This window comes from Leptosomus discolor, chromosome 2 (assembly GCF_034619465.1).
Source record: "Leptosomus discolor isolate bLepDis1 chromosome 2, bLepDis1.hap2, whole genome shotgun sequence".
NCBI classification, from domain to species: domain Eukaryota; kingdom Metazoa; phylum Chordata; class Aves; order Leptosomiformes; family Leptosomidae; genus Leptosomus; species Leptosomus discolor.
This window is the reverse complement of record NC_141392.1, coordinates 122,061,128-122,348,679: the sequence shown is the minus strand read 5'-3', so window position 1 is coordinate 122,348,679 and position 287,552 is coordinate 122,061,128. Positions and strand designations below refer to the sequence as shown.

The following is a 287,552-nucleotide window of genomic DNA, read 5'->3' as shown; positions in this document are numbered from 1 at the left end:
AAGAGCCTTATTTTCTCACCCTTTCCAGGGATTCCTCCAGCAGATACACATACACCTTGCAAGAGTCCTTCAAGATTTTAAATGCCATAGAGGTTTGACAGTTTCGCCAGGTCCTGTAGCACGTGTAATGATTTGTTTACGCTTCCATAAAGCACGGGAGCATTTAGGAGGATTCCTGTTATCAGAAAAGGGTTTAAACTGAGGCCTACTCAAGGACCACAACCACATGGTGTTTTTAAAGTTAGGTACGTACGGCCCTGTAGTCCAGGGTAGCTGAAGGCACCAAGCCAGGGTAACTGTTTCAGTAGCAGGAGTTTCAGAATAACCTGGTATCTGTATGGGGGAAAATGTGGGATCGAAGGGATAATCTATACACTGTCATCTTTCTCGCCTTTTCACGAGAGAGGTCTTTCCAATGACCGAGATCGTCCAATTTCCCGGCTTCATCAGAAAGTCTGGCCACGCCAATTTAGTCAAATGGACTGTGAGATTGAAATGGGGTTCAGTCACACGGCACGTGCCAGAGGTCCTCCAACCTGGCCCAGTCATAGATCCATTCAGGGAGAGGAGACCAGCGTTCTCAGATTCCATCCCCAAAGAGTTCCGTTTCCAAACGCTAGTATGAAATTTATTTCCTTCCCGGCATTTCCAAATGTCCCTCTGGTACCCCCAGACAGACACATTTGTGGTTGGAAGCTCCAAAACAGAGTATACATCCACCGGAAGATTAGACCTTGCTCTGAGGAGGGAGGGAGTGCTATACAAAGGCCCTGATCTGTGGGATTCCACATACGACTCCATCAAGCAGTTCCCATGCAAGATTTGGAGATCTGTGATCTCCACTTCCTCCTCTCGTCTCTTTACATTGGGTGGCATATAAAAACAAGATACACAAAATTATCCACCTTCTATACAAAGCAACATTACAACACATTCTTCTACTACTGCTGGAAAGCAGAGCAAAAAAAAAAAGGTTCTGCCTTGTCCAAACTGGGTTTTCTGTCGCATTACCTGTGGAATTAGAGCGGAAAGACTCGGTTCCTAGCAACTGTGTTAAAAAGAGGGCACAATCCATCTGGTGTGGATTTTGGGTTCTTTCCCATGGCCATCGGTGGCTAACCGCGAGTAAACGCCTAGAGGTGTTGTTAAGGTTAGGGGTACTCGCCCCACAGTAGGAAGATCCACCGGGACATGGGTATACTGGGGAGAGAACCCCGTGCCCCTCCCCCACACCACTCCTCACTGCGACCGTTGGGGTCACAGAGCCGTGTTGTGTTGACCCGGCGCTGTCCTGGCAACGGCCCCAGTGCCTTCAGGGACGGTGCTGGGCCAGCACAGAGAGGCACTGGGGAGAGTCGAGCTCTTGCCCAGTGGCACTGACTGGCACCAGGACCCCCTTGGCAGCTTCCCGCGGGCGGGCTGAGCACTGTCCTGAGCCCCACCAGGGTGTCCCACCGGAGATCTCTCCCGGCCTCAGCAGGATGGGCCAGCTGATCTGCTGCCTTGGCTCCAGGTGAGCTCCCCCCGCAGCAGCTCGGGGACACGCCGGCACAGCCAGGCCCCGCAGCAGCCGCCTTTCTCCTGCCTGACACCATCTGCTCTGCAGGGACGACCCTGACCCCGAGCAGCCCTGCACGCCTGTGCCGGCATCGCCCCAGCCGCTGCTCCAGCACCGCGTGCGGGTGACCCAGGGCCGCGCGACGAAGAAGAGGGACCTCCTCCTCTACAGCGATGCCTTGGTCATCGCCAAGCCCAGGTAAGACTCGCGCAGCCCAGCTGCCTTTTCTTGCAAGCCCTGGCCCTGGCAGCAGGGCAGGGACACCCAAGGAACAGCCCCAGGCCCCAGCACCCTGCTGCTGGGTGCACCCATGGCCGTGCCCGTGGCAGGTGGATGCCAGAGGGGAGCCCCCGGGCTCGGCCACCTCCACATCACTCCCTGCTGCTCCTCTCTGCAGGTGTGGCAGCAGCCCCCGCCCAGAGCTCTGCCTGGCCCTGGGCCTGCTGCAGGTGCTGAGCAGCCCCAGCGGGGCAGCTGGGGGTGCCGCCGAGGAGGAGGAAGGCGAGCCCACCAAGTCCCTTGTCCTCATCTGGCCCTCTGGCTCCTGCCTCGTCACTTTCCGGTGAGTCTTGGTGCCATGTGCCGGGTCAGGGCTGGGCAGCACCTCTGTCCTGGCGCACGGGGCTTTGTCTCGCCTCCGAGGCCATCCCCACGGGGCAGGGCTGTGCCGGCAGCCACCTCTGCCCGCAGGCTGGGCAGCAGCGGCTGCTCAGGCTGGTTCTCCTCTCTTTCTGCAGCTCCTGGGCGCTGAAGGAGCTCTGGCTCAGCACGCTCCGTGGGTAAGCCCTGCCTGGCACTGCAGCCTCGGGGGGCCGTGCTCCCCTCAGAGGCTTGGCTCCAGGCGTAGCAGGATGACGTGGAAACACCGCTCCCCAGCTGGGGAGAGGTGCCCCCGTGTCTGCATGGGGGCAGCTCTTGAGCGGGCAGAGCTGGTGGAGCGGCTTCGGCCAGCTCTGTCCAGTCAACACTTGCCCAGCCCCATCCTCACCACTGCCGCTGCTCTCCGCTCCACTGCCAGGCAGGACGCGGTTCTTTCGAGGCACTTTGGCAGTCATCCCCAGGCTGGCAGAAAAGGGAAGAGGCGGCTTGGGGCTCACACGGCTCTTCCTCTGCCTCTTCCCCATGCACAGGCCACCAGAAGGAGTGGAGCGAGCCCAGGTGACCCAGCTGCCCTCCATCAAGATCCTGCTGAAGGAGCTGAGGCACCGCAAGGCCGTGAGTGCCCCTCCTGTGTCCCCTCTGCCCCCACAGCCTGCTCCGGCCCAGCAGCAGCTGCGTGGCTTCTCACCTTCTGCTCTTTTCCCCTTGCCCAGGCGACGACACTACGCCCCAGCAGCCTGCAGAGGCTGGTCGAGTGCCAGGCAAAGGTGAGCGTCGCTCGGGGGGCGATCTCGCCCATCCTCACCGCTCACACGCTCTCAGGGGCTGATGCAGCTCGCTGGGGGCCCTTTTTGCTTCAGGGCTGCTTGCTGAGCACAGGGCGTTTCTTGCAGGCTGGTGCAGAGCAGCCGCCATCTCCCAAGCCCGCCAGCAGCCAAGGTGGACTTGGCCACTCCTCTGGTGAGTTGAAGGAAGACGAGGGCAGGGTGGCCCCTCTCTCCTCCTCTTGTAGGCAGGCACTTGTGCTGCACTGGGGCTGCTACTGCCCTGCTTGCAGGGCATGGCCATGCCCACTGCACTGCAGCAGCAGTGGGCTGATCCCCCGGTGCCCCTCCTTCCCAAATGGCACCTCTCCTGTGCACTCCCTGCCCAGGGGACAGCACTGAGAGGCTCCGGGAGCACTCGCCTGCTCCTTCTCACGCAGGGGGTTCTGCTCTCTTTTCCTTGGCAGCAGGCGGGACCCGCAGGAGGAGGAGGTGGCTGCCCTGGACCTTTGCGCGGCGAGGAACCTCGGTCGCCGCAGAGGTGCCCCGGCCGTCGTGCTCTGGTGGCAGCGAGCGTCTCTTTGGCCGGCCCCTGGCAGCTCTCTGCAGCCAGGACGGCACGCTGCCCCAGCCCATCCAGGTAAGCGAGCCTGGCCAGCGGGGACCCATCCCTCGGGCTCCTCTGGAGAGGTGGTGTCCCCAGCAGAGGGATCCCAAGTGGCGCTCAGGGACAAACGGGGCTCCTCCCTACAGGCTCACCCACCTCCAGGCGCCCCTGCATGCTGCCCCAGTGAAAGCACAGCTGTCCACACATGCCCCAGCCAAGCACCTGTCCTCCTCTGTCCCCTGCAGGACCTGCTGGCTCTCCTGCATGAGCATGGGCCATCCACCGAGGGCATCTTCCGACAGGTGGACAGTCATCATGCCGTCTGGCAGCTCAGGGAGGCCCTCGACAGCGGAGCGGAGGTCCACCTCCACAGCCAGCCTGCGCACCGCCTGGCCGTCATCTTGAAGGTGAACCCTGCTGACCTGGAGCCCGGCAGCTCCTGGCCCTCTTGGTGCTGATGGGCACCTGCGAGAGCAGCCCCTGAAACCTGCTCACCTGCTCCCGAGCCAGAGGGCCGGGAATGCTGCCTGTGCTCCCAGCAGCAGGGCTCAAAGCCTCACCCAGAGCCCTTGGCATTACAGGACTTCCTCCGTGACATTCCCTCCAAGCTCCTCGAGGTCGAGCTCTACCAGGAGTGGATGAGTGCCCTGCAGAAGACCAGCAGGCAGGAGAGGCTGGCCGGACTGAAAGAGTAAGTGTGGCAAGCAGCCTGCCTGCTCCGCAGGGACTGGCAGAGGCCGGCACTTGCCTGCAAAGTGATGGCCTCCTTGAAGAAGCTGTGTTTTCTGCCGGCCACCTCCTGCTGATCTGGGGTGGGGTTTTAGCGGGGGAGTGGCACAGGAAAGCACTGGCCTCCTTGGAGCTCTTCCTGAAGGCATTGGGGGATGCTCCAGGAAGGGACACGTGCCAGCAGAGCAGGGAGGGAGGTGGGTGTATCTGAGTGAAGGCAGCCCCTCCGCGGGGGAGCAGGTGTGGCCAGGGAGCCTTCCCTCAGGTGTGCTTGGCTGAGAGCAGCCTGGGAGACCTGTGTTGCCAGTGCCTGCCTAAGTAACCTGGGGTTCCTGCTCCCTCAGGGTGATCAGCAAGTTGCCCGAGGCCAACCTCCCGCTCCTCAAGAGCTTGCTGGCCCTGCTGCAAAACATCAGCAGAAATGCAGCCACCAGCAGGATGACTGCTGGCAACCTGGCCGTCTGCGTGGGGCCAAACCTCCTGAGCCCAGCCGAGGAGAACACGCTCCCCCTGGAGGTCCTGCTGCAGGCGACAGGGAAGGTACGCTGTGTTTCCCAGCCGGCTCCAGCCTGCCGGGCCCAGCCGAGCTTTGCTGTTCAGAGGTACCTGGCTGCCTCCTCTCTTCAGCAAATGCTCGTGGGGCAGCTGCAGGGAAGAGCAGCCCCACAGCTGCAGCTTTCTGCGCAGAAGGGAGCAGCAGGAGTGGGAAAGGCTGCTTGACCCGTTTCCAGCCACCCAGGTGCAAACCCATGGTTTGCTGTGTGCAGGTGACAGAGCTGGTGGAGCTCCTCATTGAACACCGCGGGGAACTCTTTGGGGAGGAGGTGGCTGGCCTTGCCGGCGCATCGACCGAGGACTCGCCGGCAGAGGTATGTCGGGGCTGCAGAGGGGGCGCAAACCGCAGAGGTACGTCAAGGCCACAGACAGCAGGACAACAAAAGCCTCCCACCTCAGGAGGCGCTACTGCTGCCGCAGGGGCCAGCAAGGGCAGGCAGCAGCCTGCGTCTCTGCAGAAGTGCAGAGCACGGCTGACGCAGGTTGGCCATGGCACTTGGGGCGGGGATCCCACCCGAACGGGCTCCGCTGAGCTGAGCAAAGCCGCTCCGGGGATCTGCCTTTCAGAGCTACGGGAGCAACTGGGCAGGTAGGTCCTCGCCATCTGCTCACTTCCACATTTCCATTGCAGGTTCCTCCAGGCGCTCCAGAAAGCACCGAACACCTCAAGAGCTCATCTGAGGAGAGGAGGTAAGACGAGCCAGCTCTGATTAAGAGCCAAATTGGTTCAAGTTGATCATGGCTTTACCTCTCTAACAATCCTATTGAATGGAAAGGGTGCCCAGCTCGCCACAGCGAAGAAAGCGAAGAAGGGAAGAGGAGGGAAGTGATGGGCAGCCAGACAGCAAGAGGAGAAAACTAGACAGAGAGCTCTCAGGGCTGGGCAACTGAGGAAATCCAAGCAGGCAAGAAGAACGAGGAGCCCAGGTGCGTAGCAGACCCTGCCGTCCATCTTTCAAAGTTCGGGACACTGCTCTGAGTATAGCCAACCTCTCCGAGGTGCACAGAGATGGCCCCAGACAGGAAGCACGCCCCTGCCCTTGGGAGAACCTGTACGTCAGGAGAAACAGACCACTCCAACTTTGGCAGTTTTCATTCTGCTCCTGTTGAAGCTCCGTTTCTGCAAGGCTGAGCAGACACCCCAGCAAGGTCACAAGACTCACGATTTTGAGCTCTTTGACCCACCACCTGCTGAAAGAGCCACAGGCCCGCTTTTCTCTTCGTGTCGCCTGGCAATCCTAGCACTGGCTGCTGGTGTCTGAATGCCAAAGACACAGCAAGGACTTGTTCCGAGTAGCTGTAGGCACTGAGATAGATGTTGGCACTTGTTAAAAAGCTCACGTTTCACCGGAGATCTTTGAGGGAAGAAAAAAACAACCAAACAGTAAAAAAGAAGCACGTTTGGCCTTCCAACGTGGGTTTGTAGCAAGGGACAGTGAGGGATGCTGCTGCTTGGGTTTGGGAAAGGGCCACTTACTTCATGGCTCCCTAGGGGCTGCCTGCCAAGCCCTTCTGCCGGGCAAGGGGGCAGTGCACGCCTCTGTCATCTTGCGGTGCTCTGAGGGTATTGCCGGTGTTGAGAAGGGGCCGAAGCAACAATCTAGTCGCTGCCAGCAAGGGTTCTCTCTCCTGCCACCAACGACCCCTTTCTTGGTGGACTTCCCAAAGAGCAGGGAACAAAGTCACTCCTGTTCCTTCCCCACGGTTTCATCAGTGCCTTCTGACTCTGTCCTTGTAGGTGCCGAGTTACTTTGGCTGCTTGGATTCCCCAGACGAGCTCTGATGCCCGGGCTTCAAGGGGCGCGACGCAGCCCCAACACCACCTCACTGGAGGCGAGGAGAGGGCTACCGTGCCTTTCTGCTTGGGCCGGCACCTCTCACTCACACACCGCTAAGTCGGAGCAGTGCTGCACTGCCCTCAGAGCCATCGCACCCCTCGCAGGAGGCCTTTCACGATGCCTAATGGGGCTGATCTTCATTCAAAAGGAGAAAGACAAGTGCCAGCCACACCAGGGGATAGAAACTGTGCGGCTGATCTGCAGGTCTTGCAATGACGCTGCAGGGTCGTCAGAGCAGGGAAATTCAGCTGCAGCTCTCCTCGCTGGCACCTGCAGTGTTGCAGAGGCCATGCTATCTTTTCTGCATGGGTGAAGGCTCACTTGAGAGCCTCAGTAATTGCTGCCTTATGTAATTATGCTCCAAACTGCAAGGAGGTCTGCACGATGGCAAAACCGAGAGGTTTTAGAAAAAAAAATTCCCGAAATGAGTTTTGAAAAAAATAAAATTTTAATTGCCTATGCACTCAAAAGGGAGAAACGTCCGATGTGGAGACCTTAGTGTGGGCTTTCTTGCCGTTTCCCTGCCATTCAGTTCCCTGCCTCTGTGGTTAAGTGAGAACTGCAGATCACCGTTGGTCCGGAGCTACTAACTGGAGTCAATGGTGCTGTTGTACACGCAGCTGCCTCTTTGCTAGTGCTTTACACAGACTTGGAGTCGCTGATAAAACATTGGGATACAAAGTTATGTCCCATTCCCTTTTCCATAGCACGAATGTCCCAAAGTAGATTGCAATCAAAACACTTCAGAAATACAGGAATATGGAAGTGCTGTTGGGAAATGATAGCAGGCATCCCAGCCACTTGCCAACAAAGCTGTCCCCAATCTTGACTACTGACAGAGTGAACTGCCTGTAGTAGGACTGAATGGCCAATATGTGCCTGTTCCCCTTGCCTTTGCTGCAATACATGGTGTGAACTGTCTGCAGTTGTGAGCATTTCTTCATTTGTCCTTCTCTCTAAAATTGCTTACTATTTCTTGACAAAAATAAAGTGTCAAATGTATACCTGGCCAGTCTCAGTATTTGGATGGGGCCCTTCCCTTCCCTTCCCTTCCCTTCCCTTCCCTTCCCTTCCCTTCCCTTCCCTTCCCTTCCCTTCCCTTCCCTTCCCTTCCCTTCCCTTCCCTTCCCTTCCCTTCCCTTCCCTTCCCTTCCCTTCCCTTCCCTTCCCTTCCCTTCCCTTCCCTTCCCTTCCCTTCCCTTCCCTTCCCTTCCCTTCCCTTCCCTTCCCTTCCCTTCCCTTCCCTTCCCTTCCCTTCCCTTCCCTTCCCTTCCCTTCCCTTCCCTTCCCTTCCCTTCCCTTCCCTTCCCTTCCCTTCCCTTCCCTTCCCTTCCCTTCCCTTCCCTTCCCTTCCCCTCATCCCACTCGGTGGGTTTCAGGGCAGGTCAATCTTTTCAGTCATACAGAAAACACATCAATCATACACAAGACACAGGCATAAATCTGCAAAACAGGTTGTTTATGGCAAAAATGCAAACTCTCCTTCACGCCACCCCGTCACTTAAACAGCCGTTTTGCAGCCGTGGTCTTCAGCTCTGGCGGGGATGCTCCCATCTTCCTTGGGCGTGGTGATTTCAACAGAGCGAATAGAGGGGAAAAGTGAAGAAGGATTTCCAGAAATCATAGTCCTGCCTAGAGCTAACCCTACCATTAACAAGAAGAACCCGATTCAAATAAGTAGTCCCAGATTTGTCAACCATTGCTTCCAGCCCGTAAATCCCACAGACAGAAAGATATTCGAGACGCAATCTCTCGGCTGTAAGTATTGGAATAATTCCCCAGGCTCCTTTGAAATGTCTAAGACTTCAGCTCTGGCTTGTTCTAGGATAGTAGAAGCATTATGAAGAGGAATTCAACAGTCCTCCTGCCTATCATTCAACACTCCAGAAAATCCACCTTCTTTCAAGAGTAACATGTCCAAGGCCAATCGGTTTTGTAGAGCCATTTTGGATCCCCCTTGCGCCTGTTGGTTTAGCTCCTTGAAGGCAATCCATGTCCAACTCAACAGTTACTGGACTTGCCAGGTTCAATTCTTTAAAGCTACTTGATTTTCGGTGGCAGTCAGAGCAGGGCTGCAGAGTAAGAGAAACACCTTGTCCCATGGTCAAGGTGGGAGGCGATGGTTCATTAAGGACTTGAACATCGGTCGATCTTCTCATCCTGCTAGGGTTAAAAGAAAAGATACGGCTCGGACACAGAGAGGGAACCACTGTTCCGCATGCCGGACCGGCATGTCTTTCCAATGGTAACACCCAATACGGCTTTCCATCAGAACATCCCCAAGCTAAACCAAAAGGTGCAGGATAGCGTGTGGTTCTACAATCCCATTTATCCTCAGTAGAATCGTGACATCGCCACACTGGAGCCGCTTTTATTGTCAGGCTTTCTAACGGGGAAACGGAGTCGAGGAACACCGCACTTGAAGGCAGATCTCAAATGATACCTACGGAGCGCACTCTCCTGGGTAGTGTCCTGCGTTCTATCCCAGGAATCAAGAGCCTTATTTTCTCACCCTTTCCAGGGATTCCTCCAGCAGATACACATACACCTTGCAAGAGTCCTTCAAGATTTTAAATGCCATAGAGGTTTGACAGTTTCGCCAGGTCCTGTAGCACGTGTAATGATTTGTTTACGCTTCCATAAAGCACGAGAGCATTTAGGAGGATTCCTGTTATCAGAAAAGGGTTTAAACTGAGGCCTACTCAAGGACCACAACCACATGGTGTTTTTAAAGTTAGGTACGTACGGCCCTGTAGTCCAGGGTAGCTGAAGGCACCAAGCCAGGGTAACTGTTTCAGTAGCAGGAGTTTCAGAATAACCTGGTATCTGTATGGGGGAAAATGTGGGATCGAAGGGATAATCTATACACTGTCATCTTTCTCGCCTTTTCACGAGAGAGGTCTTTCCAATGACCGAGATCGTCCAATTTCCCGGCTTCATCAGAAAGTCTGGCCACGCCAATTTAGTCAAATGGACTGTGAGATTGAAATGGGGTTCAGTCACACGGTACGTGCCAGAGGTCCTCCAACCTGGCCCAGTCATAGATCCATTCAGGGAGAGGAGACCAGCGTTCTCAGATTCCATCCCCAAAGAGTTCCGTTTCCAAACGCTAGTATGAAATTTATTTCCTTCCCGGCATTTCCAAATGTCCCTCTGGTACCCCCAGACAGACACATTTGTGGTTGGAAGCTCCAAAACAGAGCATACATCCACCGGAAGATTAGACCTTGCTCTGAGGAGGGAGGGAGTGCTATACAAAGGCCCTGATCTGTGGGATTCCACATACGACTCCATCAAGCAGTTCCCATGCAAGATTTGGAGATCTGTGATCTCCACTTCCTCCTCTCGTCTCTTTACATTGGGTGGCATATAAAAACAAGATACACAAAATTATCCACCTTCTATACAAAGCAACATTACAACACATTCTTCTACTACTGCTGGAAAGTAGAGCAAAAAAAAAAGGTTCTGCCTTGTCCAAACTGGGTTTTCTGTCGCCTTACCTGTGGAATTAGAGCAGAAAGACTCGGTTCCTAGCAACTGTGTTAAAAAGAGGGCACAATCCATCTGGTGTGGATTTTGGGTTCTTTCCCATGGCCATCGGTGGCTAACCGCGAGTAAACGCCTAGAGGTGTTGTTAAGGTTAGGGGTACTCGCCCCACAGTAGGAAGATCCACCGGGACATGGGTATACTGGGGAGAGAACCCCGTGCCCCTCCCCCACACCACTCCCCACTGCGACCGTTGGGGTCACAGAGCCGTGTTGTGTTGACCCGGCGCTGTCCTGGCAACGGCCCCAGTGCCTTCAGGGACGGTGCTGGGCCAGCACAGAGAGGCACTGGGGAGAGTCGAGCTCTTGCCCAGTGGCACTGACTGGCACCAGGACCCCCTTGGCAGCTTCCCGCGGGCGGGCTGAGCACTGTCCTGAGCCCCACCAGGGTGTCCCACCGGAGATCTCTCCCGGCCTCAGCAGGATGGGCCAGCTGATCTGCTGCCTTGGCTCCAGGTGAGCTCCCCCCGCAGCAGCTCGGGGACACGCCGGCACAGCCAGGCCCCGCAGCAGCCGCCTTTCTCCTGCCTGACACCATCTGCTCTGCAGGGACGACCCTGACCCCGAGCAGCCCTGCACGCCTGTGCCGGCATCGCCCCAGCCGCTGCTCCAGCACCGCGTGCGGGTGACCCAGGGCCGCGCGACGAAGAAGAGGGACCTCCTCCTCTACAGCGATGCCTTGGTCATCGCCAAGCCCAGGTAAGACTCGCGCAGCCCAGCTGCCTTTTCTTGCAAGCCCTGGCCCTGGCAGCAGGGCAGGGACACCCAAGGAACAGCCCCAGGCCCCAGCACCCTGCTGCTGGATGCACCCATGGCCGTGCCCGTGGCAGGTGGATGCCAGAGGGGAGCCCCCGGGCTCGGCCACCTCCACATCACTCCCTGCTGCTCCTCTCTGCAGGCGTGGCAGCGGCCCCCGCCCACAGCTCTGCCTGGCCCTGGGCCTGCTGCAGGTGCTGAGCAGCACCAGCGGGGCGGCTGGGGATGCCGCCGAGGAGGAGGAAGGCGAGCCCACCAACTCCCTTGTCCTCATCTGGCCCTCTGGCTCCTGCCTCGTCACTTTCCGGTGAGTCTTGGTGCCACGTGCCGGGACAGGGCTGGGCAGCACCTCTGTCCTGGCGCACGGGCCTTTGTCTCGCCTCCGAGGCCGTCCCCACGGGGCAGGGCTGTGCCGGCAGCCACCTCTGCCCGCAGGCTGGGCAGCGGCGGCTGCTCAGGCTGGTTCTCCTCTCTTTCTGCAGCTCCCGGGCGCTGAAGGAGCTCTGGGTCAGCGCGCTCCGTGGGTAAGCCCTGCCTGGCACTGCAGCCTCGGGAGGCCGTGCTCCCCTCAGAGGCTTGGCTCCAGGCGTAGCAGGATGATGTGGAAACACCGCTCCCCAGCTGGGGAGAGGTGCCCCCGTGTCTGCATGGGGGCAGCTCTTGAGCGGGCAGAGCTGGTGGAGCGGCTTCGGCCAGCTCTGTCCAGTCAACACTTGCCCAGCCCCATCCTCACCACTGCCGCTGCTCTCCGCTCCACTGCCAGGCAGGACGCGGCTCTTTCGGGGCACTTTGGCAGTCATCCCCAGGCTGGCAGAAAAGGGAAGAGGCGGCTTGGGGCTCACACGGCTCTTCCTCTGCCTCTTCCCCATGCACAGGCCACCAGAAGGCGTGGAGGGAGCCCAGGTGACCCAGCTGCCCTCCATCAAGCTCCTGCTGAAGGAGCTGAGGCACCGCAAGGCCGTGAGTGCCCCTCCTGTGTCCCCTCTGCCCCCACAGCCTGCTCCGGCCCAGCAGCAGCTGCGTGGCTTCTCACCTTCTGCTCTTTTCCCCTTGCCCAGGCGACGACACTACGCCCCAGCAGCCTGCAGAGGCTGGTCGAGTGCCAGGCAAAGGTGAGCGTCGCTCGGGGGGCGATCTCGCCCATCCTCACCGCTCACACGCTCTCAGGGGCTGATGCAGCTCGCTGGGGGCCCTTTTTGCTTCAGGGCTGCTTGCTGAGCACAGGGCGTTTCTTGCAGGCTGGTGCAGAGCAGCCGCCATCTCCCAAGCCCGCCAGCAGCCAAGGTGGACTTGGCCACTCCTCTGGTGAGTTGAAGGAAGACGAGGGCAGGGTGGCCCCTCTCTCCTCCTCTTGCAGGCAGGCACTTGTGCTGCACTGGGGCTGCTACTGCCCTGCTTGCAGGGCACGGCCATGCCCACTGCACTGCAGCAGCAGTGGGCTGATCCCCCGGTGCCCCTCCTTCCCAAATGGCACCTCTCCTGTGCACTCCCTGCCCAGGGGACAGCACTGAGAGGCTCCGGGAGCACTCGCCTGCTCCTTCTCACGCAGGGGGTTCTGCTCTCTTTTCCTCGGCAGCAGGCGGGACCCGCAGGAGGAGGAGGTGGCTGCGCTGGACCTTTGCGCGGCGAGGAACCTCGGTCGCCGCAGAGGTGCCCCGGCCGTCGTGCTCTGGTGACAGCGAGCGTCTCTTTGGCCGGCCCCTGGCAGCTCTCTGCAGCCAGGACGGCACGCTGCCCCAGCCCATCCAGGTAAGCGAGCCTGGCCAGCGGGGACCCATCCCTCGGGCTCCTCTGGAGAGGTGGTGTCCCCAGCAGAGGGATCCCAAGTGGCGCTCAGGGACAAACGGGGCTCCTCCCTACAGGCTCACCCACCTCCAGGCGCCCCTGCATGCTGCCCCAGCGAAAGCACAGCTGTCCACACATGCCCCAGCCAAGCACCTGTCCTCCTCTGTCCCCTGCAGGACCTGCTGGCTCTCCTGCATGAGCATGGGCCATCCACCGAGGGCATCTTCCGACTGGCGGACAGTCATCGTGCCGCCCGGCAGCTCAGGGAGGCCCTCGACAGCGGAGCGGAGGTCCACCTCCACAGCCAGCCTGCGCACCGCCTGGCCGTCCTCTTGAAGGTGAACCCTGCTGACCTGGAGCCCGGCAGCTCCTGGCCCTCTTGGTGCTGATGGGCACCTGCAGGAGCAGCCCCTGAAACCTGCTCACCTGCTCCCGAGCCAGAGGGCCGGGAATGCTGCCTGTGCTCCCAGCAGCAGGGCTCAAAGCCTCACCCAGAGCCCTTGGCATTACAGGACTTCCTCCGTGACATTCCCTCCAAGCTCCTCGAGGTCGAGCTCTACCAGGAGTGGATGAGTGCCCTGCAGAAGACCAGCAGGCAGGAGAGGCTGGCCGGACTGAAAGAGTAAGTGTGGCAAGCAGCCTGCCTGCTCCGCAGGGACTGGCAGAGGCCGGCACTTGCCTGCAAAGTGATGGCCTCCTTGAAGAAGCTGTGTTTTCTGCCGGCCACCTCCTGCTGATCTGGGGTGGGGTTTTAGCGGGGGAGTGGCACAGGAAAGCACTGGCCTCCTTGGAGCTCTTCCTGAAGGCATTGGGGGATGCTCCAGGAAGGGACACGTGCCAGCAGAGCAGGGAGGGAGGTGGGTGTATCTCAGTGAAGGCAGCCCCTCCGCGGGGGAGCAGGTGTGGCCAGGGAGCCTTCCCTCAGGTGTGCTTGGCTGAGAGCAGCCTGGGAGACCTGTGTTGCCAGTGCCTGCCTAAGTAACCTGGGGTTCCTGCTCCCTCAGGGTGGTCAGCAAGTTGCCCGAGGCCAACCTCCTGCTCCTCAAGAGCTTGCTGGCCCTGCTGCAAAACATCAGCAGAAATGCAGCCACCAACAGGATGACTGCTGGCAACCTGGCCGTCTGCGTGGGGCCAAACCTCCTGAGCCCAGCCGAGGAGAACACGCTCCCCCTGGAGGTCCTGCTGCAGGCGACAGGGAAGGTACGCTGTGTTTCCCAGCCGGCTCCAGCCTGCCGGGCCCAGCCGAGCTTTGCTGTTCAGAGGTACCTGGCTGCCTCCTCTCTTCAGCAAATGCTCGTGGGGCAGCTGCAGGGAAGAGCAGCCCCACAGCCGCAGCTTTCTGCGCAGAAGGGAGCAGCAGGAGTGGGAAAGGCTGCTTGACCCGTTTCCAGCCACCCAGGTGCAAACCCATGGTTTGCTGTGTGCAGGTGACAGAGCTGGTGGAGCTCCTCATTGAACACCGCGGGGAACTCTTTGGGGAGGAGGTGGCTGGCCTTGCCGGCGCATCGACCGAGGACTCGCCGGCAGAGGTATGTCGGGGCTGCAGAGGGGGCGCAAACCGCAGAGGTACGTCAAGGCCACAGACAGCAGGACAGCAAAAGCCTCCCACCTCAGGAGGCGCTACTGCTGCCGCAGGGGCCAGCAAGGGCAGGCAGCAGCCTGCGTCTCTGCAGAAGTGCAGAGCACGGCTGACGCAGGTTGGCCATGGCACTTGGGGCGGGGATCCCACCCGAACGGGCTCCGCTGAGCTGAGCAAAGCCGCCCCGGGGATCTGCCTTTCAGAGCTACGGGAGCAACTGGGCAGGTAGGTCCTCGCCATCTGCTCACTTCCACATTTCCATTGCAGGTTCCTCCAGGCGCTCCAGAAAGCACCGAACACCTCAAGAGCTCGTCTGAGGAGAGGAGGTAAGACGAGCCAGCTCTGATTAAGAGCCAAATTGGTTCAAGTTGATCATGGCTTTACCTCTCTAACAATCCTATCGAATGGAAAGGGTGCCCAGCTCGCCACAGCGAAGAAAGCGAAGAAGGGAAGAGGAGGGAAGTGATGGGCAGCCAGACGGCAAGAGGAGAAAACTAGACAGAGAGCTCTCAGGGCTGGGCAACTGAGGAAATCCAAGCAGGCAAGAAGAACGAGGAGCCCAGGTGCGTAGCAGACCCTGCCGTCCATCTTTCAAAGTTCGGGACACTGCTCTGAGTATAGCCAACCTCTCCGAGGTGCACAGAGATGGCCCCAGACAGGAAGCACGCCCCTGCCCTTGGGAGAACCTGTACGTCAGGAGAAACAGACCACTCCAACTTTGGCAGTTTTCATTCTGCTCCTGTTGAAGCTCCGTTTCTGCAAGGCTGAGCAGACACCCCAGCAAGGTCACAAGACTCACGATTTTGAGCTCTTTGACCCACCACCTGCTGAAAGAGCCACAGGCCCGCTTTTCTCTTCGTGTCGCCTGGCAATCCTAGCACTGGCTGCTGGTGTCTGAATGCCAAAGACACAGCAAGGACTTGTTCCGAGTAGCTGTAGGCACTGAGATAGATGTTGGCACTTGTTAAAAAGCTCACGTTTCACCGGAGATCTTTGAGGGAAGAAAAAAACAACCAAACAGTAAAAAAGAAGCACGTTTGGCCTTCCAACGTGGGTTTGTAGCAAGGGACAGTGAGGGATGCTGCTGCTTGGGTTTGGGAAAGGGCCACTTACTTCATGGCTCCCTAGGGGCTGCCTGCCAAGCCCTTCTGCCGGGCAAGGGGGCAGTGCACGCCGCTGTCATCTTGCGGTGCTCTGAGGCTATTGCCGGTGTTGAGAAGGGGCCGAAGCAACCCTCTAGTCGCTGCCAGCAAGGGTTCTCTCTCCTGCCACCAACGACCCCTTTCTTGGTGGACTTCCCAAAGAGCAGGGAACAAAGTCACTCCTGTTCCTTCCCCACGGTTTCATCAGTGCCTTCTGACTCTGTCCTTGTAGGTGCCGAGTTACTTTGGCTGCTTGGATTCCCCAGACGAGCTCTGATGCCCGGGCTTCGAGGGGCGCGACGCAGCCCCAACACCACCTCACTGGAGGCGAGGAGAGGGCTACCGTGCCTTTCTGCTTGGGCCGGCACCTCTCACTCACACACCGCTAAGTCGGAGCAGCGCTGCACTGCCCTCAGAGCCATCGCACCCCTCGCAGGAGGCCTTTCACGATGCCTAATGGGGCTGATCTTCATTCAAAAGGAGAAAGACAAGTGCCGGCCACACCAGGGGATAGAAACTGTGCGGCTGATCTGCAGGTCTTGCAATGACGCTGCAGGGTCGTCAGAGCAGGGAAATTCAGCTGCAGCTCTCCTCGCTGGCACCTGCAGTGTTGCAGAGGCCATGCTATCTTTTCTGCATGGGTGAAGGCTCACTTGAGAGCCTCAGTAATTGCTGCCTTATGTAATTATGCTCCGAACTGCAAGGAGGTCTGCACGATGGCAAAACCGAGAGGTTTTAGAAAAAAAAATTCCCGAAATGAGTTTTGAAAAAAATAAAATTTTAATTGCCTATGCACTCAAAAGGGAGAAACGTCCGATGTGGAGACCTTAGTGTGGGCTTTCTTGCCGTTTCCCTGCCATTCAGTTCCCTGCCTCTGTGGTTAAGTGAGAACTGCAGATCACCGTTGGTCCGGAGCTACTAACTGGAGTCAATGGTGCTGTTGTACACGCAGCTGCCTCTTTGCTAGTGCTTTACACAGACTTGGAGTCGCTGATAAAACATTGGGATACAAAGTTATGTCCCATTCCCTTTTCCATAGCACGAATGTCCCAAAGTAGATTGCGACCAAAGCACTTCAGAAATACAGGAATATGGAAGTGCTGTTGGGAAATGATAGCAGGCATCCCAGCCATTTGCAAACAAAGCTGTCTCCAATCTTGACTACTGACAGAGTGAACTGCCTGTAGTAGGACTGAATGGCCAATATGTGCCTGTTCCCCTTGCCTTTGCTGCAATACATGGTGTGAACTGTCTGCAGTTGTGAGCATTTCTTCATTTGTCCTTCTTTCTAAAATTGCTTACTATTTCTTGACAAAAATAAAGTGTCAAATGTATACCTGGCCAGTCTCAGTATTTGGATGGGGCCCTTCCCTTCCCTTCCCTTCCCTTCCCTTCCCTTCCCTTCCCTTCCCTTCCCTTCCCTTCCCTTCCCTTCCCTTCCCTTCCCTTCCCTTCCCTTCCCATCCCACTCGGTGGGTTTCAGGGCAGGTCAATCTTTTCAGTCATACAGAAAACACATCAATCATACACAAGACACAGACATAAATCTGCAAAACAGGTTGCTTAAGGCAAAAATGCAAACTCTCCTTCACGCCACCCCGTCACTTAAACAGCCGTTTTGCAGCCGTGGTCTTCAGCTCTGGCGGGGATGCTCCCATCTTCCTTGGGCGTGGTGATTTCAACAGAGCGAATAGAGGGGAAAAGTGAAGAAGGAATTCCAGAAATCATAGTCCTGCCTAGAGCTAACCCTACCATTAACAAGAAGAACCCGATTCAAATAAGAAGTCCCAGATTTGTCAACCATTGCTTCCAGCCCGTAAATCCCACAGACAGAAAGATATTCGAGACGCAATCTCTCGGCTGTAAGTATTGGAATAATTCCCCAGGCTCCTTTGAAATGTCTAAGACTTCAGCTCTGGCTTGTTCTAGGATAGTAGAAGCATTATGAAGAGGAATTCAACAGTCCTCCTGCCTATCATTCAACACTCCAGAAAATCCACCTTCTTTCAAGAGTAACATGTCCAAGGCCAATCGGTTTTGTAGAGCCATTTTGGATCCCCCTTGCACCTGTTGGTTTAGCTCCTTGAAGGCAATCCATGTCCAACTCAACAGTTACTGGACTTGCCAGGTTCAATTCTTTAAAGATACTTGATTTTCGGTGGCAGTCAGAACAGTGCTGTAAATTAAGAGATGTGCTGGATCTCAGCTGGACTGAGGCCCTGGACAGGACGACTTTGAGAATGAGAGGATTCCAGTCTTCCCATGAGAAACAGGCAGGAGCAAGAAGAGTTGCATCTGCAAGATAAGCAAGTCCTGAGAAAGTCTCGACTACAAGACACAGCATCATTGTCCTTTTGGCAGAAGAGTTGAGTTATAATGATCTGAGCAAATAACAAATGATAAGACTGTATAACAATTCCGAACCAATTAGAAAGAGACACATCTGGGAAAGCTAAGGGGAAAGAGTATAAATTAACAGGCAGTAAAGGCTTTTGTGCCACCAGGCTTTCAAAGAGATTTGTTGTCTTGTCGCTTTGTCCATCTCAACTGCGACACATTTCTGACTCATGTTCAACATGCTGCCCACCAGGGCCCCCAGATCTGCAAAGCTCCTTTCCACCCAGGTTGCCCCCAGACTATACTTTTACATGCAGTTGTACCTACCCAGGGGCAGGACTTGGCATTTCCCTTTGCTGAACCTCATGAATTCACTTTCTTCCAAGAAAGGTTGGACCAGATGATCCTTGAGGTCCTTTCCAACCTGGTATTCTGTAAGTCCCTGTTTGCCCACTTTTCCAGCCTGTTCGGGTTTCTCTGAATGGCAGCACACTCATCCGGCCTATCAACTACTCCTGGTTTTGTATTGTCTTCGGGCTTGCTGAGGGTGTGTGGGGGTAGGCTGTGAGAGCACTTCCTTGGGTTTTTTATACCTAATGGACTCCGTACATAATTTTCATGTGACACTTCCACACACGCACAGAAACCAATCTGAACTCTCTGAAATCTTGTCTTCTGACATTGCAGTCATATTATAGAGGCCACCAGTAGGTTTTGAATTGTCAGTTCAACTTCTAAATCCTTTCTCTCCTCTCCAGACATTGGACACACATCTAGCCTTCAATGAGATGATCTCAGACAGGCGAGAGAGACCTTTCAGAGGCTTACTGCTTCAGGTGATGCCTGCAGAAGTTTTGTATCATCTGCCTTGCTGAAAGCTAAATGTCTGCAAATCACAGCCTCTCTGCTTTGTAATCCTGATATTTATTTTTTTTACATAATTTTGAATATTTTTTTTAGCTCAAGAAATTGATGCAGTGCTTTGCCACAGCGTCCCTGGCTGCTGGAGCAGCCTTCCAGCAGCGATTACGAAGTTCAAGGATTTGTCACAGCAACATCTAAGTTTTGCAAGCAGCAGAGTTGGTCCTCATCCCAGAGCAGAGGAGAATTGGCTCTGCCTTTTCCAAAACAAGGGCTTGGCCCCGGGGTTGCCTGGTGCTTTGACATCTTGTCTCCATGGCAGTGGTCAGCTGGCAGGGTTGATAAAAGAGGCCCTATTCATTGACTCGGGTACTCCCGGCCAGCGCGTGCTGGGTGCTGCGGCAGCCGGAGCAGCTGCTGCAGCAGGCAGCAAAGAGGCAAAATGGCTCTTGCTTTCCTCTTGGCAGCAATCCTGGGACTTCTTATTGTCAAGGCTGTTTTGTTTCAGCTGAGAAACCCGAGCTCCCCTCCTTGCATCAGGAGCTGGATCCCTTGGTTTGGAGCTGCGTTTCAGTTCGGGAAAGCTCCTCTGGAGTTTATAGAGCAAGCTAGAAGCAAGGTAACGGCTGTGGCGGCATGCCTGCTTGTGGGTGAGTGCTCAGGGTGGCTGCCTGCAGGGGGAAAGGCGAAGAGAAACGTCTGCATTAAGTTTTCCCCTTTCCTGTCACGTTTTATAACGTCAGGAGCATTTAAGCTGGTGAAGGATCGGCTTTGTAACAGTGATTTTGCAAAGTTGTGGATCCAATCCAGGCATATTCTCTGTGCTGTGATCATCCTGTGTGGACCCAGCACCTCTGCTGTTTGTTTGGCTTTTGCAGTCTGGCTACATGTTAATCTTGGTTTCACATAATGTGGAAAGCCCTGTGCCAGGCGCTGGGAGCAGGAGACTGAGTGTCTAGAGTTAGCTGAGATTTCTGAGTACCAGCTGGTACACTCAGCGTTCAAGAGAGGTGCAGGCATAGCTTGGCAGGCAACTTTTTCCATCCTAAAAAACTTACCAAAGATGATTTCGTGAAGATTTACCCCCTGGACATGCCTTTCTTTCTCTGTGTCTGTCTGATAGAGAGAGCCTAAATGATTAATTTAGATGAGATGCTGAATTTCTAGGCAGCTAATACTAACTGACATAAAAGCTATCTTCCCGTTTTCATTTGGTGATGATACCACCTGCTGCTGATACAATATAGTCAGCCTCAAGCATTCAATACTGAAGGATTGCACCCCACTGCTTTCAAAAACTACCTGAAAATGAAACCACTGTAACATCCTGAAATTTGAAAAAAAAAATGTTAACAAATATTGAGTGTTTAAAATTTGCCTTCTAGCTTTGAGCTATTAGATTTCATACTTGTAAGTATTTCTGTGCGGCCATGGTTGTTATAAACTTGTGGTGTTAAATGCAGAGGTTCAAGTGTAATCAGCTGAAGTATGGGGTGTAAGAACATCAGTCTTGTACTAAAGCACATAGGGTGCACCATAGAGTAAGTTTATGTGTATGATCTGGAGTTCCTTGGCTTCTTTGAGCTTAACAGGCCAGTTTTAACCTTATAAGTAATGTAAGTCTTTCCAGTATCTGTCATCGGTGTGCACCATGATCAGGTATTTGTTCATTCATCTCAGGGCAACAATGTAGGACTTGAAGAAAACTCATTCCTGTCCATTCTCCTACTCTTTCAGAAACCATGCCATATAATCCTTTAAATAAAGTGATCAAGCCTCCCTTAAAAAAAAACAATCATAACATTTCTTTGGCTCTTCTGATATGAGGCTGTTAGAGAAACTTCTTGTTCTATTGAAAACACGCTGGTGGCAATTAGATTAACGCAGCCTGCCAGCCTGCCCTTTCCAGTGCAATCCCTTTTTGGGACAGGTATTTCACCACGACTTAAGCTTGCTTTAGTTGCCCTTTTTCACAGGGAGCTTTTAGCAAAATCTCTTAGACAAATTTTTAAAACAAGAGGCCTTTTGGAGGGTTAATTCAGAGGCTGAATGAGTAAAACTGTTCCTATAAATACTAAAGAATGTACTGAAGAATAAATGCAAACTTAGTGGCTCTGGGTCCATTACTTTTGATGGTCATTTGCCTGGAGAACATTTAGGCCACTCTTGGTGCTGTGGCAGCTGCTGACACATTCGAACACACGAGAAACACCTGAAGGACTTTGTAAACCCCAAATTTTGTTGGAATAGAAACTAGAACAAGAAACATTTTCAGTGGGAGAAAACTCAAAGCAAAGCAGAAAGAGGAGGCTTTCATACATATCTCCCCTCTACTGTGTGTTTGCAGACAGGAACTTTCCTTTGACCTTCTTCTCAGTCCAGCAGCTCAACATCCTTATGAGTTGTGACCTCTCCCTGTGGTCCCCCTGGGCCAAGAGGGACCTTTCCATCCGTCAACCCCCAGGTTGGTTGCCTGCCTGCAGCACCATCATCTAGCAGTCCCCCTGTCCCTGGGGAGGGCTCCTCTCTTGCTCTCCCCTTCCACTCCTTAAACACCTCAGGCATGTCTCCTTCCCTCCCTTCCCACCTCCCACACCGGTACGAGGTGCTGAGGCCAGGAAAAATAAACCTTTTTCTTCCTACTCCCTGTTAAAGGAGAGTAGACACTGCAGCCTAGTACAGCCAAAGAAAACAGGTGCTGCTGCCAAAGGAGTCACTAACCAAGGGGTTGCAAAATACTGCAAAAGGGGTTGCAAAATACATCTGCAATAATGACAAGCTCCTTAACATTGCCAGAAAAGGTTTCAGCGTCATGCGAGCTGCCCTTGTACAAGTTAGGGCAGAAACAGGCTCCAGGCAGTGTGAAATCTCTTCAGCTCCATATGGTCGTTACCTTCAGGGGAGGCTTTTGCAACTCTTCCCCTGGATTAATCCTTCAGTTTGTCAAAGTGACGCTCCTTTCTTTTTCTTTCTTAAAGAGTTAGCTTTCTTATTATTGTCCCTTTTGTGTATATCCCTCACTGCTTTTTCTCTCAAGCCCTGCAGTGACACACCAGACTTCCACTGCTTACAACCTGTACTTTGCTTGAAGTTCTACACTTCTGTTTTCCTCCTACAGAAGAAGATGTGGGCTGGAAGAATTGTCTGATTTTGCCCTTGTGTCATTAATGGGTCTAAGAAAAGGAAGATCCCCTGGTGTAATAAAATATTTAACCTCTGGTCTTATAAATAATACCACCTCTTCCTCCTAGAGCTTCCTGGCTAGTTAAAGTAGTTTTGCAGGCAGCTTGAGATGGGCAAGGTGAGTAACCAGAACCAACATATAACATAAAACACATGTAGAGCTGCTTAATGAGGGGTTCAATGGATGTGGTTCCCCACTTTGCCTGGCAAACAAGATCAGAGTTAATAAGGAATTTCAGATGCTTCTTATCAGTTTGTTAACTAAGCTAACAAGAAGAGTTCCATTAAACCCATGAGATTGCTCTGCACTGTTGTATGGACCTGTGGATCCATATATCACTCTCGGCCTGTTGATTGCATGTGGGACATGGTGCCATGTCTCAGAACTCAGCTAAATGCCTCTCAGCTGTATCCTCTGTGTGTGATTGCTTGAGGGATGGCTCTCTGGGTTACATGGCAAGGGACATGCATCCTGAGTGAGGTCTGGTAGAGGGGAGACAGGCTGGAGAAGAATATCAGGCTTCTTCTGGTAGAGTGTTTGTGAAGACAGTGTCCACGGCTGAGTCGCTAATGCTCTGTGACCCTGGCCCCATGCACAGAAGACCAAAAGTCCCTGAGATAGAGAGGGCATGTGGCACTGAACTCGTGTGTGTGTGCATGCCAAGGGAGAGGAAACCAGCCCAGTGCACCGAGCTCCCAGCATGAGTCTTGACACGGCTGCAGCTGTCTCAGCCAAGAGTGGCAGTGCCCCTGGGAAAAATAGCTGTTTCCCTCATTTCCTTCCTTTGGCACTTTGGAGAACATCCTTATGAAGTTTTTATTTCTCTGGAGCATTACTTCAATGGAAGCTCAGATCTGCCTCTCATCATGGTACTGCTGTTTTGTGTGGAGCTTCCCAGTCCTTGCGAAAGAAAGAGCTTTCGTAAGTGAAAGCAGCTGCATAGGCCCTAAGTCCTAACAGGATTTTTATTTTGCTTTCTCAATCTCTGTATGTCACTAGGTTTCCTTAAACACTGTTTCAGAGAGTAAACACAGTGTTGGCAGGCAATGCCTCTGCTTTGTTGGTACCCAGCCATGACACACTGATGGTAAATGCAGAACTGCGTGACAGCTTGTTCCAGTAGCTGATTTCATGACATTAGAACATCAGCATAATTATACTGGGACAGAAAAGTCTGTTTGTTCCAGTGTCTGTCTTGGATACCAGCTGCTGGTAGGTGCTCAGTAGCAAGGTGTAAGGAGCACATCCAGATGAAAGTATGCCACCTTCTGCTTTTCCTTCCAGCCTCTGGCTGTCAACAGTTTAGGGATTTCCCAGGCTGAACTTTGCATCCAGATGATCTGACTATCATAGCCTAATCCTTTTTTTTTTTTTTTTTTTTTTTTTATCCTGTGTGTGTAATTTTGGCTTTCACAGCATCCCACAGCAATGAATCCATAATTTAACCATGAACCACATGCAGAAAGCTAGCTTCTAATAGGTGCCCATTTGCTTTTACTTTATGAGAAACTAGGAATAATTATTTGCTTTTCACCTTTCCTGGGACCTAAGTCCACTTAGTTTCCTTTTGTTGAAACTTTCACTCATGCTTGATGCCCATCTCTTGGCCTTTTCTAGCTCAGTATACCTGCTGAAATGGAATGGGCAGAGTCACACTTTAAATTGGAGGTTTGAGCACAAGATAGGCTTAGGTATTTGCTGTTCTTTCTCTGCTCCTTTCCTAGCAAGATGAGAGCTCTAAATTCATTCATTCTTCTAAGGAATGAATGAGGAATATGTTTAAGGCCACACATGCTTATGTCTTCCTACAAGCTGTATTGGGCTCTTCTTTGAGACATCCTATTTATCCACTACTAAGCCTGGTCTTTGATAACGCTTGTAAAAATTTGCTGAGTACTGGAATGACTCTTTGAGGCTTCTCAGGTCCTCCTTCGGGAGCCCTTTAGAAAGGCACCATGTCTGCCTGTCCATCCTTCTGTTGCTGAGGGTGATTTGACTGATCACGGTTGGTAATTCTGCAACTTGGTATTTTATTTCCTCTAGAGTTTTGAAATGAAGTATTTATCACTGATTTACGTAGCATTTGTTTAAGTCTATTCTGCTTTATACTTCCTTTGAAACAAGGCCTCAGTCCATCACTCTCAGTGAAAAGCTCCATGGTGGGACTTGTCTTAAACTGGTGGAATTGCTAATTCAGATTGCTTCCCCACTTGGTTTCTTTACACCTTGAGCATGTATCAGGCTTAGCAACACACTGGCAGACTTCCTGCATCTGATATGTTTGGGAAAGTTTTTATTATTGGGGATGGGGGTTGCCGTTAGTAGTTTGATCCTCAAACCTGTTTTAATATTTTAATTTTACATTTCATTTATCAGATATCGTATTTATTTGTAATTTCCTGTTTGGACAAAAAATTCTGCTTTCTGAAAGATGTGTCTTTGAATATCCACCATCACTGGGCTGTTCAATGAAGTTGGCTTCTTCTGGAGGTCTTTTGTGGAGCTTTTTTTTTAATTTCAATTTTGTTTAATATTGGTTTGATTTTAAATATTCTAAAGAGGCTGCAGGAAATCGAGTAAGATTCAAAACCAAGTTGTTTTTGTAGGTGTTTACAGGTAAGCAAGACGTCCAAGCTTTACTGATGGTCAGTGGACACATAGTCAGTCCTACCAGTGGAGTCTAAGGGCAGTTTAGCTCCCCTTCAAAAACAGAGGTGTGCAGTAGCTGCAGGTGAATCAGTTTTTAGGCTCCCTTGACTGCATAGACTCGATCTCTGTTGTCTCTAAAGGGAGCTTAGGCATCTTGCTCACATGTAATCATCTAAAATACAGTGTTCCAATCTTTAATTTAGTGTGACCTTAATTGAATAATTAAATGTTATTGCAGGTTGCTGTTAGTGCAAATTTAATTTTATTTTAAAATTAGTTTAAGTACATTTTAGTGTTAATTTGAAATGTAAAAAATCTAATTTAAAAACAAAGGCAGTACAAATTCACTGATTTTTATCCATCCTGATGATGAGGACATGCTGTTATCCATAAAAAAAAGCAGCCTTAGCAATTTAGCTGTTATTAAAACAATGTTTTATTTATTATAACCCAGAGAGTTTAAACAGTCATTCTTTCTTTAATAATTTATGGTTGAAGGACACAGTCAATATTCAATTGATGACGAGAGGAATCTTGGCTTCAAAGAGCTTTTGATGAAGCAGGCTTTACAATACAGACACAGACAATAAAAGAGGCAGTTAAAGTCACTGGCATAAACCATGGGAGCAAGGTGGATTCAAGGCTTTTCAGTACTCCAAACAGGTCAACAGAACCTGTTGCTTACCCTTGTCAGCAATGCAACCTGGAAAAGAAAATCAAGTTCCTTGGTGTGACTAGAGACTTTATGAAAGTCCTAAACCTTTCCATATGTATGAGAGCTTTTCCAAAGAAGGGGGTGTGCATATGGATGTAAATGCTGGCCTTTTGATTTCCGAGGCTTTTGCCTGTGAGCAGAAATTGCCTTGACTAAGAAAAAGATGCTAAAGATGCTTAATTTTCTAATTGATTTTTTATGCCTAAATCTGACAGCCTGTAGATATTGCACATCTGTTTGCTAGTTTATTTACAAATACCAGTGATCTTTTTCATAATGTGGGAATTCGGACGTGAATACTTACTGCTGAAAGTTTTGAGAGGGCTCTAGGATATTAGATTAAGGGAAAATGAAAGAATGATTTATGGCATCAAAAACCTTCCCTGAATATAAGTCTCAACAAACTCCACCTATTCTGTTCAAAGCTTGTTAGCTATTTTGGTATGAAACACCCGTACAAGAAAGAAATTGTTGGCATTAGCAGAACCTTTAAACTAGAAAAGAAGAGAAAAAAAAACAGAAAAAAAAAAACTTATTAAAAAGATGCAGGAATGGTGAGTTTTTGTTAAAGAAATGTAGATTGAAAGAGGTAAGTTTGTGGATTTTTACAGTGTGGGTACTTTGCTATGGCAGCCAAGGGATGCAGTAGGTATTCCATCACATGGGTTCTTTAAATCCAGGTAGGTTTTATTGTTTGAACCGTAAGGTAATTCAAATATAAAATGTTAATCTCCAAGAATGAATCTCTTCTACTCTGCAAGAGGCCAGGCAGGCCCCTGTGATGTTCCCTTCTGGTCTGTAAGTCTACAAATTTTGGTCTGATTGACGTTCATCTTTGTGCACCTCTGAGCCAAGGTGTGCAGAGAGCAGGGAGGACCAGGTCCTCCCTCCTGACCTCTCAGCAGCACCGAAGTCCTGTTGGAGCTGCCCGCAAACATGTTAACAATACAGTAATATGAAATCTTTGTTGTTCCAGCATGGGCCTGTATTCACAATATTCGCTCTGGGAAAACGGTTTACTTTTGTGACTGAGGAAGAAGGAGCTGAAGCGTTTTTTAAATCTAAAGACTTAAATTTTGAACAGGCAGTGCAACAAGCTGTCGAGAATGCAGGTAAATAAGACCTAGATCTTTTTTAATGGAAATCAAATCTAGTTACGCAGGAACATTAAAGCCCAATCCAAAGCCCATTGCCTTTCTGATCATGCCTTAAATGCTTATCTTAACCCATGACCATGCTGCAAAATGAAGGCAAAATGAAACTCCTTCATGGGTATCCAGCACTGTAAGCCTGCAAAGTGATTTGGATTCAGTCTCAAGCGATCAAAGGTTTCTGATCCAGGGACTGTTGATACTTTTATCATCAAGCAACCCCAGTCTGAGATCAGGTCCTTTTCTGCAGCTAGACACTCCACCTATGTGTACTACGTTTGGAGCAATAGTATGTTCTTCTGTCACTTAATTTGAAAATCAGCTTGTAGCAATAATTAGTTGTTACCCTGTAGTATGACAGTCATTAGAAAGGGATGAGGTATATATCCCATCCACAGTGGAATGCTCCATCAGCTCATGTGCTTATATCCACGTGGAATCGCTCAGACAGGAATTCTTTGAGTAGTTTGGACTGTGAAATGAGAGACAAGCAAGTGGGCAGGGAGATCAAATCACAGAATCCTTGTGGCTGGAAGGCACTGCTGGAGATTGCCCAGTCCAAGCCCCTGCTCGGAGCAATGTCACTGACAGCAGGTTGCTTAGGGCTCTGTCCAGTTGGGTTTTGAGTATCTCCAAGGATGGAGACTCATCAGCCTCTCTGGGCATCCTCTGTTTGACCATCCTCACAATAAAAACTTCCCTACGTCTCAGTGGAATCTCCTGTATTCCTGTTTGTGCTCATTGTCTCCCGCCCTGAGAAGACACTGGCCTCATCCTCCTTATTCCCACCATCAGACATTTGCCCACACTGATAAGATCCCCCTGAGCCTTCTCTTCTTCAGGCTGAACAGTCCCAGCTCTCTCAGCCTCTCCTGGTATGACTGAGAGGATGTACTACTGTAGCATGACCACCCAAACTGGTTTTTCTTGGTTTAATTTGGTTTTCATTTCAGTCAGTTTTCTAGAGTGCATGCACATGTCTGCACATCCACACTGAAGCTGGGGGAAAATCTCTGGATTTTTGATTCTGAGGCGGAATCTTCATGAGGCAGGACGGTGTTACACAGGCCGGTAGAAGCACAGGGCTCACCAAAATCTTTACGGGGTTAGAAGGAACCTTTCTGGGAATTTCACTCTAGGAAAATGAGGGTTAAGGCATTTAAATTAGAGTCACAAGTTATGTGTGAAAAATTTTACTCTATCCTTCAGTGAAGAATCTAATTCACCTACTTCCCAAAATGTTTCTGTTTCTTTTTTTTATTTAGTTTCTGTCCCTGCAGAGGCATTTTATCAGAACCATCGTAACCTCTACAGCATGATGAAGGCAAAAATGGGTCCTTCTAATCTGCACATGTTCACGGGCCCTTTGTGTAAGGAACTACATGAGCACATGGGACACCTGGGAACGGAGGGCACAGGCGACCTCAATGGCCTGGTAAGGTAAGGGAGTTTTGCAGCACATCTCTAACGCATGCATATCCTATATGGGAGCAGAGATGTTCCTGTAAAGCAGGTGGATCTCAGGCTCTCAAGTCCTAGATAAGCTGTGTCAAGATACTCATCACCACTTCACAGTTTCAGGTGGCTCACAGAGTGGATGGGGTTTCACCTAAAGGTGTTTCTCCCAGCTAGAAGAAACATCTGAATTATCTATTTGGAAGAAAAAAGAAAACACAGCATCTTCCAACAAACCCTGTTTCCTAAAAGATGGGATAAAAGCTTCACATGTTTACAAAGAACTGATGAACACACAAAATGCTTGATCTTCAGCAGGATGAAAACCTTCCCTGCGTGTTTTGGGCCAAGCCTAGCCCAAAACTGAAATAAGACCTCTGCAACTGACTTTGCTGCCAGAACTTCATCCTTTGTATAAAAAAAATCCCTTCACTGAGCTTTTTGTGTGACAACAACAGAGCTTTTAACTCCTCCTCCTTCCTGATAATCTGGGACAATACCTGTATCTTGCCTGTCCATCAGGACTACAAGCAGAGTATTGCCTTTGTCTTGGCTCTCAAACTTCACATCCAGGTTGCCTTTTGCTGATTTTCTCTGCATAATACATCTAAGACACACGTTTTTACCGTAGCTAAAACACCAAGCCACTTCAATTACTGCAATTTAGATTAACTGGGGAAAAATGTGAGGGAAAGGGTCTTTGAAACCTCCCAGCCCTCAGTCTCATTGGTCTCAATAGTGGGGGGTGAACCCCCACATCCCATGGCGTTCCCTCACCTGTCTTCTGAGAACAGAGTCACATCTGCTTCTTGTGAAAAATCAGGCAGTTGTCGAATCGGTAGCATTCTACGCCACTGCCCGCCATGCTAATGGTGGCTCTCATTTTCTTGTCATTCCCCTGTCTGAATCCATCTGTGGCATTTTACCTGGGCTCAACTTTCTGAGGGCAGGGATGGACCTCTTGTCCTGTGCTGTACGGGCACCAGCACGGACCATGGCCCACAAGAGAGTCAGTGGTGTCATAGGCATAGAAGCCATACATGGGGCATCCCAGCCTACTGCATCCCTGTGGCAGCCTTGGGGACAGCATTTTCTTCCCACTGCCATGGCTGTCGTGGCACCCAAATCCACTGTTATTTGTCTAAAATTTAATAAAAACCCCAAGCATACACTGGATAACAAACTGCAGAAGCCATAAAAGTCATCCACAGGAAATCTGGGGGGGGTGTGATCTGTTCCTATGGTTTTGCCAGACAAGGCAGGGTAAAAGAACGGGAACGCAATGCCCTGGGTAATTATTTAGCTGCCTCGACATTCAATCCGTAAAGCCAGCAGATGGCTCCATCTTCCTTATGATCTGTAGAAAAGCAAGCAAGTGAAAGAGCCATTGCCTGACATATGTGTTTAGGAGTGGCTGGAACCCAGCGAAGGCTGCGTAAGAGTTTCGCAGAGCTCAAGAGTACAAGGTGAAGTGGCCTGGGAAACGAGCTCAGAGTTTGCAGGACGGCAGAGGAGTAAATGGGGAAGGAGCGAGTTAAAAAGAAAACAAAGTAAGCACGGCCCAGGCCAGCAAAGCTGCAACCAGAGGAAGGATTTCTCAGGGTGTCTGGTTGCAGAAGGGGTTTTGCAATGCCTGGAAGGTCCACGTGGGCTAACCTGAAATATGGGGGTGTAGTTAAAGGGGAGAAGGGGACCTTCTGCCGCTGCTCGAGTGACCAAACACTGTCTGATGAAGTTCAGCCCCATGCAGAGGACTAGCCTGAGGTCCTTGTATCTCCCAGCCGCTGCTTAAAATCTGCAATAAGGATGTGAGTGAGGTATGAGCCTTGTGCCAGCCCTTCCATACCGGTGTGACACCCGAGTCCCGCACTTCTAGCGTTGGCAATTCAACATGCCACGTCCTGACCTAAAACTGCTGCAACAGCTTCTCCGTGGCCTGTAAGTCACGGGGATCTTGTCCTTGCAGGTACGTCATGTATCCAGCAGTGGTGAACACTTTGTTTGGGAAAGGGATCTGCCCAACAAGTCAGAGTGAAATCAAGGAGTTTGAAGAACACTTTCAGAAGTACGACGAGGACTTCGAATATGCTTCTCAGATGCCCGAGTGCTTCCTGAGGTAACGGAGCAGAGATGACGCACGTGATGTGCCCTTGCTGGGATATCAATCACGAGAGACATTTCCCCGGAGGGGATGGAGGATGAGGCACTGTCTTTATCGATGGTGCACCCTCAGGTCTGGCAAGATTTCAGCTAGGTGCTGAAAAGGTTCCGGCCTCATCTCATGCATTTTCCTGGCATAAAGCAGAACCAACCTTGCTTAGGCAGACAGGGTCCAGCTTGGACCTGTCAGGGAGCAGCAGAACTGGGCAAAGAGCAAAGGCTTAAGCCTGCATGTGAGTCCCAAGCTGAGGTGGTCCCCAACGAGGCATCTCTCTGCTCTTCCTCACACCTTAGCTGTTTTCCCAGCAGACTGATCCCAGGTTACATGGCTGCACTGTCGCAGGGTTGACTTTGGGTAGAGGCAACCAGACCCTGAGGAAGGGACGAAAGTGCTTGCAGAGCCTGTCAGTGCTTTAAGGGTCATGGTAGCACCTCAAAATAGCCTTCAGAAAGAACCGAGGATGCTCTAAAAATGTGGCCTTAATTTTCTTGGGGAGGATCATTCTTGAAAAGATTGGTCTGAGTGATCTGTCCAAAGGCACAATGAAAACCTGTAGTGAAACAGGTATGAAAATCCATGAGTCTTGCAGTCACAAGTCCTGGCTGCAAGATGAGGTCCGGCCAAGATGAAGATGTCAGACATGCTGTTCCTCATGTCAGCCAACACTACTGTCGGTCAGACTGACACTTAACTGTTCATCAAGTTACTGCTGCCGAGGGGCTTTTGGAAAGAAAGCAAGGAGTCCTATTCATGCAAAAGGAAATGTTGGTTTGCACTGCTTCAGTTAAGTGCGTCTTGTTTGTTGCTTTTCTTTACAGGAACTGGTCTAAATCCAAAAAATGGCTTCTAAAATTATTTGAGAAAGTAGTGTCAGATGCTGAAAGAACAAACCCTTCAGAGACAGCATCCAAGGTAAACATCCGAGGCTATGAAATAAGATTACTTTGTGGTATATTCTGACTGAGGAATGGAGGGCAGGAATTGTTTCAGTAGCGGAAGAAAGAAGCCAAATATGTCAGCTTTGACAGCTGTACTGTAATTGTTCAGTATTGCTGACACCTACATTAGGACAGACCCATAGTTTTGAGTCCTAGTCCTCAATTTAGTTTATTTCCTACAATTCTGAGAATTGTCATTTTCCGCTGGGGAATTTTAAGCCAAGGGTTCAGAGCTACGACCCATCACCAGCTTCCAGTATCGCAGTTTCAGTGAGCAGTTGAAAGATGTGAGAGAAAGACCTCTTCAGTTGTTTCTCTGAGGGTACCGCGCTGCGAAATTTCAAAACCTTACATGAACTATTTTTAAACCCGGGTGTAGAGTGAGTAGATCCTCCAGCAGCCAGACTAGTAGAAAATAGCAGATTACTGGATTGGAAGCCAAGTACCCTAAATATTGATCGTGTCAAAGCTGTGATAAGTTGTCCCCCTGTTAATTCTCCTTAACTATGGCAGGAATTCTGTCTATACAGCTGACAAACACGAGGGCAGACTGGCCTGGGAATTTTGATCTACCAAATGATTACAGAACAGATCCTTAAACAAACCAGGTTTTATTTAGACGTTAAAAGCTTTACATACTGCCATTTCTTTCATAAAATAAACCAGAATAATGGAAAGAAAGAGAGGGCTGGAGAGGGGATGGCGGGAGGTAAGAAGGTGCAGGAAGCAGGAGGCATGAACACAGTGTCTTAGATTGGGTAGGAATTTGGAAAAAAGAGCGGTCATTTTTTATTCAAGGTCAGCCTTTTCCCCTCTGAAAAATAGACAAGAAGCTTTGCCTTGAACGCACAGTTACTCTGTATTTAAGGAAATACCATAAACAAAAGCCGATCCTAGAACATTACACAGTTGCTACAGTTTCAAAGAATATCAAGCCATTGAAGCCACTGGTTAGGTCACTAACAAAGAACCTGGAAGTAGGAAGTTCACTGATATATCAGAACATCTCTTCATAACAAGCACCTATTTGGCAGGAACAGAGAGAACGTTTTCTTCATTTCCATTCATTCAACTTGTTCAGTCCCATTTTCAGGTTCTTTCAAGTAGATAAGCAGAGCAGGAATTAAAAAAAACAATAGAGATTTCTTTTTTCTTTCTTCTACACACAAGCAACAATGGGGAGCGAGGGAACCAAATCCCCTAAAAACTTCAAGAAAATGAAGAGCAGTGCAAGTATTCAGTAGGGATTCACATGGTGCATCAACTTCTGGCCCTCTGCCTATAAGTGAGCCTCACTTTCTCTTAACAGCTGTCTTCTCTGCTTTGTGACTGCAAAAAACCATAACTAACATTACTTCTCTTTAATAAACTAGTCTTATGTTATACCCTTGAATTCTAGTAAGCCCTACCCTAAACTACATTTTCATATATTTTTGTAAATGCACATTATTATCTTTTGTTTACAACAGACACTACTGCAACATCTCCTGGATAACTTGCAAGGAAAACATCTAGCTCCCAATTATGGTCTCCTAATGCTCTGGGCTTCCCAAGCAAATGCTGTCCCTGTAAGTACATCAGCTAGAGAAACACCTTCTCTCTATCCTGTTCAAAAGCCTGTGTTTGGGAAGCAAAGCCTTTGAACCAGAGGTCACACACACTGCATGTATTCCAAAGAAGGGATTATCACGCCCACGTGGATCACTACAAATACACCCAGGCTGCAATGTCACAGAAGCAATGACAAGAAAAGCTCTTGTATTTTTCCTAAATTATGAAGTCCCCTATCATAACATTTCAGGAACATATGTCTCATAGCTATTAAGATCACAGTCTTGCGCTGTGAAGAGCATTCAACTCCGTTTTGAAGCACTGCAGCTATATTATAGTAGAGACTCTATTTTAAATAGCCTGGTGTTACCAATTGTAAAGAATATCAAAAGCATAATATAGAGTAACTTCATCTGTGTGTAAATCCTGGAGTGAATTTGGCTTTTTTGCTTTGGGGGATGTGCTGTACAAATGCCAGTGTTGCTTCAGGGGAAGAAAAGAAGTAGTTTGATTCTACTGCCACTTCAGTTTTGTCTGTGTTGGAAACGGATTTGACGGATTAATGATACAGATATAAGTATGCTAACAAGCCAAATATATCTAACACAGCTTAGGCTGACCAGAGACATTTATAGGAATTTCTCAGATGAAAAATCCATAGAAGCAAAAACATCCTTTATTTACCATGACTACTAAGCTCTTTCCAGCACGGTTATGACTGTTACAGATGTGATTTTGGAAAAAATGATAGTGAGTTAGTTTTATGTGTACTCCTAATGGATATATCTGTGGTTTTTGTAGACTGGATATTACTACAATTTACCCTAAAGGAATTTCATCCATTTCAGTGAGGTTTCTGTGGATTCACATGTTGGTGTAAGTGAGAGGCATAGTATGCTGTCTGTTATCAGGATAACTGACATTCCTTCCACCACACTATCATTACTTCTGTAATATCCAGCTGTAAATAGACATATAGATATTTCATTGTTTCTCAGAATAGTCACAACCACTGTTCTGGTGACTGGGACGAGGAAAAAAGGCCTTCCACCTTCCCAGGGGATTTTTTACAAGCGTGTGAAACGCTTTTATCTGAAACAATTCAGTTATCCGTCCTCAGCCCATGAAGTGAAGCCACAGTGTCCAAGGGCTGTACGGCAAAACTAAGCTACCAGATTTCTTTTGCAGAAGGAGGGCTGCATCCACGTGGGGCTATTTGGGAAACAGCAGTAAGCGTTCTCATCCCTCACCAGCACAGATGGCCTGCGACCAGATCTGTGTGCAGACTGCATCTCCCGCTAGCTCAGCAAGAGGAGGGAGACTCCTGGCAGTGCTGCGAGTCCTTCTGGTTTCATCCTACTTAAGAGGATTTTCTCCTTTCCTAAATTTCTTGATTTTCAACTTCATTGCATAATCAGTTAGCAAATTATTTCTAAAGGCGATATACTACTGCCTGTTTTGCTGTTAATTAAACCTTTCCTGCCCATTTTAGTGTGCCTTACTGTGACAATGCCCTGCAAATTATTTAACTTCATTTCTGCTAATATTAGTAGGAATTTACTATTTAATTTTTTTCCATTCATGGAGCTAAATCTAATCATACACGACGATTTAGTAATTCATTTTTAACACCTAACTATTTGAAATTAAAGAAAGGATTCTGTGTTTCAAAGCTCAAAGCCAAAGCTATATAATGTTCACTGAAGACAAGACAAGCACACAGCCGATGACTAGACAAAATCTCACAGGATCTGAGCCCTTAGGTGCGGATTTACCCGGGAAGCACAGCTCCCTGTGCATCCTGACTACAACAAGCACACAGTAAAAAAGTGTAAATGCCTCTGTGATTTGCCACAAAGATACTATAATTCTGTTCCATATTCCTGACTTAAAGCACTTTCATCTCTGTTTAGATTGCATTTTGGACCCTTGTTTTTGTACTCTCTTACCCATCCATTTACAAGAAAATCATGGAAGACCTGGCTTCTGTTTTTGGTAAAGCAGGTAATAAATCTGATTGTGTCGTTCCGGAGCCTAGAAATTATTTATTCTGTGTTGGCCCAGCACACAGCACGCTTGATCGATGGCTGGAAATAACGAATGTTGCTGCTGAGGGTATTACTGATAACACGGAGTCCAGCTCTAAGGTCTGTACTCAGCATAGGCTCAAGACTTATTTTTAAGCAAAACCACTTTTGATGTTTGCAAAAGAAGTTAGAAACAGAACCATACATATTTGTCTCTTCATTCCCCACCTATCAATTAGACTTAGATTTGTATTAATGAGTCTTGTGCTTTTTTCATGCGTCTATGATAGGGTCAGATGAGGTGTTTCAATTCAGCTGCTTTTCATGGTGTAATGTTCACCAGTTACAGCTATTCTGCGGAAAGAACAGGCCAGGAACTGTTCTCTTTTCTCTCATCTGAGGCAAATTTGTCCAGCGTGATTCACCCCTGCATGGCTCATCTCTTTCCCTCAAAAAACAGTCACCTACTGGGAGCAGTCACTCACCTATGCAGTCCCCTGAACAATGCTTAGACTTTCATAGAAGACTCTTAGTCGACATGGGTCAAAACCACATGAAAGAACATGCCAATAACTCGCCAATAAGGCTAATCACGAACCAGTGCTTCAGCCTTTCTCGTGGCCCTGTTGCATTTGCTAGTGTTAACACAGCCAGGAGCTCAGCCATGGCTTCTGGTCTTGGTGCCTACAGTCCCTGGCGTTTCCATGCAGTGTCCTGCCAAAGTACTGAAAAAGTCCAGGGACTCTTAACTTCCGAGATGACCTTTGTGTGGCCTCTTCTGGCCAATGCCATATCTATACCTACCTTAGAGTTATTAAATTACCTTCAGTGGCTTTTCTTGAGTTGTACTGATTTTGGTCCATTTCTTTACTTTGAAATACCAAGAAAATTTCTGGGTGTAAACAAGGTCTTAAAGTCTTGAGGTATTCTATCAGAAGGTCTAAAGCAAGGCATGTCAGCATGTATCAGAACAAGTACAAAATCTAATTTTTACACAGAGTCTTCTTTCTCGTGCCACAACAGGTAAAGATAAAATAGAAGTCTCCGAAGAGGACCTTAAGAAGCTCCCCTTCATTAAATGGTGCACTTTGGAAGCCATACGGCTGAGGTCTCCAGGTGCAATCACCAAGAAAGTAGTAAATCCAATAAAAATTCAGGTGAGTTTTGTCGGGTTTTGGTTTCCCCCAAAAGGATGCTGTACGATTTCTCTGGAAAGGGGCCTCCCAAAAAATCTGTATGAAATTAAAAGGGTAGAGATATTCCACAATCTCACGTAGATATTCTGTTTAGGTTAACAGATTTATTCATCGTCATTAATTTAATCATCATTAACTTAGTGGTTTTGCTTCTCCTGCTCACAGTCTTACTTCCAATTTTGAGTTTATTTGGGATTGCATTGAATTGAGCTGGAGCTACAGTGCTGATGGTATATGGAATAGTAATCAGACACAGCAAGTATAGTAGAAGGGACCACAATTTAGCAGCTGACAAAACTCCTTTTCTGTTTGTCCTCTTCACTGCCATTCAGAAGGGAAGTGCCAATGTTGAGGAGTCTAACAAATAAGTGTTTGGGAGAAAACCATTCTCTTAAGGAATCGGTGCTCACGCCTATTTAAGAAATTACTAAAGCTCCATAAAGGTCTACTGTCATATAAGTCTTCCTGTGAATTTCTCTGTGTTTTGAATTAAGCACTTAACAGATTTAGTAAAAAATACTAGTTTGCTTGCTACATCAAGAAGCAGGAAAGACAGAAATAATGTTTCTATTATTTCTATACCTGAAGAACCAAATTAAACCAAAAATATTCCTTCCATGTTCTCCACTGGTTAGGTCTTACTTGTAGAAAAAAGGGCAACAGCAAGAAGAAGCTTCAAACATGTAATATGCCCACCGTGGTCTCACCACCCTCACTTGCCCTCTGTTAGGACCTTCTGCTGATGGAAGGGAAGTACTAAGGAGGGACTGTTTTCTGAGCTGAACCTGTGATTTTCTCTTTTCTTAGAGTTTTTTCTCCTTTTCAGAATTTCACTGTCCCTGCAGGTGACATGCTGATGTTGTCGCCCTACTGGTTACACAGGAATCCAAAATATTTTCCTGACCCAGAAATGTTCAAACCTGTAAGTTTTCACTCTTACTGTGGGTATTTTCCTGTCTTTTTTCCTCTTCACTTACTTCACAACAAAAGCAAATGGACAAATTGGCTTAAAGTTGAGCATTCCCCATCATTTGGAGGATGGCCTTGTGTTCAGAGATGTTCATAAAAAGGCAGAGTCTGTAGGAATAAGCAAGACTTTAAAGTTCATTTACATGTTCCAGATAATATGGTACTACTTTATATCACTTCGATCTTGACTTAAAGCCCACCATGGAAATACCCCGCTGATTTCACTGTTGAACCCAACTCCAAGTACTCTCCCCTCCCTGGCATCTGTCTGTGTAGCTCATCTCCACCTATTTACCCAGGTTCATTGGTCTTTCCAGTCAGATGATTTCTGGTGGGTATTAGCTCCACTAATTCAGCAGCTCATCTAGAGTTTCTTATTATTCCACTCCAGGTGGCTGTGTGGGCAGGCGTGTAACTGCTCTTTTTAGCACCGTCTACTATAGAACGGTTTGTCTTTTTTATACAAATACATCAAGGAGTAAATTAAACAAAACTTCCCTTCTAGCAAACTCTTCAGCAATTTGAAAGCCCTCATAATGATTCCTGCCTGTTTGAAAGCCTAAGCAGGAACCTTGATAGAGCAGCTTATTTCTTTAGTAACTTTATTCCTAAAAAGCAAGACAGCTTGCTTTATAGAAACTCACCCTTTTTTCAGGAGGAACAGGTGAGCACCCCTTGGATATTGCCATTCCAAATGGATCGCCTTGCATCTTCACCGCTGAGGTTTTTGTCCTTGCTTTTATTGGATTTTGATGCGAAGAGGTTTCCTCTTCAGAAAGCTCTAAACAGCCCTAGCTGAAAAAAAAAACCCACAAAATCAACAAACACAAGATTACAGCTTCATCAGAGGAGTCAGCCACCATAAACTTTGCAGGGTGTTACTGGAAGGCTTTGGTACAGTTGCACTGAGTTTCTGGAAGCTGGTACAGTCTATCACCCAGCGTTCAAGAGATTTATTTCTGTCTGTGTTACCCACCCAAACTTTAGCCCATATTGCCTCGTTCCTTTTCTCTTAAAGCAACCCAGGATGGAGCAAGGAGCCCTCTGGGTACAAACAGGCTGGGTTTTGTTGAGAATAGTTCATTCTCTCACACACTGGCTTATACCTGAGAATGGGGCTGTGCAGACCTTGCCTTTCTTTCGTGTGACAGCAGATGTGCCTCGCACTTGTCTGTGCACAGCATCTTAGAAATGGTTTGTGTGCAAGATGCTTGTGAGCCATTTGTGTGCCGTGAGCCATTTGTGTGCCCTGATACAGTTTTGTGGCTGAGAGAAGGCACTGGTTGAAACTTTGCTTTGAACACGCATATAATTGAAAGGAGAAGGTCGCATTTTTATAGGCATTTCAATAGCTCAAGACGCAGGACTTAGAAAAATGTGGAGGTATAGGAGGAATGCTTCAGGGGTGATTTTGAAAACCTCTTCAGCACAGTATGTTTCAGATGGGACCCTCATTTCTTTCCCTGACTTGGTGCTGACTTTTGAATTCAGACTCTAACATTAACAGGTTGAATACAAAAAAAAAATGGCGTTAGTGCAACTTTGTATTGAGGATTAGCTGTCCAAGGTCATTTTTAGCCTGGAGAAATAAAGTTAAGCTTTATTTATATAAGGCTGATTTGGAAAAAAATGTTTCTTCCCACAGGATCGTTGGAAAGAGGCAAATTTAGAGAAGAATGCTTTCTTGGACAGCTTTGTGGCATTCGGAGGAGGGAAGCATCAGTGTCCAGGAAGGTCAGTGAAACAGCTGGGGTTTATTTATTCCCAAACCCTGCAGAGAACAACTCTCTTGAACTGGGCTCCTCTTACACTTGGAGATAAAGTGTTTTCATTTCTTTGCTCTTTGTTAGTCCCCTAATGTTCAGTATTATCTGGACCTTGTTTAAACTGATTTGAAAGTGGTTTCGTTCCTGGAAAAGACAGGTTAAGGCATGATGTAAAAGCAGAATCTGAGACTAGTGTATCAAGGGGTATCCCCCAGGGAGGAAGGTCAGCCAAGCTCTGCCGCTGCTGAGGCATCTTTTCATCAAGGGAGAGTTGTTCCACTTACAAACACGCCACTTAACAGACACAGGCACTTAGGTGGCCACAAACCAGTTCTAAACTAGCCTAAAGAACATTTCTGTGGTCTTGAGACTCTCTTTCCATCCTTTATGATGCCGTTGACATCTTTGCTAATTTTCAGATGTCTTAACTGGCTCCTCTCTGTTTGAATCTTCTCTTTGCATTAAGGCCTACGCAATTGTATGATGGCTTAAATTGCAGATCCTGTCTCTCTTCACTCCTCCAGCAATGCCAGCCTCGATGCTTCCTGCATTCCTTCTGCTGTTTTCTCTGCTGTCCCTCTTCCTGGAACAAGTCCCAGGGAACCAGCTGCTCCTCGTTTCTGTGTTCAAACATCATTATGCTCAATTCTCTGCCTTCAAAACCTGGTTTCCTCTAAGAAGCAAGTAACCAAGAATCCTTAAAACTAGTCAGTTTAACTCAAGAATCCCTTGTGGAGCAAGGAATCTAGAGGGTGTGGCAGAAGATCTGCATTCTTGAATCTGCCCCCTATAGCAGGCTGGACGTGAGTGTCAGATCAACTTTGTGAAGGCAAAAAAGACATAAACAAAACGAATAAAACTGCATTCATCATTTAGGCTTGCCAGAGGAAAGTGCTCACTTACTGCTGTACCTCTGTGGCTTGTACCATATTCCTGAGCTAAATATGAGCACAGCCTCCTTCCCAGCAAGGGCGACAGCAGAATTCACAAGAGGCATCCGCAGGCATAGGACAAGCTGCAAAATAGTGTTTCTGAAAGCTGCTTGTTTATATATACTGGCCTATTTCTTTGTTCAGGCTGTTCTCCGGACTCTGATAATATCTTTAAGTTTGTGGTTAGGAAGAAAATGATAATGTTTCTGCATAGACATCAGATGGAGAATCTTTTTCATGCTGACAGACAAAAAGTCCTTTCAACCCTTTGGCAGTCCACATGGTAACACACACCTCCACGCTTTTCAGCAATAATTCTAAAAGAATAATGTGGTGGTCTCAGAAGAAAGGAAATGAAATCAAAGGTTGTATCTAGATCACAGGTTGCAGATTTCCTTGGTATGACTGAATGAAACCATGTTATTTCAAGTTTAAGATGCATTTTCTTTTAATTTAGTACTGGGATTTATAAATTAAATATATTAAACATTTAATTTCTCCACTGCAGAAGTTCATAATGAAATTAAAATCTAATTTAATCAAACCAAAAGCTAGAAAATAACTTAATTATCAAATATTCTAGCAAACAGAAATAGGAAGAGCTGCCACAAAGCCACTTCTATGCCATCTTTTTGCCTAAAGGAAAATTTTGATGGCAGTGAAACTGCTTTTGTCTAACCAGGTGACTGTTGCCTGTGCGACTGTGCTTGTTGTGCATGGCTCCGTCTGTTGTCTCCTCTGTTACACGGACATTGTAAAACCTTCAGCACAAGGGCTGTGATTTCATTCTCTGGCTTCATTTACTGCAGGATCTCAATCCTCAGCTGAGCTCCTGGGTTCCAGCCCAACACAAATACGCAGCAGTGCATTGGGGGCAAAATTTCAGAAAGCACGTCTTTGTCAAACACCCTTGTCACTAAATAGAACCGGGAAGACATCAGTGACTCAGATTTTTTACAGGAAAAGCTGCCCTAGCACTCAGTCGTGAATATGAAAGGCAGGTGGGAACTAAGGGGCATTTAGCTGCCAGAAAGCTCATGGTTTCTGCTCAGTACAATGTGCCATTGGAGAGGTGGATGCACTGGGACTCTGCTGTCCTGCCTTTCACTCCTGGACTGTCCCTCTGGCCACCCTCGGACATGTGTGGTGCTTATCATCCTTGTGTCTCAGCACCTCTGTTTGCAGAGCAGAATAACAACAGCAGCCTGTTGGGAAAAGCACTTTGAGATCTCGTGGTGGGAAGTGCAGCAGCTAGTGGTTACAGCCATTGCCGCTCAGGCAGATTGCAGTGAGCCCCGCTGCGGGTACAGAGGTGTCAGAGCTGGTCAGCCTGCATCTGGCTGTGCTGTGTTCGAAGGACGGCCCTCTGTAAATGCAGCATTTCCACTTTCCAGGCAATCTGGAGGCATTTTGGCATTTCGTTGCATCATGGTACGTCCATGCCAAGCCAGTGAGGATGGCTTAGAGGCAGGACCTCAAGCACCAGGGGTCCAGGGCCACACTGTGCAACCCGTGCAGTCCCTGTAAGGAGCCCACCTTTGTATGGTGCTGCCAGCATGGAGTTCAGGCTAGTGAGTCCTGCCTGACCTGAGCTAATTTCCATTGAAGTATCTCTGCACTGTGTTTCCCTGAGCTCAAGGTCACCAAAAGCTCCCCATCTCAAGGTAATTCCAATGTGAAATCGCAGAGATAATTTGGGTCTGAAGCTACGCCAAAACAAACAAGCATCCTCCCACTCCGGAGCACAGGGCGGCTCAGGGCGCAGAGCTGGATGGCTCTGCAGGAGTTAGCCAGGGTCTCGTGGGACTTATTAGCTTCCTCTTCACACCTGCCAAGCCAAATCCAGGCTGACGCCATGAGCAGTCGTGTGGCCCTCTCCCCAGTGAATTCCCCAATAGCTGTTTTGTCCAAGTTTTCCAGCATCTCTCAGATAATGGAAAATAAACTGTGTCCAAAAGCAAGGTAGTATTGCTATTTTAACTAGGTGTTTAAGACTTATGTCTAAATTCTGCGAGCAATCCCATGACCTGGCATAGATGCACGCTAGTGCCTGATCGCAGAAAGCTCTTGCACATATCGACATTAAAAAATAATAGCCTAGAGGAGTTCACCTGCAGTTATCTGCAATCTTCTTCGGACTGACTAAGAAAGACCTTTCTTGAGAGTGTTACAGGAAAAAAAATCATGCCCTTGGGTCTCATACTGCATTCTAACGCTGACGCATTAAATAATAACTCCCGCTGTCACAGCTACTCTGATGTCACCAGGCTCCCAGCTGTATTATATAACTTTATATAGCACAATTAGTCATATAGCCTTTTCTATATTTGACTGTCTTCTCACTCCTATGAAGTTATTTCAAGTCAGCAAGCGTTAGAACATAAATGTTTACACAGTGGAAAAAACCATCATGATAAGGGGCTGTTTTAAAATAGGGTGTCAGAGGGATAATGTCGGTCTAACGTTTCACCGGAAAGAAGGGGCAGCCGCTACATTCATGTTCTTCACCGAGTAATGAAGCTGAACAAAGCCACAGCATATTTTCCTACTGAAGATAAACTTTCAGGCAGTGCTAAAGCATGGAATGTAAAATGTGTCAAAGACACCCTGTTTCTTATCTGATGATAACACATACGTGATGGTTAGGCTGGACGGCCAATGTTTTCCTCCCTTGTCTTGCAGGTGGTTTGCTATCATGGAAATCCAGTTGTTCGTTGTGCTATTCCTATACAAATATGAATTTGTGCTTTTGGATGCAATACCAAAGGAGGTAAAAGATCCTTCCAGTACTTAAAACGGACCTACAGGGAAGGTGGGGAGGGACTCTTGATAAGGGAGTACAGTGATAGGGTAACGGTTTCAAGTTGAAGGAGGGGAGATTCAGATTAGACCTTAGGAAGACATTCTTTCCTGTGAGGGTGGTGAGGCACTGGAACAAGCTGCCCAGAGCAGCTGTGGCTACCCCCTCCCTGGCAGTGTTCCAGGCCAGGCTGGATGGGGCTGGGAGCAACCTGGTCTAGTGGGAGGTGTCCCTGCCCATGGCAGGAGGGTTGGAACTGGGTGATCTTTTAAGGTCCCTTCTGACCCAAACCATTCAGTGATTCTGTGATTCTATGATGTAGCATTCCACATCTTTATATCCTTCATTCATCATGCTCAGCTGAACAACCATGCTGAACTGTCGTTATGCATAACGAAGCAAAATTTTGAGAGGAGTGTTAATAAAACATGTATGAATAACTTGACCTTTGTTTTAAGTCAGAAAACCCAGAGTAACTCCAGCAATGTTAGTGGGTCTGCACTGTCGATAAAAGAAAACGCCTACAAGACTATTTTGTCTCATCATTACCTAAACATTACAAGAGATTTTATAATTGCTTTCTGTCACTCACCAAAACAATAAATATGGAACTGGATTATTAATACTGTAAAGATACGAAATCAGATGCAGCACTCGCAGTGCTCTTCCACTACATACTCAGTAGTAGAAGATAAATGATTAGGGTAATACTGAAGGAGCAACTGTGACATGGAAAGGTTTTTCCATTAAGGGAGAGTGGCACAGTCTCCACTCTCAGCAGTAACTTCCTTCTCCATTTGCACTGTGTCCTTACCACTTTCCAAAAATCATTGTTCCTGAGGGAACATTTCCTGAGGGCATTGACTGATGTAGTTGCCAAGCCACTCTCCATGACATTTGAAAAGACATGGCAGTCAGGTGAAGTCCCCAGTGATTGGAAAAAGGGAAACATCGCACCCCTTTTTAAAAGAGCTAGAAAGGAGGACCCTGGGAACTACTGACCTGTCAGCCTCCCCTCTGTGCCTGGGAAGATCATGGAGCAGATCTCCTAGAAGCTATGCTAAGGCACATGGAGGACAGGGAGGTGATTCGAGACAGCCAGCACGGCTTCACCAAGGGCAAGTGCTGCCTGACCAACCTGGTGGCCTCCTATGATGGAGTGACTACATCAGTGGGCAAGGGAAGAGCTATGGATGTCATCTGGCTGGACTTCTGTAAGGCCTTTGACATGATCCCCCACAACAGCACAAGAAAGACATGGACTTGTTGGAGTGGGTCCAGAGGAGAGCCACGAAGATGATCAGGGAGCTGGAGCACCTCCCCTATGAGGACAGGCTGAGAGAGTTGGGGTTGTTCAGCCTGGACAGGAGAAGGCTCCGGGGACACCTTATAGGGGCCTTCCAGTACTCAAAGGGGGCCTGCAGGAAAGATGGGGCAATCGTTTTAGCAGGGCCTGTTATGATAGGACAAGGGGTAATGGTTTTAAACGAAAAGAGGGGAGATTCAGACTAGATATAAGGAAGAAATTCTTACAATGAGGGTGGTGAAACACTGGCACAGGCTGCCCAGAGAGGTGGTAGAAGCCCCATCCCTGGAAACATTCAAGGTCAGGTTGGACGGGGCTCTGAGCAACCTGATCTAGTTGAAGATGTCCCTGATCACTGGAGGGTGGTTGGATTAGATGACCTTTGAAAGCCCCTTCCAACCCAAACTATTCTATGCTTCACAAACATGGACTGCTGCTAAATGAGCATGTCTACTTGTCACAACTGAAACATAACACACATGCCCTACAACTAAACTGCCAAAAAGAAGAGGGAGAAGTTTAGAGTGGCATGGGCTTTGTATGATTGCCCTTTAGGCTGGAAGCTGGAAACTCAGAGAACTTAATTTCTCTGCTCTCCTTGAAGAATGTGAGATGTTGATCTCAAGTAGTGGTAGAAAGTTCACCCGGAATATGAAGGCAGGTTGCCTCTTCCTGACTGATGGCGTGTTGCCACACCAGCTCTCACTGGAGTTGATTGTAACTTGGGTCTGCACCCACTGGCAATTATGCTGGTAAAGATACTCAAAACACTTAGAGTTTCTTAATATCTCATGTGTTATCCTCTGTCAGAGTGAGTGGAATAAAAAGTAGTCACGAAGGCCCTACTCAATGGCTTCAGCAAATCCAAGAAATACTCTCAGTATTTGGCCTTGATTCTCTAAGACCAAAGCTCCAGGAATATGCTTATGTCTTAATATTACAGCACGATGATAATTCCATAACTTAGATGTTTCTACTGATTTTCTTCTTTTTGCAGAGCCCTTTACATTTGGTGGGGACACAGCAACCCATGGCACCATTCCGAGTCCGGTATAAACGCCGGGAATGAAAGCTGCCCAACACTAGCTTACCTTCCTTTGCCAGCCACCCACGGATGGATGGACCACTGAGCTGCTTCCCTATCCTACATCTTCAAATAGATTCTCTGCCTTAACAGTTCTTATTTTCAACTGTAAATGCTGTACATCCTCTGCGTTGTGGTGTGCCATACCAGTAGAGCCATATCTGTGCTCCTCACCTGATTGCCTACCTCCTAGTGTTTCAAAATGAAACTCTCCTGCTGCATTGATAGTTTGTGGGCCAATTATTCACAGAGTTTGCAAATCTGATACACTAAAATCACCAACCAGACATTCAGGACAAAAAGCTGCTACGTTTGGAAATCCTGCATGGAAGTTGTGCTAGAACCAGCGCAAAAGCAGGTCCCTTGGGCCAGGTGGCTGCTTCCTGCAGGTCCCTTCGAACCAAGGCCAAAGTGGTGCCTCGTGAAATCCGATTGGTAACTCCATACAACTCCCTGGTGCTGGTGCACACAAAATACAGGACAGTGCTGAGCAGAGACCTCGGATCAGATCCACAGCCACGATAAACTCGCATGACTTGGGTCTCGCTGCCTGTGTAGGTAGGTGAAGATCTGTCCTGCTCTGCCTACAATTGGTGCCAACTTTTTGCAAATAAAATGTAATGGAAAAATTGCAAGCATAGGAAAGACTGCGGTCTGCTTCCACTGGAGGACCTACAATTTCTACTGAGCTTTATTTGCGCCACAGGATTCAGAATCGGTCTTTGCATGAACATGCACTGAAAGTTTGATCATGGTGTTTGGCTTCTAACAAAAAGCGATTGCAAGAAAAGCTATTGCTTTTATTAGACAGGTTGTCTAATATCTAGGGCATTTTTGCTTTCTCTTACCTTACTTATGGAACAAAATGCACAAATCGAAAAACACTTAACCCTGTAAAGAATACCTAGTAAAAGTTGTTCAAAGAAGCTGTCAAATAAGTTCAGATACCAACACTTTAACTGCTGTCAGGTTTCATATACAATAATAGCTGGCAACTATTTTTAGTCTTTTAAGTAAAGATTTTAGAAGTATTTGCAAAAAAAACACAAATGGACTTTCAACAACAGTAAAAACTATGGGAATAACATCCATAGGAAAATAACTCATTGCATAATTCATTAAATGGTTGGCTTACCTCAGTTATGGATTCAACAATTTAACGAACTTTAACGATTCATATGGCTGGAAAATGATTCATCCAATTGCTAATTTAGCTCATAATGGCTAACTCTGCAAGAGTTGCACTCTTGCTTGCTGTTTCAGAATCTCTTCCATAGCTGAAAACTATTCCCTTGGTTTTCACGTGGGGTCATTACCCCAAAGTGTATATTTTAATTTTAAAATGTGGAAATGTCACAGAAGCACAGAATCACAGAACGGTAGGAGTTGGAAGAGACCTCTGGAGATCATCTGGTCCAGCTCCCCCTCCAAAGCAGGTTAGCCTCGAGCACGTCCACAATATCTGTTCAGGTATCTTGTGGTTATGTGAAGATCATTTTTTTCCAGATGTGCATTTTTTTTATTTTTCTGTTTAATTAATTTCGGTGGTTTGTTTTTTGTTTTGTTTTGTTTGGTTGTTGGTTTTGTGCGTGTGTGGGGGGGTGTATGTGGTTTTGTTTCAGTTGTTTTGTTTTCCCAAGAGAGGTAATTCAAAAAAGCAACATTCTAGAATGGCAAACTTGACATTAAACTAAAAAGGTCCCTAAGGGAAAGTATAACCTGAAGGTCAGCATCAGTTTGGTTAGAATGAATAAAAGGTACCTGAAGCCAACTAAAACTGTGAATATTTAATAACATGGCTTCTGATCTGTCCTGAACATGAGCACAATTCTGGTGTGGCTTCTGCATATTGCTGAGGTTTTCAGACTTGTGGTCTTGTGCCTGCTGAGAACTACGTTCTTCCTTCTGCATCCCACAACAGCTGCTTGTGGACTATGTTAGGGTATGTGATAAAAACCACAGTCCCCCTCATACACAGAGGAGCAGAGGAGCAAAAGCGGGTGGGGTTCCTGAGCAATGCCTTGTCCAACACCTCCCAGGGCTGGCTGTGGCCTGGGGTGACATCCAGCAGCAGCAATGGGAGCAGCTCCCACCTTTTGGGCTGAGGGGGAAACACTGCCTGTGGTTATGGGACGTTTTGTGGGATGCAGGAGAGCAGCAGCTTGTGGTTGCACAAGACTTCTCGTGGGATGTTTAGGGGAGAAACCAAAGGTGGGGCAAGAGAGGGATCAAGGTGGCTTGGGGAGGAACAAAGGGGGGAAAAAAGAGGGATAAGGGGATAAAAGAGGTTAGTTTTGTGTACACAGACTGCTGAGTGGTATGCTTGTCTGGCTACGCCCTGTGCCTGATGAGTGCAGTCTGTCCTGTCTGCTCCTTACACTCTGTTTTTAACTCTTTTCCTGGGCGATGGTCTCTCTCGTGTGTGCCACATATGGATACGGGGGGGTGAGTGCAGGTTGGAGTGGGACCACGGGTCAGAGGGCCCGTAGGTCCGTGGTGCCGGCAGCTGGAGGGGGTATGGCTGTGCACACTGTGCGGGTGTGTTCTGTCAGCGTGTCATCGCTACCAAATCCCCAGACAGGCTAGCTAGGGGGTAGGTGAGGTGTGCACCTCCCAGGGCGAGGTACCTGGAAGAGCTGGCTGCCGGAGGGACCAGGGGGGTCAGGCCAGCTGCCAGAGAGCCCATGGAGTCTGGGGGTTGACTGAGACCCGTTTGTACGTGTGTGTGTGTGTGTGTGTGTGTGCGTGTGCATCTCCGGGCAGGAGGCAGCTGGGGAGAGCGAGGATTCGGGATCAGCTGCTGGCGGGATCTGCATTGTACATGTGTATTTTTATATATATCTTGTACTCACAGACCTTCACCCTGATCTGCCGGAGAAGGGAGCAGGATGAGGCCGTTGGTGCTGCTCGTGTGAGTGCTGAGTGTTCCTGCCTGTGTCGGCCAGTGGGGCCATCAGTGCATACACACGTACGCCTGGGTTTGTGGCTGTGCCTGCTGGGAATCCACGCACAGCCTCGCTGCAGGCTGGACCCAGGGGAGTGGAGCTGCAGCAGCCTCGCCTCTGTCGGGCTGCCGGATTTAGCAACTCCCTAGCAGGCTACAATCAGTCATGAAAATATTTGTCCTGAAAGGCAGGATATATTTTTATTAAAGTGTAGGCTTTTGGCAGGAAAGATGTACCTGTTCTTGGCAGCTCGAGGGATGCCAAACGAGCAGGTGAAGAAAAGTGGGCTTGAGTCTGGGATCCCATCGCTGTGTGACTGCCCTGTAGTGGATGACAGCTCCATGTGTTTGCCATACTTTCCTGGGCAGAAAAAAACAAGGGAGGTGGATTAGTAAAGCAATGTGGTGGTCAAGTGATAGAGCTAAATGGGGTCTTCTACCTGGAAATAATTCAGAAGCTTCTGGGGGAGGGAAAGAGAGAACTTTACCACTAGGAGAGGGTTAAACGGGTATTAAAAGGTCATCGCAATACCCAACTCAGCAGTGGATTAACAGTATTTAAAATATTCTTCCTCAAGTGTTGTCCAGTCTGCTTTTAAATATGGCAGTGCTGAATTTCCATGGGGGATTTGTCCTCCTACACAACTCTCCCTACTGTTAGAAAGCTGTTCTATGTATCAGTAGCAGGAGCCAGAATGAGGTTTTACTCTTACCACTACCACAGGGGTGTGTGAAGCAGAAGATTTTTAAGCCCACAAAGAAAAAAAAAAAAAGTATTTTGACCTGTCTTTGTATTTCTACTTTTTGTATGAAGTATGGATATTAAAGGGAATGCAGTGGGGCATCCCTCCAACATCTTAGAAAATGCAGTTGTTCCTCCTTCACACATGCCATAGGCCAGATCTACCTGAGCAAAACCCATGCTTTGGGCTGGAAAGGACTGTATGTTGGTATTCATTTATGTTGGGATAAGTAACTTCCAGTGAAACAAATGGTAGGAGTTGTCTTAATGAGAGAGAAGAAATTGAGAGTTATGAGAAACAAGCAATAAAACTCTTTTAAATCAAATTTCCTTTAATAATTTTGGGATTTTATTGCATATTAAAGAAGTCTCCAGAAAAAAAAAAAAACACAGAAACTATCACATTGCAGCTAAACCTTTTTTTGATACTTTTGAGGAAAGTACAAACATTTTCCCTGAATTCATAAATTTTCTGTGGAAATACAATATTTGACAGAAAACGCATCAAAACATTTTGAGTTAAAACTGTTGACCTGCTGCAAGTGAATCTTCTCCAGTCAGCACGGTGAAAAGATAACCCAAAGATAACCCACCGTATCAGCAGCCACCTCCCAGAATAATCGCAACTTCTTTTATGTCTTCCCTCTAATGAGCCTCACTGAAGGCCCCTCTCATGGGTACTTAGCAGTCAAGTATTTCAAGTGGTCTCTTTCTTTACGCTAGTAATGTATGCGCTATCTTTTCTGTGCCACTGATTGTCACAGAAACCAGAAGTTTGGGCTTAGCACGTATACCTCCTGAAAATAGATATCTGGGGACTAAAAGACATGGCTTGTAGCCACTGAGGGGTAAGCTAAAAATAATGACTTCCTTTTCAAAAGAAATTAATTCTAAGGCCCTAGCTCCGTGCTGTGCCTAAGCACTGTGCCAAGCAAAACTCGACTTAAGCATGTGTTTTGCTTTAAGCGAACACTTAAAATGGATTTGCAGAATAAGAATGGATTTCCGTTTAAGCACCCACTTAAGTGCTTTGCAGAGGCAGGGTCCAAATGCTTCACTTGATAACCTGTTGCTTACAGTTAGTCTTGGCATCTGGGTTGTCATTTTAAAGATATACAAGGGTCAGTGGCAATACTGAGGCAGCTTTGCGCATTTTAAGTGAAACTGGCCAATGTTAAGGGCCTTTAGGAAAAATATTTTTTTTTAAACGGTCACATTTATAGCGTAAACCCGTAGGCTTTATGGGCAGCAAGCATCTTTCCCAGTTATTTGGTACATTCTAAATGTGTGGCTCATCACATGGCAAAAAATATTTCCTCTCCACCGGTATGCAGTGGAAGGGGAGTTAGACACAAGAAAGGCATTCAAAAGATAGCAAGCGTTTAACTGAAACAACCAGGGCGAAGCTTTCATCATGTAGCCATTCTGAATGACATTGGACATGCGGCTGATTGGCACAGCATTATTTTTTTCACTTTGATCATAAAATTACGAGGAAAGGCTTAATGGAGTTATAAATATCTTGTTTCCATGAGAGTCCAGGGAAGATAATTATAGCACTGAAGTCTTTACAAAGATAGAGCATTTATAAAATGATATTATCTGAGGACTCCAATGGCTAATGCAGGGAATTCCGCACTCTATTCCCAGCTCTCCTATTGACTCACCGTGCTCTTTGGGCAAATCACTTCATCCCTCAGTGACTCAGTTTCCTCATCTATACATTGGGGTAATAATGATAATTACCCACTGCTGCAAAGTCTATATGGATTAATAGTTGTAAGTATTGCTCACACTTGTCAGAGCACTCAAGCCTGCTTATTGCTAGTAAAGGATGTCTGTAAGACTTTGGATAAGCTATGTGCTTTTCTGAATTGGAACTGTCACATTTGTGTTGCTGGTAAATCACATTACTTGTAGAGTCACAGTCAAAACATTCAGAAGAAATATTTTAAATCTCTTTGTTCACGCTTTTTAAGATGCTGACGAAAGAGCTCTACCCCAGACTCTTCAGAAATGTTTTGGGTTTTAAGGCAAAGCTTGGAATTTAAAGACTATGGACAAGTTTCCTGTTGAGCAAAAATACAATGTCCTTTCATAAAACCAACCACTATGGAGGAGCATTACCTAGAAGGTTGTCTACCAGCTACCTGTGAGACAGGAACGGCAGCTATATGCTACATTCTATCAGGATTTTTCACTCCTGTACTGCTTTTACGGCATTAGAAATTTGATACATCGTCTTTCCCAAGCACCAAGCGGAGTAACAAGCATCGAAAAAGCTTAACGTGCAAGTACAGTGCAACTATTACTGTTAAATCTTTGCAGCTTGGAAAAAGACAAGTCAGGAAGGAATCATTGCAAATGAGCAAACAACAGGGCCCGAGCTCCCGTGGGATACTATGCCCGAAGGGGATTTTGGATATGAAAACAAGAACTTTTGTGCTGGAGAGGAGATACTACGTGTCCTGTTGACAGCACTGTAACCACCCTGGCTGTGATTCCAAAAGGCTGCTGATAAATGTAAGCGAGATCAGAGCTGAATGAGAAAGTTGATGAAAATGTCGCTGAGCCTGCCAAGCCTTGGAGTCAATCTGGTTAGCTTAAGAAAGGGAATGCTCAGGAGTCACTTGAGCACAGGCTGAGGATACCAAGGTTCAGTAGCGGATGAGCCTTTGGAGCTTGCTGTACCTTTCTGCAGCAGACTGAAGTGAAAACGAGACGACCACCTGGAATGAGGTAAAAATGCAGACTGGGAAATAGAATTGTTTTACCAAGGACAGAAATCACATTCTGCAAAACATAAATCGGAAAAGTCTAAAGACCTAGATTCTCTGTACAGGCATTCCACTTCCACAATGCAACTTTTAGGTAGTCTACAAAGGCAGAAAACATCTTTTCTGAGGGTATAATAACCACACAAGGCAGACGTGAGATTAGGCAACCAAAGCTGGCCAGAGAAGCCTAAAGCTAAGGAGGGTTGTGTTCTTTACAAAGTCCAGTTAAGGAATGGCAAGATTTGGCATTCATGTTTTCCTGGGCCCTTGCTGAGAGATAATTACCAGTGATTTTGGCGAACATCCGACACAAATAAGAGCCAAGTGAGGCTCTGTGGATGTAGTCCTTCAGCACCGCATTTCCAGACTCCTCTAGCTGTGGGGTCTTGCACTGGTGAAGTGTGGTCCAAGCTGAAGACAGGGCTCTGTGACGCTTTCTCATATCAAAGGTCTCAATTGTAGCTAGACTTGACTCTTTCGAATTAAACACAAACGTTTCAGTGGGTTCATAGTGTTGGTCTTTGTTACTGCTGACACAGATCCAGAGGCAATTTCAGGGCATTGGCCTTTTCTCTGGCCTTTATTCTGAAAACCATCATTGCTCAGAAAAGCATTGTGTGCCCTTCTGTTTGCTTGATAGCAAAAGAAAATCGAGTGCTTTCCAGTATCGTGACATGGCTGCCTGACTGTGATTCCCAGGTTAAAATGAATAGATCAGCACTGCTAGATGCCTAAAGAGTTCTACTGTTTAAGTAATTCATTACAGCTCAAGATACTGCCCTTTGGCACTCTTCTTCTGTCCATGTCTTGGTATTGTCATTTACTATTTTAAGCTTGTTTATAGAACTGGAATAATACTCAGATAAAAAAGGATGATTACAAGGGTGTTTTCAGGCATTAAACCTGAGGCTTGACGTCCCTTTTTCTAAAAAAAATAAACTAAAGAATGTTTTACTGTCTGAAAACCTGGCAACTGGTCTTTGCTTACCGTGGACTGAAATCAAGCACCACTTTGTTAAAAGCCAGCCTTATCACAATGATCTGGTTGTTCCTTAAAATAATAACAAGACCCGAATCAGCAGGAGATGGATATATTCTGTCCTTTGGGTATTAATCAACATATTCAGCCGTGCTTGATTTTTCTTACAGGCTCTGGCCTTGCAGTCTGGTTCAGAGGTTTTGTGGACACGCACCGTGTGCACATGTAGGCGTATGGGTCTGTAGGAACAAATTGGGTAATGAGTTCACTACGTACCCGCAAGCCAGGACAAATGCAAGTGACACAACATAGCAAAAGCTGCAATCACTAAAGCATCTGCCCTGAGCTACCACACCTGCCAGCACTGATCTGCACATGACAAGACACATTTATCCCTCCACACGGAGACATGCCAGCGTTGGCATCTTTGTACAGGGGTCGAAGGAGGAAGCTGGGTAAAGGGTGAGAGCTGGGGCTGTCCCACCTTCTGGACTCTGAGCATCTCACAGCCTGGGAGCACGCTGTGCTACTGCGTGTCTTGATGGGCTGGTTATCTGAACGGGACATCTCTCGCACAGGCTCCTTCTGCAAACAGATTTACACGATTCACAGCGCAGAGGGCTTCTTCCAGAGGTGGCACTGGAGCAGCCCAAGGGCAGAATCTAGACCAGAGGTCTTGTTTCTTCTTTCCTTTCCCTATTAACTTCCCTTTACTGTTCCTATCCTCCCCAGGAACTTCACTAATGCCCTTCTTCCCCCTTCCCAGCTCAACTGTAAGCCCAGATTACTCTTCCCTTCAGGATTTTCAGATATCCAGGCTGATAAATATGCGAAAAGCTTAAAGTTGGAATGCAACACTGCAAGGCTAAGACTGGCAGGTGAGTGCCTCAGTAGGACATAATGCCTGGAGGGACAGGTTATCTCTTTTGGAGCTCTGTCACACAGCTGGGAGAGCAGGAGGAAGGGGTAGAGACTTCCCGCTGGCTGATGTGGAAGAAGGACACTCTTCAGAGGTTGCTCTGCTACGACGACTCATGTCATGGAAGCTATGATGGCCCAAGAATATCTGTGCCACAAAGACCATTTCCATGTTGCCATCTCCAGCATTCACCTTGCACAAGGGCTGGCAGCACACAGGCACTGGCACCATCTAGGGGCCAACTGTCAATCATTGATGTATTTCTAGATCAGTGCCATAATATATAAAAATAAAAATAATAATAGATATAGGAATACACTAACACAATGCGTCTAAACAAAGCATGTCTTAGTAAAAGTGTCGAAAAAGGCAGTGTGTATAAGTCTTTACTTCTATGCACAGTTCAGGCACAAAAAGTTGTTACTTACCTGCTTGAGCACCTTATTTTCTATTAACTGAATGTGTATGTGGTGTCATGTGCTAATAACTCATCATTCACAATCCTCCGCTTCCAATGGTATTCCAGTTATGCCTTCCACACTCACCTAAAAGTGTCAGAAGGAATGAAGATTCCAGAAAGAAAAGAGAAACACAAAAAGCCTTAAGACTATGGATCACACTTTAAGAGAATGAAACACATCAATAATTTTTTATGATCCCTCAATATAAACAAAAATCCTTAATCTGACATTTTGGAAAGCCTTTCTATGTCAATCTCTATAATTATGGATAAAGATTAATAAAAGGCAAAGAAATCTAGTACAATGGACTTCTCCATCAAACCTGGCTAGCGCTGCTTCAGAACTGGGGCTCCTAAATTCTACTTCTCAACAATTAATAAACAATAATTATCACACTATTCACTTTAGAGGAGTAAATTGTGTCTTGCCATTGATTACACTCTGTGGCCTCCTAATTAGACCAGGTAAAAATAGTATTTGTAGTACCTTTGTTTTCTTAGTTGTTTACATTCTGAAGCAGATTAAATAATATATTCAGAACTCTGTCTGTATTTAGATACCTAAATAAGCATCTTGATTTTTCAGAGCACCTGCAACTCTCTCAGTTGCACAGTGCTTCTCAAAATCAGGCCATTTATTTAGGTGTCTATATTTAGGTACATGAGTTTGAAGCGTTTGGCTTGAGGTCACATAGCTATGGCTCATTGCATTTTTTTTTTATTTCCATTTGGGTCACAATGGGCAAGTCACTTCTAATAATTCTCATCACAAATCTAAGAAATAGCAGGAGAGGTGGTAAGAATTACTTACTGAATACATCATGACGCTTAGCACTTCCTCAAATACACGAAGGTTCCTTCCCAGAGAATTTCAGTCTAAAAAATGATAGAAGTCAGTGCCTGAGAAAGGTAAGACAGTATGTTTAGAGACTAAATTTACGTTCTGGTTAAACTGTGCTCATTTCATGGAATTTGTCTGGCATCTTTGTCATTCCTCCTGTAACCTTATGATCATTTTGACAAGCCAGATGTTTTAGCTTCCTGTATTTTAATGGGGTAACTCCTAGAAACCAAGCGCTTCTACTTGTTAACACACAGCAGCAAACCAGTTTCTTCTTGAGGAACTCGAGCTGACCTCATCAGCCGTGCTGTGGAATTGTGACTACACCTCCAAGACCACTTTTGAATTTGCATGGCAGCTTGCACAGGCCTTGCCCTTAGTGAGGCAGTGATGAAATAAACAGCCTAAGACTCTGCAGAGAGAAGGTCGCTGGGAAAAGGACACCAAGAGGAAAAGACAATCTTTTAAAGAAACAAGGAATTCAGTCCCCTCAACGTTCGACCTCTGCAGTTTGTTACCTCTCTACTTCACAAGACGCGATGCTTGTCGCTTTGCTAGCAGGTGTTCACACACAGTCAGCCATCCATGCCGCCCTGCCTTCATTTTGCCGGGACGAAACAGGCAGCGCATCAGTGAAAACAATAATCTGAAACACCTCACGTATTTCAACAAAATGAAAATCTGCTCATCTTTCAGGATCCTCATTCAAATGGGAGAATTTAAACCTGGCCATAACATTTCAGACTTGGAAGAACCGTACTTTTACTTTAAGGACGTTATTTGTCACAGAACAAAAGGCTTTTGTTTTTCTTTCTTGGAATGGAGATTGTTTTTAAAAGTCAATGAAACCCAAATTTCCCCTTGATCTATCATGCATCTAGGCTAAAAAAAACAGCTCTTTGTTAAAAATATTCTTTAACCAGAATTGGGACATGACATTTTTGTTGTCTTCAAAACGGTAAGATAATAAAGCTGTATTTTGTGGGACTTTATGTTAGATACGGAATTTTTGCAATGTCAAATCAAAAAGACTCTTTTTTCAGGCAACTCTCACTCTCAGAAGTGGATGGAAAATGTGAAGGCTCTTTGTTCTGTTCTCATTGCCTTCAGAGACACGAGCCTCCTGTCTAACCTTTGTCTGCCCCTGACGATGCTCAGAAACAACGTGGATACACTACAGAGGGTCTGGGGAGCAACAGAGCCAAACACAGGGGCTGTCCCACCGCAAGCCTCTGAGTTCGGGGCTGCCCAGAGCCGTGTCACAGGTTCTTCCCACTTAACTTGACCCCCACATAACAGATCTGGAGAGAACCAGCATCCCCACACACAGCTCAAGCATCTGCTTCTCTGCAGCTCCAGATCCCCAAAGGAAACGGCCCCGCTCCATGACTGACCTGCTCATGGGGAACCACGCAAGGGCTTTACAGGCACTGAAATTTTACAGCAAGTGAAGGATACTCTCCTTTTCTGTAGCAATTTTTTATCGGTGCAGTTATTCATCTTGCACCTAGAACTGTGCAAAACGCTCTGCAGATAAAGGAAAAAAAAGGAGATGGTCTTTCCTTTGCACATTTTTATTTAAACATCTGCAATATGTTGTATCTAAGCTGCTTTGCAGTTCCTATACGCATACAGGATGGAGCTGAAGAGGTGTCAAGGCAATGTTGTCTCCCTGTACTGAGTGACTGGGTGATAAAGAAGCAGATGAAATTCAGCGGTGATAAGTGCAAAGTAACGTACACGGGAAAAAATAACCCTCACTACACATACATAGACACTGGTTCAAGCTGTCACTTTCACTGCAGGAGATCTGGAGGTTGAAGTGGAAAGCTCTCTGAAAATGTTAGTGTGAGGCTAGGGAGAGGTCAAAGATGGGGACTGAATGTTAAGATTAGTAGTTCCCCCCTAGATGATGAGGAGACCCCAAAGTCATAGGACTCTACTGCTCACATGCGCAGACTTCTGAGTCTCTTGGCTGTACAGCTCCTGCCTATTCCAGATCCAGCAAGATTCAATAGTCATTTTAGTAGAATCAAAGTTTTAAAGAAAGTAATGTTTTCTGATAAAACTAGAAAGGATAGAGAGGGTGGTGAAAAAGCTGCACACTGGAAACACGGCAAACCACATCAGCTTGAGGGACAGCTAAAGGGAAATCCAGCTGAAGTCTGGAAAATCATGACAGTGAGAAGGTCAAAAAAGAAATTTCATTTACTGTCTCTATAACAAAGGAACATTTAATAAAACAATCAGGAAGAAGGCTTGAAATTCTTTTCACACAGTGAAGAATTATCACAGCACATTGTGGCAAGCAAAACCACACACGGGCTCAAAAAGAGTTACGACAAGCTCCTAGAGAACAAGACCACTGGGAGCTACTAAGCAAAGTAGCTTGGATACAACCCTGAGTTCCCGAAGTCCCTACCTCACTAGTTGCTGGAAAATTAGAAGGTAAATAGGAGAAGAATACACAGTCTTATTTTTACACTGTTTTACTAAGCATCAAGTCTTGGCTGCTGGAGACAAGATACAGAGCTAGATGGATCCCACTCTGCTCTTCTATTCTACAAAAGTAACAGAAACAATCAAGGGTATGCTAATGCCGATAGAGGCATCATTAATTTCACTCCCTTTATCCACTCTAATCTCCAGACGCAGCCATTTGCAGCAAATCATAATCCATATCTGGCCAAAGAATTTGGGATTATCCCAGTAAGCAGAAATGTAAAAGAAGCAGCATTCACTTCTTGTGAATCTACAGATTTGAGACGTTACTCACTCATTTCTTCGAAAAGAGAAAATTTTGTCACCGAAGCTCCCGCAGAGGCTGCAGGAGTGAGTCAGTGTTTGTACTTTGATGATCAGAAAGCAGCACAACATCGGGTGCCGAAGCCTTTTGGTTACAGTATTTTATTTGTGTTAAAATTCACCGTGGTTGCTTCAGAGAGGCCACTTCTGCTTACAGCTAAAATCTGTAGATCAGAAGCAGGTGCAGACTGAGGATAATGAGCAGCTCAGGATTTGGATGAGAAGGGCTAAGCCTGTGCTCGGAGGTATCAGTAACAAAACTCCCACTCAGTTCTGTGGGAGCAGGACTACAGCACGGCTTGCAAACCTTGCAAGTAGCAGCTGTTTTATCACCTCCTTTGGTATCCTTTCCAGAATTTCAGCTTCCTCCACATTTTGGCACTCTGCAACTACTTGGGTTGTGGGAAGGTGCCCACGGCGTTCAGGAAGCAGTGTGCCTACTCGGGCTGCACGGCCTGGAGAGCACTGGGGCCTGCGTGGGTAAACGGTGCGACTCCAAGGACCATTGTATTCTTGGTTGCTCTTAGTTTTGTTTTTGCAGTGCCACTTTTCCATGCCTAAATAATATATTATTTTGTGACCTTTCTTAATAGAAATCTTTAAAGCTTACAACAGGGCTATTAAAAAACCTGCAATTGTTGCCATTCTCATTATTATCTAATTTGAAAGCCATTTTTACTGCAAACAGTGGAATGGGTTTTTTTTCTCCCCTTAATCTTAGCAATAAGGTCTGGATGCATATAAAAGCCAAAGGTGTTCCTGATTTTTCCTGAATATGGATTAGCTTGCTTTCGTAACTGTAGAGAATCCCATTTTACTACAAAGAAAGTGTACGCTAGGGCAACGTCATCACAATGGAAATATTCTTCCCAATATGAAAATATGAAAATACGAAAAAGAACAAAACTTGAGACTGACTACTGTGACCAAGACACAGTTAAGAGGTATGGGGATAAGAAGACACAAGGAAATTGTGTAACATGAAATGTGGGACAGAAAAAAACAGTGGATGATCTTCCTACTCAGAATATTAAAATAAGACATCATGTAAAGCAAACACACGTAAATGGAGACAGAGGAAGATAACCTGTCAGGTTTAATTCTTACAACAAAAACCAAAACAACAAGCATATAATTTGATTTAAAACCTGTGTTTTAATTTTGTGGCATCTTTGGTTCTATAGCTTGCTTTCTCTTCTGCATAGCACCTAAAGCAGCAGGATCCTAGTCAGGGATTCCTATTTTAGGCACAAGGATAAAACAACAAGAAATAATAATTACTACTATCAGTTACCTATTATATGATAGAAAATGAAAGTAGAACCAAAGAAGAAAGCCTGGAAGGTGTCTAAACCAGATATGCATCAAGGCATAAGTCAGTCCTCAGTTAATGGGACCAGAAGAAACTTCTATGGCAAGTACGACAATCTACAACGCGTTGCTCATAGCTATTTGCAGAAAGGAGGTGGGATACACTATTGATCTGATTCATTACAACATTTTTTTTCTGCTGTTATTGGAAAATGCTGCCATAAACGGCATACATCTTTTCATAGATTTTTAACTAACAAAGAATTATTCCTTCCATGGATTTTTAATAAGGTATTTAATAATTATATGGGACTCTTCTAGTTCGCCATTATATTCCATATATTTTCAAAGCCATCTTTACAGAAACCTATTTACATTTCTGAATTACCCTATTGATTAAATCCCTCTGTATTACATTTCAAAGTGAAGAGACCACAGAAAATAAGCATTAGCCTCTGATGCTTAGCAGTCTCGGACGTACAGCTGGAAGAGAGAAAATAGCCCTTCCTTTAATAAAGCATGCCTTGGGGGCATTTGAATGCTTTCTCTTCTTTTTAAAACCATGACCACAATCAGCCTTTTTTCCACTGTAAGCCTGATGTTCCTTAAGAGTCCTACAAATGCACCTTCTGGCCTCATCTGTAATGGGGAGATACACCTCCTTCACCTGTTAGTCTGAAGAAGAGATGAACACCAACTGGATCCATTCCAGATGGAGCTCACTTCAAGGGCCAGTTTGCTTACTGGTGGTCAGAAGCAGGAAAGGCAGTTGGGAGCTCCATCCCCCAGAGGCGCTTAGCCCCCCTACAAAATCACCACGGGGGGCATTAGGAGGTTTGTCACTAAAACCATGGTAAGGTGTGCTGGCACTGTGTGGGCATCCATGCCACATCTTCTCTCTGCATCCCACCCCACCTCTCCCCATCCCATCCCATCCCATCCCATCCCATCCCATCCCATCCCATCCCATCCCATCCCATCCCATCTCTCTCCTAGCCTATTCCACCCCTCCTCACTCCCTTCCCACTCCAAATCTCCCTACCCTACCCTACCCCACCTCACCCCCATCCCACCCCACCTCACCCCATCCCATCCCACCCCTCCTCACCCATCTCCCTACCCTATCCCACTTCACCTCACCTCTCTTCATCCCCCCCCCACCTCTCCTCACCTCACCTTTCCTCTCCTCACCCCATCTCGCCTCATCCCACCCCTCCTCACCTCAGGGCAGGGGGTGCCGACACCCTGGGGGGGGGGGCAACTTTCCCACGCACTTGTAACGAGGACACAAACCGCTGCCTGGTTCCTACGGCTCCCTGGGTGCCAGGGGCGACCTGAGACCCTCCCCCGGCTCACCTGTCCCCGCACGGAGCGCGGAACACCGCCGCCCCTCACCATCGCCGCCCCTCGCCCGCCACCGCCGCCCACGCTGGTAACCCAGACGCGGCGCGCAGCGGTGGGAGGTGAGGGGCGCGGCCAGGGGCTGGAGGAGGCGGGGCCAGTTTGCTCCTCGTGTTCTTATTGGTGGCTCCTGCCTGTTCGTTTGGGCGGAGGTGTTTGTTGATTGGGTTGCGGCGTCCCCTCACCCCTCCCGCCTTGTTCTCCACCTTCGCCTCAGCGCGGCGCGGGCAGGCGAGAGGTGCGGAGCGGTCGCTGAGGAGCCGGTGGCGCGGTCCTCGGGGCTCGGCGGCGGCGACAGGGGAGGCGGGCGGGGAGGCGAAGGACGAGCGAGCCGCAGCAGGTGAGGGCGGGGCCGCTGCCGCGAGGGGCTCCTCTCCACGTGCGCCCGCCGTGGCGGGGTTATGTAACCGCCCCGCCGGCTCTCCCCGCGGTCCTGCCCCCCTCCCCGGGCCCGCCCGTACCTCGGGGCTGCTTCCACCGGTGCTTTTTCGGGCGCGGGGGGATGCGGGGCGGGCTGCGGGGCTAGCCCGGGGCTTCCCCGCCGTGCAGCCCCGCGAGGACGGCTGGAAATGGCCGGTGGGCGGAGGTGGAGGCGTGCGGTGAGGGAGAGCGTCGCGGCGGCTCGTCCTCCGGGGCAGGTGGCTGGTCCGCTGGGGGTGTAGAGGAGCTTGGTGAGGGGAGGGAGCATCCCCGCGTGTGGGGTGGGTGGGTGGGTGGAGGAGGCGGGAAGGGGGTTTGCAGCCGTGCGGGAAGCGCTGGGTGTCGGCTCAGGGCGGGCGGACGCTTGCGGTGGTGCAGAGCTGTCCCAGTGCCGGTACGGCTTTGGGCTGGTGTGCGGGGAGGCAGCGACGCCCGTATCTCTGAGGGAGACTCTTGTTGGGCTGCTTTAAAGTTAGCTGCAGCCTCCCACACCGGTGTTGTTTGATGCTTATATAGCAGGTAGCTCTCCGAAGTTGTTGGTTTGCTTTTTCCCCACCTCTCCTGGATATCTCTTTTAAATTGCTCCCTTTACTGCTTGAGTTTGGAGTTTTACCTAGTTTCCTAAAAGGAAAATGTATGATAGGCTTATACAGCTGAAAGAAAGGGTACGGTTTCATCAGGGGTTATGCTTCACATGTGCTTCTGTGGTAGGCTTTCAAGTTCTGCACTTAGGGGTGGTTTGCTCTTTGTTTACCTAGTGAGAATGGTTCCCCTGTAGAAAAGGAAAACTCTTTTTCTATGAAAATATGTGATTGCTGTGAAGAAACTGCTGCCTTTATTATTGCAGTAAAACTAAATTATATGGTTACCTATAATTCCTGAACAGATGGAAGTCTGAATACTGTGAGAATATCAATCAGAAAACCTACAAATGCATCAGAATAAACAAGGGCAGAAGAATTTCTGTAGATTGTCAACTTTGTTGACTGGTAACTGGCACCTCTTTTAACAGGAGGAACTGTCCCACTCTCCTTAAACTTCTGAGTTGTCACCTGTCTGATCTAGTTTGTCCTCTTCCAAATATTGTGTATATTCAGATTCAGTGGTTTGTCATTGTTTGTATTGACGATATTTGCCATTGCATTGGTGTCCTTAATGTTTTTTAAGTTACAAATTACTTGTGTGTACCAGCAGAAAATCCTTTTCAAGGCAACTATGAAATCTTATTCCAAGTCATCTTTGTGTCTTGAGTATCTTCTAGGAGTTAAAGACTGTGAACAGCTCCTGTTGCATGTAGTTCTGACATGTGGTTTCTTTGGTTTTTTCTTCCCAACTGGGAAAGGGAAAGTAGGTCTTGGTGAGAGCTGGGGTATAGTTATGAATTTCATGTCACAAGCTAGAGGGCCATTAAGTGAGTGTTCCACTGACCCCTGTGTGAGGTGACAGATCTGGCTGAAGGCCAGCAGCGTTGTAATACTGTGTGCCCCGCATAAAACTGGCTCGCTTTAAATAGAGTAGCGTAGAGGCCAAGTGAAGGTGATCAGAACGCTTGTTCTGGTTTCCTTGGGTATTGGGAGAGTTTTTTGTTCTTTGAATAACTTAATGTTACCGTGGTAACTTTAGTGGTTGACTAATCATAGCCCAGCTTCTTGACCTTAAGAATAGCACAGAAAATCTTCACGCCTGGCATGGGTTGCTCGAGGTATCATCTTCCTATTGTGGAATGGGGCTGGAGTCTTGGCTTAGTAGGGTTGAGCACCAGTGTCTGCTGGCTTGTTTTCTTCGGGACTGAGATACAGGTTGCTTAGTGAGCCTAAAGTGAGTTCCTTTAGTGGTCACAGAATACACCCCTGGCATGGGAGGCAGAGCTGAGCCTTCTGAGCAGTATGCAGGTCTTGAAATGGCTTGAGCTGGCCAGCCCTGCTTTGGAGGAATAAATGTGAATAGTCCCTCTGGATGTTAAAAGCTTCCAAAAATAGTTACAAACTCTCAGCTAAATTTAATACAGCTAGAATGTCAATGGTAAGGATTAGAACATTTGCAATTTGCACCAGTTAGCATTTAAAAAAAAAAAAATTCCTCTTCCTCGTGTCTGTCACTTCTGTAAGAGAAATAGTGGAGATGGACAGTGTTTTTGTGTGGTGCTAACCAAATTGGGGTTAAAATGTGAGTGGACTTCAGTGTACTGGTAAGGGGACTAGTCATTGCCCAGGTGGGAGATGCAGAGGTGAAGGCTGAGGGAAGGGCTGACTGTAATCTATCCTGGTTTTGAGACTGCAACAGTTCATTAATCCCATCACATGAGGTCCCATTCTGCTCTTTCTAATTAAGTAAAATGACTCTGTTTAAGTCCATGGGAGCTTTCCGTAGTGAAGCACCAGCACCATATAAAACCAGTACTGATCTCCAGTGTTTACTTTGCAGAATGGAATGAAATATCAGCAGGCTGCTGCTATACTGTTGTCTGAACTTCCCTGTTACACTTGTGCCTTCTGCTAAAGTCTTTGCTGTGGGTCCAGTTGACTTCAGCAGGAGTTGCATCTGTAGGCTGGTAGTATGGAAATCGATGACACTGCTTTCATTAAGTCAGTGAGTGTTTTAAGTAAAAACTGACTGATTCAGTAAAATCTTAGTGGGTTTGATTCCTCCTCTGCCCTTTGAATTATGGTAAAACTCGCTGTTTGGGGTTTTGTGGTTTATTTTGTTTTTTTGGGGTTGTTTTTTGGTAGGAGCAGAGGTGGAATCCCCACACTTTTTCTGGACCCTTCTAGAAAAACCGCAACTTTTCTTGCTTTGTTTTTTCCTCAAATTTTCTTAATTCTTCTGGCTTACAGTTTCCAGGTTTGCACTCAGGACTCAATAATACTTTTAGTTTATAGTGATTATATTAAAGCTTCTATTTGTAACATTTTGTTTGCTTTATTCTATTTTTAGTCATGTTGTTTGTCATGGCAAGCAGTGTTTAATAAAAAAAAAAGTAAAGGTTCCTAGCAATTTCAAGAGATATGTGCCTGTTTCTTGATGTCCCTAGGGGACTCCTTTTAAAAACTGAGACAGGAAAATGGTCACCAAGGAGATGCCTTACTAGTTTCAGTAAAAACAGTGGATAAATCTGCATGTGCTTGGTGATAAATAAGGCATTGGTCCATTTGAACACTTCATGTGCTCAAGTTGTCTTCATCAGCAAAATTTCAGGTCAAGTTCTTTGCTTTGTAGGGGTCTAACTTCGTAACAGGATGTTCATCTTCGCCCTTTCAATTGAACACTAAAAAAGCAATAATTTGTGATGATAATTTTTCAAGAAACTTCAGTAAGCTATTGCTATTTACCACCGAATAGAATTTTCTGCTGGTCTTTGTTAATTTTAATTAGGGGTGTACCATGTCTAGAAATAGTGAGGTACCAGAGGGAATACTTAGCTCCCACCTGGAGTCTCTGCAGAGCTTTTGGTTACAGTATCCACAGGGTTGAAGACTGACATGACCTGAGCTGTTGCAGTGGGAAGGGTGTTCGCTTTATGTTTTGAACTATCACCAATGACAAGCTCTTGCACCCCTTGGCCGCAGGAGGGGAAATTTGAAGTTACTTACGTCAGTGTGAAGTGATGGAAATGGTGCATGGGAATTGCCCAAAAGAAGTGACAAGGAGATTGCAGGTAGGGTCTGGAAGGGTGGTGGCTGCTATGGTTTTCCAGGGGTTAACAGCACTGCGCTCTTGGGGTACGCTGTTCTGTGTAGTGTGTTTTCTGACTTGAAAGTCTGGGCACAAAACCTTACACCAAATTCAGAAGTAACGTAAGAACACAGATTACACATGAATGAACTGTGTTCAAAGGGGATAAACGGCTGGGGCAAGCAGTCGGCATTAGCTGGAGGTTACATGAACTTGGGCTCAGGTTGGTTTGTGTCAGTGTTTCAGCCTTCAGTTTGCCAGTGTGGTCCCAGTTAAGATCTTAGTGAATGAATTTAGTGTCAGTATTGGTGCTGGATGATGCCTTAGTGTTCCTGTATTATTTTTGTTTAATGGCATTGCCACTTCTTTTGAAATTCTGTATGACAGCTTCTGGTATCTTAAGTATGTGAAAAATTTCCTGATTTGGGAAGGGAGAAGCAAATGCATAGTTCGGTTTGAACTCATTACACTTTAAAAGTAAGATGAGTACTGTTTACTTTTATGTGGGTGTCTTTCTGTTTTTCCTGATAATATAAAAGGGATCATAAGTTCAATTATTTTGTCAGAAGCTGTGGAAAGCAGCTTTAATATAAATGGGAATGTGACGCAGTGATTGTATTACAGTTACATAAAAGATTACTTGTAATTTGGTTTATTTTAAATGGCAATCCAGTTCATGGATTATACATGATTTAGAATTAATTGTTTTAAGGGATTTGAAATGTCAATTCTTTTGTTCTAAATTAGTAGAATAATTGGAGAGAATGTTTTTTGACAGAGGACTGCCTGAAGTAGCTAAGTAAATTCAAAGAGCCACAAAAACACTACCAGCAGCAAAACACCTGAGCTTTAAGGTGTTTAACAGACATAATAAAGGATATGTGGTTATGATTTCTTATATATGTGTGTGTGTATGTGTGTGTGTATTCTGATATGGGGACTTATGAAGTTCATGCAGAGCTGTAAAACTCAGATTACAATTTCCTGAATGTTCTAAGTAGGTTGGCTGCTGAAAAGTACAATCCTAACCTTTGCCGTTGGCTGTCCATTCTCAAACTTGTCCCTCTTTTTTTTTTTTTCTGATTGCTAAAAGTACTTCTGCAGCCGTGAAGTGCATCAGATCTGTTATCTACCTAATGGAGTTAAACCCAAACTCTTTCCTTTTATTTGGGTTAGTTTGTGCGGCTGTGCCATGACTAGGAGCAGGAGGTGCTGTCTCCCCTATAGAGGTAGCGTGGAGCCTGTCTCTATGTAGGGAGGTGACTGATGTTGGAAGTGAGAAGCCTGAGGTGCACAACAGGTGATGTTGCATCTCTCGGCATAAGTGCTACTTTGTCCAGTCAGAGTGAACTTGGAGCCTGCGGGTCTGAGGTGTGTTAACGAATGTTGATTTCAGCATGTTTGTCCCACCCGAGTATTATTGAGCTCAGGCTCCCAGGCAGTTGGTCTGTGTTGGGGAACATATGTCTTTTTTAAGTGAGATTTCTATTTAAATTGAGATGCTGTGCTTAACATTGCGCAGTACACAGCCCTTGTATAGCCAAGTAAAACTTGTGAAGTAATGGTTGTCCCATACAGATGTTCTTAATGACGCAGGTCTCGTCTTAAATTGGGCAGAGGATTTAATAGTCAAAGTATTGTAAGTTGATTTGCTAGTGGAGGGAACACTAATCAGAATTCTGAGTATATCTTAAGAGCAGAAGAGGCATGTGCGTGTATACATGCACACCTACCTACAAGTCTTGAAAGAGCTGACCAAAAGACATGCGAGATGGTGACTTTTTTAAGACTCGGCCAATATCCAGGTCCTGCTGAGCAACTCTGTCCCGAGAATTCACTGAAAATAGGGAGCAAGCTTTTCTTGTTAAAGACGTCTAGCAGAGCAAAACCACTGCCACATAACGTATTTATTAATTTCTAATCTCAGATGGAACTTTGAAGCCTATATATAGTAGAATCTCCTCCTATATGTATGTTTATTTCCTTATTGCCAATTAACATGGTTAAAAACCTGAACTTCATGGTTATAACTTAAAATCCTGTTCTGTTTTGTTGTTTGTCATAGTGGTTTTGCTTAATTCTTAACTTAAAAGCTTCCTTTCCTATGTAGTACCTTATAATATGGCTCTCCTAGGAGAAAAAAATAAACAAGTTTAGTCAAGAAACCTGTAGACTTTTCTCACTTGCGTCAATATATTGAGGTTATTTACTTCTCTATGCACCTTAACAGCTTTGTCATGCATTAGGGAAGAGGATGTGTGAAACTTGTTAGCTGCCATGAAGTTACCTTTAACGTTACTATCATACTTTACAGTAAAAGTGAAGCTTATTTATCAGACTAAAAAGTACAGCTTAAGAAATCAGCTAATATAGGTAGAGATTTATATGGAAACCGAATCAATGTGCTATAATGTGTTTCTGGCTCTACTTTGACTCTTAAGTTCCATTCAGCCAGCAGATTCCTGGTTTGGTTATCCTGGGACATTCTTGTAGATCTTAAAACTTTGCTACTCCCAGTTCCAGTTCATCTCCCCTCTTCTCACTAGGATGCTTATTGGGTGTTAATTCATAATCCAAATTCCTACAGCTTCTCAGTATCAGCTTGTGTCATCTTTATCCTCCTGAGGCTGTCGTGTAAAGTTGGCTTTGAAACCTCCCTCTCTGCTGAGTGGACTCTTCCAGTTTAATGCTCATGGGGGAAGAAGGGAAGAAGTGTGACTATAAAATAGTGTCTTCAGTGATTGCAAGTAGTTTGCCTGTTGTGAATGAAATGCTTAATACTCACTGGCAGAAGTCTTCTCTGCCATGTAAATTACATTTTGTAACACACTGGGCTTGAGGTTTGTTTTCATAGACTTAAAAACAAGGAATCCCATCTTGACACAGGCTAGACATGATGGCAAACACTTTGAGATGATTATATTTGGAGCAGATGATCTATTAATGTGCTCTGCTAGAGTGGTGATGCATTCTGAATTTAAGTTTCTTCCCCAATAGTGGCTGATGTGAGGATTTCTTTATAGTACTTACCTGGGTATTTTTACACTGGATGTGCAGTAATATTAGGCTTAAGTGAGTTGGTTCGAATACCAGAGGCCATGTTGCTGTGATACTGAGTTCCTATTGCACTAATGTCTGCTGCTGAAGTTGTAGCATCTGTCAGTTGTTCCAGCTTTTTTCAGTTAGAATTAAATTCCTAAACTGAAATTAGTTGGAGATAGTTGTGTTAATATCAGACAGTGTTGGCAAAAATACTTGTGTGTATTTGATAGTCTAAAAACCTGTCCTCAGGTTGACACAGTAAAAAGGGGTAATTGTCCTGAGGCTTTCATGCTACACCTGCTTCCTTACAGCACTGCATCCTTGTTTGTTTTAAACTGCTCCCTTGTAAATTGCAGGCATAGAATACAGGACTTGGAAACTTCTGTTTTTAGCTGCGTAACATAGTTTAGTACCTGGAAAAGGAGGACAGCCAAGATCCTGTGACCTGCCAGCTCTCCGCAGATTGTTACATGCACTATGAGTGGTATTGCTGTACAACTTAACTCAGGACCTTGTCCAGAGGTATCCCGGTCTGACCTTGTGCTTCAGACTAGGTGACCTCTGCAGGCCCCTTTCAGCCTTCGTTGTTCTGACTGATGCAGACTAATCAATCTTTCTGTCGTGTGATTTGGCAAGTATGGGCTCGGTGCTCCAAACTTACACTTTTCAGCATGACTTTAGCTTGCTTTCTTGAGGACTTCTGTTGTTAGCCCTGAGACTTCAGCAGTAACAATTACTGACATTTCCGTAACGTAAGGTTACGGAATGATGTGCTCTGCCATCGGCCAAATGTCATTTCAGAGCAGCAGCAGGATTGAGGTTATATGAAAGGCACAGGCATGGCAAATTAGCTCCATAATTTAGCTTTGCTTTACTGAGATTAAGTGTAATAAGCCTATAGAGTTTAATTTTGGACACTAGTCCTAAATTATGTATTTGAACTAATATTTACAACTATTTATAGAGAATAGCAAGTACGCAATACAGCAAGGGCAAATCTGAAACAGATGAGCACACTGTGTTTATGTAACTCTGTAACTCCTTATGTTATGAGGAGAAAAAGCAGCCAATGAGGGCATGTTGTTATTGAAAGAAACAAAGATATAAGGGAATTAATTATTTCTCTGCGTAGCTTCCATCGGCTTGCGGGAGCTCTGTAGAGGTTAGAGGTTGATGTCTGATACACCTGTACTAGGGACTGATAAATACCTGAATTTATACTAATTAGCACACTGATAATTAATTGGACCTTTATTTACTCCCCTTGGCTCGTATGAAGTTTACTCTTGTATCAACAGTAGGGATGCTGTTTGTTGTATGGGCTTGTTACTACTGTGTGTCTTAATTATCTTTCTACTCTGATGGATTTGGGGTAAAGGCTCCAAAGTCAGCAGGATTTTCCTAAAAGGTGGTGAGAATCTTCTCTTGAGTCTGCTCTTTCCTTAGCTTTTTTTATTTGTTTCCTAATGTGATTAAGATGTGAACAAATAAATTGCTAATGGGCATGGAAAACCAGGGTACACTCTGTCCTTAAACTGTAGAAAATATTGGCTTTATTCTTTGTAGTAGTGATGTGTCTTAGTTGTACTGTTTTTTGATGATTCTGTGTTCGTGCTACTTCCCAGCAAGGTCTTTTTTTCTTCGTTTTTTTTTTTTTTTTTTTTCCACTGCGTTAATGCCTAGTATAATTTTCAAGGTTATTTTTGTTTTCTTCTTACCCAGTGCATTACACTTTCTTTCTAAGCTGACTGCAAGCTCAGAAGTACCCGCCTGCCTTCCCAGGAACAAATGTGACTCTCTTAAACCCAAATAGAACATAGTATTTTCTTTTAGGGCAAGGGGCACTTAAGTAATGCCTTGCTTCTGGTTGGGTTCAGCAGCTTGTGCTGATACAGTTATGTCTCTCCTGTGCTAATAAATGAAACTGAAGCAAAGTCCCTGTTTGAACCTTGGTGAAACTAGTCTCAGTGCCCTGTTTCAGAGGTCAATTGTTGCCTTAAAATAGTGTGAAATACACTTTCTACAAACTAAGCCCCCAAACTAAGAATTTCTGGGTTAACTGGCGTATGTGATATTTTTAAAAGTGTAGTGTGACTGTGTCTCTCTTCTCCATGCTGCCAGGGATGAGGGGAGACTCATTCTTCTTTGGAATGCGAGGCCTCGGTCACTATGGCTGCATCCCGGAAGATGGAGGACAGTTCTTGCTCTACTCTATAAATGGAGACAACGACTTAAAGAGATGTTTTGCAGAGGAAGATTTTCATGAAATAATTGACTTCAACGATCTCCCGAATTCTCTCTTTGCTTGTAATGTTCACCAGTCTGTGTTTGAAGATGAGGACAGTAAGGTACAGTGTTGGTTTCCATATTTTCTGTCTCAGAGAAATGTATGCCTATGTTTGCTTATTGCAGTTTCAGTGAAACGGGTAGATGGTTTAATCTGTCTTGTACAAAGAAACTGGATCACAAATATGACTTCTTTCTTGGGTGACAGCAGTGCTCTGCCATGATGTCTATTTTAAGAGCTTAAAAGCCTTTTTGTCGACTATAGTGAACAAAAATGTTTTTGTTCAGATTTGCAGAATACTACAATGTGGGTACATGTCTTCACAGAACCATAGTTGCAGTCAGGATGGAGGTGGCAAAGTGAAACGTGAAAATTTCTCCCACTACTGATCACATACCACTGTGATGGGAGGCTGACTTTCTTGGATTTTCTTGTAGAATCATTTAGGTTAGAAAGGATCGTCAAGTCCAACTGTTAACCTGGTACTGCCAAGTCCACCACTAAACCGTACCACTTCTACGTGGTTTTTAAACTCCTCCAGGGGTGGTGACTCATCTACTTCTCTGGGCAGCCTGTGCCAATGCTTGACAACCCTTTTGGTGGAGAAATTTTTCCTATGTCCAACCTAAACCTCCCCTGGTGTACCTTGAGGCCATTTCTCTCCTGTCTTATGGCTTCTTACTTGGGAGAAGAGACTGATCCCTGCCTCACTACAACCTCCTTTTGGGTAGTTGGCTAGTTGTAGAGACCGATAAGGTTTCAAATGTTTTAAGTTAACAGAAGTACTATTTTATCTGGAAAATCTAAAATTAGTGATAGTGAGAGCAAAGAAGAGGAACTATGCAAGAATATTTTTTGACTCTGCAGTTAGTCTAAAAGAAAGTGTTGAAAACAGTGTCTTCTTAAATTTTAAAAAAAGAAAAGAGAAAAAATTCAACTTTTTCAGGAAGTGTTCCTGTTTCTTAGCCTGTATTCTTCCTGATGGAGAAGTCAGGAATATAAAACCGATTGCTTGGGGCTTTATTGTCTGGTGAAATAAGCCTAGGCTAATTGTTACAGGCACATCTGTGGCTACGTGACTGTCTTGTACAGAATTTTCAATTTGGAAACAAGCTGGCAGTGGTAAAGTGGGTTTTGTCTGGAATTAGCTAATGAATTATCAGGATAAAACTACAGATTCACTGGGACCAGAGCTGGCCAGGATGGACAAAGGGTCTTCTCTGGGGAAATTACCAGATGAAAGGGAAATAAAACTAGACTTCTAAAGATGCAGGCTTCCTGTTAAAGGTACTGAGAGTGGTGTATGAGGCTGCACAAGTGGAATTGTTTCGGTTTAATTTTTTAGACATTTTGGTCTTCCATAATGATGTCTTGTGTATGTTTGAATAATACAGATTAAAAGAAAATAGAAGTTCATACCACAGCACTAAACAAAATGGTCATATTTGTATATAAATAAAAAAATCCTACACTCTAAATTGCGATCTTGGAAAACAGTGCACCTTTTTGTTGTATTTAAGTCCCTTTGCTAATAAGCATCTTGCCTTTATGTTGTGCCATTTTGTGGAATTTTATAACCATCTGGTAATGAACTTCAGTAGGGTTGAAGGGATCTGAAAGCCCAGTTTTGAAGGAAGAAAACAGAAGCCCGCCCAGAACTGAAGAATCTCTCTCCATCCTTCAGGGATTCTATCCCCACTTAGTCCTGAGCTTTCTCTTTTGAGAGCAGTATTCTAGGATTTAGCTGATGGCTTAGTTAGCAAATGGAATGGGTGATTATGTAAGTATGTGGGATAGCAATCCCCAAAGACTTGCAGGACTTAAGGATGTGTCTTAAGAATAGCAGCTGGGTTGTGGACATTGATATTCTGTTCCATGTGCATGTCTGTCAACTTCTGTCAATGACATGGATTGAACAGCTCTATTTGCAGGTAAGTAGTTACTCCTCTAAGTCTATATTTAACTAGATGGGATTACCTTCAGATTTCTCATCAAATCCAACGACTTGGGGAGCTGATTATGATTTTCATTATTCCTGTAGAACATGTATTTGTGTTCCCGGTTGATTAATACCCATAATCCTTTCTATTATTAACTGTTGCTGCAGGATGAGAGAACACATGAATTCAGTGTAAAATATTGTCGAGTTACTAAGCTAAAGTTTAAAATCTTGCACAATCTCAATCAATAAAGGCTGCTAACAATCATATCTTCAATTATATATTGATCCAATACATATGTAGTGGCATGCTAAACTTTTTAAAGAACATACTACAGTAATGGCTATATCTACAGTAGTTTCATTGTGTTACCTATTCTACAGAAAGTAAAGTTTTTGCAATGTATCTTTGACTTTCACTCCTGACCTACACTTCTAGGAGGAAAATAGAGGTATGGTTGGTTTGGACGTTACAACTCAGCTGGTAAAGCAAGCCAGAGAAACCTATCATTGTAAATGGTTTTGATTTGATATATGAACCTGTCACAAATAATATTTAAATATATAAACTTCTGAGTGGCTCTGGCATGCAACAGCATTAATGTAAAGAATTCACGTTGACAGCTTTAAAGTTGCGTTACCTGAAATGTCTAAGGCTGAACTATCAAGTTCAGACTTTTAACACATAAATATCTAAGCAATATACTCACTAAAGATAGGTTTAAAAGCAAATGTCTTAAATATTTTCGTTTTAATTTGAAGGCATTTGATTACTCTGTATCAGGTATAGGGTTCAGATAGGCCCTTTCATCAATATCGTGTGGCTGTACAGCACTTCTTAGAAAGGATTCTGTGTTTCCTATCAAGAGTGATGGCAGCATCTGCAGGGATCTTGGGTCTGGACCTTCATTTTCTGAAGATGAGGAATTCTTGCAGCTGAAGGCCATGGCCTTTACACATGAAGAAACTGTATCAGGCCAGGCTTGACTTTTCTCCTGGCTGGCACCCTAAGGTCTCCACATAGAGCGAGTCTGAAGCATGGTGGGCCCTGGGAGCTGAAGATGGAGCAGATAATCTTGAGTGCCATCACGAGTAGTTTACAGAACAGCCAGATAATCGGGCCCAGTCAGCACAGGTTTGAGGCAGGTCCTGCTTAACAAACCCGATCTCCTTCTATGACAAGATGACCTGCCTGATGGATGAGGGAAGGGCTGTGGGTATTGCTTGCCTCAACATCCATAAAGCCTTTGACACTGTTTCCTATGGAATTCTAGTGAAGAAACTGGCTGCTCATGGCTTGGATGAGCACATGCTCTGCTGGGTAACACTGGCTGGATGGCTGGGCCCAGAGAGTGGTGATCAGTGGGGTTAAATCCAGCTGGTGGCCGGTCACAGGTGGTGTTCCGCAGGGGTCAGTACCAGGGCCACTTCTGTTTAACATCTTTATCAATGATCTCGATGAAGGGATAGGATGCACCCTTAGTGAGTTTGCAGACAACACCAAGTTAGGTGGGAGTGTTGATCTGCTTGAGGGTAGGAAGGCTCTGCAGAGGGATCTGGACAGGCTGCATCAATGAGCTGAGGCCAACTGTGTGAGCTTCAACAAGGTGAAGTGCCAGGTCCTGCACCTGGGTCACAACAACCCCACGCAGTGCTACAGGCTTGGGGAGGAGTGGCTGGAAAGCTGACAGGCAAAAAAGGTCCTGGGGGTGCTGGTCGACAGCCGGCTGAACAGGAGCCAGCAGTGTGCCCAGGTGGCCAAGGCGGCCAACAGCATCCTGGCCTGTATCAGCAGTGGTGTGGCCAGCAGGAGCAGGGAGAGGATCGTGCCCCTGTACTCAGCACTGGTGAGGCTGCACCTTGAGTACTGTGTGCAGTTTTGGTCCCCTCAATACAGGAAAAACATTGAAGTGCTGGAGAGAGTATAGAGAAAGGCAACAAAGCTGGTGAAAGGCCTAGAGAAGAAGTTTTGTGAAGAGCAGCTGAGGGAACTGGGGCTGTTTAGCCTTAAGAAAAGGAGGCTGAGGGGGGACCTTACTGCTCTCTAGAACTACCTGAGAGGACATTGCAGAGAGGCAGGTGCTGGTCTCTTCTTAGAGGTAATTAATGATAGAACAAGAGGGAACGGACTCAAGCTGCCCCAGGGTAGGTTTGGGCTTGACATTAGGAAAAATTTTTTCACTGAAGGGGTTGTCAAGCATTGGGCTGCCCAGGGAGGTGGTTGAGTCACCATCCCTTATATGTGTTTAGAGATTGTTTAAATGTGGTGCTTGGAGATATGGTTTAGGGGTGTACTTGGTAGAGTAGGTTGATGGTTGGACTTGATGACCTCAAAGGTCTTTTCCAACCTGAATGATTCTATGATGAGGGGTGCTGTCTGATTGAAAGGAAGCTGCTCAGGAGTGACTGTCTGATCTGAAACACTGGCAGGAGAAAGAGGCAGTATAGGTTAGTACTAGCTACATGTATTTGATTTTGTTAAAGTAACAGAGCATCTGGTCAAAAAACATTTCCCTACCTTTCAAACCCGTGTTCTTGGAAAGAAATCTCTGCTTAGGTCAGGAGAATGCCCTGGATAGCTGGGTTGATAATACCGGCATTTAAGGATTTGCACAGGGTAGCTTAGCAGCTTCGCTTCACTGACAGCTTGCTATGACTGGAGGGAGGTGGTTTTGTCTTCACTCCTATCATGGACAGTCTGCGGCTTCATACAGAAAATGAAATTGTACCTTCTTCACCATGTGACTAGAAAATACTGAGCTCTTTAGTTTTTAAGGAAGAATAAAGGTGTGGGGAAGTAGATTATCCAACAGGCCTGTTGCAAAACTGGGATGGCATTCAGCTGTGTCCCCATCACTGCCCTGTGCTCTGATCATTTGTTTGGGCATATAACCTGTTAATGGTAGGGGCATACAGCACTGACTTGGTTGGGTCGTGAAAGTCTTACTGTAAAGAAGCTAAAAATAAAATTAATGCTGAACCCTGGGGTTTGCCACATGTCTCTTGGAAAAACTAATGGGACTACTTAGGTGAGCAAGATATGGTGAAATTGAGACTTATTTTTGGCTGATAGTGTGACTGAATGGGAGGTGCTGCTGCTTTTATCTTTCCTGATAAAGCAATTGTGGCGCTGAGCCAAAGGGCATGACTCTGATTACTCCTGGGGGTGGAGATGTGTGTGTGTTTTAACAGTTAATTGCTGCACGTAGCTCTTGGGCTTTCCGGATAGTAACCCTTTTGTTGTGCTTTTGTTATGTGTATATCACTCTCTTTAAAACCATCCTTTCTGTAACATGCCTGTGTAATTTCCTTCAGGCTGAAACTGCTAAGCACACTGTCAAAGTGAAGCGTCTTTGTCTTTTAAGATGTTTTCTTCAGGTACTGTGATGCCTCAGGAGATGCTTACACAAAACTGTAGCTATTAGAATATGCTTACGGGAGAGAAGGATGTGTTTCCTCAAGCTGTTTAGGGACTGTATGTGCTTCTTTTTTCGGCTATTTTGGCTCAAATTAGAAGGAGCACCTATTAAACTTGAGATTTGATTTCAGAGAAAGAATGATTAATCAGTTTCTGAGCTTTTTAGTTATGGTGTAGCTGCCTAGGAAATGATAGCCCAAGTCCATTGAGTGCTTTTTCTTGCTGATCTACTTCAAACCAACAGGAGATGATGTTATTTCCATGTGAGAAAATACTGTGACCAAATGTGTGAGCAGTTCTGGACTTCCCAGTACAAGGAAGACATGGACAAACTGGAGAGAGTCCAGCGAAGGGCCACTAAGATGATGGATTGGAGAATCCTGTGAGAAAAGGCTGAGAGAGCTGTCACTGTTCACGGTAGAGAAGAGAAGGCTCAGGGGGATCTTATCAGTGTGTATTAACACCTGAAGGGAGGGTGCTCAGAGGACAGAGCCAGGCTCTTGTCTGTGTGCTCAGTGACAGGACCAGAGGCAATGGGCACACTCTGAAACACAGAAGGTCACATGAGGAAACACTTTTTTACTCTAAGAGTGACCCAGCACTGGCACAGGCTGTCCAGGGAGGTGGTGCAGTGTCCCTTCCTCCACAGAGATGTACAAAAGCTGTCTGGACATGGTCCTGGGCAGCTGGCTGTAGGTGGCCCTGCTTGAGTGGGGACATTGGACCAGATGACCTCCAGAGGTCCCTTCCAACCTCCACCAGTCTGTGATTCTGTGAATGTGTGTTGAAGTGTATCTTCATTCTTCTGATGGGGACGGTCAGTGTGTGAGTGCAAGACTCAGGAATGAAGATGACGAAAAATGCATTTCCTGAACTGTGAGCTTAATGGAGATGGGCAAGGGAGGAGAAAAGTCGGACCAACAAGTCAATGGAAAAGATAATCCTACTTTAATGGAAGGATTTTATTATGAAAACAGTTACTATTTTCATGAGGGAAAACTACGCATTACAACTTTATTTACATGTATTGGATGACTGCTTGCTTTTACTATAGAAGCCTGGGTTAGACTTCCTTTGACTTTTTTTTTTTTAAGATGTATTATTGAGCTTGGGCCTTGCAAAAGATTTAAACTACCTCATGTGAGTGCTGGAATATTTTTTCGAAGGATGATGCTTTAAGAACTGTAGCCTTACTTGGAAAGGCTTTTTTCCTTTGTGCTTGCATTCAGCTTTCTCAATAAAGCACATCTTCATGCGGCTATTTTTATTTTTAAGGTGCAGTAAAAGACATTGGACTGCTCAGTGGTCTGCTGCATTGTCTTTAACTTTTTATATGTTAATTCCGGAACTGTTAATTCCGGAACTGTAACATTCTGCTGCTGCTTTGACCCTGAAGTATATAATTGAAATGTGTCTGTTCAGGTCTCCTTTTAAACAAAGTGGAGCCGGTGTGTCTGCTGCCACGTGTGAAGTGTTTCTTTAGTTCTCTTTTCCTACAGGCTGATTTAAAAAGATGCTGTAGGAGGCAGGCTTTGTTTCTGTAGTGGAAGATCTGTTTCTTTTGACTTCATTTAAAAAAATCTAGCTTGTGAAGTCAGAACCTCTTTGGTCATGTTACATCACCGAAGCCTCTAGGTGTTGAGTCATCACTATATTTAGAGGGTGGCACGCTTCTTTTTAGTCTAATATTAGTGTTTGAGCCTGGACTCAGTGGAAGGTCACCCTAGCAAAGATGAAGTCACTGCTCCGAGGCTGGAAAGGAATGCAAGCTTCATTCTGCCTTCCTGGTACACTTGCTGTTGCTTTGTTTTACTTTCAGTTTTTCTACCTTTTAAGGTTGTTGACTGTTGATACGATAACATTATCAGAAACTGCCACTTGAAGCAGGCGGTGTCTTGTGCTGTGGAATCTCTACCTACTTTGTTTTGTTCTGGTTTAAAAATGGGATGAATGCTATTCTGTCATTCTGCAAAAGTTGATGTGTTTCCTTACTATACACTGCGTATGTATTTTTATTTTATTGGATGCAGAGAGCTTGCAAAGAAAGGCTGCAGGAGCAGTGTCCTGCAGCACTTTGTGAATCAGAGCTGCCTTCTGGGAATCCTCTCTTGCGCTTTTCCCTGGGTGGTGGTTCACAGGCATCCAAGATTTACTTTTTTTGTATGGTTATGAAGGCACTAAAATATAGCTATACTGAGAAGTATGCAGTCTAAAAAAATTCATTTTCCATGGCATTTATTCTGTAACTGATTTCAAATACTTTCTCTATGAACCATATCAGTGCAGTACAGTATTTCAGCTGAGAACACCCATGACCTTTCTTGCTCTGCATCTGAGATCCCATCTAATTGCTGGAGTGGTAATACCAGCTTTTTCAGCCCCATTATATAAGTCTTCCCTACAACAGAAAAGAGGTGTTGATATTTGTAATTCATAAACCTGCCTACCTTAGTTTGCTTCCTATTGTGTAACTGCTGAACCTTGTTAGTCGTGCTCTGACATGTGGAATGGGATGCTGGTGTAACGGCTCCTCTGTGTAGCTGGCGTTTCAGTGCTTTACTCACAAGTCAGTTGTGAGTTACGTTGAGGAGCTCGGATAACCAAAACAATCACTTGATGAAGCCAGACACGCTGTATCATATGAACTATCTAAACATGAGTGGCACTATGGCATGGTTCAAACTAAGCTCCACACAGCCGTGCGCTCACTCCCTCCCCCCTCGGTGGGGTGGGGAGAGAATCGAAAGAATAGAAGTGAGAAAACTCATGGGTTGAGACAAAGACAGTTTAATAGGTGAAGCAAAAACTGGATGCAGAAGCAAAGCAAAACAGGGAATTAATTCACTGCTTCCCATTGGCAGGCAGGTGTTCAGCCATCTCCAGGAGAACAGGGCTCCACCATGCGTAATGGTTACTTGGGAGGACAAGTGGCATCACTCTGAATGCCCCCCCCCCCTTCCTTCCTTCCTTCCCCAGTTTTATATGCTGAGCATGACATCATATGATACGGGATATCCCTTTGGTCAGTTGAGGTCTGCTATCCCAGCTGTGTCCCCTACCAACCTCTTGTGCACCCCTGGTCTACTTGCTGGTGGGGTGAGAAGTAGAGAAGGCCTTGACTGTATAAGCGCTGCTCAACAACAACTGAAACATCCCTGAATTATCAACATTGTTTTCAGCACAAGTCCAGAACATAGCCCCATACTACCTTCTGTGAAGAAAATTAACTCTACCCCAGCCAAAACCAAACACAGTAAGAACCACAAAGCATATGAGCGTCTGGAACCCCCTAGGTCTGTAGAACCACAGTAACAGTAGGTGCAGAGGCTTTATTGGAGAAAGGGCAGTAGTGAAGTTAAACTTCATTTATGTTTGGGATCTCATGTGAGTGCTCATTCTTGTTTGGGGGAAGAAAACTGAGTTTTAATTGGTGTGCTTTGTATACTCAGAATTCTAATACATATATAAAAGGAGATTATTTAAGGTTGCTTTTGTTGCTGTTGACAAGACAACTTGCTGAGGGTGCTAAAGGCAACTCATGTATGTATGTATATAGGGTCTGACACTGATTTTCTCTGAGGCGATCTGCAGAATTTCTAATGGAACTGTAAAGAGTCGTTAGTCTAGTCTGGTTTAGGCATTCCTTCTGTCTTCACTCTTAGGAGGTGTTTTTCTGTTACTGAAAGGCTTCAGCATTTCTACTGTCTTTCTGGAAAAATGCAGAAGCTTTATGATTTGATAGCCTTTGAGGAGACACAAAGGGCATACTGAGACTGTGCAGCTCTAACAGAATGGTCAGGTGCAACCTGTGTGTGTGCCCACTTCATCCCATGCAAGTAGAAGGTATACTTGGCTGCAATTATCTTCTCTCAGCCTGTCCTCATAGGGGAGGTGCTCCAGCCCCCTGATCATCTTCGTGGCCCTCCTCTGGACCTCCTTGAGCAGGTCCTTGTCTGTATTACACTGGGGGTCCCAGAGCTGAACACAGTACTGCAGGTGGGGTCTCATCAGGGCAGAGTAGAGGGGGAGAATCACCTCCCTCGACCTGCTGGCCACTCTTCTTTTGATGCAGGCCAAGATGCGATTGGTTTTCTGGGCTGCGAGCGCACATTGCTGGCTCATATTCAGTTTTTCATCCACCAGTGCCCTGAAGTCATTCTCCCCAGGGCTGCTCTCAATCCACACATCCCCCAGCCTGTAGCTGTACTTGGGATTGCCCTGACCCAGGTGCAGGACCTTGCACTTGGCCTTGTTGAACTTCATGAGGTTTGTATGGGCTCACCTCTCCAGCCTGTCCAGGTCCCTCTGGATGGCCTCCCTTCCCTCCAGTGTGTTGATCTCGCCACACAACTTGGTGACGTCGGCAAACTTGCTGAGGGTGCGCTCGATGCCACTGTCCACGTCGCTGGCAAAGATGTTAAACAGCACCAGTCCCAGTACTAACCCCTGAGGAACACTGCTTGGCACTGGTCTCCACCTGAACGTTGAGCTGCTGACCGTGACTCTTTGAGTGCGACCATGCAGCCAATTCCTGATCCACCAAGTGGTCCATCCATCAAATCCATGTCACTGCAGTTTAGAGACAAGTATGTTGTGCGGGACGGTGTCCAGCACCTAACACAAGTCCAGGTAGATGATACAGGTTGCTTTTACCTTATCTGCCATCGCTGTAACCCCATCTGTCCTAGGTTACAGTGTAAAATGTGCCAAAAGAAAAAAAGTATTCTATTACCATCTTCAGGAGCTGTTGAGACCAGGTGGGGTGGTGCTCCCTGCCTCCCCCCTCTGGACTATCTCCTGTCAATGGGCACAACAATGCCTTATCGCCTGACCCATCGATAACTCGCTCCTGGGCTATCTCCTGTTAATGGCCCATCAAGGAACTGCCTCACGACTCCCCATCCCATTGTGAGATGCTCCGCCCGGGGGGAAGGAGCCAAGCAGTCCATGCTCGATTAAAAACTGCGATCTCGAACACCCTAGCAGCCTTCTTCCACTGGATTCCCAGAGGAGTTTTTTTCCCCCCCACTGGAGTTCCAGAGGACAAGAGCTACCTACCTACCACTGGACCTTCGGAGGAAGACCAGACCCTTTTACAAGATCACCGCTTCAACAGAACTACACCCATCGCTTCAGGAGGACTGCAGCCAGCATCTTATCGGACTGCTACTGCCACCCTAACAGGGTGGCAGGTTGTATTTCTGACTCTGTCAGTGTAAACCAGTGGGTGTTTTTTTTTTTTTCTCCTGCCTTGTGTTATATTAGTAAAGAACTGTTATTCCTATTCCCTATATCTTTGACTAAAGACCCCTTAATTTCAAAATTATAATAATTTGGAGGGAAGGGGGTTGCATTTTCCGTTTCAAGGGAGGCTCCTGCCTTCCTCCGCAGACACCTGTCTTTCAAACCGAGACACCATCGTAGAAGGTCACCAAATTTGTCAGGCGCAATTTGGCCTTGGTGAAGCCATGTTTGCTGTCACCAACCACCTCCTTATTTTCCATGTGCCCTCGCATAGTTTCCAGGAGGATCCACTCCATGATCTTGCCAGGCACCGAGGTGAGACTGACAGGCCTGTAGTTCCATGGGTCTTCCTTCTTTCCCTGTTTGAAAATGGGGGCCATGGTTCCCCTTTTCCAGTCAGCAGGAATTTCACTGGAGTGCTACCCATTATGAAGTTCCAATTACTCCTCAATTCCATCAGTGTTCAATTTCTGCTCTGAAGATGTATGGTTTGTTTGGTTGTTTTTTTTTTTAAAACCACAAAAAAACTCAACCGACCAGAAAACCCCCAAGTATTTCTGGGTTTGAAATGCCACTGTCTGTAATGTGGATACTGTCTAATAATTTATGCAGTACTTGGGGTTATTTTCTGGTCCATGCATGGGGTGCTTGGTAGCAGATAAGCCCTTGTTTCGATGGGAGAACATGCCTGGCAAAAGACCAACTGGGTTAAAGGTAGGCCTGTATTTGTTGCAGCTGAACTTCGGAGTAGTGCTTCAAAGGTTCTAACTATGCCTCTTGTTTGTAAGTTACAAAAATAAACTGATTAATGTTCTTTCCAGAACACACAAGACAGCAGTTACTGTCTGCTTTTTAAATTTGGAAATGTACTTTTCTCCTTAAGAGCAGCTATGGAAAAATTCTTGTAGTATTGGCTTTCTGTGGCCATGCTCTACTCTGCAGTCTAGAGGGAGCATGTTATCTCAGGGAACCAGGGTGGAAATGTTTCCTGGGAAAGGACCATTCAGGGTAAGTTCTTCAATTTTTATTTTTTTTTTATAGGAATGTAATCTTCTTATCAGTTCCTCTAAAATATACAGAGTTTTGAATAATGAGACATTTTAACAAAGGTATTGGTAAATCCATGCCGAGGTTTATGAGGACCTTGTGGCATGAGAAAACATAGGTTCTGGGAGCCAGAGGGAATTGCAAGGTCTTATCTGTAAGTCAGTAAAGAATTGTTTTGTTAATTATGCCTTTCTCTAGCACAGTGGACATTGTAGGATAAACTGTGAGTAGGTTTGATTTCGATATCCCTAAACACTGCACGAATTTAGATTAAGTTTCCACTTTGCAGTTGTCTGTCTCCTGTAATAGGTTGAACTAAATTCCAGGACTCAAATGCCTTTTGATCTTTGAGGAAGTCGAGATGTGTCCTGGAACGCTGAGGCTAGTATGCCTTTCCTCTGAACTCCCTACCAGCATTAGCTGGGATGCAGAGTTCAACCAAGGGCTTGTGCTGACAGAGAAGTTTTGTTGTTGTTGCTTTTTTTCCTTCTGATTATCCTGCTGGAAAATACTTGAGAGTTTGCCTGTGTGTACATGCAATACTGAGCCTTTTTTTTTTTTTTTCCAAGGTGATAGTAGGATATGTTGCTTTCTGGGATGATAAGCCAGAGAACCTAGCAGCAATCTCTACTTGTAATTTTATTCTATTTCATGTTTACCAAGTTTGAGAGGATTGGATTTACTGTAACTGGTAATACTTGCTCTTCTTGACCAGTGTTACTCCTGTTTGGTTTTTTGTATGTGTGTGTAGCTTTTTTTTTTCTTTTTTCTTTCTGGCAATCTAAGATGTAGCATGTTTTTGTAAAGTAATATAAAGCCAAGAAGATAGACACTAGGTCACACTTGGAATAAACCACAGCAATGATTTCTACAGGAACTTCCTTGCCTGTAATTGAAACTTATGTTGGCTCCATGTATATCAAAGCAAAAAGTTGGCCTTTCTGGTATCTGCTGACACAAGCAAGAGCTACATCACCTCCGCTCATAGTGGGGCTGGAGCACCTCCCCTGTGAGGACAGGCTGAGAGAGTTGGGGTTGTTCAGCCTGGAGAAGAGAAGGCTCCGGGGAGACCTTACTGCGGCCTTCCAGTGCTGAAAGGGGGCTGCAGGAAAGGTGGGGAGGGACTCTTGATCAGGGGTGTGGTGATAGGAGGAGGGGTAACAGTTTCATACTGAAGGAGGGGAGATTCAGATTAGGTGTTTGGAAGAAATTCTTCACTGGGAGGGTGTTGGGCCACTGGCACAGGTTGCCCAGAGCAGCTGTGGCTGCCCCCTCCCTGGCAGTGCTCAAGGCCAGGTTGGATGGGGCTTGGAGCAACCTGGTCTGGTGGGAGGTGTCCCTGGCCATGGCAGGGGAGTGGAACTAGGTGATCTTTAAGGTCCCTTCCAACCCAAACCGTTCTGATTCTATGACTCTTTCAAAGGGAAAAGCTGCCTTTATGTAGTTTGTAGAAAAGTCTTTAATTTGTTCCACTAAGTAGTTCTTACGAGCTAATATCTGCTAATAAACAAACAGTTTTGACCTTCTCCCTCCAGCAAACTGTCATTCTGAAGTCAATAAAAATATTGTTTTTCTAGCTGATAGTGATCAAAAAGTGCAGTAAAGCCAGTCTAATGTGGTTAGGGCAGCAGCTGTTCCTTATTTTAATACCATTGGAGTTCATAATCCATCCACAAGTTCTGATATCAGTTTTCTGGCCCAAGGAAAAGGCTTCTAAATGAAGGTCAGCCTTCATTACCAATGCATAAAAACATAGCATTTACAGAAGCTACTTTCTGGCTTAATCACATTCAAAACAGCAAATTTTCAACTCTAATTAGCAGTTATTTAAGGGAATTTCTCAAATGTTTTGTGCAAAATATATTAAGAACACTGCACTGGAGTTCAATGTAATTAATAAATCAATGCTTAATAGAGGGTAGGTAAAAAGTAACACTTGAAAAGGAATGTTGTCTTAGAAAATGAGGGATACTGGAAGGTGATTGGAGGTAATAGAGAGTGGAGAAGAGAGAAACAGCAGCTTTAAGACAGAGGTGTTGGTTAACACAAATTCTGCAATACATTTTAGCATAAAGGTGGGAGATCATATTCAGAGTTGAATCAAGGTGAAAGGAACTACTAGTTACTTCTGTGTTTGAAAACAGGTTTTATTCTGTGCCAGATAAATTTATGCTTCATTGTGGTTGATGGAGGTTTTAGCGTTGGCTGCAATAGTGCAAGGATTTCTCTACGGTGATGTTCTCAGACCAGTCCTCTGGCAACAGATCTGCTGATAAACTGTATCATTTTGTCAGCTGAGGAGTTTGTTCAAATTCTTAAGTTTTCTGTGCAGTACAAGTGCGTCAATAGTTTTAAAAAATAATGTAGCTTGTAATTTTTATTATCTTGCTTTAGTGTGATTTACTTTTAACTGTAGCTTCTTTTGCTCTAATTTGGTTGCATTTTATGGACACTTTACCCTGCTTAAATTACATGACTTTTGTACTGGGCTTTGAAACTTAATACACAAGCAGGGCATTGCAGATATGATAGAGGTAATGTGTATGTCTCAGAGGGATAAAAGAAACCTTTTCCATGTGATAGAGACTAATGAGCTGGAAGTTAAGATGACAGTAGGATGGGAAAAAGAAATTACAGTATTCCTGGCAAGAGGGTAATGAAGGCAGCTATCACACTGCAGCAGGGTGGATTCAAATCGGTATGTGTTATTTAGAAATAATGCATTTAGTGTTACTGGAACTAGTATTGGGGAGAAATCTGATACTTTCCTCCCCGTGTTTCCAGTGTATGGCTAGCTTACAAGGGCAGAACAAAACTGAACGCTTCAGAAGATGCTGAGGAAATGAGGTACCAGCCCCTGACTGAGTGGGAGCTGGCCCCTGTTTTAAGGCCTCAGTGACACTGGTGTGCATCATGGGGCTGACTTCTAAAAGCCACGATAAAAGTCAAGCAAGTCAAAGCACCTCTTTATTCTTCATGACTCTTCTGAATGCTGATCGTATATCTATTTCTCAAGATATTTCTTGTTGAAAGCTTTGGGTTTTTTTTTTTGTTCAGTTTGATGGCTGTAGTCTGTTATCGCTGACTCAAAATACAGTCAGTTCACTGAGGCTGAAATACCACCAGTACTGAGGGAACAGATATTTTACATGGCCAAGACTGTGCTGCATCAAGCCACAGGGCTATCTGGGTCAGCCTTCTGCTGGTTTGGAAACTGGAGTCATTATTTACTTGGTTTTCCCTTCGGTTCCTGGGGCAGGGCTGTGTACAGACTGAGAGCACGGACACAGCGCGGGCCCTGATCTAGTGGCTAGCTTCTATGCAGTATCAAACATTTTTGAATATACATTAGCAAGTTTATTTTCTTTTGGCGCTGGTTGCTTTCGCTTCCTTGCCTTTGCAAAGCTTTTGGGTGGATTCTCCCAAGAATGTCTGTTTAACAACAGAGAAAATTCAGGTTTTATGATAGTATGTACTTAAATGAATGACTTCTAGTGCCATTCTGTCATTAACTGCTAGTGATCCTGTTTCTCTGAATAAATGCATGTGGCTACTTCTCACTGTCTGACTTAAAGGTTTTGGTCATGGACAGTTCCAAATTCCTTTAAAGTCTGCTGCTGGCAACAGGAACTACAGAAATACCGCTCTTACGCTGTCCTTCCTTCCTGTGCCCTTCTGTAAATCTCCTTACCTTTTGATCTCTACAAATCTTCCTTGTTACTATGGCCGGTTCATTTTAGGTGTTTCTTTAAATGTAGTGTCCATTGTACCTGCTGTGTGCTCTGTGATGTTGCTCCTTCTAGGAGCACTCCAGTTGCTCCTGTTTGTCTTGCAGTTAGGAGAAACACATGGCACAAAAGGTACAGGAGTGTTTCTTTGGAAGATAATGTGTCTTCCTTTTTTATATTCCAGTTTCAAATGATTTAAATAATAAAGCTTATACCTTTTAATATGTCCTTTCCAAATAAATTATTTTATTAATTACTGGTTGTCTTAATCTATCACACAATTGAAACTGAAGTTTTTCTGACTCCCTGCTGCTTTACGACCTACATATAGCGGATGCAGCGTGTTCTGTGTCTGTGTTTTAAATTTTGAGAGGTTTTTGTGGAAGTAACTGTCACTTACTGAAGCATAGTTCAGATTATCTGTTCAAAACGCTACTGCACTGTAGTCTTTCTGTTGGTCTAAAATGTATGATCAGATTGACATTGTGTAGTGACAATGAACACAGCCATTTAAAATAGCTTGTCCAAACTATGTATCTACATTTCAGGTGTTTACTTCAGGTCTAAGAATTAAATTCTTATCTGCTATTTGGCAGAGACTTAAACCAGAAGGAGCTGGGTGTATGCCTTATCAATACCTTTATGGAATACATTACAAAAGAAGATGAGATTTTTCCAAAACTCATATCTTACATTCCCAGTACAATCCCGTATTTTTCTAGGCCATTATTTCTTTTTTTTTTTTCTCCTATCGGTTGGTCTTGTACAGATCTGCACTTGGAATGAGCATTATTCCAACGTGAAAAACAGCCGACCGACTACTTTTCTGGTAGTATGTCTGAATGGGGATGGAGTCTGAATGCAAACATTAACAGACACTGACTTCTGAGAAAATTCTTCATGAACTGAAAGTCATGTAGGGACAGCAAATGTTTTAGGATTTTTTTGGTGGCTTATGTACCACAAAAATGCAGTATGCAGTTTCTGGATAGGCTGATCTCCTTGAAATATTTGGTGTACCTACCTTGCTTTTTCTTCTACATTAGCAGCTAATGCCCTCCCTACCTTACTTTGCTTTTGAAGGACCTTCAGCTGTCCTTTATCCATGTTCTTGTAGTGTACAGACTGTTATTAATCCCAGATCTATAAAACAGGTTATGTCAGTATTCCAGGATACTGATTTTTAGGAAAACTTAGATTCTTGTTAATGCCTTCAGCGTCTTTGAGTTTTACGGTATGCTTGAATCACCATCTGTATGTGGTTGGTTTTTGGTTTGTTTTGTTTTTTACTAAGGTCATATCTTAGGTGTGTGTAGGGTGAGGTGAAGGAGGGTGTTTGAAACTGGGACTCTCACACGGGTGCATCACTTCTGAAAACTGGGTAAACACACCAATATTGTGGAATTTAAAACTACAAAAGTGAAATGCACTGTTCCACTTCTTTCTGATCACTCTTTGCACCTAATAATCATGCAGCAAGTCACCTTGATAGTGAAGATAAACTTAATTTATACCCACTTAGACTATTTACACTGTATAAATGAAAATCTTAGCTGGTATAGAAAAAACCTCATGCTTTCTGTGAATAATCCACTGTGTGTGAGTGAAAGGACATCAGAATGTGTGTGCTCTGGTTGTATTAAGTGCCATGGGTGCCATCTGCTGACTCCTTTATGTACCACATGCCTCTTCAGCCGTGCGAAGAAGGAAAGAGAACATATGTTAAGGAATGTAACTTTAAATACCTTGCCACTCAAATACTAAATACAATTCTTAATCCTTGCTGGTTTTGTGCAGTGTGAACAACAGTATTCACCCTAAATGTATTTGAGTTTCATTTTAGCCCTGAAGAATAGTTTTGTGGGGTAATTATTATTACTGTCAGTGTTCTTTTGCAGTGTTTTTGCTTGCGGTGAACCTAGATCTTAATTTTTTCAGTCTATTGGAGCTCATTGTCTGAACTCAGCTTCTAGCCATGTGCTTTTTTAGCTCTTCAACGTTTTTATGTTTCTGAACTCTCCTCATTCTGCTTCTTGGATTCTATCAATGGTATCCTGGAAATAGCTAGGAAGTGAGACTGAAATAATTTCTTTATTGTGCTTACTTGCAAACCTGGTAAAACAGATTCTGTTGTCCTCAGCGAACATACCAGCAGCCCTGCCGGGTAAGGTGGTACAAATAGTTGGCTGTACCTGATTTAATAACAAAGCTGAGAGAAGGAGCAAACTGGAGGAGCAGAATTTAGCTAGACCCTAGAGTAGTCTATATCCTGTTTATTAAATTGGTTTCAAAGGGACACTTCTGTTTTGTCTTGCTTGTCATAGGTTTCTTTAAAACCTCAACTGATGTATTGCTTTGGGTCACTCAGCTGAATGTCAGTATCTACTGAGAAGTAATTCAATCCTAATAAGCTTGACAGTGTAATAGCTAATGCTATAGTCTTAGGCTGTGTTGCTGCTGTAAGTCAAACAACGTCCTGGCAAGGGTTCCAGCGCTCTAATGGGAGATAACGTTTTCAACTGAATTGTTAAAATCGTCCATGACCCGCTTTTGGCTGAGGGCGAAGTGTGCTTCCCTAACAACTGGCAGGCACAGTCTGGGAGTCTGCGTGGTCCCAGCGATCATTCCCAATAGCTGTTTCAGAGGCTGAGAGTGAACAGTTTCCTTGAAATCATATGATTACCACTTAATAGCATCGATGTGGCCAGCATGTGGCGGTTTGTGTCAGGGCTCCAGGTGCAGCAACGGGCTTCAGTTGCTGTGGCCAGTCTCACCTTCTGCTTATCGGTCCAGGAGCTCCATTTAAGCTCAGGATGGGACCTTCATTCCTGTCCTGAAAACTACGTAGGTCTGCCTGTCCTCGCCTTGGACACGCATTGTCGCCTTGGACTTATGTTGCAGCCTTTCTAGTTTTGGCTCTGGTCCCATCTCTTTCTCCTCCCAATCCCTGGATAGACCTGGACCTGTTTCCATCACTTTCTGTGGCGAGGGCTGTGGATGATTGCTGTGACCAGCGCCCTGCTAAGCCCACCCTGTTCAGATGCTGCCAGACAGACCCTGGTCTGTGAGAGCACTGCCTGCACTGTGGCCACCTTCAGCTTCCAGCTAGTCCTCATTCACGGAGCAGCTTTGCTCTTGCTGCTCCCTGACATTTGGCTGCAGGACTTGGGAATGGGCTTTGACACCGCTTAACTTGTGTTGTGTAGAAGTAGCTCCAGTGTCCTGGTACCATCCTAAGCCTGCTGGATTAACTGGAGGTTTCTCATGTGGTATCTTGGGATCACGTGATTGAACATATGGTCAGGACTTAGGCTAGTGACTCATGGAAGTATTGCACAGGAAATAGGGAAGATTATTCTAGAAACATCTATTGGGGGACAAAGAACACATTTTAGAGTTGTGCAAAATCAATAGTTGGGTGCACTTTCTTTATGAGACCCTGGTGTAAATCAAGGGGTGCTCTGGGGACGCTCAGCATCACTGAAAGCAGAATGCAAAGGCAGATCCTGAAGGAAAGCAGTGTGACTTCATTCTTGATCAACATCAGTGCCAGAGATGATGTGCTGAAGGTGCTTTGCAAGGTGCCTTTGAAGGTTTGATGGTGTCTGAACCCATGTGTGGCTAGCAGTAATAGGTTGAACCTGAAAGTGCAGGTAAGTCAGAAATGGGTGTTGAGAAGTTTATAAAACTTCTTTCTTCCTGTTAACCTGATCTTGGAGGGATACCATCAAGACTCCTGTATTTCCTACCCAGCTTTATTTGTATCTAGCAAAACATTAATATTCCAGAGGGTTTTTTTTCCCTTATTGTAATGACAAAAGCAGAACATTCGGAAGGCTTTAACACAAAAATGAGGTCACTGAAACCCTGATACAGAAGTGTGGTGAGGGTACCTGCTTGGGATACAAGAAAAAGGTTCATTTTCCATCTTTTTTTGATTCTTTCACAGAACTGGAGGCTGGTTTTCCTGATTTAACTTCAATTTGAAGGAGCATGCAGTCTGTCTTTAAAATTCCATTTGAGTCTTCCATGGTTGAATGATAATGAAACTATTATTTTTTTTTTCCCCACAATGAATTTGGTTTTTGATTACTTGAGTTTTTCTACTGAAACTCATTTTGACTAAACAAAAAAAAACCCTATGGAGTTTTCCTCATGGCCTCCTTCTAAACACTTGAGATACATGCCTGCCCACTTTTGTCAGAAAGGTCAGAGAAAACGTCTGAAATGAGAATTCATACAGTTCCTTTACCTTTGCTTTTTTCCTCTTGCTGTTTGCTTTTCTCTGTATCACAGTGTTGCGTCTTGCAGATTATAAAATCAGAGGGTGCTGCTGTATGCATATTCTATCTGTCATTTCATGATGTACATTCTAATTTTCAAATTACTTTCTCTGACTAGAACATACTTCTAGAAGAGAATCTGGTTTCTAAAAGCTTGTTTGTATTATTGGTGTGTGTTACCATGATGGAGACATGAAACTTGAATTATGTAAAATTTCATTTTATACAGTCACTCAAACTGAATTAAAACACTCCCAGCTTGTACATTGCAGTTGAAGTGAAGCTGAGTAGGAATTCTCTTCAAGGTTTGAACAGAACGTTTTATGCAACTGGAATTTGAGTGCTCTGCGGTGCTGAAGGCAGTCTTCCAAAAAGCAAGTATTGATATAAGCACCACAGGAAAACGATTGCTTCTCAGTGCTTTACATTAATAAATTACTTTTAATACTTCTTAATTGCCTGCTGAGCTCAGAATCCTAATGTGTTTTTAAATATCCAGTGTTTCATCTCTGAATGTGTATGTATGTATATATATATAAAAATAATAAAAAAACCCACCAGCTGGTATTTTGTAGCTGATTGCTTTTAAACAGGTGGGACAATGCCTGGAAAAAGATGTCTAGAATATCTTGGAAGGGTTTAGAATCTGGCCCATGGGGAGCGACGGTGGAAATCAGTGCATGAAAACTTGGAATACAAAAGAAAGAGGCCTGAGGCACACACAAAAAAAAAGCCCTTGGAACAAATGCAAATCCCGTTCCTGGAGATTTAGTTTTGCAGTCTTCCTGTTCTCCTAAAGGTGTCACTGATGGGCATGTTACTTAAAATAAAGCAGGTCAACCCTCCACCCCCGTTGAAACTGGAAGCTTCAGTTTCTTTTGCTTTCTTGCCCCATGAACATGGCTACACTGCTGTGTTTAAAGTAGTTTCAGTCTGCTGCTGGAGGTACTTAGGTAAGCAGTAGGTTCTGTGCAGCCTAAGGAAAAGATACGGTAGCTTGGTTTTGTGAGAGAAGCTATCTGCTTCTTGTTGTTGACACTGTAAACGTGAACTTTTATTTATCTTTTAGGATGTTTTCCTTTTCATGGTCATAATCTCTCATCTGTCTAAGAGTCACCAGAACACCAGAAGGTGGGGATAAGGACCTTTTTAAAAGCTTGGGAAGGAAACATGGGAGCTTTTTCTTTACGCTTCTACTTCTTACTGGTACTTTAAATTCTGCCAGTAATTTAAGTCATAATATTGTATTCGGATATGATTCCACTTACTGTCTCAACTACCCTCACGGTGATTTGAAGAAAACGCAAGACTACATAGGTAAAATAGCCTTCAGATATCTCTTTCCAGTTTTTGGTTGTTGGTTTGGTTTTTTCTAACCCTGTTTCTATTCCCTGTTAGTGTTTGCCTCCATCAACCCATTTAGCTGTGAATTGTACAAGTTCTGTTCTTCATGGCAGCTGACACAAGGATACTTGTACCTCTGCCTACAAAGGAAATGTAGGCATGGTTTGGTGGGCATGGCAGTATTAGGTCAATGGACTTGATGATCTCAGAGGTCTGTTCCAGCCTTAGGATTCTATGATTCTAACATCCATGATGCATATTAAGTAGAAAATCCTTAAGTGGATAGTTTGGAATCCATGCTTTGGAGAGGGAGCATAACCACGTGGTTACAGCCCTGTTTGGGACTTGGGGCCCAAATTGTGTTCGTCTTTCTATCCTGACCAGGCTCCTTTATGTGTGTATCAGAGGGCTCCATTACTGCCCCACCTAGTGTAGCAGGGTGTTGTTAGGATAAATGTACCGTGAGAATTATTTAAGGCATTTAACATGCTTCGCTCTTACAGGTAGTTTCTGACCATTTTTTTTTAAAAAAAAAAAAAAAAGGAGCGGAAATACTGTTGGATTATGGTGATTAAAATCTGATCCATGTTTATACATATTTGGCAAAGCCCTACTGAAGTGTATAGAATTACTTGGAAAGTAAGGTAATGTGTGAGATGAATAAAGTTTCAGCCTGGCTTAGATGAATGGGATCAGCTAAAATATGCAGTATTAAATTATTTAAATAAACTTACAGTATGTTTTGAACAAAATGGGAAGATTGAGCACTTGTGCTGTTCATAGCCCAGCCTTGGTAAGGAGACTGGTTTTGTTAAAAACAACTTGATAAAATATTCTAGTTTTATCTTCGTATCTTCTAATTTAAGAATATATTGCTTGTGATTTCTCCACTTGACTGTTTAGGGAGGTGGTGAGAAATCTTTAGTATTCTGATCTTTATGGGGGTGGGGGCTGTCCTCCAGATATGCACAGAAATACTTAGCAGATCTAATTGGTAACTAATGGATACAGTCACTATCCAATGCATGAAGGTAGTTAGGTAAGTGAACAGACTGAAGAGAATGCTTTCTCAAAGATTTCATTACATCAGTGGTTTATAATGTGTTGAACAAAAAAAAAATAAATTTTTTTCGAGCCTTGCAAACAGAAGGACCAATCTCTGATCAATGACGTGGTTGTTGGATTTTACTTACCTGTATCCGAAGATGATAAGTTCTGCCATGTTTGATTCCTTCCATTGTGTGCTTGTTTAACTGTAGTGCTGAGTGACATCAAAGACCTCTAGATGAGTATGCAGTCTAGGGTATGTCCACTTTACAGATGCTGTGGAGAAATTGTTTTCATAAACTTACTTCATTTTGTACCTGGGCCTGGGAAGAAAAAGAAATAAATTCATTTGGGGTTATCGCTAATCCATTGACATTGCACTGCTTCCTGCATGAGAGCATTTTCTTAAAGAAGGATGCAAGTTCTTGATATCAAATCTGTCTTTTGCAGTTCATATGATAGGAATTGTAGTTACTGGCAGGAAAAATTATTTTCTACTTTAGTGTAACTACTGAGAGCTAAATTTGACCCCATACTCATACTGAATAACAGTTTTCCTGCAGTAGCAGTGGCCTGCTGCATGAAGCTTTTAGAAGTTTATGCCCTCTTAGCATATTCAATAGAAGTTTTATCAACAGAAAAACTTTCTTGTAATTTATCAGCTAGAAAGTTACAAATGCCAAGCTAATGTCTTATTTTTATTTTCTGGTTATTTCATTGTTTGGCACGATGATTTGCTTTCCTTATCTGTAACTTACACTGTATCTTAACCGCTTTAGGACTGTGATGCTTGTTAGTGCAGCACCCAATGCAACATACTGGACTCTAGAGGAATAAACTAGTGGTGCCAGAACACTTTTTTGGGTACATATGACTCATTTCCCTCTAATATCTTAAGTGAACTTGATGACGTTGTTTCATATTTATATGTCTTTGACTTTCCAATGAATGCTAAGCCAGACCATTTAATTAGAAACTTCCTGCTCTAAGGTAGTATTTAAAAAAAGGGTTTACTGTGTGTAGAAGGAATTACCTTAATGTATTTACGTAAACTGAGCGTGACGATTATTTTTTTCTATATTCTGAGTACGTAAGGGCAGATAATAAATCTTCTTACCAGTTTGATTTTTTATTCTGCTTTTTTCTGTATTGCATGTACATATGCATGTAATGTGTGCGTGTGCATACTTCAGAAAAATAATTCTGATATGGAAACTAACTGTTTTTCTTTGGCTAGGAGTCAGGTAATTTTAAGCAAGCCAGTAGAAAGTCTGCTTGCCAGACTCGAACAAATGCGTTACTGGAGCAGTCTAGGCAACTAAAATTAAGTACAACAAACTTGAACAAGTATAAAGCAGTGAATACTTTTTGGGTAGAGAAACAATTCATTACTGCAAGAGTTATTGTTTTATTTGCAAGGGAATTTGCTCTAACTGGAATTCAATCCTGTATACATCTTATTTCTGTTGACAGTACTGGAACAGGCTATAGGCTAGCTAGGTAAGAAGATGGCTTTGTATATTCAAGAGCCACTGTAATAAATTACATTGTAATTCAGAGTTTGGATAAACGTAGTTGTAATTCAAAGTTTGAGTAACTGTAGTGAGGTATTTAAATGTACTTATTAATGATATTTAAGTGCCAGTCAATGAGTCAGCTTGACAGAGAATTGTCAGACGAAAGTAAGGGAGTCTTTCCTGAGTGTTTGGCAATGCAAAAGTATATTGTATTATTACCATATTGAGCATTTGACTTCTCTCTGCTTGAGTTTTTTTGAGTCTAGAAGCCAACAGACCTCCCTGCTTTTCCTCATGAAAATAATAATGAAGAATCCATAATGAGAAGGTCTGAAACTAACAAATTCGTTTTTGAGTTTGGGAATGGTAACAAGTATCCATTTACCTGAGCAGAATGGCAAGCATTTGATTTGGTGTATCCATGTAGTGGACCAATATATGCTTTGTTTTTCCCAGGAGTGTTCCCCAGCTTATCATTGCTGTCCTGAGCAATTAAGTTCCTGCATTTTATCTTCACCAAATCAGAGACATTGGTTGGAAGAGATCTCTGGAGGCCATCTGGTCCAATCTTTTGCTCAAAGTAGGACTGTTGCCAACAGTAGATAAGGTCAACTGTGACTTTTATTGTCAGCTTTTGAAAAGCCACAAAACTCCACAACCTCTCTGGGTAGATGGCATCTGTGCTGCATTACCCTTCAAGGGAAGAAATTTTTTCTCATGACCAATCAGGACCTCCCAAGCTGCAACTCAAGCTATCCCCCTTATTTTACTATCTATTTTACTACCATTTGCACTTTCAGCAAATTTACAGTTTGTCTTGTCCAGAGTAGATAGGAAGATACTCAACAGTATCTGCCCCAATACTGACCCTTAGGATTTTCTGCTTGTTACTGGTTGCCAAATGGGTGTTGAGTACTTGATTATTAGTGTTTCTGCCTCAGTTCAGCAAGTTTTCAACCAATTCTAAGTCTGTTCATGCAGCCCTTACTTCCTCACCTTATAAATGAGATCACTGGGTAAGAATTTTGATAAGTCAGTTGTAAGGCTGACTTTGTGTAAGCAAAACTCTTTAAGTGCCTGTGAAACAGGTGATATTTGCATTAACTTGAATGCTTAGTATTAGCGTGTTATTTGTCCTATGTGTAGGGTTTTTTTGGTGGTTTTGGTTTTTTGTTTGGGTTTTATTTTTTTAGTTGCTGGGACTGGCTGTCTTGGTTTGAAAGACAGGTGTCTGCGAAGGAAGGCAGGAGCCCCCCTTGAAACGAAAAATGTAACCCCCTTCCCTCCAAATTATTATAATTTTGAAATTAAGGGACCTTCAGGCAAAGATATGGGGAATAGGAATAACAGTTCTTTACTAATATATATATAACACAAGGCAGGAAAAAACAACCCACTGGTTTACACTGACAGGGTCAGGAATACAACCTGACCCCCTGTTAGGGTGGCAGTAGCAGTCCGATAAGATGCTGGCTGCAGTCCTCCTGAAGCGATGGATGCAGTTATGTTGAAGCAGCGATCTTGTAAAAGGGTCTGGTCTTCCTCCGAAGGTCCAGTGGTAGGTAGGTAGCTCTTGTCCTCTGGAACTCCAGTGGGGGGGAAAAACTCCTCTGGGAATCCAGTGGAAGAAGGCTGCTAGGGTGTTCGAGATCGCAGTTTTTATTGAGCATGGACTGCTTGGCTCCTTCCCCCCGGGTGGAGCATCTCACAATGGGATGGGGAGTCGTGAGGCAGTTCCTTGATGGGCCATTAACAGGAGATAGCCCAGGAGCGAGTTACCAATGGGTCAGGCGATGAGGCATTGTTGTGCCCATTGACAGGAGATAGTCCAGAGGGGGGAGGCAGGGAGCACCGCCCCACCTGGTCTCAACAGCTCCTGAAGATGGTAATAGAATACTTTTTTTATTTTAGGGGCACATCTTACACTGTAACCTAGGACACTGGCCTACAGAGAAAGCTCGGTTTGGTTTCTGTGAGCTACTGGACCCTGGAACCTGAGCTGCTGGACAGTCAAAGAGATGTTATTTGTTCCTTGGAGGCAACTGAGCGCTAGGAGAGACAGGCTTGCAGAATGTGCAGTAGCAGGGGACAGAAGTTGAGAGAGGAAGAAACCTGCAGCCCAGTGGAGTTTTGGAAAGAGCTGGGAGCAGGAACACAGGCTGCAGCAATACTAGAGACTTCCCAGGGTAGCAGAGGTCAATGCATTGAGTTTCCTGCAGTGCAGGAAGGCTTTGTTGCTGGAGGGAAAGCCACCCTGAAGGGTAACCCTTCTATCTGTGAGGATGCAGTAGACAGGGGTAAATTTGCTTCCAACTGTGTTTAATTTCTATTTTCTCACTGTGAAGCTTCTGTATTTAAAAATGTTCAAATTCTGGTCTTCAGTCACAGCTAACTGCCTAACATGCTGCGTCAGCAAGAGCAGAGCCAGCAGGCTGAAGGAGGTGATTTATTTTATTCACTTGTGAAGCAATGTCTGGAATAGTGTGTCCTGTTTTGGGCTCCCCTATAGAAAAAAATATGTAGACAAACTGGAGAGGGTCTGGAGAGGGGCACTGAAGGGGCACATAACATGTGGAGAGGCTGTCTGTAGGGACTGAGTTTGTTCAGCCTAAGGAGTAGAAAAGTAAGACTCAGGAGGGATCTAGTTGTTGTCCTCTACCATGGAATGCGTGTAGAGAAAAGGTAGGCAGACCTTTCTTGCAGGTGTATGATGAAAGGGCAGAAGGCAGCAAGTATAAGTTGTGATGCGAGAAATTCTGACTGGGTATAAGGAAAAACAGTTTTCACAGTGATTAAGCACTGAATCAAGCTGCTGAAGGAGGCTGAGAAACCTCCATCCTTGAAGGTTTTTTGGAACTTGACTGAAGAAGGCCCTGAGCAATCTGATTTAACTTTGAAGCTCCCCCTGCCTTGCATAGGCCGTTACACTAGGTGACCTCCAGAGGTCCTTTCCATCCTACATTATTCTGCTGTCCTGTAAGACACACACTTATATGGCATTTTATTGGTGTATCCTGGAAAGTAATGTGGTTTTATGTGCATGGGTATTCTCCTGCTCTTTGACTTCTGAAGATCATTTAATAAAGTCACTATTTTCTTTGTGCCATGGTTCTCTTAGTACCGGCTTTGTAAAGTGTTTAATCTTTACATGAGGACACTGTGGCAAATCTGCTAAAGAAAACTCGCTCACTAGGTACATTGCATCAGCCTTTTCGGTGTCTAATTAGCAGATGTAGAGCTTCCTTGCATATAAACTGCCATAGATGGAGCATAGTTGGTTGCAGGCCTCTTAAGATCATGTTTTTATTTGGACTGCTTCCTGGCCCTTCTGTGCATTGCTGTTGTGGCAGAGCAGAAGATTTAATTCTTCACATTCCTTCCTGCATGACTGCAAAGAGATGGAAAATGGTTAGCATCATTCCGACACCAACCCAATCTTTTTTGCATTGTTGATAATTTTTTTTTTCCATGATAGTGGCTAAGTTCTGTGTGCTCAAGTTCTTACTTTCTGGCAGCCTCTGCTAAATGAAGCTGCCTCTGGACTGAGATCTTGAAGGTGTTTGTTGGCTGTGTCTGCATTAGAGAGCAGGATAGCAGAGCAGGGGTGGGTCTGTAGGGGAAAGTAATTGTATGTGTGTTGTGTGCGGGGATGTGGTATTTCAGACTACTTTTCAATCTAGTTTAAGTCCTCTGGACTGAGCATGCTCATTATGCTCCTGAAATGCCTCTTCCACTTCAGTTTTGTCTAAAGAAATCCAATTTGCCCACTCAGCCTGATCACTGGCGTAGAACAAAGTGTGATAGGTGAGGGCTGTCAGGAGGCTTGCTTCAAAAGCACTATCCTGAGCTGAACTAAACGCAAATATAGATGCACCCATAAAATACTGTTGTGTATGTGAAATGTATCAAAGTTGAGATTTTTCTCACCTGCTTGGGGAGACTTAAAACAGAATAATAAATAATGCCTGGGGCCATATTAGCATGATTCTTAGTTGCATAAACTCTCAAATATTTTAAAAGAAAAATACATTTTTGGTACACAAGTGAATATCCCATTACTATGGATTATATTCTGATCTGTGCATATCTGTGTGGTGGAGCTATTGAACAACCATTTGCAAATAAGTTATTGTGCCTAGAGTATGCTCAGTTGAATTTCAGACCTGGAGAGACAGAATAAAAAGCAGAGCGGACAGAAAGGCCACTAATGGGGGAGAAAAAGGTTAAAAATGGGTTTTGGTTCATTCCTTAAATTACAGTTTAAAATGTTAAATATGTGGGAAGTCATGCTTGGCCAACCTGATGGTGGTCTGCAATGAAGTGACTAGCTCAGTGGATGAGGGGAGAGCAGTAGATGTTGTTTATCTTGACTTTAATATGGCTTTTGACACTGTCCCCTGTAAAATCCTTACACACAAACTAATGAAGTAGGTACTAGATGAGTAGACAATGAAGTGGATTGAAAAGTAGCTCAACTGCTGGGCTAAAAGGGTCGTGATCAGCAGCACAAAGTCCAGCTGGAGTTCAGTCATTGGTGGTGCAGCCCAAGGGTTGCTACTTGGGCCAGTACTGTGTAGCATCTTCACTAATGACTTGGATGATGGGAGCAAGTGCACCCTCAGCAAGTTTTGAAGATAACACAAAATCAGGAGTGGCTGACAGACTAGAGGAGTGTGGTGCCGTCAAGAAGGGACCTCAACAGGCTGGAGAAATGGGCCAACAGGACCCTCATGAAGTTCAGCAAAGGGAAATACCAAGTCTTGCCCCAGGGGAGGAACAGCTGTATTGGCGACTGACTGGCTGGAAAGCAGCTCTGAAGCCCTGGTGGACACCAAGTTAAACGGGAGGCAGCAGTGCATCCTGGTGGTGAAGAAGGTCAAAGACATTCTGGGCAGTATTCAGAAGAGGGGTGGCAGCAGGTTGAGGGAAGTAGGCCTTTCCCTCTGCTCAGCCCTGTTGAGACCAATCTAAGTGCCGTGTTCTAGAGTTCTGGGCTCCCCAGTACTAGAGAGAGAGAGATGTACTGGAGAGAGTCCAGTAAAGGGCCATGAAGGTGATTCAGAGACTTGAGCATCATGTAAGAAGAGGCTGAGAGAGCTGGGACAGTTCAGCCTGGAGAAGAGAAGGCTCGGTGGGTTTTATCAGTGTCTGTAAATACCTGATGGGGGAGAGTGAAGAAGATGAAGCCAGACTGTTCTCGATGGTGCAGTGAAAAGAAGTGGTGGGCGCAAATTGGACAAAAAAAAAAAAATTAATTTAAATATTTTAAAAAAGTTTATTATTTTAAAGTTTTTTATTGTAAGGTGGTCAAGTGCTAGCACAGCTTGCCTAGAGAGACTGGGGATGCTCAGGCTTTGGAAATACTGAAAACCTGACTGGGCACGACCCTGAGCAATCTGCTCTCGTTTGACCCTGCACAAAGCAGAGGGTTGGACTAAATGATCTCCAGACTTGCCTACCAGTTGCAGCTATTCCCTGACTCTTACTCATCTTTCTACCTTGACTCCTCTAAAGTCACAACTTAAGACTGTTCTTATAAATCATTCCTATAAAAGCTCTGTATGAAGTAGAATTTTCTTGGTAGATTCAGGAGTGTTGGTATGCTAGTATCAGCCTCTGGTTCCTGTCTGCCTGCACTTAAATTAATCATTGTAGACCAGTTAATTTGAAATGATCAATTGCTTGTACTGATTTAACAGTTATTAAAATAATTTTATTGCACAAATTTGGGCACTTCTTCGGCTGGCACTTCTTGGAGTTTTTACCCAAATTAAAATCTGGTTCTATGGAAGTAAAATAGCTTCCAGTATGTTCTTAGTTTAGGTTATTCAGGAGCTCCTGTTAGACTTGGATTTGATACTGTGTTCCCAATTTACTGATGAGACATAAGCCATTGTTGCTCTGCGCTTCATTGTCTCTTTTGGTAGGAACCCTCTTTAAGTTGCCTTGGATCATTCCTTTTTTTCACTGACTTCAGTCATCAGCACAAAAGCTGGCATTGATTCAGCTTCCCAGTTCTTATCTGGCTCCTTAAATCCAGCTGGCCTATTTTAGTGGACACTTACGTGTGCTTTGCTGACAATGTAAAAACTTGAATGACTGAAACCAAACTCCTGTTCCTTTTCTGACGTCTTTTTTGTTCTTTTATGCTAAATATGTTGCAATATCTTTGCCCTGGTTCCAGGTGGCAGACCCAGACCATCCATCTAATTTTATCTATGCTGAGCAAACTTTGACTTTAAGAACTATTCTTTCCTCCTGCTTCTATGGCTAAAGGAATTTATTGGCCATAATAATCTCAGCTGAGCTGACTGTGAGCTTGGGTTTCACAACTCCCACACTTTCTCCCATGCTGTTCAAAACTGCTGTTGGACTTCTTCCTTATGAATCATTATGGCTACGATTCTGATGTATCTGATGATGCAAAATGGGATTAAATAGGAGTATGCTCAGGCTTCTTTTTTCCCCTCTCCAGCACCAGTACTCTTAGGTATTTGTGCCATTATTTTAGAGTTCCATTTCAAGTTTATCACCACGGTTGCTTTGCACTTTTTCTCCCACACTTTACCTAAAACTCTTTCAAATTACTCTTGTCTCTTTCCAACAGCAATGCCAGTCTTGCTGTCCTGTTAAGATTTTTGCAGACATCTCAGAGCTTGTTATTTTATGACAAGTGTGTATTGTTTGTTATGCCATTGTCATCTTCTAGTGTTCGCTTGGTTAAGCTGTGCTCATTATTGAACTGAGGTGTTGTGAAGTGCCATAATAATTTGTCTCTCTTTAGCGGGAAGTATTCTGCTGCTGAAACCTGGGATTGCCTTGGCTTTTTCCAAATGCTGTTACGTTACTGGCGCTGCCAGTCTGTGATAAACCTCTAGTCCTGGTCTTGATCTTCCTGTGCTTTGAAGACACCTTGAAGTCATTGGCAGTTTCGTGAGTGCCTGTCGCGTGGGTTGTCGTGGGTTATGCATAGCTTGTCATTAATATGCCAGATAAAATTACTGTTAACAATCCATTTCAGTAGAAGGAGTATTAATAGCCTTCCACCGGTCTAGTACTTCCTCTGTTGGCACCGAAGGTAGTGCTGTCCTCTTCTATACTTAGCAGTTCCTACACCAATCTTGTCTTCTCTGCATTAACAGACAATTTGCTGTCTAGTACTGTATCAGATGATATATTGTATGTGATCCACTGTTTATTTATCTGAAATAAACCATAGTAGACAAAATCTACTAAAGATTCTCTTCAGAAGGAGACTAACTTTAAACTTTTGCTGCCTTTTTTAGCATTTAAGTGTATGGATTGCAATGATCTCTTTCAAAACCTCTTCCAAAAATCTCTTGAAGCTTGTGCTTGCCTACTGTACTTCTACCTATATTTAAGAAAGCTTTGTTGATTCTTGTCCAGTCATGTGGCATTACAACTTTGTGACACAACGCAAAATTGATCAAATCTGGGGTTGACCTATGTCCCTGCCTTTGAGTTTAGGTGGAAGTTTCAGATGGTTTTTTATTAGAATTTGGAAATGATGCACTAAAACAAGAAGGCAAATAGTGAAATCTCAGAAGTAATATAAAAGGCAAGATGACTTTTTTAATTTTGCTTTTAAAAAAGATTATTTCTTTGCTCAGCTTTTGCGCTAGAAGTAGTGCTAAAAGTGTACCTATAATCTACATATGAGGGGCAGAAGGAAATACTTTTGATTTTGTACGTTAAGGTTGCATAAATGTTTTACTTCCAGAAATTTGTATAGTAATAATAAATCAGTAAAAATAATTGTGCATGTTTATCTTAATAAACTGAAGAATTTATTTAGCAAATGAAATACAGCAGTTGTCATAGCTAGGGAATGGTTCGAAGGCATTAGAGGAAAAAATCAAAGGTGCATGCCATAAAATTCAAATAACTTTTCCAGATCTTAAACTGACATTTGTGAAAAAACACACAACTCCAAACCTGTCAATGCCTTGAAGATTCTTTGTGACATTACTTTGTACCTGGTAACTACCCTGCCTTGCAGAAAAGCTTTTGTTATCTATGTGTTTTCAAAATACCATGAGATATTTGCCCCATCTCTGGAAACATTCAAGGTCAGGTTGGATGGGGCTCTGAGCTGCCTGATCCTGCTGAAGATGTCCCTGCTTACTGCAGGGTGGTTGGACTGGATGACCTTTCCCTTCCAGCCCTTCTATGATTCTGTATTTGGTAGCTTATGAACATTTATTTTATAGTTTTGCATCTAGGGACACATATAAGTGGATCTTAATATAGAAGCTTTTCTGTCGTGTCATCCACCTTCTCTTTTGTATCTTTACAGGAACAAGGCAGCCAGTTGGGACTACCTTTGTGGATGTCAGAATATGTATCTTTATGAATGAATGTCTTTCAGTCCCTGTGGGTTTATGTTGCTGCTAAGGTGGGATCAGTGTAAGACTGTGTGACGGTACCTTGCCCCTGTCATGACCGCTGTGCCTCCTGGCTGATAACTGGATGGTTGACTGATGGGAGTGTCTTTGGTGGCTAGCAAGGTGCTCTTTTAACCTTTTATCTGCAAATATTTTATACTGTGGCCATCACTACAGTGAATGTGATGCCTTGAAGACTTCAATGGCCTTCTCTTAGGCTAGTCTAATACAGGGCAGACCTCTGCCCTGCAACAGTCTGCAACCTGATATAGGGATTGTTTTGCTGGGGAATTTGTTCTTTTAAAAATCTTCTTACTGTATATGGTCTGGTACACGTTCCTTCAGAAATTTGGCTGCATTCTTTGGTCCATGTAAAATATTTTGTAAATAGCAACCAGACATTACAATAATATTTTAAGATCCTAAAAGAACATTGATGGAACAGGAAATATATAGCTTGGTAACTCTGTCCAAAAGATAAGAAATTATTTTTTGTTCAAGTTCTCATTCAGTTATCTCCAAGGAATGTTTCTTGGCTTGTGACTGTCTTCAATTACTTCCTTGTGTCACTGAAACAGAAACATGCTTGAGATACGCTTAGTAATTTAGAGTGGGAATAAGTCTGTATTGGCTGCAGAGCATGTCTGTTTGATAAGTGGTTGCTATTATGTGATATCATCCAGTGTTAGAATACAGCAATCTTTTAGGAGCTGGTTTAAAAAGTTGTGACTTTCACAGGCTTTGGTCAAAAGACCTTAAATATCATCAAGCCCAACCGTTATCTTAACACTGCCAAGCCCACCACTAAACTGTGTCCCTAAGCACCACATCTATACAGCTTTTGAACACCTCCAGGGATGGTGACTCCACCACTTCCTGGGCAGCCTGTGCCAATGTTTGACCACTCTTTCAGTAAAGAAATTTTTCCTAATATCCAATCTAAATCTCCCCTGGCGCAGCTTGGGGCTGTTTCCTCTTGTCCTGTCATTAGTTACTGGGGAGAAGAGACTGACACAGGCCTCACTACAACCTCCTTTCAGGTACTTGTAGAGGTCTCCTCTCAGCCTCCTCCGCACTAAACAACCCCAGATCCCTCAGCTGCTCCTCATAAGACCTGTTCTCCAGACCCCTCGCCAGTTTCATTGCCCTTCTTGACTTTACCCTGCCTTGTGCATTTTGGAGCATGAATTTCTTCTTGTTCAATTTGATAGAGAGCAGTGCCGTGAAATAAAGCAACATAGTTCCAAGTGCTCCTTTGGGAGCAGGCGGTGCACCCAAGATGCTTCTTGCTATGTGTTGTAATATTTGAGCCCGATTTTATCTCTGTGGCCTAAGGAAATTGTAATATAATTGGTGGTATTTCAAGTGAACTGAAGTGGAATTTTGTTTGTCCGTCATAAGTTGGGAGAGTGAGTATGAAGTTCTGACTGTAAAAACTCAGCTTATGGCTAGGATTTATAGGTACTATTTTAAAGTTACATATTAAATTACAAGTTAATACTTGTATTTTTTGTCTCTTCAGCAACGAGCAAACAACTGCTCTTTCACAGTAAGTCCTACTTGCTTTATGCTGCAAGGAAAAAGATTCCTTTACAGAGGAAACAAACAGTGACCTCCAAACTTATGTAATGTCACGTTCATATTTTATGGGAAGCATCAGTACAGAGCGCCTTACATCAAAGGGCATAGGGGGGAGAGGAGTGGGTGAGGGTTTTTGTGAGACTCCTCCCCACCCCCCAGCTGGGATCCTGTGCATTATATGAAAAATGAGGCTGTTGGATTAGCTCTTAATGGTTCAATTTTCTTTATTTTTGAATGCTTCAGTGCTGGCGTTCTCCCATTTCACAGCTTTTTTGCATTGTTCTCATTTAACTGACTAAAGAGAAAATTAAGTGATCTATAGCTATGTGGTAAACTGTAATTCCCTATATAAGGAAAGCTGTAGATTCTCTGTCAGAGCTGTATCAGTAACTGTTCTATGAATTGATCCGTAGAACTAGAAGAGAATGTTACCTTGAATTCTTGGTAACAGATTAAAAATAATTAGCATATTAAAGTTAAATCATCAATAAATATTCTCAGATAATTTCAAGAGCTTACTTGTGAAGAAACATAAAAATAACTGAATATACGTTGCTTGATTATGAAGTGAAGTAAGCTGTGATAAGGTTGTCAGGAAAATTCAGCATGGAAAACCAGGGCAGAAGTGGTCATGATTAGAAATGCAGAATTGAGTAGCATGTAAATTTGTATTGCCCTAACAGATAATTTTAACTGCAGTCTTTGTTAAAGAGAGACTCCTCACTTGGATGTCTAAATCCAGCTTGGACAAAATTACAGATAAGACTGCACTAGAGAGATCAACTCCACATCAGATTAGTGGGCCTGCATCTTTGTGTCTTGGCATGCAGAAGGCAAAGGTAGTTGCCTTGGGATTGAAGTGGAATTTTTACTTAACACTTTCTGGTATCTAGATTTCTTTTTTTTTCCCACCTTTGAATGTTTTAACTTAGATTATTTTTTTAAAAAAATTAGTGATTAAACAGGTCCATTAGGCTCTACAAACTGACTGTTAAAGTCTGGCTGGGAGTGGGGACAACTAAAAAGTCTTAAAAATGGCATCTACAACAGTAAGTTCAAGCATGCTTGTCTGTGTAAATGTGGCTATGGCTAGTAAATTGTTAGACTAGCCTGAAGCTAGCTGTGCTAAATCGTGTTTTCTCCCAGCAGTTCCTGGGCATGGGCAGAGCTCCACAGCAGTTGAGATGTTCCCCATGGGCAGACTGAAGACAGGTACCTCATTTTGTAGGCCAACAGTACCAGCACAGATGTTGGTCTCAGGCTAAGCTTAGAGTATTTCTGGCAGACTTAGTTTACTGATGTAACTGCGGGTACTGTTTAAGAATCACTCCTAAGGTCCAAATGTATGTAGCCACATAATATGAAATATAAAAAAAATTAACCATCGCTTTCCCAAAATCAAAACAAGTTAGTAAGCTGGGTTTGCCTAGATGTAAAGTGACCAGAAGACCATAAGAAGCTATAAAATAAATAAATAAATAGCTGAGGCTGAGAAAGTGTCTTGTTTCCAAGAAAACAAGAAACTTCATGGAAGTTCGTAGGAACAGATGTTTCTGGCTTTTCAAGTTTGTACTCCTGACTAAAACGAAGTTACTTAAAGTTAAATGAAAAAAGCCAAACCAAACAAAACCCAAAAGCTAAAGTAAGAGCTGCCTGAGCTGCTCTAGGTTAGCTGGAGCCAATATTTGTGTTCTTCCTCCTCCTGCCTTTGAAAAAAAGCTCTTAAAAAGTCACGGTTATCTAGACTTTTCTTTATGATAAGGAGGCTTTACAAAGTAAAGTGATGAGGAATAACATGCATGCCTGAGGTCTGGTCTCAGCTGACAGTTTGCATCTACCATCACCTTTGTATGGCAGACGCAGAACTGCTGCCTCACTTGCAAGTATGGCTAATGCTGTTGTTCAAAAGTGGGAAAAAAATCTGCACTGGTAAACTTACACGGAAAGTCTCTAGTAGGCCTTGTAGAGATAGCTCTAATTTGGCCAGAATATCTAGTACAGACAAGACTTCTCAGGGATCTGGATGACTTGAATAACAAATACTTTTTTTTTTTTCTTGAAGACTATCAAAACTGGAATGAGTTAGATTTTTTTTGTATGGAAACCACCTTCTACTAGAAAATGTTTTGTTTTGTGTAATAGCATACATTTGGATTCATTGTTTGCAGCTACACGTTTCTAGAAGGAAGCTGATTGTTTAAATGTCGATAAGTTACTTTGAAATAAGATCAATTTTCTGTCACTCACTTGTATTTTTTTAATGTATCTGCTATTTAATTACTGTCAATTTAATATTGACAATGCATTGTAATGCCCTTGTATTGGAGAGTGAACCAGTGCATAGAATGACTAAATGATTTAGAACTGTGTTAAAAACGCATCTTCTGGAACCACTGTACTGGTACTTCATGTGTGAGATGGTTGTATGGACACTAGCTCTGTTTTAATTTTGTTTTGGTTTTGTTAATATCTGTTCAGATCTGTATCATGAGTAAACTGAGAGTGCAAAACAGAAGAATGGAAGACTGGTTCTGGTCCTTTCCTGGTCTGGGTCAATGGAAGACTATTTCTCAAGTTGTAGTTAGGGAAATAGTCTGGTTCTTGGGGAGTGGAAAAGGGGAAAACAAAATCTAATCTATCTTATCCTCACCTAAGATACAGGCTCTTAAATGGGCCATCGTGGTCTCTTTCTTCTGTTTGTGAAATCAGCCGTGCAGGGAGGCGATAGGACTCGCATAAAGCCATTTTATAAGTACATTACAAATTCACTAATATTTTAGAATTACTCAGATTTTTTTTTTTCTGTTCATCAGTTACATTCTCTAGGACAAAATCCACAACTCATTTAACAGATTTCACATTTCACTTTGGAGCCACTGGAGAAGCTTTGTATCTGACTTTTGGGTCCCATATTATCTGATCTCCATCTGTCCTTTGAACATAAATAAAAAAATAATAGCAGAGAATTTATCAAAATGGAAGGCAGTGTCTTCTGTCTCTAATGAAGACAAGAATGGATATTTGTGTATGGTAAATTGTAAGTATCAACACTTATGTTTTGTCTGCAGTTGGATGAGGGGATTAACAGGAGAAGAGCATCTGGCTTAAAGCGTTGCAGCAAAATAAATACCCACCCTATAATATCAGGATAAAATAGCAATTATGTAAGAAATCTATTATTCATTGCTTCATTATTTGCTGTCTGACTGCATGCTGTTTGACAGTTTAGTGTCTTTTTTTCCTTTTTTTTTTTTTTCTCCCTTTGAACTGGACGGCTTTTGCTGGCTTGGCAGTAAGCACTGTTTTCTCTCAGCACAGCCATTAAATCTCTCACCTATGCCTCCTGTGCAGAGCTGCAGTTGAGAGATAAGGTTGGTCTCACTCACAGCAGTGAGCATTGGTATTCTGGGCTCTTCTTTCAAGGGCATTTTGCTGTGATGAAGTGTCTCAAATGACAAGGAAAACACACAGGCATGTTAAATACCCTTGCTAGGCTGAGACATGTAAGGGTAAATGGAAATGATTTAAAAATACATTTTGAAACTGTTAACAGAGTTCATGGATAACTGTAAATCACGTTTTTAGGCAGGACTATTACAGGCCTATCCCAACCAGCATCATCCATTAAATAACATCTGGTAATGGAGAGTACCCATCCTGCCCAGCTTGCACTTAAAATCCAAATAAAACACAAGGGCTGTGAGCCTTTCTGACTGTGTGTTCCTGCATGGTTTTTGTCCAAGGTCACATAGGTAGTGCTGTCAAGAATTGAATCTGTTTCTTCAGCATCTTGTTCCTGTGTCAGCCTTCCCAGTGTGAACTGAGAAGTGCCCGAGATTGCAGAGTTTCTTGCATCTCTCGGAGCGTTGGCCTGGCGTCCTGTGTGTGTGTCAGACTCTTACAGAATCCATGTATGACCTGGTTTTAGTTCTGTTGTCGAGTACTGCAAGAGTAAATATATGTAAGCGCTTCACCTGTTTTGCAGTTTTTTGGTCGTTCTATCATTGTTATAAAATTAAAGATAACAAAAATCAATCAATGAGAAATTTGCCTGTGAAATCTGTTTTACACGTGGTCAGTAACATTGCCATACATCTACGCAGTAGGTAAGGATCACCCTTCCTATCTTGCTGTTGAAGAAATTGAGGCACAGTGGTAACATTACGTGTAGGATTCAGTTCAAGATCAACACTTTAAATGTCAGTTACACATATGTACATATGCACTCTATGTTTAAGTTTGTGTTGTAGTTGCTGGAAATCTAGTTAGCAATCAGTGGAGGTTGGAGAGCAGTTCAGCCCATCCAGTGACTGGTCTGGAGAATACCACTCCAGAGTCATGGAGTGGATTAAACAAGAACCATTCAGTTGCCTGAATACCGATGCTTAGTGCTAATTTAAATATCTTAAAGAATCTCGAGGGGCCTCTGGCTGATGGTTCAGAAGAGAAGGGTCTTCCAGAGGTCCTTTATCACATTCATCAAACCCGTGCATGTGTCTTGAATCCCCTAAGGCATCTCATATTGCACTAGCCAGCCACGCTGAAGCAATGAAATTAAGTCCCAAATCTGTCACCTCTAATGGCAATGCCTATACGAGGATGTGGAGATCTATGTTTAGTTCTCTTAAATTGCATAGGTTTCAGCTTTAAATTATCTATGATACTGTGTAGATAAGACTGCAAATAAATTTAGCTTACACTGCAGGGCTATGATCCTCTTCTGTTACCAGGGATTCCTGTGTGTTATGTATTCTGTGGGTGGTCATCTGTTCACCAGATGAATCAAGGACGGCCTGACTTCTGAACTGCGGCAGCTCGTTTTATGAGAGAGAGGGTTCTGTAGTCTGGAAGCACAACAGTTCTTGTCCTGTGTGGATCTGGCACAGAGAAGGATTTGTAACCATTTCTAGTAGACAGAAGCCACATGCACTGATTTCCACCCCCTCACACCTCTGCACATATACTTGGAACCGAAGGACTATGAATGATACAGCCACATTAAAAGTGATTGAACAATTCTGACTCAGAGTTGAAACTTGTGTGTGTAGCTCCGTGAGACAGGAAAATGGTGTGGGCTCAATGACATGGTTGTTTATTCAGTGGCTGAAGTATTCTCACGTTATCATATGTGGGTCTTTGAGTCGCTTGAGATTACCTTTATTAAAGGAGGGAGAAATCCTTTATAATGTTTATGATTTGTTTTCTTTTCTGACTCAACCCTCAGATTCTGAGGTCTGTAAGTGTGACTAACAGAACATTATTAGCTACAGAGAAGCAAAATCTCATTTGTAATACAGAGAAGTTACCTTTCCAAAAATCAAGGGCAGACAAGGCATGGTTCAGCTAGGGATTTTCCAAGCTCTAGAGTTACTGCACGTGTGAGGAACTTAGTGGTTTAGGATGTTTGAAGTTTAATTATACTTCTGTTTTCTTTTTTTTCTCTGCCCAAATTTCTGTGTCTTTAAAAATCATCAAACCATAGGAATGATGGTTATGAGAAGGGGTGAATCAGAGTCCTTTTTTGCCACAATTGTTGCAATTCAGAATTTGTAGAAACTTTAGCTTGAGAATCAAACTCATCTTGGAAAACTCAGTGGTTTTGTAGCTGTTGGATAGTTCATTGTTCTGAATTTATTGTAAATGCTAGTTAAATTTTCTATCTAAAAGATATTTTATTTGATTATAATTAATCTATTTGTCATCTTTGGGAGGGTTAAAGGTGGTCTAGATGCTTTATGATATGTGGTTGATGTTGCTGTGTTTATAGTCTTTGAAAATTCATGGAGTTCTGATAGGAATTTGGAACCTAGGAAGGAGTGAGCTGGTGCAGATAGGCTTCCTCTGGCTTGTTTCACAGCTCGTTTCAGCTGTTGACTGTTCTTGGAGAAGTTTGCTAATGGACATTAATGGAATCTCAGGCTTTTTCATCTGTTATGGGTACACACCAAGAGTTAAAATCCTCACAACGTTGTTAAAAGAGGCGTAATTTAACAGAGTGGTGTTTGATGGCCATTTTGTTTGGGTATTAAGCGTGGGAATATTATTTCCAGGTAACAGTGAATTCAGCTAGCATGGTCATGCTAGCTCATAGCATCGAGTAATGTATTTTATCTTACCTGCTTTCACATCTCCCTTAAGTTCAGACATCTGTCTCTGAATTGTGTCCTGAAAGTGCCAGCCTTTCACCCTTCAATGTATACAGAGCGTAAACTCCAGCGTAGCTAGAGATGAGGATGACTCCTCCCCTCAGTTCCCAGCTCTTGGCCCAGATTCCCCTGGTCTGATGTGTTGCTGGTGTGTTCCTCTGGCTGGATTTATCTGTTGCTTCTGTCCCTTTGGGGTTAATCTACTTTAGCACGAGTCAATGGTCACTGTCATAAGAAAAAAAAATAATTATGCATGTTGGTTTTCCTTCTGTGGCTGAGCTGAACCCTACTTAGTGTTCAGTATGCCAATTTCTTTTAATGTCTTTGTGAAAGATGTCTTTCAAGGAGCTAACTTTGTTCCTGAAGAACATATCTGGTTGGCCTTTCTTATCTTGTGCTGCAGACAGAGATATTGGAAGAACTGTCTTTTTCTGGGCTTTTTTTCAGGACTGTCTCTTACGTTACTAAATTTTTATGGGTCTTTAAAAGTATTTATCTTTTATAATTCTGTTAAAAAATAGGATTATATTTGTAACGTTGTGTTCCTAGCAACAGGTACATAAGAGAGCTCAATTTAAATTTGACTTGTGCAGTAGGCTGAATGAGATTGATAAAGGTGCACATCGTTAAAAATGTTTGAGTCACACATAATGTGAATCTATTTACTGTGTTCCATTCAGGCGTCAAAAGGCTCATTGATGTAGAGTTTCTTTGTATTGTTCTGGATTTGTACAGCACCTTAATACGGTTTGCACCTGCAAGCAGAGCTGCTCTAGAAATACTCCCTCTGTTACTAGTAATAGTGAGCACAAGCTTCATCTAGTAAGCAAAAGGTGTCACACTTGCTTCTGACTTTGGCTGTTGGTTTTGGTTACAACGTGGCTGATGTTACTGCGAGGTGCAGATCGGTGAAGTTTCCGTAAGGCTGAATCAGTAGTAGTTTGCTTTCAAAAGGAGTGTCAAGATTTTTGCACAAGTTGTTTTAATGATTTGACAGTTGAGCTTGAAATGTCTTAACTCTGTGGTGCTCTTTATGCGTATCAAGCTGAGACATTGCTCTAGCTACGGTAACACTGCAGGAGAACAAAAACTCCCCGCGCAGGAGTAAAGGTTGTAGGCTAGGACAGTGTTACCCCAGGTACTGTACAAATCTAGAATGTGTGGTCGTCCCTGGCTGGGAACAACATGACTTGTTTTCCTTCTGATTTTGGAAACCTTTTGTCTTTTTGAAGGGCATTGTGGATTCAAGTGTACGACATGATCATCAAGTGTTGATCATCAGAGTCTAGTGATGCTATGGGATTACTTTGGCTCTTATGGAGAAACAATACCACAGGGAGTTACAATTAATCAATTAATTAATTGTTCTGAGTTCTAGAACCTGTTTGATGGCAATACACATAACTGTCAAAACTGGTATTACCCTACTCAGCTTAGATATACAAGGGGGTCTTAATTGCTCTTAAATTCACTCCCCTGAAATACACATAGTGAATAGTGCCCATTTAATTCTATGCACAACTGTTACTATGGACAAAACCTGAAACAAACTGAGAAACTTCTGAATGACTGCTCAAAGCTCTCTTCTTCCTCTCTAGTCTCAGAATTAGTTGTCGTCGTCATAAGCCCAATGTAAAAGTGGTTGGGGCCAGCAGGAGTTATGTACTGTCAGGTGCGCTTACATTGATGTTCTAGTTTGGGTCATTTTCTTGTGAAATGGTCTTCCACCTACTGCGCTGGGGCCCCCATCGCAGGGCACTCTGCATGTGGGTTCCCTTCAGATGATCCTAAACCAGAGGATGCCTCCAGGACTGTTTCTGCTGTGCTGCTGCTGGGTACCAGTCCACAGGGCATACTGGAGCTAGCCTAAAATAATCCCTCTTGAAATAGGTATACGATTGGTGTCAGGTCCTCAGCACCAGCTGTTTTACCTGAGAAAAAAAGTGCTTGTATTGGCCAATATTAGTGTTCCATGTATTGCCTAGCCTTTGACTTTCTGGTGAAGCTTTTAAAGTATCTACCTGATCCACAAATCTTCTGGCTTAGCTCCTGCCAACAAGAGAGCGGCTTTCCTGCTCACACATTAGTACAAAAGCTGTGACTAGTAGCAATTTGTGATCTGGAGAACCTCCTGAAAGAGTGTGCTGAAGTGCATGCATGTGTCTATCAATTTCTGTTTATCAAATATGATAGTTTAAAATATGCATGAAATACGGCTTTATTTTTTTGTGGGAGTTTGGTGAATTGGATTTAGCAAGACCATCTTGAGTCAGTTAAGAATTTTTTTTGAAAGAAGCTGAAAGTGTCTTTCTTTAAATTGGATTGGAAAAAAAAAATCTCCTGATCTGGAGAAAGCAGTTGATATTAATCAAGTTTAAATTATCCAATAATATTTTTGTTTTAATTAGCATTAGATAAGACTAAGGAATTGTAAATTGCCCTGAAAAAACCTCACTTAGGATTATGTCTTGATTTCAAATGAGAAGTGAGTAGTGACAAATAGAATATGACATATATTGAAAGACGTTAAGTTGAAGTACTCAAATGCTCTGTAGAATTCTCCTGTTAGGTAATCTTTTTTTTTTTTCAAGAAGCAAGAACAACTAGGTTGTCTCTGTAAAGAGCTCACTAAAATACCCTGGTGAGCTAGAGTGGTTTTTAAGGTGGAAAAAGAAAAAAAAAAAAAAAGGTTGTGTTTAGGAACAGGCGAAAAGAAACAAGAAATGAAAGTGATTGTGGTCTCAGTTAGGTTTCTTTACTCAGGTGGAGAAGAAAAATTGCAATGATTCTGTTTTGAAAGGAGATGAATAGTAGAGGTGCAAGAATAGTCATGAAGTGGACCAGGTCAGGTGGCACACCAGGTACCAGTTTTCATAAGCAGATGAAGGAGATGGGCTGTTGAAATTGATAGGTGACAGTTTTTAAAATGAAAAAAGGCCAGAAATTGTTATGGAACTATCCAGTGTAGGCTCTGTATTGTCAGATCTTTTTTCTGGCACTGCTGTGAAACCCCACTCAGGCCAGGCATCGCTTTTGCTTCGGATGCCTTTCTAGACCTTGGTGATCCGCGTCGTCTAAATCTTTTCCTTTTTCAAGTGTTTGTTACGGTTTTTGTCCTCTTGGTCCATTACTGCTAAAACTTCCTTCAGGCTCAGATATACATGGCTTGTCTTTGCTTTCAGTGTTTCTTTCCAGCGCTCTGATAACCCTTTACTAACTTCTCGGTTTTCCGATGACATGATTTTTCCATTGCTGCCTGCTTAGAGCTTCAATTGGGCACCTTCATGGTTTTTTTTTCTATGATATCACATATATTACACTCAAATACATGAATAAAAGTTCCTCTAAACTATGCACAAAAATGTTAACTTCAAATTCTTTCTAAAAAGTGTTTTCCTATGGTTTATGAAAAAACTTGACAGTGTACAAACCAGTTGATTACCATGGCAAACCATATTGATTTATTTGCTGCCTCGTGCTACCCTGTCCATTTCTGTTGATCGCTATCATCTTGGTTTGTAAACTCTACATTTCCGTCCTGGCTCTGGGTCTTAGTTTGTGATTGCTGTTGAGGGGGCTACTATAAATGCAAGTTGAAAAGTGGCTAAATAGTTTAATAGAACTTGGAAAAGAATATTCTGATAAGAGATCTCAGCTTTTCTGTGTCAGCATCTAACCTTACTGCCAGCTCCTGGGGGTAAGGGGTGGATTTCCCAGCGGAGATTGTTCTGTCGTCAGCTAATCTGGAACTCCTTGTGCTTAACAAACCTGTGGTGGTTGGGAAGGAGTAAGATGGGAAGCTGGATGCCTTGAGTCTAATCTGAAGCTGCTTCTGCTTTTAGGTGTGTGAATGCACAGTTTTGGCACAAATAACTTGATATGTTTTCCCCAGGTGTTTTCATTGTGAATTTCGTTAAGGTACGGTAGTCTGCAGCCCAAACTGACCGCGGTTCAGCATCCATGTCTGAGATAGTTTTAGACTACCTAGTTTAAATATCAGTAGCAAGCTCTGCAGCATCACGGAACGTGGTACCAGCTGCATTATCTGTCGATGAAGCAGAGTGAAGTGGAACAGTTTCTTACTGAGCTCTGTGCTGCTGCTGGGTTTATATCAATAGTTAAATATTTTAATTCTGCCTGTTAGTCTGACTTACCCATAAATGTGATCTTTAGGCCTGCAACAATTAAAAGTAATTCCTGGATCACAAAAACAAAACATTAGAGGAAAAATAATGGTGCGAGTCTGGGATAAAGATCGACTTTAGAAGTCCCAAGTTTGTTGATGTTTTATTTCTATCATTAAAAAAATAAACTTGCAAAGAATAAACAGACCACTGAGTCAGAAGGTGTAAAAACATCTTCGCTTTACTTAAATCTGTTTCTTTCCATCGAATACTGTTACATTTGTGAAGAAGTGACCGTAAGGACAGATGGTATAAAAGTTGCCAAGTGCGGAGTCCTAATTCCAGGGGAAATTTTCATGTTCTGTTCTTTGAATGGGTGTTGACTTCCAAATCACACGCAGACATCCCTCTGATTTTCTGAAGATGAGTCATAGTGCAACTTGTATGTCTAAGTACTGGCACCAAATTTGCAGTACGTTGATCGCTCCTGGTGAGAGGACTAGGTATTCTCTAATCTCATTGTGTGCTATTTATTAAAAAAGAAGACTTAGAGCTCTTAAAAACAGACTGCTGAGGGGTTTGTTGTTTGGTTTTTGTTTGGCTGTTTTTTTTCATTAGTGCTCTGCATAGATTTTAAGGTATAATAAAGTAAGGAATGTTACCTTGAGCGTAGTGGCTTTAAATGCTGGGTTAATTCAGGCTCAGAGTGGAGCTTTCAGTGTCAGGCGATCTTTTTTTGCCAACATAAGCACTCGGCTGAAACAACAGCTATGACTCAGTTGCCAGCGAATGCTGCTTGAATTGATTTAGTCCGAGTTCAGATTTAGCACATAATCATGTTCAATTTGATCCACTGTGCTGCCTAGAGATAAAAGGGTTGAAAAAATAGATTTAGCTTATGTCAGTCTTTGTGGTGATGTCATTGCCGTGAGAGATGGAATAGCGCTGTTACTATGCTGTGCCTGCTCAGTTGGTGGGTGTGCGAGGGAAAGGCAAGGAGCAACTCGGTTAAGTGCAAAGAGCTCGTGTCAGAAGCTTGCAGTTATTGTCAGCACTGAAAGAGAATTTTGGACTGTTCAATTGCAATACTGAATTGAAGATTTTTTATTTTTTTCCTTTCTTCCAATCATTTGTTACTCTGAGGTTGTCTAACTCTGTGTACGGAAGGGGGGGATGCCAGCCCGTAGCATGGACTGTGATGTCTCCACTCTGGTTGCCTGTGGGGTTGATGTGGAGATTTTTGCCAACCAAGAGGTTAAGGTATGCGACTACATTTCTTTTGTTGCAGATGCTTCTGAGGAAAGCCTTTGGGAGCAATAGGCATTTGTATGTAGCGATTCAGAATAAGGAGGCAGATGAGATTCTGCTGCAGCAATAAAAGACATGCAGTTGAAAAAACCTGTTAATTAGGGAAGAGCAATATGGGAGAGAAATGTGCCTATTTTTTACTGTGTTTTGATAAGCTGAAAGAATAGGCTGGTGTTTACTCTTTAATGATACAAGAAATGGGTTATATAACTGACATCTGTGCATATGCATGCTTCATATTCATGACGAATCATTCATTGTTAATTTTGTCAAGATATTTTTAGTCCAGTGTCATTTTTTATATCAGCCTTGCTGTAAATGTTATTTATCGATGTTGATAATATTCAGGTATTTTTACTCAGTTGAACAGTAGCTATTTCTTTTCTTCAGATCCAAATCATGTACACAAGTATAATTTTTTTGTGAAGGGTTAAAAGTTTGTAGCAAGTCTTTTGGTGCATCTGCAATATAACAGAATAGAAAAAGTTGTGCATCTTGCATATCATATGAATACCTCGAAAACAACGCTTAAATCTAAGGCTTGATATGCTGGGCTCATAGTCTCTTAATTAGACAACTGCTGTAGAAAAATCATTGTGTGTAATTGCTTACTGTTGAAATCAATTATCTTTTTCATTTATTCTCATATTACTGGAAGAAAATCACTGCAAATTAAGTTTGAAAGAGGAATTTTAAGTATGCTTTTCACAGATCGTCCCGAAGAGCTCATAGGTGTAATACAGTGATATTCCGCAGTTTAGTCAAAGGACAGAGGTACAGACAACACTAGTTTCTAATCTGATTGTTCTTAGTATTGAGAGAATGGAATGGGGGGAAAAAAAGGATTTACAAATCGGAGGTCAAATTTTAAACCCCTGTTCTGTTTAATTCTGAGTCAAACATTGAAGCCAATGGAAATATCTGGAAAGAAAACCACTTTAATTTTCAAGAGATTGTTATGATTTTTATTTCCCTGTTAGTGTGCTGCCAGGTGATATCATGTATACTTTGTAGAGATGCTTTTGTGTGGTCAGCAAGAGATTCTTCTTAATTTAAGAAGCTTTTTCTTAACAGTTTAATACTGGGTTTAGAGATGAAATAGTGAATAATTCAGAGGAACGGTTCAGGTGAGCAGGCTTGGCTGCACTGGGACATGTTTCCTGTAGTGTTCTGAAGTAGTAAAATGTTCCTCTGCTTATTCTTTTTTTTCTTCTTTTTACTTAAGAACGTATTTTTTTAAATTCAGGAATTACAGCTGCATTGATATGGGCTTGTACCTGGAGCAACTGTCTTTTAGTGTCTGGTCCATGTTCGACATCAGACTATGCAAGAAATTAAAGTTGTAGTCATCTTCTTGCATCCTTAGGCATGTGACAGTAGCAATGAAATAGCAAAATTTTAGCTTCCATAAAATCAGCAGAAAGCTTTCCAATGACTTTGGTAAGGCTTAGATTAGCCTGATTTAAGCTGCAGCATCTGGAAAGTGTGGCCCAGGAAAATGGGATAACAGAGAACAAAAGGGCTGCAGAGACATTACAGGAATTGTAATCTCTTTTATGTTACTTGGACTTTCTGTACTTGGTTTGCAGGTTAAAACTGCTTTTTTTTTTTTTTTCTTTTTTCCTGATGTTTGAATTAAAATGTTGAGAGCAAAGACTTTGGGTATACTTACAATGGAGACTGCACTGCAGACTGCACTGCAGCTTAGAAAGGACAAGTCTACTTTGAAGTTGTCTGGCTTAGATGCTAGAAACAGTCTGTCCTCAGTGACCCTCAGCTCACTGCAGACTAATTTTCACTTAGTTATCAACAAGCTTGCTTGTCGGAGGCTGTGTGCAGCGCTTGTCGCAGCTAGGCTGCTGCCAGGGCTCACGCCTAGCTAGCTCTGCGCTGATCCCACTCCTCTACACAGCAGGCTGCGGTGTAGGCATCCTCTCTGTGAAAGTTTCAGCACCACTGATGTTTTAAAGGTGGAGACACCTACTGCTCTTTGCTCACTCCTAGCAGAACTGCAAAACAAAATATTTTTTTGTCTGCAGAAGGGGTTCTCTTCAAGGTGTTTTTTTTTGTTGTTGACAATATGGTCACTGTCAACATAAAAATGTTTCTGTTGACTTTGATAGGATGACAGGAACATCAGGCTTTAAGTTTAAAAAGGAAGGAGGCTGTCTCTAAGAAGGGATAAGTGTGGAAGTTGAAGTAAAGGAGCAGAGGCAAGCACAGCAATCCTGCCTTGTGCCCCTCCCCTGTTCTTCTGTGTGCACCTCTGCCCTGCCCTTCTGCAGGTCAACTCAAAGACACAAGTAGTGTTGAAAACTGCAGTCTAGGTATTGTCCTTCCAATTCTCTTCTGCTATAGAGCTTTTCACGTAGGGGAAAGGTTTTTTAGTGGGGAACCTTCTGGCTGTGTGAAGGGCATGTTCCTTCAGTGGTAGAACATATTAAAGAATTCATGATAACGTGTGGTGCTTGATGAGATTTGCTAAAACGAGCTATTAGTCCTGTAGCCGTAGTTCTCTAATGCCAACAAGGACTGTGCTTTAGGTTTTGGGTTGTGCTTGCAGCATAGCTCACTGTATCCCAATTGAGGGTTAGAACTGAAGCGAGGCGTTGGAGAAGGACGCTGGCTGTACTGAGCCGTCGCTGCCCTGCGTGCGGGCTGGATGTAGCTGCGAGGCCGACTGCAGCCAGCGGGCTGGAGAGGGGGTGGGCAGGAGCTGCCCTGCTGGCCAAGGCCTCCAGGGGAAGAGCTCGGTGTGGGTTTGGGCTGTGGAGCAGGCGCTCTCGCAGCAGGTGGCAACGATGCCTCCTGTGAAGCTGTCCTGGAGTGGGGCGAGCTGCTTAGCTTATGGCTGCTTTTCCACCTATGGAAGTGACCTTATTCTGTAGGCATTAGGCTCTTAGCATCTGGCAGACAGGCTCGGAAAGACTGGGTTGTTTTTTTCCATTTGGCTTCTGGAACAGGAGAGCGATTACTTAGTACTGAAGGCAAAGCTTTTTAGTTTCAGCATTTGGAGTGGCTCATCCTTTCAACAAACAGAGGCTCGTGTGGATGCCCTGAAACTGGCAGCTAGCCCACAGCACTGACACTGTTGGTTTACCATCCATGAGCCCATCCAACAGGCCTTTTGGTTTTGATCAGCTGCTGCTTTGAATTGTCTTCTATAATCCAAAAACTGGGTCAGGCTAATCAAGATGCTACTTAACCGTACAGTGCATGTATATCAGGAATTGGGAGGCTTGAGAAGACAACCATAGAAATCACGAAGTGCAGTTTTGCTTTTAAGTTCACCTGGATAATTAAAATGCTTCTTCTGGTGCCTCTAGATGATAATTTTATGTAATGATGTTTGTTACATAAGGAATTAGTTAATGAATATCTTGTTTATTTCTAATACAGAAATTCCAGACATCACTGAAACAGTGGAGGAGAATTTAAACTCATACTTCTTAGTCTAAGCAAGATATTTGTACATTATTAATTCTTCATGTTCTCCCTTCAATTATGTTCACACACACCATTGCTCTAGGCAGCAAGGTATGACTGGGACCACAAGGCACTACTGTTACAGAGAAGAAATACTAATGATCCAGATTGATCAAATTTGTATGTGAAGACAGAGGAGTAATGTGGATAGGAACATTATCTTAATGCAGGGAAAAACAACATGAACATGAGCCAGGCAGCAAAGGGAAACAGTAGAAATCGTTTCACTGTTTTGACCATATTGCTTTGGGTGATTAATCCCCTCTGGAGCAGGATCCCTGTCAATCTGTAAACTCATTATTCAGTTCAAATGCTCCAGTGAGCACACTGCTAATACTAGTTGTTTGGGATGGATGGTTTGATCAGCTATTGCCCTACAGTTGCCTTTGAGAGGTTTAGCAGTCTCCCATCATATCTAAACTTCTCGGGCCTAGAGGGAGCAAACATACTAGGTTCTTGTGGTTTTTGCTCTCCGCTTTATTTCTCCATTTGTGGAAGTGGTTCGTTCACAGAGATGTTCTGAGGTTTAAAGTTTAAGTGGTCTAAGATCAGAGTCAAGTGAAGGAAGCTGTAGAAAAAGGGAGGAGTGTTGCTGCTCCTCTGGATACTGCCGGCTGCCCAATGGCAGAAATCATAACTCGTTGGGAGAGTTTCAGGGTTTCTTTTTTCATATTCTTCTCCTTAGCCACGTGAGCTTGATTTGTGGGAAGAGGCACTTGCACAGTCATGAGACTCCACAGACTGGGGCTATAAGGAGGAAACCAAACAACAGCATGACTGCCAAAAATACCCTGATGGCTTGAAAGGACTGCTTTATAACTACTTCTGTTAGTATTTTCTGTACCTCATAGTTCCTTCTGTTTGCAAATAATGTTGCATCTGTGAAATCTTCAAGATCCAATAATTCTGCTTGAGAAATAGATATACATGTCTCTTGATCTCTGCTTACCGTCTGTCTTCATCTAGAGTAAGTTACAAAGAGGAAGAATGGAAACACTTTGCTGTCTTGCTCATTTATCTGTATTAACGCTTTTAAAATAGGACTGTTTGGTTTGGAGAGCAAAGTGCAACCTTTTTTTTCCACAGTGTTCAAAAAGCTATAATATTGATAGAGCTGATGTAAAATAAGGGAGTTAGAAAGATAAAAGATGTCACATTTGTTTTAAGAGCTTTGTAATCTCTCTTTTTTATATAAAGCGCTAGTTGCTATGTTGTAAATATGAAAAAATTTCAAAAGCAACAGAAATACTTAGTGCCTAAATAAGCAGGTACATGTCCAGAGAGATACTTCGTGCTTTTAATTTAATGGTAGCCCTGTTCTCTTTGTTCTTCCAAACTTCCCAGAAGCTGGAGTGCTGTCTCCAGCACATTGACCCTGCTGCGTGGCTTCGGCATCAGCGCTGAGAGGCTCCGGGCCAGCAAACCTGGGGCTCACGCCCTCAGTGCTACTGCCGGTGACCTGGTACAGAAATAGTTTAGGCTTTGCCTTTGTCCTTCTAACAGCCCCGGTGTGAAGGCAGTTGAACTCCGTAAGAAGTTTCCAAAGAAGTGATACAATGGTAAGACTTCTAAGGGTAATGTTGTGCCCTTTAGGCTTACCTTCAGTTAATTTGTATTTGCTTTTTTTTCTTGACCCAGAAGAAGGGAATGCTGCTGTTTCACTGGAGGCCAGTGTCAGCTGCAGGTGCTTATGCACCTGTGAATATGGCAGGCTTTCTGTTTCTCCTTCTTCACCTTTTTAATACTAACGGAGTGAACAGCAGAGCAAGTCAGAGGATTTTGTTTTCTTTTTGATCCTCTTTTCTGTTGAAAGTCACGTGAAGATACTTCCTTTTCGTAGGCCTAACAAGTCAATGAGCAATTTGTGATCAAATGAAAATAAATAATAGCTAGAATGTGTGTTGCCTGAAGGTGCAGCATTAATCCAAGGCAGGCAATAAGGTAAGGTGGACTTTGGAATAATACTGATAAATGGCCTGGCCTGTGTGAGGAGCAATGAAGAGATGATGATTTTCTTTAGCAGATTTGAAGAATTAATCAGTACAGATACAGATTGAGGCACTTCTAATACAGATGCAAGTGTGATACTGATTTTTCATTAAATAATTACTTTGGTTAGAATTCCCAGAAGAACCTAGAAAGGTGAAGTGCCCAAATTCTTTCTGTTTTTCTCAAAAAATGTATTTCAAGGGCACGTTTTTCAGGTCTGTGGTGATCTAATATTATTCTTCTCTGAAGGTACTGTATAGGTGCACTGTTTTGTCTCAAGCTTTACTGGTACCGTTTGCTGCTTCTCAGCATGGTCTAAGCTTTGATATTGCGAGAAGTTGCAGGTTTTGAAGCAGGTATCTGCACCAACTGTGTTGTGTGTATCTGTTTAATACATTTTTTTGCACATAGGCTAATGGATATGCTTTATGGTTGGACAATTTTTCCTTTAATATTTTCTAGGGGTGATTCTACCAACGGCCTTAAACAATCTACTTAGTTTTGATCATTCATGTGCTAAACAGCATATTTGCTTTGAAAGATATTATCTAATCATATGCTAGAATGCAAACAACCGTGACTGTGTGGACTTAAGCAGTGAGTTCTTCCTTGGTGAAGAGATGCTGAACAAGAATATTACCACCGTTTATCAAACACTTGGCTAACACACAAGCTGTCAGGGTCCAGAAACTGGCCAAGCTAAGCCTCTAGTTAGTGCTCAGTTGCTGCAGGATTTTGTGTTTTCCAGCTACGTGTTTATAGTGGTGGCAGGACAGTGTGCATGGGCTTTGCCTGAAAATTCCCCCCATTAATATGTCTAAGTGTCAATAAGCACCTTCTCCTTTAAATGCCAACAGAATTAAGATTTTCCCTGTGGGAGACTTCTAAGACTGTACTGTCTAACCCTCCTTGAAGTAACGGTATTTATTGACTTCTTGGTGTTGAGTCTTGACTCCTTTGGTGTCGAACCTAGAGATGAGCCTCAGTGGCCACTAGGTTGAGGCATGACAGCTTGGCTGCCCTCTGCAGTAACTGCCGTATAGGGTATTACACACTTCATGTTTTCTGGCTGAACAGTTATCTTCTCCCCTTTTTTTTTTTTCCTCATTGACAGTGCTTCTAAAATGCATATGCAGCCATCAAGTTTGGCTTCAGCCTATGCTTTCCATCTAGAATTCAGGTTGATTTCTGCTTTGTTCATGTTCATTTCTGAAAGCACAGATCACCTCACTCTGGTGAGGCATTTAACTGCCCCCATTCGGACTTTCTGTTGGTGCTGAATCAAGGAGAAGCTTTTGGTTGTCGCAGCTCTGATGGAGTAAACAGCCCCACCATCCTTGCAGGATCTCTGCACAGCAAACTGTGCACTAGGGAACCAGTGGGGTGGGCCTGTGCAGAGCTGGGTGGTGCCGCAGCATCTCCACAGCAGTGTGTCCGTTCTGTACTCCCGGGGTCGCTGAAAAGCTTCAAAGTGGTGTTACAGATAAAAAATTCCAAGTATTCTCAAGGTTGAGAACTAAGGAACCAGGAGATAAGTTTTCTGATTAGGAAACTGGATTGGAGTGTATCAGATCTGGTGTAATTAATAATCCTTGTTTTTAATAATCAGGTTCTGTAGATGTTCAATCTCAAATGCTGTTCAAGCTGTAGGTGTTTTCCAGAGAGCAAGGAGCTTTGCTTAGTTACTAGCTGTTTTTTGGCGTTTTCTGGAATTGGCCCAAACTTGCTACCTTTCAGAGTCTGCCTGAGATTCTAGCAGCATCTGGACAGAGAGATGGACTTTATCTTGCAGGTTGGCTTCATATTTAGTAGGAGAAATGTACTACAACATGGAAGAGCCTCCAGTTTTGCAGCACCAGATAGTCCTATCTGTTGAAATAATAGTCACTGAGCTGAAAACCACAATGAACCTATTGTGCTCAGAGCAGTATGAGCAGGCAGCTGTACACAGTAATTTCTTCAACTCAATTTGTCACTTGTGGAAGTGTATCTGTCTGCCTCAGACATTGCAGTGAGTAATCCTGATACTCTGGCCATGAAAGGTGGAGGCAGTCAGACAGCTGAATCATGCAACATGGGTTCTGCTGTGTTATACCCATGTCATGGCCAGAGAAGCTGTAACCTTGCAGAAATCTCATTTGTCCTTTTATTCACGTGGGTCAGATGTGCTGGTGTGCAGGCAGGTAAACAAATTGTGGTAAAAGAGCTGCTAATCCTCTCAAGAAATGAAATTCCATTTATGGAGGAGAGAAGAAGATTGTTTCATTTGCTGCGTATAAGCCTCCAAGTTTACCATCCTCAAGTTTCATCATCCTTTGCTGTGTATTCTCTTGCCTGATGACAAGGTTCATTCAGGTTTGGTTACTTTTCCGTGTTTCTCACAGAAAACCAATGACTAAACCAGTAAGAATGCAAACTTTTTCATTGTCTAAATAATTAGAACTATACTGAGAAATTTGTTTTAACCACCACTCCTCTGTAGCTTTTAGTTTGGTGTGGGTCCTTTTTGGTTGTTTTTGGGGGAGGTTAAGATTTTTTTTTTTGCTTTATTTGGGGGATTATTATTTTATTTGCTAGTGCTGATAAAAAAAAAAAAAAAAAAACAACCCAAAACAGCCCACAGTCAGAAATGGCCTTTCTCCCCCAGAGAGGAACATTTTTTTAAGAGAAGCAAGGATCTTTAAGGAGCAGGGCACAGGTGGCAGTCCTCCGAGCTGTGGTTTTAATCTGAGGGAGGAGGAAACCAGTTGGTTATTCAAAAAGGTGGCTGAAATGAAGAAGGGAGCATGGGGTTTCAGCAGAGGGAAGTCAGTATGATGATAGGGCTTTTTTTTTTTTTTCCTGTTCCCATCAGAAGTGTGTCTGTGGTACAAGACCAAGAAGGGAGAAAAGTCTTAAGGAGTCTGGGGCAGGGAATTAGATTGTGGCAGGTCTTTTGATGGAGTGGGTGACAGCGGCAGAGAAGTTAGGATGGAGGGAGAACTGATGAAATCGATGGGAGACCAAGGTGAGAGCAGGCAACTTTGACTTCTTATGGTGTAGGGAATGATTTAAGGACTTTGAGAGCTGAAGGTGACACACAAGACGCTGGAAAAAACGGGTGATGGTCAGAAAAGGTTTCACCAAGCAGGTGTTGGCATCATTGAAACCTTAGATAAATTAATCTTGATAGCTTTCTACTTTCCCGAAAGCATCTTCCACTGGCTTTCGTTCTGCCTTCAGGTAACAAAATCCTTTTGTGAACTGTTACTCTGGGCTGCTGCCACTCCCCTTTCAACTCCTCAAAACTTTGCTGTTAAATGTCTTACAAGGAATTAAATGATTGAACATGGCTAGACTAAGCTACATATGCATGTGTGGGACAAAATATTTTGTTAACCTTACTAAAAAAATAATTCTCTTTTAATATGTCTTATTCCTGTCTTCTTTGTCTTCCTTTCTGCTTCATCCTTCTGGAATACAAGAAGGAACTGTGTGTTTTCCCTTGTTGTTTTTGTCCAGGGTGGTAGATGATACTAGAAATAAGTAACGATTACTAATTCCTAAATTGTTGAAACTATCCAAACAGTAAGTGATACAGCAGGATATGATATATCTAATTATGAGAATGGTCTGGGCATACTTTTTTCAGCAAATGGAGTTAGGTAATTTGTATTTGATTTTTAATTTTGATCTTAGCAGTAAAGGAAGAAATGAATAATAGCATGTACTTTTGGTGAAAATTATTTTGAAGCAAGCTTTTGAAATAAAGTCTGAGATCAGACGAACAAGGAAAATTAATTTTTTTAAAAAGTCATTTTCAGCAACCTTACAGAGCTGGGAAATAGTGTCTTCTAAGAAGATTATCTGAGAGCCCGAGAAGTGCATGAGAATTAGCAGTTAAGGAGGCACTTTTGAATGCATAATGGAGATTAACTGTCCTGATGCAAAGGACAGATGGGACGTACATTAAGAGACTGTTATGGCTAGATCAGATATTCCTTTTGCTTTACAGCAGTTTAAGGATTTATATATAAAGTGAAAACCAAGTGTGCAAAATCACAAAACGAATTTCAGTTAGAGAATTGAAATAAGAGTCAAGGAAAGTCTTGTGATGCACAAAAAGTAAGAGGGAAACAACGTGCAAATCCATGAATAGCAAAATACGTACATAACAGACAATGTGGGGAGGGTTACTGATTTCATGTGTGTTATGTAAAGTACTTGACAGATAATCAGCTACTTTAATAGAAAAAAACCCAACCCTAATAGTGGCCAGAGCAGAGAAAAACTAGAAGTACAGAGGTAAGACAGTTACTCAACTGTACAGGACCTGATAAAATCTACCAAAGAATGCTTTATGATATAGTTGAAATAATCTTTCCTCTATTTGAAATTATCTTTGAGACTTCACAGGTTACAGAGAAACTGCTGAGGATGGGAGAGGGAAGGAAATAGCATTTGTGTTTAAAAGGAGGAGGGGGAGAAAGGCCTGGAAAATCACAGATTATTTTTATCTAACTTGAATTTTGGAAATAAGTTTGTAAGTACTTTGGAAGTATTTTGGCCTGGGTTGTCTAGAGCAAACCATGTCAAATCAATATGCCTTCCTTGTTTGACAGGGCAACTGGATAAGTGGGATAAAGGAGATGTGGAAGGTAGATTTTTTGACTAAATCTTTCATGCTGTTCAAGTAATTTTCCTAAGTAATCTACAGTCTACATTTAATTTCCATAAGGTGGGTGCATAGTTATTTAAAAAAATGTCTAAATGATTCACTCTCAAACCGTGAAGGTGTTTAAGTAGATAAGCTTATGTGTTTTTTTCCTGGAACCAGGCTGAGATTAATGACACTAGTCAACAGAGAAAAATTGTGTGGATGACACCGTGCTGGTGGAACAGGGTCAACATTCTGAACAACCTTTAATTAAGCAACAGGGTGAAATGCAGTGCAAAGGAGTACACCTGAAAAGAAATGGAAGTCACAGCTGTATAAAGAAATTAATGTGTCTAAACAGTTGTGTGGTGCAAATCTCTTGAGTTCTAGTGAGTTGCAATAAGTCATAGTCAGCAGCATCATACTTTTGTAATCAAAACAAATGTAGAATCACAGAATGGTTTGGGTTGAAAGGGACCTTAAAGACCATCTAGTTCCAACCCCCCTGCCATGGGCAGGGACACCTCCCACCAGACCAGGTTGCTCAAAGCCCCATCCAACCTGGCCTTCAACACTGCCAGGGAGGGGGCAGCCACAGCTTCTCTGGGCAACCAGGGTCTCACCACCCTCATCATAAAAACTTTCTTCCTTATGTCCAATCTAAATCTACCCTCCTTCATTTTAAAACCGTTGCTCCTTGTCCTGTAACTACAGGCCGTGGTAAAAAGTCTCTCTCCATCTTTCTTATAAGCCCCCTTTAAGTACTGACAGGCCGCTCTAAGGTGTCCCCGGAGCCTTCTCCTCTCCAGGCTGAACAGCCCCAGCTCTCTCAGCCTGTCCTCACAGGGGAGGTGCTCCAGCCCCCTGAGCATCTTCGTGGCCTCCTCTGGACCTGCTCCAACAGGTCCCTGTCTTTCTTGCATTGAGGGCCCCAGAGCTGGATGCAGCACTGCAGGTGGGGTCTCACCAGAGCGGAGTAGAGGGGGAGAATCCCCTCCCTCAACTGCTGGCCACGCTGCTTTTAGGCAGCCCAGGATGAGATTTCCTGCACTTAATTTCTGGACGTACGGAAGTCAGTGTGCATCACTTCTCCTCTGTCTTTGGTACATTGATGCTGGGCTACCATGGCTACTTTTCAGTGTGCTCTAAAGCAAACGCAGACAACTGGAGAGAACGTGGCAAAGCTGCAAGAACGTTAGAAGCTTAGCAAAGAGGCCAGGATGGCAGCCCTTCTGATGGTGCCCTCACAGCACTTAGACTCTTCTGTTACAGCTGGTTTATCAGGGGACACACGCACGCTCGGTTATTCCACTTCTCGAAGTTGTTACGGAGCCTGGGTTTGTTGAATAAAACTGTAGTCCCACTTGGGTGCTCGGTTAGTGGTTTGCAAGAGGCAGGTACTTTGTGACTTTGTTGTGAAGCTCTGAGTGGAAGCTCCTGAGTTGTGGCTATCGTTGTGGTGTTCTTGAGCACATTGCGCTGAGCGGCACTTTATTAGTTTGGGTTCTGTGCTAGTGTGGCCGTTGGGCAGTTTAGGTAAGTTTGCTATTGCAGGCACGCCATTTGTCTCTTCAGGCTGGTTAGATTTTTCAGATGCACATTTTTTTGTTTAAAAAATGAGATTTCTTGGTGCTATCTTGTTTACAGATCCTAAGAAGAAAACTACTGAAGTGTGAAAGGTCGTACCTATTCTTTAGAAACAGCTGATTATATTACAGCAAATCCAGGACGATGCAACCAGCCAGCTTTCTGCAGGCGACTGCTAGTCCTTGAACCATAATCTAAGAACCGTTGAACTAAAAGAAATTCTTATTAATCACGACAGCTGGGAGCAAAGCCAAACACTGGGCCATAACGGTAGTAAGTATGCTGCTTATCTTAGACAGAAGTAAGTCATTGGCATACTTAAAGTTTTAGAGGTTTGGGAAGTGGATGCATTTTTGTCTGTATTTTTTAAATAAATGAATAAAGAGGAAAGGTGTTTAGATATCTATTTCTTGCTTTTGTAGCCGATAACTAGACTGAAACTGAAAACCTGTAGTGATTTAAGCCACCTGCCCACAATGTTAACTCCCAAAGTAGTGATATTTCTTGGGGCAGGGGAAAGAGCTTGGTGTCACTAAGTATTGCTGAATAAAAACACTTGCTTGGTGTACAGTAGCAGTCCCAAACCAGGAAATTACTCAATGCGTACTGCGTCCTAGAAAGTGACACAGAATGTTTTTGAATGTCATTGGCTTGGTGTTTGCTAAAATTTTTGCTTGAGCTGTAACTATATTGTACAATTTTATAGTTTATAGTGTTACAGTGAAACAGAAGTAGAGCAAATGGACATTAAGCATTTTATAAAGAAAAAGTCTTGGATAAGGAGAATTTTGGGAATAAGTAATTGGTATAAGTACGGTAAAATGATAATTAATAGGAGTGTGCACTTGTGTGTAAAATGAAGTATGTGGCTGATAATAGCTGCAGATTGATATATACTGAACTACTCTATTTTGAGACCACTTATCTGTAGGAAGGTACCCTTGCTTTTAACCTCTTTCGATTTATTGCCCCTTAAATGTTTTCCATCAAATTTTTTTATGTAGGAAGTCCAGATCTACTGTGCTTCTGATTTGAGTATCCCTTAGAGTCTGTGGACTGTGCTGAGGGACTTGTAGGATGAACTTGTTTGCTTTTAGTTGATAATTTGTCCTTCTTAATTAAATACTAGTATTCCATACTGACGTAAGTACACAGTTTTCACTTTCAGTTGAAATTGAAAAGTGTAAACTCTGTTCTTAAGGCTACAGCTGACACTGCTTCTGCGGTGTAGTGCTTTGCAGCTGGATGCAGGTATAGCCCGTGCATCGGGCTGAGTGGTCCAGGAGCCCTTCTGACATGTGAAGATGTAACCTCAGTAGTGAACAGGTCGCTTCCTTTTATTTTGACTGACTACTTCCCCCCAAATTGCTAGTGCCCATGTCTTCTTGTGTCTCTTAGAATATATTTGCATCAAACTTCAGCGCTTTGAAAATCTCACTGACCTCAAAGTCAAACTGTTTGAGTCCACGTGTTTGTCTCCCGCTCTGCAGATGCACCCGGTGCAGACTCACGCAGCGGTGTTCGCAAGGCACGGACCTTTCTTTGACACACAGACAGTGTGAAACAGTGCCACAGGGCAAGAAACTGGACTCTGCGGGATACTAATTATTTTTATATGTCCTACTTATTTTTTAAAAACTTGTACATAAAAAGAATAAAATCTACATTTGGTACCACTCTGCTTGCCAGGCACTGGGCTTCTTACCTCCTTACTGAGTGCTCTGGGTACAAGCTTTTGTGAAGAGCGGCTTCAGTTTCGTAATGCCAGTCCAGTAACTTTTTAATACCATGCTGTTACCGATATATTTTTAACATCAGGAAATGAAAATGATTTTGATGGAGAGCAGTGCTGTTTTTAGCTGTAAGATAGGATTAGTCTACTTTCCAATTCTTGTTTCTAAATAAAATCTGTGCCAACTGGAAATTATCCAGTTGGTTGAAAAATGACATGGGAGCAGTTTGGTCAGGAATATTTGCTTTTTCACCCTGGGGTTTCTTCCATCTGCCTAATAAAACAATTATATCACAGTAAGACTGAAATTCCCTTGTCCGTATCCTGTCTGCTTGTGGACAGTACTAGTGGCTATTGAGGCAGACAGAAACCATTGCTGCTGTCTGTCATCTCAGTAATCCCTTCTTGGGTGCTGCAAGCTGCTCACCAAGCCCACCCAAAACCTCTCTTCTGGCCTACACAAGCCCAATTTTCTAACTTATGCTAAATTCTCGATTTCATTAGGTACTATAACACTATAAAGTTCTAGAAGCTAATTAAGCATTGTGGTATATGTTGGAAATGAAAATATGCTCTGATAATTTTTTTTAATTAGGCCGGTAGATCACGGTATGGCGTTTCTTTGCTATTTCAGCATCTATGCAGCTTGGGATCCTGGAGTCCTCTAAAGACCGTGGCCTCTGATGGGAGAGAAAACAGCCTCTTGAAGTGTAAAAATATTTCAAGCACTTTTTTTTTTTTTTCCACTGAAGTTTATTCAAACTGGAAAGCATCTTCAGTTTTTTTGTAGGACAATGCTGAAATGGCTGTTACAGTGACAATATAGAAGCAGCATGGAGGGAAGAGTTTATCATCTCTGTTTATGCAGATGCTTTCCATCCATTTTCTGCCACGACCTGCAAAATCAAATTCACAGTTAAACTTTTCAGAGGGATAACAGCATTAAGATCAATTATACCCAGCAGATTATAGCTCATCTGAGGCTCCTCAGCGGGCACCGAATCACTGAATGTGGGAGAATGATAGATTTGCAGTCTTTTATAGTTGCCTTTTCAGTGCAAGGTATAAATATATTTTTAGTCTATGGAAGTTCTGCCATTTGAAGTTAGGAGGAACAGACTGTTACCTTTAGTTATCATCTTTTTCTTTTTTTTTCTTTTTTTTTTTTTTTACTATATATACACACACACATACTGGTGTCTTCCCATTTTTGATAGCACCGTTGCTGTTGTGAGGAAAGTCTATATCCTATGTAATAATAAAAATATTTTTTTCTCTTCAAATAAATGCATCAAGCTCGTGTGTTTTCTTACAAACAATTAGTGAAGTAGGGACTACAAAGAACAAATATGTTAAAAAGAAAATATACATAAAAAATTGATAGTGAAGAAGGATTTTCACTGACAAGCTACAGAAAGAGACTCATGAATCATAAAAGCCTTTTCTGGAAATAGTTTTGCTTACGAGATTGCAGCAACTCAACATATTTTTTCTGGATCTCTCAATTTAAAAGAGACGTCATAGTTTCTGTGCTGTGTTTTAGGGTTGTTTATTTTGCCTTATTTTCCTCTTCCATTACCCATTTTTTCCCCACGTAGACCACTTCTCTATTTTAAAGTGAAATTAGGAACTAGAACAAGTTAACATATTTGAAGAAAACTATACTTACCTCTGTTGTTTAGCAAACCCACTCACATCTTGCTGTATTAACCAAGCACAAAATGCACAAAGCTGTGGTGTAAGCATCTCTCACGGGATGCTGGACCCTCAAATCCTTATGTAGCCCATCAGGTAAAACTTGTTTGAATCGTAGGTGTCATCCGTTCAGTTACGGTGTGTTGCTGTGTGACCTGTTCCACCACCTGCACTGAGCTGGATATTTGAGAGACACAATAGGTCAGAATATGTCTGAAATGGATCCTAGAAAGAGTTTCCCATATTGCTTTGTCACATTTATAACCAGAAAGTTTCCTCTGTGAATACCTTTGCTTTTTTCCAGGCCACGGATTGTTTTTTCTCAGTTTTCTTTTTACCTCTTCCGTACACGTTTATTGCTGATGCTTTTTTTTGTACTGATTTCTGATACTTTTTCCACATGTAGTTTGTGCAGGTTTGCTACAGGCTGCGCTCAGTCACTCAACTGGAGACAGCAGCATATTACTGTCCTTGATGTGTCTTTGTTGTCCAGCCTTTGAGGCTGTAGCTTCTAGGAGCTGTTCAGATGTATACAGAGAACAGACCTGCTTGAGTAATTTCCAAATGAAGTGTAAGACGGCGAATGACAGATGGTCGAGACAGACTGGCCAGGATAAGAAACAGTCAAATAGTACAAGCAGAGTGTTAGACAGTGGTCACAGCGCTGCAGATTCTGCCCACTAATGGTGGGCTGCAATGGCAGGGAGCAAGGCAGGAGAGGACAGTGAGAGGCTCTTTGTTTTATGCTTTAGTGCAGAGGTGCCACGTAAGACTGACGCCTGGAGTGAATACTGACTTTTTGCCTCTGGGTAGGCTCTTTTCCTTTGCATTTGGAGCCACAGTTCAGCAGAGATTTTTTTACTAAACTTCTGTGTATTGGGTCAGTAGTTTTCCTTTGCGCCTTTTTTCGACGGTTAAAAAACATTTATGGAGGAGCACGAGATTCGATTATCTTCTGCTCTCTTGTTGTTTTTAATAGTCACTTTCAAAATTGTCAGTGCCCTTTCTGAATCCAGACAAGTTGCAACTGCATTTGTAGTCATGTTAGTGCAGTTTGCAGTTGTTGGGGGAGAGGGAAGGGAAAAAGCATTCCCCATGACCGTGATGAGAAACAGCTGAACTGCTGTAAATGTTGATCACTGTAGGCAAAATAGTAAATCAGGAATGGGCAAGGCAAGCGTTTTATTTGTTTAAACTGTCCCATGGCTTTTTCTTGTTTATTTTTCTAGTTTAACTGGGTTGACAGAGACAGGGAATGAATAGTATGTATTTTATGGTTGTTTTACAACATTACAGCTCCAAGAGTATAAATAAAACAAAGTTTCTCAGCTCTTAGTCTTCCCTTTATTATATTTCATTCTTGCATTTAGCATTTTGTTCAGCGAGGTCCTGATTCTGCGTCACTAACAGCAAGAAATGTCCCCCGACACTTCAACAGGCTCGGTAACAGTTTTTTAAGGGACTGAGCTTTCTAGATGCTCTGACTGGGTTTTTGTGAGCTTGTTAGAAGTCAGATGCTCCTGAATGAGTTGCAGGAACACTGCTTCTGCTCCCATGGCAAAGTGGGCACTGTGACTATAAGCGAGTCTGTCCTGACCTCAGTGTCACCACACAGAAGAGGGGAGTGGTATACCTCAGAAGAGTTGAGGAGATGAAACTTCAGTTGTCAAAGATCAATGAAAAATAGTCTAATAAGAAGACAGATATTTATTTAGCTTTTCCTACAATTTTCTTTCAGTTAGCATGAATATTTTTCACGCGGCTTCCCATAATGTATAACTTTCATCCTAGTTTCCCACACAAGTTTGACTACCGGTCCCTTATTTATTACTGTCTCTAGCACATTATTATTATTAAATAATAATAATAATTGGCTTTTCCAGGAGTGCCAGATAACTAGTCTTGTGAGAGACACTGGCTTGCGTCTACATTAGCATTTCTAGTCTGAGCTGCGCATTCTCATGAGGCACCTTTCCTGTTGATCTTCATTAACTGGTGCTTTTCAATCACATTGCAGAGCAGTTCATGAACTGGATACCTTTCAGATGAAATTAATATACAAGGTGCCCTCTAGGAGTGTGCCTAATGTGCTCCGGCTGCTAATGGGCATTCAGTCCAAGGCACCTGATCAGAAAGTCCTCAGCACCAACTGTTCTGCTGTAGAGATCTGCTCCTATTGAAAAACCCTTATTGATATAAACATAGCAGCTATTGGTAAAAACTAATTAAGGTTGGTTTTCTTCCTTAGTTTTTTTTTTTTTTTTTGGTAAATTAAGATAATAGGAACTTTGGGAATTACTGAAACAGGCTAAACATACAATTTGTTCCTTGTGCTACCAATTAATTGGTTTGGCTTAAATGTTTGCAGCAACAAGAGAAAATCAATAGCTGGTATTGTACTATGTACATTCTTAAATCCAATGCAGACGAGCTCCTTGGAGTGCACTGCCTACATTATCTACTCGGTTATTGTTTGAGTTCTTAAAATAAAACAAGCGGAAAAAGGATTTTTTTCAGAACAGTCTGAATCTTTTCTTCATGTCTTTGTTATTAGTGTTATTTTTTCTCATTTTCAAGCCAAAATGTAAGGCTGCTATTTGGAAAACAGAAACTGCATTAAATCCTCCACAAATCTGTTCTTGCCTTATTTTCACTGCCAAATAAGATTCAAAAGAGAAAAAAAGAAAGAAAGTATGGAGCGATGTTGCACAAGATGGTAGCCAGCGCAGGAACCTGAAGTAGCTTCTTGGAGAGCAAAGACTGATGCCTCTACAGAACCCTCCCTAGCACTGGGGATGAAACTGATGGATCCAGCCATACGATGTGCACTTGGCCTGCTGGTTTGAAAGAGCGCTTCCAGTGTGTCAGGGAGCTAATGTGGCATCTGGAACTGGAGTACTTCTTTCCTGAGCCACTCCATCTTTGCTGTTGCTGGTGCTACAGTAACATAGCGGTGCTCATGAAGAAACGTAAGCCTGGATTTTTCTTTTAGCTCAATCATTGGGTGTGAAATTGAATTGAGAAGTCTCCAAACTATATTAAATCACCCCCTTGGCATTGCCACAGGAACAATTTATTTCATCTTGAAGGAGCCTTTGGTTTCCAGATCAGTGGAGCTAAGCAGGAGGAATGTGCGTCACATTGAGGTAAACAGGGATGTGAGCTGGTTAAAAACAGAAAAGGCAACGCAGCAAAATTCTGTGCCCCTGACATTTGTCAGCCTCTTCTGAAATGCGAGTGCCATTTCCATTAAGCTTTGGGGCAGATACTATCGCTGTACCTTTTGTTGTGCTGATGAGTTGGAAGCCGAACATAGATTTATTTAGTTCAGCTGATTTTTCGAGAGGCAAGTCTGTCTTGTTTTGTTCACCAGGAGGTTTGCAGTGCTGTTGCGGTGCTATCATGCCTTGGTGGACTGTCCTCATGCAGCAGGACTGGTAGTGAGGGACAGCTCTTACTGCCTCAGCCCCAGTGTGAGGTGGAGCTATCCAGCTTCTTCCAGTTTCCTACCTATTTTTGTCATCACAAGTTTCTATGAGATGATGGCTTACAAATAAGCGACTATACCACGCTGTGTAGGGTCTGTTATACTTTCTCAAAGTCTCTCTCTGGAACAAGGCACTGAATCTGTACGCAGTAAGCATTATATCAAGTATTTCTGCTGTCAGAATGGTTTTGGCACAAAATGAAGGCAAAATCCTGGACGCAGCGCAGCATTCAGGATGTAAAAGTTCTATGCAGGTGCCTCCGAAACAGCCCTAGTGTGTAAGGGTAACACAGCAGCACGTGTGAGCCATGGAGCAGGGCTGTGTGCAGACATGCTTTGTGGCCAGTGTGTGCTCAGTTTAGGGCTGGTTCACTGCAAAGAACAGAGCACCGAGGTCACTTAGCATCACGTCTGGAATACAAAATGTGTATTCTTTACACAATAAAACTTAAAGGTATGAGGACCCCCTTTAACATTAACAGGATTGCAATAGTGCAAGCAAACCGGTCTGGAGTTAACCAAGGAGAGCAAGATTTAATGCATGTTTTTAACCTGCCCCTCTCCAAGTTTGACCTTAAAATTTCTTTTGGCTTATACTGTTTCATTTAATCTTTGGCTTACAATTTACCTGACCTTCACCCTTTGAAAAGAACAAAAAGCCAAGCACAGAACAGCAAACTGCATGAAGCAGGGTAGCAAACCTGGGTTGATTTGTTCATGTACTGATGCAATTGCGACAATTGTGCAATTTTGGAAGAGGCTAATTAGTGCTGTGTTTAATGTAAATAAATAAACACAAGCTCTCTCCACCTGTGTCTCAATGCTCTCCTCTAACTTCAAGGAGAGATGAGCAGGACTTTGCACTGAGTTCCAAGGTGAGAAACACACTTTTAGACAGCACAGTAACCAGGCAGTCATTGCAGAGAACCTTGTCGTTCTGGTTACCTGACAAAATACCCAGTGTTCCCTGGTTTCCTCCCCCTTTGAGAACTTCTCACATGTAGAAATACTACCACCTTAAAATGCACCCTCATGAATGACAGGTGAAGGACACATTTTTCTGTTGCATTTTTTTCATTGCTGTTTCCACCTACAGGACTTTATGAGGGATTCCCTTTGATATCAGAAGCAACTTTCTGCAAACCGACATTCAGACATTTGTTTTCAGTCTGAATACTTTACTCCAATAATACCCTGTCCCACTGGTAAGGGGGGAGTAGGAATATCTCACACTCTAGGCTATAGCTACCTTCAGTGAAAGGTAAAATAAAAAGCTAGGACCTGGAGACCTGTGCCTCAAGGTCATCTCTGCATAATAAATTTGTATTTTATTCTCCTGCCATTTCTTAAAGGCACGAGGACAAGACCATGGGAGCTCTTTATTGATCATCATCGTAATTGGTTTAAATATTTCCTCCCTTTTCAGCACGCCTGGAATTTTAACTGAGAATCGATAGTGCTTTTTCATATGCGCTCCCAAAGTTCCCTGCTAAGTTTTACCTCTTTAGAAGCAGAGAATTTGATCACTGATTAGGCTGTTCTTTATACTGGCTACTTGCAGAAGTTCTTGCCGTTTAAGGAATTTTCACATCAGAGTTACATCGATCTGGTTGCTTGTTTTCTGCGGCTCATGAAATAATTGTTAAAAGCAATTGAGGTGAACCCAGTTCTGATTAGACAAATTACAGCCACTTGTTCTTTTTTTTTATTTTTTTGACTTTCAGAACTACAGAAATGCGTACTGCTGTCCTGTAAATCTCTCCTTCCTATCCTTTTCGTGCAAGTAATTAGCCTTTTTGCTACTTCTGGGCCAACGGCATTTTGAAATTTTGCGAGTCTAGCGCTAAATAACCTCCTCACTTTGAGCCTAAATCTTCTAATGGGCAGTCTTTGTTTCATACCAATGCTGTTGGTTATTTTAATTTGGATAATCCCTTTCCCTTCACATCATTTACTGATTTCCTTATACTCCGACGTAGCAGGCACCACATCATATCTTAGCTTCTGTTTCCCAAGGTGAGATCCTCTACCTTTACCTTCTGTGACAGGCTTACCACTTCTCTGACCATCCTTGCAGTCTTCTGTTGCTCTTCCAGCTCGCCCCCATCTTCCCTAGTCCTGGATGAGAAGAGCCGTACACAATGTCCAGACTACATCATTACAGTACACATCACGTGGCATTGACATATCCCAGTCCTGAAATGACTTCCAGCTGATATTTTCTAGGCTTCTGTGTTGTTATTTTTTTAAAATGTCTGCCACTTTAGTGCCTCCTTTATCCCCCCCTAGAATTAGCCAGTATGCCCATCCCCTTTGCCATAAACGGGGTATTAGTCTGTTGGTAGAATGTTTTTGTTACTAGACTCTTGGCACACGGACTCTGTATATTCTATCAAATGCCATCTTCTTGTGCCACACCAGAGACCTGCAGAGTTGCAGCCAGCGTGGCTATGTGGAAACACAAAACATTCGACTCTTGAGATACGAGTTTATTTCTTACAGGAAAATTTATATCCAGTACAGAACTAATTTCCGGAAAAACATATTTCATCATTGTAAATTATGTCTCAGTTTCCCTATTGTATACAGTTAGTTCCTTGCGTTGTCTTTTACATAAATGAACAGCAAAAATTAAAATGGGAAAAATGCTTTGTTTGCTTGCAAAACTCTAGGAAAAAGGATTGAAGTTTTAAATCACAGCCATCTCCTAAATCAAATGTGTAACAAGGGTGATAATGAGTGTAAACACACTGAATAATAAAATGTAATTTGCGTTCTGAGTTCTAGGGCTCTAATCCAAAGCTCACTGATGCCTGTGGAAAGGCTGCCATTGATGTGAATTAGGCCTTGGCTTCTGTCCTGAACGAACACAATACCAGTGGAGCTATTCATGAGAGAAATGTTTGGAAATAAATCACAGGAACCTGCTGTGTCGGAACCCAATTCACTTGCTAATTCAGGCAGTCATGTTTCACAATGCTTGTTGTGTCCATACTTCGTCACAACCCCTCACATGAACTTAGCAAATTCAATCTTAAAAAAAATCATTCACTGCTGTAATTGGAAGGTTGTTTCTGGATCATTACTGACATGTTTGAAACCTCCTTTAACTTCTAGCCTAAACCTATTTATGCCAATTGTTTCCACTTGTTTGATGCCACCACAGTCTTCTAGTCTTTATACACTATACTTTGTCTTCACTCTATACAGTTCTGGCAAACTACTGGTGGTTGTCCCATCTCCTCTCAGGCTTTGCTTTGTTTTCCTAAATAAGCCAGGCATTTTCATTTCTTCTTAAGTTGTTCATTCCCTGTAGCCTTTATCTGAATCTGTTCTCATTTGGCTTAATTTGTCTGGGATACAGACAACAGAACTTGCATTTTTAGTGAGGTGTGATAGCGCTCTATATGATGTTAATCCTTTCCTTGCTTTACTGGAAATACTTTTCCAGATAGATCCAGTATTTCCTTTGCCTCCTTATGGCTGCATTTCCTGATCGCTTTTATCGAGTGACTTACAGAATCTTGGTTCCCAGGTGAGCTCCCATTTAGTAGTAGAAATGGTTGTTAGTCCAGGAGTGCACAGCTTTGCCCTTTTAGCTTGTGTCTGTTACTCCAGTGCTCATTTCTTCCTCGGATGGTGCTCTGTCCTCTCAATGGTGCTCTGTCCTCTGCATTAGCTGTCGTAAATGGTAACAATCAAGCTTGAGTAATCAGCAGCCTTAATTAGTATGTTCCTACTTTGTGCTAATTTTGTTAATAAAAAAAAAAAAGAGCTTTAGAAACTGCTAGAGGTGGTGAATGATGGGTGATGGGAGCTGATGTAAGGTGACAGTAGAGAACTGGGGAAGGGTGCCCAGTGTTGGGCAAAGGAATGGTGAGATGAAGAGAGGACTCGGAGCCCACGAGGGAGAAGTGAGAACTTCTGCAGTATTGGTCAGATGAAGGCTGCTTGCATTTGCTGGAGCATTACCTGGGTCTCAGAGACGTGCTTGGGATGGATGAAGACATGCTAAAATCCCAGAAATAAATGCATAACTTGTGACTTTCTGCATTTTGACTTTTTAAGAGTAGCAACACTGCTGCTTAACTTTGGACATTCCTTTATTTTTCCTTCAGGAGTTTTCCTTAAAGTTTATTTCCCTCCTTTCAGGAGTTTTCAAAGTATTCCGAAAGTTTCAAGACTTACTTTTTAAAAGCATTTTAAAAATACTGAATCCTAAAAGCACTTCTAAAGTTCTCAATTGAGAGGATTATGAGTCTTGAATAATTTATCCACAAAACTTAAAAGGAAGATAATTTGCTTTAAAAGGTCTTTAAGAAGTATATGGTACATTTTCTCGTAGACTGGAATGACTCTGAAAGACTTTTATCCAGACAAGTACATTCAGCAGATATTAGAAGTCACAGGCAATAGCAATTAAGGCATAAGGCATTTCCTGGGAATTAATATCAAGCTGGGAGGAGTTGGGATAACTCAAGATGCAGCTGAAGGCCATTAACTGCAGTTGATGATTAATGACCTCTGCTGAGGTCATTATTATTATCAGCTGAAAATGTAGAAAAATTCAGATGTTTGAATCTTTTTAATGAGAGATGCAGTTTCAGTCGGTGCAGTAGATGCATCCCCACTGTGGACGGACTGCCCATATTAATATAGGCCTGACATAGAGGGCTTGATGTCCCTCCTCCCCACGGCATTTTTAGGAGCGTTAATCAAAGCAGGATCTCTGAAGCTGTGCCAGTATCAAATTGAAAAGTAAGCAGAATAAAGTCCATAGCGCTTTAATGTTCTCCTGGTATTACATTTGGTGTCCAGTACTTAATCAGCTTTATTTAAAGATACTCCCATCTGTCCCTTTCGGTGCCTGATGAGAATGTGCCTCAGTATGGGCCAGAAATGTGTCCAGAACATTCCTTGTGCTTACAGTTCTTGGACCCACGTTTGAAATCTCATCCTCCCTTCTTTTGCATTATGTCCCTAAGCAAGATGTAGGTTCTGGGTTGTCATATGCTGTGCACAACGAGGGCAGGCACACGGGGCTGGCCAGTGCAAGAAAATACTGCTGTGTCGATACAGGGAGAGTCTGTTTCCTCATAAATAATTAGTTGTAATAGATAGTGACTTCCCAGTGCCCAGCCCAGTCCACACATGGTTTCTTCGACGGTAGTAAAATGTTTTTTTAATATAATGAATGATTTCATTCATTTAGGGAAACTGAGAGCCACTACAGGGGACTAGGAAATGTTCACCTTGCTGCTTATTTTTACCTTGTGTGACTTCTGTTTTAGTACCTTGCTCATCTCATATATATACGTATATATAAAAAAATACAAACACCTTGATATTTCTCATATATATATATGTAATTAAGTTTGTCTGCTTCAAGATGCTTCTTATAAAAGAGGTCTGAAGAAGTCTGAATTAGGTAATCTAGGTATCATAATGACATAAGCTATGTTTCTGAACACTGCGTAAGTCCTGCTTTACACATCCCCTGTCCCTTTCTCTCCCTTCCCCCAGCCCTCTCCACCCTGGTCATTGTGAAGGTTGTAGCATCAAAATTCCAAGCAGGACAGGACTGAGATGGCTGCTGCTTTTGGCTGACCTTTATACAAATGTCACTGGATGTAGACTTCTGCTCAGGAAAATTGAATTTTGCAGAATTGTAAGCAAAGCAGTTAAAAAAACATAACTCAGGTGTGAAGTGTTGACAATTTGAACGTTAGGTGGTATGACTAGACCCACTCGTACAAACCCATCAACCTCACGCTGCCTGTGGGATTACGATGTGCCTTTATTCGCCCTCAACCAAACCACCGAGCTCTCTCCTCTTTTTTTTTTTTTTTTTTTTTGTTATTCCTCCTCCAAGGTCTCTCCTGTGGTGAGAGGAAGAGATGAGTGAGGTCGGGTGAAATGAAATGAAAATCACGAAAGCTTAATAGACCGCAGGGAGGTCCATTTGAAAGAGTGCCAGAGATGGGATAGCAGTTACGGGGAAGACGACCACAGACCTGGCAGTGAATGAAAGGAGATCTGGTACATGCGCGTCAGCGTTTCACACTCCTTGCCCCAAAACTGGCCTGTTTTCGTGGTTAACTCATTAACAGATGTATCATGCTGACAGTAGGCACTCTCACAGTGCTGTTAGTGCTCCCTGATGGTGCTTCACCGTGCTTCAGGATACGTTTTTCTAAGAAGTTCTAGATTCTTTGTCTTGCTTGTAAGATCAACAGATGAGAACTGAAGTATTGATGAGATTACATAAATTGCATTTTCTATTTCATCTTCTGCAGCCTCTACCAGTTATCCACTCTAAGGGACAAGAAATTGTTTCCCTGGATGAGGAAAAAAAGTTGGTTTTTAAAGCATGTAAAAATGTGCTTCATTGCAGATATATCAAAGAAAGCATCAGGTTACTGTAATTAGACAGACACCTGACATAATAGCCCTCGGTGTTTGAAATGATGTGGCAAATCGTCTCAAACACTGTGTTTTTCAGGATAAAAAACTCTTAAAGGAAGGGGCTTTGCTCTGGCTGATTCTCCATCTTCTAAGACTTAACTTGGCTGCAGCAGTTAAAATGCTGGGACTTTGTGTGAGACTCTGTGGATGGCAATCTAAAATCTGCGTAAGCACAAAGGCTAGACTAAATGATAGCCGCTCCCTTTCAGTCTTAATATTTTATGAATCTGTGCTTGTGTGACTGAAAAGACCTGTGCAAGTGTGTCAGAATTCATGTAAGGACTTGGGTTTTATTTGATGGTGTGGAACTAGTCCTCTGTGTGCTCGTAGTTTGCAGAGAAATTGCAGAGAGTCTGATCCTCCAAGGCTGCTGACGTACCTAGAATTTCTGTTGATCTCTAGGTCCATAGATGTGGTACACTCCAGAACTTTCTTTTACGACGTTGAAATATCCATATTTGTGTCATGTGCTTTTGAACATGGGGTTCTACAGCTAAACATTTTTAAGCCTGAAATTTGTCTTTGGTACGGGGCAGTATCTTCAGTTATCTAATTTTCTCCCTGCTGCTACAGGGACTGTCAAGGAATGAGTGTGTATCTGCACTAAGTATTTAAATGACAAAACATGCAGGAAAACATAACATGCCATACAAAATGACCCTGCAGCGTTGACGTGAATGTAACCCTCAGTTACAGCGGGCCTAACTGTGTGTGCTGACTCCATTGTAATTCAGCACAATGTTTGCTTTTGTACAGATGAGACCCCAGCTGTCTGGTGTTTTCAGTCACATGCCCCTTTCAGCTTCATTTCGTAAGTCACTGTCGCGGTTTTGCTCAACTTTTACGAGAAGTTCAGTAGCTGCTGGGTTCTCCGTTTGCAGACTCCTTCCCCCAAACGTTTTGCAGAGTTCAGCACATCCAGACTGGTGCTTTCCTTAGCTTCTTTTCACAGAGCCCTTATTAGCCTGTGGACACCCACCCCAAAGGCCACAGTCTGGAACCTCCTGGTTAAACAGTGCTCGTCACGTTTCAGATGATCCTTTGACACAGACTGACGTGACAGAGCGCAAAGTTAATCTTCAGCATTTTTTCTTTTTCGTTTGCAGGAAAAATTTGAAGGCTTGTTCCGTGCCTATGATGACTGCGTGACATTCCAGCTGTTTAAAAGCTTCAGGCGTGTGCGGATAAATTTTAGTAGTCCCAAATCAGCTGCTCGTGCCAGGATAGAGCTGCATGAAACGCAGTTCAGAGGCAAGAAGTTAAAGCTGTATTTTGCACAGGTAATGAAATCTGCTATCTACCTCGGTGTTAGTGCGTAGCCTTCATACAAATGCTGTGCAGTAGCACTGAATAAAAGTAATAAAAGTTTCTCCCATCCCCAATCTCTCTGCTAAAAGATTGCTGAAATGTCCCGGTGTTGCCTGAGCTGTTCCTGCCCAGTGGGTCTGCAGTAAATTTAAAGGGCCACTTAGGACCCAAGTTGCTTATTCAACATGCAGAAGTCACATAGCTTAGACCTGATTTACAACACTGGGTGTTTTCTGTGGGTAGCTCTCTAAACTAACCATAAAAAAGCCATAATGTATCATAAGTTCATAAAAAAAGTAGGGCTGAATCATTTATTTGACCACAACCCTGAGCCACAGTCAGGCTTTCTCCTGCCTTTTTGTTTCTTACTTGAATACAGGTGTGAATTTTCTAAAAGGAATTCAGTAAGTTCAAATAGAAGGGAGAAGGTAGGGGGAGAAGAATACCCCCAGCCTGGGGCATAGGGGATTACATCCATCTGTGGGAAGTGAGATGGGGGTTTCAATTCTCCTTGGCCAAGGGCGAGAGAACCCAGATGTCTCATAGCTTGGGTGAGTACTAGGCTCCAGCCAGGACATAGAAACGTGAGGGAGATTGAGAACACATCCACTGTCTCCTCTGAAGGTATTTTAATAAGTTGCTGTGGCCGTTGTGGCTTATAGGATACTCACTAGTGCTTATAAGCAATGGAAGTGTGCTTTGAGCTGCCAGATTGGTCCTTCAGAGGTCTTAGGTTAAAGTCAGGCTCCTTTGAAGACATCAGTCAAACCCAGGAGGCAGTTAAATTTTAAGCCTCTAAAGCCTGGTCAGAATAGGGGCTGTTTTGAGCCTAGGCAGAAGCAGAACGTCAGGAAGATGGGAGACTACAGTTGTGAAAAAACCAATATGCTTAATAGGTTAGATGAGTTCAGACGATTTTACAGCTGGATTTAGGTGCTGACGGTCTACCTCAATCCCATTTTATATGCTTTAATCTCCTAGATCTGCCTCTGATTTTTTTCTGAAAGGTTTCAAAACGTGCTGTTAAGCAGATCTGAGAATCATTTCACTCTAACTGCACAATCAAAAGGTTAATAGGAAACTTGGGTTAGCACAAGAAAAATATGCATAATAGTGATAAGTCTCCCTATCTCAGCTGATTTCCTGCAAAGCCATTTAGGTGTCTGCACTACGCTCTCCACTGCATGCAGTCTTAAAAGAGCTCATTAGTTGTGTCCAGGGAATGAACATGCAGAAGCAGCACAGTGTCTGGAACGGTATATGTTCATATGGGCCCGAGCCAGACTGGATAAGCACTTCCAGAGCTGGCAGTTCTGGGGAAGGTGGAGTTGAGAGACTCAAACTGGCTCTTTGCAAAACCCAGTGTGGTATAGCAGGGTGCTATCCCAGGCTTGCTGTCGTGCAAATGCAGTTTATTGCTTCTGGGCCTGAGCTGGTTGTAAACTTGCTCAGGTATGGCTGTAGTATGATTCTGTTGAGATTTCTTCAATATACCAGAAAAAAAGCAGGAATTAAAGTAGATAATTTAAGGTGGAAATAAAATGAGAAAGATTAGTTGCAAATTACTAAGGAATGCAACAGATTCCTTTATCACTTCAGCTAAAGAAATCAAATCTTCAGAAACGTTTTCTGAAGTTACTGGTAAGGCCTTGGTGCAGGAGTTACCGATTTCTTGTCTAATGTCTGTTTTTGTTTAGGAGTTTAGGCAAGTAGATCACAACAATATCTTTTCAGCCTCAAAAATCTCTGAACTAGCAGCTGTGGATACCAATGCTCTGCATTTATCCTCAGAGAACATACAGTAGGCACAAACATTGCAGCTTTGCTCATATGACAGCCCCCCACATGTATTTACTGTAGAGGAACCATCTGTAAGGTTGAGATGAAATTCATCTCCAAGCCTTCTCTGCTGAGACTGACGCTGAAACCCTGCCTGGGTGGCATTTGGTATTAGAAATGCATGATTGGAGTAATCATTCCATTTACCCATCCTGTACTAAACAATGTATTTGTTACGCTTTAAAGATTCAGACCTCTGAGACAGATGGAGACAAGCTTCACTTGGCACCACCACAGCCTGCAAAGCAGTTTCTCATCTCGCCTCCAGCCTCCCCACCTGTAGGGTGGCAACCGATAGATGACGCAACACCTGTCATCAACTACGACCTCCTTTACGCAGTTTCTAAACTAGGACCAGGTAAGTTCGTGGTCCTTGCATGAAACTGTGTCAGAAAAAGCAGATGAGAAATAGCAGCGCAGAGAGTAACTGTAGAGGAAGTTGGGGTAAAGCCTGTAAGTTGCATTAAAGCTTCGGATTTAAGTCGGTGCGTGTCGACTGGCTCTTTGCTTAAAAAGACTTTTGCCATATGTACGTACAGAATTATGTCTTATCTGCAGCTCCTGAGTGCTCTTTGACCGGATGGCAGATCAGAGCTTCTTGACACAATTTATCGTGCTTGGGTTTGTGCTTAGATGCGACAGCGGACGGTTTACGTGGGGACTGGGCATATGCTTGTCCGTGAGTTTCTGCTGTAAATCGCGTCTGCTCGGTACGGCTTTCCAGGGTGCAGAATGCCTCATCAAATGTTTAGGCATCGCTGCGTCTCCACCAGAGTGGAGAATCTCTCGCGTTAACAAGTTTGTCGAGAGAGAACTACCATTCATTCCCCAACCCTGGCAGGATTGCTCTGTTGGGACTGCCCATTTTCTGTTGAAAACTGCGTGCAGAAGGAATGGGTTAAGCTGTAGCCTCTATCGAAACAGGATAGATGTCAGTGCGTATTGCAGGTAGACTTTCCTCTGTCTTCTCACCTTCAGCGAAGGCCAGGAATTGAAGCTAGCTGGGATTTTCAGAACAATGCTTTCCTGCAGAATACGATCATCTGATGAAACCAAAACTTTTCATAGGAGAGGATTACTTTTGATTGAACTAAGTCATCTTTACAAATAGTTTTCTTTTCTCTTTTACAATTGTCAAAACAGAAAAGGTTCCAGTTTCAAGTCTAAGCAGTATCATTTAGAAATTACATTTGTAAACTATAAGAAAAAATAGCTTGTTAAATTGTTTTCATACTGAAATAAACCACTTCAGATCCAATTTAATAACAGTTGAGGGGGGTGAGGTTGTGAAAATTGATATTATCAGAGTTTTATTTTCAAAATTCTTGTGAGATGAAAGGATTTTTTTCTCCCCAGCTGTACTGAAGACGCTGCTTTCTTGTTGAGACTAGCTTCTATTGCAGACATCACTGGGGCTTTTGTGTAACTGCACCAGAGTAACCCAGAGCTATGAAGAGCGTAGGGTGCAGGAAGAGATCTTCTGTGCTTCACAAGGCTGGCAGGATCATCTCATATCTTTTTCACATGGGATCTCTCACAGAGGGAAAATACATGTCAGGAGAATATCAGAGATTCCTGTGTTTTATTCCCCTTCAGCAGGAAAGCCCATAGAAAAGGGCTGTCAGGTGTAACACTTGGTACTATATTGCATATTATTATTTCCAGAATTGATGCTTTGCTTCTAAACTGCTGAGTAAAAGAAAAACAAAAAAGTCCTTTTTTTTTTTTTTTTTCCTCCCCTTTGATGCAGCAGTGTTATAAATGGAAACATGTAAACGAATTCCCTGGCTAGCTGGGTAATAAATCAATTCCTGTTCTAGAGCAGTGGAATGTGAAATATCACTCATTGTCCCACACTCTGGGACAGCTTTGCGTGAAGGTCATATTCACCCGTGTTTAAGGAGCCTGCAGGGAGCAGTATGAAAAGTCATTGTGTGCTCTCTTCTTTCTATTTTTAGCACTTGTTAGAGAAATCAATTTTAGTTAACTGCAGTGGTGGTTTTAAAATAGTGTTGCAGTTCTCAGTTGTGCATTTACTATGTTTAGAATGTAATTGGAAAACAAATCTGACCAAAACTCATTTCTTAGTATCACATCAGTGAAACATACTGCTGTCATCAGATAACGCTGTTAGCCTCACCTAACTATGATTTCTTTCCATTCAAAAAACACAATTAAAAAATGTAACTATGGCTCATCAGCTATCAAAAAATACTCACTGGCACGTTCATTTACAGAACTCTGAATGATAGAGCCTGGCTTCTGTGTCTTTAACTTGTGAATACATAGTAAATACACTGATTGGGTAAGATTAAATCTGAGGACCAGGAAAACTCATTTGGGTGTGTAAACAGTGAACAGTTTCTTTGTCCTCAGTACCAGATGACTTTTACTGGCCTACTTCGCTGGGAATGCAAGATGCACTACTGGGGCACAGACCCACCCTACTTTCCCATTCCATGAGTACAGGTCATCTCCTTTCCCAGGGTGCTGCCATAATCGTCACAGCCGCAAAATTAGAGATTAAAACTGCCCCTGGGTGCAAAGGCTGGGAGAGTCGCTCCAGAGTGAAATGAATAGGCCAGAAGCTACTTAACAAACTTGCCGTGTGTTGTCTTGTTCCATGCCCAGTTTTGGGCTGGGTTTTTTCTTTGTTGGGTTTTTTTTTTTCTTTGCAGCCTTGTGGCTGCAGCAACGACTGTCTGGCATCTCAGAGGTCTAACAGAAAAGATTTCTTTTTGCTGTGCACAAAAGGAAGCTGGGATTTGGTCTTTTGACATTAAATTGAGGTTGCTAAGGGTGCCTTTGGCTGCTGGCTGCAAATAAGTAGTGGCCAAAGGAGCAGTTGGCTCAGGGCTTCATTTTTGTCTCTGAGCAATTAAGATGGAGCTGTTGCTGCCACGCTTTAGCTGGGCTTCTTGAGGAGGATGCGTAGCTCATTCCCCTGCTGTGCCCTGGGTTTGGCTCACCCTTGCACGGGGAAGGGGCAAACAGGGAAGAGCAGGACCCGCCCAGTAAATGCCACACATGGGGATTTCAGACCATGTCTCACACGGCACGTTTTCTATGCCCAGATGTTTTCAAACTCTCATGTTTGTTCTTACTGATTCAAAGGAAATACTAAATACTTCACATGGCTTCCAGAGAGGATTAAGAGGGAGTGGAGGAGCAGGCAGATGAGTGATAGACAAAATTTTCCATCTCTGTCCTTCCTTTCCCCTCTGTTCTGTGGCTGCTTCTGCCCTCCCCTCCCTTTACCAGGGGCAGGGTACAGGAGAGCTGCTGGGTGTAGAAAGCTTTGCCTCTGCCTTGCTCTGCCGACCGGGAGAGGAGCGTGCCCTTCTCCTGCAGCCTCAGTAACGGACTCCAGAGAGCAAATGGCAGATCTGTGCAGTGGAGGTACTACATGGAATGGGTTGTGTCTCTTCTGGCATAAACGAGCACCACCCGTTATTTGTAAAGCACTTGGATGAAGGGACTATAAGTGGAAGGTATTTTTGTGATGCTAATGACACGTTTAACGTGGAATGGACAGCTCTGAACCCATTAACCTTTGATCATGAGTCAGAATCAGGGCTGAGGTAGCTGCACAGTATCATTACCATTTCTTCATTATTAATTAAGTACATGAACATACTCTGCTGGACAAAGTGCCTCATTAGACAAGGGATGGACAGTCAATGAAAGGTCAGCGTACTGATTCACAAAGGGATAGAAAATCACGTGCCACTCTCTTCAGTTCTGAAATCATAAGTTGCTTTTGTGCTGTTCTTGTGGGCATCTTTCTTGTGTCCCCGGAGGCTGTGGGTTTGCTTGCGGTTAATGTGGTCACAAAAGGTAGTGCCCAGTGACACAAAAGCAGCTAAGCCCGTTGTTGAGTGATGAAATTTCAAATTCCTATTTTTTTCCTTATAAGAGGAACATCGCTTCTACTTTCAGGGGTTTGTTAAGAACATTTCCTGACAAATCTATATGGTGGAGGTGCCACAGCTTAATTCTTCCCTGCATTATATCCTGAAGGCAAAGTTTAGATGTTCAAGCATATTTGATACAATTTTGATCTTTTTCTGAGTAAATTTATGTGAGTTTCCATTGTTATCACAGCTTATGTGAATATTTACACCACATATTATTAAGGGATAGAGGTAGCCCAAAGACTGCCGGAGGAGAAAGAAACCTCTCTCCGAAGAATCCGTTGGCTTAGCCTGTAAGAGTTCTCCAGGCAAGTGGGAGAAGCAGGAGCAGTGGGGCAGTGTGGGGCCTGAGAACACCAAGGAGGCAGCATCAGAGACGGCCGAATGAGATGACTGGCCAAATGCTTGAGTGACATTAGCTACAGAAGTTGGTGAGTCGTAACTGTGCTAACTCGACTTGCTGCTCAGAGCTTGGGACAATCTACGTCTTGTAAACATAACTCAATTGCAGTGATTCAACCATTACTCCATGAGCTTAACTGCTGTGGGTTTAGCTCAGGTTTTTTTACGCTGGAGGTGTTGTTTAAGAGGAAAGAAAAAAACATAGAAGAAAGCAGAAGGGAAAGGGTAATCTGGCTGTATCTATCTGATTTTTATTTTGTACTTAGTATTTTTCTGCAAACAATGGTTACAGTTAGGAACAAGGCACAGCTGTATAAAAGTCCCAAGCTACTGTTGGCCTTTTCCCAGCTCAGCCATAAAAAGGTTTTCTGCAGTTTGAGCCTCGGTTCTGCAGGCATGAATAATTGGGAGTACAGAACTGAGCCTGCAGCTCATTTATGCTCAGAAATAACTGTATGCCTTAAAAACCTAATTTATGGATGCATCACGTTTTGATTTGCAAAGTGACATTAATTGCTGCTGCAGTTACTTGTGCCAGAGGCATCTGATTATTTTTCCTTGTGTCTGTACTTATTTCCACTGTTCTTTTTCAGCAGAAAGAGTCCTTCTGGGAAGGATTTGAACAGTAAAAGCATGTGGCATTTGAACTGGGATTATTACCTTTTAAGAGGGCAGTGAATCTGATTTACTTCGTGGCGCTGGTGTGTGAGGAAAGGGCCCGGCGCTGCGTGTGCGCAGCGCTGCAGAGCTGCTTGTAGCTGACAGTGACCAATGGAGCCTTCAGTGCTGGGTGGCAGCGTTGACGTCAGCCCATAGCTGAGAAATTAGCTGAAGCCCGCAGGGGAAACAGGCACAGAAAAACCATATAATTTCTCAATGCAGCACAACCAAGCTATTTCTCTTTTTATATTTTAGCCTATCAGCAAGACCTGTAATGCTTTGCTCAATTTGGATTCAGAGGAGAGGTTGCCAAAAATAGAGCAGTTAAATGTCAACATTAATGGTATCACAGCTGTAAAATATTTCTCGCAGCAAGATGCCTGACATACAGCTATTATTCACTAGTTGCCTCCTGTTTTTTAGGCAAAAATGCAGCACGTCCTCTAGCCGCAAGCCACCCAGTCTTATTTGGACCAAGAATTTGTCAGCACAAATACCACGTGAGCACAGTCCCAGAACTGCGTGTGCTAATGCAGGGCCAAACCTGCAACCCCTTCCTCACATGAATCCCTCTGCCACCAAGTTGCTAAAAAAAAAAAAATCCAGATTAGGAACACGAGCAAACTGCGAGTGCTTTGGGGTGGGGACTGGCATCTCCCTGACTGTCCAACACCCAGCGGTGCTGGGTTCTGCCTGCGGGGCCGGCATTGAGGTGCTGCTGTGCCGCAATTACAGGTCAGCGAGTGCAGTGGGACCTCACCTTCCTCGTCTCAGGATATTTTGCAGGCAATAGGCAGTGGTTCTGGAGCAGTCTCGCCCAAAAAGAAATCCAAGCTATGGATGTACGTGTGGTCACTGGAAGCCTCTTTTAATTTCACTGTGGCTTATGGGTGTTGGAGAGGAGAGTGATGACAATTCGTCTAAAGGAGGGCGGTGCGTTATGTGGAATGGTTCCTAGCTTTTATGGCTGCGAATGGGGGTTTGTCACTTCTGAAAGACCCAGTCAGCCTGTCAGAAATGTCACCGTTGGGACTTTTTTTCTTTCCAATCTTAAATTAATTCCTTGCAATTTAATAACCAATACCTACTGACATCCTGTGTACAATCCAAAACTCGTGTAGCGCCAACAGACTGAGTACAGGACTGGAAGTCCTATGCCTGATCCTGGTTTTCCTTTGTTTGCTTGTGGACTTTTGCAGGTAATAACCACCTAAGCCATATTCATCCTCCTCGCAGGAGTACTGGGTGGAGACTTAAAAAAGGAATGTGCATAGTTAGAAAATCCGATGTACTGTGTAAGTGTTTAGCCTGTTAGTGAGCATTTGTAGGCTGTGCCGTGTAATCTCATCTGTAGAGACAGAATTTGTTACAGCCCCAGCTGAAGGGCTTTGAACCTGAAATCCGTCTGGAGCAGATATACGTAGTATTTTATTTCTGGAGCAATTGGCCCGAGCGGTGATGTCTGTCTGGAGGCGACGAGTTGCAGAATGTAGTGGACTTTAAATGGGACTGGAGCCATGCTAGACTGGAAGAAAACAACAAGAATGAAAAAGCGTAGCCCCAACCCAACAGATGTGACATGACTTTGAACTTGATAGGTTGGATTCCAGCCCCTCTTCTTAACCATGAACTTCTGTGTTCTCTCTCCTCTTCACATCTTTCATTTTTTTTCAGTGCTGATGGCCACTCATAGTGCAAAACACCACTGTAGACACCGGGGTATTTTATTACACCTTACAAACCAACACTCACTGCCCCCCAGGGGTGGGATCCCCAGAATCTGTTGTGACAGCCGATACAGTCTCGCCATGCTTGCCCTGACCTGTATTTAGGAGCAGCACACGCCCCTCTGCCTTACCCAGGTGCAGGGGTATTCTGCAGTCCAAGAGCGCCATGGTCTGCGCTGCTACTCAGACTGGCATCTTTTGGTCTAACTATTTTTCTCTGCTTCCAGGAGAGAAATACGAGCTGCACGCAGGAACAGAGTCCACTCCCAGCGTGGTCGTGCATGTCTGCGACAGCGACATGGAAGAAGACGAGGACCCAAAGAATTCTCCAAAGCCAAAAATCATTCAAACTCGACGCCCTGGTCTGCCACCTCCCGTATCTAACTGAGCCTCTCCGGCAGAAGCAGCGCTTCTCTCCTCCAGCACAGCTCGTTTTTTGTTCGCTTCGTTTTGTTGAGAGGCAGCCATTGCCTTTTGAGTACCAGGACATTAAACTCATTGAGATCCCTTCACGGTAATCAAGCCTATGTAATAAAAGGGCTAGGAAAAAGATCTTTGTATATGTAACCATATCACACACCAACTAATAGATTTTTCTGGAAAGGACAAAAACGAGGCTGAAGAAGCAAGGGAGGGTTTCAGTCTGAGGGTTTTTTCACAGCTATAATTTGCATGCTGAAACACCACTACCAGAGAGATTGTTCAGGGTGGGCAATTAGGCCGATATCAGGCTCGATACTCAGACTCCCAGAATACTTGCCACCGCCCTTCATCGAGCAGCCTGCTCCTCTGACCTCCTCAGTTCCCCAGCAGCCCTTAGTCTTTTCCCTTTTTCCTTTTTTCTTTCTTTTTTTTTTTTTTTTAAAGGGGGGTATGTGTGTTGTTTTTAATCTACTAGCAGCCTGGTGGCCTTTTCATCCCCCTGGAATTTTCTGTAGGGAATACTATTTTTGCAACGTTTTTAGAAACGGCAGAAAAACACCCTCTTCCGCCAACAGCTGTAGAGTGCACTGATCCTGAATGGTGGCAGGGATGCGGGACAGAGCTTTCTGGGCTGAGGGGAGAGGCAGCAGCTTGCTGGAGGGTCTGGTGTCTTCCAGTCCTTCTCTCCAAGGAGGAGGGAGCTAGAATATCGATAGGGATAGTCGTTATCTTCCGTGACGGTAGGAGTGGTACTTCTTGCTGAGTTTGAGGAGGAAAGACAAGCTGACTGCTCATTCACGATGGGGTTCATTGCTCTCTGTCATAGCTGTAAGTTCTAGTAATGATACAGGCTGAATGCTTTCCTAGTGGTGTGTTGAATAGCCCTGAAACCGTTAGTAGTTACTCACACATCTCTAATACTCAGACCTTTTCCCTCCCCACTTCCTGTGCTTTAAAGCCTTTTTTTAGCTGTATGCAGTTTGGGTTTGTGGAGGTGAGGAGAGGTTAGTTGGTGTTCTTTTGCTGTTTTTTTTTTTTTCTCTCTTTTTTTAGGCCAAAGAAAACAGGACCATGATTACACACTTGAAATTAGATTGCATGCAATTGAAACCCCTTTTTTCACTGTCCTGCATGTTTCTTTCACTTGCTATGTATACTGGGTTACAAAAAGCGTTCTGTGTTTTTATCATGGCTGACAGCAGACACATACTGGATTCCCTGTCTGGCAGACCTCCCATGATTTTTTTTAATGCATATTTGTAATTTTGAGAACATATTTTCTAGACATCTGAGCTCAGATTTTGCATATATTTAAGCATGCGCTTAAGTTATGCACATGAGTAGGTCCACTGAAGTGAATACTGCAGAAAACTGAGCATATGTGTAAGGTACGGTGGGATTTTTAAGCTAATTAGCTGCAGCTCTACTCCCAAAAGTGACTCTAAAACGGCACAGTGAGATTCCACGGTTTAAAATCCTTTACAAGTTAAAATAAGTCAATAGATCTTGGAAGCTCATTCGAGGATCTGAAAAGCCAGCTTAGGTTTTTGTCATAAAACATAATGCTCTGGTTTCTGAGAGAGGTTCCATTCCACCCTTAATTAGCAGTGAGGCTACAAGCTTCAGCAGAGCCATGTAGCCCTTGCCTGGGGTATTGGCTCTGCAGTTCTTCCAGGAAGAAAACCGTGTTGCTTTGTCGGTGAGGACAGGAGATGCCGTTTTCAGCGAGCATGGTGAGGAGTTCTGAGAATGAGGACTTACCATTCTCATACAGTTCATTCTCTGACCGCCACAGCCGCCTCATATTCCTGTGGAGATGTAGTGCTTTACTTAGCATCTATCTATAACGTGATACTTGTTCCTGCATTACGGGCATCGTCGTGCGTGTGTTACACTAATAGAAGCACATTAAATACAGCAGAAACTGAACAAAAAATGGGGCTTTAGCATCCTCATGATATCTGTGTAAAGTTGTCTTAAAGTAACTCCTTACAGGTTTCACTTCAATTATTTTTCAGTGGTGCGTTTAGAATTGATTTAAATAAATCAGTTGTCACTCGCTACCCTAGGACATACGTGTCTATGCTATAGACTCTGCTATAACCCGATGTTCCTGTTGAAAACACCGTCATAGGCCACCTACAGTATTTCGGGAGTAACAGCACTGTCCGTGTTGAGAACCTGCAGAACGCTAAGGTCCATGGGGTTTAGACTGGCATAAACAGGGAGAGTAAGACTTAAACACACAAGATTTTTTGTTGGTATGTGCTGTGTGCAAGGAATTACTGGCCACATCCTCAGCTGACGTAAGCGATCAGAGATCAACTCCAGTCCAAGCTGACGCTCTAGATTTTTTACTTGCAAAAGTGTTGACAGAACGAATCTAGTCCTTGTATCCGTGCACTCAAACCATGGAGAGACTTGGTTCTGACCTACGGGCTTCGGCCTCGAATGATTTGAAACTCTATGGCAAATTCAAGCTTTGGATCTTAAATGTTCTTTCCTCAAAGTGCATTTTCAGACAGATTTCAGACCAGGCCCCGTTCACTGACTGCGCTTTGTCTTTCGAAGACTGTGTAGTGCCACCCGGGAGTGGAACACGGCTCGTTGGTTAAAGCACGGAAACAGAAACACAGCTACAAGCCTGAAAACCCAAAGCAGCCTGTTGTAACTACGGTCAAAGCTTATGGATCACCTTGAACTGATAAAATAATGGACATAATGGAAAAATGTTTCGGGCAGTATGGAATAATGTCTCCACCATCAAAGTAACAGCATCTGTCACTCTTAAGAGAAGCTGGTGTTTTGCTGAAGGCTGGTTCTCTCCCATGCGGAAGAAAAGCTTCTTTCAAAAAGAGTAACTGTCCTGTTTCCATCTGGAAGAGTGACTGTCCTGTTTCAGCCTGTAACTCACAGGCAGAGCTCCTGCTTCAGCGGGAATTCTCTGTCCTGTAGCATCCATGCGCTCGGTCCCTCTGACTGGCACTTGTCACGGGGCGTCTGCAGTGCTAAAGCCGATTCCCTCATGTCGTGATACTATAAATCAGAGTGAAACCTCGGGGTCACAGTACAGCTTCTGCTGCACGGTGACGGAAGTGACGCCCGTTTAATTTCCTTTCCAAAGCAGGAGCCTGTGGGAGCGGCTGGCAGCGATGCCCTGGGGCCCTCCGTCGGGTGGACATTGCTCCTGCTGCTGCTTGGAAATCAAAGGAGGAAATCAGCGAAGAAACAGTCGCTGTTTCTGTTGCCCGCTGCCTGCTTGTCCCTTCTGACCTCTTCAGATATGGAAACAGAAATTTTAATGACTTCCTAAGTACAGTTACAAAGATGAAAACATTTACAGCGCACGGAGAAAGGGTATTTTGGAATCTGCTCTTTTGGAACAAAAGAAACAAGAATTTCTGTGGCCTTGATTTCTGTAATTAGGACAAAGTAGTACAAACTCCCCCCTTCCTAGCATAGACACACACGCTCAAGTACACGTTGTTTTCAGCAAGAAAATGTGGCAAGAATCTCCCTTCCTCCACCGTAACAAGGCTACAGAGGTAGTTACTGTAAAGTGCTTTATATTACAAAAACGTGCCCCGTGGATAAATTGTTTAACATTTCCTTGATCCTAAATTGGGCGGGAGGGAGGGGTGGGTTGCTTTTATTTCGGTCTTTTTCCCCCCTCCCTCCCTCCCATTCAGCAACAGCGAAAAAGCTTTCTGCAAGAAGACAGGCTGTTCCTTGCACAGGGTAACGGACTGCGCCGCCTTGCAAGGCTTGATTACAGCGGTACGTCTGAGCACTGTGACAGGTTGTGTTGGCGTTTCCATTCTATTGTACATACTTTTGAAATACTCTATTTAGTCATATTTTATAGGAGTATTAAAGAGCTATTGGCTAACTAATCACTTTTACACTTGTATAATTCAGAGCTTAGTTTAAAAAATAAATACGGCAAACAATGTTTTTGTGTTCTGCTTGCGTTGGCGTTTTGAAAAGCAACATTTGAAGCATTAAACTGTGTTAATAAACTGACCAGTGTGGTCCTAACTGGTAGCACTGAAGAGGCTTAAATGAGTGACATAGGCCCAACTCTGTTTCAGTGGGACTTGGGGGGAAGAACAGCCCTCTTACTGGCAGGACACGCCACGTCCCATTTTAAACTGCTGCAGTTTCAGGGAGTCGCGGGAACTCGCACTGGTTCGCTGTGGATTTGGCTGGGCGTACGCCAAAACGCAGAGCGCAGGCCCTGGTGAGCAACGCACGTCCCTGCCGGGCGATGGGCTTCTGCCTCCGCTTTTATAATCGTGGGTAACTACAGCGGGCGTGAGTGCTTGAGTGAGGAACGCGGCAGCCAGCTACCAGCCGGGCTGGGGAAAGGGTTCTATTAATAGTAACTATTACAGAAATTGAAACTAATTGTTTGTCATCTCTTGCGTCAGTTTGTACTGGATCTTGCAAAGGCTTGGAAGCCAGGAGATGAGTGCTGATTAATTGTCTTGTGGAATTCCTGTGTTTGATCACTCCAATCTGCATTGGGAAAAAAATATATATATTTTTTTTTTTTTCATAAAAGACTTAGTTTCTCAAAGGATGATTGTTCACGCTTCTGAAAGTAAGATCCGCTTGAGAAGTCTCGTTGGAAATGTAAGCCCTGAGCTCATGGATTCCTTTTGAAAAGACAGACCTTAACCTCGGCGTTATGGTTAGAAAAAGCAGTCTCGGTCCTCCTCTTCCGGAGTGCTTTAGAGGTGACGTGCACTGTAGGGCCCGATTTATTCTTCACTGCTGAGCACCCAGCGAGCTTTCCCCAGCTGCAATAAAGTTCTTCAACTGATCCGGCCAAACTGCGGCGTCACCCACACGCCGATGGTGGCTCCTCCGCCTCGCTTGGTGCTGGATGCAGCACCGGGACAAAAGCTTCGAGGCTTCAGCTGCGGATGGTGGAGGGCCGGGTGTCCCCGAGGGGCTCCGCCTGCTCCCTGCTGGCGAGCGGCGCTGCCTGAGGGCGCGTACCCGCAGGCTGTACCCACAGACAGGCGGTGTTTATTCCTGCAGGCTGTACCCACAGACAGGCTGTACCCACAGACAGGCGATACCCACAGACAGGCGGTGTTTATTCCAGCCAGGCTGAGCGGTGGGAGTTACAACCGCTTCTCCCCGCTGCGGCAGGGGCCTCCATGGCTCCCGCCTCGGCCGCTCCCGGCTGAAGCGCTCCGGGCCGCGTTGCCGATGGTCCGGCTGCTGCTCTTCTGCGGGAGCTTTGTGTCCCAACGAGTCACAGTCGAAAGTGAGAGAAATGGCGACGTGAGGACGCGCTGGAAGCGCAGAGCTGACTCCAGCCCTGCGGTTGGGTCTGGGGGTAGCAACTCGCTCCCTGGATCAGCCCAGCTTCCCAAAATGGATTCAGCAGCTCACAGGGGTTGGGTGCTTTGGTATGTTACTGCCCGACGGTGAAGCCTGCAGTCAGGTTGGTGGTGTTACAGACAGACTTACTGGAACAGCTGCTTGAAGCCAAGGCAGTCGCTGTCCCGGAGCTGGGGAGCTGCAACAGGCTCCCTCTGGAAGGGGGGTGCAAGGAGGTTACGGTGGATATCCCGGTTAAAGTTACAGGGCTTTCAGATCGCATCCTTAACAGAACCTTTGCTAAATTTATTTGCGTTCCTTCTTTAGTGCTAAACATTTTCCCACTAAGCATTGAGCCACTTCAGACTTTCTGTCACATACTAGTATGAGTTTAAGACCTTTGCATTTCCTTGATTCCCCTCTGCCCAAGAAATCATATTTAGTTCTGTTTTACCAAAATGCAAAACCAGGTATGGAGTAAAGTCCCAGACAGACTAATTTATACTCTCCCTCATGCAATGCTCTTGAAGAACTACTTATGCTAGCACAAAAAACCCCAGACCAAACCAAACACTGCTTTTCCTGTTTTAGCACATCTTCCGGGGGGAGTACAGCAGCTTCCAAATATTCTAGCCTCCTCCTAAAAGATGTTTTTTCTAAGGCGAGCTGTGCTCTTTCTTTAAATACACGTAGACTGGGGCATTCGGGGGTAAAATTAGAAGGGGGGAAGTGTTGTAAAAGCTCTTTCCCACACGGCTATTTGAAGCGTCGGGTGTATTTGCTTTGGCTTGGCGGGGAGGGCAGCTTGTGCTGTTAGAGGCAGAGCAGCAGCAGCGCTCCCGACGGAAGGGCAAGAGCCCCCAGCTGCAGAGATGCTGAGAAAGGGTTACAAAACAGCCTTGATTCGCCTCCCCCCTTTTGCCAGTTTGTTCGGTCGCTACACACAGATTCTGAGGCTACAGTAAGTTGTCCGTGGATCCTTTTAACGCAGGGTTGTGTGCTGATGCAGTAGCTACAAAGCCTAGAACCGGGGACGTTTGTTAGTGAGATTCTTGCTGGAGTAAGGCTGGGAAACCTGCCAAGTGTGAGCAGCCCCCAAGTTAATGAAAATTGAAGGTGATCAGAACCATAAGACAGACTGCAGGATTTAAATCCATGTAATCAAGAGCTGTATCGACAAGGGCCCATCTGCTGTCCCTGAGTCAGGGGCTTCCTCACTCACCCGAGTAGCCAGCAAGGATTAAACTTCTCTGTTATGCTACACCAGAAAACCAGCCTTGTTTTAACAAGTCATTGTAACTGATCATTTATCTAGTACGAGAAAGTTGTGTCTCCCTTGGTGTCACATGGATGTGTTCTCTTCACTGTCCGGTTAACGGAGGTAAATGTTTTGAATCCATTTTAGAGCAGAGTTGTTGTTCGGAAAGAAATGCCATTTGTAATGACTGACGGATCCTTAAGTGTCCATTTGGCAGGTTGTCCTCCCGTGGGTATCTGCAGAAATGTTTCCTGTATGTTGTTGTAGATTTAAAAACATTGCTCATGTTTTCATTCAAGTGTCTGCGTTTCTGACACAGATGTGACATATCTGTATATATTATAAATCGATACTATTTTTAACCACATATTTTGTACAAATATTCACATTAGCTCTGTACTTCAGTGAAAATCTATTATGGTATTAAACATTTTGGTGGAATTAGCGAACTCCTTTGTGTTTGTTTTATAGCAGGTTTGAGCGGCTGAGCCATTTCTTCCTTCCAAGACAAATACGATCATTTCCAGCGAGTTAGAACAGTGCCTCAAACCCACAGGCACCTCTACCCTCTAGTGACTGACTCCAGCCACTGCAGCAGCGTGCGGGGCGCTGCTGAGGCTCCCCGGACTTCTGGATCCGAGGGACGAGAGGCCAAAACTAAAGTTGAACCGGCCACCAACGTGAGTCCTGTTTTTTCCTAGGGAGAGGAACAGTCAGCTGAGACAGCACCTGGCTGCCGAAAGGCACCCGGCGGGAGATGTCGATGCACACAGGAGCGATTTTATAGTGGCTGTTTTCCTTTCACCCCTTCCTCCAAAACTTCTGGTGTGGGTCACTGTCGGGAATCAGATACTGAACTTTGTGTTACAGGTGGGGTCTAGTTTGGTTTCCCTTGTAGAAAAGCCACATCCACCCAGCTTCTACTGCCCACAGCAGCGATACGTTCCAGTTTTGTGCTAGTCTTGGTCTCGTATCTCTGTCAGAACAGCAGTAACGAAAGGGGGGGGGGAGATATTAAGAAAACAATTAAAAGACCCTTGTCCCCTACTGCAACTTGCAGAACAGGTCTGGTGAGGAGCGGCTGAGGGAACTGGGGGTGTTTAGCGTGGAGAAGAGGAGGCTGAGGGGAGACCTTATCGCTCTCTACAACTGCCTGAGAGGAGGTTGTAGTGAGGTGGGGGGTCAGTCTCTTCTGCCAAGTAACAAGTGGTAAGACAAGAAGAAATGGCCTCAAGTTGCACCAGGGGAGGTTTAGGTTGGACATCAGGAAAAATTTCTTTACTGAAAGAGTGGTCAAACATTGGCACAGGCTGCCCAGGGAAGTGGTGGAGTCACCATCCCTGGAGGTGTTCAAAAAACACATTGATGTGGCACCTGGGGACACGGTTTAGTGGGGACATGGTGGTGTTGGGTTGACGGTTGGACTTGATGATCTCAGACGTCTTTTCCAACCGTAATGATTCTGATTCTACACTTCTTAGAGCTGCGGTGAGGGGGAGGAAGGTCTCACCCTTGCTTAAAAACTTTAGACACGACGACCAGCCTTTGCCACTGCCCCAGGCCTGAGGGAGCCCCTCGGCGCAGCCGCCCGGCCAGCTCCGCGCCCGAAGCCGAGCCGTGAGGCCCCACAAAACCGAGCGGAGGGAGCCAGAACCCCCACACCCCCACACCCCCCCCCCCGCCCTCTCACTCACAGCGCCCCGTGTCAGAGGTGCGAAGCCTCCAGAGGCTGCGGTCAACCGAAACCCGAGTGCCTCCTGCAGGGGGAGGGGGGAAGGAAGAAATAAGAAGAGCAGGAAAGGCCGCCTGGCCCGGGCCCTTCCCGGGGCGCCCGAGGAGCGTTAACCGCCGCTCACCCGGGTACACCCCGGTACACCCGGGTACAGCCCCGCCGCCGTCGCCGCCGCCGCCCCCCGCCTCAGGGGCCTCCTCCGGGCCGCCCCGCCCCCCTCACCGCGCCGTGCCCGTACCCGCCGCTGACTGACAGCGCCGCTGGCCTCTCCTGACGGGGCGCGGCGGGGCGGGGCGGGGCGCAGCGCCGTTACGTGCCGCCGCAGCCCGGAGGCGGGGAGATGGTGCCGCTCCGCCTGCGCTCCGGGGCCGCCGGCAGGTAACGGCGGGTCGCGGCTCCTCGGGGGGCCGGGCCGGGGGAAGCCGGGCCGGGGGAGGCTGGGGTCGCCCTGGCCGGGCGCTCCGCGGGGCGGGGCGGGAGTGTCGTGTCCTTAGGCCTGCGTGGGCCTCGGTGGGGGCTGCCCTGGGCGTCGAGGTGGTCTCTCGGCGGTGGGAGCGTGGGGTTCTCGGGTCTGGGTCTGGGTCTGGGTCTGGCTTTGGCTTCGCGTGGGTGGGGCGGTCGGGGGGAGCCATCCTGTCGCGGAGGCGGCGGGCGGCGGTCAGAGGCGGCTGCGGACGGGGGTGCCGGCCTGCCCGCCCTTGCCCGCCTGCCCTTGCCCCTCGCCCGGGTGCGGCGCTCCCCGGGCCGCTGGGCAGCTCCGGGGTGCCCGTGGGGCAGCTCCCTGCCGGGCACAGCCAGGTGCCTCTGTCCCCCCAGAGCCCCTTGAGGACCCCAGGGTTGTGCTGGGTGGTGCTGGGCTTCTGCAGAGGCCTGGGTCAGCAGGCGTGCCCACTGCGTACCCAGTGCAGACCAGTATAGGAAGGCTTTGAAAAACCCCCATTTATTAAAAATAGGCAATTAAAGAGTTGGGTGATGTTGACATCATCAGCTGTGTAAAACTCAGAAGTAAGGACCTGATTTCACTTGAGAGGACTTAAATTCATACTTGCCACTCCCCAGAAAGGGGAATTTATGACTCGGCCTTGGGCTACACTTAATTCGGCAGAGGGACACACAGTGTGTTCTCCCTTTCTTCCTTCAGATTGAGCTGAAAGAAATCTCACATCAGATGAAACTGAGCCTTAGGGTCTGTGTTGTTTGCTGGGAGGGCACTGGAGCCTCTGAAGTGTCAGTTTGTTCTTAGCAGGCGTGGATTTTAATTTTGGGAGACGCAGAAGTTCACTGTGACACTTGACTGCAAGTCAGAAGTGCCTGTGCTGTTTTCCAGCGTAGATACACATATGAGGGATTTAGCTGAGGAATTGGAGGAGGAAAATTTCCCATGGAAGACACCTCGTGCTCTCCCAAGATGACAAATCCTATTCCATTGTTGCAGTGGTAGTCAGGTGCTTGTTACACTACACGTTTTTATATTAACTGGGATATTTACGTACTCTGGGTGTTAACATGGATTTATTGATTGGCCAGTCACTGTTTTCCAGCTGAATTTCAGCAGTGACTCGTTCCAGGGGGTTGCTAAAATGGGAACCTAAAGGAAGCTGTGTGGAGTATCAGTACGGTCCACATGCAGGACTGAACTGAACAGTATCTGGTCTTGTGGTTAAATGATGCTGTTGTGCAAGAAGTGGGGAGCGTTAGCGTTTTAGGTCAGTGACAGGTAGGGAAGCCCTGTGTGAGAGGGTGACAGGGATCTTACTTTGAGTTAGGTAACAGAGTTTTGAACAAGGAAGTGTTTGGGAAGGGCAGAGGGAAGCTGGGGCAGGGGAGCACAGCCCAATACAGCGTGAAATCATGTGTGTCGTTTTGTCATGCTGTCAGATAAGGGATGCCAGTCATAGCTAGGAGCAGTCAATATCCTTGAGTCACATGATCAGAACTAGTGCTGAATGTTTATCTGGGGAGCAAGTGCTTCAGGGTGCGGTGTGTAGTGGTCGCCATCTCATGCAGTTCACGGACGGGACTTGCATTGCATTTCTCGTGCACTTTGTGCTGCTTGTAGTCGTGTATCGGTGGTATTTGACTGGAAAGGACAGACGGTGCTTGCTCGACCAATGTGGTATTTCCAGTGGCTCACAGCTGAATCTTTCAACCACCTCTTTCCAGTCCGTTCAGAGACCTAAGTTGTTAGTGAGAACTTAAACTGCACAATGACTTGTGTAAGTTCCTGCTTGTAAAGCTGTCGGTGCACTGGAAGTGACCTTTGGTAGGAAGGGTCACAATTAGTTGTGCTCGGTTATGTGGACAAGCTATGATCAGGTTAGAGATGTGATAAAATGTTGGGGAAACGATGTTCCTGCTCTTTGTTTGTCTAACTCTTGATCAGACACCTTTTAAGCAGCAAAGCCTTTTAATGAGTACACTGCTGTACCTGAAATTCAAAGCCTGTTTGCTAGTTTCTCCACTAGAAATTGCGCTCCGCACGTTTAGCAATCCCACGCTGAGTGATGGGGCTGAGAAGCTGTGATGGTTTCTCGCTGGTCCCCCCTCCTTGATGGGAGCTGGGCAGAGTCCTCCAGTTCCAGGGTGTACTTACTGCTCCCATCCGCTGCCACGCTGCGTGATGCCAGTCTGTCAGTGCCACGCTTGGGCAGAAGAGAGGTAACGCTCCGGAGATTTTAATGAGGGTCATAAAGTTCTGGTGGAGATGGACCTTGTTACTCTCAAGGTGAGAACTGCCCCTGTTTACATCTTAACTCATAACAAGCAGAAGCTTTCTCATAGCACAGTTTCTTACAACTCTCAGTACAGAAAATACTTGAAAACAGGAGTTCCTATGTGTGAGGAGCAGGAAGGAAAAAAGGAAGATGTTGGGCAGTGGTGTTGGATAAAGAAGGTGCTTTGTGAACTGTGTTCCGTTCAACAAATTGTAGTGTCTCACGTCCCATCTCTGAAATTGGGATATCAATGTAACTGGTAGGTAAAAGGTCTCATTCCTGTATTTGGAGGGCTCAGTGTTAGTAAGACAAGCTGCATAAATACAGAAGGAATATTGTAGTAACTCATTCTTAAAACTAAGTTACAGCTTAGACAGTTTGTGTTAACCTGTTTGTCAACATTCAGCCCGTACCGGGGCTAACCTGTAGCAGTTATTCTGTCACTCGATGACCCCTCCCCAGCTGAGAAGGGGAACTGGGTAAAGGAGAGGAGATCTGAGGGCTGACGCAAGAACAGATTTAATGAAACAGCAAAACAAATAGAGTACATGAAGTTATACTCAGCCTAGAATGTCTGGCCCCCACAGTCAGGGAGCAGGAGGGACCCCAGCAGAAACCCCCCACTTGCTCAGCAAACCTTCCCCCTTTACAATGACCATGACATTACGGGATGGGCTACCCCTGTAGGTAACTCGGGTCAGCTGCCCTGGCTGGCTTGAAACTGCCAGCAGCCTGACCAGCATGGCTGGGCTGGGATTCCATCCCAGTCAAACCGGGACACAAACAAATCTTCTGTCTCTGCTCAACAGATGCCGTGTTGCCTCAGAAGAGTGGACGAATACCTTCGAGAATAGCCATGAAATGTTGTTGGGAAATCCTGGCCATTTTCTTAGGATTTCTTCCAAGTGCGTTGTCTCTCCAGCCAGCCCAGCCCAGAGTGTTGCTAGTATCTTTTGATGGATTTCGGTGGGATTACATCTATAAAGTCTCAACTCCCAATTTTCATTATGCCATGGAGAATGGCGTTCACGTCAAACAGGTCACTAACGTGTTTGTAACGAAAACGTATCCGAATCATTACACAATGGTGACGGGTCTCTATGCGGAAAGCCACGGCATAGTTGCTAATGAGATGTATGACCCTATTCTGAATGAGACTTTCTCTCTGAACAAAATGATTATCCATAACTCCAAGTTCTGGGAAGAAGCCAGCCCAATATGGGTGACGAACCAGAGGGACGGACATAAAACAGGAGCAGCTATGTGGCCTGGAACAGATGTGAAAATACATGGAGTCTTTCCTACTTATTACATGCCCTACAATGAGTCTGTTTCCTTCGAAGACAGAGTCGCTAGGCTGATGGACTGGTTTACAGCAGAAGAACCCATAAACTTTGGTCTCCTGTATTGGGAACAGCCTGATGAGATGGGCCATGTTCTGGGCCCAGAAAGCCCTCTTATGGGACCGGTAATCAGCGATATTGACAAAAAGCTGGGCTACCTTATGTCTGAACTGAAGAAAGCCAAGCTGTGGGATGTGATAAATGTCATCATCACAAGTGATCATGGAATGTCACAGTCCTCCTCGGAAAGGCTCATTGAGCTTGATCAGTATGTGAGCAGAGAGCTCTATGACGTCATTGACCATTCTCCTGCAGTAGCTATTTTGCCAAAAGAAGGTAGGCGCTATAGCGATAGAATTCTCTGAAGAAAACACTTGAGCATTGAAACGTTATGGACTTCGTTCCTTAACTGGAGTGGTGGTAGCAGCACTGATGCCAGTAGGACATCAGCCTTGAACAAGGATCACTGCTTTGTTCTTTTTGCTAGCTCTGACAAAAGCCTGGATTAACTTTCTGAACAAAAAGCGAGCAAATCTGTCTGTTGTTGACTAATATTGCCAGCTACCCTTCAGTCCTTATGAGAAGTAAGATAATCTAACGGCGTTGGCGTTATCGAGGATGAATGGCGTGCTAGATAGATAACAACCGAATGTTACATATCTCGCCTTTCATCAGAAGCCATAGCGGAAGAATTAGATTTCTAACTCAAACAGTAAACTGAAACCAGATGGGGACCTTTGATAAAAAGAAAGCCTGTGTTTGCTATTTGATTAGCTGCCAGCCATTGTGGTTTGCTGTAGGGTTGTTTTTTTCCCCTGCATCTCACTGAACAGCCAACCAGTTATGTCCTTACCATTGTTAGTGTGATAGTGATGGGCGAGAATACTGTTGGAATCAAATCTGGAGTCCGGTTGCAGTCACTGAGGGGTTTGCTTAAGTGGCAGGGGTGTGTTTGGTCTCACTGATACAGAGGTGCTGCTCTTTATTTTGACGATCAAAAGTTATAACCGTTTGGTGTGATTGTGTTACCCTGGAAAACAGCAGTTTTTGTGTGGGCAGGGGTGCCAATTTGGAAGTTGAGTTTTAAGGTCGCCCTCTGAAAAGGTGGGGTTTAAGATTTCTGTAACATTTGCATCACTAATGGATAGCCCGTTGTATTTAACGCCCCAGCAGGAAGGGTATTTTGCAGACTTAAGTGACTTCTAAATGTGCAAACAAATGTCTCTTTGTCATTTTTAGTCAAGAATACTCTGGACTTGACTGTTAGCTGCCCGAACTGAGGTCATGGGCTGCCTGAGCACACTCGGTGCTTGTAGCTGGGCGCTGGTTCTCTCGGTGGTGACAGAAGAGCTGAGTTTGGGAGCTCCACCCCAATAGAGACAAGCATTGGTGTTCTCATTACCAAATAAAGGAGGTGTAAAAGTAAACTTTAGTGCGGAAACGTCCCTAATGCAGTAAATGAGAACTTGAGGATGCGTAACTTGATTCTCCTGTCTGCTAAACGCTGGAAAGAAATAGTATCTCTGCAGCAGTTAGATGACAGAATAGTAAAAAAGCCATTTCAATGGATTTCAGAAATAGCTTGGATTTGGTTTTGCCCAGAGGTTCAGGTATCTATTACACTGCCAATAAACAAGAATTAGTTTTGAGCACAGCTAAAATTCCTTCCTTCCATGTTGCCAGCTGTAACTTTTATTATGAAATGAGCTTCATTCTCTGTTTAGCTATGAAATAACATGTACTTAAGTAAGACTGATTCGTCAACAGTTATTCCATTTGTCTGGCTTAAACCAAGGGAATGGTAAAACTTAGTGAGGCAGCGAGGACACAATTTGAATCCTTACAAATGCAGCTGAATCAAAGAAAACTCAATAACAACTCAGTGTTAGGAAGCAGGAATTCTTTATTGTGGCGCCGGGCAGCACGGGGGATAGCTTCTTTCATACGTGCGCGCGCAAGCGTTAGGATTCTTGATTTATTACCTTTCTAAGAAAAGGTCGGGTTATTCTAATAATTTCCAAGAATTCATTAACATAACTTCCTCCCATAGTCCCGCCTCAGTCCGCCCAAGTTACGCCTCCATTGGTGGTCCTTGGTGGTTATTGGGGACGAAGATCTGAGTCTTCCTCATGGTTCAACTCTGGAACTTGTCCTGTGGTGCATGCCCACCCTGGGTCTTTTCCAAACTGCAGAACCAGCTCTTGCTAACTGCCCTCCCTGTCTCTCCTGCTCAAGTCTTTGTGTTCCTTGAGCCCCACAGCCTGACTGGAGGATTCCACCTGGTGTCCTACCTTTGGCTCACTGTGAAAGATACCTGTCTTCCTTCTTACCTCTAAAGGCCAGTTAGTCAGTCAGCAATGGGTACATATGTATGCATGCCTCATTACAAAGTGGCCTTATTCTTCACTACACAGTGAGTTTTCCTTCTTTAACTGCGTGTTTCGGCTGTGTATTTCTTCCCAGAGAGAGGAGTTAAAGCCATTATTTAACCATACTGGTGTATTGGTGTGCGTGGAACTAGTTTTATGTTCGTGACAGTGGTACCTGTAGCACAGCTGGTGTTGCTGGTCTTTTTCTTGCATTTAATATAAATGTATTAATTCAAATAATAAATTTAGTGTAAAAGCATAGTTTGCTGTATTTGGGGCTAATCCTCCCTGTTATCCCATCGTGGCATACCAAAATTAATTTTGTTACTAATATAGCCCTAAAAATGCTAGATCGGAGTCCTTTTTCTTGTTGCTGTAACTATCTCTATCATGTCTGGACTTTTGCTGTCTAATCTTGACCTTTATTGTGTTACTTGGGTTTAGTGATTCTTTTTTTTATGCCAATTTGAGATAAGAAATATTATATATTAATCTATTTCCAGTTTTCCTCCAGAATTTCTGTACTGGATCCTAGGAACTGAGGGGTTTCTTTAAAGACATTGGGCATCTCCTCCCAAGTATTTTTTTTTCCTGAGATATATTCAAAACTCCGTGCACGCTGTAAATGGTATACAGGATTTTATCCTTGGTTTACTTCAGGCGGTGCCTTAGGTCAAAGTAAGCACTTGTTCAGTAAGCAAAGTAAGTGGTATAAGTATTTTATATATATATTTTTATATATATATTTATATTATATATATAATATACTACATTTCAAAGTAAAGCACAGTCGGAGAAGAGCTCCCTGGCAGGATCAGCTGCTGCAGGACGTACAGCTAGCTGTGAAGGCAGAATAGCGAGAAATAAGTCAAAATGACAGGATGTGCTTAAATCCCACTCGTCTGCCAAAAACGGCAGCGTTGGCCACAAAGAAAGTGTAAACACCTTCCAGCCGTGCTTCCGACCTTGTAGCGCTGAAACTGGCCTGCAGGGACTAGCTGTGAGCTGGGCTGGGCGACTGAATTGGGGGGGGGGGGGGGGGGGGGAGGGGGCACAAAGTCCTGAAATAAGTGGTGGAGCGGAGTTATTTGGTAGGTAACAGAAGTCTGTTAGATGTGCTGCGTAGCCCTCAACAGGAATCCGCGCTTAAATAGAGCCGGGGGAGTTGAAGAAACTTGCTCAGATGCAGATTCCTGAACTGGCTTTCATCTTCCTGTCCTGGCTCCTCCTTTCTGTGCGCTGGTGGTCCCGCTTGGCCAGCTGCTTTCTGGCTGTTCAGTGTCTTTTACTGGAAAGAAAAGCTCCGAAACTGGAAGTAAGCAGATACAGAATTGGGGGTGGAAAATGTCTGTTTGGTTGGTGATGTCAGCACAGCTCTTGAGGGTTTGCGCTCGCCGTGCCGTAGGTGGCTCGGGAAGGGAGAGGAGTCGGCGCTGCGGATACGGAGGAGTAGGCGGTGCTGTGAGCCGTTACTGAACACGCGGCGTGGCGGACAGCCCTACACCAAGAGTGCCATCTCCATCTGCCTGTCCCACCTCTCTCTTCGTCTGTCATGTGTTCCCTGCTTGGGCCTCTGCGATCTTCGTACAGCTCCTGGCGTGGTAGTGGCGTCTGGACTGTGGCCTGAGGGCGTCTGTTGAAAGATCAGTGCTAGTTTTGCCTGTCCCGAGGTAATTCATTGTTAATACGATGATCTTACGTGGGGCATAGCAACACACGAGCTGCCCTCCCCAAATTGGCTAAACTTGTCATCAGAATGGTAGAAGATCAAAACTGGGAATGAAGCGAGGTCAAATATGTAGCTGTTTATTGGAGGATCTTGTGGAAGGAGAAATAAATAGTTGGGTCCACGTAGAAATCAGTTTTCAGAGATGCCAAGAAACAAAGCGACTGCTCTCTTTGGCCTTTTGAAAGAAAGCAACTACTAACTGAACTGCTTTAAAATAAATAAAAAGTGTCACTTGTCATCCTAGCCAACCGGGAGACAGGCAGGATATGGCCTTAAGGTGCACATTACCTCCAGAACAGGTGTAGGAGCCATCTTCTTGCTTTCAGGCTTTGCATGGAGCTAGGAGCAGCTGGTTTCTTTTCTGTGAGACTTAAGTGAATGCTCATTTTCACTCATTCTTGTGAGAAGTTTGCATTCTGGTAACTATGAAATAAGGGATTTTTCTAAAATTAGCAAGGCGCTTACTACGTAGGAATAGGCTGTGAAGTCTGATGCCAGGTGTGATCTTGCTGTGAAGGACGCTCTGGATCTCTCGCAGTAACCTCTGTGGCGTCATGATCCGCTGCTCTCCCTTGCAGCTGTAACTGGCTTTTGGGGAAGTGCTTTTGCCCTCTTCTTGCAGTTGTGTTTAAAGTCCTGATGAGTTCAGTAAATGCATTGGTATGTTTTGTGTTTTGTTTCTTGTGTTTGTTTGAAGGCAAACTGGATGAAGTATACGAAGCTTTGGCCAGTGCTCATCCCAACATGACTGTGTATAAAAAGGAGCAGATTCCAGACAGATTGCGTTACAAACACAACAGTAGAATTCAGCCCATCTTAGCAGTGGCTGATAAAGGATGGGAAATTGTGTATAAGAAGTCTGATGGTTTTCTACGTAAGTATTCTGTCTTTACACTGTCTTGCTGCATCTTCCTAGTCAGAGACTTTATGTGGTTCTTTCTTTCCCAATCTCAACCAATGTTAATTTTTGGGTTTTTTTAAGACTGGGAGGGAAAGCTCTGAAGCAGAGTGTGTAGAATTTATTTTTCTTTTTTTCCCTGACGGGATGGGAAGCGCCCTACTATAAGAGCAGGGGAACTGGACTTGCTGTTTCTAAAAATTAAACTTGCTGAGATAAGATCATTCACATGTCTTAGTGGCCACATACTTGAGGTCTCCTTGTGAGGTGTAGCAAACCGACAAACGCTTCCTGAGAGATTAAAACAACAAAAAAGAAGTTATAACTGAACTTGTTGCGTCGAGGATGAGTAGTGTTTTATCATGTCCTGTTTATTTACTGGACAAGGGTTGGGTTGGAAGTACAAGAGTGCTTTCTGAAAGTCCTCGGCTTCTCTGGATTCCTACACTTCTAGTAACCTTGTTCTACTGCTAGAAAGAATATTGCGTTACTGCGCCCCAGTGACTTTTGTGTGTGTTGTGGCATGCTGGACGATTTGGAGGCTTTTTCAGTTCCTCACCTTGGGGTTTTGAGATTTATTATAGGTAGAATGGAGACGGTAAGCTGTAACTTCTGGTTAGCCAGGAGGAAAAATACAGGTGTCATATGGTCAGTTCTTAAGTTTCTTAATTGAAACCCCTTTAAGCTTCACTGGTGGTTATGAAGCTGAGAGCGTTACCTGCAAGACTTACCAAGTTTTTCAGCTGTCGATAGCTGATGAGAGCAGCTTTTTGTGCCTGCGTGTTTATTTACCTGTTCAGGGGTTGTAGTGCCCCCATAAGGAAGGGGCACTGGAGACCCACTGGTGACACCTGTAAACTTTTTCCTTGTTGATGAGTAGATAGTGCACAAAATTGAACAAGGTGTGCAAGCAGTCAGAGCTTAAGTTCTGTCTGCTGTGAGGAGTCAGACAGCCTGTCAGACAGTCAGTCATGGATTTTTCCTTGAGGGAAATCAAGGACACTTGGATGTAGCGTAGCATGCCGGCGCTGGTGCTGCCGTGTGAGCTTACCTTTTATTTTTTTCCTTTTTTTTTTTTTTTTTAAACAGTGCTGTCTTGGTTTGAAAAGACAGGTGTCTGTGGAGGAAGGCAGGAGCCTCCCTTGAAATGGAGAGTGCAACCCCCTTCCCTCCAAACTATTATAATTTTGAAATTAACGGGCCTTCAGGCAAAGATATGGGGAATAGGAATAACAGTTCTTTACTAATATATATATATATATATAACACAAGGCAGGGAAAAACAAACAACCCACTGGTTTACACTGACAGAGTCAGGAATACAACCTGACCCCCTGTTAGGGTGGCAGTAGCAGTCCGATAAGATGCTGGCTGCAGTCCTCCTGAAGTGATGGGTGTAGTTCTGTGGAAGCAGCAATCAGGTAAAAGAGTCTGGTCTTCCTCCGAAGGTCCAGTGGTCGGCAGGTAGCTCTTGTCCTCTGGGACTCCAGTGGGGGGGGAAAAGCTCCTCTGGGAATCCAGTGGAAGAAAGGCTGCTAGGGTGTTCAAAATCTCCGTTTTTATTTGGCATGGACTGCTTGGCTCCTTCCCCCCCCCTCCCCGGGCGGAGCATCTCACAATGGGATGGGGAGTCGTGAGGCAGTTCCTTGATGGGCCATTAACAGGAGATAGCCCAGGAGCGAGTTACCGATGGGTCAGGCGATAAGGCATTGTTGTGCCCAGTAACAGGAGATAGTCCAGGGGGGGGGGGGAGGCAGGGAGCACCGCCCCACCTGGTCTCAACAGCTCCTGAAGATGGTAATAGAATATATTTTTCTTTTGGCACATTTTACACTGTAACCCAGGACATAATCCACCCCTTATTCTATTACCATCTGCACCATACCCAACCCAATGCCCCCTTACAGATACATATATACATATATACACAATGAAACCTTACACAGAGTTCTCACTTAAAATTAGGTCTCCTTGTGGTACACAACGGGTTTCCCCATTTTTCTGCATTACCCACCAAGTGTAACCAGGTCCTTGAGCAAAAACAACCCCACGGAGGGGTGTGCCTTTGCCTGATGTGGGATTAATCCAAACAGTCTTTCCTAACATACCTCTCGTGTGTACCACAGGGACTTTATCTCCGTCCACTGTGTGCAAGGGTCCAGACTGGGCGGGACCAGCTCGATTGATGGACCCTCGGGTATTGACCATCCAGGTGGCCTTTGCTAAGTTCAGTTCCCAATTTTTGAAAGTCCCCCCTCCAAGTGCTTTTAGGGTAGTCTTAAGTAGCCCATTGCACCGTTCAACTTTCCCGGCAGCTGGTGCATGATAAGGGATATGATATATCCATTCGATTCCGTGTTCTCTGGCCCAAGTGCTTATGAGGCTGTTCTTGAAATGTGTCCCGTTGTCTGACTCGATTCTCTCAGGGGTGCCATGTCTCCAAAGAACTTGCTTTTCCAGGCCCAAGATGGTGTTCCGGGCAGTAGCATGAGGCACAGGGTAGGTCTCCAGCCACCCAGTGGTTGCTTCCACCATGGTCAGCACATAGCGCTTGCCTTGACGGGTTTGGGGAAGAGTGATGTAGTCAATTTGCCAGGCTTCCCCATACCTGTACTTCGACCATCGTCCACCGTACCACAGAGGCTTCACCCGCTTGGCCTGCTTGATTGCAGCGCAGGTCTCACAGTCTTGGATAACCTGGGAGATACTGTTCATGGTTAGATCCACCCCTCGGTCCCGTGCCCATTTATAAGTGGCCTCTCTGCCTTGATGGCCTGAGGCATCATGGGCCCATCGAGCTAAGAACAACTCTCCTTTATGTTGCCAATCTAAGTCTATCTGGGACACCTCTATTTTTGCAGCCTGATCTACCTGTTCGTTGTTACGATGTTCTTCATTAGCCCGACTCCTGGGGACATGAGCATCTACATGACGGACCCTCACAGGTAGCTTCTTTACCCGAGTGGCAATATCTTTCCACTCATCAGCAGCCCAGACTGGTTTTCCCCTACGCTGCCAGTTGGCCTTTTTCCACCTTTCCAGCCAGCCCCACAGAGCATTGGCTACCATCCACGAATCAGTATAAAGGTAGAGCTTTGGCCACTTCTCTCTTTCAGCAATGTCCAGGGCTAGTTGAACGGCTTTGAGTTCAGCAAGTTGACTTGATCCACCTTCTCCTTCAGTAGCTTGTGCGACCTGTCGTGTGGGGCTCCATACGGCTGCTTTCCACTTCCGGTTCATCCCTACGATGCGACAGGAACCGTCAGTGAAAAGAGCATATCGTGTTTCCTCTGCTGGTAGTTGGTTGTACGGTGGAGCTTCTTCAGCCCGCGTCACTTGTTCCTGCTCCTCTTCGTCAGTGAGGCCAAAGTCTTCACCTTCCGGCCAGTTCGTAATTATCTCCAAAATCCCAGGGCGATTTGGGTTTCCAATACGGGCACGTTGTGTGATGAGGGCAATCCATTTGCTCCATGTGGCGTCAGTGGCGTGGTGGGTGGAGGGAACCTTTCCTTTAAACATCCACCCCAGCACCGGCAGTCGGGGTGCCAGGAGGAGTTGTGCTTCGGTGCCAATCACTTCCGAGGCAGCTTGGACTCCTTCATAGGCTGCTAGGATTTCCTTCTCTGTGGGAGTGTAGTTGGCCTCAGACCCTCTATAACTTCGACTCCAGAATCCCAGTGGTCGGCCACGAGTCTCTCCAGGCACCTTCTGCCAAAGGCTCCAGGACAAACCATTGTTCCCGGCCGCAGAGTAGAGCACGTTCCTCACCTCTGGTCCCGTCCTGACTGGGCCAAGGGCTAGCGCATGAGCGATCTCCCGCTTGATTTGGGCAAAAGCTTGTTGCTGTTCAGGGCCCCAGTGGAAATCGTTCTTCTTGCGGGTAACCAGGTACAGAGGGCTCACAATCTGGCTGTACTCAGGAATGTGCATTCTCCAAAAACCTATGGCGCCTAGGAAAGCCTGTGTTTCCTTCTTGCTGGTTGGTGGAGACATCGCAGTGATCTTATTGATGACCTCGGTGGGGATCTGACGCCGTCCATCTTGCCACTTTACCCCCAGGAACTGGATCTCTCGGGCAGGTCCCTTGACTTTGCTCTTCTTGATGGCAAAACCAGCTTCCAGGAGAATCTGGATGATCTTCTCTCCTTTCCCAAATACTTCCTTTGCTGTGTTCCCCCACACAATGATGTCATCGATGTACTGCAGATGTTCCGGAGCTTCACCCTTTTCCAGTGCAGCCTGGATCAGTCCATGGCAGATGGTGGGACTGTGCTTCCACCCCTGGGGCAGTCGGTTCCAGGTGTACTGTACGCCCCTCCAGGTGAAGGCAAACTGAGGCCTGCATTCTGCTGCCAGAGGAATGGAGAAAAAAGCATTGGCAATGTCAATAGTGGCATACCACTTTGCTGCCTTGGACTCCAGCTCGTACTGGAGTTCCAGCATGTCCGGCACGGCAGCGCTCAACGGTGGAGTCACTTCATTCAAGCCACGATAGTCCACAGTCAATCTCCATTCTCCGTCAGACTTGCGCACAGGCCAAATGGGGCTGTTGAAGGGTGAGTGGGTCTTGCTGACCACCCCTTGACTCTCCAGCTCGCGGATCATTTTGTGGATGGGGATCACGGCATCTCGATTCGTCCGATACTGCCGGCGGTGCACTGTCGAGGTGGCAATTGGCACTTGTTGCTCTTCCACCTTCAAGAGTCCTACTGCAGATGGGTTTTCTGATAGTCCGGGCAAGGTGTTCAATTGCCTAATGCTCTCTGCCTCCACAGCAGCTATCCCAAATGCCCACCTGAGACCTTTTGGGTCCTTGTAATAGCCGTTCCGGAGGAAGTCTATGCCCAGAATACACGGGGCCTCTGGGCCAGTCACAATCGGATGTTTCTGCCACTCCTTCCCAGTAAGGCTCACCTCGGCTTCCAACAGAGTCAATTGCTGCGATCCCCCCGTTACCCCGGCAATGGAAACAGGTTCTGCCCCCACATGTCCCGATGGCATTAGGGTACACTGCGCACCAGTATCAACTAACGCTTTGTATTTTTGTGGCTCTGACGTGCCAGGCCATCGGATCCACACCGTCCAAAATATCCGGTTTTCCCGTGCCTCTCCCTGGCTAGAGGCAGGGCCCCTCTAGCACTGGTTACCATTTCCTTCCTGGACATACATACTAGAGGTTCCTTCAAGGGGATCTGTCAGATCATCCTCCCTTCTGTAATATCTGGCAGCTCGGTCCTGGGAGGTTGAGGCTACCTTCACTTTAGTGTTACTCCCCCGGTTAGTGTTTCCCTCCTTGAGTTGACGCACCCGTGCTGCCAGGACAGAAGTGGGTTTCCCATCCCACCTTCCCATGTCTTCCCCATGGTCGCGCAGGAAGTACCATAGCTCAGCTCGTGGGGTGTACCCTCTCCCTCTAGCTGGGGGACGTTGGGCTCCGACTTTGGGGCCTGTGACTTGTACCGGTGCCAGATGGGAACTGCTCCTCCTCACCTCCTCCTTTGTTTCCCTCATCTCCTCTTGTAGGCTCTTAATCACAGCAGAAACGTTAGCCTGCATTGGGCCATTGATCATGCTTTCAAAATTTCTAAGCTTGCTCGTGACAGAACCCACTGTCTCTCGGTCGTTATCTGCATTAATCATTGCAATGAAGGTGGAGTATTCAGATGGCCCTAGATTTGCCAGATTCCACAACATTTGCCCTGTGCACCTGACTTTGTCAGGGTCATTACCATGTTGTCCATCCCTCCCAAAGAGTACCTCCAATACTGCCACTTCTCTCAGCTGCTGGATCCCTTCCTCAAGGGTCTTCCAGCGCATTCTGTGATGGTGCTCCTGCATTCTCTCTCTGTGGACAAACCTCTCTCTCACACTCATTAAAAGCCGCTCCCAAAGGGAAAGGGTCCCCGGCTCCCTTACAAATACCAGATTGACACCTGAGTCCTGAGTCAAGGGTCCCAAATTCCTTGCCTCACTGCCATCCAGTTGCACACCCGTACCCATAAGATCCCAGACCCGAAGTAACCAGGTTGTAAAAGCCTCACGCCCCCGCCGTACGATGTCTTTGTGCAGATTACGGAGACTGTCATACGTCAGGGACTCGGTGATTATCTCAACCACTGGCTCGCCTGCAGGTTCTGAGGGCCCTCCTTTCTTAACTGAGTGGTCTGATTTCATCTTAGATTTCCTCGTTTCCACAGGGGCGACTGCTGCTGGCTCTGACTGCCCTTGCGTTTCAGCTGGAACCTGGACGGTTGTAACGTCTGTGGGTTCTACTGCTGCACCATTAGACTCTCCCTCTTCAAGGCAGGAGGAGGGATTCCCAGCAGCTGAGAGAATGCACTCCTTCAGCATCTGGCCCATCTCACGTATCTCCTTCACCCAATCCGAGTGGTTCATTTCTGATGTGAGCTGTGAGGCAGGGTCAGATTCTGGAGCAGCATTCCTAGTCAGGGTAGTTATCCAAGCCAATCTCCCCTGATCTCTGAATACTGAATAAAACAGGATTATCAGCAACACCAGCCACTGTATGATATCATTAGCACTTAGGAAAGCTCTGAATCCTTCGAAAACTGGTGGAGTAGACCCAAAGAGCTGGGTTAGGGGTTGGGAGAAAGTTTCTCCCGGTGTCATTTCCTCACAGTAGGTACCATTATTAAAGTAACCCCAAAAGCATACATTTAGTGTTTGATAGCTCCGAATCCATGTGCCCGCCTTCCAGAGGAAGTTAATAAGCCATGAATTCCTCACCTTATTAATCCATAAAACAAACTGGATAACAGTCACGGTAGCCTTAGTTATAGGACCCATGTTTAGATAAGGGCCTGCAAATGGGAGAAATACAGCCACCACCACATGCCACACGAACCAGGATAAACTAGCCCACATGATGCCACTTAACAAGGAATCTATATCCAATGCACAAAAACCGTTATTCCTTTATCTCTCGATGCCCTCGAGCCCCACGTTGGGCGCCAAAATCTGTCTTGGTTTGAAAAGACAGGTGTCTGTGGAGGAAGGCAGGAGCCTCCCTTGAAATGGAGAGTGCAACCCCCTTCCCTCCAAACTATTATAATTTTGAAATTAACGGGCCTTCAGGCAAAGATATGGGGAATAGGAATAACAGTTCTTTACTAATATATATATATATATATAACACAAGGCAGGGAAAAACAAACAACCCACTGGTTTACACTGACAAGAGTCAGGAATACAACCTGACCCCCTGTTAGGGTGGCAGTAGCAGTCCGATAAGATGCTGGCTGCAGTCCTCCTGAAGTGATGGGTGTAGTTCTGTGGAAGCAGCAATCAGGTAAAAGAGTCTGGTCTTCCTCCGAAGGTCCAGTGGTCGGCAGGTAGCTCTTGTCCTCTGGGACTCCAGTGGGGGGGGAAAAGCTCCTCTGGGAATCCAGTGGAAGAAAGGCTGCTAGGGTGTTCAAAATCTCCGTTTTTATTTGGCATGGACTGCTTGGCTCCTTCCCCCCCCCTCCCCGGGCGGAGCATCTCACAATGGGATGGGGAGTCGTGAGGCAGTTCCTTGATGGGCCATTAACAGGAGATAGCCCAGGAGCGAGTTACCGATGGGTCAGGCGATAAGGCATTGTTGTGCCCAGTAACAGGAGATAGTCCAGGGGGGGGGGGGAGGCAGGGAGCACCGCCCCACCTGGTCTCAACAGCTCCTGAAGATGGTAATAGAATATATTTTTCTTTTGGCACATTTTACACTGTAACCCAGGACAAGTGCTCTCCATTCTTTTTTTTAAAGGCATTTTCTCTTTGTAGTTCTGACACTTGGTATTTGCTAGGAGACATTTGTGCTGTTGATCAAACTAATTCTTCCAAACCTCTGCAAGAATAAATGATGGCTGTTCCTCTTCTGCATCGTGCTAATTCCAGGAAAAAAGGTTCAATGCTCCTTTTGCAGTTTCAGAATATTGACCTTTATCTATCTTTTATTTCTAGTTGGTAATCATGGATATGACAACACCTTACCAGAAATGCATCCAATTTTTTTGGCATTTGGGCCTGCTTTCAGAAAGAATGCCACCAAAGAAGTCATGAATGCTACGGACTTGTACCCCTTACTGTGCCATCTACTTGGTGTTAACCCGCTGCCAAACAATGGTTCGTTCCACGCTGTGAAAGACATGCTGGCTGAAGAAGGTCCTGTAGCCTTTGGAGGAGACACCTATGCTACTGTCGCAGGAGTCTTTCTGGGCAGCTCTCTCGTAATGGTTTTTATTGGAGTTTTTGTTAAGCATTTTATCCTCACCCAAGCAAATGCCGTGCAAATGCAGCGTACTGAAGCTGCCCAGCCACTGCTGCAAGGTTACTAACGCTTGGTACTATGTCCTGTTAGGTGCTTGGAGTAAGCTTATACGAAAAGAAATAATGGAGGTGGGTCAGCATAAAGATGGGGAGTAAAAGGAAACAGATGCTGATCCGTTGGCGCACTGGAGTACGTACATCCTAGGTACGCAGGGAAGGTGCATGTTTCTGTTTCACCCTACAACCACTTAAATCTTTCAGGGCTTGACAATAGCCTAGGTAAGCCCGGAAAGCTGTAGATGTACGTGGACACGTAGTGACGATAGACCCTGAATGCCTCCTTCTGAGCTACTTTTAGGGAAATAACATCAACTGAGCTGCGCTTCACAAACTTACACAGTGATTTAATTTCCCACACCCCTCTTTTTTTTGTTTGGTTTTTTGTTTGGTTTTTTTGTTCTTCTTTGAGAGATTTTTTTTAAAGTCTCTTAGATTCTAACAAGTCACTGAATGTAACTAGACTTCTTTGGGATTTTTTTTTCTTCCCTGCCCAAGGAAGCTTTTGCATGGATCACCATTACAGATAGCTTAGTGGATTAAAGCCTGCAGAAGCCAGCGCTATTATTAAGCTAGGTCATGCAGTGCTAAGTGTCTAAATTTAGAGTTAGGCATATTTCTTTAAACTACTGTGTTAATTGTGGTCCCAAAACATGAATCTATGTGGTGTTGCCTTTAGCAATCAGCATTAAACTACCTGACTTTTTTTTTTTCCTTTTTTTAATTTAGGTAAATATAGGTCTTTGCATTTTCTGTTGTTTCCTGTACATTGGACTAAATTTTCTAGGAATTCCATGTGGCTGGCAGTTTAAAGATGCACACAAGCACAACACCTGTGTATCCAAATGGAGTCTTTATATTTCTGTGATGAGGGGGTCCTTTCAGGATAAGGCAGATGAATTAGTCAAGGAACATACTTGTACAAGCTGGTTTCGGAGTGGTGTCAAGCTTGTCACTGGGTGTAACATCTGATCTGTTGCTGGAGACTCTTCTCTAGTGTGAGTTTGGGTTGCTGTCTTGTGTTGTATCTGGTATGTCTAGGTGGATCTTTGTGATGAGTAGGATTAGATGTACAATTTAAGGAACAGATGTATAAGTCTTAAGCCATATAAACTCTTAAATCTGAAAAAGCACACTTTAGTATGAAAAAGGGTCTAAGACTGGAGTTTGTTCTTCCAGAGGAAAGTGTGTGTCAGGGAAAATTTTTAATCGTGAGTCAACAAAACTATATATTACTCTGATTCTTTTGAGTGGGGTAATAAATCTGCTTGCTATTGTAGTTGTGGGGTTTTTGATGAGCTCATTTAAGTGGCAGGTGAGAAGCTGCTGACTAAGATTTGTACTGAAAACGTGGCATGAAGTGAGAAAAGTTGTCTAGTTGTCAGACTTGTTTAAAAGCTGAATTTATTTCCCTCCCTGTGTGAGTGAGTATTTCTCTGCACTTTGCTTCTGAGTACGATGCCTGAAGGAGAAAGAAATTCTTTCAAAATTCACACAAATACTCGGTCTGGTATTTCTGTAAGTGCAATTTACTGCTTTATCCACAGCACCCAGCAGAGGGCAAAGATGGGAACAGCTTGGCCTTGGATGTGCTCTGTCAGGCTGGTGGTGTGACTGGCACTGCCGCTGGGAGGGTTGCTGGCAGGCTTAGCAAGGAGCCGCACGAGGTGACCGACTGAAGTACAAAACTCGTGTTGCTGAACTTCATTCCGGACTTAATGGATGACATCTAGGTGAGTTCAGGAGTGAGCTGACTTCTTGCTGCCCCAGTGATGACTCTCTGGTGCCACGTTACGAGCTGTCTGGTGCTCGGTGGGTCAGAAGCAATCTGTTGGATTCCTCTCTGGCAGCAGGGACGCTTGCTTTGCAGTAAGCTGTCTTGCAAACACGTGGAAAGTTTCCAGAGACCACAGGTAGGTGCAGTAGAATGCTTGAGAGGGGAAGGCAGTGAAATACTCCAATATGCTGACAGTCTAGCTGCAAGAGTAGCTCTAGGAAGGCAGGAAACTAGCAGATCTGTTGGAGGACAGCCCCTTCATTTGGGGGTTATGCATGAAGTCTTGGGGAACTTCATCTGACTCTTCTCAGCAATTCTGCTGTTCCTGTTCTGTGCGCTGCCTTGTTTTCCTGCGCTGCCATTTTCTGAAGAGAACACTGAAGGAAAACACCTGGCTTAGGCGTGCCTGACGCTGTAAAGCTGATTCTTTGTGGCGCTGACCAGTAGGTATTTCTTCGGTTTAGTTTGCTGCTGCCAGCTAAAACGGAATGCTGCAGGGGCTTTTCAAGCTGAAGGATGAAAGCAGTAAGGGTGTTCGCAGTAGTTGCTAGAGAGGCTGGGGAAGTCCGAGTAGAAAACCTAAACCTCTGAGTTGTTCCTCATCGCTTCCCTCGCTACTTTCCAGAAGGGCAGACAGCAAACTGATGCATTGAGTCCACCTTTTCTTGCCTATTTGCAACTTAAAAATGAATCGTATGACAAAGTTAATGTGTGCTTAAAGATCTGCAGGCTTGGTTAGGGGGTAACAGTGAAAATGGGAGATGGTATCGTCCCCACCTGCAGCTACTTCAGTTACACACTTTCTCACTCTGAACACGCTGCTTTAACAGAAATACTGCAGGATTTCATAGCAGTGCTTACTGGCAGATGTCACTGGCAGATGTCACAGTAACTGGAGTGTAACCTCAGAGGTGGTCATTAAACTCCCACTTTTCTAATTGTGACAGGTGCAGTACTGTCATCAGCCAAAGGGACCCTTGATTTTAAGGAGGGGGTGAAGTTGTTCAGTCATCCTGGCAGTTAAGCTTACCTGCCCAAACATGCAACAAGGAAGAGCAGTAGGTTTCCCTTCAGGAAGGGTTTGGGAACAGTAATATTCAAAACAGATTGGGAACGCGGTCATGAGAGTTTTCAAAGTCGTTGTTCTGTGTTGCACTGCAAGGCCCTTCTTTGAGGAGGGCAAAATGTAGAAACCTGAAGAGATCCTTTCAGCATTCGGGTATTTCAGTTTGGGTTTAAACACGTTTCCTTTGTTGCTTAGGAGTACTTGCAGGTGCCCCTTGTTAAGGTATTTGTCTAGCCAGTGTTAAACACTGTTTTAAGTTGTTGGGTGTAATCAAAAGCACTGGAGGAAAAAAATAACATTTTCTCTGATGGGATGTGAGACTTTTTCAGACTACCTCTTGGGCTGGGGAGGATGTGGGATTTGGTTTCTGTGTATATGATACTTTTTATGATGTACAAACAAGTTTACTGGAAAGTGCATTTGAGAACACTGTATGCTGCTTGTAACTTAAGCTTGGAAACAGAGAAGCTTGCATGATTCTGTCTTTCATTATTTGCCTGTGAAGCACACTTTGAGATGTCAAATGTTTTCTTTGTTCCCTCTTGTTTTGGAAATGTTGAAGTTGAAATATATCTTTGCTATAGTGCTACCAAGCGTGGAGTACTTGCTTCATTTAAAAACACTTCTGGAAAACCTTGAACTGGGGGGGGACACACACAGCTGGGGAGAATGGCTGTAGTTCATGTGCAGCCCAAGTATTTCTTGTACTCTATGTAGTGTATGCCTTTATTAAAAATACCTGGAAGCGTGATAGAACTAAAGAATCTTCGGTCAAAATTCTTCTGTAAAAGACCTCGTTTCCCACCTTGCTGCTGTATGTGGAAATAGCAGCTGTCTGTTACCAGCAGGGGTAATATAGGTTCTTTTATCAAAAAAATCTTCCAGACTTTCTTGGTAAAGAGCTGCAGTAATATTGTTTACAATAAATGTGGGCTCAAAAAGAAAAGAAAAGAAAAAAAAAAAGCACCTATTATCAGATGAAGGACTCTTCCCAAGTGTGTAGTAACAGAATCTTGAGTGGTGCGGGGGAAGAATGACAAAGGTGCAGTTGTTGAGTCCGGCTGTGTTGCAGAACACAAGTGTAACAGGCGGCCTTCCAGCTCAGCTCCCCTCCCTCAGCGCTGGCCAGGGATGCCCTCCTGACCCTTCCCGGGCTGCTGGACCTTCCTCTCAAGAAAGGGCATGCTCACGCTACAGCAGAGGTAACGCAAGCATTTAGCACCACAGAAATTGTTGCAAGCCCATGAAAAGGGGAAGTTCAATAGTGGTATCTGCAGCATTGCAAATGGACAGCCTTTCCATGAGAGCCTGATCTGAATCCTATTAACACATCTCTATTACTGGGTTTTTTGGGGGGAAAAAATAAAAGTGGTACATGCCTATTAAAGTAAATCTCCTCTGTCCCTGTGGTCTGATCCTTGGAGGTGCACGATGATGTTGGTTTACTTTCATAGACAGAACATCCCTCTCAAGTTATAGCAAGTTGAACTTCCCCTGAAACAAGTGTTTTGGACCTATAGTTGAAATCAGCTCAACTCTGGAACTGTTTCCTTAGTGCTAATGGACAAGCAGCTTCTAAATCCAGAGGGGGGGATGTTTTAAGGGTTCTCTGCCCAGAGTTGAGAGGCAGTCAGCATCATGAAACATCAGTCTTCACTGCTGGGAAGTAGCGTTAGAAACTTCCCCTAAATTAATACGCTCTGTATGAATATATGCAACTCTGCAATGGTCACCACAAGCTACTGTAGGGTATCTCCTTTATCACAGCTTTGAGGAAGGGGGAAGCTACTGCTTCTCATCTGCTTTGCTCTTCAAAAGGAAATCAGCTGCTGCCTTTCAAGATCAATAATTCATACAAACTGTAATTAGGCAGTGGAAATATTTCATCATATTTAAGGCAGTAATACTTTAAAAAATAATCATCTTTAAATGTATCATCAGCTTTGTCTCAAAGGAAAAAGAGGTGTTTCTCTAAATTCTCTTCATTTGTACATGATCAAGAGCTGCTTTGAAACCCTCCCTGTCAGCAGCAAAGAATTGTGCCAGGAAGGCCACTTACAGACCATACTGCATCTTTGGAATTGAAAATAATTAGCAATGCAACTGCAATATAGTTTATCCTGTTTCTTGATTAGTATTTCAGCTTTCTTTTTAAACCCTTCCCCTGCTTAGTCTCAGGGCTGAGGGGAGGAGTAGAGCCTAATAACGCTTTCTGCCACACACTGTGCTCCCTTCCTGGTTTCAGAGGTGCTCAGTTGCCCGGGGCAGTCCTTACCAGGAAGGGCTACCTCGAGCTAGGAGGAGCAAAGCCTTCAGACCTACACTTCCCCACCTGTAACAACGTCCCTATCTCAGATCAGGGTGTGCCGTTGCCCTTCAGTCAACATTTACATTGCTGGTCATTAAAATCTTGACGGTAACCTCGACACCTGGCCTACGATGGGGATGCAGGGAGGAACTGAAAGCACATTGATCACTCGCTGTGTGACAACTGTTTGGGGGAAGGGAGGGGCAGGAGTGGAGCATATACTGTGCTAATCAGTTTTAGCATCTAGAAAAAAACCGCAACCCTCACCGGTGGAGACAGTAAAGTTTGGTCTTACCAAGTCTGCCAGAAAGATAAAGGTAACTCGGCTGAGTTAAGCCTCTCCCTGGAGAGATGAGGCAAAGCACCTCCAGCAAGCCCGCCACCCTCCCAGGACAGCAGCCTTTATAAGCAAAGTTACAAGAACCTAACACCCCTCCCCCGTGTAGGAATTCGAGCAGCCTCCCTCTAAGCCTGGGTACCATCCTGCAAACACTCCCTTCAGCGTTACTCATTAACCTGACCTCCTAGTGGATGTAATTAGTTATTTTAAATCTTCTGGCAGGATGAGAAAGTGACTCCTGTGTTCAGTCATTATCACTGTGTTACACCAACAGTCTAAAATCCAGCACCCTGTCAGTAACTACAGCTTTTTCCAGGGGCCTGAGCCTCTTTCAAGTTCAAATTAATCCAGAGTAAAGCCTTAGTCAGTAGGTAGTAGTAACTAGTAGTTTAAGAAGGGGGGGGGGGGAAAGCAGAACAGGTCGGGTTTTGTGTTGTTGTTTTAATCAGAACAGAATTCTCAGAGAGGAAAACACAAATTAGTAAAATTTCCACACAACATTTTTTAAAACCGAGATACATTTTTTTCAGTGGGCAGTTAAGAGTCACCCTTCCCTCCAAAGTCCGTTCTTCCTCCCCGTTGGATCGCCAAAGGGCAGCCTGTGGCCCACACCGAACTGCATTGAGCTGGAGCATGTGAACATGAAACCACATTGCATGCTGCCACGTACCTCGGCTCTCGCTTCAAACTGCCAGTTCTTAAAGCCCCCAAACTTGTAGGAAAAGGCCTGGGTAACTGTAGTTCTCTTTTTGGGTTAACATTAAGAATTTAACCTCACATTATTTCCTCACTGAAAGATAAAGTATCACTAAGGCTTTCTAAAGCAAATTTTTTTTTTTTATGGCAAGTTATTAGACTTGACAGTTAACAAGGAATCAAGAACCATTAGCACTGGTCTTCACCAGAACTTTGCATCTATATGACACTACAGAAAACAGATCTTACCTCAAAAATAGAAATTAATGTTTCCCTTTAAATTTCCAGGGTTTAGACTAAGAGTTTGGAATCCTTGCTTGATGACTGCATGCCAAACTTTCAATTGCTGCTTTTTAGCACATGACAGCATTCAAAAGGTAATTATCAGCTGGCACACAGGGCAGAATCACCTTTGTTACCAAAACACCTTCAGCGGAGTTTACACCTGAGAAAGATCAGCTGCAGTAATTTTACTGCTACAGGCCATGAAACTGGGTAATCCAAGGATCCTTGGATTAAAGCAACATCCCTGCTAGAAGCAAGTAGGACCATCCCAGCTCTCCGAGCACAGGCACTGTGGAACTAACTCACCCCCAGACACGCGTCTAGAAAGGTCAGAGCCGTCTGCCCAGCGTTCCGACCGCTGACCCTCACGTTTTATTGCTCAAAATAGAAGGAATACGCACCAATTCTTTCCTCACTGACTTCTTGGTTTCCTTCGCACCAGTTTCTTGTCATATTGCTGGCTTAGGGTGGAAACAGACATATTACATCTTCTCCACACCTTCTATCTCCAAATTTAAGAACAAATCAGAACATATTGTCCAAATATAATTTCTGACTCTCATAAAAAAGACATTCTTTCCAATACAAGTACAAGAACACTAAGTCAATGTTAATTTAAATTCAATACAAAAAAAAACCAATTATCATTTACAAATGTTAAAATTCACTTAGTCTACCCTGGCTCATTCATACTCTGGAATTTCCCTTTGAACGTGTTCAAAGGCTTGAACAAAAAACTAAGCATCCTTGTTTTGTCAAGCATCTCTTCCAGCAGAAAGCCACCCGTTCACCACTTTGTTCTGAAAATAGTTTTCTAGGCCTTCCAGTCAGGCAGCAAGATCTGGCTGTACAGTATTTTATACGGGTACCGTTAAAGTGCATCAAAGAACACCCTCCAGTGCAAGTTCAGCCTCTTTTCCCGAAATCCCTATTGAGCAAGTGAGGCGAGGCTCCCTGCGTGCTACCCAATTAAAAGGTTGTCATCGTCATATTGTAACTGAAGTCGGGAAAACGGCTGTGGGGAAGCTACTCTATTCTTTGAGATTATTATCATGCAGGTGAAAGTAGTCAGTATCATAAAAGCCCCGATAACTATCCCAATCACTTCTGGAAGACTTTTGCACCACTGGTCAGCGAGCAAGCACTTGGTGTTACTGAAAGTGCCATTGTGGGGCTCTGGTGTCAGTCCCAGGATGTGGCACATCATGGGGTAAATATCGACGTTGTTCATCGTGCTCTGCTTGTAACCTCGACGGAAAGCGGGCCCGCGAGCAGCCAGGAACGGGTGCATGCTTGGGAGAGCGTTGTCGTAGCCATGGTCACCTACTGGAGACGGGCACAGTTAAGAGTTAACATCATCCTCTCTGTGTGCATATTGAGTATTCCCCTCCCTATCTCTTCCTTACCCCCCCCAAAGACATGTTTTAACCAAAGACTAATGCAGAATGTAAAAGCAGCTGTTGGATCAAACACTGAAAGAACTGAGTTCCTTCCCTCTTCCCCACTCCCCACAAGTCCTTTCCCATACTGGTCTTCAGCTGTGGTTCTCCCCCAGCCCCGCCTTATCTCTCTGCCTTTCGGTCATCAACAATCCCAGTCTTCCCACTCCTCAGCCAAAGTTGAAAAGGGTGTTGCCACTCCACAGTGATTCAGTAGCTGGAATGCAAATTTGTACTTCCCAGGATTTGCAAAGCCATCTCCCCCTTGCAAAGCAGACACTTGAATTACTTCTGAAAAGCCAAGCACTCTCCCCTTAACAGGGTTCAGTTCGAGCATATGAAGTACCTCAAATCATGCTGATCAGATTAGGTACATCAGGTGAAGGGATACCCAAATATAATATAAAAAATAGCCAAAACCAAAAAACCAGTCAAAGGATGATGATGCCCATGACAGGTATCCCACAAAACGGTTGTGGCTACAAGGTCACTAGTACTTGGACATTTGGGAGGTTTTTAAGAAATACTCACTCTGATTCTTGGTGGAATATAAACAGCTAAAAAGCAGTCATAGTCAAATTTCCTAAGAACATACTGAAAAAATCCACCCAAGATGCCCAAAATCTCTCATAGCACATGCAGCACAGTATTTGAGTGACTGCATTTAAGTTTTGAGTTCATTTCTTACTAACGAGTCTCCTCGAGAACTGTCTCCTCAAAGTTTGTGATGTGAAATGTCAGGATTGCTGCCGATCTGGTCACACTCACCACTTCAGTACACTTCCAATATTCCTTTTCAATGTTTTACACTATCACGTTCGTCACCACAGATACTACTGCACCACACCTTGCTTGTTTTAATGCAGTCCTGGGTTTCTTGGGGACATTTTTTTCCCCTTCGACTACCTGCTTGCTTTGAACAGAGATGTTCCAAGTCCCCTCTCCAGTGAAGCTTCCCACCTTTCACCTCTGAAGCAAGAGGGCTGGTGTGCGCTGACGCCACTAGGAACAGCGTAGGTACCGGTACACTGGCCAATTGTTACGCTGCCGCTTCATGCACGGGGACAAGGACAATAAACGCTTAAAATAGCCTTTTAGGGTAAAACCTCCCTGCCTGCTTCTGGGAAATCTTGGCTAGCAAAATTATTTTGAAAAGTGATTCACATCAACAGATACAATGCTGTTATTTATAAATACGCACTTATTGACTCTTTTCAGGTACATGAAATTGGATCTACAAAGAGACCTCTATTAGAGAACAAGTGTGCTAAGTGGTGTCAATTTGAAGATGATTGTAGCAAGCCTCTGGGGAAATTAAAATATAAACATATCTTACATTAAAAGCAGTACTTTTGTACAAATAATGAGAAAATTGCACTTAAATGTGCAAAGGGCAGATAATAAGAACAGCCAAACCAGGTGAAACTGGGAGTTTACACCACCCAGCAGCCTGTCCCTGACAGCAATCACAACAGAGAGCCTGGGAAGGACCCAACAGGGTCAGCCCTGACACACCAACCAGCCCCAAGCTGGTAGCTGCTCGGGAACTTCCTGAAGTTGGTACCTTTGTATTTCATTTCTATTAATGAATTTTTCTTCCAAGAATTTGTCCAATCACTGTCTGAAGACACACATATAAATACACACACAGAGCCTTTGTCTGCAACTAGAATTATGGGTTGAATTCTCTCATTATGACCATAATGAAATCTGTCTGGAATTTCTTCTGTAAGTTATAGACACCTCTCTTGTCTGCCCAAAAAAACTCTGCATGTGAAACACCTGGAAACATACATCACATCACATACATACGTATGCGATGTGACATTCTTAGCAATGCAGCCCCTTCCTGCTAGATGCTTAGCAATGCACTGTTGTGAAGTAACATCTGGTTTGGTTTTTTGTCTTTAAAACATGCTATTTGTTGGCCCTAACAGGAAGAACTCTGGCTTCTTTGACCATTATTGTTGTGTTCCCATTATTTTTAGTATTTCCTCCCATTTATTTTTGTCTCCCAGTATATGTACCGTAACAGAAAATCTTGTGTCTGGCATTCTCCAGTTAATGCTCCCCTATAGATCTATTTTATATACCAAAACCAGTTAAACCACACTCCAGTGGCAGCTTGAGACAGACTGCTGGCTTGCCTAAGAACTCTTAAAAGCGTACCTCAGCTTTTCCATGACAAAGCTTTTTAGCCAATGGAATATCCCCCATCTCTTCCTCATCTGTTAAAACACTCCAGGCTCAGGCTGAGAACATTCTAGAAAACGCTGAGCTGTTCCTAAAGACTCTCAGTGCCAGGACTCCGCTCGCTAAACTAGGACTGTCCCACAGATGGCTGCAATAAAACCAAGACGTTCACCAACATCAGCCACCAAGAGCACAAGTAAGGAAGAGACACTTACGTTTTGAAAGCGACTCGTTTTGCACAATTGTCCACCCTTCGTCTGCAACCAGAATTATGGGCTGAATTCTCTTATTTTGCTGATAATGAAATCTGTCCGGAATTTCTTCTTTCAGGTATACTTTCATGTGACTGTGGCATTTTTTCAGTAAGTTATACACATCTTTCTTGTCTGCCAAGAAAAAACACTGCATGTGAAACCGCTGGAAATGATGTCCTGTTTTCTGCAATTATGTCAGTAAACCTAAGATCCATTTTTTTCAAAACAATTATTTTTTAAAAGGCACACAGCAAAGGATTTTTTCACGTCCCTAATGAAATGCTACATGTATCAAGGTGGATTTCACAATTTGCCCTCGACTTAGATCAGGCACCTCACAGCTGTGGTTTTGGATCTACAATTCAACTCGCCCCCTGGGCTTGCAGGGGAGGAGGGCAAAATTCAAGCAGAGAAATCAAGAGAAAACAATCACACACCAAAGCAGTAAGTATTAGATTTTGTTACTGTATAAATCACTTTGTTCATTAGAACTGCTTCAGTCTGGCCACGGTTGTGGACACTGAGACCAGCAGCATCATGATTTAAGACATGCCTGTTAGCAACTACCTCCAAGATACAAAAATTGAATTCACAGTACGAAAACTGAAGTTTTTCACAGAAACAGAAGTGGTAAAGTGACCAAACTTGTGTTTAGATTTTTACTTGGAAGTTTAGACAATGGCAATTTTTATTCTGAATAAACATGAGTGTTTATCTCATGCTCAGAGTGAATTACAGCCATAGAGACCAGGTGAGCAACAAGAGAGCAGGCATCGCAAATGCCCATCTACTTTCTCAACAAGGTGTACCAGGACCAGCTTTACCGCCCCTACCAACTCGACAAGAAACTCCCCTTGGCCCACTGATTACCAAAACAAAGTAACTTCTAAATTAGCAAACATTCTTTAGCGTATTCATTAAATTACGTCAAAGTTCCGCAACATGAACTACACTGGCTATGCAAAAGATGTGAACAGTCTCCCATAGCGTGTACTTTTTAGTAGTGAGATAAGTAAGATTTAATTCTCAGCGTATGACATGAAAAAAACAACAACAGAAAACCAAACAAAACATACTCTGCTTTGGCAGCACTGCAGCAACTGGACTCTTGTCTATCAGGGTGTAGTTATTGCGACCAAGGCAGGCATCCAGGATAATCAGCTTCTCTGGAGAACAGGAGGCCATTCCATGATCGCTTGTTATTATGATATTTACGGTGTCCCACAAACCTAATGCCTTCAGTTTATTAGTAAGGAAACCAATGTGTTTATCCACTTCTTCCAATACTCTGCGCATGTTCTCAGCGTCGTCTGGTCCGTACTTGTGCCCGCTTGCATCTGGTTCTTCCCAGTATAACGTAGCAAAGCTGACTACTGGATTAGAGCTGTTCAGCCACGCAACAATTTTCTCCACTCTCTCCTCAAACGTTACTGAAAAGTTGTACTTCATGAAGAATCGAGGGGTCGTATCGTTAATTCTTACATCGGTGCCAGGCCACATTGCAGCAGCACTCACCCCATTTCCCTGCCGTTGATTTGTTACCCAAATTGGAACTGCCTCATTCCACCAGAAAGGATCCGAGTCATTGAACTGTGAAAACGTTTTCTTGGCATCTGCATCGTACATGTCATTAGCCACGATGCCATGGCTTTCTTCGTATAAACCCGTCACTATGGTATAATGGTTTGGGAACGTCTTGGTGATAAAAGCATTCGTAACTTGTTTTACAAGCACACCGTCCTCAATGAACTCCTGAAGGTGAGGAAGTTTATAGGTTTCCAAGTAATCAGCCCTGAAGCCATCAAAGGACACGAGGAGTAACCTGGGTACCAAATCGCCAGCAGAGTGAGCACAACAGGCAACTATTCCAGAAAAAAATAACATTAACATCAAGTTCATTGTTGATACTTCAAAGTATTTCCAGCAGGTAATCAGAGGGACCTGGAAAATTTAAGAAGATAAGGCATGTAACAATAATCGTACTGGAACCAGTTTAACTCGCTATATGTTACATACATCTTCTTTCCAAGGGAAAGACCGCTGTGCATTTCCCTACTGACTTCAGAAGTTTCTCGGGTATTGTCACAGTTTTCCATATATTAAAACAACTGAGCGATGAGATTTTTTTTCATTCCAGACTAAATGAAAGGAAGAATTGTCTTCTCTCTTTTTCAGCAATTATTCCATCATTCTGTGCGTCCTGTTACAATTCTACATTCCAAGCCAGACCATCAGTATTTTTCCTCACGTTCAAGCACAGGCACCCAAACGAGCCGTTTCACAGCTCCACATTTAAGAGTCCTGTGCAGCTCTAAGTCCTGCTTACACATCACTGTTCAGACCAGAAGCTTGTTTTCTACTGTAATTATCATTTTTCTTTTTTCATCCCACCTTTCCTTTTCCACAGTTTCCACCCTCTCAAGTGGCTGAAAGACTTCTCTGAGCCTTTCAATGTTCCTATTTACTTATTGCTTACTCCACACATGGAACTGCCAGGAGTAACTTCTACCTTGGTTTTCTTTCTAAACTGTTGTACATCTACCATAACAGTATTTAAACCCGTTCTTTATGTATTGTATTTCTCTAAAAAAAATTTAAAATAAATCATTAGTAACCTTAGCTATGAAGCAAGTATTTCTCACCAAGGAATTCATTACTATTACAAATGCAAAGTACGATTTGTAAGCCTTTTCCCCCGCTCTCATAAACCTATTACGTGTGACAGGAGCCCTCTGTTCAGAAAGATCCATAATTATTCTATAAGCCTTTAAGAAAGAGGAAGTGAAGCTCCAGGCTTCACAAAAGCTTCTGCAATATTGTTAGACAGTGTATTTGCTTCTCAAGAACTCCACTCCAGCACATTTCTCCTTTATCTCACTTGCACAAACTAAGGTGACTCCAGGAGGAACAACAGGTTATGTTCCTAACTGCAGTAGTATCTTCTGAGCTAGCTCTTCTGAGCTAGCTCAACCCTTTCCCCAAAATTCTTCAAAAGCATAAGTAGCTTTAACAGCAGCTGAAGCTTTAGCAGTGAGAGAAATTCAAAGCACGGGAAGTCATCCCCTCCCCAACCAACAGTTAAAATTTCTTTAGAAGATACAAATGTTAGAAGAAAGGATTGTCAGAAGCAGCATTAAGGGATCTCCTTATAGGGAGGATTCGTAACACCAGCCCCTTTAAAGGGGGAAACAGAAAAGAGATGAGCAGTGGAGCAGAGAATCACTCTTTCATGTTGTCGGGTGCTTTATAAAGCAGAACCAGAGGTTTTCATAGCACAGCGAGACGTAAGACCACAATATTAGCTTCGAAAAACTCCGAAGATGCGAAGCCTTTGCGTTTCTACTCACGGTCTCACAGCCAAGTACCAAACGCCACCAGCATTACAGCTGTCCGCCTCTCCCCCTTCCAGGCGGATTTCCAACCCTCCCGTTGCTCGGTCAGTAAGCAGTGAGTTACCCCGGCCTCATGGACGGCTCACAGCGGGCTGTCACCGCCAGCGCCCCGCTGCGCAGGGCCAGCCCCCCCCCCCCCCCCCCCCCCCCCCCCCCCCCAGCGCCCTCACCCACCACCGGCAGCGCCGACCCCCCGGGACGAGGCACCGCCGCGGGGCCCGGCTGCCCGGCTCCGCGCAGCCTACCGCCACCTCCTTCCCCTCACCTAAAAACCGGAGCCGCGGCCACCCGGCGCTGCGAAGCCCCAGCCCGGGGGTGGGTGTCCCGCGGCCCTGCCCCGGGCCGCGCTCGGGCAGCGCCAGTCACCACAGCCTCCCCACGCGGGAGACCTCCCCGTCGCCGCCGCCACCGCCCCCTCCCCGCTGCCCGCCGCGGTTCCGCCCCGACCCCACCGTGAGGGCCGGCTCCGGCCGGAGGCAGCGCTGGAGGTTACCGGCCACGGCGAGGGGGGGGGGGGAACGGGGGGGGGGAGGAACGCGGAGCGGGAAGCTCAGCGCCTGCGCACCCGCCGCCCGCGCGGCCCTGACTGCGATTAGCGACAGCGGCGCGAGCGCTGCCCTTACCGGGAAAGGGGGGGGGGGGGCGCGCAGTAGCTCGTCACCGGGTCCGACCTCCGCTGGATGCGATTGGTTGGCGGCCCGCTGGCGGGCGCTCCGATTGGTTCCCGCGGAGTGGGCGTCGCGCTGTGAGACATGGGGGGGGGGGGAAGCTGAGGTGAGAGGGTTGAGGGTAGCGGGTAGCGGGCTGAGGGCTGAGGGCAGCCGTGGGGGGCTGAGCTGAGGAGAGCGGAGCTGTAGGGGGCCGCGGGGGACTGAGAGGAGGTGAGTCGAGTCGAGGGTTGGGGAGGGAAGGAGAGCCATGGGGGACCTGAGGGGAGGGGAGCTGTGGGCAGCCATGGGGGACCTGAGGGGAGGGGAGCTGAGGGGAGTGGAGCCGCAGGGAGCCATGGGGAGGTGAGTTGAGGTGAGGGAGAGCTGAAGGGAACTGAAGTGAGGGTGGCCGAGGTGGGGGGAGCTGTAGGGTGGTATGGGGGGCTGAGGGGAGGTGAGGGGGGGGTGTAGGGAGCGAACCATGGGGGGCTGAGAGGAGCAGGGCTGAGGGGAGCCGTGGGAGGCGGCTGTCACAAGCAGGGAGGTGTGGCGGGTTGCAGGGGAGCACGGGTTTTGGTAAGGGGTATGTTAACCCGGGCTGGGATGCGGGTGGATTGGCCCCAGAGATGGGACGGTGAAGCCTGCTGGTAGAGGATCAGAGGTCGCTTGGGGGTACAGGCTGTTTGCTGGGTCTGCTGGGGCACCCTGTGGCCGCAGAAGGCCGCAGCGGGGTGAGGCGAAGGGATGTGTTACTGGGAGTTGTCCTGTGTTTCCCCAGGATGCTGTAACCTGCCTGCTTTGCAAGTGTCCCAGCAGCCCCAGGCTGTGGCCCTCACCAGGCAGTGGTGGTTGTCAGCGTGGCTGTGAATCTGCTGTTCTCCGTGACTCTTGCTCCCTTTTGGCCGCACAGCTTTGAAAGTTGACTCTTCGTATTCCTTCCTGCGTATGACCTTTTTATGCTCTCTTGTGACAACACGGGTTTACCGTAAAACTTGGAATACATGCAGGAAATTGTGTGTGTTGTTGAATGCCAGTGCTGCTTTTAGGAAGGTGGTGTGTGGTATGATGGTTGAGGTCTGTTTTGGGTCCTGGTGTAGGTTTGCTTCATAAATTAAGGCAAACAGTTTACATTCCCTTGATTTTCCTTTTTATTACAAGGAGGGATTAGTAATTCTGCAAAACCTGTTAAGTTACTGGTGCTGAATAACAATGAAATCAGCTCTGTGTAAATAGAGAAAACAAGTGTCCTTAAATAGCACAGAGCAGAAATTGTCGCTCCATTTTAAGTTTCATCATAAAAACTGAGAAAAAGACACGTTTATAGCGTCATGATTGACTTAATGAGAGGATCTGAATTTCATTCTGTGCATCCTGCTAGTGTGTTTACTCTGAATGCCATGTAGGCTTGAGCTTGTTTCTTTCACGTGTATGAGTTTGGCAGGTTGTGCTAGCCGTGCACGCCCACTGTGGAGGGGCTCTAAAATGGGGTACAGTGGGCTGAATAAAGCGACATGCTTCTGATTCACTTTGTTTTATGCAATGTAGCAGGTGTGGCAAAGCGCAGCATTGTAAAAGAGGAAAAAACCCCCCACAATTCCAGGTGAGCTAGGTAAGACTTCCCGCAGCTATTCACATGTTGTATGTTCAAGTCAAGGACTTTTTTTCTCTTTCTTTTTTGGTTACACAAATTGAGTTTTGTAAATACACATGTGACAGTTAAGCATGTGGAGGAGAGAAGTGTCCTTTATTAATTACTTTATTGTATTTCCTTCAAAATACTTATTACACAGAGTGAATTAGAGGTCAAGGGAATACATAACAGATGCAGTCTTTCAGCCGATTTCATCAAATTACGATGGAGGTCTTGTTACAAACTTTATGCAGAAATACAGACAAATTTTAAGCACCGAGGCTCTTTTGCTAACCTAGTTTGGCAACATAGCTACTCAGCTATTCAGTCCTAAAAGGTGTGAGTAATCTCTTGTTTACCCTTACCCATGTGCTTTGAAACCTGTTCCCAGTATTCACCTATTCATAAGCCCAGCCTAGTATAATGTGTCCAGTTTGACGCATCGTAAAGGCAGCATACCACACCAGCTCTGGACTTTGAACTGGGCTAGCCAACACGTATCACACGTTGAGCACAGCTCTGGGTTCCATTTACACTCTATGCCTACAAGAAATGGATGAGTTATGTGCATACTTACATTAAGAGAAGTAAAACTGGGAACTGCCAAGATGTTTGCCTTTCGTCACCTTACTCTCTCTGTATTTTATTTCACCCCACATTTGTTTGTACAGACTGCAGTTCTAAGCACTAGACCATACTGAATCCTGCCAGAAGCTGTACAGATTTACTGCTGTAGGGGAATTGAGCATTTGCAGCTCAAGAACCATTGCACACATTTGTTTGTGTCAGTGGAATTTAGTGAATGAGAGGAAGTAAAGGATAAAGGGCAGGCAGCCCCAAAATATTCTCAGTGTTTGGCTAGGTTTAGCAAAATGCTTAATTCCTAGATGGGAAACTATACCCTCCTGGGGGGGTGGGGAGAAAGAACTCCTTATTTATTTAGATGAAAACTAGAGGTTGCACATGAATAGTTCAGATACTTGAGAACTTTCTTAAGAAAAAGCAGGGCATTTTCATTACTTAGTGTTAAAATAATATTAAGAGAGAAACGTCTTCCAGTATTTTTTTTTTCCTCAATTTTGCCCCTGTGACACAGATCTCTGATTGTTTTTGCTGAGTGTTTTTTTAATCTGTTGTTTACTGTGTTTTAGGCAAACTAGACACTCACAAAACCGTGGGCTTCAATGGGATGCACCCGTGAATGCTGAGGGAGCTGGCAGATGCTATTACTAAGCTGCTCTCCATCATCTTTGACAGGTCATGGAGGAGAGGAGAGGTAGGTGCCTGAGGACTGGAGGAAAGCCAATGTCACTCCAATCTTTAAAAAGGGCAAGGAGGAGGACCCAGGAAACTACAGACCAGTCAGCCTCACCTCCATCCCTGGAAAGGTGATGGAACAGCTCATTCTGGATGTCATCTCTAAACAGGTGGAGGAGAAGAAGGTTATCAGGAGTAGTGAGCATGGATTCACCAAGGGGAAAGCATGCCAGACCAACCTGGTAGCCTTCTGTGATGGCCTGACTGACTGGCTGGATGAACGAGGGGAAAACAGTGGATGTTGTCTACGTTGACTTCAGCAAGGCTTTTGACACTGTTCCCACCACATCCTCATAGGTAAGCTTGGGAAGTGTGGGATAGACGAATGGACAGTGAGGTGGGTTGAGAACTGGCTGAAGGACAGAGCTCAGAGGGTTGTGATCAGTGGTGCTGAGTCTAGTTGGAGGCCTGTGACTAGTGGTGTTCCCCAGGGGTCAGTGCTGGGTCTGGGTCTTGTTCAACATATTCATCCACGACCTGGATGAGGTGACAGAGTGCACCCTCAGCAAGTTTGCTGACAATACCAAAATAGAAGGAGTGGCTGACACACCAGAAGGCTGTGCTGCCATTCAGTGAGACCTGGACAGGCTGGAGAGCTGGTCGGAGAGGAACCTGATGAGGTTCAATAAGGGCAAGTGTAGGGTCCTGCACCTGGGGAGGAACAACCCCATGCACCAGTACAGGCTGGGGGCCAAGCTGCTGGAGAGCAGCTCTGCAGAGAAGGACCTGGGAGTCGTGGTGAACAGAAAGTTAACCATGAGCCAGCGATTTGCCCTTGTGGCCAAGAAGGCCAATGGTATCCTGAGGTGCATTAAGAAGAGTGTGGGCAGCAGGTCGAGGGAGGTTATTCTCCCTCTCTACTCTGTCCTGGTGAGGCCACACCTGGAGTGCTGTGTCCAGCTCTGGGCCCCCCAGTTCAAGAGGGACAGAGAACTACTGGAGAGAGTCCAGCTGAGGGCTACAAAGATGATGAGGGGACTGGAGCATCTCTCCTCCAAGGAAAGGCTGAGAGACCTGGTGCTCTTTAGCCTGGAGAAGAGAAGACTGAGAGGGGACCTTATCAACACTTACAAATATCTAAAGGGTGGGTGTCAAGAGGATGGGGCCAGGCTCTCCTCAGTGGTGCCCAGTGACAGGACAAGGGGCAACGGGCACAAACTGGAGCACAGGGAGTTCTGCCTCAACATGAGGAAAAACTTCTTTACTCTGTGGGTGGCAGAGCACTGGGACAGGCTGCCCAAGGGGGTTGTGGAGTCTCCTTCCCTGGAGATACTCCACACTCATATGGACGTAGTCCTGTGCGACCTGCTGTCAGGGGTTGGACTAGGTGATCTCCAGAGGTTCCTTCCCACCCCTACTTTTCTGTGGTTCTGCAAAGTGGGGCCAAGACTTTTTTCTGCTCTGCTGCCTCATACAACCTCTTTCCTGTCACTTCTCTGCATGGGGGTAGACCTGTTTCACTGGATGCATGTGCACGCAGTTGCTCTGCCCCATTCCTTGCTGGAGTGGAGCATTTTTGGCTGGGGAACCAGGAGAAAGCATCCCAGGACACGGAGCCAGCCAGGGTGCTCGTGTCACAATGTGGGCACCTCAGTTTTGATCTCATTTGTTATCCTGTGACTTTTGAATGGTGGTGCAATAATTATTTCTGTCTTCCCTGAACATTAAATATAAGGGTTGTAACCCAGCGGTGGGTTCATATAACATGATTTGAAGTGCACCTGATTTTCCACTGGATAAATTCTCAAGTGCGGTCAAGCTTGCTCTGTGGCTTTATCACTGTCACAAGAGTGAAGTCTCGATCATGGAGCTGAATGGTACTTTGCTTTAGAGGGCATCAGAGGAAAGGAGAACTTGGGTAACTCACATTTCTGACTAATGAAATCCACATTAACTGTGTTTATTTATTTTTAAATAATACTCATACATTATGCTCTTATTCCTCATCTTACCTGTGATACTTTACATCCTCCAGCAGGTGCTGCTGCATCCTGCTAATGTTCGTGGAGGAAAAATATAGTCAGTCATTTGATTTAATACTCTGCAACTGGACTTTGCTCTTTGTTTTGTGTCAGTAATATGTCTGTGTTCTCTTTTCTTCCTCAAGTTATTTGCCAGCAAGGTGACTAAGGAGGGAATTTTTACGATCCCAGCGTATTTAATCCTGCAAGCGTTCTTTGTAAGAAGGGGTTGAAGATCAGTGGGAGTTGCTTATCAAGGCCGTGCTCAGAACAAGTTGAACAGACACAGGTAGAAATACAGTTGGATTTCTACAAAATGTGGAGGAGTGCAAGTGGGTTTTTTTTAAAGGAAATATTAATTAAAAAAATAAAGTTATAAAAGTTTCTAGTTGGCTTCGTTTTCCCAAGTTTCTTGAGCTTTAGTAATTTAAGCTCATGACTTTAAATCAGTCTTATTGTTAGCCTAATAGCTGGTCTTGAATGCCAGAAGTTTTCAATACAGCACACATTTCAGAATCTCATATTTAGCATTTCCATCTGAAGAATTGTGGCTGAATTAATACAGAAAATGTGAAAAGGAGAAGTGCTGTTTGCTGATGGATCACTTGCACCAGGCAGGAATTTGGGGGTAGTAATAGTTGAAATTAGGCCTTGATACAGGTTACATATCCTTGAAGTCCTTGAGTTGCATCAGGCCAGAAATACACTCACGAGCTCAGAGATCTCATTGATCTCTGATACTTACCTGTGTCTTTGTACTGGTTCCATGTAGGGAACAGAAATTCTGCTGTAGTGTTTTTCCTCACTCTTACAGTGATTAAACTTGGTTGTGACTATGATTTTGGCACTTCCAGCGTTATCTGGGGGCCTTAGAAGGTGAATCCAAGATTAATAAGCTGAAGTATTGGTTTGCTTTTGATATTTAACTCTAATAGTAGTCTAAAATGTTCAAGATAAGAATAATGACAGTAAACTACAATCATAAATCTCAGGCAGGCAGCGCCTGTTACTCTACCATGTGAAACAGGATGTGTTCCCCTGGTCATTCTGTCTGGAGATGTCTGGAATCACAACATTTCCAACATCTCTTCTACATTTCTTTCAGAAATCCAACGTGGCTGTGGCAGTTACCTCTCAGGAAGTTACAAGGATGGGCTTTGGTTCAAACCGAAAATGTTAAATATAATTCGATTCTAAGAATTCTCCTAGTAATCTGCATAATCCAGATGCAGTAAACATATAGACAAGAAGTCTTTAATCAATAAGGTCTGAAGTTCTCATAACTCAGATAAATTCAGATTTGTATCTTTAATCAGTTTCAGCTCCGTTGGTTTCGGATGCTCTGGAGTGTGTATCTGTCTTTAAGAGGGCTGTTCATTTTCTGCTAAAGCTGGAAGTGTTCGTCTGCTTTAGCTTCTGTGGAGTTTTGTGTATCTCTGCATTCTCTAGAGAAAAGGAAATGTATGGACAAGGTGACTAACTAGACTGGTCATGTCAAGTGGCGTTAACCCAACTTTGGCATCTTGGATCTATGTCTTGTGACATGGAGATATATAACTAAGTGTGATTATAAGTAATTGACATATTAATATACATAATAATAGTTAATGCTTATTCAGTGCTTTATTTTGCTAGATTCCAGGGCAGCTCACAAGACTTCTTACAGTGTTGGACCTAGTTTATAGACGAGAGGATGAAGTTACTAAGTGTGAAGTGAGTGGTTTAAGGTCCTAAAGCGAACCTGTGGCAAAACTGGAAAGAGTTCAAGTTTGATGCTTTTTTCTCGTGGGTATACCACCTTCTAATTTTTTTTATTTGTAGTTTTTTTATAAATTATCATAATTTGTTGATGATGTAGTAAGTAACCACTGAAACATTGCAGATGATTTCTTGTATTGTTGAGGTGGTTTTGCCTTGCTTTTCCTTGGAGCTAGGCTTTTGTGTGTTGAAAATATGAGTAAATGGGTGAAGTCTGCATTTCTAACTCTTTACACAAAATGTACATAAGATTTCCAGTAAGCCTGTCTTTGACTTCATGTGAAAGAGTACATATTTTTTACCATAGCTTTTTAGTACTCATAGGTGCTTCAGCTCTTTTTCACTCTACTTGGTCAGGCTGTGTCTGGAAGAACAACAGGTGATTACAGCTCCTAAGATATAGATACCAGCAATCAGATCGACAAAGGGGTTAAAAGTGAGACAGCCCTGACTTTTGTTTCAGTGGAAGTGTAGTTGTTGATTTAAAGCTCTCAGTAAATGATTGTTGGAGATCTGCCATTCGTAGCAGAGCATTCAGAAAGCATACCACAGACTCTGCTTCCTCCTAAAGAGCGTTTGTCTGTCAACATCTCACTTTAATTGTAGTCTTTTGAGGTACCAGAAGGCAGGCAAAACTCACTAGCCAGCAGTCATGGAAGACCAGGTCTTTACCAATGTTTATGAAAATGTTACCAGCACCAATAGCTATGAGATTCCAGACTCTGAGGAAGACAAAGGGGATAATCCTTATGATCATGTCCATGAAGATCCAACATCATCTTCTTCCATCACTGCTATCCCAGAGAGCATAGATAGTAACCAGGAGAGCTCAGAAGATAGCTGTAGTAATTCTGTGGCCTCTCAGCATGGGGCTGATGGGGAGGATGGTTCTTCTTCATCTCACCGTGGTGCTGAAGAAGACCACCCATACCAGGAGATGGATCTGATGAGCCCAACTCTGGAAGATAAACATGTAGAAGGCATGGTGTTTGAGAGCAACATGCATTTGCCTTCAAATTCCCAGTTGCGTCGGAGCCAGAGCACTTCTTCCAACTCTTCAACTTCCCTCAAGTTCCCCCTTAACAATAACTTTGGAGAAACTGACAACTTTCAGGAAGATTGTGAGATTTTCATATTTGTAAAGGTAAGAGCCTGGGTGCTCCTATGTATACACTGGTTTTAAATCCCCAGTCAATGTATGTGTCCTCCAAATCAGTGAAGTACAGTTATCCACTGCTGTGTTCCCAAATCTGCTGCCTGTGTGCTGCAGGGGGCCAATCCGTTCACTTACCTCTTACGTCTTAAGGCACAGAAAGAGAAGATTTGTGTTGCATGGAGGTGCCTGAGATTTCTTCACTTCAAGTGGAGGCACGAGCATGGTGAATGTATTCTGATTGTTGCTGCAGTTCATTGATTCTGTGAAATCTCCCTGCTGTCACAACTAGACTGCTGCTACTTGAGCTGCTTTAGTTAAGATAGTTCAGGTATCCCTGCATTTCACTATCTAGTAGCTAATAGCTCAAAAGTGATAGTTATTAATGCTATGAACAAAACTAAATATATAGTTTAAATAATGGCAACAGAATTTCCACACATGTTCATCTCTGAAAGAGATCTTTCTTTTATTTCTTTCAATATTTAGATTAATATATTTCTGTGACAATTTTAACATGTATTTTTCATTAATTTCAAGTTACATATAAATTACTGAGGGGACTTTTCATACTTTCTCTAACCTTGTAAAGTATTACTTAAATTTCTAAACCATAAACACCTGTGTTCTTAAAATAAACACTATACTTTCCCCATAAAAGCTCTTGTATTCAACCATTCTCAATATTTATTAGGCCATAACACAGACTTGGCAGTTCCTTCTTTTTAACTACAGAAGAGATAAATTTTCAAGTTCTTTTCCCCTTGAATAGGACCATACACCATGAGTGTAATATCTGTTGTTTCAACAGAAGTCTTGTGAACTTTCTCACTTTCCAACAAAAAGAAGATTATCAGAATCTGCTCCTCAGTTCCATGGGTGCTTTGAAAACAGGATAAGAAATTTTGTTACCACACATAGTGAGAAGTGTTTTCAGCCATGTCTGTGTTTGGCTAATTTAGTTTATTTAAACGAGAACACACTATAACCTTTGCATTTGTGTCGGATGCTGATTAACTTGTATGAGCTAGGGGAGATCAAATGGCTCGGTGGGCTCTCCTAATACTTCTTTTGGTTTCTGTTGTAAATCTTGGACTTCTTGGAAAACAGGGTTAATTAAAAAGTTATCCCACAGTTACTTGTAGGATAAAGGAGAGCGCTTCCATAAAGTGTCAACAGAATCTTGACATTCTTTTGAATGCGTTAAGAAATTTATGATTTCAATATTTTTCCTTTGTGTTATGTCTTCGTGCAGGTGAAAAGTTGATGTTATTCCCCCTTCATGTCTCCCTTCTCTATGTGACAATCCTTTGTGATTGCTTTTGTAATTTTTGCGTAAAGGTAGATCATTTAAGTTATTGATAAATTAAAAAAACACCAACCAAAAACCAAAACAAAACCAACAACCAACCAATCAACCAAACCAGAAATGGCTATCAGGTTACTTAGTCTTATTCTGCATAAGACAAACCATAAAACTTTAGCCATTTCCCTTGAATTTCAATCTAACTGGGGCTACTCTTGTAAAAAGGTGTCTGTCCTTTAGGAGAGGGAGTATCTGCTAATTTCTGGGTCGTGGATCGTTCTGGGTCCATGCTACTGATTTCTGTGGAAGTGGGCCGTGACAGCCATGTGTGAGGGCACTTGGCCTTTTTGTTATCCTCACAGTACTTGCACCGTGTGACTCTTCGAAGTGGATCGTAGTCGTTGCTAAAAGTATGTTCATTATATGGACAAAGTAAGATCTGTGGTGTTGGTTCTAGTTCATGTCTCTACTTGTAGTCCTGCATACACGTTTAAAAAGCTGCAGAAATTGAGTATATTTTGTTTGTTAGCAACTTCATGGTGTTAGCAACGTGAGTGTTGTATTTTTGCTTTAAAATTATCTCGCTCTATTCCTTTTTCTTTCACATTCCACTTGTTTCAAAATAAAGGTGTCCTCTCTTTCTGTGCATGAAAATGCAGGCAGATGCTCCCATTCAAGCAGAGATGATGGGGTGAGTTTGAATTTCTGAAAGGTGAGAAGAGGGGCATTTTGAACAGAACTGTCAGGGGGAAGGATGGAGCAAGTCCTTTTCCTTGTTTTTGTTGTGCAGACTAGTTGAGTATCCCATAAAAGCACTTATCAGCTAGTCCAGGGAGAAGCACAGACTCTGAACTCTATTCACTTGCCTAAACGTAAGTGCCTGGTGCCTTTGAGATGTCCTTGAACTCCAAGACATCCCCACCTGGATGGAAGATGAGACGCGAGGCTTTCACATGATCCATGCTGTGATCCTCCTCCCGGAGGAGCTGGAGGCCCGATGGGCAGGGCACTGCACACTTCGGTGCGGGCGGCTGAGCTGAACTCCTACGACAGTGATTTGTTCCCTGAGAAATAGATGACATTTCATTTTTGAATTTTTGCTTTTCTTTCTTTCTGGTATCGAGGTAATAAAACACTAACTCCATGGAGTGCAGAGCCAGCTTCGCTTCTTTAATTGTCTAGATAGCGAAAGTCAGGCTGTAAAATGGAAGGTCATAAATTAATATATAACAAGAATTGTGAAATACCTGAGGGCTATCATTTCTGGCACTTAGGAACCAAAGCTCTGGGTTGTGCCAATGGCTGTTATTCATAGATGGTTCCCTTCTGGTATGGTCTCTAGTCCACCTGAGGCCAGTGTTGCTCTGAAATTGGGTTCATCTTCTGGATTTGCCCTTTTCTGCAGACATTAAAAGTGACAGCAGGACATTTTGCTGTGGGACAATAGCGGTAATGACAATTCTGCCACTATTTATTCCTTCCTTTGTTTGTAGCAAACAAAATCTCTGTGAGTGGCTGGGAATGTGAGTGGCAGACAGAGGTCGCTGCTGACTGAACACCAGAAAAAGTGGGAAGATTAAATGGTATCTAATTTACAGTCTAGCTGGCTTAGTTGCAGTGCACTGCCTAGAGCAGAAATTTAACTTTATCAGGATATTGTAAGTGCTGCTGTGTTAAGACCATAATTTCAGTCAGACTGGATGAAATCTTTTCTGTAGTCCGTTCTGTGTTATTAGACACCAAGAAAATGTTTAAGTCACATTAACTGCTCTTTCACTGATCATCAGTAGTTGGCAACTATGTCATCATCAGTGGACTATTTCAGGATGTGCCATAAAGTAAAAAAGTTTGGCTTTCATAGAGGAATATCCTGTACCTTTAATGGCAGAATATAGCATGTACTGACATAGAGATGCTTGTGTGAATCCAGCATGTCCAGACTTATCACAGCACCTTAATGGCCTTTCAAAAACATTGTAATTTCTTCAAACAAAAGCCTTTGAAATTTGAACAGAAATACAACTGACATACAGGCCGTGTTACTGAGCGCATAGGACAACGTGACCTGGTTGTAGCTGTTGCTCAGAGGTCCAACCTTTTCACTTGTGTGCTGTGTTTCCCTGTTTAGCAGAGTATTTGTTTGGAAGGTTGAGTTTCTCTGAAAATTTTAAGTTTTTGTTTTCCTGAAGCTTGAGTTGTTATTTCAAGAACAGTCCCTCTATTTTCTTTTCAGAAGAAAATTATTGCCCTTCTGGTTTATTGACAGCCTGAGACTGGCTACAGATTATACCCTCTCTGCACACATTTGTGCCATAGGAAAGAAAGTAATTCTTTACCCCGAGTGTTAAAACCTTGTTTTATGCAAACAATACACATTTAATACAGTGATTTAGCATCGTGAACATGCATGTCAAATCACTGCACTGGAGTAACAGAGTTATGGATGCTGAAAGGCATCTCGGGAGATCATCTAGTCCAACCCCTTACTCAGAGCAGGATCACCTACAGCACGCTGCTCAGGGCCATGTCTGGTCAGGTTTTGAATTTTTCCAAAGAAGAAAAATCCGCAACTTCTCTATGCAGTCATTCCAGTGTCTTACAGTCATGGTAAAAATGGGTTTTCCTGGGTTTAAATGGAATTTTGTGTATCATCAATCTGTGCCCGTTGCCTCCTGTCCTTTCACTGCATACCAGTGCTTATGTTTAAGAAAGATACTGCTTTTCACTTCTCTGTACATCAGAACTTAAACTTTTAGCAGTTTCCATTGCGATTATTGCATTCTTTAGAAAGATTTGTTTAAGTCAGTGACTGGGAAAGAAAGGATATTTCTGTTTCTCCCACAAGCTGCTTCCCACTCTCTTGTTTCCAAGTCAGGAAGGTCTGAGGGCTCTAGCTTGATGGCACAGCCCTGTGCTAGCTCCCTTCTGACTCATGAAGTTGAGCTGATCTCTTGTGAAAGACAAACCATGTTCTTAACAGGAACAGTGAGATTAATTGCTTTTATCACTGCGAAAATCATGTGCCTTCCCTTTGAGTTGGTTTTTCTGTTGTTTTATGGAGCATATTGGTGTCTGTTGAGAAAGTTTTGTTTAAAAATGTGTATTAATGGTTTAGAACATGAAGCTACAGGACACAGTTAATTTTTGGCATGTATTATTTGAAAAGAGCAGAACCAAATCATAATGTAACCACATGGATGCCCAGACTAAAGTTAGTGGTTATGCTGGTGTTTAGCTGAGCAGAACTGACCATTTTATAGAAGCAGATGAAAGGTAAAAGAGTGCCCAGCGTAAAAGAACATTGTAGCTTTCAGTAGGAAGTACTGCAGGGGGTTTCAAATAAAGGGATGGATATCAACATTAATGGGAATATCAGGCTTTCAAATTTTCAAATTTTCAACCACTTATTTCTTACTACACTCGTAGTCTACAGAGTAAAACAACTGTACTTGCCATTTTGGAGTGGTAGATATTTGCAAGCATGATTGAGTGTCCAAATACCTTTTAGCAATGCAAGCTTGGTAGTCTTTTAATTGACTCCAATACAGCACATCAGACTGGTGTTAAACTGTATCTTCTCCTCCAACATTTGCAGGTAGTAAAAGGAGCTCTGGCTGAAGCCAGGTGGCAGGTGTAACTCTCTATAGGTACATAAAATTGTAGTAATTTGGCTTCTTATGACATTTTAGCTTTTGAAAATATGGAAGTAAGCAAGTATTATTTTGGTCTTATGAATAAGCTTAGAAAAAGGTTAAATGATTCATGATGCACCTTTTAAATACTGTTAACTGAGCAAGGAAAAGATCCAGGAAATATTTTCAGAGTTCTCCGGTCATGGCAGATTTACAGACCAAGGTGCAACATGCTGAACTTAACATGTGCATGGCAAGAAATGACTAATGGGGAGCCAATATCTTAATGCAATACTTTTTTTGATAATTTTGACGAAATTAATAGATGTTTTTCGCTGCAAATAGTCTTACTTAAGATAGTTTACAAGTACAATTAAGTATAGAAATACAGGTCTGGAATATCAGGTGGTGTGTCCTCTTGCTGCCAGTCATCTAGACTATCCTTAACAGATCTTCTTTGAAAACGTTCAGTGACGCAGATTGAGCACTGTCATTGCTTAATTATTTTCTTGAGACAAATGTTTTCCTTTATTAAAACTCTGTTGCTCTGAATTATGCAATTTTTCGTTTTAATAGATAGGTCCTTTATGTATTAGAAGACATATCAAATTTCCTTCAATCTTTGCTTTCCTAGACCAAACAAAGTAAGTTCCTTCAGCCTGCCTTCAGGCTTGGGTCATCATTTCTAAACTTGGAGTGGCTTGGTGTATTGTGGGGTTTTTTTGGTTGTTTTGTTTTGGTTTTTATTTTAGTTTAGTTTTTTTTTAAATTTTCCAGTCTCTCTCCAGTTAATTTATATATTTCTTAAGCTCCGGTTTTCAGATGTAACTAGTGTATTTAGCACTGCCAATAAAAATTACTGCACCAAGTGCCTTTTTAATTCATCATCTGTCCAACTCTCCAGTCGGGACAGCTTATCTGCTGTATTTTAGCATATTTGTGTATCCTTTAACATTTTGTTTAGGATTACTGAGTTCATCGTCTAGTCCTGGTATGTTCATCCTATCATCCACCAGCATGCCCAAGTATGTCTCCCCAGAGCTGCTTTTAATCCACGCATCCCCCAGCCTGTATCTGTGCTTGGGATTGCCCCGACCTTGCACTTGGCCTTGTTGAACTTCATGAGGTTTGCCTGGGCCCACCTCTCCAGCCTGTCCAGGTCCCTCTGGATGGCCTCCCTTCCCTCCAGCGTGACAACCTCACCACACAGCTTGGTGTCGTCAGCAAACTTGCTGAGGGTGCACTCGATGCCACTGTCCACGTCTCTGACAAAAATGTTAAATAGCACCAGTCCCAGTACCGATCCCTGAGGAACACTGCTTGGCACTGGTCTCCACCCAGACATTGAACCATTGATTGCAACTCTTTGAGTGCAACCTACCAGCCAACCTCTTATCCACTGAGTGGTCCATCCGTCAAATCCACGTCTTTCCAATTTGCAGACCAGGGTGTCGTGCAGGACAGTGTCGAAGGCTTTGCACAAGTCCAGGCAGGTGACATCAGTTGCTCTTACTACTGCACAGTTTGCACCCGGCATTTGCCTTCAAGAGCATTGGGTTTCTCTGAGTGATGTGATCAGGTTCTGATCACTCGCCACTGAAACCTGTGTGGTTTTGAAGTCAGAGAATTGCTGTGATATAAATCTGATGTGGAGCATACCATCACCAGGGCTTTTGCTCTACTAACTCAGAAAATAGAGATGCACCTATAATGTCTCCGCATCATACTATGCAGACACAACATGGCTTCATGGCTATCTCCCACACTCTATCATGGGTGGGAGACTGATAATCTCTTAAGTCTTAATGTATAAACCTAGTAGCTATGTAAACCTTACTTCTGAGGAGGAAAACTGTGTTGTGGGTCTCTTCATAGCTTGGTTTATGCTTATCTGAATTGTACTGTGTGCATGTGTGAAAAGATTTGCAAATGGCAGTTCTGTTGCAGATAACACCCAGTTCCCCGACTATCGGTCATGAACAGAACGTGTGCTTTAGCAGCAGGGCATAGCAGTTTGCTTAATCTTGTGGATACGAAGGGTAAAAGGTTTTGCTTCTGCCCGCTGCTGAGTCTGTGCCTTGCTCACGCACCTCTTCTGCCTCCAGAAAGGTCCGCGAATCAATTTTCAGCTGACACTCCCATGCCACCTTCAGCTTTTGGCTCCAGCAGTGACTGTGGCTGGGTATAGCACAGTAGCGTAGCAACAGCTTCAAAATAGGGACCCATATTGTCTAGGAAATTGTTACTGAGCAGTGATTGCAGCAATAGCAAATACAATGTAAATATATAGGTCATACTGAGAGGAAATTAAACCAGGATTTATTTACTCATTTCTTTTTCTTATAATTTTCTTTTTGTGGATCCCTCTTTGATGTTCTGAAAATAAGACTGTTATCCCAGCCTGGTTTGTTGTTTTCTTTTGAAACATCTCAGTTCCTTTTGTTGCATTTTAGGAGAGGAAAATGTTTGGATTTGTGGATTGATTCCTTTTTTGCTGTCCCTGACAACTTATCTATGTAGCAGTACTGTCAGCTGTTAAATGGTTTCTGTCCAATATAGAGGGATTGGTATTATTTTTAATTGTTTATTGCAGAAGTACCTAAAGAGCAGCTCTACTGAGACTGATGTTTTACAAACACAAAGTAATAGATAGTCACTGCAAAGCAACTGGTAATGATACATGTAAATTATTTTAGAATCTGCAAGGGGAAAGCTGCTTTTCTGCTCTGCTCTTTTGTTTTTCTTTAGATATCACGGGTTGGTTCACCTGCCTTAGGGTGCGTCTATAAGCTAAGTTATTAACTACAACTCTGCAGGATATGTAGGCTCCTTTTGCAGCAAAAAATCTGTCTGGAGCAGCGCGGTGGGTTGTTAATTCACATGGCCAAGTGTAGGCATCAGCGGTAGGGTTCTGTAGACTCCATTCATTGAATCAAGTAGGGGCCTGATTCAGTTTTCCAACCATAGGCATCCAGTGCCGGTTTAGATGCCTTAGCATTTGCCTTTTGCAGGAGGCCACGGATCTCCCATAGATCCTTTTTCATATGTGTTTACAGACTTGCTAAGCTATCCTGGGGCCTCTCAAGTGCTGCTGGATATCTAGGTTTAGGCAACTGGATCAAGCCATAAACTTTCGCTGCGTACAATGGCATGGTCACCTGAAGTTAAATAAACAATGCCACCAGTGATAGTTTAAATACAAAGCCTGGATTACTAGATTAGATTAAAAGCTAATTGTGATAATGGATATCTGGAAACAAACTCCAGATGGATTTTTTTTTTTTTTCTTCAGGCTACTTAAATTTCCTTTTTCTGTCAGCATCCACACTCGGCAACAGTTGAAGTGCAACAGTGAACAAACATTGCAATGTTGGACAGTTCAGCTGTTCACTGAACAGTCTAACTTAATCAGATAAAATCATCTGATGCATCTTAGCATCTTTCCAGGACTGAGAACTAGCACTTTCTTTAACTTCAGTCAACCATTATCCTCTTCTTAACAGCAACCCACATATCCGTTTCTTTCAACTGTATTTGTTTTGTAGTTACTTTTTGGTTTAGACACCACAGTAGAAGACAAAAGCCAAAATAGGAGGCAGCATATCACTCTAAAATGAGTAATTGATTTGTTACCTGCAGGCGTGATTTTTATATTTAGACCTTTAGATGATCCTTTTCATATCAATTAATGATACAATTATGGTTGACTTTTTACTGTTGGTACATCTCTGATAATGTAACAGGTCAGTGACCTTCATGAAGTTATAATGATACAATTAGGAATAGATGAGAAGTGAATTTGTTAGTGCACAGGTCTGGTTTCAGTACAGGCAAGCAGTGTTTGAAACCAGGATTTTGAGTCACGAGTTAATTGATTTTCTGTTGCAGCCTCCATGCAGTCACCTCAAAGCAGTCTACAAGTGTTAATGAACTAAAACTCAAGAACACATCTTCCGAGAAAAAACCAATATTTTCCTGCTTGTAGGTTTATAAAAAATGAGGTACAGAAAGGTAAAAAGTTTTGTGCACTCACCAAGATGGGGTTTTTTTTGGGATTCCTTGTAATCTGAAAAAAATGTTATGGGATGGGATGTGACCTTTTGGGACATGAAATAGAATCCTTTTCTGTCACAGCCTCATCATATAGCACGTAATTCAAAAACTGATCAAGGTCAATCTAAAAATCTAATCTGAAAGTGGCCATTATTATTCATTTTGGAAACCTGTTTCAGAACGTCACTGCTCTGATGGTTCAACACCTTACTCTAATTTCCAAATGACATTTATTCATATGTAACAAATACATCCTTGCTCTTGTGCCAGCATGGTCCATTAGCATTCCTTCCTTCATTTAGTGCTTTTTAAAATCAGTTTGGACTTAGATATCCTTGGATGGTTTTGGGCTAAACCAGCCAATCCTTTTTGTCTCCGTTTCTGCCAGTTGTCATACTAATCCCCTTCTGCACATATCTTCTTTCCACAAAGGTGCCTTTTTTTTTTTTTTTTTTTTTTTTCACAGCTGCATCCTGTCTTAGGTAGCTTCTACTTTTATAGCTAGACTAAGCAAGCAGCAAAAAAGATTCTTTTAATAGCCTGCTGGTTTAAGATACATATGATTGTTTAAGTAAACACATCATTCTATTTGAGGACAAATATCCTGATATAATCACATTAGAGTCAGTCATAAAAAGCTTCTTTAAATTTTTGGTGCCTTTCACAGTTTTTCACTTGTCCTGACACCTGTTTTCCTTTCAGCAACAATAATGCTTTTCTAAGAACATTAAGAGTTTACTTAGTCTGCCTGCAGAGCACCAGCAGGGCATCATTCCCACTGTCCCATTGGCGTTAAGAGTGCTCACAGGTACTGGTCGTGAATCTGAAGTTCAACAGCTTCAGAGGGCTTCTCTCTGGACCTTTGATTGACATTTAGATGGGTTGTTCACTTGTCTATGTTACTGCTCTTTGGGAAATCTGAGCATCTGAATCTCAACACTATATGCCCATAGCTTGAGGACTAGTTGAGAAGAAACTGGAAGGAGTAGAAGCTTTGCATCTGACTATAGAGGTATTTAATCTCTCTTCTGACCTCTGCTCACATGTATTTGTATAGTTTTTTGATTTGTTGTAAAATGTATTTGATTAAAATACGAAAAACTGAATATGAGCCAGCAATGTGCGCTCGCAGCCCAGAAAGCCAGTCGCATCCTGGGCCGCATCCAAAGCAGCGTGGCCAGCAGGTCAAGGGAGGGGATTCTGTCCCTCTGCTCTGCTCTGGTGAGGCCCCACCTGCAGTGCTGCGTCCAGCTCTGGGGCCCCCAGCACAAGAAAAACATAGACCTGCTTGAGAGGGTCCAGAGGAGGCCACAAAGATGGTCAAGGGGCTGGAGCACCTCCCCTATGAGGACAGGCTGAGAGAGTTGGGGTTGTTCAGCCTGGAGAAGAGAAGGCTCTGGGGAGACCTTACATCAGCCTTCCAGTGCTGAAAGGGGGCTGCAGGAAAGGTGGGGAGGGACTCTTGATTAGGGAGTGTGGTGATAGGACGAGGGGTAATGGTTTCAAATTGAAGGAGGGGAGATTCAGATTAGGTATTTGGAAGAAATTCTTCACTGTGAGGGTGGTGAGGCACTGGCCCAGGTTGCCCAGAGCAGCTGTGGCTGCCCCATCCCTGGCAGTGCTCAAGGCCAGGCTGGGTGGGGCTGGGAGCAACCTAGTCTAGGGGAAGGTGTCACTGCCCATGGCAGGGGGGGTGGACTAGACAATCTTTAAAGTCCCTCCCAACTCAAAAAAGAAAAATAATAATAGTTAAAAAAAAAAAGAAAATAAAAAATTCTGGCCAGCAGAAGTGTTTTACAGGTGTGCCACATTTATACTTGCTTGATAACTATGTGCATCCTTATCTATGACACTGATACTTTGGTGGCCCCTCGTCTCTCATTGCAAGAGGGTCTCTGTTAGCTGGAAATGGCATGTGACTGGCCAGTGAGGTGTCTAAAGAAACTGGCAAGTCTTCATTAAATAGGAATACCAGGAAAAATAATTTAAACTTAAAAAGTTTTTTTTTTCTTAATGTCATCAGAAATTCTTCCTAATGTTAATGTTTATTATATAGGGACTTTCCAAATAAGTAATTGAGAAAATAAATCAGGAATCCTGAATTTTGTAGATTTTAATGATTGTCTGTCAGACAGAAAATTTCTTCAACACTGGTCTGAACAGCTTACTCTTCTCTTTTGTTTCCACGTGGGATAGATGTTGAATATGGAGAAGGAGTAATTCTTACTTTGGCTAGAAATGGCCATTCACAAACCTCAGAGGCAATCTATTTGAATTAAACACCCCAAGACCCAACATAGACTGTCCTAAGGAATTAGTCCAGTCTAAATTTCTAGAAGGTCAGTCATTAAGTGGTAGATCAGCTCACGGGGAATTCTGATCACCTGATAAATCTGACCAGGTACCATCTGAGAAAGAGCAGGTTTCTCAGCTGGGGAAGTGATTCAAGTGCTTTAAAATGTTCCAGTGAAAAGCAACTGCTGGAGACTGGGCAGGATACCCCAGGGCATCTAACATGGCCTTCGAGGTCTAGGTCTGAGCAGTCTAACCCCGCCATCAATTTTGCAAACTACGGGGTCATATTTCTGTGGAAAGATACTAAACAAATATACTGGACAAAGATCCAGTATCAAAAATTTAGACACTGTTGTCACCTATTTTGAAGAGGCACCAGTTTTTCTCCCCTTTGGTGAGCACATGGATTTGTAAATAATCAGCAATAAGTAGTTTCTAGTTACATAGTGCATAGTTAAAAGGTGACATGAAAAAGAACAGCTTTGTAAAAACCGCACAGGTTGTTTTTCATGTGTCTCATACTGCAGGATTGCATACTTTCTTGGACTTTGTGAGGCACTTTAAATTTACTTATTTTCACCAAATTTAGACAAATTGCTTATCTGTTGAATCGGTAACTTCATCATGGTCCAAACTATTCATGTAGTTTGGTGTGCTAGCGCTTTGCCGTGTGTTAATGAGCCCATATAATGAACAGCAGAAGTTTAGAGCAGCAAATTCCCAGTCGTTTGGCTCCTCCCTGTGAGATTGCAGAGAATGAAGTTTGGACGAGAGCAGAGTCCCTTGCAGGCATCGGGTGCTGATTGGCCCTGCGCACCGCGGCTGATAACAGCTAAAAATAGCCGTGGTATAAAAGCCCAGCGAGCAGCACAGCTGCCCTGGCATTCCCTCCTCGACTGCCAGTGAGGGAGGAGACCGTGTTCTCCAAGTCCCTGCAAATATGTGACCAAAGAACATTCCGCTGCTTAATTCCACTTAACAATTAACTCATCAAGTAAAGACACACACTGGACTGTGCGACTCACGGGGAAGTAACCAAGTTCTACTTTGAAAAACAGACAAAAAGAGGACACAAACCAAAGGCCAGATTTTCCAAGCAGGTTTTCTGAGCAGGGCATGACAGATGGGCCAGTGGAACGTCTTTGGAAGTGTGCCTGCAGAATATCTGTATTTTTTGTGCACAGGAATGTTGTACTTGCGTATATGCTCACCCAGTCACCTGTAAAGGGAGCATACTCTGCGACGATGGAATTCTGAACACTTGGCGAAACAGACGTGTTTTTATTTGACAATGGTTTGACTAAGCTGGCGTTGAGGAGTTCGGGAGTCTATTCTTAGCCTTGCTGTTGATTCTGGGGAAATCAGGTCACTTCCTTGCATTTCTGTTCCCTTTCGAGCTCTGCCTGTCTTGTTTTAAACTGTAGACTTTGGAACAACGACTTCAGTGGCTGATTGCATTGCAAGATAAAACTTTGGGTGTCTGAAGGACTTTGAATGAATAAAGAAGGGGAACATCTGTGATGAAGAGCTCCCCTTTTAAAGTCTGCAAAAGTTACACTGAATTGAAAACAGCGTGTAATCAGGGAAAGCATTAGGAAGTTTTCAAAATAGGTGGCACTATCAGCCCTATCAATAATGAACTGTTCCCTCATGTGTTAATTCCAGTTCCTCTGAGTCCTTCTCTCTGATTTTATGAAGTTTTTTCACTATGGAATTTGTATGTCTGGATTTCCTTTCAGTTTAGTTATAGTATTTTAATTTTTTTCCCTGGTTTATAGTAATATGTACTGCAAGGTTTACAATATTCTGCAAAACTGTCAGATGACCTGGCTAACTTGCCTCCAGTTTTGATTTGATACACATAATTTTCTGAAAAGGACCCTTATAACTGCTCAGCCTTTTTCCCTTTCCTAAGAATGGTCAATTACCTTTTAATTTATTTTTTAATTGAGACATCTCTCATGGCAAACGGGCTAGTTGCAGAGGATGTTGATTTAGTAGTTCTGTAGCCTGAAGTCTTCTTTTTCTGGTCAGGACACCCAGCATGAGCAGAGGGGGTAGAAACTCCCACACAGTGGCTTCTACCTAGTTGAGATGCAGAGCTGAGAGGAGTCAATCCTTACAGCACTCCTAACTTCTCCCTTCTGAACTCACAGAACTCCTCGGCTTTCCTCTCTGAAAGTCAATTTTCTGTGTTAACAGATAGTCAAGAGATAACCTGAGAGTTTCTTATTGGTGCCATCCTCCGCAGGGGGATTTAGGCATTCTCTCAACATCATGAGATACCTTTATATGTATTTATGAATTAGACTGGCATCAACTCTCGCTTGCTGCTTGGGTGGGAATGGATAAAAATTGCTGATAATGAGTAAAGGGCTCCGTATCTCATTAGCTCTTTTCTAACTGATGTAGGTCTCCCAGGAAAACCTAGTCCATTTTCTACAGTTGTACCATAGTTACCACCAGGGTCAGACCACTGTGACTGCAAAGACAGCTCTGGGCTTTGACACGTTGGTGATCTATGAGGTTGCTTCCAGGTATTGCAGCCGGTGACCAAGGGCCCACACCTTCTTTATAAAAGTGATACCTGCTACATGCTCTGTGAAAATTTTGTGATTTTGGGAAAAGATGAAAACTTTTTGGAAATTTTTCCATTTAAGAGGAAAAAATCCTACATCTTTCTAGTTAGACTACCCAGTATTCCCAATTCTGACAGACTTAAATGAGACCCCATCGCTATTCAGACTGTGCTCGGAGCTGAATTTCACACTAAGATTTACTTTCAGCCTTAAGCTAAGGTCTTCTTTAAGAATCTTCACTACTGACTTTCACTTAAGGATGTGGGATGTGGTCTCTGAACTCCTTATAACCTGCACATGGTGGTCACCAGCACGAATCTCCTAACTGGAAAGTGTAGTTGCAGCAGAGGGGTGCACTTCTGTGCTTAACTAACCGCGTTGCTCCAATTCATCCTGATTGTCTGCATTAATTCCGCAGTGAAAAGGTTCCTCAAGCAAAGAAAGACTAAAATGAGGTATCACCAAGTCAATGTCAGATGCTTCAAGGTGTTGGACTCTTAAGTTGACGAAAGAAGGGAAAAACCCCCAAACAACCCACTGTTCATTTAACAACAGCTTGAGGTGGTGTGCTAAGGAAAGTGAGCTTGTTCACTGGCAAACTTTGTGGAAACTTTATCACAGAAGTACCAAAAGGTGAAATGAAAAATGAATGAAGGCAATTTTATAAGGAGAATGGAAAAGTTCTACAGTTCACTGTAAGGCTTCAGGTCAGCAGCTGCATTAAGCCAGGCGTCCAGCCCTGCCATTGATAAGGTGGGCCATAATGTATGCAGAGGTTAAACTTTGCTGCCATAAAGAGAGATGTAAATATGTTGATCCTTGTTATTTCATACTGAACGAGCATGGGTTTATCAGCGAGCCAAAAGGGAAAAGGCATTTTCTTAAGCCAAATAGTGCATACACCACCGAGGATCCTGTAATCTGCTGTGCAGATCCATGCAGGTAGCCTGCTGTGTGGGTACTTTCTGGCTTCATCTGGCACAGCTAAATGTCACTGATGCCAACATTTGAACCCATGGGAACTAGTCTGAGTCATGAGTAATTTCAAACTGAGTTGTTGAGGACTTCATCTTTTAGGAATAATGTGCACCAGAATATAGAAAGTAATTTCTGCTTTCAGCCAAATTGTTTGCTAAACAACAGGGTGAAACACAGATGTATCCAATGAAATCAGCAGCAGTTGTGCATTCTTTGGGCCTTGGTTACTGGGGGGAATTGAAACCTGGCCTGAGATCTGCATTAGCTGTATATGCCGTTTTGAACACTTTTGGTAAATAATAATTCATAAATTGTGATTGCAGTACTGTGTTGTGTGCTGATCTTTTGCTGGGGGGGATTTAATCCTAGTTTACATGCACATGCTTCAAATCCTAGTTAATTTAGTTTTAATTTATGACAAGAAGCATACCACTAAATGAACTAAATAAATGATCTAAATAGGGACTTGTAAATTAAGACGGGGATATGTGTTACTCTGTTTCAGTCTTGTAAGTAAAATAATGTCATTTTACTTCTGTGACAGCAGTGAGTCAACAACACGGGGCATATCACACTTACCTGGTGTTGTTTTTCTTCGTAACACCTAACAGTATGGAGGATTTATTTTTAAAAGTGAGGGCTAAGGATGTCTACATTCCTCCTTTCATCAGCTACGTTATCCATGTAGCCCACAGTTCAGGACAGTCTGTAATGCTCTCCATTGTGTCACCTACAATACCGCTTTCTAGAGCAGTCTCAGTCCTGTTTGGAAGTATCTTTTGTGTTTAATTGAAATGACAGGTTTGGAATTATAGTAAAATAAAGACATAAAGGAATAAACTGCTGCCCTCTAGAAGCCTCTCTACCAAATGCAGCATTAGGAGATGATTTTGTACCTTTTAAGTGCCACTTCCTTACGAAAGGTTAGCTGTGACTGTCTCAATGTGAGTGCTGAGGTAATTATCCATAATGAAATCCCTCTTCCTACTGAACAGCAGTGGGTTTTCCTCTTGAAGTTGTAATGCTTGTTAATGTTACAGCAACGTTTGATACTGCATCCATGTGAAACGTAATTATATATAAAAAATGATTTCATGCTTCTAGACCAGAGCATGCTTTGCAAAACTCCTGTCTGAGCTGATCCTAGTGATCTGCCATTCTGTTAAACAGCCAAGTTTCACCCAGAGACTTTTAGAGCTAAAATAATGCATTTTCATAAGGTAGAGGAGAGCTGCTGTAGCTCATGGCCCTGACGGATTCACAATGTCTGGGGGATGGCTGTAGAGCAGGCTGTCTCACATCTGCCAGTTAATGGAGAGCCTAGGTTTTGCCATCCCATCCTGTTTCTTGGGCTGTATGCCTGTTGTACCATTTGATGTCTTTTGCTCCACACCCTCGAGCATAGGACAATTTATAAGAACGAACAAAATCCCAGTTCCTCCTTGTTCCATCAAACCAACACGTTTTGAGGCTCTGTGCGTCTCTGGAGTTGAGGGAAAATATCTGCTCACCCAACCTTGGTGTGTACCTGGTTACTGCTTAGTTGTGGTTTTTTTTAGGGAACTGAGCAGTTAAGTAATTCCCAGGCAAAATCATAGCCCCAAATACCATTTAGTGCAGCTGCACCGAGATTTTACTACTTCTTTTCATCCACAATGGAAATTTATGCCCAACATGAAAAATGTAACCTGTGTCATATAAAACTTGTAGTGCTCCGCTCTCACAGAACGAGCTGGGTGGCAGCACAAAGTGAACACGGGGGGAGGGATGCACTCTCCACCCTGATCCTTCTTGGTAACTTAGCGGTCTGCAGGAGAACTCTAGGATAGAATTACATTCTGGATGCTTGGCCTCTGATTCACCCCCTCAGGACAAATCTTTGCTGGAAGTGAAGCTTGGATCAGGCTTGTGAAAGCTGATAGTGAGTCACAGTTCACCTACAATAAAGGTCTTATGTGGAGATGTGGCTCTTCCTTTTCTGAAGCTGTCCTCTTCTTTTATTAATGGGATGACGTGCTCATATTCATTTATATATCTCATAAACCTGAAACTATAATGACTTGGCTTATGAAGAGTTCATAATTCAGTGTCTAATGTTCTTGTACGTAACTCAAAGCCTCTGCTACTTCTGACTTGTGAGAAAATGATAGGCCAAACTAAGCAACTCATTCTTTGCAGTAAAATGAGAGTGTAGTAATTATTTATCAGTATCTTGCCCTTAATTTGGCTGAAGAAAGACCTGATTTCGTAACACAAAACAGAGCCATGTAGACAATAATAACCATTATAGACAAAAAGGTTCCACCCAGATGTAAGTGATAAGTCAGTTTTATATGACAGCAAAGCAGTAAATGCATGAACAGGTTCCTGAAGTAGCATATATATGTGTTTCCTCCTACAATGTTTGTCTTAAATCAACCTTTCAGGATCTATTTTAAAAAACATTTATATGAACGAGGACTTTGTTTTGCTTGGTCTCTTCTAGGGGTTGCATAGGGAGATTTTTGAAAATCAAGAGGTTTTTTTGAGGCGGGCTGGGTTATTCTCCCTGTGGATGCCCACAAGCGCAGCTGGAATACCAGATGTGTGGTATGCACACTACAGCTTCTGCAGCCTCTGAGCACCCCGTATCAAGGCCTGGGGCAGGGGATGAGTGCAAGGTGGTGCCTCACCGGTGGAAGTGGATGAGGAAGGGACCTTCCAGGGGCATCTTGAACCAGATGGGGTCTGACCCATTTCTGCAGTAGCTTATATTTGGATCAAGATGGAAAGAGCTTCGGGGCACTTTAGCTCCCTTTCTCTCTATTGCACAGTTTCTCTTCTGCTTTGCTGAGCCTCAGCACAATAATCTTTGTCTTGCAAACTAATTATAATACACCACTAAACCCTGACAGTAGTCGGGAAGGAAGGATATAAATGTTTGGACACGTTGAGTCTCTACTGAAATTGCTATATCTAGCGTTTAACTTTCAGAAGCGCAAGGCAAGCACGACTTCTGAAGTGGGAGATGACACATGCATAGAAATCGGGCACTAAAGACACAGATTTCTTTTACTTAATAATTACAGCAGGGTTTGTGTGACCATTGTGATGTATTTATTTGAGCTTGTTACCCTGGGCTCCCTTTTTAGTGGAAAAAACTAGGCACTTCTAGGGCACATTTTTTCATTCTAAAATAGACATCTAAATAGGTCACGTGCATCACATCTTATAAGTACCGATATCTTGAATGCTAATTTTATTTAAACGTTTTGGTTTAGCATTAGTGGTATGGCCTCCTTGCTGTTCTCATAGCTGGCAGTATTTTGTCTTCTAGAGCTGATGTATATGCTCCTGTGATATAAATAGTCCAAAGCACTTGCCTATATCAAAACAGTGTTTTCACTGAGGCTGGAGCTACAGGTAACCTCAGTCAAGATGACCCACTTCCCATTGTTTCCAGGAGCCCTCATTAAGGGGGAATTACGTTGTCACATGACATGCTAAAGCAAAACAATTTTTCAGCAAAACCCAAAAGCTTATAATCATATAGTTGTTCATATATTATTTAGGGATGCATTTTAGAGATATGGTGACTACACTTATGTTTTTGGCAGACTTTTATAACTGTAATATATAATTACAATGCAATGATTCTTTTTGCCACATGTAAGTACACTTACCCCATGTCCTTGGAAGTTTGCCTAAGAATAATTACGCTATAAATGTTTGGTAATTAATGTGCCTAGTCCAAAAATTACCTATAAAAATTTGAAATCAAAGGAGTAATAACACTTAATTCTCTTATAGCTAACCTTCCAGTTATTTCAATGAGTGCTAATTAGATCTAAAAACCGTAAGCGCACTTTTACATTAATTAGAATGTTGATTATGTTGTAATTACGGTTGCAACAGCATAATGAGATTTACTTGTTAACCATTTCAGTGCTTCATGGGGCGCACACGAAACAGCTGTTGTGGGAAATTCCCGTAAAGCTTACCTAAAGAGCCACAGAGATGTTGGCTGCTACGGCTCTGGACCTGTGTCAGATGCCTAGAGGTCACAGGAGGGAATTAAAGGTCATCACGAAATCAGCACACAGCTAAGAGCACTTTCAGGAAAAGTGAGTGTTTGATCGTGTCAAAACCATACCCAAAGGACTCCCTATGTCAGAAGAAGAAGGTAAAACTGCTGGTGTCTGGTGGTGTGAGCTGCCAACAGCCTGCAAGCCAGAGCTGTGGCGGTCCCGAAACAGGAGCAGAGGGCAGGAAGGGCAGAGGTGCAGGAAGGGACTCCTCAAGGGCAGGAGGGCACAAAGTCCCTCCAGGCAATGATGGCAATGAGGAGCAGGTCCCACCCAACCTCTTTGCCTTTGTCTGTTCTCCTCTCCCATGCCAACACTCCCTTCCTCCACACCTTTTAGCTGTGTCAGGCCTTTCTGTCCTGTGGCACCTCTTGCTTAGGGTTGCTGTGTGGTGACCTCTGAGTCACACAAGGAATGCAGGGCGAAGGAAGGGAGTATGGATGGCAACAGTGTCAATAGCAGGCTGAGGCCCTTGAAAGTTTTCTTCCTTACTCCACCCCAGCGTTTCATCCCTCTCCTGTCCCTCCTCTACAACCAGCACCCCAAGGGGTACACTGGGAAATAGTTATGGGACCCAAATATTTTATTTTCCCATGGCCCTGAAAGTCTTTGTTCTCCTGCGTAACCCCATTTCCATTCCTCTGCTACTGAACTCTACCAGGGGTGGTGGCACCACGGGCGCTTTTCTCACCTAAGAGTATTCAGTTTCGGCTTCTGTACCGCTTTGTACCACACACAGGGCTTTTCCCCGAGGCAGGGCGCTGCTTTTCTGCGTGCTTCTTGCAACAGCCAATGCACCAGGTGAAGAAATCAGGCTCCTTTTCCCTTACCATTCTTAGCAATAACAATATTATGATTTTGAACACCTAGAAGCAGGACAGAAAAGAACGAAAAAACCGTCACTGTTGCTTAAAGCAATGAAACCAGCCTGCTGCAGACTTCCCTCTTCCCCTGTCACTGGTGCTCCCAGCTGTAGAATAAGGGAGGGAACAACAGAAGCGCTGAAAATGGGGAAGAGCAGAATTATTTGCTCAGAGACTGATCCTGCCGTAGGTACCAGGAGTTGTCTCCTCCCCTGTGAGTTAACCCCACCCTCTTTTTTTATGCTCTGGGCTATTTTGGGCAGGCGGTGAGAACTGCAGCTCTGACAGATGAGGATACTGTACCAGAGCACAGCAGCACTTGTTGCTCGAGAAGAACTACACAGCAATAACAGGGACTGCTTGTCTGCTACCTGCCTTTTTTAATGATTATTATTTATTTATTAACCTGCAAAGTTGTTTTCACCACTGGTTTCAAGCTTTATCATTACAAATGACGTTTTAAAAGCTTTGTGAGAGCTGTTTGGAAGGGAAACCTACCTGCTGTGCAGTTGAAGCCTCCTTTTGCCACTTAATAGCAGGGGATCAGCTGGTAGCCTTGGGGGTGAAAAATGACAGACTCCGTTCCTGCTAATGGGGAAGGAAAGGACCCTGAAATTGAGCTCTTTGTGAAGGTAAGTTGCACTGTGAACTGGACACTGGTGTGACTCTCGAATCAGCTCTGCTTCTACTGAATAATCAAACTTTAATTTGCTGGCACTGAGTGGAAGCGGTGCTTTGACAGCCTGTTATCTCTTGCACACACATTCACACTGCTTTCTTCTTCATGACATTAGAATTAGGTAATGTTGTGGAGGGAGAGTCAGAGTTCCTGTATTTTATTGTTATTTCTCTCCTTGTGAGTTTGTGCTGTTATTCTTAGCCTGCTGCCAGTGGTGTACTGTGTCCTAACTTTAGGCTTTAAGCTTTAGACTGTAGGTTTTTCTCTAAGAAGCCCGAGTACCTTCTTCATTTTTGGGAAGAGAGCATGAAGAGCTGAGGGGTACCATGATTTGGTACCTCAGCAGAGGCTGTCAAGCCTGAAACACTAACAGGTCATAAAACAAAAAGAATTGAGATAAGCTGGCAGTCTTCTGGTTATTTACTGCAATATCTTTTTTTTTTTTTTTCTAAAAAAATGAAAACTAAATCAGTTTTTAGTCTCAGTTTCCTCAGCTCAAAGCTCGTTCCGATTTTATACAAGGGTAACTGAGAACAGAAACTGATTTAGTGAAAATATAGAAAAATAAGTACACCTGTTATATGGTAGGATTTCAGAATATTTCAAATTGGGTACATCTGTTGGTCTTGGGCTATGAGAATCTTACCATTAAAATCAGTGGCACAGTTCAAACCCATTACACATACAACCTTATTAATAGCAAACTTCAGGCGAACTGTCCCAGTGAAGAGCTCAGATTTTTTTGATGTTTGGAGCATGTTTCAGAGCCTCTATGTACGTCGAGGCTGAAATCCACTATGCCAGTATAAAATGCAGGTGTTTGCTCTCTCTGAGCCTAAACCATCGCTGTCAAACAGTAGGATTATTATTATTATGTGGGAGTTATGTCAGGCCCTTTGCAAACAGAGTACTGAATGATTGGGAAAGCAAATTCCAGCCCCTCCCTTCTGTCAAGTTGAGGGTATATAATTGCTTTGTACTCCCTGATGGGTATTTTGGGCTGTAAGTTGAAATGTCAGCCACATCCACGGCCTGTATACATGGCCTCTTCAGACATCTTCCAACACTGGTCAGTTCAGGTGCAGCCTTTCTGACCAAGCCAGCACCAAGGTCTTTCTCCCTAGCAAACTGATTTTGCAAGAATACCTGGTTCATAACTGCCCAGTAGAGCTTAATGTATTAAAAGTGACCTGCGTGGGTCCATACATCCTGATACCTTTCCTCAACAAGATTTTTCTACCAAAGTGAGTTTAATGGAGATGTTTGTGGGCTAAAAAATGGGTTAGTGGGATTTTTTAGCACTCTGTCGTCACAAATGTATTCTGAAATGCAAACTTTTAACTACTGATTTGTTCTAGTGCCCACACTATTTTATTGAGGCTGATATGGTTGTTTTTGATATATGGTTCTTTGACTGCCTCAGCTGTTAAAGTGAAGGTCATTCCCCAAATTCATTGTATGTATGAAGTTCTGGATCTATAAAAGTTACTGGAAAAAAATTGCACTGCATTCAACTGAGCCATGCCATCACCTGAAGATTTATAACTCCAGAAAGAACATTTTTAGTAATGTGACTTCCTGCATAATGCATGGTATAGGACTGCATAGACAGTCTCACATAAAACTCATAATTTGCAGAGCTGGAGCAAAAGAATTAATTGGTATCTTCCTGGAGGCTTTCCATTTAGGTTGAAAAAGTGCAATTCTTGATGTTTTGGAAAAGTGCCATTAATTTAATTAAAAGTCTAAAAAGTTGTATAGTAAAGCATATAACCAAGGTATTAAATTATACAGCTCAGAAGCTGAAAAATAAATAAGAACATCCAAGCAAAGGAGGAGCTAAAACTTGAAAAATAGGACCATATAAGAGAACAGGTGAAAACTTGCTGGAGCATGAAATTTAAGAGTAGCATATTAGTAAGGGGGGATAAACAGGAAGGCTGATCCAGGACAGAGTCTGCAAAGGACAAGGCACATGCTCTGTCTGTTTTAAGACTGGAAAGAAGAACTGAAAGGAGGCAACTTCTGGATGAGTATGAGATGCTGGGACAAGTGGCGAATCTAAATATGCTTGAGGAAAGTCCTAACAACAGGAGATGCTGGGGTCAATGAGCTTTCCATAGTTTGATTTTTGTGGTGCTAATATTTCGCTTGAGGAAAAGAGTTCTGCCCCACATCCTTGAATAAACACAGACCCGTAAAATGCAGAGATCAGTGAGAAAGATGTAGGGCAGTAGATGTGGCTTGGAGAAAACTGTATCTTTTACAAGCACGAGTAAACCAGAAAGGGCTGTTTATCACCAGCCATAGAGTCTCTAATAAAAGCAGTTTCTGTCTCAGGTTAAAAAAAGAAAGATGTTACACAATTGCTCTATTTCCTTCTTCTGTTTAACAACCAGGAGAGCAGGGGCTTTAGAAAGACAAGTAGAGAGGTGATTGTAAACAAAAGAGCCGTGCTGTAACCTAATGCAGGTTAGCTGTCTCCTGAGCTATGCAGGTAGGCTGGGCACCACCAGGACCCAGCTAGCTGCGCTGCCATGGCAGAGACGGGTTACACGGTCATCACACCTATTTGTTATCATCCCCATTGATTTTACTCGTTTTCTAACGGAGCCCTAATCTGCATCTGTGGGATATTTTTTGGTGAATGAGCGTTTGTTCTTGAAAAATGCTTAACTGAGAGTAAAGCCCCCCAAATGTGGGACAGGACACGAGCGGGCTGATGGTGTGAGAACGGGCAGAGCTGAGGAGCAGTGAGGGCTGCCAGGGAGATGGTGCCGCCTTAATCAGATCTGCAGTTTGTGTAAGCAGGCCTTTTGTGAACGCTGAAACTCTCCAGCAGCGATTCCCTCTCTAAACTTGTTTGACAAGGAGTTGGAAGAGGCTGCGAGAGAAAAAGGCTTGATATGCGGTAGCGTGAGACGCTGGAGCAGCAGCTTCAGGGAAGCGAGCATCAGGAGGTAGCGCTTGCTCTGTGCTTAACCCAGCTTGTTGTAACTCAGGTTAATTTTAATTCTTTGTGTGCTGGAGAAGCAAAGTGCTTCTGTATAAATGACACCCTGATGGAAGGTATATTTAGGTTTTCTTGGCAGTCTTGTACCGGTGTGCTTGAACATAATGACTAAACTGAACTGGTGCTCTTTTTTCTTGCAGTAATACAGACTATTAAAATCCATATTGGAGGATCACAGAACTTATATGGCTTCCTTCTGTTTGCAGTGGAAACAGGTGTTTGGACGTACATTCCTCGCATTTCAGAATCAGAGTAGTGGCTGATATCTAGAAAGTTAGTCTGAAGGGAGATGCGTTGTATGCATGGAAAACAAAACATCATACACACAAGACTGCTTATTTGCGTTGGTCAGGAGGAGAGCAGTCTAGAAAGCAAACAAACAGCACAAATGGTCCAAAGTACGATTCGTTTTAAAAATCTTCCTGCTTTAGAAACACTCTGTAACCAGACCTATGTTGATCCATATCTCTGACAACGAAGAGACTGTATCATCACGGTAGTAGGAGAATGTGTAGTGAGCTGGCAGACAGTTATTTCTGGAAGGAGTCATTGTTGTGGTATTGAGTGATTAATATTCTGGATATGTTCATCAGCTCAGGTGTGCAAGAGTTTTTGCTTAAAAGGCTTTACCTCACAAAACGTTCAACCTCACACTCATCTGGAGAAAACGTGAAGGTGCTTGCAAATGTAAGAAGCAAGAGAGACCTCTCAAAGACCTTGAGCTTCCACACCCACCGATTCAGACACTGAACATATTCCTGTCTGCCAGCTGAAGGCATAAAGGCCTAAAACGCACCAAACGCTCTCAGTCCGTTCCTCCATGAGGACCTGAGCATTGTGCACGACGAGGCGCAGCGATGGTGTGTTTGCAATGTCTCAGGGATGCCAGGCAAGGTATGGTTCAAGGACTGACAGCGTCAACGTATTTGTGGGGCCCCTTATGGTCATTTCTTGTTAGAGAATTATCACAAAGAGAAGAGGTTAGTGCTGGTGTGCTCACAGTCTCCTGGAGCAGCAGACAGATGTGCAAAGAACCTCTGAACCCTTTGGCTCGGAATGAGAACCATCTCCAGTGGTTTAATTTCATGGAGTTTTAGGGGTCCATTAGGAGTATGTTTAAAAGCGATGGCAAGATTTGGCACCAAACTTACTACCCCTGAATGAATCGGTCAGTCAGAGAGCCTGGCTGTCCAGAACAAAACAGTCATCCTGCTGATTTAGTGTGTGCCGTCAAAAGCCCAGGAGTGGCAGATCTCAGGGAGGATGTAGCTGCCCTTCTCCTCTCCTTTGGACACAATTATGCCAGAACTTATCCCAGAGAGGTGCAAGACTGTCATGCACTCTGAGATTTCTGTTTGTGCATTTTCTGGATTTTTTTTCTTCAGTTATCTCTGCCAAAAGGTGATCTCAAACTAACCCTGGACTGGATTTTGGTGAATGGCTGTGATGTAGCCTTAAAGAGAGGTATAACATAAAAATGTTACTTCTGGTGCAGACAATCATTCCCCACTATTAAGGCTTTTGTGGTTTTAATCTAGGAGAGTCACTCTGATAAGAAAATTGATTTCACTTTCAGAATTTTGGGGTTATCAAAACCAATAATGGCTTTACAACTGGGAGAGAGAACTTGACAGGAACCTTTTAACCCATTATAACAATATGGGCTCTGTAATTTATTTGATTCATAGACTGCCCTCAAGAAGTATTTTGATGATGGGTAGAAATCACAATCAGATCTGGAAGGTACAGAGTGAATTTCTGTTTCTTGAGAAGGTGGGTATTTTACTGCGTATTTTGAACTCTGCTTTTGGCTTCTATACAAAATTGTTCCTATGTTCAGCAAAACTTTCTAGGTAAAGAGGAAATCATAAATAGAAAAGCACAAGGAAGAATAATGATACTGAAACATCTAGTTCAACCTGTCTGATACTCCAAGACCAACGATAACATTTTTTTGGATCCTTGGTCTTGAGGCTGGCCAAGCCTTTCACGTTTTGAGAGAGACACAGCCACCCCACAAAGCAGACACGTACAGTGTGTGCAGTCTCGGACTTTTCAGCTGTCACCCTGGAAGTGGTGTGAGCACGGGGGTTATTCTGGATCTTACATTTTTCATCCATCTGGAGCTGTCAAGCAAATGGTGGGCACCACAGCTCATGTCACTTCCAAACTTATTTTGATGGTGCGGTGTACCATCAGCAGCCTAAGTCTCCTCTTCCAATGTACTGGCCTTGTGCATTGGTATTTTTACCAAATTTACAAGGTTTACCAGTAGTCTGGATAGTAGCATATATACTGGGAGGAAAACAGTTTTACTAGGTTTGTTTAAACATCTGTAAATGTGTTTCATAAGCTCCATGGAGGGGCAGTCAGGTATTTCAGTGTAATTCTGGCTTGGTTCCTATCTTACTTAGATCTTATCAAATCATATATATGAAATGGGCACAAGAAGAGAGTCAGGCCTCCTAAATTTGAATCACAAATTAATAGTGCCTCCACTACAGACCCAGTTACATCAGGGAAATGCTGCCTGGACTGATAATTACTTCTCTGGCATTTTCAATAAAATAATAAAAATAATAGTCAAGGGGAAAACATTAATCTTGATAAGATCTAATTTTGCTTTAATTTTATATTGTTAGAAGAAAATAATTCAATAAATTAACAAATAGCTCCCTAGCTAAAGTTTTAAAATTGCAAGTGGTTTGTTTTTTTCTTGTGATGAAGAAAAACAATATTTTAAAGAAGCTTTAGCCTGAGTTCTACCACACAGAGTCTGAATGTCTGAACGTCTGTGTGTCTGTTTTCTCTCTGAGCATTTGCAGATTTTGTTTTGCACCAAGACAAGTTGGTGGAAATATTAGAGACAGGCAGTGATTAGTTTAACCAGGCCAAATTTATAAAAGGACTTGGCAGGGATACGGTCACTGTCCCTGCCACCTTGAACCTAGTCTGGAACACTTTTAGGATTGCTTGAGAAACTGGAGCTCGAGAAGGGATTTTCAGCTATGTCTCCTTCTGCGTAAGTTCATTGTCTAATCATTAGTTTCTGGCTGAAAGTGAGTGACACCCTTATCTGCCATGATTTGTTTTTTCCTCCTTATATAAATGCCTGTGACTACTTGCTTTTTATTGAACTTGATGGCATCAATATATACATTAACTGTGATCAAAACATTGGATTAAAATGAAACATATTCAAATGTTTTGTTGAATATGCATAACTTTATTTCTTTAAATGCCTTTATAAATTGGATCCATAATTCAAATGGCTAAGACTTCAGAAGCATTCAGGATGGGTCATGTCCCATGGCCATAACAGCCAGTCAGGTTTGTACCTCTCAGTTCAGTGGCAGCAGGGTTAGGCCAGCTTAAGTGTATTTAAGATCTTCTTTAAAATCTACCTACTGACTCCTTTTTATTTCAGCTTTTCTGAGCCACATAGTCAAATCACATAAACACAGTATTTTAATTCTACCACGAAGAATTGGTGATACTCATTATTGTTGCTTGTACTTAGAAACAGCCACCCGTATGCTGTGGGTGCTCTATGTTTAGCTGCAGATAGCCCTTTTCCATCTCTGGCAGCACACATCTCGTCAGGCTCACAGGTTGTTGTGTCATGGTTCAGCGATGACAGTGAAAGTCCAGTAAGTGTCCCCAGGAAAATTTTATCGTCAATATATGGCTCTGCTGCAGCTATTCCCGAGCAGCAAATGTCACAGAGATCGTTTGACATAACATCCCAAAAATATACAGGGATCCTTTCCAAGAGAGCCAGTAGGAAGTACGTCTGCCTGTGCTCCAGAGTTTAATGCTGGTACCAGTTCACCTGGCTATGTCAAATATATTTTGGTAGAAGGCTGTGTAAGGACTGTTCAGGATAACATATTGATCATTACAGCAACAATATGACACATAATTCTTCAAAATCTGGCAGATACCAGCAAAATAATCCCAGCAATGCTGCAAAGAGGTAACATGAACAGTAGTATTCGCATTTTGCTAAGAGCTCTGGTAGAAGAGTTTTCAAATTACTCTTTTTTTAACAGAATCAGATGTTAAAGGGCTGTGAGTTTGTGTGTTGGTTTTATACATGAATAACAGAAGGTTTAAATCATTATTTTTTTTCACTGAAGGCTGGCTCAAAGTCATACAGAGAATCAGTTGGAATAAGAAAGGGTTTGGTTTGTGCTGGATTCATATATATTCAAATCTGTAAATCTTATGTGAACTAGGAAATCAGAGCCAGTACCCAAAGTGCTGTAGCAGGTAATTGGAAAATAGCTTGAAGTGGATTTTTTGACACAGTAAAGTTTAACACAGACAAAGTCCCAAATAGATCCTTATTCCCTTTCCTTTGTTGCCCCTTGCTCTCCCTGTTTGTTTGCTCTTCTTCTGTATTGCTGACATGCAGTAAAACTCATCTAGATGCGATTACAGTGATATATATGTACATCTGGAGCTATGAGTTAAAAAAAAAATTGATTTTTGTAGGTCTGATCAGTTTAATCAACATCAAGTGTTCCTGGCATGATTTTTTATATTAGACTTAAGAGTTGGAAATTATTACAATGGAACAAGAGTAGTTCAAAATGTATTCAGCTGTGTTTTGAAGATCCAAAGACAGTAATTTCATCTAATAATATCTAAGGGTAGAACTTTCTGTAACTGATTACATTTACAGCACATCACTGCTATTTGCTATGCAACTTGATTGCAAGTTCACACATAAATGTAGAACGGGTCCATGGGATGTTTACTTTGCCTCTGTTAAATTAAATGATTCTCTGTAAATGGGTATTATTTTGTCCTTCTCAATAATAATTTCATAACGTATCTTTTAGAGATTTTACCCTTCTCTATGTATCCTTTTTTCATGGTGGTGTTCACTGGATGAAGTGGATCTCCCATGATGTAGCACAGGTTCCTCTTTGATTCAGTGACTCTGGTGCACCACAGGAACTGCATGGCTACAATGCCATAAGAGAAGATGTGCTCAGGAAAGAGACTGCGACACGAAGCACCTGAGACACAGTTCTGTAATGCACCATAGCAAAGTTTTGCCATATTAAAATGGCCCCAGTGTTGTCAAAATCCAAATTGACATTTTTTGACTTTTCATTCTACGAACAAATCAGTGTTTCAGCACTTTATCTTAATACAAAGCAACAGCAACAGCTCCCACCAGCTCTAAGCTCCGATTTTTATTTTTTGTCCAGCTGTAACCAAACTATGAAAAGGTCCTGCCTTGCAGATTTTGCGAAGTGTTAAGCTCAGTGATATTGCTAGGTTTCTACCCAGATTCATGGGAGGCTTTATTTACTTTTTGGCTTTTCTGCCTCCTTCAGTGACCCAGGGCAAGTTATTTAGGCTCTCCTCACCTTAATAAGATGCTGATACCACTCCTTCTCTGCCAGATGTGGACACATGGTGAGAACAGAGAACATTCTTCACCCTTATCCCAGCATAGCTTCCTGAACACCACTTAAAATAGGAGAGAAATATATGGTGGGATCAAGTCTCCACTATAGAACTGCTCCTGATGAAGTATATTGAAAATCTCAATTTTACGGACATAAAAGAAATCAAACTGGAGGAAACTGGACATTTGCCTGCTCTCAGGTACAGGCTGTTGGGTGCTTTATTAAGTGCCTGGGCATGAGCTAGCTCCAGTGCGGAGTTTGTGCAGCCGTGTTAGCACTGCACTGCGCCCAGCCGAGTAGTGGTGCAGCGGGGAGCTCAGTTGGAGCTGCCTCCCACAGCACTTGAGCCAAAGCTCCTTTCTGCTGGCACCTTGTCCACTCTTTCCTGCTCTCCTTTTTCCTTCTCAGGCTTTTGTATCTTCTGTGGTACCTTCTTTTTCAGCTTCTCTGTTTTTTCTGCTTGTTCTCACATGCATTCAAACTCATATAGTTATACCAGCATCCTAACCACCATGATTTCTATGTTGATCCCCAGGGTACCGTGGTTCAACTTCTGCCTGAGAGGTATTGTATATCTGGAGCTTGGGTGCTTCTCCAAATTTTTTTCCCATGCACCTGATTGCAGAAAGATGTTGAAATAGATACTTTATATGTATTTCTTGCAACTCTGTGTAAGACTGAGATAAAGCACTAATTGAAATGTATTTTTACGAAGATGATGAGGGGACCAGAGCATCCTTCTTATGAGGAAAGGCTGAGAGACCTGGGGCTCTTTAGCCTGCAGAAGAGAAGACTGAGAGGGGACCTTATCAACACTTACAAATATCTAAAGGGTGGGTTTCAAGAGAATGGAGCCAGGCTCTCCTCAGTGGTGCCCAGTGACAGGACAAGGGGCAACGGGCACGAACTGGAGCACAGGGAGTTCTGCCTCAACGTGAGGAAAAACTTCTTTACTCTGCGGGTGACAGAGCACTGGGACAGGCTGCCCAGGGAGGTTGTGGAGTCTCCTTCCCTGGAGATATTCAAAACCCACCTGGATGCAGTCCTGTGTGACCTGCTCTGGGTGACCCTGCTTTAGCAGGGGGTGGGACTAGATGATCTCCAGAGGTCCCTTCTGACCCCTGCCAGTCTGTGATTCTGTGATTTCATGGAAGGTTGTGTTCTAATAAATTATTAATGCTTCTGTGTGATGGTAGGAGTCAAACCTATCCCTGCTATAGCTACTTCGGCATAAATGGCATTATGTTAAGGGTGAAGTTGCTCAGATAGTGATAGTTTCCTCTTCTAAATCCTCATTCTTGATAGTCACTAATTTTTTTTGTGCAGAGCAGATGACAGAAGCCCATGGAATTTGCCTGTATGTGCTTGATGCAAAATGTAATAAGAAAGTTCAAAGCCTAAAATTCAAGGCTGAAGCTGACGTTAATTTACTTTAAATTCTATAAAACTTGAATTTCACACATTTAAAACTTGCAAAGATTATACATAGGAAAAGTAATTATTTTTTTCTGCTTATGTAAGTCAGGCTGTAAAAAAGTAATTTCTTGACTATTTTTGTTGCTTACCTTGCATTTGTTGGTTTCTTCTGGACTAAGAAAAAAAATCATGACTCAGTTCACCATTCACGAATATTTCAGGTGTTGATACGTGTTCATGATAGTGAGAATGGAGTTTACACACAGAGGAAGTTTGCTTGATTTAGTTATGTTAACCATGAAGATGCCAATATAACTTCTACTGCTAGTAAAGTAAACTTCTGCTGCTAGTAAAGACATAGAAGTATAATGCTCTACTGTTTGGAAAAGGGCTAATCACCTCCAAAGAGGTGCTGTGCTGCTGCAAACTAGCAGTGGAGTTCAAAGGATGGTGAGCTAATCCATGGAGATGTGTGCTTCAGCTCAAAAAAACATTTGACAGCTAAGCTCAACAACTCTCTGCAATTCAGGAAAGATAGTTTAGCGTAGGTTTTAAATGTTCAGCAGTTGTTGGTTGTTTTTTTTAATACTTAGTAGTGAAACACAGGGTAATAAGAGATCTACAACCTACCCAGACGCTGATAGCTATTAAGCATACTTAACCCAGGTCGTACAAAGGCGGCTGTGCAGGCTGCTCCTTGGCAGCTGTCTCTGAACATAATTCTCTTTGCAAAACCCAGTCCCTGAGATAAAAAATACAGAGGCCTTTCAGGAGCAGTTCTGAAGCACTTTACAATCATGGCCAACGCTTTACAGGTGCAGAAGCTGAGAAATGGTGGCCTTGTGCCAGGATGTCCAGCAAGAAAACCACTCTGGTCCTGTGCTCTGTCCTTCAGGCATAGCTCTTGTGTCTTTTGTTCTTTTGTACAGCACCTAGCACAACTGATTCAGTGTTCATGTGCCACACCGTATGTGCTTAGTAATTCACAGCAAATATTCCAATAATAAATACACAAATTATACTAGTCACAACTATGCCTTTCTATTTTTTTTTCCTTTACTATTAGTAGGGAGGGGTCAAGGTTTAGATTATCTTTTAGCTGGCTATTTTAAATACATGCAGAGCAAATGTTTGTTATGATACTGGGAAAGATGTAGAGAAGAATAATTTTGAGGCCTAAAAGTACTTAAGATTGCCATCATTAAGGCAGTCTTTCTTATTTAAAAAAAAAGACCCAATGTCACTTGACTGAAATATCGAATGTATCTGTAGGGGGCTTTTTAATATAGTGGTAACAAGTATAACAAGACAAAATAATAGTTAAGGTTGCAGAATCACAGAAGGGTAGGGGTTGGAAGGGACCTCTGGAGATCATCTAGTCCAACCCCCTGACAAAGCAGGGTCACCCAGAGCAGGTCATACAGGATCGCGTCCAGGCGGGTTTTGAATATCTCCAGAGAAGGAGACTCCACAGCCTCCCTGGGCAGCCTGTCCCAGGGCTCTGCCACCCTCAGAGTAAAGAAGTTTTTCCTCATGTTCAGATGGAACATGAGGTCAGATATAGTCAAGTCAGAAATACGCTTAATAGTAACTGTGAAGGTGATTAACCATTGGAATGAACCACCAAAGAAGTCATACCCTTTCTTCTTCTGGTTCAGATCAAGAGTAGATACATAATGAAACACATACAGTTAGAATCGATAAAGGAATAAACGAGCCATCAAACCAGGAAGGCATTGCAATGGAAGATATCTTGGCAAACTGGAACAGGGCTTGGTTCGAGCACAGAAGAAATCTTTGATTTCTGTGTCTCTGAAAGATAGCACAAATTTGGTCAAAGCCAGTCTGGTAGAAATGATGTTCAGAGACTGTTTGCGTGTCTTAAATTACCTCTTGGTGTCCTGGGTGTGATGATGAGGCAATAGTTCAGGCGGTGGTTAAGTATTTGATTGCTTATCTTTGTCTGGGTATGCAAGGGCCAGACTTTGGAAGGGCCTTCAAAGGCTGAGCAGATGCTGCCTTGGCCAGGGCTCAGAATGCTGTGGCAGTGCGGGTCAGACCTTGAGGCTGAGCTGAAGGAAGTGCTAAATTGTGAGACAGGAATGCTGAATTCCCTTTCTGCCTGTCATTGCCTAAGTATGCCACATCCCTGTGCCTTGGCTTCGTTTCCTATGAAACATTTGCATCAACGTTCATTTTCATATCCGTGTAGCCCAGTAGCTTGTCCAGTAAAATTGCATTCCTTCTTTTCTCTTTGCATAGAGGAACGACTGTAAGAGCTACTCAGGCATTGTGGTTTAACTCCTCACAAGATACTGAATTAATTCTCAGGCCGGGCAGGTGCTTCGCTGCACCAGTTGCCGAGCTTGTCCTCCCTATGACATTTTAGCACCCAAATAAACATCCTGAACCTTGCCACCCGCCACGTATAACTATTGTCGTTTTGGGTGCTGGTGTGTGTCTGTACCTGTGTATTGTCCTAAACAAGTGGAATTCAGAGAAACTGGCCCCGATGGATCATTGCTATTGTTGCCGGTGTTTTTCTAGATTGTGATTCAATTTGTGTGGGTCAACAGGCACGTTGTGCTACTGCTTTCCTTTTGCTTTTAGCTGCTGAATGGGCAGCTTCAAACAGATACGAATGCATATCATGGGAGGAAATTATTTTCTTTCACTGCCCTGTGTTTTGTGATGACCCATTGCTGCTGATTCAGTGTGCAGCTGGAAATCTGTTCATTTATTTTATTTATAGTTTTTTTAAAAAGCTGTTCCTGGATGAAGAGGGGTTGAATCATGGAATATTCTTGCAGGTTATAGGATCTCTCAGAATGGCTGTTTCAGTTGTTTTTCTGTGCCCAATTCTTTTAAATGTTCAGGAAATGCCAAGAGGATCCATTGCTCCAAACCCCTTCATTATTAAGCATTTTTTCAGACTTCCACTAGCGTTTGGATCATTTTAATTTACTTTCATTCTCTGACTGGTGACTCACCCACGCAGTTTGACAAGGAATAGTATTTTTGCCTTAATTTACTGAGTTGCCCTTCCTTGTATTGAGGAGCTCAAACACCAACTTTTTGGTTTTGGTTTCTTTTTAAAGTCAATATATCAGAGTCCCTCAGTAAAGCTCTAGATCCAGTTCTAGAGCTGGGCCTTGTTTGAGGTTCAAAAGTGATCTGTTGCTTCCTCTGCGTTAAGCACTCACCCTGCTCCAAGATGGAGCCACGAGGATCTCCTCAGTGCACAAATTTAATCTTTTGGGGTTTAGTTCATGTCCAAGTACATATTTCTCTAAACACCCCCCAAATCTTACTTCTCACCATTCAGTCTGTAATAGAGGCAGATGAATATGCATGTGGGAAGACTCATTTTAGATCTACCTGCCCATCCTGATATGCTGAAACCAGCAGCCCTGCGATATGCATCTATAGGGACACTTCATCCTCTTACTGAGCTGAGCGTAATTGCTGCCTGATGGCTCAATGTTTCTCTCAAAAGAGATAGTTCTACAAGAATAATAATAATTTTTAAAAGTGCTGATTATAGACAGCTATTCAGGTCCAACCTTGGAGAGCCTGGGAAGGATGTGACACCAGGAGGAGAACTTAGAGGAAACACAGTCCCACTGCCCTGACAAAGAGACAAACCTTGAAACATCAATTTTCTTTTCCAGGGGAAGGGAATGCCTCTCTCCCCTGACCTTAGCCACCTCTGCCAGCCCTGTCTGCACATGTGGCAGCACCTCGCTGCAGGTCCCATGGGCAAGAAGGGCTTTTTGTAATTAGCCCCTGGACATCTTTTCCTCTCTGGGCACTAAGGATAGGATTTTTAAAATTATTTAAATATTTTATTTATTTAAATATTTAACATTTATTTAAAGCCATATCCAGGACTTCTCAGAGGGAATGCAGTTAGTAGTAAACACATTGTGCCATGCTGTCAGAAAGAGGGTTTTTGTGCTGACTGATGTTTAGTTCTTCATTAGAAGTGTGAATTTATAGGATTTCTCTGTATTTGTTATTTTTCAAGAGCTGAATGTGCTTGGCATTTCACGACAATAGAAAAAAAAGTCTCTATTTCAGAGAGAATTATGAGTAAACATGAAAAAAATAGCTAGTTCTGCAGAACTTATTCAGGTACTTGAGTGGATTTGGCCTAGCTGTACACAGATGCATATAAAATATTCACAAATTCTCTTGCCAAATGCTAGTTTCTCAATTACCTTATTAACCTGGACTTTCCAACAAGCTTTTCTCAATGGATACTTGGTGTATGGAGTTCAAATGGCATTCTGCAGATTGCAGTTGTTCAGGCTAACAGCTTTCCAACAGCCTGCAAATGGAAACTGCTGCCTTCCACGAGCAGGAGCACAGGATAAAATAAAATGCTGCCAGAGAAACTTCTTAAAGCAGGGTGGATCTCAGCCCTTCTCTAAATATGATGCTTAGGCCCAGTTACCTAAGAGTACAGTACCAAAAGGTGGTAAGGTGTGAATTATAATTGATTAACCATTCCTCTTAACAGATTACACAGACTGTAAATAGAAAATAAAGATGTAAATATAACATATAAGACTGTAAATATAAAATATATGTAAGTGATGTAGAAGACTAGAAAGATTGTAGATTGATAGTACAAAATTGGTCTAATTCATCTAGGATAAATTCTAGGTCTGAAGTACAGGCATGGCATAGAAAGTACAATGTGCTCCTACCACAGCACAAAATCCAGCTCTGTCAGCCCAAATCTGAGTGTTCAGATTAAACTGTACCAACAAGTTTTAGTGACCATTAAGTGAACATTTTCTCGTAGAACAGACAATAGGACCAAGAAGGTGTCTACATTTAGCCCATACCAGGCTAAACTATAGAAGTTACTCTATCACCTGATGACCCCTCCCCAGTTGAGAAGGGGAATCAGGAAAATGAAAAGAGATGTGAAGGTTGAAACAAGGACAGATTTAATGAAGCAACAAAACAAATAGAGTACACAAAGTTATATTCCACCTAGAATGTCTAGCCCTCACAGTCCTTAGAGGAAAGAGGAAAAGGGAGCAGGAGAAGGGAGGAGTAGAAGCTCCCCTTCCTCATTAAACCTTCCCCCTTTACAATGACCATGACATTATGGGATGGGCTACACCTGTAGGTAACTCGGGTCAGCTGCCCTGGCTGACTGGAAACTGCTGACACCCTGACCAGCATGGCTGGCCTATGGTTCTATCCCAGCCAAATCAGGACAGCAGGTTCAGATGTGTTTTGTGTTGATTTTGTTAAGGCTGAGAGAGGAAAAACTGTGAGAAAACTTGTTTGCAAGAGTGCCAAACAGTAATTAGGTGTGGGTGTTGCAGCTCGTGAAAGGATCGTGAAGCCAGAGGAAAGCAGAATAAAGATTTGACTTACAGAGTTTGGTTGGAGACTGCCTTCAGAGGAGAAGGTGGCACCTTCTTATGAACATTTCCACTATATCAAATGGGATTTGTTTAATTTGAATAAGGCAGCTGGGTGATAATGTCAGAGAAACAGACTGGACAGTCAGGGGAAGGGACAGGAGGTAGGGGCAGATTTCAGTGTTGCTGTCACCAACTTCGTTGGTGAAGCCAGTGAACAGAGTATGTGGCTGAAAGGTGAGTGACATAAAATAAAGTGATTATTTTGGGGGTGAGAGTGAGCAAGAGAGATTTGGGGAGAAGGTTAATGATTGCATCTGAGATGTATGATAGGAAAAAACAGGCTGGAGAAGAGTTTTGCTGTACAGCCGTACTGGGGTTACTGCTGGTTGTCTTGGAGAGTGGTCTGCTTGGAGCATGGGGGGCCTGGGTGAGAGAGGGACTCAAGAGTGATGAGAATAAATAAATAAAAAAAGATCATATTGGGAATAGCCAGCATGGTCAAGGATCCCAGAAGCAAGAGGACAGTAAGAGGTAAAGAGGTGCTAGGGAAATTTCAGTGCATAATTAAGTAAGATTTTGTATGAAGGGAAGAAAAGTAAGAATTAATTTAATAAATAGCGTTGAATTAAACTTAATTAAGGTGGGTGTTGTTATGCTGGATAACAGGATAAAATTAAATTAGAGGAAATTCAGTCTAAGCATCAAGTCATAATCTGTTTTGAGAAAATTGTCAAAACTGCTTCCTATGGGAAGTTTGTAAAGCAGCATCACTGGAGCATTTCAAGTTGACCCAAACAGCATAGACACAAAGATTTAAGAAATCATCCTGCGCTGAGACGGCAAGTAGACAAGAAATGTGATCCAAACCGTACTCACTGATCCAGCTATTTTGTCTATTTATGACATTTATCATACATTAGTTTCAGAATTCCGTACTCTAAAATACCTGTAAATTGTACTTCTACTTATACACACTTATTCAACAGTTCTCAGTAGCTTTTGGAAAGCATCACTGTTTTATTTTCTTGAGCATTTGATATTGAAAATGCAAATTGTTTTGCTTTTAGATGGGTCACAAGTAATGCTTACCTGCTGTTTTTGTGTATGTCTTAGACTCTTGTTTTCATTTCAGGTATTTACATTTACAAACTCAGAATTTGCTCTCTGTTTCTTGTTTAATGAAATATTCAGAAAGAGTTGCGTTCCTCTCCTGTGTAAATGGCTCTCAGGAAAGACTACCCTGTAGTGTAACATCCCCTTTAATAGCTAAATATGACTCTATGTCTGTATAAACAATCAGATGAAAAACTACAGCAATTTTGGCAGGTAAGAAAATATTAAAGGTGAAGAAATATCCCCTAAACACTAAACTCTCTAATGATTTCTCTGTGAGTAGCTGGGAACCAGAAAATTTGTTTATATTGCATTTGTATTCTCATGGCAGTAAGGCTTGGTCCAAATGCTGGAAATACTGTGTTGATAAATAATTAGTTTATTGAAGGTATTGTGGGTTTGATTGGGAAGTTATACTGAGATGCAAACATCAAACCAAAGACTAGTTTGAGGCGGCGATGTGCTGCTCCTTTGCAATGCAACTTGATCTGCTTTCAGTGAAAGTCATAAACATTCATTGCATGGCGGGATGGAGCTTCTCTCATACCCTCTGCAGCGCCGTTAACTTTGGAGATGCAAAAGCAGATTGAAAGATCAAGTCCTGCCCGCTGCAGGATAGTCCTGAGTTACTGGTTGCTCTTTCATCCCATTTAAAGTCACTGATGAACAGTATTTTTATGATGTTCAATAGGATACAAAATGAGACCATTGGGGGCGGGTTATGGCCTGTGCTGGGGTCAGCTGATGTGGTGGGAAATGCCCTTATCAGCGACACCCCACCGTTCAGACCTTTATTGCAGTGCCTGCAAGTGACTCGCTCTTCTAATAGTGCAAATAAAGTAATGGAATTTCAATAAATAATTCAGTCCTGGGTCTGATTTCAGGTTCAGCATTAACTTTCAGCACCTGGTTGCTGTTATTATTTGTTAGTCCAATATGCTGCTCAGAGGCATGGAAATTTGGCTACAATTCATCAACATTTGCAGAATATACTGTATGACCAGATTACTGTCCCTGGCTCAGAGATTTTTAACAGACATTCAAATTCCAGATGTGCACAGATTTAATTCCTGTAAGAAAAACTGCATGCAGGATTCTGGTACTGTAATGGGAACCGGAGCTCTGCATAGAGCTTGCTTGGGAGAAGTGACTCCTTTATTTGCACTTGATCTCTACTAGAAATGGGATTAATTTGACTGCAATTTGCATTGCCTGTGACACCTTTTGACAATGATCTATCTCTTATTTTATCTTCTGCAGCTTTATTGGGGAATGATATTTTACATATCTAATCAACTCACAGGATATAGAATCATCAATATTTGAAATGATTATAATTTGTGCTTTGTAAATAGCTAAGCCAGGTTCATTCCCAGATTCTTCCTCCAGAGCCCATAAAACCACTTGCAGTTTTAATCACTTATTAGAAAGAAACTAGTGAATCCAAACTATGACTCTGCTCTCACTGAAGTTGGTGGAATACTTGTCATTAGTGGGAATATTTTGTATGAATATTGACTGTTATGGAATTAGATTAAGTGTATCAGAGTATAATCCATTAATAGCTGTGGCACCAAAAGGCCAGAACCAGAATACGACCCTATAGACATCAGCTTCCAAAATGTAGGAGCTGCATTCTCTATATGGAGAGCATGAACAACCATCCAGTATGAATACATTGCAAGACAAGTTTATTTGTCTTGAACAAGAAAGCCACAAATCCTTTTTTAAAGCCCTTACTTATTCCTATGAGATACAGAGTTGTATCCAAGATAACCAAGCAGTAGCTGATGATTGATCATCTCTATTGATTTTTACTACAATTGTGATGATTTTGTGAGTACTGCTGTGGCCTGACTCCACAAATCCTGTGACTAAGGTCCCTTCCAGCACTTAAAACCACATACAGAAATGCAACTGATAGAAAAAAATTTACATATATAAGCTATAGGGCAAGTTAGCTACCTTTAGCAAAATCCTAGGAATGGAGGTTTGTGGTCGACTTCCATGGGAGTGAGAACTTCACCCTGCAATGCAAACGTAAACCACTAGAGGGGATTTTACTACCACTCTATGTCTAGCGTGTGTCTATCCTGAAAAACCTTTCAAAACATATGTTCTAGTTCAACCACAAGATGTTGGCTACAGGCTGAGTGAAATCTATGGTTTGTATTATGCAAAAGGTCAGAAAAGATTATTATAATTGTCCCTTCTGGCCATTAAACCCATGAGTGAAATTCTGGTCCCATCAAATCATGGGCAAAATTCCCATTGACTTCATGGGGGCCAGACTTCATCCTGTGCAGGTCAGAGGAAAGCAAAAGCCTGTGCCACCAAGCATCTAGCACTGACAGTAAGAACAGCTTTATTGTCAGAGTCACTAGTATATACTGTTAGAAAGGGTTTTTAAAACATCCTATGCACCCTCTCTATTCTGCAGCAAGATGAAATAAATTGAGACGAGTTTTACCAACTTTTTTTCTTTTGATTTCTTCAAAGCCTCCACTAATGCAGATTACACAACCTCCTTAGAAAGCCTGCTTTGTGTTTCATTCATCCTATAATTACACTGGATTTTTTTCCCCCTAAAGCTTTATTGTTGCAAATTAAGCAAAATACTTAATCCTATCCTCTGTGGGCATGAACAACAATGGATCATCATCCTCTTTGTAAAAGTCTTCTACATGCTTGAGGTCTGTTATGTAGTGGTAGAACACTGCATTATCTTGTTGCTGTTGCTTGTAGATGCATATGCTTATGATTCATATTGTTTGTGATTTATATAAAACCTCCTTTGTTTCATCCTCGAAGCCTCTACCAGCTAGTCCCCATCCTGCATTTGTATATTAGATTTTATTCTTACTTCTTATACCTTGAGGTTTACTTTCGTAAATTCAATTTAAGTGAAATTCAGGCACTTCGTTCCAACTTCTTAGTGTCACTTTGGAGTCTACTCCTCCCCTGGGAAATACCAATAACCTCTTCGTGCTTGTTGCTGTCAAGAAATTTTGTAGGGTTCTGTGTATTCTTTCCTTCATTTTGCTAATGGAAACATTAAATATGACTCATCTTGTCGTAGACCTTTATGGTTCCTCTATTTGTTATGTGTTTCTAGACTAACAGAAAACCTGATTATTACTACTCCAGAAGTATTTTTTCAACCACTCATACAAGCACTTTGCGGAGATTTCATACAGGTCCTATTTCCCTACTTTGTTTATGAAAATACAGTCTGAAGCTTATGTCAGAAACCTTACAGAAGCCAGCTTCTACATACCTGCTGCTTCCTTCCTACCCACTGTGCTGGGTACCTCGTCAGAGAACAAAATTTTCTTGGTTTAATGTCTTTGTTCCTTGTAAGTCCATATTGTCTTTTCTTACCAACTTTAGATTTCCACATGTGCATGCAGTAAGCTTACTGTTTAATTGTTTGTTCCAGTATCCTTCTATATGTTAAGCTTATATATCTGTCATTGCTTGAGTTCTTTTCTTGCTCCTATGGCACACTGACAATGAATTATTGATCGGTCCCCAAAAAGCAAAGTTTTAAAAAGCCATTCTCTGTGCTTACATCCAGTGGCTAATGAGGGTACACAGGATCCTGTGCCGTGATACTGGTGAGTGATGGGAGCACTACTGCTTTCTTCACTTGGAAAAGGCTCAGGAAGAATTGTAAAGGATGATTGCTGTTTGTCCATCAAGCCAAGAAAGAAACATAAATATTTCCATTCCACTGGGTCCAGAAGCATACCACTGTTGTGCATAATCTACTAGCGAGAGCTGGGATGAGAGTTTGAAAAATTTCAAGATTTTGCTCTAAATTGCTCTAAGTCTAAAAAACCCATTTTTAAACATTCACAGTGTTACTGAACAGAAGTTGTGGGTTTTCAGCAAAGATGGAAACTGAAATCATCTCAGTAATTTTGAAAGGAAATTTTGGCTGGTGGGTGGGCTGCTGGGCAGCCAGGGGCCCTGCGAGTCCTGGCTGAGCTGCAGGTTGGGACCCCGTTCTCTTATAGCTTTTGAGTGGTCCCAGCATGCTGCCTGCCCTCCAGCTGGACTGCGGGGGTAGCCAAAGAGCAGGACTCCAGGTGTATTTCCTAAGCTGCATGGCCAAAGCCATTGTATATCTCCACCACATATTGCCAAATTCCAAGTGTGCTTCTCAAAAGAGTACTCTTCCAATGAAGATTTTTTTTTTTTGGCACTTTCGTACTAATTTTTTTCCTAGTTGCTCAAGAAGCTCTAGTCAGGGATAAAGCAGATCTAGAAAATTCTTACTAAGACTCTTAAAAACAGCTATGTCTTCTGGGTGGCTCCTGGCCTGATTTTCCAAGTGTGGAGAGTTGACACTTGTGAGAAGTCAGCTGCCTTCAAATCATCTCATAGGATCTAGAACTGCTAGCCACTTTGAAAATGTCAGCCTGCATTTACCACCCATCCTTTAGCTGGTGCTTTGCTGACATTAAGAGAATATAAATTAAAGATGTGCTATATGTGGTTTGTCTCTACAATACTGCTGATGTTACTTAATGACTCTCATTCTTCTGGGGGCTTTTCCCATATACATCACCATGTGAAAGTCAGACTTGGTATGCAGAAATTCCTCACAGCAGATCATACTGGAACGTGGTCTCCTAGAAAAAAAGTATTTTGGTCCCAGCCTTATATAGATACATATATATATATATTAATATATGTATATATTTTGGTGTAGGAAGTTTCATTATAGTTCCTACTATCAGTTTCTCATTAAGTTGAACACATGCAATGATAAGTAAGGGATCTACAAATATAAATCAGAACAAAATCATTTCTTGGTCTGGGGTGTCGGACCAGTCTGTGCTTTTCTATTCTGTTGGTATTTGTCAAGTCATCACCTTTAGTTCTTTAAAGAAAGCAGAAGAGGTGATGGAATAGCATGGCTCTTTATCACGTGATGAGACTATTTACCTGCGTCTAGTCTGTAGTTTTCTAAATCCAGACTGCCCACCAAGGCCGCTCTATCACTCCCCCTCCTCAGCTGGGCAGGGGAGAGAATATATAGTGAAAGGCTCATGGGTCGAGATAAGGACAGGGAGATCACTCAGCATGTACCGTAATGCAAAAACAGACTCAACTTGGGGAATAAATTAATTTATTACCAGCAAATCAGAGAAGGGTAATGAGAAATAAAGTAATCTCTTAAAACCACCTTCCCCTCAGCCCTCCCTTCTTTCTGGGCTAAACTTTATTCCCGATTTCTCTCCCTCCTCCCTCGACAGCAGCACAGGGGGATGGGGAATGGGGGCTATGGTCAGTTCATCTCGTGTTGTCTCTGTCGCTCCTTCCTCCTCAGGGGGAGGGCTCCTCACACTCTCCCCATGCTCCAGCATGGGGTCCCTCTCATGGGAGACAGTCCTTCACAAACTTCTCCAATGTGAGTCCTTCCCATGGGCTGCAGTTCTTCACAAACTGCTCCAGTGTGGGTCCCTTCCATGGGGTGAGGTCCCTCAGGAACAGACTGCTCCCACACGGGTCCAAGCATGGTCACAAGTCCTGTCATCAAACCTGCTCCAGAGTGTGCTCCTCTCTCCACAGGTCCTGCCAGGAGCCTGCTCCAGCGTGGGCTTCCCACAGGGTCACAGCCTCCTTCGGGTACTCACCTGCTCTGGCTCAGGGTCTTCCACAGGCTGCAGGTGGATATCTGGTCCACCATGGACCTCCATGGGCTGCAGGGGGACAGCCTGCCTCACCGTGGTCTTCACCAGGGGCTGCAGAGGAATCTCTGCTCTGGTGCCTGGAGCATCTCCTCCCCCTCCTTCTTCACTGACTTTGGTGTCTGTGGAGTTGTTTCTCTCACGTATTCACACTCCTCTCTTCAGCTCTAATTGCGCCTGTGCAATAACTTTTTTCCCTTTCCTAAATGTGTTTTCACAGAGGCGCTACCACTGTCACTGATTGCCTTGGCCTTGGCCAGCAACGGGTTCGTCTGGGAGCTGGCTGGCATTGGCTGTATTGGACATAAGGGAAGCCACCCCTGTAACCCAAATCCTTGGCATGTAAACCCATTACATCATGACGGATTGGAATTCTCAGGCATTGCAAAGTTCATTTCAAAGCAAAGCATGTTTCGTGCAGAACATATGCAGTGGCCAGTGGCTTTAACAAAGCCCTTGAGGAAAACTAAGACTGATTTAATAGAATCATAGAATGGTTTGGGTTGGAAGGGACCCTAAAGATCACCTAGTTTCCACCCCCTGTGCCATGGGCAGGGACACTTTCCACTAGACCAGGTTGCTCCAAGCCCCATCCAGCCTGGCCTTGAACACTGCCAGGGAGGGGGCAGCCACAGCTTCTCTGGGCAACCTGGGCCAGGGTCTCACCACCTTGACAGTAAATAATTTCTTCCTAATAGCTAAACTAAATCTCCCCTCTTGCAGTTTGAAACTGTTACCCCTTGTCCTATCACTACCCTCCCTGATCAAGATTCCCTCCCCACCTTTCCTGTAGCCCCCTTTCAGCACTGGAAGGCTGTTGTAAGGTGTCCCTGGAGCCCTCTCCAAGCTGAACAACCCCGACTCTCTCAGCCTGTCCTCACAGGGGAGGTGCTCCAGCCCCTGATCATCTTCGTGGCCTCCTCTGGACTCGCTCCAACAGGTCCATGTCCTTCGTATGCTGGGGCCCCAGAGCTGAACGCAGCACTGCAGGTGAGGTCTCACCGGAGCAGAGTAGAGGGGGAGAATCCCCTCCCTCGACCTGCTGGCCACACTTCTTTTGGTGCAGCCCAAGATACGGTTGTCTTTCTGTGCTGTGAGTGCACATTGTCATCTCAAGTTCAGTTTTTCATCCACCAGTATCCCCAAATCCTTCTCCAAGTACTTCCTTTGTACAGGTTGATCACTGTGCATGTAGCTATTCTGCTACCAGGATCTCAGCTGATGTGGCAGATGAATCTGCTTTGCCCCAGGTGCATGGACCAGCTTGAGTCAAGTGATCTTTAACTGTAAACATCCTAAGCCACCGTGAAAGGATTCCTAGGAAGAAGCTGACCTATATGACTGATCCCTTCCTGCCCATGCTGCCATTTGTGTGAATATAAAGAGTTGGAAAATAATGATTTACCGAACCTAAAGAAAATATTTGTTGTGTCTTAACTACTGACACCCACGGGAGGTCTCCAACCTGCACTTCCATCTCCTGAAAATCCTGAGTGTCTCAAGAGCAGAAACGCATCTCTGCCAAAACTGCAGAGGTCTGAGTGCAACAGCAGCTCCTTGGAGATCCGCAGCTCTACTGATCACTGCTCAGCCGGTTTGAATACAGTGTAACAAGCCAGCTCCCTTCACATGGCCGGCAGTGCAGACTAAGTTAAGCTTATGTGCATCTATAATATATGTCTGTATGTATGCCAAACTTGGACAACATTTTGGCTGGCTTTTGGGGAGCTGGCTAAAGAATTTCACCACTTCCTTTTTGTTTTGTTACTACCCTGCCAGTCTTTCTAGCAAATGCTCTATTTTTATTTGACATATATGCACATGGTCCATTTCCATGTGTGTGTGCTTAGGAACACATTTCTGCTCTGTCTTGCCCTCCCTTGGAAGGCTGCTGCTGCTCAGAGTTTCTCCTAGCAAAATGAAATCTTGGGAAAAGTCCAATGAAGTTAAAATGCTGCACAGCAAATTGATTATTGTTGTTATAGGCCCCCATTCAGGAAAGTACTTAAGTATCTGCTTAAGTCCCATTGAAATCATCAGGACTTAAGAACATTCTTAAAGTCAAGCATAGACTTCCTCTGAATTGGGATGTATTTCAGCACATGCTTAAATGCTTTCCTGAACCAGAGCCACAGTCAACAAGAGTGTTCTGTGATACACAGGGCTTGTGCTACAAGATTTACTTCTTACTTGAGACCTACCAGTGCTGCTCTGTGAATATACACTTCTTAGCTTGCCTCTCCGTTGGTGGCACTCCAAATAGCTTACTGGCTTTTACATTTGGAGGAGAAGTTGTGAAAGAAAAGAGACGAGAAACTGGAAAAAAATGATCCTTACTAAAGCAATACCTTGGCATGTCTGATCTCATGTTGCAGCCAATGCTTTTTCCCTACAATGGAGATTTGTGCTATTGTGTGTGTGGTATAATTACGAAGACAGATTTTTTTTTTAATGGCACAATAAATAGGATATTTCCTGGCCTGCTCTGTGTTTCGAATAGGATTTTCACTTCCCCTTTGGGTTCTGAGGGTAAGGAGAGTAAGTGTCAAAAGGCAGGAGCTTTCCCAATTTTAAAACAGAGAGGGTGTAACCATGTGTAATATGAGTCGAGATTTTGATTGTAGGAATCGTGAAATCAAATCCCTCCTTAATTCTTACTGAGAAACTTTGAGGTGAATTAGCCTGACTGCTTTTGCTAACTCATTAAAATACTTTTGAAAAAGAAATGTGTTTTAGTGTCATCAAAAATATCTCCCTACTTTACCCCCCCAGTGTCTAAGAGAGCACTGGACCATTGTGCAGAGTGGCCTCAATGCAACGAAAGGAGAAGGAGAACAGATAAACCCAAATATGTTATTTTCCTGGAAAAAACACAGTGCTTTCCGATATGCAGCTCTTTCCAGCATGCCTTTTTTGAGCTAGATGCTTACCCATTATTAATGATGGTATATTTCTCTAAAACTGCTATATTTTGGGAATAACTGGAAATGAAACTCACTTTTTTTTCCCTCCTTAAGGTTAGTTAAAGTAATATATAATTGTCTGTGTGCATTGCAGTCACTGTGCATGCACCAGTTGGAGTATTTTTGGAACGAGGGAGTTTCTTCCGGTTGTTTCATTTAAAGCGAAGTATTAGCTTGAACTTGAGAAGAGCTCCCTATTCACGTCACTCAGCTGTGCTGTTCAGTGGTTGGAGGCTCTCGATACTACCACTGCTTTACAAAAATACTTGTCACAAGCTCATAAAATCACTGAGACTTCCCCCCACACACACACCCGCGCCCTGAAACCTTTTTAATTTTGTTCCTTGGTAATGTGTCCGTACATCCCCCACTTGTGCACACAAATATCTTTAAGGTTTAATGAATTCATTAAAAATAGCTGAAGTATTTGAGGAGGAGCATCTTACAAATAATAAAGGAGAACATCTTGTTCATTCTTGCCATTGCTCAGAGGCAGACAGCTGGTGTGACAGTGGGGTTTTCCTGATGTGATTATACCAAGTTCCAGGACCTCACGTCAGCTGGTGTGAAGTACCTAAATGTCTGGAGTTTAAGTAAAAAAGCATATTTTTTTAGTAGTTGAACTAATAAAAGTAAGCTTATGTGAAGGAAAGGAGCAGAAAATGATGTTTCTAAGATGGAGCAAAATAATTCTGTAGAAATTCTGTCTCCACAAACTCCAGGCTTTTCTGTTGCTGAGGTCCACATTCATCCCACGTAAATTGAGGCACTCGTCAGATTCAGTCAAAGTGAAAGGTGGCCAGATTCGTTTTTTGGATATGCATCTTGTCCTTGCCCACACAGGAGACCTTCCCTTAGGCATTTCAGTTAAACTTCAGTGGCCAAAGAGTGTCACCGAGAAAATCCTCAAATCTCTTTTACTCTTCCACAGTCACTCTGGGAATTTGCCTTTTCAAGTGAGGTCCTTCTCCATGGGGAGCATGAGGCTCTGAAACCCTTTCAGAGCTTTGGGACTTACGCTGCACTTCGGAAGCTCTGTTTCCTTGATCCTAGTGCCCACAAACCCTGATGTCTATCCCTGGTTGCAATCATTAAATCAGAAATACGCAGCGTTACTGACAGTGTATATATCATCAACTTGCTCCTTTTTTATAAGTGGTTGATCACTTTTGCTGTGCTTCAGGGAAACTATGTGAGAAAGATTTTGTGCTCATTTGTGAATAACAGCAGGGATAAATGGTGTTTCTCTAGCTTGTCAATTATTTGTTCTTTTCTTTCCATCCACTGTTTGAGTTCTTGATCTTGATGAAGGTATTATTTAATTCCTGCATTTCTGAGTCCTTAACCTTGGACAGATACATAATAGGCTTGTATTTAGGCACTACTGGGTGCTTTAAGCAAGCTGTTTTTCTTTGAAGCTAAGAGTGACTAAGCCTAGGAAGTCCTCTGTTCTTCCTTGTCTCCTCCTGGTAGTTAATACACTTCACAAGGGATCTCGACACACTCCGAAAAGCCTTTGAAGTTATTACCTACTAAGATTTTGCTGTTTCTGAGTGCTGAACATTGAATTACTGACTGCTGTTAGAAGCAATGAGAAAGGATTCACAAAACTGACAGTCTTGCCTATAATTTCTGCAGAAAAAGAGCTGAAATTAATGGATAAATTGTGTTGCTGGGGAGATTTTGATTCTGTTCCCTCCTCTGTCACCAGTTTGCCTTGTGATTTGTAGTAGCGTTTTCAGTTATGCCAGTCACATGAGATCAAAGCCCATGAGTCAGACTCCACCCAAATCATGAGCCTGGCTTCCAGATCCAGGAGCTTTGAACAGAGATCATACCGTACTTTTTCTTTAGTTTGTATTTTTTTTTTTTCTGGAATTTCCTCTGTCTATTCCCAATGTGTCTCTAGCAATTAATGTTTTCCACTCTCTTGGAAGTGTTGGGAAGATATTTTGACTATTTGGGGCTGTTGGAGGCCTCATTTGACCTACACAATTAATCTTATTTTTGATCTCCAAACGAATCTTATTTCTTCCAGACTTCACATCTTTCTCCTGTCCCCAATGGCTTCTGCATCACTTGGCCTCACATGACCCATCATTTCTGTCTCTTCTTTGCCATTCAGCTGCTCTGGCCCCCCTTTAGTCCTCTCTGGTCTTGAGAGAGCTTTTCACCATTGCCTTGCAGGATGGATATCGTGTAAAAAAGTTGCAGATCTGGGTAACACTTAACCTTTGTATGAGAATATACAATTGTGCGGAGCACGAAAATGGTCTCCATGAGTCTCTTTCCTGAAAAAGATGAAATTGTTACTTGCAGCACAAGAAGTGGGTGATGAGCACAGGTGGGAGTTTGCCTCTATGTAGGATGGAGACCTGCAGGAGGGCTGGAGCTTTGCATTTTATTGTGAGACAAGACCCCTTTGCTCACAAACTATTTGCAGGACTTGGCAAACCAGGGTTTGACACTCACTTTGAAGGGAGTCAGGTGAAGAGTGGATCAGAATCAATGAATTTATAAGTCAAAGCAGATCCAGAGAAGGTAAGATGAGAATCAGCGCTTCTTTCTGCACTCTTTGACCCTCTAATTTGGTCTGTTTTTCTTCGAATTTTGGATTTGTAATATATTGTTTGTAGCCTCAGTTAGCCAACTCCATTATGAAGGATATGATTATGATCAAGACAGTGAAAAAAACAAGGGGAAATCTGGTGTTGTATCGCTGTTTTCTCCTATAGCATTTGCCTCTTTTCAGGAAGGGTAAGAAGTTAAAAGCTCTTGGCAATGGCTTAACAAGCCAAAGTCAAATTAACAAATATGACTTTGCAGTAATTACTGCATGCAATACAGTGGTGCCTGGTATTCCCGTGGTAACATTGTCTTTCTGCCATGAAATTTGCAGAACAGAGGTAACTATTTCATTAATACAGTTTTGCAAACTAGGCTCTTCACACTTCAGGCAGATGGGAAAATGAATCTTGTCTCACTCATCCTCCTGCCATACCACTCTTTCACCCACATTATTTGCTGTTTCCTGCATATGCCATGTGCCAGGCATATTGCAGGTCCATAATTTCAGGTAAAAGTGCAGCCAAACTGTACATCCATGTCCAAATACCTCTAGAGTCTGAGCGTTTGAAACTGAATCTGAAGCCAGAGAAAACCTCTTTACATAGCCCTAAACTTTATGACAGGCTGTCTCCAAGCCTTGAAACCACACTGCCTCCATATTTTGGTGGATAGGAAATGTGGAATTTGTTTTTACACTCAGAATCACCAAAAGCTGCATTCAAGACATGAGAAAGATTCATGTAGCCTACCAGAAAATCTTTCAGCTAAACATTTCACATGCAAGGCCTGAATTTGTAGCAACTGGACACATCTGAAAATGTTCATGGTTGTGCTGTGAATGTTTCACAGAACTGCAATAATTAGAAGCGATTCCTTCTTTAAGACAGAGAAATGCTACCTCACAGCTTCAATATTAGTAAGATAAAATTTGTGAGAGAAAACAGAGAAATATCGTATTTTCTCCAAAGGAAAAGGGCATGCAGTTGCTTAGGTCTTTCATCAGCCATTTTCGGACACACACTGTGTGCATAAAATGCAGTTATGCAACCCATGTGGGTCAACAACGGAAGGCTGGTTGCTTCACCAGGATTATAAGAAACTTTTAAACACAATGGCACCACAAATTAAAATGGAAATCTATCAAAACCATTATCGTCCTGAAAGCTTTGGCCACAAGCATAATTATTGTAGAAGGATGTTGTCCTTGGATGCAGCTTTGGCTCAGTTCAGCTAGTGTTATTTGTATCCCTCCATGGCTCAAAGTCAGAATTTGCATGGCTAAGGACCATAAATTTTTAGAGGAAAAAATAGGCTGTTTCCTTAATGCTAACACTAGCAGTTTTTTATTGTTTTGTAGTGGTTTGTAGGCAACTCGTGAGGTACTAGAGATAGGAATAGACTGAATGCGGTGGCTGAAATCTGCCTGGAACCTTGTAAGGATTCGGATGGAGATTTGTCTTGATCTGGTTGTTTGTGTTTGAGGCTGTTGCTTTACTGAATGTGAACAAGAACAAGTCAATGTCCGCAGTGCTTGGATTTAAATCTAGATCTGAAAGTCCACATTTTGGATAGTAAAAGGGTGAAGCAGGTCTTGAGCTGATACAAGCTGCAGTCCACAGACTTATATAGAGCAGAAAACCTGTCCTGAGTTTTCTGGCATGTCCATGAAGCAGGCAGTCCTGTAGGCATGACAGTAATTGAAAGAATACACAGTCTCCTGGATGTGGCTTGCCACCAGCAAGGGACACATCTCTTTCACCCAGAGATGCTCTCAGGAGGGGCACCAGGTTGCTTTCTCAAGCTCCTGATGAAGGCTGAATCCTGGACTAACACCATTCTGGTGCTGATGATAAACTATATTAAATAACAGGCACTGTTGGTTATTTTTAAACTGGTTATTTTTCTTTCAACATCCAATTTTCCATTTTGAGGGAGGTAAGTGACTAACAAGTCTGAAATCTATTTTTCCTCTCTTTCCATCCTTCAGGCTGGTATAGATGGAGAAAGCATTGGGAACTGCCCATTCTCCCAGCGTCTCTTCATGATCCTGTGGCTCAAAGGAGTTGTGTTCAACGTCACCACTGTTGACCTGAAAAGGTAAAAATTGTTCAGTTTAGTTGAAAATAGCTAGACGATACAGTGTTTACCCTATGGAAAGGCCCCACAAAGTTCAATCAGATTTGTATCTAGCCTAGAGAGTCTGTGGTGCACAACAAAATAGTTGGGCTTCAGGTTTGGTTTGGGTTTTGTTTTTGTTTTTTTTTTTTCTGCTTGTGGAATGTTTTTAAATTAAACAGGGTGCTTGGGGTAGTTTCAAAGTCTTCTAACCACAAACTACAGAAAAAAAAAAAAAAAAAAGAAGGGCAAACTGATTTTGTAGGAACTATAAATATCTGTGCAACTACCTGACCATAAAGATTAGTCGTTTCACTACTTTTTCTCTCTCTGCAGAAAGCCAGCTGACCTACACAATCTGGCTCCTGGGACCCACCCGCCTTTCTTGACTTTTAATGGAGAAGTCAAGACAGATGTTAACAAGATTGAGGAATTCTTGGAAGAGACTCTTGCACCTCCAAAGTAAGAACTTCAGATTTTTTCAGTCAATATTCCATTTCCTAGGAATGAAAGATGTCCTAAGAGGAGTTCCTAAAAAGCACTCCCTCCTACAATCTTTACTTACAGGAGTAATATTTATTTATGAAACTTGCTGGCTTCAGTGAGATGACTTCCATGTGTGAAGGTTACTTGTATGACTAATAACTGCAGAATGTTTTCTCTGTACACATTTCAGGATGCCCTTGTATGCAGAATTAAGGAGAGCAATACTAGAAAAATTTTGTAGGGGTCTGGTGTCCACATTTTACAAAGCTAAAAATAACTTGGAATAGATGCCGAGAATTGCCACACAAAATATCGGTGCCAGGAAAAGCATTTTGCAGCGAAAAACTGGAGGTTTCTGAGCTGTATTAGAAAGGTTGGAAGGGGAACGGACTACAGAGTAGGAGAAGCTCTGGAGGCAGAAAAGTGCTCATTATTCTAGTCAAGAAATGACAAGAGCCCGTGACTGGAAGTTACAACCAAACTAATTCATGTTAGAAATAAGGCACGGATTTTTTCAGTATGAATGATTAACCACTGGAACAAGATACCAAGGAAAAATTTAGATTTACCAGATATGCCTTAGTAAAATGTTTTGGACTTAATACAAGGATAATGGGGAAAAAAAAAATTGTTAGCTGGTAATTTGGACCTTAAAATCTATGAATCAATGAAAATTGGCTTGATTCCTTATGGAGTGTTTTACCTCAAAGTGAATCAGCAGCTATAGGCCAGTCCTGAGGCAAGAGATCGGGTATTTAAATTTTCTATACTCTGATTCAAGACCACCGAAGTCAGTAGGAGTCATTAGTTTGTGTCGGTCTTTCAAGTCGATACACTTCTTTGCACCAGATGTCTATAAAAAACAATTTAGAGACTGAAAACTATATGTTCCTTCACCTGGGTAATACTAACGTGCCTTGCTATTACATCCTGGAGTAGATTTTCAGCATAGGGAATTAGACATGACTGCCATTCATAACAGAGTGAGCTGGCTGCCAAATTCCCCTGCACCTTTCTGGAAATTTATGCTTCCTTCTGATTTAAGGCCACTGTATCTTGGATTGTGGTAACATAAAGCACCAGTGCAATTACCTTTGTTATGAAGCCATCCCTGTGTAACTATCAAAATGCCTACCTTGACAGACACAGGTATTATTAAGAGGGACTTGCCAAGTGGTTTTTTTCAGATAAATGACATCATTAATTGCAGTTCCTCGTACAGGACTTTTTTCTTTCTTCTTGTAAATTGTATTTGTAATCATCACTATGTTGCTGATAACAAGATGTTACTCTCTACACTGCTGCTCCCTTTTCAGGTACCCCAAGCTGGCTGCTAAGCACCGGGAATCAAACACTGCTGGAATTGATATCTTTTCCAAATTTTCTGCTTACATCAAAAATACCAAGCAGCAGGATAATGCTGGTGAGTAGGATCATCACCAAATGTGACAGGGAGTTTGTGTGCTTAGAACTGGAATAATTTTGCTGTTCTGCCATCATCTTATTGTAAACTGTTCATATGATATCAGGTACTGCTGATGATCAACTTGAGATGGTTGGTTCAGTGGACTCAATCCACATGTCCACAGTTGAATTAACTACATCTGTATGAGTAAATAAAACAGGCCACAGAGTGTTTAGTAGCCCCTTTACCAACTGCTATGACGTGGACCCTGTCCATACAGCCCAGCTTCCTCACCAGAACAGGATCCAATACTGCTTACTGGAAGTGGCTGGTGACTCGTGCGACCTCCTCTACCCTGCCCAGGCACTGCTTAGAGGATTGTGTGTTGAAAGGACTCAAAACTGTGCTAGTACTAAAAATTTAGCAGTGAATGACTGGGTGAGAGCAACTCATGCCCTGACTCTTCATAATTTGTTAGATATGGCCATCAGACTCTTGGCCCACTTATGATTATGTTACGCAACTGTAGCTAATTTGCTCATATAAACTGGATAATATGAAGACATTAAGTACAAAGCAATTAAATGAAAGAAGTGGCTTTAAGAAATGTAATTGCACTCTGTAAGCTCCAGGCTTCCCCTGACATGTTTGCGTGTCAAAAGAAATAACCCCTCCAGAAGCTGGATGCCATGCATATTTACAAGCGTCCTACGCTGTCTTCTTAATGAAATTGCTTTTCTTCTCCACATTCCTTTCCCCTCAGAGAGACAAGGCTTTGGCTAGTCTAAGCTCCTGTTGCTCCGTGAAAGCTAAGGATTTACACTGCCATATCGCTTGAGACGATCTAGTAGAACATTTGCAGTCACTCACTGATGAACATCTTACCTCATGTTAGTTGCTTCACAGACAGAGACCTAAGGCATGTTAAACACCGTGCGCTCATATCGTATCATTCAGAGAAGACTAGATTGTTTCAGGTTCTAGCTCTGCCACAGATTTCATCTCTGCAATTATGTTTTGTTGCCTGGGGCTGACCCGTGAGATGAAAATGGGTAAATGATGATTTATGTCAGATAACAATCTGCTCCTTAATATTTTTACATTGTTAACAGAAAGAAACAATTATAGTGCTTCACTTCTCAGGGGTGCTAAAAAGTGATTTTTTAGTCTAATGCTAATGGGATGCTCAGCTAACCTCTGTTGGAAGTTGTAAAAGGAAGGTAAATTAAGAGTGAGACTAAATAGATGTTACAGTGTAAATAAAATAGCTTGGCCATTTAGAAGGAATTTTTATGGTCTGCTCCGCAACTGTAAATCTTAAATTTAGCTGTGCTGCCCCTTGCATTCTAAAACAGCCACGAGTGTCTGTCCACATGCATAATCCCAACCCGTCGCTTCTCTGTGATATGCAAATCCCTCGACTCATAAGGGATGGCAGCTCCAGCCCGTAATAAATGGCTGTCCTAGAGCTGTCTGCATTTGGCCATGACCAGAGATGGAATTCAAGGCCGGATATCCGCCACTGTGAGATAAGGAATCTAACCCTGCAAAGTGCTCATGATCGGGTCTTCACCTTTTTACCAGCTGCAGTGTGATTAAAGTGAGCTTCCCCTAGTTCCACCAAGCAAACTCTTGCTTTAGGTACTCTTGAAAATAAAAGGAAAATGCTTCCCAATGTCAATTAAGCACACCAAGGTTATAGAGAGAAGAGGTCTTAAGCTGTAGGAGAGCAACAGTCTTTGTTCCCTGCAAACATCCTTGTTTGGTTTAGTTTGCTGGATTGTGCTCTTGTGATATGCAGACACACTGCAATCTCTGAACGTCCTGATAGTCAACTTTCCTCTTTGAAGTTGGTAAAAGTGTTTAGCTTAATTTTTTACAGCTGGAGTGCTGCAGTGCAGGGAGAATAAAGCAGAGACAAGCAGAATGGTAGTACCTACATGTTCCTTCCATAAGAAGGAAAGCACCTGAGGACTGAAGTCCTCGGGCCTATCAGTGCAGACTTATGCCATGCGGGAAGTAGACCTCAATTTCAGCAGAGTAATTGTCTTGCAGTTTTCAAGGGGTAAACAAGAATAGCTTTTCCCTTCTCCCAGGGACATTTTACCCACTTTCCTGTGCAGTTCATCTGAACCTACAGCAGTTATTCTGAAGGCTGATTTGGATGACAGATAGTCAGTTGATTAAAAGGTAGTTAGATTTCTTGAGCAGTGAAAAGACTATGTGCAAAAAGGAAAGGTCAGCACCACTGTATACATATTTCCTAATGGACCTATTTCTTTTTTGACTAGTATTTTTTAAAATTGCAACACCAATCAAAGAGTGATCTGGGGGCTCTAGCCCTGATCTGGTACATGTCATTTTGCAGCAGGCTCTGATGCAGTCTTTCCTGTATAACTGCAGAAGTAGTTGTATAGAGTTCTGTAATAATAAAAAACATTTTATAAACATAAAATGTAATTACTTGGGAGAATGTCCCTTTCTCTGTCTCCATATGAGCAGGTGAAATCCAAAAAGAACAGAGATTACTGCTTGTGGTTTTATCTTAAACAGTTCCCATACACGCCAGCTCTCAGATAAAGGTAATACACGTCTCATATTCATCCTCTATATCAGCTCCTAGCTCCAGCTGACTCAAGTGCTTGGATCAATCAAGAAAGCCACCCCAGAGACGATGAGTTGCACACGATCAAAATACACAAATAGAAAAAGACTTGTTAATAAATCCAGAACAGAACAGAGAACCCAGACTTTTGTATAAAAAATAATTTTAATTTATTTTAGTGGGGAATAGGGGAGTGCTGAATACCAAGTTAACTAAAGCACCAAACATCAGGTTGTTTAAATTATGTTCTCTTAACCTGGGAGTCAGGGAGGTGTATTCGGTAATGTGTGGGATATCAGGCTGGGAATTTGTAGCATCAGTCTATCTCTAGCTGCAAGAAGTGTGGCTTAGCTGTAATTATATATGATCATCCTTCGTAGCATACTGGTTTAGCAGAGATCGTGCGGTTTATGTAACATGAGCTCTCACTGCAGCCTGTGGCTATTACATCTTTGCAGAAAAGTGGCGTGAAGTGGTTGGGATAATTAATGATATTTATGCAGTATGAGGATACTGGATGTGAGAATTAATGAGAACCTAATGCACGCGGAAGATAAGCCCAAGCTGTTCCTCCCAGGGTGGTTTACAGCCAGGGTCATGCAACAATTTCAGATTTCAAGTGATGCCATCACTTGGCTTTGTCGTTGCAATGTTTTCTCTCCTGAGAGAGGTGGTAAGATGGCACTGATAACAGAGTCTGTAGCCTTTAAGTAGCTGAATAGTTTTATCTTTTTTCTTATAGTGGAAAAGTTAATGAAGAAAACAGGGTTTGTAATTTCTTGATTTAGTGTGTGTCTGAATTCTTGCATGCAAATGAATAGACACAATGCTACATATGTCTGTTTCTAAGACTGTGATACCCTCTGCTGGCAAATATGTGAATATATAAAGCAAGCAGCTTTACCATCAGGGCTGAAACATCCCCTTAACAAAATAGGTTTCCTTCGGTCAAGACAGTTTCCTCTTGCAAATGCAACATTGTCAAAAGGGAAGTGTTTCACAGTAACCTATCGATTTTGACAAAGTTTTCATGGAAAAAATAATGTTTTTTCTGGATGAGTTAAAATTACTTTGAAGTAAAATGCTTTAACGTTACAGAGGAAAACAGTACTTTTTTTCTGGGATTCATGCAGTACTTCATTAGCCACACACCGTTATGTTTTATGGCTGGCACAGAAGCAGGTGATAACCTTCTGTAAGTCTGTACGGCAATATGTTATTGATCATTATTCATTTACTTACCAAAGGTATTTGGCAGCTAGGCTGCCCTGATTTAATAGTTCCCTGAATTTCTGGTTCTTTTTTTCCATCTTTGTTTTCCTAACTTTTCTCTCTTATAATATAAAAATGTTGAAAGGTTTGGAACAGGCTGGCGAGGGCTGTAAGCCCAGAAGCAAACATATTCATGCCATATCAAAGTCCCACCACTTTTAAGCTTCTTGAAAGGGAAAGAATTGATTCCAGATTCTCAGGATGTGGCAAGCTGTGTTTAAAGAAAGTGTGTGCATTTATTATTTCAAGTCAGTTCAATTACAACGGGCTTGATTCCTTCCACCCCCTGTGTCACTTGATAATTTTATAACGGGCCTCTCTGAAGGAATCATCTCCTCATCGTGGGATTAGATCCGTGCCTCACTTCAGTAGCACAACTGGGTTGTTCAGTTCTCCGGCTGTTGCCACCAGGCTTGTACTTGAAATGACAAGTACTCGTTCACACAAGAACAAGTCCTTGGGAGAGTTTAGTGGCAGTAGTCTTTAAAATTGTTTCCTGGATGCTCCTGCTCAAGTTTTCATGGCAAATTTGAGAATTTTTGGTTGCCTAGTAATTGTTTAATGTCTAGAAGGAGATCTTGTCTGAGCACAGGAAGGTAAACCAAGATCTTGTGAGTTTACTTTGGTTCCTTTGGTTGATGCTGAGCAGGTCACTCAAGCTCTGTACAGGAACCAGGATAGCAACAATTCATGTATTCATTGGAGGAGGATGAAATTTAATTAATTGGAATGCTGTGTACATATTCAGTATCCTGCTTATTATTTTTTCTGAGAGACTGTATACTGCAAACCAAGGGGACAACCTATAGGAACCGCCCATTAACTGTCCCGCCTAAAATTGTAAGTTCTTTGGCTCATAGAATGAGCCCTTTGATTTCGTTTATGAGTTTAAAAAGTTGTTCTTGAATTGAGTTCTTAGGGGGCACCAGCTCCAGTGTGGGTGGGCGCATTCATTAGTGGTACGGAAGGATATTTCACTGTACGGCTCTTCAGAAAGCGCTGAGCCGGGAGACCACCAACATGATTTCATGCAGAGGAATTTCCAGCCGTCTGACCAGAGGACTCCGCTTGTCTGGTTTGGATTTACATCAAGAGGCCAAAAATAAAAGCGCATTTAAATCATTAACTTACATGTGATTAAATGCCGTTCACCTCTTTCAGTAGCTGCATCACACTTTGTGGTTAAGTGCGTGAGGTGGGAAATGTTTCTCTTAGCATGCTGTGTTATGTGTGTATACAGTAGATACGCACACACACATATAGGGATGGAATTAAAACTGGCCTACATCAGTTTTATGCTGTGGAGTTAGTTCTGCTAAGAAGAGAGTCAGAGCCATAGTACAGGTACGTGCACAGGCTGAATGGTGTGCTCTGATCCTCTGTAGAAGCCGTTTCATGCCTCCTTAAATAAGTAGAAAATCAGTTCACTCCAAAAACCTATGAGGAGTGTTTACAGTAATAACAGCTCTGTGGTGCAGACCCTTCGTGGCACCTGAGCCGATGTACGTAGCTGGGGTAGGAGCTTCTTGATGATGTGGGTCAGCCTCTGTCATCCTGACAAGTGTGGTCTGGTCTGGTTTCCAGCAGCAGGTCGGCGTAGGAGAGTAAAACATCTGTCCCCAAAGCATCTCCATGCTTGGTGGGGAAGGGCTGGGGGTCACCTCTCTTCCTTCCAGCCTGGCTTCTCACATCCAAAGTTGGGTTGGATTATAACTGTAAACGTGACACAGCTTGCCCTGAGTCTTCGATCCTTCTGCCCCATTCTGTGCCTAAAGGCTTCACCCCGTGCTCAGCACAGTTCCTGGCTTTAACAGAGCAAATTTAAAAAGCTGTTTCAATGCTCTGTGACAGAGATCTTGGACCAGGCTCTAATTCAGGACCAGCATTTATGCTTTTTGCACGGATTTTCAAGGTACCATATAAATATGTGGGTATAAATATATATATGTGTGTGTGATGTCTATGTATCAGCTTGCCATTAAAATTTTTCCTTCTTCCTCTTATTTGCAGAATTTCCCTTTTCCACTACAAAACACCCCACCTGTCCAAAGCCCAGCACAAGCCACAATTTGTCCTATGCTGTGACAATATTAAGTTTTCTCTGTCACGCAACCAGGAAGGACTAGAAATAGCTTTTAAAATCGTTTTACAGAAAAGGACTTGCTTTGTGATGGAATGTATCAGGATGAAAGGTCTTTAACTTTGGCATTTTGAAGCACAAAAAAAGCTAATTCAGAATATTTTAAACAAGTTTTTATGTCTCTGAGCTGAGTACTGTTGGGCTCACAGTAGCTAAAGTGCCTGGCAGCTTTACAAAACCAGCCCTAATGTGAAAAATACCCAGTCTTTAAAACATATGTAAAATAGCTTTTCTGCAACATTTGTGGCACATAAAGTACCAAATACATGTTGGTGAGTGTGATATAAAGCTTTTATTGCCATTCATTTGGGATGACCCATATAACTCACTCATGATATGTTAATAAAACTGTTCTCCACTCTGTCTCTTTATAAAAACACACATATAAAGACCACTAAAACAGTGGTGATAGCTGTGTGCTAACTTGTTAAGTAGTGCTGCAAGTTACATTTATCGTCTGTCCTATATTGCTTTATCTGCATTCTGCCCAGTAATCAAAGACTGATTCAAAAATGCTCAGAAACAGCAGTTTGCAAAATAAGTTTGCTTGAGAAATAACTTTTTGAAAGTTCCCCTCAAAATCATGCTGGCTGGAGGCCCAGAGCCATCAATATTCTATCTGGTACCAGTGACAGCTTTAAGGAGCAATATCTTTTGGCCTGCCAAAACTAAGAACTGAAATTTTATGCCACTGGAAGGAATTTTAAAATGATAAAAACCCACCATCTTAATATCAGAAACACGTCCCTTACTAGGGAATGTTTCTGAAGTTTCCTATAGTTTAGGTTTTTTCCTTCTTCTAAGACCTTACTAATTATCGTGTGAAGATTTCCTGGTGGAAGTGTGAAAAATCCTATTTGAAAACAATACAAAACTAAAACTAAAACTGTGTATAATGTGATGAGACTGCAAGCCCTTCGAGGCAAGGACTTGGTAGGCCTGCTTAGCCATCTTAGATGCGGCCATTCTGGGAACAGTAAATATTTACAATTAATCTACTAGCAGTTAATTTTCTGACACATCTGTGCTGAAGTAGCTTTGAAGTCATAGCATACCATAAGAAGGGAGAGAAAAAATGAAAGAATATATGTATTTATATAAATTCAAGACACAAACTATGCAAAACCCTTAAAACCAGTTAACAACCTATACTGAGGTCAACGAGGTTAACGATATGCTCAAACTAAGGCATGTTCTCAAGCCTTTGCTGAATCAGGGCCTATATGCACAGGCCAGGCCTAGACTGAAATACTTGCAATGGCAACAGTAGTTGGCAGACGCTGTTCTTTAAGAGGGAATTATTTCCCCTGTGTGTTTGAATATTCCTCCAAGTGCTGCTGGCTTTACTGGGATGCTTTGTTCTGTTTCCCAGCCGAGCTCCCATGCTCGCACACAGGAGCAGTAGCACAGCTGGAAGTGGATTAGAGCAATCTGGCGGCAGCAGTCCTGGGAGGAATTAAGTGCCTCGCTGCTGGAATGGGAGGCCTAAATTACATTATTATTTAGAATTGAGTTTTAACTTCATTGCTCTATGGTTTCTCACTGGTGGGTAACTCTCCTCGTTGCGATATACTTGGTGCATCTTAAGTATGTCCCCCAGAGCAAAGACTTAGATGAAGTTATGGCCTTACTCAGTAAAGTGTCCAAATCTTATACAAGCAAATGTCCAGATCGAAGCACCCAACTGGTCTTATTGTCCCGAGAGGATTGTTCACAGGCTTATATTTAGCAATTGTAGCACAAGCTATCACATGACAGAGAGCCCAGTGACTGGCTCCTGGAAGTCAGTTTGCAAAACTGTTGATGACTTCAAAGGGAGAAGGATTGGCCTGGAATGTGTTTTTCCCAAAACAGATTTTTTGTTTTATGCATGCAAATGTTCTTCATAAAATAACAAGGAAGAGAAGAATGAGACATAAATGAAAATAAATGTTGCTAATTTTCTTTATTAGATCAGATCCTAAATAGTTGACCTTTTGCTTGAAAACAGTGCTGGGAATAAGGTGACTAAATGGGAATTGGACTTACAATTCTTGTCTAAATATCCTGATTCTTCTGATTGCAGAAAAAAATTCAGAATTTCATGGAGTCTGAGGCTAGAAGGACTTTTAGATTATTTACTATGATCTTCTGCAAATTACATCCCAGTCAGTTTTGCCCGTTGAGCAAACGTGTTAGTATTTCATCCTTTAGCATAGAAGTTGTTTTCCATCAGAGAAGAGAATAGGAGAAACTGAAGTCTTTGATGCACAATGCCACTCTAAGGGGGAGATTTACTGGATGAGAGATGCCCAGCTGATGGCAAAAGCTGGCCCATATTCTGCACTGCAGGGGAAGGTAAAACTCTAGTGATTCGGCCAGTCAAAGCTGAAAAACAAATGTTTCCTGGACCTTAACCTGGAATCAGGATGATTCTGAACATGTGAGGAAGACATCTACTCAGCAGGACTTTCTGCACCACTCCAAGGCATTGGCCCAAACATTCCCATCTCTAGCAGAGAACGACCTGATGGCCATGGACAAGCCCCATAACACGTCTGATTAATTGCATGTTGGAGAAAAGATACCATGGTCTTTGCAAGCGTCTTAAGTCTTCAAGCATGAGCTTTAATTACTACAGTCATTGTCTTAATGTTGAGTAGCAAATTCTCTGTGACACTGGTGGTGGTACAGTCAACATACATCATTCCTTGTTCCAAGACCTAACAGATGATACTAGGGCATTTAAAGTGCCGTGACCTGCCCATGTGACTTTATACCCCTCCATCCCAGTTTCTCCTGTTTCTGCCAGAACGAGATTAAAACCTGCCTTTTCTTAGTCTCATTGTAAACACCCCAAGAAGTAAGTCCACCTCCCCTCTCTCCCTGTTTGTTCCTTAAGCAGTTCATTGCTTTGGCAATGTGGAAACCAAATTTGTCTGACTTCCAACCATTAGATGTTTTCACTGCTTGGTCAGCAAGCCTGAAGAGCTCCCTCACGCTTCCCAGATGTTTTGTCCATGGATAAGCATTTGTACACATTGGGCCCTCAGCCTTCTCTCCAATAAGCTGAACAAGTAGACTCTTCAAACCTGACATTTTGAGGCTTGCTGTCCCATCCTTGAGCAGCGTATTGTTGTTCTCTTTTGACCTCTTGCTGGAATTTCAAAACCCTTTTTTAAATGGGGACACCAGAACTGGGAAAAATGTTCTTAATACTTCTCGCAACAGTACAGTTGCTACAGAGGGAATATGACCTCCCTATTGGTAGTTAAAAATTTTTCATACATCATAATTATAATTCTTTTTACTTCTGCTCCTTTTAGAGACATTGAGGCAAAATCATGATAATCCCTAAGTCATTTAATGGAGCTTGAAACAAAAAAATCTCAAAAGCAGAGAAACAATGGAATAGAATTAAGATGTGAGTCATTTGTAAATCTCATTGTCTCATGGTTTTTTGTATCTGAGTAACAAATTTTTGAACACAAAGGGCAGAAAATAAAACTATTTGAGACTGAGATTTGGTAAGTGAACTGAGGGATTTGGGAACTCAATGAGCTTTAAAACTTCCTCTGCATGTGCTGGTAGCTAGGCATCACTGTGTTTCTCACCTGTCTTCAGTTCACCACTACTGAAGTGAAATAACATAGTGGAAATCAGTGGAGTGCAATTGGGATTATCCTGATGTAAAGAAAAGCAGACTATTCCTCTACATGCCTAGGATTGAAAGAAATTGATATTAAAGACGGAAGCACCAACAGCCTATAGAGGAACAATTTTCTTTGCTTAAATATTAGAACACAAGGGGTCCCCACAGCACTGTTGCTAAAGCCCAGTAGCACTGTCTACCAGAACCTAACTTTACTCTTATTTTAATGCAGAGACATGTAGTTAGTTTTTCTTTGTTAGTCCCAGAATCATCTTGTTTGCTCTATGGTAGTAAAACAAAACTTTACACTCTGAGTAAACACAGAGCATCTTAAAAATCAAGATACTGGAGTGATAATCTCATACTATAAATATGTGGCTTTATAATCTGCAGGGCTTGATGGTTTTTTTTTTTCAGGTTTCTGATGCAAATTGGCTGCTGCTTGTCTGCAGTTGGTTTGGGGACACCTGCACAAGTCTGGCTTCACAGGGGTCAGGATTAGGCCCTCAGGGACATGCTCTAGAAGTGATGCTTGTCACTTACGTGCTGCTGTGGGGTTACGATGATTTGTGAAATGCAAGTTAGGTACTGCTCTTCCTGGGGCACTTGTAGGCCAGTAGTTTTACATTCACTTGCTTCCTGCCCTCAGGGTCGCCTGGGCTCCTGAGAGACTTGTAAATGAACCCTTCTTTTGGTGTCATTTGAACACCTGGGTTTTCTCCTTAAAAAACAGCATTTGAAGGTGCTCCAACTGCATTCTTCGTGAGAACGTTACCAGTATTACATTTATTTCTTGCCTCCACTGTAAAGTCAAATAAGAAAAGAGAGGAAAGAAACCTGAGTTTTCAGTGTAAAACCAGAATCAAGTCAAAACAAACTTTCTAGATACTTGCAAAATATGTGTTTAATTTTCTTTTTAAAGACATTACCAATTCACCTGTTTCACTTGGTTTAATTTGGGAGTAGGACAGATGGTATCACAAAAATAGGAAGATGCCTCTTCTTTTTGTTATATTCACTGTTTATCCCCCTCTAACTTGAAGCACAAGTCCATGGCTGGTGCATTACTGCTTTTACCAATATAAATTTTTGGCTGAAGAGCGCTATTATCCTTATTTTGTATATAGGAAGTTGGAAGGCAAAGAGCAATGGAGAGGGACATATATCCATTTCTAAAGGGCAGTTTGATTTATCTTAAAATATTGATCTAAAGCTGGGAGAACATCCTTTAGAGATGCCTGTCTTTCATTGCTATCTGTAAAGGAGACTTGGACAACAAGGTCGAACTAATTACCTAACCCTTAGATGGCTGAAGTTAGGCAAGTTGAATGTGATCCATAAGTAAAGCAACAGATTTGTTATGTATCTGGGTTCCTAAGGCCGCTTTGGATATCTAACAGCTGCACTTCAGCTCCATGTTCCTCTGAGTACTGGATGAAGTACTCCTGGCGTTTAGGACCTCTGTTTCTCACACTGGACATAAACAGAACATATGCACCAACATATATGGAAAATATGTACCTACTTATGCCTGGTTTAGACCATGTCTGAAAGGCAGCTTATGACCAAAGTTGTGTGGCTGTTTGCGTGTGTGCCACTGTGTTCATGTGACTTATCCCACTCCAGCTGTATGCTCGCCTGATGTAACGGGTCTGCGTGGCAAGGTTTTGGTAGTGGGGGGGTTACAGGGGTGGCTTCTGTACAAAGCTGCTAGAAGTTTCCCCTATGTCAGATATAGGCAATGCCAGCCGGCTTTAAGACGGACCCGCCGCTGGCCAAGGCCGAGCCCATCAGTGACAGCGTTTTTTGCCTCTGTGACAAGGTATTTAAGAGAGTGAAAAAGTTGTTGCGCAGCAGTAATTGCAGCGAGTGAGAGGAGTGAGAATATGTGAGAGGAACATCCTGCAGACAGCCAGGTCAGTGAAGAAGGAGGGGGAGGAGATGCTCCAGGCGCCGGAGCAGCGATTCCCCTGCGGCCTGTGGTGAAGACCACGGTGAGGCAGGCTGTCCCCCTGCAGCCCGTGGGCGGTGGAGCAGATGACTGCCTACACCCCATGGAGGGCCCCCACGCCGGAGTAGGTGGATGCCTGAAGGAAGCTGTGACCCCGTGGGAAGCCTGCACCGGAGCAGGCTCCTGGCAGGACCTGTGGCCCGTGGAGAGAGAGAAGCCCACGCTGGAGCAGGTTTGCTGCCAGAGAGGGGGGCTCACGCTGGAGCAGTCGGCTCCTGAAGGACTGCACCCCATGGAGGAGACCCACGCTGGAGCAGTTCATGAAGGACTGAACCCGTGTGAAGACTCACGTTGGAGAAGTCATGGAGGACTTTCTCCCGTGAGGGGGACCCCACATTGGAGCCGGGGAAACGTGGGAGGAATCGTCCCCCTGAGGAGGAAGAAGCGGCAGGAAACTACAGTGTGATGAACTGACCCCAACCCCCATTCCCTGTTTTCCCCCTGTGCCACTGGGGGGAGGAGGGAGAAAAATCGGGATCAAAGTTAAGCCCAGGAAAGGAGGGAGGGGTGGGGGGAAGGTGTTTTAAGATTTGGTTTTATTTCTCCTTACTCCTGTCTGAGTTAACTGGCAATAAATGACATTTTTCCTAAACGGAGTCTGTTTTGCCCATGATGGTAAATGCTGAGTGATGTCCCTGTCCTTATCTCAACCCCACAAGCCCGTTGTTATTTTTTTTTAGCTCTTCTTTCCTGTCCAGTTAAGGAGGGGGAGTGATAGAGTGGCTTTGGTGGGCACCTGGCATTTTGGCCAGGGTCAACCCCACCACACCTGAACACTGACCAGGAATAAAAATCCCTTTTCAAGTCCCAGCTCTGACTGATCCGGAAGATGAATATGAATCCCTGTCCCCTAAGAGAAACCCATAACCAGGAAAGTAGAGTTGAGGAATAAGAGACACTTAATTATTTCTCATCTGTGTACACAACTAGGTATTCGTTGATTCATTAAGTGAGCAGAAACAGACAGATCACAACTTTTCATCATGGTTGTACAGGCATTTACCTTTATTGTGGGAACACGCACAAGTGTCTGTTCCAGTGAATACTGAATTATTTATCTAGAGTGGAACATCTTTAACAGGAGAGGTGATTCACTCCAGAAACTCCTTTTGGCCCACAGTTAGGCATCTAAATGCCTTGGATGCATGGGAGCATACAACCTCCATCCTTCTCTTCTGCATTTCCAATGGCTCTTTTAGTCACTGCCCACTCATTTGCCTCTCAGTATAGATGCTGCTCAGAGCTGGGGATTTTACAAGGCAGAAACATGCCTGGAAAAGATGTTGCAATGCTCAAATTGGTGACGTGCTTGCCCTTTGGGGAGTAAGCCCTAATATTTAAGTAACTTTAAAAAAAAATGGGAGGTATTATCCTACACCACTTAGGTGAACTGTGAAATTATATTCACCTCCCTGAAAGCTGGGTGTCTAGTCTGAGCTAGTCCTTTAGGCTTCGTCTGTAATTCACGCAGTGAGAAGGGCATGTGTGGAGTGAGTCACACCAGTTTAAATCAGGTGTCTCAGGCAGTTGGAAGGAATTGCCCTCTGGAGATGCTCAGTACCTCTGAGCAGAGAGGGAACCTACATAACCAGCTTAGACAAGATACCTGACTCGTAAATGACTAAAGAGAAGAAATCAAGGCAGCACTCAAATCTCAAGGGTTATATTGAAATCATGGGGGGAAAGATAAACTGTTCAATATGTAATACAGTGGCACACGTGCTGCAGTCACAGCTCCTCCATGTGAGAAGGATTAATCCATACAGATTAAAGTTACAATACTCTGTTGAGCCTGCCTGAAAAAAAATGAACAGGATGGAGAAAAAAGAGAGTGAAAATATGAATCCTTGGTCTTTAATCAGACTGTCAGACTAGTAGAATGATATTATTTTCTTATGTTAAATTGCTGTTTCTTAGCTGGTTTCCCTCTCCTACCAGAAAACACTATTGGGTCTCATATAATATCAAACTCTGTGAATCTGGAAGTGATCAGGAAAGGTGGTTTGTTTTTTTAAAGGAAAAGTAAATCTCAAATTGTTTGTGTGAGACTGTGAATATTTATGTACTGTTCCCGCTTTTCCCTCATTGCGTATTTCACCAAGTTCATTTGCGTGTGTTACAGGATAAATCTTACTGGAGGGCAGTGGAAGAAAGCAGTAAAAAGGAAAAGCATCAATCAGTGATCCAGGGTAGCAGCAGGAATCGTTCGTTGTTCATTTTTTTGGATGGATCATTGTTTGTTGAACTTGCCTGGGCTTGACAATTAAGAAACTTGCAGTTATTCTGTGGTCAGTCTCAGGTGGTTTCAGATGATGGCTACAAAAGCCATTATGTAACTTCAATGACTTTGAAGCCTCGTTGTCACTGTGCTTTCTGTGGTATTCACTTATGAAGAGGGACACATATATTTTACTTAGGCTTGGAGAAAATATTTTGTGACAAAACGTTTATTTGACAAAAAATATCATGGTTGGTGTGAGTAACCTGAATTATTGGCAAATGAGGGCTGAATTTGGTGAATAATGACTTGTTTAGAAAAGTAACATTATTTTCTCTTAAACTTTTTGAAACAAAAGTTTATTCTCTTTGGAAATGACATGTTACTTTTGAAGATTACCAACATTTTAAAAGTGACTTGAAAATGATTGAATGTCTAGACAAGACTTACTTAACCAGCTATCCCAAAACACGGCTTTCTTTTTGTTTTCATGTTTGTTTGGAAATCTGAAGTTATTTTGATTTATGCTTGTTTAAAAAATTGCACTAGTTTTGCTCTCTTAATGTAAATCCAATAGGTTTTATGTTCAATTTGGCCAAAGAATTAATTGTTCTTAGTGCTCTTATTGTGCCCTCTATGCTTTGCATCTCTTCCCATCAAGTAAAATCCTTATCCTGAAAATTGTTCCAGTCAAATGGAAAACCAGGAGTCGTCTCACCTAATTTTAGCTGTTTTAAATTTAAGTAGCCAGTCTGCCTGTTCTCAAAAGAGAGAGAGAGAGGCTTCTCTGGTCGTAATTCAGCTTTTCCTAGGCTACTATTTTAGGATGGAATGATTTGCCTTCCAGTGGCTCCTTCAGGCCACAGAGATTGGCGCTTATGTGCTTTGTCTGCTTTGCTATTTCTCCTCGCCCCAGCATTCAACAAGGAAGGAAATATTTGGAGTTCAAGGAAGGGGAAGAAGTGTCCTTGTCTGACCTCTGCAAATGCTGTGGGTGTGGGCAGCCTGAATCAGTTTTACTTTTTCCGAACCGCCTTACTTTTACTACTTTCTAGTTACTTTCCATTTTGCTCCAGCCTTATTTGACCCACCGAAAATAGAGATGGAAACGACTGATGACGCTGGAAGTTTTATGGCCAGTATTATTCAGGAGGTCAGATTAACTGATTATAATAGTCCCTTTTGGCTTTAAAAGCTGCGGGAGAAATCCTAACTCCACTGAAGTCAACAGCAAAACTTCCACGGGCTTCAGTATGGCCAAAATTTCACCCTGAATACCTAGTAATGAATCTCTGTCATCTGGCCCTCCCCTTGACTTGCAGGATTGCTCCATGCATTACATTTTCCAATGTTTTGTTCAGTTGTGGTGTAAGTACTTCAAGACACAGATTTCTCTTTGTCCCCTGGAAATAGTTGCACAGGCTAATAGTTTAAGGAAGTTTTTGCTTGAAGAGTTGAGTAACAGAGCCAAAGTCTGTTCTTGGTTGGACTGGGGTAAATATGGAATAGCTTGTTGACAATGCGGAGTTACTCCTCTTTTATGTCAGCGTAACCGAGCGCACGGTTTTGCAAATTATTAACTTTTGTTACATTATTTGTATTTCTGTGCATGTCAGGATTTGTTAATCTCATTGTTCAACATCAAGTAACCTTTTGCTGAAAACAGAGCGTCATTGTGAATTAGGTATCATCAGCTAAATTGAACCTCACCCTGTGCATTTGACAGCTGGTAATACATTCATTAAATGTTCTGTGGTTGCTTTGAGGTTGGAAAGTGCTATTTTTCTGGCTTCGAACTCAGGATTCTTAAGAAAAGTTGTATAAAAGCACAGTTTTGAAGGGAGGAGGAAAATCACAAAGAGCTTGTGAGGTTTTTTATTAATATCGTTGTTTACTATTGGTGGGATGACAGGAAGAACGGTGATTGCTCTAAGTTGTCTTTGGCTGCATAAGTAGCCCAGAGTGGAGTAGTGAAGGGTGAGAGAGATGGTTCCACCATGGATTTTGTAATTACACAGGTAGAACTTCTTGGAATTTGAAGTTATATTAAATGCATCACTGTGGAGGCAATACGATGCTGGTGCCTTTGTGCTTGGTGATGAATTCACTGTTCGAAAAGATGGTTTCCAGGAGTTCAGACATTGCAGCTGTTGCATGGGTAACCCGATGACAGGACTCCTCTCACAGAGCTGGTCACATTTGGGATCTCTAAGTTCATACTGGAAGTCTGCAAGGGTGGGGAAGCAATTGGAGGTAGAAATTTCGAAAGCAGCACAGGGCCACATTCTCGGGCATAGTTCCACTTGGTGTCGTAATATTGAATCCTCCACCCTGATGTTACCAAGACAATGCAAGGCTGAGATTAGACACTTCAGGAAAAGTTCACACAGCTGATTTAAGGATCACCTAAACCAAGTGTAGAAGAGAAGACCCCACTGGCTACAGAGGAAGCGCAGGGTGCTTAATTCAAACCTACTCATTTAATTTACTCACTTCAGGGAAGACTAATCCCACTCATTGACTTGAAGTGGAGCCTCAGCTGTTATCAGCAAACCTATTCAGTTATTTAATGATGTTTCCAAGAGGATAAGTTGCCAAGTGAATTAGCTGCTTAGCCACTTCTGAAATTCATTATGGGTAGTATGTTCACAAATGGGGAATTAGTCACTTTTTAGTTAGTCACATCTTTTTAAGTGTCTTTATTCAGTCTGGTGCTGTCACTGGTATTCACAAGACCTCTGCCCTGGTTAGTGCCCACTGTCCCTTATATTCTCAGTGGAGACAACGTATAGAGTCATCCAGATTGTCACAAAACAGCCGTAGTATGGGAGGTTTAGAATTAACTCTTTCTTCTGCTGAGTTTGCTCAGTGGTGCAAACACAGACAGTTCATATTACCCTCAGCAAGAGTCCCAAAACCTTCAGAGCAGTAGGATATTCTGAGGAGGTTATTTCTTAGTCTCTGTACACATTTTTTCACCTTTCACATAATGCTTAATATCAGTCAGATGAGAGAAAATGAGAGTGTTAGGTTTTCTGACTGTGAGCTGTGGTGTCAGCCTTCAGTCGTGATCCACTGAATGCTGAGTCCTTTATGGAAAGTGAAGTAGTTCAACAGCAGAGCTGTAACAATTACTTGATACTCCACTGGTGGGGGGTCATCTGGCAGATCTGGGCTGACATCACATTGAAAAGGCATTTGAAACTCAGTCTTCCACTTTCCAGAAAATACTCTCCCTATACCACTGGTAAAATCACAACACTTCTCCCCAGATTTTTTGTAAGAAAGAAAAAACTACCCTGCTTTTGATACCTCTCTCTTCTGGGGGGGTTACTGGTGAATTCAAACATGAGGTGGGTTCTCCCACCCATGCCAGCATTAGACACCTCTGTCTCTCTGAGATGTGGCACTTAGAAGCCTCTTGCTTCAAAATTTTTGAGATTCCTTTATGCATCCTCCTACTTTGAGTGGGGATTTCCCTGAGCACCTTCTCAAGGAACATAAGGCTTCAACTCATATAGATAAATCTGAATGTGTTAGGGCACCTAGAAAGTAGGATTTGCAACATGGATATTTGCGTGTGGATTTCAAAAAATGCCTTGAAAACCATTTACAGGCTTTAAAAATCTGATCCTATGTACCTAAACACTTGAAATGGCAATTTTAGGATCTTAATTCTCTTAGCTTTTCAAAATTTTGTCACTATTCAGTTGGAAGAAAGGCAGTTCTCTCTTGTTAGCTGCTTTTCTATTTTCATGACTGTCCTGAGAGATTTACTAGGATTGGCATAGCTTTGATTAATTAAATGGGGTCACTGGTGTCACAAGTAGAGGTCCAGTTCTTGACTATCAGGATGTGAGATGCTTTTGACCATGTGGTGGTTTCACTGTGAGATGTCAGGATCCTGTGGGTTCCAGCAGAGCCTGTGAATTAGGTCACAGATGAGTTGAACCCTGAACATATGCTTATTTCTGGCCTAAAACTGCCATATGCAAGCGCCAAGTATGAATTCAGATAGATGTTTTTCCCACTGTCACAAATAGGCTTCACTCCAGGCATTGTTTTTGAGACAGCCATGACGCACTTTGATATATCAGTAAGAGCAAAAAAAATCCCAACCCTAATAAGTTCCAGAAAAGTTACATAAACTCATCTTACCTGCTGGTCCTGCCTTCATCCACACACCTAACTGACCCCATGGGCTAGCACGAAGCATCTAATTTAGTGTTGATACTGGCAATATTGCACAGACGACTCAGAGAACCTACAGTCCTACTGGTGAAGGGGATGCTGGAAAACACTAAACGTTAAGCCAGTTCTTTGAAATCTGGATGAGCAGAATTGAATTAAATGACAGTAATTTGATTCCATTGTCTCTAAATGAATTCATTGTAAGACGACATAGTCTGAGGCTGACCAAGAGAAGGAGAACTGTCTATTCAACAGGTGTTCTGGGTCAAACCAAGGAGAGATTGCCAAATCTTCTGAGTATTGCCACACGGGGGTATATTATACGCTACGCAGTTATTACCCTTCAGTAGAAGTTGTGCGGCGGAGCACAGCTGCAGACGATTAAAGACACCACTGCCAGCATCTGACAGCAGAATGTCAGTGTCAAAATTCAATTTGAATTGATTAAATAAGGGATGGCAACACTTTTGTTTTATGGATGGCAGCACTTCAGTCGCTTTAGATGCTCTGCTTTCAGAAATAAAATTCTTTCCCTCCCTGCTATGTTTGTTGGGGTGTTTTCAGTTGGATTGCAGTCATTTCTCCAGTCAATCAATTAAATCAGGATTTGCCACTGTGTCTAAGAGTCAGCCACAAAAGAGCTGGTATGGTTCCCTGGTGCTTGGCCAAGAGGCTTCAGTGGGAGCAAGACATCAGGCGGCTTAATCTGACTTCCACCACTGGCACAAGGTTTAATAGATGTTAGGGCAGCAGAGAAATCATGTTCTGCGGTGTTCAGCTCCTGCTCTCTCAATGGCCCTGTACGCGCCGCCTTTCCCTCCGTGCCAAAAACACAGGGGCAGCTGACAGCAGAGCCAGCGGAGCTACCTGTGCCAGCAAGCTGTTCTGCGCAGGGCGATCGCCGCAGCCTTTCGAAGCTTGCCTTGTGCTCCATAAATACATTTATCTCCGCAGGCCTTGTAGGGCTACACCGCCTGAGTAACTTGATGCATTGAGTAGTCTTCCCTAAGTTAAATGGCAGTAAGTTACTCAGAGATATAAGATTTTACAGGATTAGGCCTTAAATGCTGACTCCAGGCCAGATCTGCAGCAGGTATAAATCACTGCAGGTAATTTTCACCAGCTGAAATTCTGGCCCTAAGCCCATGAGTCATGTTGTTATTTTTTCACATTGTAAATTCTTGCTGTTTCTTATTTATATTACTTTAGCACTTTGAGGCACTTGTCAGGGGCCGGGACCCCTTTGTGCTTGTCACCCTCCAAACAGAGATGCAAAAGATCCTTCCTGCCCCAGCGTGTTTGCAGTTTAAATAACATTCAGACATTCAGCTTTCTCGAAGTGCATTGTTGCAATCAAGTTTTTCTATTATCCTGCCAATAAAGCATAAGAACACAAATTCTGTTCCCAGGTTGATATTTTTAAGTGAAAAATTTGGACTCTGCTGTATACTATGTCTAAGTGGCATTTAAAGGCTGGAGTTTATTGGAGCCAGCAGCAGTATGGGACATGGTCTTTAGTAATTGAACCGAGAGGTGTCCAAATTCTCCTTTCCATTGTGACACCCTATTTGAGACATATCAAAAAGATAATTTCCACCTAAGTTGAACCTGAAGTGAGGGGAATCCTCACAGTGGCTGAATATCTCACCTTTTTTGTGTAGGGTTTTGTTTAATTATTGTTATATTACCATCTTTTCTGTTGTAGTGTACCTTCCAGCTCCATAGAGCTCTGGTTGGCCTCTTTGGAATTATTGCTATTGACTTTGATTACTCTGGAAGGGGTTTAAAAGTACTAAACGTACACCTTCTTATTGCTGAAGTAATGCTAGAAAATTCTGCTTCATTAGAGTCCTGCCTGGCTGCTTAGAAAAATAAAGTATCAGGGTGCAGGGCTCCAGTTCACTGTGTGATGGCCTCAAAAGACCAGAAGAATATTGTGGGGTACATGTGTTTTATTGTTGTATCATACTGACAAGCTGTTCTTCCCTTCCATGATCTCTTTCACTGTTTTGTTTTTTGGGTTGTGTGGGGTTTTTTTTTTTTGTACTAGTCAGGAGAAGACATGGCACAACAGCTTCCTGTGTCCCCTTTTTCCATTGCAGGATGAGCTTTACCCTCAGGCAGACCTTGCTGGGCTACTTTGTCATCAGACTGTGTAGGCATTGGAGCACCAATTACCAACAAAGAAATGGTTCTTGGCTTTTTTTTTTAGCTACTACCTTCGCCATTGACAATGAGTGTTTCTAAATAATTCTTACTCTGCCCTAATGTCTTATTCATTTCTTTTTGGCAAAGCCCTTGAAAGGGGCTTGGTGAAGGCTCTGAAGAAGCTGGATGACTATCTGAGAACCCCTCTGCCAGAGGAGATTGATGCAGACAGCACTGAAGAGGAGAAAGTGTCTAAACGCAAGTTTCTGGATGGCGATGACCTTACCCTTGCTGACTGCAACCTTCTGCCCAAACTCCATGTTGTCAAGGTAGAAGATGTCATGCAATGGTCAAAGAAGCCTTATCTGAAAATGAAGTGCCCTGCACTGACAGCTGTGAGCTAAAGCCACCATATGTTTCAGCAGAGGCATCTTAAGTCCTAGAAGAGTAGAGTTTGAAACACACTTTTGCTCTTCAGTATTTCCTATAGGTTAACTTAAACAACTTTGTATTTAGTACATGGGGAAATTGTCCCATTACTAATTAGTGGCAAAGACAATCTTAAGATCTAAGTATCCCATGTCTTTCTTTTTACCCTGCTGCAAGTAACAGCATATTTCATATTAATTAGTCCCCATTATTCTTAAGAGAGATGTCAAAACTTTAGTCAGTTCTCACCCATTTGTAACTTAAGAGCAGCAGTCCATCTTTTTGGGGAATGTTTGTTCCATCTGGTGTTTCACACAGACAAGTTAACAAATCAAAGTCACCGCTGAGTTCCAGGATTTAGAATGTACAGTCATTGCTGGTATAGTGCAAATGGTGTACATCATCTTGACTTCTAAATGTTGCATTTATTTCATTTATCAGATTACATGTTTCTTTAGAATAAAGCAAGTACCTGGCAGACCTTGGCAAGCAAGAAAGCTAGGAATTAAAGCCAAGTCATGCCTCTAAATTGGCTCCATGAGCCAAAACATAAACCGAGCCTGTGAGCTGACTGCACACATGCAAAAAAAAAAAAAAAAAAAAGTAAAAGAAAAAGTGCGTAGTTCACCAGCTAAGAAATGTGATAATATCCTCACAAGTTAAGCTCTTTCTTTGGCTCATCTTCATTGGTGACGTTAGAGTCAGACAATGCAAAATTACTGTGTGGCCTATTACTGGTTCCTGTCTCCTTGGGATGAAATGAAAGATGTCAAAAGAGAATTAAAACCTTTCTCAGACAAGCATAGCCATAGGACATTGCCTGAAAAGTAGTTTATAGGTGGACGAAAAGGGTAAATTATTAAGACGTTTTCATTTGAAGGAAGATATGAGCTGGAAACTGTGAAAATCTTGACTTAAGTTGCCCAGCAGGTTTTGTCTTCCCCATGTGTGTGTGAACCATCATTGAAGGCAAGAATCCTTAATTAAATGCAGTTTAGGACAGGATTTGGACTTGCAAATACCAAGTGGATCCTGGTAATGAAACCAAATCACAGTCATTTCTGAGAACATGACTGTCCTAACAAATCTGAGATGGAAAACAGCTCTGCCATGCACTTTAAAAATAAAAGGGAACTCTGTGGCACGTACATATGTAATTTATGCCCAGGAACAATTTTATACTGTCAGAAAAATTAGAGATTGGAAGCAGTCATTAAACCAGCTAATCCATCCCTTCCTATCAGCTAGTTCATTCTGTCACCACAGGATTATTCTATATGGTATTTTCTTACAGGAAAACTGAAATATCCCAATCCAGCAAGCTACTTAACCAACCAACTAACTTTAAGCACAGATTAGTCCCATTGAATTCAATGGAACTATACAGGTGCTTAAAATTAAGTATGCATTTAACTATTTTCCTGAATAAGGGCCTGAGTGTTTTTAGAAATCAAAAATTTCCCTTGATAGACGTTTTCCTAGTTCAAAGAGTCTTGAAATAACCATTTTCTCCCCCAGTTTATCCTAATACTTCTGTTTCTAATGTCGGCTAAATCATCTTGGTTTCTCAATCACGGTACCCATGCCACCCTGAATTTTTCCTTTGCATGAGGACAGATACAGCCTTCCGACAGCTGTAGATGGTTATGTCCTCTGACACCATTGGTCAGGGAAAATATATTACACATTAAAAAGAGAAATACAGTATATATAAAATAAAATATGCTAAATATAAATATAACATTTAATATGAAAATATGTTATATTTAATTGTTACTGATGCCTTTCCCTTAAATCTATCTTGCTTTCTATGACTGAGCTAATCAGCTCCTTTTTATGCAATGTCTCGGCTTTAAGTGATGTACATGAGACTGATAAAAAACACCAAAAAACAGTATGATAAAATTAATGAAATTCGCTTGCCATAAAAGTCATAGTTTGGTGACAGTAGCCAGGCCATTGATATAGAGAGTCCTTAGGCCACGTAGCACCTTTGCAAGATAAGGAACAACCAACATTTCCCCTGAGTCTCCAAGTGTTTCGCTTCTTTGCTATTAGTTCTGTGATAAGAAAGGGTAAGAAGCTCTCTAAAAAGGAATCTGGAGCTATATCACCAGCAAGATGCCTTTTTTTCCCCTCTTTTATCTTTGGTTTAGATTGTGGCAAAGAAATACCGCAACTTTGAGTTCCCGACGGAGATGACGGGGCTGTGGCGGTACCTGAAGAACGCGTACGCCAGGGATGAATTCACCAACACCTGTGCAGCAGACAAAGAAATTGAGCAAGCCTACGCAGACGTGGCCAAGCGGCTCAGCAAGTCCTAACTGACCTCAGCGGTGGCTCAGTATCCCCTTTTACAGACTCTTCTCCTTGTTGCCTTAAAATATACTTTATCGTTACGCTATCTGGTTGGCATCCCTATGACTTCACCTGTTCAAGTGTATCGGTCAGGGACAAATCTGCTTCGCCCTGGAGAAAAGAGAAGGCAGCTCTAGTGTGAGGGGTGGAGACCCTTTGAAATCTGAACCTAAGATCTGGCTCAGCTAGTATTATTTGCAATCAGTATTGGAAATAAGTCCACTTTACTAGTTTCTTGTTTCACATTGGGGGTATATCACCACCTCTATTCTTTGGAGTTTTGAAAATAGGAAATTAGCTGAAATTTCAAGTAAGAGAGTTAGGAACACTTAGAACTGTGTTGTTTTTTTTTTTTCTTTAGGTTATTTCAAGGACACTTTTTCCCCCAGTGCTATTGAGATTCTTGAGGCAGGAGAAAAATATGAGAGAGAGAGGGGAAAAAAAAGGAGTTTGACCCTAAAGGAGAAATGCTCTTAGCAGTTATATTTAAAAACCTCTCTGAATGCGTATTCTGTCTAAGCAGACCCAAGAGTTTATAGGGTATTTATTTTTAACTTGGTGCAAGAGGGGGAAGCCTGAGCGAATATGTCAGACTTGCAGATGCTACTTTGCATAAAATTTGCATGATGCTGTGGATCCAAATGTTTAAAGAAAAAGAGGGTGAATGAGCAATTGAGCAGGCAGCCCTTGGGAGAGCGGGGCTCATGCCAAAATGCCCAGTGGATCTGCTAGTTGGTGGAGACATGCAGTCATAGCAATAACGGGGGCAGCATGTGGACTCCAGTGACTACAGAGGGAACTGGCACAGCTAACAAAACCACGTAGGGTATTGTCATCTTGACTGTATGGTTGCCAGGTCCTTTATAATTGCTATCTTGGGAAACTTGCATAGGCCGGAGAAAGCTGTTGCTGCACACGAATTCCAGGGAGGAGAAGTGCTTTCTTCATGTTGGGATCCAGATGGGTCACTTTTGAATGCTCATCATCTCACCCCAGGAGAAGTTTGCTCTAAGAGCCTCAAAAAGGTCAGGCTAAACCAGACAGAGGCACATTTACAGCCAGAAATTTGGCAAGTATGCTAGCAGAAATCCATGCATGACACCTTAGTCCCTTTCCTCCAGGGTTTACTGACCCAGGTTACAAGACTCTGAATTAGGATTGTTTGCTAAAACTATTTTGTTCTACTTGTAGCATCTGCCTGACACAATCTGCTTTATACTAGTGACTATTTGCACGTTACTGTAGCCAATTCAGAATGACAGCTCTGCTGCATGAAGCTCACGTGCCCTGATATGTACAACAGGGCCCATGGCTCTCGCTTTTCAGTTTGGGGGGGTTTGTCACTGTCTTCAAAGATAAAATAAAGCTGAGCTGTAAGCCAGTGTGGCTCCCCTTCTGATCAGAGCTGCAGAGAGCTGCACTGATTTGAGGGGAACCCCAAGCTGGTGAGCTGTGACCGAAAGGAATGCAGCAGCAGGCTTGTTTGCAGCCAGAGAGCGGAAGAACTGGAGATGGCATCGAAAGCCAGCCTCTGCCATGTGATGCTGATGACAATCTGAAGCCATCCTGTTGCTTTGGTGGGATTATTCCACTTTTCACGCTAACCCAGCTGGCAGAAGAATGTTGCTCGTTGACTGTGAAGATACTTTGTGGTTGACTATTGTTTCACATGCAATGATCAATTTGTTCTGACCTTTCAAAACCTTGGAAGAAAATCCATGAACTCCCAAGTCTTCTCCTAGAATGGGCTATTTTACCAATGGCTAGACTTGAGGCACTCCGAAATATTGCTGAGAAATCAGCTGGCTCAGAGAACACTAATAGCACCCAGAAGAATCTAATGCGATTGGAAGTGTCTGCACAAGCACATGTGGCTTGTTTAAAACATTTCTTCATGAGATTGGAATTATTTGTGAATTAAATTTTTTTTTGTAAATTACGGCAATTATTTATTTATTTATTTTAATTGACTCAGTCCGTTCCGTCTGTCTTTCTGGTTTTGTTTTCACTCAGCACGCCGGTCAAGAGGGCTCTGTCTGTTTAGAAGAGTGTTATTAGCAATGCTCTGCAGATTCATTTCTAGTGAAAAGTCTTCTATCTGATTAATGGTCACTGGGATTTTTTTACTTTCAGTATGACTTGGCTAGCAGCATGCCGATCAACAGAATCTACATTTTCCTCAGTTGTCTTTTTCCAGATTTGTACTTCAGTTAGTGGCTTTGCTTAATCACAGTTGCAGTGGATCTTTGAATAAAGACACAGAGGCAGACGTAGATTCTTGCTTTATGCTTATTTAACTCCTTAAGGAAGATTGTCCAAACATGCAGCAGATCTCAGTTCAGGGTCTGACGTGATTTCCGTCTCTGAATCTTCACCAGTTTGCTGAATCTCGTGGTTCTGAAATGTTCTAATCTGTCCTTCTTTAGTTTTGCTAGAAGAGAGCCATATCACAGTCGCTTGATCTCAGTCACCTCAAATTGCATCTGTTTCTTAAAAATTATGTTTAAAAATGGTTGGGCTTATACCAAAAAGAAAATGAGCTATTAGTGCAATGAGCTTTTCCAAAGATGATTTGCATGTCTTAAAATCTTTTTAGGATTTCATTATAAATGAAAATCCCCAAGCTACCTTCCTTTTAATTAATAATAAAAAAATCCTTAAATACCTTAATCTTTCTAACAATAACACCCCAAAATCTAGATTAAAATCTATTGGTGGATATGAGAAAGAATAGGAAGAAAATGAAACTGTTTTCAGCTACCATGTCTGTTCTGTCTGTATTAAAGTCTCAGTCTGATCCTAACTTTCCTTTTTACTCATAACTCCGTTATAGGCTGATCCAAGATTATGGACAGGTTCAGGCATTCCATGACCTTTGTTTGGGTTTGAAATCGAAGCTCATGTTTTCAGATCTGTAACTTTCACTCACCTTTGTGCTTTTTGGCCTTAGCCATAGTTGTAAGCAGGAAGTACTGGAAATCCTACATAGAAAAGTGTTTTGCTAAGATTTTGAGCTCAGTTCTCAAGACTCAGTATCCATCACCAGTGAGATTTTAAAGGGCTCCAGACTCTTTCAGGCAGGGTATTTTTGGTGACCTTCCATTGTATTTAGAATTATAAGTAATAAATATTAATCGTACAGGATTGTATATCTACATTGGCAAGGCAGCATTTCTGAAAAGAATCTAAGTGACAAGACAGACATTGCAGATTTACAATAACTTTGTTCATAAATTTTTTGCAAGATGTAAAGAAAGACATAGTGCAGAGGGGGAAGAAGCCAACAATGTGGATTTAATCATCTACATTTCAGAAATGCAGACCAAATGTCTGTAAAGATGTCCATTTCATCCAAACATTTCTTAGATATTTATTTCAAAGCTCCCTGTTCAGTCAATCCAACACTCCATTCATATTGGAACTAATATTGATTTTTCTTCTATTAGCAGTGGTATGGGAGTGCTAGAGGATCCCGTATATTAGTTACTCTTATTTTGTGTTAGGCTGAGTTGCCAAGAGGTCATCTTGCTGTGCAGGTAAGATGAAGGAAGAGTCTGTTTCGAGACTATTTAAAAGAGAGCTTCTGAAAAACTTTTTTTTTCCAATAGAAAAATCATATAATAATATTTCTTTATCAGGACTAGTGTGGAATACAGAGCTACAGGTTACCAGCTCTTCTCCTATGTTCAGCTGAAAAGGCACTGCCAGGGGGGAATGACAGTCTGTATCAAAAAGAAACTTGACATCTTTGTTTCCTACAAGAAAGCTCAGCTGAATTGCACATACCATTTATTTTGAATACATATTTATTTTATTTTAACCTCCAGACAGCTTTCCTCCTCTCTCATCCCTGCTCAAAGTCAGCTCCAGGTTAGCCGTAACCATCCTGCCATTTCCTCAGTGCCAAGTGGCAGGATGGGCACGGAGGAGCACACGGGCAACCGTGTTTTAGCATAACCTACCCGTCTCGTGGAACGAAGTCCAAAGGCCCCTGCTTGCAGCACTGCTCCCACCACTGCGCCAGCAGCGGAGGTGAGAAGCGAACAGAGCTCCCTTTCTGTGTTGACTGAGTTTGGCTGATTAGTTGAAGGTATTGCAAAAATAGTGGGGAAATCTCACTACTGTAAAGCCCCAGAAGCACATGGATACATTCACTTTTTTAAAATGAATTGGTGTTTTAAAGAAAAAAAATAGCCCCAAAGACTTGTATCATCCTTCATGTGTATTCTTTTAAGCATCAGGAAGTTTGCAGTTGTTTATTATTCTGCTAGATATATTCAGTATTCTTGGATTGCTTTTGATACTATTTTTCCAGTAAGATTTTGCCTTTCTGCTGAATCTTTCATCTCTTCATTAATTTTGATGTCTGCAATGACCTAGTAATTCCAGAGGAGGCAGGAAAGCTGTGAAGCTTGTACTTGTTGAGAAGTTGAAGGAGGTAATGATTTTTTTTGGAGAAAACAGTATTAAAAGCATTTTTTTAAAATGTGTCTTTTCATCTGGGGTACTTTAACCAAGAGTGATAGACTGTTTAGTCTGGACTGTGATTTTCAGCACAGACCTAAGCAAGCCACTAGGTTTAAGGCAGCTTTGCCTAGGGATTTCTGAGGATACAAAGATGTTCCCTCTGAGTCACAAAATTTACTATTTCCTTGGTCAGGAGGGCTCTACTGGTTTATAGTGGCAACTGAACCATGACAGTCCACACACTCAGTGCTAGGCAGTGAAAAGAGGGGTCCTGTTCCCTTTTCTCCCCTTCCAGCTCATGTGCAGGGAAAGCAGAAAGCATTACTCTGCTTTATTCCCTTGCCCCATGCCCCAAGCAACCCTCCAGCCCTGGGAAAGCACAGAAACCCCATCCAACGCTGGTTTTCAAAGCTTAATCCGTCCATGTTTTAACGTGTGACATAAAGGCCTGAAGAGCCCCGGGTAACTCCTCAGGCACTCACCACGCAGCGCTACAGGACTCAGCAGCGTCTCAGAATCCGCAGCAATCACGTTATTCCCCCGTTGCCCCAAATCATTCCCCTTTCACCATTCGTGGGAGGGAGGCTACAGCTGAAAATACTCCAGAGGCCGCACTTGAATGCGGTGCATTTCGCGCCGCGCTCATCGGCTAACCAGCTCCGACTGATGACATTGTCGCAGCTCAGCGGGTCGCGCCTCTGCTGCCAAACGGACGACCCGTCTCGCCCGTTGGAGTAGCGGGGCTTGGCCGGGAACCGCCAAAGCTGGGCAGGCAGCGGTGGTGCAACCACGATGAAAGGTTTCGGGGCCACCTTTTCTTCAGGCCGGCGCTCTGGCTGCAGCGCGTTAGCAGCTCAGCTGGGGCCATGATCCAGCGCTAATGAGCGTTTCTAGCTTGCAGCATGTGAATAGAGACTACTCATGTGTTTAATGTTAAACATGTGCTTGCCTGCTTGCCTGGAGAGGGGCCTAAAAGTCATGACAGAAAAGCCTATATTAATGAAGAGCATTATTATTCTCTTTCCTTTGAAATCCGGTGGCAGAATTCCCAGTGGGGGAATTCCCAATAGGAATTCCCAGTAGAGCCCAAGGCTACATAAGCACGAAGATGTTTCAGGCGTGAAGATGTCCTTAGAGAACAGAAAACACTCAAGGAGAAAAGGAAGCAGCAGTGATGTATAGAGTCTTATTGCAGAAGAAGGACACCAGCTCTGTCCTGACGGTGTCTGGATGGACACCCCCAGTGCTGTCAGGCTCTCTTCTGGTTTATCATGGGGAGGTTCAGAGTGGAGCCGGGACCAGGCCACGCTGGCAGCATAATGCCAAGGCATGTTCTGCTGTATCTCCAACCACACTCCCTGTGGTGGTATCCCACAGTATAACGATGCCTCCATTGTGTCTGCCTCACTCTTATTATGAAGTGGCTTGTCTAAAGAAAACTAAGAAGGGTGGGGGAATTTTTTTTTGTGTACACACGGAGTAAAACCAATCCAAATATGCTTTAATGGTTCTCAACATGATACTGTCAATTCTCACCACAGGGTGGAATTTGTTGGTGGAAATTAAATTAAATTAAATTAAAACAGAAAAGCTTGGCTACGGCTAATGGGTACTACTGGGAGCCCTAAAAGCAGTTTGCAGTTTAGAACCATAGCAGGAGTGAACATCCTTTAATTCCCAGAATCACTTTGGTTTCACAGGGTCATTTCAGCCTGTTCTGCTGCACTGCTGAGAAGTTACTCTTTCCTTGTCTCCCTAGGTCTATAAACTCTGAAGAATTTGGGAAATGGCTACAGGCACCACATTAATCTTTTTATTTTTCAGGTTTTTTTCCCTTCATTAAATTAACTACTTTAGTTTGGAAGTAAGTGATAAGTAAATATAATTTGCAAACAGCAGATTTCTCTACTTTTTCATTAAGGAAGTTTTTAAGAGCTTTCAGGAAATGAGAGGTTATCCCCAGCTCTGGGAATAAATTATGATATAAAATATATATATAGAAGTGTGATTCTGATTAAATAATTGAAACAAGAAGATTACAGTTTGTTTTAAGGAGCATGCCTAGGACTAAATGAACAGAATACTGCAGAAATTGCAGTAGGGATTTCAGATTCAGTTCCAATGACCGTTGTTTTGGTTTTTTTTTAATTAGTGATTGTAGAATATAGAAACTATATATATATATTCACTTTATTTAACTGCATTATTTAATTCAATAATGCTGTGACGTGTGTTGGGATGGAAGGTGGCATAAAGAGGAAAATGTATTCTCTTGAAGCAGGACTATTATTTCTGTCTCTTTGATTTTGTTCCCACTGGAATAAACAAGAGCTGCACCGTTTCTGTGTAAAGCAGGATCTCAGCTTCGCAGATCCAGATAGATTGGCAGTCTCTGTGGCGGACGGGGTAATTTGCTGTTTAGCAATCTGAGTCTTGCAGTGGGCACGGCACATTTCGGAAGGCGTCCAGGACCCTCCTTGGGTGAACGGATAGCGTTGCTTGTGAAGCACCACAGCGAATCCCCTGCTGTTATAAAATAAGATTAAGCCATCATGAGATGTGGACTGGCTAACCCTGAACCAGACACATTTGCCTGCAGCACAGCCACTAAATTGGTCTGACATCAGGAACCGCAGCGTAAGAGCTTGGCCTCCGAAGTGAGTCAAAGCAGCATCTTTGTCACCAGTCATTTTCTATTTATAACGACACAGATCTATTTTATAATCACAGGGAGGCACAACAGGAGTGTGCTTTGTTCTGCCTAAATCGCATTTCTCGTGCGGGTGCGTTTAAACACAGCCCTTGGCCCCTTGCCGCACACCACACACACCCAAGGCGGGCAATTCTGGCACAACAATGCACACCCTGTCGTGCTTGAATGCTCAAAGACTCCTGCACTGAAGCAATAAACTCCTGCTAAATGGCTTAAAAATGTTCCCTCAAGTGTGCTGGGCTGCCACGCTGCCTCACTTCTCATTTCCAATGCCATTTTGTGTCTAAGCCTTGGGTTTCAAATGAACCAGCGGTATATTGCGTTGTTTAGTGCTGGAAATTACTGGGCATTATTAACCATAAGAAATTGGGGTGAAAAACCCCAAACCCCAACCCAACCCTCTTTCCTAGTGAAAAAATGACTGCTTGTGCACATGACTGTATTTTCAGAGACTGTGAATAAATTCCCAATAGCTGCTTGCTTTGGTTTATGGAGAATTGGTCCTCATCTGTGCAAATCCTCAGAGATACGATGGTAACCCCCCCTTTTTTTTTTTTTTTATTTTTTTAAAATAAAGGGTCATGCTCTGTATTGCCTAGAAATTTATTATGATCTAGCGATCAACAGATTTATTTTTGTAGTCTGACTGTTTCCATTTCTAAAGCCTGAAGATCAAAACCAAGTTGCACAGTGAGATTTAGGGGTGAAGGGAAATGCTTTTTTTACCTCAAACCCCACTCATTTTCAAGTCCTGACTCATTTAGGGCATAATGCTGATTACTTTGACGGGGGTCTGAGGTTGAAAGAGAGGAAGGGGAGCCCACCGTACATGCTACTGTCCTTCCAGTGAGAGAGAATAGCAGGAACCAGTCTGGAAGTCCTAAGAGGTATATGGACAAGTTTCCCATCTTCAGTGTGAAAGCCACCTGTACAGAGACCTGAGTGGTCTTAAACTGACCCACAGTTGCTTAAAAATTGCACTAAAATGACACTAAAAGCAAAATTTGGGATGTGAACAATGACATGACGATCAGGCACGGTACCTCTGCAGGGCATAATACAGGCAAAAAATGTCTCATTTGAAAGGACACTCAAATTTTTAGGTGCTGGACCAGACCCAAATTCAGGACTGGATTTTCTCCTCCAAAATGTCATTAATCTCGGAGATACCTAATGGCTGTCGGGGTTGTCACCATCTGAACTTCTGGAGCAAAAGCAAAATCAGGAACTCTTAAGGAGAAAGCAGGAATGACCTTTAATCTCGGACCCGGTAAGCTTCAAAGAAAAGTAATTTATTTGTAAACAACTATTTTATAGTGTTTGACAGTGAAAAGTAACTGTGTATCTAGGGGTCTCCATCAGATAAGAAAGACAGGATAAATCCCTTTGCATGCTTGTGATTTTCAGTTGAGGCACCTTCTCTCTTAATGGGTAATTTTAGATTAGACTGTAACCTTTTGGGGTAGGAACTATATGTTTCTTCTCTGTATGTGCAGCTCCTAGCACAGCAGGAGCCTGATTAGAGCCTTTGTATGCTTCTCTAGCCCTCATGATACATAACGATAGGAATAATACAATTAAAATGTCATAGCAGTTCACCTTTAATATTATGATTGTGTGGCTGTACTCTGTCAACAGTGAATAAAAGTAATGTCCTTTTCGTATAATAGGTAGTACATTTTATTGTTGAAGAAACACTTAAATTTAATTTTAGTAAATTAAGTAAATTTAGTAAAAAAGTGTCTGCTCATTGTTTCATTTTAATCCTTTGGATAAATAAGTGAATACTTCTTTTGTATCCTTCAAATAAGTATGTGTTAAATGAAGAAATCCACCTTCCTGAACTGGAGCTGTTCAAAATCTTATATTCCAAGAGTGATTAACACCTGATAATTTGAATAAAAGTGGTTTATTTTCTCATTGGGTTATCTCTGAACTTTTGTTTCATTTGTTAATTGTTTTTTCTAAACAAGCAACACTCCCTTGGCTGCGAGAGAAAAGCATGTGTTCACAGCTTGAATACAGCTGTACTCGTCACTGATCTAAAAATTGATTTAGTAGAAATAAAGGGAAAGACAGCAAGGACAAGGTACATCTGTGCTAGAAGAAGAAACATGGCCAGGGTATAACTCATGCACTGTCCCCCCGAGAGGCTGGTGCCATATAGCTGTGCAGCTGGTGGTACCGTGGTGGCCTGGACCAGAGAGCACTCTCCAAGGCAGTGCCCAAGTGCGGGACACAGGATACGAGAACTGGTAGGGTTATAATACACGTCTATAAAATAATGAGTGGGGTGAAATGGGGAACGGTTATTCAGTATTTCCCATATCACAGGTTACGTGTTCCTAATGAAATAATCAAGCAGCAAGTTTAAAGCAAACAGAAAGAAGCGCCTTTTTGCACAGTATATCATTAAACTTTGGAGCCCTTTACCAGAGGATGTTGCGCAGATCCAAACGAGTATGGGGTTCAACTACAGATGTAATAACTTCATGAAGAACAGATCCATTAATCTTGTTAAACATGAAAGTTTGGATGCGATTTCCAGGTCAAGTCCCTAAATACCAGGGCCGGGACAGGGTCCAGAGAGAAGCAGGTTTCCACTTGCCCTGTTTCTTACGTTGCTTCTGCTGCAAGAGGTTAGACACAGCTGAGGCCTTTCTGATATTATGATACTCAAATGTGACCTACCGTAAATTTTATTGCAGCACTAGACTTTGAATTTAGCTTCCCCAAAGCAAACCATTTCCAGAGAGGTATTAGAGACAGAGGCTTGGAATCCCTCTCACAGCAAATGACAGGGAATCATCATCCAACTGAAATAACAAGAGTTCATCATCCAACAGCTGCAACTGGAGTGGGATATGTAGGGTTTCTCCCAGTTTACATGTCAACTTTTTTCCTGGTCACTGAAGACGATACCCTTTGGGCCACATCTCTCTACTACCACATCTCTTTGGATGTGATCTGTGATATATAAAAGATAATTTGTTTCAGATTCTTCAAACCCAAGCTGATGTCAGCGTAATGTTTCGGTTTAACTAGTGCTGCAGTAGCTGTTCAGTTGTCCGGAACTGTAGAAGTCCAGGGCCTCGGCTGATTGCTTTTGCACTAAGCTCTCAATGCGCAATCACTGAGGTGCACTTTCATAGCAGACGTGGTCTTTCCCTTTCTCTCATGGCAGCATGGAGGAAAACCAGGGCATCTTCAAAACTCACCATTGGGCACATCAAAGAATGAATAAATAAAGTAGCGCAGTCCCTTTTTCACGTAATTTGTAACCAGTCCTGAATGGAAGTACAGCTTTGCTGTTTGGTGCTCGACTGCACAAGGGCTGACCATGGCCGGCCCTGCTGTGGTTGGTTGGTAACGCTGCCGTGCATTTTCTCGTAGAAACCCACACCTTGCACAGCTCCATCCTGGCCCTGGGTTGCCAGAACCACATGTGTGAGTCTGTACCATCCTGATGAGCACCTCTGAGAGCGGCCGATACCGAATGCTTCAAAGGGTGATGCCAGGAGCCCCAGCCCTTGGGGTCTGATATACTGACCACACGCAAAAAATTGGTGTTGTTCTTTTTTAGTGTTTATTTAATTAAAAAGGGTTACTTGCAGCTCTGGCTCCTCTCATTGTACAAACAAACCTGACACTGGTCTCAGGCTCTCTGGACAGTGGTCTAGGTTATATTTTACAGTTGTGATTGCTTCAGATCCATTAGGCCCTGTGTAAAAAAAGAGGTTTCTCTGTGCAAGTGATTGTGATTGCAGACATGAATGATGAGAAATGAGGCGATTAACAACCTGGATCACTCATCGTTTTTCCTGTCTTTATTTTCTCATTCCTTATGCATCTGCTCTGAATGAGCCAAAGCTTTCACCTTTCCACAGCCACGTCTCTATGCTGCTGGTCATTTTTTTTGGTCATTTGGTCTCTGAAGGGTTCCTTCTACCCAGCTAATCCCTCTATCTGACGGGGATTTGTACTGCTGTCTCTCCCTGCTTGCCATGTGAAGGACGGCATCCTTAGCAGGCTCCACAGAGCTGCTGGCACCTCTTCCTTCAGGCATGGGGTGAGGGGGGAGGGGGTGGGGAGGAAGCTTTTTCAGGGAGGGTTTAGTTTGGTTTTTCTTTTTTATCTCAATACCTGCTGTAACACTACACATCCTGCTAGACACGCTGCAATCAGTCCAGTCTGCGCCAGGCAAGAGTTTAGACATTTCAGGTGTCATCCATCCTTCATATCTCGTGCATGCCTTTCCTTTCATGAGCCCAGCAGATGCCTTTAATTGCCAGCCACTGCTCTTGGCTTTCCAAGAAGTAGCAGAGGAACTATCGAGTCCCTCTGGCGAAGGATGAAACAAAGGGGCCCAGCAGTGTTATGACATTTTCTTGCACTGAATTGGCTTTGGGAAGAATGGGCTCTTTCCTCCCGTTAGATAAGCACAGAAATCTTAAGCAGATGCTTGCAAAACATCAAACAAATATATACTTAAAAAAAATAAATATAGGCTATACCCACATGCCCCATAATCTGGCCAATATTCTGCCACCGCTAACAGTATCTAGCCTTTCTCTGGCGAAGCCTGGAGGAAAAGGAAAAACCCGCAGTCTAGTCACTCCACAGCAGGACTGCAACTGGCTCCTCCAGCACCATCATCCCAGGGACAAATGTGGCAATGGCAGGAGCTGGTGGCCAGTCTCCAATCTGCCCTGTTGTTCAGCAACTAGAGGGAAACACAGCCCTTCTCTCTCGTGTGTTGTGTGTACACTCCAGGGGCTTTACTCTGTTTAAGTTTCTCCTTAAATCAGCATTGCAGAACACGAAGGGGAATTTCATGCCATAGGGAAGAAGGTGCAGCAGTCTGGAAAGCCTGAATTGCCAAAACCAAAAGCAAAGGATGTTTTCTTTAGTCCTTAAGTAACTGTTACGCTCCTTGTTTCTAGGGCAGAGATTCCCTTACACTCAAAGCCACTGGTTTTGGGAAGAGCTGAAGTATATTCATTGAGAAGTGTGAGAAAGAATTAATTGCAAGAAGTCTCTCTTCCCTCAACCTTTTGTTGAAACAACATTAAGGAACATTATCAGTGCCAAGGGAAGGACTTTTAAGAACCTGCTGGAGTTCAGGTCACCCATGTAATCCTCATTCACCTCCTTGTGTGGATGGGTTGTGGTACCAGCTTTCACCGGCTCACGTACCACATCCTGCACGGGTCCTGCCCTGTTCGGCGCCCTGAACGGGTGATGCAATTTTTTTTCTTGGCAATATATGGGGCTGGGCCTTCTTTATTCCTTGTTACTCAGTCTGTTAGGAAGCTCTTTAAAACAGTCGTGGTATCATGTGCTTTCTGCAGCAGTGTTGTTTGTAACTGCTTCACAGACACCCATTAGATCACTCTGTGTATCCCTAAGGGGGACAGGATGATGTTTCACAGCGTGGGAACCAAGGCTGAGAAGTTCAGATACAAGTTTTCTCTTCACTTTGGACGCTTGGTTTCACCTATTTAAGACATGATTTTTTGCAGCATGTTATGTTGCACAGCAATTTCAGGGTACTGCTGTACCTATAAATTCAAAAACTCCCAGTCTCTGGGACAAACTGGAACGAAATGGCTCTTGTCCATACTGTTTTTACCCTCCTAAATTGGATGGCTGCCTGCAAATTGCTTATTAGAAACAGGCCCTGGACAAATGAACTTCCAAACAATGCTGGGGACAGATTAGTTTGGGAGGGTGCTAGATGGCCTGAGCCAAGAGGGCTCTCGCAGACTAGACACACACACATTTATGTACCTATATGGTATATATACACATATATACACTAAGTAGCAAAGGCAGGTATTTGGGTTATATTCTCACTGCTTTCAGGTGCAGTTGGGAGTGCTCAGAGCTCCTGCACCTCAACTGTTGTCACCTCAGGTCCCAGAGCCACCGTAAAAAGTAGCAAATTTGGCTCGGATGAACAGGATTGGGTCTTTCCTAAGTTCGGAGTGTTTGACTTTGCAAGCGTAGTGATGTTGTAGTATAGTTTTTCTTTGTATAGTGTTTTGTGTGTGTGTGCATATGTACACACACACGCATACATACATCTATTTATACACGTGTGTGTTTACACGTGTAGTGGCATCCTTCCCTCTGAGCAGCATCGTAATTCTGGGTATCATCTGTAACGATCGGCGCAGTTGGTATTTGAGCTGCGACAGGGGACTGGCTGCCCTTTGCACTGTGTCTCCGCTGAAGCTTGAGTCCTAGGGAAGTTATTTATGACCCCGCAGTGACAGTCATGCTGCCATGCCCGTTCGGCCAGGAAAATTCACTACCCCTTGCCATGGGGCATGATTCCTTAGGGAGAGCCTTGCTCTGCATCCAGCCGAAGTAGCACTCATATTTACGGTGTATGGGCTTAAATCTTTATTCATAAAGCAGCAGCTTTAGCTTTTCATTGTCAACGTGGATGTTGAACTAATCAGAAAGGGGGAGCAGGAGAAGGGTGGGGAGTGGAAAAGAGGAGTTTGTGGGAACGTAACAATGTTAAAGAAAAAACTCTGCTTGCTGTCAGTTAAGTCTCTCCATTAGTTACCTTTACCATTATGGATTCATTTTAAGATCCAGACTTCAATATACATAACTTTAAATCACTAACATCCTTCACGGCTCTGTGATTTGCTGGTTCCATATGTAGCCTCTTGGCCCATTGTGTTGGCACAGGTTCAATTCTGGTTCTTCCTTCGGGTTACAGTTTCCTTGCTTTGATGAGGGGATCGGGAGGGGAAGAAGAGGGAAAGAGCAAGAAAGGGATGGTGAGATAGAAGTGATGGGGGAGAGGGAAAGAATGGGAGGAAAAGATTGGAGCAAAAGGAAAAGCAGAAATAATAAAAATGGAGAGAAACCGCTTAAAATAAATAGTTAGAAGAAACAGTGTGGAAAAGGCAGAAAGAGGAAAACAATGAGAAATGCTGTCATGAGCAGCTGTCCCCACCCCGCTGCTTGTGGCAGCACTGAGATACTGAGGAGCATGAGGAAAGGGCTGGTATAGCCTGTCCCAAGTACCTGAAATGGCAGTGCCGTGGTGCTGCTCGTCCCCTCGCAAACAGGCTTGGTCCCCGCCTGAACTTTATAATTAAGCTCACTGAGATTTTACTTGGGGTCTGGGCTGACAGCTGTATTGAATTTTGGTTTACTATGTGATTTATCAGGGCCGTCGATGGGCGTTCGGATGATTTAGTGCTGCAAAAATACCTTGGAATGCAACGCACAGCAATATCTGCATTATTAATAACAATAATAATAAAGATAAATGTCCCTCCCCAGAGCTTTCGATGGCCATGCCACTCAATTTAACATTTTAACAGTGGCATGTGGCCTCTCCATGGCACCTGGTAACGTCTGATGGATTTGAGCAGGCAAAGAAAAGGTTATTTGTCAAACGCTCAGCCTCAACTCTATGGTATTTTGAAAGCTCCAGGTCAGAGCAGCCTGAGCTGCATTCCTGTCCCTGACATCCAGTGAGACTGAACTTTGTCATGTTATTAAGCTGTCAGCAGCGCTGGGGCGTTATTTAGATTTCTGGTGGGAACTCCTTGCACATGCTTGGGGTGCTCTAGTGGGATTATATCAACACCATTGTAAAACACACACAAATGAGCTGTGCTGTAATTACCACATGAAGACCTTGCTTGGCTGGGTTAATCAGCAGAGAATGGAAATACCAGATAAACACAAATGGGCCACCAGGATGTTTATTCCAGTGGCAACAATGCCATTGTTCCTTACCAGACCCGTCTGATTC

At 43.7% G+C, this 287,552-nt stretch overlaps 5 protein-coding genes across 9 annotated transcripts; 4 read left to right on the top strand and 1 right to left on the bottom strand.

Moving 5' to 3' along the window:
- The first annotated feature begins 19,102 nt into the window (after positions 1–19,102).
- CYP39A1 (cytochrome P450 family 39 subfamily A member 1) lies at positions 19,103–44,529 on the top strand. Its single transcript, XM_086461663.1, has 12 exons — positions 19,103–19,279; positions 26,185–26,320; positions 27,625–27,799; positions 29,781–29,930; positions 30,794–30,887; positions 32,383–32,481; positions 34,378–34,468; positions 35,515–35,648; positions 36,514–36,609; positions 38,302–38,390; positions 42,037–42,124; positions 44,458–44,529. The coding sequence occupies exons 1-12, from the start codon at positions 19,103–19,105 to the stop codon at positions 44,527–44,529; spliced, it is 1,401 nt and encodes a 466-aa protein (XP_086317789.1).
- Positions 44,530–68,968: 24,439 nt separating this feature from the next.
- RCAN2 (regulator of calcineurin 2) lies at positions 68,969–149,606 on the top strand. 2 transcript variants are annotated; one of them, XM_086461662.1, is made up of 4 exons: positions 68,969–69,205; positions 140,459–140,632; positions 142,686–142,857; positions 149,430–149,606. In XM_086461662.1, exons 1-4 carry the CDS (start codon positions 68,969–68,971, stop codon positions 149,588–149,590), a joined length of 744 nt encoding a protein of 247 aa, XP_086317788.1. In that variant the 3' UTR covers positions 149,591–149,606. The 2 variants fall into 2 exon arrangements, with proteins under 2 accessions (XP_086317788.1, XP_009951540.1); XM_009953238.2 differs by lacking the exon at positions 68,969–69,205 and adding an exon at positions 114,141–114,227.
- Positions 149,607–158,304: 8,698 nt separating this feature from the next.
- On the top strand, positions 158,305–178,756 carry ENPP5 (ectonucleotide pyrophosphatase/phosphodiesterase family member 5). Of its 3 annotated transcripts, none has more exons than XM_086460346.1 (5): positions 158,305–158,327; positions 161,473–162,342; positions 166,802–166,978; positions 174,962–175,227; positions 176,872–178,756. In XM_086460346.1, the coding sequence occupies exons 2-5, from the start codon at positions 161,520–161,522 to the stop codon at positions 177,001–177,003; spliced, it is 1,398 nt and encodes a 465-aa protein (XP_086316472.1). In that variant the 5' UTR covers positions 158,305–158,327; positions 161,473–161,519; the 3' UTR covers positions 177,004–178,756. The 3 variants fall into 3 exon arrangements, with proteins under 3 accessions (XP_086316472.1, XP_086316474.1, XP_086316473.1); XM_086460347.1 differs by lacking the exon at positions 158,305–158,327 and adding an exon at positions 160,903–160,922; XM_086460348.1 differs by lacking the exon at positions 176,872–178,756 and having other exon boundaries at positions 158,306–158,327; positions 174,962–175,677.
- Positions 178,757–182,757: 4,001 nt separating this feature from the next.
- Positions 182,758–188,227, bottom strand: ENPP4 (ectonucleotide pyrophosphatase/phosphodiesterase 4). Its single transcript, XM_009950127.2, has 4 exons — positions 188,159–188,227; positions 186,759–187,623; positions 185,644–185,814; positions 182,758–183,122 (listed from the first exon to the last, which is right to left on the bottom strand). The coding sequence occupies exons 1-4, from the start codon at positions 188,225–188,227 to the stop codon at positions 182,758–182,760; spliced, it is 1,470 nt and encodes a 489-aa protein (XP_009948429.2).
- An 8,815-nt stretch (positions 188,228–197,042) lies between these two features.
- Positions 197,043–272,552, top strand: CLIC5 (CLIC family member 5). Of its 2 annotated transcripts, none has more exons than XM_086461660.1 (6): positions 197,043–197,534; positions 247,565–247,674; positions 248,029–248,154; positions 249,495–249,601; positions 269,947–270,128; positions 272,385–272,552. In XM_086461660.1, exons 1-6 carry the CDS (start codon positions 197,043–197,045, stop codon positions 272,550–272,552), a joined length of 1,185 nt encoding a protein of 394 aa, XP_086317786.1. The 2 variants fall into 2 exon arrangements, with proteins under 2 accessions (XP_086317786.1, XP_086317787.1); XM_086461661.1 differs by lacking the exon at positions 197,043–197,534 and adding an exon at positions 217,883–217,945.
- Positions 272,553–287,552: the final 15,000 nt, after the last annotated feature.

Excerpts from the sequence above, each read along its gene's own strand:
- CYP39A1 (XM_086461663.1), top strand. The coding sequence starts at position 19,103 with ATGGCTCTTGCTTTCCTCTTGGCAGCAATCCTGGGACTTCTTATTGTC. Across the intron at positions 19,280-26,184 it reads TAGAGCAAGCTAGAAGCAAG|CATGGGCCTGTATTCACAAT; the intron begins GTAACGGCTGTG and ends TTGTTGTTCCAG. Across the intron at positions 26,321-27,624 it reads ACAAGCTGTCGAGAATGCAG|TTTCTGTCCCTGCAGAGGCA; the intron begins GTAAATAAGACC and ends TTTTTTATTTAG.
- RCAN2 (XM_086461662.1), top strand. The coding sequence starts at position 68,969 with ATGCTGCCAGGGATGAGGGGAGACTCATTCTTCTTTGGAATGCGAGGC. Across the intron at positions 69,206-140,458 it reads TTGAAGATGAGGACAGTAAG|GAAAAATTTGAAGGCTTGTT; the intron begins GTACAGTGTTGG and ends TTTCGTTTGCAG. Across the intron at positions 142,858-149,429 it reads AGTTTCTAAACTAGGACCAG|GAGAGAAATACGAGCTGCAC; the intron begins GTAAGTTCGTGG and ends CTCTGCTTCCAG.
- ENPP5 (XM_086460346.1), top strand. The coding sequence starts at position 161,520 with ATGAAATGTTGTTGGGAAATCCTGGCCATTTTCTTAGGATTTCTTCCA. Across the intron at positions 166,979-174,961 it reads GAAGTCTGATGGTTTTCTAC|TTGGTAATCATGGATATGAC; the intron begins GTAAGTATTCTG and ends TTTTATTTCTAG. Across the intron at positions 175,228-176,871 it reads TCTTTCTGGGCAGCTCTCTC|CACCCAGCAGAGGGCAAAGA; the intron begins GTAATGGTTTTT and ends CTTTATCCACAG.
- ENPP4 (XM_009950127.2), bottom strand. The coding sequence starts at position 188,227 with ATGGTAGATGTACAACAGTTTAGAAAGAAAACCAAGGTAGAAGTTACT. Across the intron at positions 187,624-188,158 it reads CTGGCAGTTCCATGTGTGGA|GTCCCTCTGATTACCTGCTG; the intron begins GTAAGCAATAAG and ends TAAATTTTCCAG. Across the intron at positions 183,123-185,643 it reads AAACGAGTCGCTTTCAAAAC|TAGGTGACCATGGCTACGAC; the intron begins GTAAGTGTCTCT and ends GCCCGTCTCCAG.
- CLIC5 (XM_086461660.1), top strand. The coding sequence starts at position 197,043 with ATGGAAGACCAGGTCTTTACCAATGTTTATGAAAATGTTACCAGCACC. Across the intron at positions 197,535-247,564 it reads AGATTTTCATATTTGTAAAG|GCTGGTATAGATGGAGAAAG; the intron begins GTAAGAGCCTGG and ends TCCATCCTTCAG. Across the intron at positions 249,602-269,946 it reads CAAGCAGCAGGATAATGCTG|CCCTTGAAAGGGGCTTGGTG; the intron begins GTGAGTAGGATC and ends TTTTTGGCAAAG.